The sequence below is a fragment of the Meriones unguiculatus genome, chromosome 7 (genome assembly GCF_030254825.1).
Source record: "Meriones unguiculatus strain TT.TT164.6M chromosome 7, Bangor_MerUng_6.1, whole genome shotgun sequence".
NCBI classification, from domain to species: domain Eukaryota; kingdom Metazoa; phylum Chordata; class Mammalia; order Rodentia; family Muridae; genus Meriones; species Meriones unguiculatus.
The window spans coordinates 57256048-57544405 of record NC_083355.1 but is presented as its reverse complement, the minus strand read 5'-3'; the positions used below and the strand labels follow the sequence as shown (position 1 = coordinate 57544405).

The 288358-nt window shown below is 41.4% G+C and overlaps 1 protein-coding gene and 2 pseudogenes across 3 annotated transcripts; 1 reads left to right on the top strand and 2 right to left on the bottom strand.

Moving 5' to 3' along the window:
- Positions 1-65766: 65766 nt before the first annotated feature.
- Nubpl (NUBP iron-sulfur cluster assembly factor, mitochondrial) lies at positions 65767-274468 on the bottom strand. 3 transcript variants are annotated; one of them, XM_060387483.1, is made up of 11 exons: positions 274324-274468; positions 273732-273879; positions 271407-271441; positions 228173-228263; positions 192772-192811; positions 192596-192686; positions 114416-114509; positions 96922-97007; positions 80788-80908; positions 76368-76450; positions 65767-66016 (listed from the first exon to the last, which is right to left on the bottom strand). In XM_060387483.1, exons 1-11 carry the CDS (start codon positions 274429-274431, stop codon positions 65954-65956), a joined length of 960 nt encoding a protein of 319 aa, XP_060243466.1. In that variant the 5' UTR covers positions 274432-274468; the 3' UTR covers positions 65767-65953. The 3 variants fall into 3 exon arrangements, with proteins under 3 accessions (XP_060243466.1, XP_060243467.1, XP_060243468.1); XM_060387484.1 differs by lacking the exon at positions 80788-80908; XM_060387485.1 differs by lacking the exons at positions 96922-97007; positions 114416-114509.
- On the bottom strand, positions 98733-99455 carry LOC110561572 (tropomyosin alpha-3 chain-like; annotated as a pseudogene).
- LOC110562435 (large ribosomal subunit protein eL31-like) lies at positions 259586-259964 on the top strand (annotated as a pseudogene).
- Positions 274469-288358: the final 13890 nt, after the last annotated feature.

The following is a 288358-nucleotide window of genomic DNA, read 5'->3' as shown; positions in this document are numbered from 1 at the left end:
CTGCATCGCCAAAGCCCAGCACAAGTGAAAGCTCACAAAACCTGGGACTCTGGAGACACTGCACAGCATGCAGGCAGTGTAGAAGGTTGGAGGATATCCTTTCCTTGTGACTCAGTAGGTTTAAACTTCCAGGCAGCTTGGCTTTCAAGAGGTGTAGCTCATAGCCCAGGCTAGCCTTGAGCTGACTATGTAGCTGAGGAAGATCTTGAACTCTTGATTCTCCTACCTCCCAAGTGCTGGGGTTACACCCTGAAAAAACTTGGGAAGATATCCAAGACAAGTCTCAGCACAAAGAAGAGTTATTTGCTCCAGAGGGACAGAGGTCAGAGAACAAGAGACAAACACAGGAGATAGAAGATGAGGGAGAAATGGAAGGGAACAGGGAAAATGAGAAGTGGTATGTGTCCCAGAGGGACAAAGGACTGCCACTGTATAGAGAGGAGACAGACATGGCACATAGGAAACTTGCAACTTATGAAGGTGAAGGGAGAACCCTGTGTTAGGATGAGGTGTTTAGTTTTAACTGGGCGTGTTAACTAGGGAAAGTAAAGGGGGATTTTGATTGCTGGACTTCAATACTTTGATAGCTAGACCTTCGTAGTCAGCCTCAGGGGAAGGAAGTGGCCAATAAGAAAATAGACTTGGTGACCACCAGCTGTAAGAATGTAATATTAAAAGAAGAATCAGAAGAATAATAAGAATTAGAAGAAGAAGAATTAGGAGGAGGAGGAGATAATAAAGCAGTTTTCAGCAAGGCAGAGGGGGTGGGGGAATTTGCCATGCTAGAGCCCCTTCAAGTCCCACTTCCCAAGAACTTGAGTTACGTGTGTGTGTGTTGCCTTTCTCAACTCTGACACTATTTTTCTTGTGAGATCAGACAGAAGACATAATCTCTCTGACCTGCAGTTTTCTCAGACGTAAGTTGCTGTGGTGGGCTAGCACAGGACCTGCCACACAGTTGGTGTCAATACATGCATTTCTTTCACAGCTGTGATATTAATAAGCAGCTCTGTTCTCTGAACAGAAAATGGACCAATGTACTGTACCGTTAGAAAGCTTAGCTACTCAGACCAAGGTGAAAAAATGATGGCATTCTCTATCCGGCACCTCAGCCACAGAGGTGTTGGGGAATTGCTAGGAATTATAATCACTCAAACCCAGACCTAGAGTGGCAGAAGACAAAAAAAAAAAAAAAAAAAAAAATGCACTTCAAGGGAGAGACAAGTGTCTACATCCTATTTCTGCAACAGATAGTTCCTCTTCCCTGTCTCTGGCAAATCATGTAGAATTTAATTTTATCTCTAACTCCAAACCTGCAAATTAAGGGCTTTCACTGGACAGCATCCAAAAAGTCCTTACCCATGTTTCTATAGTTTGGATCACGTTACACCCTAAAATGTTTGACCATGCTCCACTTCCAAGCCACAGGGCTCCACTGCACATCTCCCACCTTGGCTCACAGAGTGATTTGTTTCTAGCGTTACCGGCTCCATCTAAACTGAGAGTGCGCACAGAATGCGAATGGCCAAGCTGCCAGGACTTCACCTTCTGCTCGCTCCAGGACCAGCTGAGGCCATGTGTCCTGGGAGCGATTGGATCTGCTGCAAAGATAAGTTCCTGCGGCGAAGATGAGATTCTGATGAGCTTAAGGAAGGGAACGTGCCCTCCGGTCTGGCTTCGGCCCAACTGATGACGCAGGAATCAAAAGCACTAATACAGCCTCCTACACCTCTGTAGGTTTCACTAGTTCCCTGTGGCTGATAAAAATGTCCTGTGATGCTCCAACTGAATCACTCAATCGCTAGAAATATTTTTGTTCAGAGCAGAAGATAAAATGGGGCACATGTCAATCATAGTCTCTACACTCAAGCCATTGGGGATGACGTCTCTGTCTGGCAGTTTAGAGTAAGACCTCACACGCTCTTCCTGTGACTCCCCAGTCTAGCTGCATGTTTTGCACCCGGGAGAGAAGGAGCTCTCCGAGGGCGGAGATGAAAGCGTGCTCATACCTGGGACCAGCATTGGTACACTGTAGGCACTGGATCTTTTGCTAGGACTACAATGGCAAAATGCCTCAGGCTGGGGAGCTTAATCCCTCTATTTTCTCACAGGAAAAAGAAAACACTTAAAGTCTGAGAGCAAGATGTCTCAGACCGATGTCTCCTGTGACCTCTTTGTGTAGCTCATGCGGGGGGAGGGGGGAGTCTTCTCTCTTCTTCCCAAAGTCTCTTCTGTGAGCCTGTCTGTCTGAATTTCACCAATTTTATAAGGGCACACCAGCCAGAGAGGGTTAGGAACCAACTCTATTCATTTCACTAAGTATCTCATTAACACCCTGGCTCGACACAGCCATGTTCCAAGTCACTGAGGGATAGGAGGGTGGTGTGGGGTCGTGGTTCAGCTATACTGCTGCTCAAGACAGTAAGTTCTGTGTGAATGAAGGTAGAGGGTGGCATAAGAAAGAATGGGTAGAGAGAGAAACAAACAGCCAGGTGACCGATAATTAATTAATTGAGTGAATTTCTAGGCTAAATAATAATAATATATGGAACTACACCGGTGAAGATTTTGCATGTGTGTGGGTACACGTGAGTCCATGTGTATGTGCTTGCGTGTAAGAACATCTCAAGGGTTTTAAGTCACATGTCTTAATCCAGGCTTATATTTTAAAACATTGACAAATTCTATCAAGCTGACAAAAAAAGCAGCCACACTGGGGCCCACCAAGGGCAGTCCCCTGTCCTAGTCATTCCCATCTGCAATGACTTCTGGTAGCTCAAGTATCATCTACCTTCCACAAGCGCCTACATCCTCAGGACCCTCACATCACAGAAGGAGCATGGTGTCAGGTAGATCTGCTGCCTGGCACTTTATTGTTTACTTGCTTTTCACGGAGGCTTGTCAATATTTGGTTCCTAGGTTACCTCAGTACTTTGGCTCTGTTCTACAACCTTTGTCCTTATAGAGTGCTGGGGAGATGGCTCCACAGTTAAAGCTGCACAAGCAAGAGAACAGAAGTCAGATACCCAGATCTCATGGAGGAGATGGCTGGGCATGGCAGCTGGCCTGTAATCCTGGCCTCAGAGGGCAGGGACAGGGAATCCTTGGGGCAAGCTGGCTAGTGAGACTCAGCATACCTGTGAGTTCTGAACTGGACCAAAAGATCCTGCCTCAAAGAATGATGCGAAGAGCAACTGAGGCACATCCCAATACCAACCCTAAGCCTTCCCACACACACATACTGAATGTACATTCACGTATGTACACACAGGTGCAAGTGTACACATACACATATACATGTCACATACATACACACATATACATATCACATACACACACATGAAAAGAAAATGAAGAAAAACATCCCCATGGAGTTATAGGGAAGAAGGAAAATGCCATTTGGCATCTCAGTGGATCTCCTTCTGGTACATTTCTTGAAGCAGAAATTCAGCAGCCAGTTTCCCATCACTAAAAGTTCTTCCTTGTTTTCTCATGTAGCTGTAATATAGTCTTGGTCATATGTAAAACTATCAGGGTGGGTGTGGATCTGTGTCCCGCACACAGAACCCCTGTGCTCCTTCATCAGGCCCTGTGATGCCCTGTGTCATCTTGCTGGCTATGACTCTGACTCAGAGTTGCCTTAGTGCCAGGCTACATCACCACAGGAAGTGCTGCCTCAGATAAGGCCTGGATCTCTGAATTAACATGCTGGAGAACAACTGATATGAGGCTCATTCTTTCACTAGTATCATGAGTCATGTGGACACTAATTCATTCATTCCTTTACCTACGGGAAAAATCAGTCAATACACAAAGCAGGGAATGAGTGTCCCTTGAAGCAAGTGTGGTGATTTTTTTGAAGTTCTGTTATAACATATACCATTTCCGCACCTAAAAACAGAGAGATAAATGGATAGTGTGAGCTCTATCTGTATGAGAATTAGACATTAATATTTAAAGACAAATTTATTGTGGTCCTTTGTCAGTGACAGTGATGAATTGCTGTAACTTTGACCTCTGGGCAGATTGGCTGCCATAAACCTGGGGAATACCCTCTGCTGCCTCCCCCAGGGGCTTTCTGTGATGAGGTAGTGTATCTCCATGGATGCCATCAGGCAAGATGTCATTGATTTAGACACATGTGTGGAAGGGGCCTGCCGAAGAGTTCTAGGTTCTGCAGAGTGATTTTCTTTATCCCCACTCTCACCCACCTAGACATTTATACCAGAAACCGAACAAATACATTTGTGCTGTAAAACTTCCTGCCAGGAATTCAAACCAAGTGATTTCTGACCTTTCTCATTCTTTTAAAAAATTGTGTTTTAACTGTCCCGTTTCAGACGTGTTTTATTATGAACTATTTCACATTCTTTTTTAAAAAAAATCGCTATGTAAGTCACACTGGAAGAAAACTCCTCAAGCGGGGGCAGTTCTCACAGAGCACGGATGGAGCAGAGGGCTGGCTCCCTCAGGCACACCTGGCTGGGTACACCTGCCACTTCCCTGCTAGGCTCTGCGCCCTGTGGGCTGAGGGATACAGAAAGAACCATGCATAGGGCAAGGATCCCTGTCACGCCACTCAGGCGTGCTCTGCTGGCAGTCTCTTGTCACAGAGGGACAAAAACACAGTGGCAGGAGCTGCTGCATGACTATTTCTTGGCCATCCAGACTGGCTATCAGAATGGTGGAAAGAAACTCTATCGTCATATGACTTGCAAAGGTAAGGGGATATGAACAGATTGTGTTCTCGAGACCGTGAGAAAGCATAGCTCCACAAGTCCACAAAAATTAAAGTGATTGGAAGGCTAAATCCTGTGGAGGTTAAAGTTCACCACAGGGATCACGGAGAAACCAGAGTTGGATTCTGTTTAAGAACAATTATGCAAAGCTTACCTCCCACCTTGAATCATTCATGGTCAGACCAATCATATGACTGCTGGCAATGAGATGAAATGGGGCACAGAAAGCTCCCAATACAGCACTTGGGTTTCGGTTGATGCACGGCAAAGGTTAGCTGATAGTGCCAATATGTAAGTCATGAGGCCAGATGCTCTGTGAGACCTTGGTCATGGATTTTAATCTTACAGAACTTCATTTTAGAAGAACTGGAGGCTCCAACTAATCTATTTATTTGGCCTTCTATTCCCATGTAATTGTGGAGAAGAAGAGAGGAAGCCAGCCAAAGAACAAACAAAAAACATGTCCGCATGACTCCAAGACCAAAAGAAGGAATTTTCAGTTAAGAGCAGATACGAAGGAGAGAAACGAAGTCAGGGAACTGAAAGACTGGAGTGCGGGGCAGCACACACACAGACAACAGTAAGGGTCACTGGGTGTGGAGAGCTGCTTGATTGTCAGGCTGCTTTGTTATTGAGTTTTCAGTGAAAAACATGTTTTCATCCTGGCAACTTTGGGAGGAGATGGGGATATTTCTACTTACAACTAATTCTCAGTTTATGCTTGCTTACTGAGGGAAGTCAAGGCAGGCACTTGGAGGCAGGAACTAAATTAAAGCAGACAGACACCATGGAGGAATGCTGCTTAGCGGCTTGCTCCCCATGGCTTGCTCCCCATGGCTTGCTCCTCTGGCTTGCTCAGCCTGTTTTCTCATACTATCTAGGATCATGGTTGAGGGGTGATACCATCCACAGTGGGTCGGGTCTTCCCCACCAATCATTAATCAAGAAAATGCCCTATAGACTTGTTTACAGGCAATCTGATGAAGGCATTTTCTCAACTGAGAGTCCTCCTCCCAGGTAACTCTAACTCAAATTAAGAAAAAGAAAAACAAACAAACAAACAAACAAACACTAGCCAAGACACTGACATAATCTGGAAAAATGGCAAGATGGTAACATATGAAAACCAGGAAAGCATGGTGTAGTTCCAGAAACTTTCAGAGAGACAAATGCCTTGATTCTATTAAAAGAAACTTCTAGCCTGGCATGGTGGCATGCCTTTAATCTCAGCACCCAGGAAGTAGGTAGATCTGAGTTTGAAGCCAGCCTGGTCAACAGTGAGTTCTAGGCCAGCCAGGCCTATACAGTGAGACTCTAAATCAAAACAACCAAACAAAGCCTATGGTAAAATTCTAGCACAAAGAGACACAGTTTGGACCCAGGAAGACAAATGCTGTCTGCCTAAGCTCACGTTTTTCAGTCAGTTGTTCAGATGGTAACTGTGTTCCATGCCATTGTCTAGTCAGAAAATAGTATCAGACACGGCTGTGCAGTCTCCACGGAGCCAGCATGGACATGGAGACTCTGACAGCACCACTGAAGACCCCCCAGGGCAGCTGCAGCTACACTGCCCAGGGAGGAGAGGGATTTCAACAGCACACGGTGGCACACGGTGGGCTCAGTCATGGAAACCTGTCTTCCAGAGGGAAGGTGACTTGGAGGACAGAGGCAGTGTGCTGACATCTGCTGGGTAAAAACCAGGAAACAGCTGCTGAGATAGCGGGCTTGAGGCTGTGGAGGTGGAGAGCTTGTGTCTGAATTTCAGTCCCACCACTAACTTACACACATACCAGTGTATATGTGTACACATAGCTTAAATAAACTTCTACCGCTCAGAAGTGGCAATGTCCCCCCAAAAGCCACAGACTAGCTCACAAAACCTCAGTGCCAGGCATGGGGATCCTCTGTCTCAAGTTGTTCAGGAGAGTCCAAGGCACCCCCAAACAACATAGGCTATTACCGTTGCCCTTGGTTGCCTCCCAGAAATTGAAGGTATGCTCATGGAAAATACCATACACTTTGGACAGGGAACTTGGATTCGTGTTGGAACTGATGTGGAAGCCTCCTCCCCAAGGACTAGCTTCCTAGTACATGAAGGAGCTAGTTGAGCTGCCAAGAGAAGAAAGCAGTGAGTAGTCCTACCCAGCTGTGACGCCTTCAAACCACAACGATTAGAATGACAAGTTACCCCGGAAGGTGCAATAGTGGAACTTCTATCCTGGCAATAACTAACACCCATTTGATTGGCCCAATGGCTCACCAATTTGAGGGAACTCATGTCCGGTACTGTAGACCTAGTGCACTACCCATATGGCTTCCAGGTTAGGATCACAGTCACCACTGAAGGAAATCGGGGAAGAAACTCAACACAGGAGCCTGGAGGCAGGAACGGACCCAGGCACCATGAAGGATGCTGCTTCCTGACTTGCTTCTCACAAATCACTTGGCTTGCTTTCTTCTGTAACCCAGGACCACCTGCCAGGCTGGGCTCTCCTACATCAGTCTCATTAATCAAGAAAATGTCCCCACAGACTGTGATAATCTGACGGATGCAATTCCTCAAACTGAGATTCCCACCCCCCAGATATTGTCTAGGTTTGTGTCCGGTTGACAAAGTCTGACTGGCATGAGCGCGTGCTGCCAGGCTCCCTCACACAACATGGCAGAAGGAGAGAAGTGACTCTTGCAAGTTCTCTGACCTCCACAGAGGGCAACTAAATAACAAAATTTAAAGGAAGACATCAAAATGGCCAAGAAGTGTGGAAAAGATGCTCAACGTGATTAATCATCGGGTGATGCAAATCAAACACACAATTACAGAGTTCTTGAAGCTAAAAATAAAACCACCTCATGATTCATCAGTCTCTTTGATAGTTAGACCCTCCCCGAGGAAATCACTACTTCACAAAGACATCCACATTCTGTTCATGGGAGCATTTTTCACAACAGCCAAGATAGAGAAAGCACTGACATGTGCATCAACAGATGAGTGGAGAAAGAAGGGTGGGCTTCAGCGTGGTGGCAAACCCTCCAGCGCTGAGGAGGCTGAGGGGAGGACCTTAAGTCAAAGGCAAACTGGACTATTTGTTGAGAGCCCTCGACTCCAAATAAGGAAGCTGTGGTATGACTGTGTGTGTGATTTATCTCTGTTCACCTCAAATCTGCTGTCTTGTGAGCTGTATGCATCCAATAAGACTTCACTTAACTGAATTCGGAAGACATTCTAGAAACCAGAATGTTAACAATATTAACAACAATGGCAGCCAATTCTTATTCGGTGCCTACTATAGGCCAAACACTTTTCTGTGCCTTAGCTCACTAATCATAACAAAACCTTATGGCCATGGAAACAATCCAAGTGGCCAGAGGTGAATAAACGGGTCCACAAAATGTGGTGCACATATACCAAAGATACCATTCAACCTTTCAAAGGGAAGAGCTACAGGCGTCTGCTAAAAACATGGACGAACCTCCAAAGTACTCTCACAAAAGCTATGTGCTGCTGCTTCCACGGAGTACTCCTAGGAGACAAACCATACATGCAGAGGAACGCAGTGGCTGCCAGGGGCTGGAGGGCTGGAGGGATGAGGAACTGCTGTCCAATGACCACGCTCTCCGTTGTGCAAGACAAAAAGTTGTGATGATGGATGATGGCAATGGCTGTGCCACATACGAGTTACCACAGCTTCACAGACAGAGGTAAATGTGATTAACTGATTAATTTGTGTTTTTTAAACCACAATTTTAAAAATCAAGGGAAAGCTTTATAAACTAGAGACCATTTTTTACGTTTCTTTTTTACATTCTTTATTTATTTGAAATTTTAATGTAATCATCTGATTTTCCCTTCCTTTTCTTCCTTCCAACCCCTTGCTCTCAACTTCATGACCTCTTTTTTTTTCAATTGCTGTTCCTTACACTATGCATATTATAATAAATATTCCTAATACATAACTACAACCTCCTCAGTCCACACAAAGTCGTCTGGATGCACATGATCCAGGTAACATTTTATAGGTATATATATGGCCTGTCCACTTGGTATTGATGAGATGGCCGTTTTGGGGGACTCTCCCCTGAAGAAGACTATTTCTCCCGCCAGCGCTCGCCAGTTTTCCATGGTTCTGTGTTTTGGGGTGAAAACCGGCAGACTTCCCACCTTGCGCGTTAGCACGTCCATCGCTCAGGTCTTGCTTAGGAGCCGTGTTGATGAGCCTCCGTAGCCTCTCTGACCTCTCTAGAGACATCATCTCACAGCAAACTTCTTGGATTCTTATCTTTCTGCCTCCTTTTACACATCGACCCCTGAGCCTTCGGTGTAGGAATGTGTTTGTAGACGTGCCATTTGGGGCTGGGCACCATGTGATCTCGTTGTCGGCACTCTGATCGGCTGTGGTTTTCTGCAATGGACCCCAACCCCAGGCATGAGCAACTTCTTTTGAGTTGCTGGGCAGGTTATCTAAGAGCCTTCCAAACACTCTTGGCTGTTGCTGTTGGCCCAGATGTGGAAGGTAAATCCCTGTTGCTGAAGACACCATCACTTCACGCAAGACCCACAGGACCTGAACCGCATCCGACCTGAAAGCCCCCTGAGGACTAGCTTTCCCAGGCCCGGACGGCACGGAGCAAGCTCGCAAAGGAGGGAGGCAACCGGCAGTCCTACCTAGCCAGGATGTCTATGAACCACAGGATGACCAGGGTGGCACAGTGATCCTAAAGGTACAGTAGAGGCACACACACACGTTCGAAGCTAAGAGCTTTCTAATGGGACTTCAAGATCTGCTCAAAAAGAGGGAACCGTGCCTGGGACCGGAAACCTAGCCACTCCCCAGGGCTAGGGAAACCACATTCGGGGACACCTTCCTAAACCAGCCACTTTCCTAAACCAGCCTAATTCCTGACCACATTGTAAACGTAGTGTCTCCTCACGCCCATAGATACCTGTAGGTTTGCCCCCTGTTGCATCAAAGAAACTCCTCTTTACTTTTATTTCATAGAAAAGGTAACTGAGATTGAGGGCTAAAGCGCTGGCGGGCCCTGCGGAAGCAGAACTCACCGGAAACCCATCTATCAGCTGACCTTGTGCCTTCAAGCTCCGCGCATGCCTAGTTCTCCTCAGAGGCCTGATGCAGCCCTGCCACACGGGGATGGGGGCTCAGCGAGGGCTGGCACCCCTGTTCAGCCTTCTTCTGTGCTATAACCTCAGGGATTGGTGTGTTTCGTCTAGCCGAACAGAGTAGCTATCAGAATGGACTGTTTGTCGGGGGAGAAAAAAAAGCCTAGGAGCCTCCACCAAGAAAATAAACAGGAAGGGCATACCGAGAAAATTCTTGTCCACAGGTTAAGCCTCGAAACAACCTTTAAAGAACCAGTGTTTGTTCACTTGACAAATATTTGTTAGATGCCCTCTCCGTGCATTTATTGGTCTAGGTCTCAGTGTGCAGCAGTGGATTACATGGGCAAAGATCCCTGCTTTTCGTCCGGTGAGGGCGAGGAAAAGCAGCCAGGAAACGTAATAACCACGCAAGTGATGTGTAGCGTACTAGGAGGCAGGGTAGGCCTTGACCGCGGCAGCTCTAAATCGGGTCAGCAGGAGAGACCTCATGGAAGGCGACATCTAAACAAAGACTTGGGAAAGGAGGCAGCCATGCCTGGAGGAAGAGCCTGTCAGGCCCATGAGCCATCCAACGCAGACCCCGGCCGGAAGCCTGCTGGAAGGACACGCGAGGAGGAGGAAGGAAGGTGCGCCAGGGGCCCGGAGGGGCTGCCTGCCTTTCAACCCACTCCTGAGACTGGGGCTTCTCACTGAGCAAAATCGTAAACTACAGCAGGATTTCAGGCAGAGAAGCAGTGTGAACTGATTTGCACTGAGTGTGTTTAAAGTCGCTGTTTTCGATATTGTTTTGACATGAAAACGTGCTTTATCACCGAGACAGCTGTCCACAAGGACATGAAGCTTACGTCCAGGCCAGCGTCCGTACCACGGGCAGAGAACCCACCAAGCCTGCAGCAGAAGTGGGGGAGGAGGGCATTTGCGGGGGCTGGGGAGTCGCTGAGTGAAAATAGCTGTGTCCTTTAGTTCAAAGAGCTTGTGGGAGGAATAGCTAATACAATAGCCGTAAAGGTCAGTGCAAGTATGAAGCGCCATGAAATCCCAACTACTACTTAAAAACAAAAAGCCTGTCATCATTCGCTGGCCCGGGAGCCGGGACCTCTGGCAGCCTGCGCTAACCTGTCAGGGCCTTGGTGACCTTAAACAGTTGCAAGCCCTGTCGGAAGGGACTGTTTCTCACGCGTCCTCTGCGGCAACACACATCCTGAGGGCAGGGTCGATGAGAACTCGTTTTCTGTTTTGTTTGGTTAAAAACCATCCGTTCTTAGAAGGTGCCGGCAACACTCCCTCCTAAACACACATTTGCACAGGCAGCAAGAGCAGGCGGCAGCAAGCACTTGCTACAAGCTCTTCCCAGCAAGCCACGCGGTCACGGGAATCCTGCGGAGGTTGGGGGGGGGGGGAGAGGGGACTACGATGGACGCAGCGAATAGTCATCGTTCTCCCGGAGGGTCAGCCTCTGCCGCCCGCATACACTGGACAGCCTCCCTCTTCAGAAACAACGTCCAGCCGTGTTAGGTTGACACTTAAACGTTGGTGGTGGTGGTGTGCCCAAAGTTCTAGACGCCTGGCGAGAAGGGAACTAAATAAAGACGTTCCAGTGCTCCTCCAAAAGGGACCAAGTGCCCCTACACTGGAAAGCTGGTCCTGAATGCGAGACGTCCAGTGAGGAAAGCTGACCTACTGAACACTGAGCGAGCACAGTCTGTATTTGTATCAGTCCCCTCATCGCACAGTGGGGACACAAAGTAGACATTATTTTGCAAACGAGGAGGCGAGGTCCAGAGAGCAGGTCACTTGCGGGAGTTATTTAATTGGTATCAGAGCTGGGGTTTGAACCTCGTTCTCCTGACTGGACTCACTCTGCCGCCAGGCAGAGCTCGGCTGAGAAGACTGCCCTCTAGTGGTGGGGTAGGACTTGCACCGGTGACGCTGCTCCTCCAGAGACGCTCCTGGACACAGGGGCATCTTTCCCTGGAGTCCTGTAATCTGCAGGACAGGGGACTGGGGCAGGAGAAGTCGAAGGACTGATTAAGAAGTCCTAAGAATGGCAGGCTCGGGGACTCATGCCTACAACTCGGCAGGCTGAGCCAAGGGGGCTGCTGTGTATCTCAAGCCACCTGGGCCTCACGGTGTCACTGCCTCAAAATAAAGCCAATGAATTCATCAAAAAAGGTTTCCCAAGACACTGAAGAAAAAGGACATTCTGAGGCCACAACTGTAGCTCCCAAGCTGAGAATGAAAAGTCCAAAACGTGATTTATGAGCCGTTGATGTTGTAGGAGACTCAGTTTCTGGGACGCCCCGACCATTTCCTCTCAGCCCCACACCCTGGGACCAGGCATTTGCTGGACGCTTAGCTGTAATCTCTCAGCTCGAAACTTCTCATTCCGCTTTGTGGTTCCGTGCTGGGAGTCTGGCCTGCCAACTCCCTAGCAGGCTTTCTGCCAGGAGGGAGCGCTGAACAGAGAAGGGAGGGCCGGAGAGGGGAGAAAGGCCGCATTTTCTTCCTGTTTGCTGCCTGCCCGTGTTCCACTTGCCTGGGTCTCCTTAGGTCCACTTTCCCACCGTGGCCACGATGGTTGTACTTGAAGAGCTACAATTTATTCTAAACTAGGAGAGTGGCCACCGTGAGAGAATGCAGGTATTAATAATTCTGACCTCTTCCCATGTCTCTCCCACCTCAGGGCTGCTGGTATTTCCTCTGGTAACCTAGAACCATGGAATTGACTACACAGCCCATTAGTTCTTCAGTATTTTCTTAACAATGTTAAAGTCTTTACATTAAAATAGCCAGTGTGGTTTCTGTCTCCCAACTGGATTTAAATTAAGGCAAATTAGAAAGCGTTTTTGTATAAGCTAAGGTCCGATGCCATGTTCAGATCAGGGATATTTAGCTTGCTCCCGATACACACAGGAGGCTGATAGCTTTGAGACTGTGAAGCTGGCTTCGCCTCCACCTGGTTAATGCTGTACCATGGCCGGTTCTCCACTGAGTGATAAAGGCCAAGCTCCCAGCACAGGGTCCTCCCTTCTGGTCTGCTCACCTTCTGGTCTGTCCTCCCTCCCAGCCATGCCTTCTCTGGACCCACCACTCAGTTTTCCATGCCCTATGCTTTTGCTCAGCTTTCTGCTTAATGTTTATCCTACAGTGTCCATCTCAGATGTCACCTCTGCTAAGAAACCTTTTCCGCTTCCCCTCTCCCTCTAACAGCTAAACATTCCCTGCTCTGTACCCCTGTGCCCCCACGTGTAACTACTGTCTCAGCAGACTCTGAGCTTCCTGGGGCCAAGCTGGCCATCACAGTTCATCACTGCTTCAGCACTCTAGTAGGTCCTTCACAATCGATGGCTTAGAATTACTTGTCATTTTTCCACTGTCCGTTTTCTGGTTATACAATCGAGACAAAGAGCCGAGGGGGGAGAAACTCATTGTTTAGGAAACTTTGAAACTCACTTTCTTTCCCCCTCTGTTTGGATGGAACACTTCTCCAAACACAGAGCTGTTTGTGTGACTTTGCATTAGATTACATCCCTAGGAAGTGAGGACACTCTAATTGCCTGAGTGCAGTGCCAAGGCAGGCTGACATCACTGGGAACACAAAGCTGCAGATAAGGAAGAAGTAAACATGGCCTCTGAGGACCTTGGAAAAGGAAAGGTGGTCTCTCCAGCCAGGGCAGACTCTAGAGAACTGGATCATCCCCTCTTTAAAGATAATTACTTTAATTTTTAAGAGATGGGGTCTCGCCATGTTACCCAGGCTGGCTTCAAACTTTTGGATTTAGGGCTCAGCTTGCCACAGTTCTCCAGCACTTAGGCCTTCAAGTGCTATGCCCACCTGTGTGCGCCAGTGTCAAATAAGAGCCCTGATTTTGCAAGAGGGATATGATGTGTCAATCACTATCCAGAGCTCAACTGTTTTGTTTTGTTTTGTCACCAGCTGTAGGGATGGAATCTTAACGTTCCCAATTGAGTTAAACCTAGTTGAAGGGTTATTGGAAGGTTTTTCTGTCTCCTATCTCTAAAGCCATGTTCCCCCACCCACCCACACATACATCCCATGCCCTGCTGGCTAGCCACACTGGTGTCTTGATGTCTCTTCACGGACCAATGCTGCCCAAGGAACTCATGGTCACAGCAACTTGTGGGAAACTGGAGGCAAATAGCAGGCAGTGTAATCCACCACTGCTCAAGGCCCCTGTGAGGTCAGCACTGTGGAAGGGTGGCTAGAAAAGAACAAAGACAGCAAGAAGAAAAGGGAGTAGGGAAAGAGAGAAGAGAAAGAGCAATAAAAGGAGGAGAATAAGAGGAGGATGGAAAAAGGGCAAAGGAGAGAGAGAGGAGGAGTGGAGGAGGAGTGGAGAAGGGGAGGATGAGAAAGAAGAGGAGGGAAGGAGAAGGAGGGGAGGAGGAGAAGAAAGAGGAGAGAAAGAAGAGGGAAGAAAATGAGGAGTAGGAGAGGAGAATGGAAAAAGAAAGAGGGAAGGGGGAGGGGAGGAGGAGGGGAGAAAGAAGAAAGAGGAGGAGGAGGGAAGGAAAGGAGGAGAAAGAGGGAAGGAGAAGAGAAGGAGGTGGATGGGAGAAAGAGAGGAGGAGAGAAGGAGGCAGCAGCAAGGAAGGATTCTACCTGCAATCCATCTCTTGTTCTTCTAAATAGGCAGACTGTCTGGTCTTGCATGGAAAAAGAAAATGAGTCAGTTTGGTCAGAAGTAACTGTGACCTCTGGAAAATAGTGTGTTTTGCACAGAGATGTAGCTTGACACTGAAGATGTCACACGGACTCTCCTGAATCTTACTGAGAATAAATGATCACCTGACTCCGTCTCAGGAGAGTTGACATCTATTGGTTTCTGGGACTTTGTTTTCAAGACTCTCTGTCAAACAGCTGCACACTTTCTTTTTGTTGTTGTTGTTGTTAGTTAGCATCCTAACACTTCGATGTTGTATAAACCTGGTCAATTATAAAGAGCCAACTTGACAGATCCGTCTTTGGTTTGGCATTAAGCGTATAGCATGAAGAATGAAGTGAGTTAATAAAACAAATATACTTTTCTTAATCTAAATTGATAGGAACAAGTAAAATCTTTCTCATTTCCTCCTTATGAGGTATAGAACACTTCATGTGGGATAGGGATATGAACTATTTTGAAAAATTTCACAGGACAATTGGATGATGGCTGGTGTCTTCCCTTGGCTCTCTGAGAGTCATTCTCTACCGTCTTCACTCAGCACCACCCCTGGAGGTAAAACATACAGATGGTCAGTGGGCACTGGGGGTCCCAGCTACCCACCAGGTTTCACTAATGTGGATATGATGGAGAAAGCTCTCTGTAACTGTGCGTAGCTTCTGCATGGCCATGTACAAAGCCATGGACATACTTCACCAGAATCCTAACCTTCTAAGTTGTTTCATGTTTTAAGGAAGCCATGTTTCCTGGGCTTAAGTTCACTTCTCTCTATTGAAAGGGCTCAGGGGAGGAGAGTTTTGCTGTCCCTAGCAACAGGTTACTGCATGGTACATCCATGGGATTTTTCTACACCTGCCCTGCATATCTCTGTAGATACTCCCCCATAAATAAACACCTACTAAATTATCTTATTTTCAGTAATGCCCCCCCTTTCCAGTTAGGACCATAACTTGGTGATGCTATATTGCTCCAAGTTGAGGGCTAGAAATGGTCTACTGTTTTTGGAAGTCTACTTTCTAGGAAGTTTGGGAATTACTATTAATGCTCCAGCAGCATAGTGGAGCCTCTCATGTATCAGATGACATTCCTTCAGCTGCTGTGTCACAGAGGGTCTAGAGAGTCTAACCTCAGGGGTAGGACAGTAGCATTGGAAGGTGGGCGTTAGGATTATAACCATTTTCATATCATGAGGAAGGGTTTTGCGTTCCACAGTTGGTGCATCACACCTGATGTTAGTCTGGACGATGTGTCTGTCTACCAATTTACACCTTCAGGTTACCAGAACACTCATGTCTATAACCATAACAACCTAATGTGCGCAGAGAGAGAAATGCAAAACATCAGCAGGGACAGATGTTGTCTTGTACACGCGATGAAGGAGCAACAGTTTTTGCATTCCTTCACCCATCCCAAATGAAACAAAAAGAACCAATTTTAAGCCTCTGGCAGAATGGGTAGGGTACTGACAAGCCCCACATATGAACCAAATTTCAAAGGTCGCCCAGAGCTACCAGGCAATTTTTGGAACTGTGACATTTACATCAAAGATTGTGTCTATGCTAAATATTTCTGCATCCCTTGGGACAGTCCTTTTAATCCTGGACTTTGCATTTGGAATGTATTTGTTTGAGCATACAAAGTAAAGCACTGTTTTATCCTTAGCCACACACAAGAAGTTTCTTGATTCTTTCTGGGCTGATCTTGGATAACATAATTGGCTATTTCTTTTCCGAAACATAATTATATCACATATTTTTATATTTCTTTCTGCTGCTTCTATGGTGACGCCATTTACATATCTTGAGTGATGAGTCATAAAAAGGGGCCATATGCTTATCACATATACTATCTGGGTTTCTAATCCTATTAACTTAAGGCACAGGCAATTAAATAAATTCTTATTCACTAAGTTGGGAACGCTAAATAACTGTCTTGTTAATGAATCATCAAATTTAAGCCAGGAATACCAAATGATTTTACCAGACTTTGAAAAAGTATCTTTAGGTATAAGACAGTGATTAAGTTAAAAAAAAAAAAAAAGTCCATCCCACAGCTGCCAGTTCAAAGGCAGCAGGGTGACAACCAGGAGTAGGAAGCGAAAACAGAATGGTGCATATGTACAAAGCCAGTTAAGGGACAGCAGACAAAATAAGCTACAGAAAAACTGTTCTGGTGACCACAGATCTACAATGTACATGCGAGCCATGTATTTAACATGAATATTAGGGTCAGCTGATATCTACTTTAGCTCAATCAAACGGCTACCTGATTAAGAAGAATATTCTCCAAAGTTGATTTGTTGAGTATGTTTTCTTAATCTAATATACAAAAGTAGTGAAATAAAGTACTTCTCCCTATTAACAAAAATATGGTGCCATTAGCTTTTAATTAAACCACCATCTCTAGAAATAGAAACATGAAAAAAATTCTATGAATTAAATTGGGCCAAGTATTCTTCCCTGAAGATATTATCTAAGTATTTAATAATTACTTGAAATAATATTAATAATATTAATAAACTAAATTATCAAGGTACATCAAATACTTATTTATCTTATAAACTATTTCCAGAAATGATAGATATTTGTTCTAGTTAAGTGAGCAAACAAACTGTTTCTAAATTTACTGTGTCAAAATTCTTTTAGAACTGTGTCGATTAATTTCCCCTGCTCATATTGAAGGTCCCAAGACAAGGGGAAAAAAAAACACAATCTTGGTTTCTTGTTGAAAGCTAGTTGTTCTGGGAATGAAATGTATGTTTACTCAACTTCCAAGTGCCTAGAAAACTCAATCTACCGTCAAAGTAGATGTGAAATGGGCGAGCAAACAAACAGAGCCCCTGTCCTTTTTCAGAGACAGCTAAAGGGACCCACAATGTATCACTGCCTGTCAGTGAGCTCCCATCTACAACTAAGGAGCAAAAGCTGTACATTTTCCCCTAAATGTGCTGCCCCAGCAAATCTTTGCCCAGAAGATGCCAACCTGGCTTCAGGAACTGCATTGGCTCAGGGACCAAACACAGCAGGCTAGGGCTGCCTTTGTAAAACTGCCTCAGGGGACCGTTAGTCAGAGGCAGACAAGCAATCCAGTATGAAGGCATCAGACCAATTTGTTTTCCAAGTTTAAAAAAAAAATACTGCTGATAGTACAGTCTCAAAAATTCCTGAGACTGGGCCATCTGGAATCTCAGTGTGGCCCACTTCTAATTACAGCGGAGGATCAGGGGACACTGAGGTCAAAGGGGACCTGCAGGGTTCTGTATTGATGTGAGATCAGTGCCCTTCCTGGTGATGACCCTTCGTGCTCGGTGGTGGCAATGGAAGGCAGTCTCTCACGGCTTGGTTTAAATTTGTTGGGCTGTATTAGGACTTACAGTCTTGTAACAGCCTCTGGGAGTCACTTCAGCTGTCATGGGGAAATAAATAAATAAGCAAACAAACAAACAAATAAATAACCCTTTGAATGGAATTGATGTCCACTGTCTTCCTGAAGCTTTTCTCTTCAATCCAAATGGACACATGTGTATTGGCTGCCTCTATCTGATTAAACACAGGTGATACAAGCAAGACAAAGTCATAGACACACACACACACAATTCAGCTTCATGCACAAGAATGAGTGCTATGCCTACGGACTCCTGGAACTCACTTTAGAGTGGGCAATGAAGCTTAGCAGGTGAGTGACTATCACATATCAGGCCAGGGGTTCAAGTCCCAGTACCATGAGCAAAAGATACCCGGGTCTGGGGAGATGGCTCAGCATCAGGACGTAAGTGTGCATCCCTTTCAGGCATGTAAAGCCTGAGCTTGGGGATGGGACACCTGCAGTCCCAGGACTGTGGGAGGGACTTGTTGACCAGCCAGTCAAGCTCAAACAGCAGACTCCAGGTTTAGCAAGAGACCCAGCATCAAAAAATAAAGTAGAAGAAGACATCAGACATAACTTTTCTTCACAAGGGCGTGCACAGATGTGCACATCTACACAAGGGCGAGCATGCACACACACGCAAACACCCCTCACTCAAACTTCCTTTTAAAAGTGTTTTTCTCTTTTCCATGTAAATATAAACTTTGTGAGAACAAATGTTGAAGGAAGCCTCCTAGGTGAGGCCTGCTGAGCAGAGCTGTCCTGGCTGAAGTGCGATGGGGTGATCAGACATCACTTGCAGATCTTCCCTTGATCCCTTATTCCCTTTAGGAGTCCTAGAAACCTTCCCAAGGAGCCGCATGGCCCTGAACACCAGGGCTGCGGAACTTCTCCCCAAGGTGAGCCAGGTTAGGGAACTGCACGAGCTGCCAGGCAGCTCTGTCAGCACAGGCAGGGTGCGGACTGAAGCCGCGCAGTACAGAAAGAACAACGGGAATGTCAGGCCAAGGACTTTGCACTTTTCCTGAAAGAAGCGTTAGCTACTGGAAGCTCTGAGAGTGATAAGATTTGTGATTTAGAAAGGTGCATAAAGCAGAGCTACTGAGTTCGTGCTACAGAATGGAGCAAATTCATAGAACTCAGTGTGAGGTTATCACAATAGAGAGATGATGAGAGTTTTCTGGGAAGTTTGGTGGGGGAAGAAATTTACGACTATTTCCCTGGCGAAGGGGAGAATTCTAAAGATAATGCTAATATTTCTTGTTCATTTATTCATTCAATGAATACTTGCTGAGAATCTAGCATGTGCCAGGCATGATTCACAGATAAACACGAATAATTTTTGCCTGTAAGAAGGTTACAGTCCGATCAATGAGGCCAGCAGGTGGTTAGGTAATTAAGGAGACACTGAGGCAACACCACCAAGCCAGTTCACGATGGCAGATCAGAGCGTTCAAGGAGGCTGCTTCCATGGGCTTGCTCTCCTTTATTCCAACCCCGTCTAGCATTCCGATCCCTGGGTAGGGACCAGGAAAGACATGACAGCTTTCCTAGGTCCCTTGCACTATCATGGATGGACCTTGCCTTTGCCAAACGGCAGCAAAGACAGAAAGATGGGGATGTGGCTATGAAGCTGTGTGAGACTAAGCCCGTTGTCCTTTTGGCTTTTGGCTGTGTAGCGGCTGCAGTGCCAGTGTCTATGCCCCAGCCTCTGTGGGCCGTGAACCTCTACCTTCCGTACCTTCCACGTTTTCTAGAGCTCCAGTTGTGGCAGAGGTATATGCCTTGGATGGGCAAGTTCTGCAGTGTGAACTTGGAAATTGCCCACAGCCTTGCAGCCCCTTTGCCCTTCCAATAATTTTGTGGGGCACCTAATCCTCTCCACTGGCCGGCTCTCATTAAAGCGAGCTAAGCAGCTGCAGCCGACTGCCGTTAGCCACATCTAAGCCCCAAGTGATCAAAGGGACAGTTAGTGCTTGCTGGGGGTGCTCGGGAAAGGCTCCGAGGAAGAGGTAACACGTGGATGGCTCTTGCAGGATGCGTAAAATCCAGACAAGTGGAGAAGCAGAGAAACATAGTCCAGTCGAAGCCAGGAAGGTAAAGAAGACAGCGGGTGTTCAGAAAAGGGTCTGGGGCTTACAAAGAAAAAAAAAAAAAAAAAAACAGAAGGGCAGGCAGGTGTGCGTTCTTGGGAGCCTGTGCTAGCCAAGCATGCTGAGTTTTATGTATGGAACTTCCTGGATCTTGTAAGCCAAGAAGTAACATAAGCATATTTGCACGCTTAGAAGACAAGTTTGCAGAGCTGTGAAGTTGAAGCTAGCGTAACTGGAGCTAGAGCACATCTAAAGAAGATCCAGGCCAGAAAAAAAAAAAAAAAAAAGCTGAATAAGGGGACTGGAATGATGGCTGCTCCTGTGGAGGGCCTGGGCTTGGTTCCCAGCACAGAGAACCTGGCTTCAAGGCCCAGCACCCGACTGGTGGACTACAGCCACTCCCCAGATCCAGAGGACCCAACGGGTACACATGTAGTACTCACACACAGGCAACATATTCACACACAAACAGTACAACAGGTGAGTCTTCAACAACTTTATAAAATGAAATGCCGAGTAAAGCGAGCCTAGCTAAGAGGCATAGGCGTGGGGTTGTGGGGTAGGCTTTGAGGTAATAAGGAAGCTGGTGCAGCGCCTCTGGGTCCCTTCCTGTGGGGCCTGGCTCCGCAGTTACGCTGTCCGTGCACACAGAACTGACCGCCCGCACAGCCCGGTATCACTCACATTGCAAAGATTTGTAGAACATTTCCTTCTTTCCTTCTGGGGCCACAACCAGACTCTTTGTAATTTCCCTCACAGGTAGAGGTGACAGCGCTTCCCGGGCTGAGCCGCAAATGCCACCCTGGCCTCCGCTGTCTCCGTTATCCCGACCGTGGCCTGGTAGGCCTATCTAGAGCAGCACTGGAGAACAGCAGAAGCGCCATCAGTGCAGAGTGGAAACTAAGCTCGCCCTTGGTCTCGATGTTGCTGAGATGGGACTTAACACGATTTTAAAAATCAGGGTTTGCCACAACGTTGGCTTTATCTCACCGAGGGCACTTAACTCTCTAAACTCCAGCTGCCTTTCCAGACAATTCTAGCACCTATCTTCTTGGTGCTGTTAGAAAAGAATTAAAAGAGAACCCATGAGTGAGTCAGTGTGATAGAGTGAGTCCAAGGTGAGCCAGTGTATATTACATATAAGTGCAAGTGTGCAATAAAGGTTCATTATTTATTATCCCGTGAAGCCTGCTGTTATACTGTTATCTCTTATGTGAAGCATAAGGCACATTAAAATACCCATTCCTTCTAGCCTAAAATGCCACAAGCAATGCCATCTCCTTTCAGGAGTTACTTCTTACATTTAATTATTAAGCTGACACATTCGTATGCTTACTGGGAAAAATACATAAATTATAAAATAGTCCAGTGATGTGGCTCAGAGAGAAAAGCCACCAGCCACCAAACCCCATTCCTGGAATTTGATCCCCAGGACCCACATGGAAGAAGGGAGAGCTGATGCCTACAAGCTAATCTCTGACCTCCGTATGTGTACCATGACAAATGCACACATATACCCTAAGTAAATAAAATAAAATTTTAATTAAGGAAATTAAAATGTAAATCTACAAAGAACCAGATGGCATCCTCATCCCAAGGTGTACTGGCTAGTTTTATGTCAACTTGACACAGACATAGTCACTTGAGAAGAAGAAAATTCAGCTGAGAAATGTCCCCCTGAGTGTCGGTGGGCAAGCCTGTAGGGCATCTTCTTAGTTGATGATGGATGTGAGAGGCCCCAGCCCTTTGTGAGTGGTTGTACCCCTGGGCTGGTGGTTCTGGGAGGTACAAGAAAGGAGGCTGAGCAAGCCATATGGAGCAAACCAACATTTCTTTGTGGCCTCTGCTTCAGTTCCTGCCTCCAGGTGCCTGCCGAGTTCCTGCTCTGACTTTAATGTTGATGGACTGTTACATGGAAGTGTAAGTGAAATAATGCCTTTTTGTTTTGCTTTTTGTTATGATGTTTTATCTCAGGACTGGAAAGCTAATTAATACAAGAGATAAGCATTGCTAACATTTTGAGACCTGTGTATCCAGTTTCTTACTACAATATAGGAGTACAGATATATAATCAAACAGTTGTTTTTTTCTAACATTTTACCTTAACAGATTTTATTAATTGAAATAGTTATTCAAATTGAGAAAAATAATGTCTGATGTGTGCTTGTGTATGTAAAACTTATTTAGCTATTATAGATATATCAGTTTATCTAAGTATTCCTCTGTTACAGGATATTTTTGTTGCTTCTAATAGAAAGCATAGTTCTAGAACAAATCTCCAAGGATGTAAATCTTTAACTTTAATGATATGCTCTTTCTGCTTTCATTCTCTTTATCTAAGCTTCTTCAAAACAGAATTTAAAAAAATAATTTTGACCTTCCCAGATGATACAATAACTAATATTTATCTTCTCTTGACTGATGTTTTATAGGATTCTCTATATTGTTTTTTTGTCTACAGATTTTTATCTCTCAAACTTTTACATTAATTCAGTCTTCAAGCTATTTTCTTTGCAGAATGAAGAAAAGTGGTCACATCAGTCCTACAAGCTGCAGGTAAAGTGGCTCCGAGGCAAGGAGGAGGCAGTGGAAATGGATGTGGACTTAGAGATAAAACCTCTATCTACTTCAAACCTTCCTATCAGGGAAGTCTCCGCCGAATGTCCCAAACACCCCAGGAGAGGGACCCTCATGTCTCACGCTTTTAGAGGCAGAACAGTGAGAAGAAGGAGCTTCAAGAGGAGATCCAGGACGGCAGCAGCAACCCCATGCTGCACAGTAGAGACTGCACAGTGACCAACAGACTGAACTGTGGGCTCCAAAACACCTGCTACTGTATTCTCTAGGTGAGAGGAACCCCACAGTGAGGAAAACAATTGGGTTTGACCTCAGGTCACCCAGCTAATTCCCGGAAAAGTTCCAGGGTTCCAGCTTGCACGAGGTCTCCAGCTCCCAGTCACCAGCCTGTATGCTGTGCTCACCACCCCCCACTGAACTGTGGACCCCAAAACACCAGAGACTGGGTTGCCCAGTTGAGAGGAAACCCCACAGTGAAGGAAACAATTGGGCTAGACCTCAGGCCACCCAGCTAATCCCTGGAAAAGTTCCAGGGTTCCTGCAGGTTCTAGTTCTCCAACATCTAGCCACACACCTGGGTGCTGTGCTCACCAGGAAGTAAATACCTTCTGGTTGCTGGGGCAAGGAGTTCCAACCACAGACCTTCAGATACCTGGGAGCCCCGAGAGAACAGCCCTGGATGCTGCTTCACAAGCCACCTCCCGAGAAAGACCGACCAAACCTCTAGGCTCACTGGTTCTTCAACATGCCTGAGCCCAGAAAACACGGTGTGTGGCCACCTGCAACTCATTACTTCAGAGCAAGAAAGCTAGTGGCAGAGCAGCTGTCTCTGGGCTATCTGGTGAGAGAATAGCCCCTGGGCTCCTGAGGAGTCCAGTTAGCCCACTGGATCATACACCTGAGGTGAGCTGCAGCAACTGCTGAGAACCACCCACCACTCTGAATCTGAGGAGGGCTCCAGTTTCCTGCACAGGATATTTCCCACGGCACCCTGCCCTCCAGAACTCCAGCAGGCACCAGAAACTAACACCCAATGCCTGAGACAACCAGACAGGTAAAGGACAGCTTAAAAACACAACCAACAAAAGCCAAAGCAATAAAACACCATCATCCAACAGCAAGCAGCTCTGAATACCTAAAAACAATAAAAAAGACTTTAAATCTATGCTTATGAAGATGACAACCAAGGAAATGAATAAAATCCATAAAGAAATACAGGAAGACACAGTCAAACAGATTATTAGGAAATAATTAACTTAAATCCAATAATTATATCACTGAAAGAAATAGAGGAAAGTTCAAACAAACAGGTGAAGGAATTGGATGAAAGGCAGAAAAATACAAACAAATATCTGAGGGAAATCAACAAAATGAAAATGGAAATGGAAACATTAAAGAAACACAAACTGAAGAAATCCTGGAGAGGAAGTGTTATGCCAGGTTCATGGGACAAAACTGAAATCATAGAAATGAAAACAGCTGCAGTTTTAAACAAAAGTAAAATTAAGCACTCTCAAGTAGATGCAAAACCACAAACAATTAATCACAAAAATTAAACAGTAACTCCAGGCAAAACACCAAGAAAACAAAAAACAATTAGTCACACTCAGAAACCAAGTAACACTGAAAACCTGGACTTCTCTACCACAGAAGTTCCAGAAAACCGATCCTCACTCTGGTTTCCCTATCCCAGGAGTTCCAAGGAGGTAAAACAAGATCCTCACTCCAGTCCCCCTATTCCAGGGGTTCTGAGGAGGCAGAAACAGACAAAACCTGGACTTCTCTGCCACAGAAGTTCCAGGAAACCAATCCTCACTCCGGAGGCAGAAACAGATCCTCACTCCAGTCCCCCTATCCCAGGGGTACCGAGGAGGCAGAAACTCCAGGGCAACAAAACTTCTTCTGAAGCCCCCACAGCCTAGGCCCCGACATGTCTGTCATACCTAATCTAGCTGCTCCCGTAAGCACCTCGAGGCTTTTCAGGATAAGAAACAAAGAATAAAGGCAAACAAACATTTAAAGAAGATGGACAACATAGAACACATTTACCCGCGGGATTAAGCTCTCCGGGCCACGAGTCCTAGAGGTCTTGAGGCATCCCAAACGAGCCCCCAAATGTTATGCCAGGTTCACAGGACCCTCAGAGACCACCAGGAGATGACTCGATGCAATTGCAAGAGAGCTTTATTGTGAGAGTGATCGAACTCGGGACCCAAGTCTCACTGGCGCAGCAGTAGAGAAGTGGGACCCCGAGCTCTGAGTGAACAGGATTTTTAAAGGGAAAGTCTGTGAGCAGGGGGTTTCTATGGCAGCAAGCAGGGGGGCACAAGCCTTGGCGTTTACAGAATTGGGTGAAGTTTAGCAGGGCGGGGTGACCTTTTCTGAGGCACACAATCACAATGGCTAAGGCATAAAATCACAATGGCTATTTTTCTAAACCATATCTGAAATATTGGGGAGAATTTTCCCACCTGATTCTCAACCGATTCCCATTGATTATTGCCAGGGAGTTTGTCTCTATTTTCTATGAAGCATTTATTCTGTTATATTTCCTGGAGGCTGTTGCTAGGAGAGTTAACTTTGTTTTCTGCCAGGTATACATTCTGTGATGTTTCCTGGTTCCTGAATTGAGTTCCCAGTCCAGATCTTTATTTCAAAATGGAGTTATATTCAGGCTATCTTAAGCTCTTCAGAAGAACTTAGGGAAGAAAACAGGAATTACACAGGTAAGCATCTTCAACAGAATACAGAGATAGAAGATGGAAGAAATTGATGCATCCATCAAGAAAATGTTAAATCTAAAAAATTCCTGACATAAAACATTCAAGAAATCAATGACATCATGAAAAGAGATTTTGAAAAAAGAAAAAAAAAGAAAAGAAAAGAAAAAAAAAAAACTAAGAATAGTAGGAAAAAATAGATGAAAAAGAAGATTTCTCTCTTCAAGGCCCAGAAAATATTTTTAACAAAGTCATAGGAGAAAATTTCCCCAATTTAAAGAAAGATGTCTATAAGCATACTAGAGACCTACAGAATACCTAATAGATGAGACCAGAAAAGAAAATCTTCCAGCCACATAATAATCAAAACACTAAAGGTACCAAACAGAGAAAAAATACTAAAAGCTACAAGGAAAAAAGGCCAAGTAACATATAATGGCGACGCCATCAGAATCACACCTGACTGCTCAACAGAGACTATGAAAGCCAGAAAAGCCTGGACAGATATCACACAGAACCTAAGAGAACACAGATGCCAGCCCAAACTATCATACCCAGCAAAACTCTCAATCATTGCAGATGGAGAAAACAAGATATTCCTGGAAAAAAAAAATTTAAATGGCACCTAGCCACAAAACCAGCCCTACAGAAGATACTAGGAGAAAAAGTGCAACCCAAGAAGGCTAACTACCACCCAGGAAAACACAGGAAATAAATAACTTTACTACAGCAAAACTAAAAGTAGACAAGCACATAAACACACTACCACAACCAACATCAAAATAAAAGGAACAGTAACTGGTCATTAATCTCTCTCAACATCAATGGACTCAACCCTCCAGTAAAAAGACACAGACTAAAAGAATAGATGCATAATTGGGACCCAACATTCTGCTCCATACAAGGAACATACCTCAGCCAATGTCCAAAGATGAACATTACCTGGGAGTAAAAGGCTAAGAAAATACTTTTTAAAGCAAACTGACCTAATTAGCAAGCAGGAGTAGCCATTCTAATATCTAATAAAATAGACTTTCAACCAAAATTAATCAAAAGAGATGAGGAAGGACACTTCATACTCATCAAAGGAAAATTCCACCAAGAAGACATCTCAATTCTGAACATCTATGCACCAAATACAAGGGCACCCACATTTGTAAAAGAAATATTAATAAGGCTTAAACTACACACAGATCCCCACACATTAATAGTGTGAGACTTCAATACCCCACTCTCACCAAAGGACAGGTCAACAAACAGAAACTAAACAGAGAAACAATTCATGACACTAACAGATGTTATGAATCAAATGGACCTAACAGAAATCTACAGAACTTTTCACCCAAACACTAAAAAATATACCTTCTTCTCAGTACCTCACAGAACCTTCACCAAAATAGACCATATAGTTGGTCACAAAGCAACAGATTCAAGAAGATTGAAATAATCCCTTGTATCCTATCAACCACCATGGACTAATGCTGGACCATCACAACAACAGAAATAGCAAAAAGCCTACATGGAAACTGAACAACTCTCTACTCAATGACAGCTGGATCAGAGAAGAAATACAGAAAAAAATTGAAGACTTCCTAGAATGCAATGAAAATGAAGGCACAACATACCCAACCTTGTAGGACACAATGAAAGCAGTGCTAAAAGGAAAAGTTTATAGTATTGAGACAGGTCACACAAGCAACTTAACTGCACTGAAAGCCCTGCGGGGGCGGGCGGGGAGGGAGTAGACACACCCAAGAGGAGTAGATGGTGGAAAGTAATCAAACTCAGGGCTGAAATAAAAAAAAAAAAAAAAAAGAAACAAAGAAAACAATTCAAAGAATCAAGAAAACCAAGAGCTGGTTCTTTAAGAAAATCAACAAGATAGACAAGCCCTTAGCCAAAGTAACCAAAAGGAAGAGACACCATCCAATCAACAAAACCAGAAATGAAAAGGGGGACATAACTACAGACACCGAGGAAATCTAAAGACTAGTTAGGTCTTACTTCAAAAGTCTCTACTCCACAAAACTTGAAAATCTAAATGAAATGGGCAACTTTCTTGATAGATTCCACTTACCAAAGTTGGATCAAGATCAGGTAAACAAATTAATTAGTCTTATATCCCCTAAGGAAATAGAAGCAGTCACCAAAAGTCTCCCATTCGAAAGTCTCCCAGGGCCAGATGGTCTCAGCATAGAATTCTACCAGACCTTCAAAGAAGAGCTAATACAAATACTCCCCCACAAAATAGAAACAGAAGGAACACTACCAAACTCATTTTATGAGGCCACAGTCACCTTGATACCTAAGGCATAAAAAGACCCAACAAAGAAAGAGAATTTCAGACCAATTTTCTTTATGAACATCAACACAAACATACTCAATAAAATACTCACAAACTGGATCCAAGAACACAACAAAGATATCCACTATGACCAAGTAGGCTTCATCCCAGGCATGCAGGGATGGTTCTATATACAGAAATCCATCAATGAAATCCACCATAAAAACAAACTGCAAGAAAAAAAAAAAACAACACATGATCATCTCCTTAGATGCTGCAAAAGCATTTGACAAAATCCAGCACCTGGTCATGTTTAAAGTCTTGAAGAGATCAGTGATATAAGGCAAGTACCTAAACATAGTAAAGGCAATATACAGCAAGCCTATAGCCAACATCAAATTAAACAGAGAGAAACTTAGATCAATCTCACTGAAATCAGGGACAAGGCAAGGCTGTCTACTCTTTCCTTATCTCTTCAACATAGTTCTTGAAGTCCTAGCTAGAGCAATAAGAAACTAAAGGAGATCAAGGGAATACAATTTGGAAAGGAAGAAGTCAAAGTATCACTATTGGCAGATAATATGAAAATATGCATGAGTGATCCTAAAAATTCTACCAGGGAACTCCTAAAACTGATAAACACCTTCAGCAAAGTGGCTGGATAAAAATTTAGCTTAGAAAAATCAGTAGCCCTCCTGTATATAAAAGATAAATGGGCTGAGAAAGAAATTATGGAAACAACACCCTTCACAGTAGCCACACAAAACATGAAGTATCTTGGTGTGACTAACCAAGCAAGTGAAGGACTCATATGAAAAAAATTTCAAGTCTCTGAAGAAAGAAATTGAAGAAGATATTAGAAAATGGAAAGATCTCCCATGCTCATGGCTAGAAAAGGATTAACATAATAAAAATGGTCATCCTACCAAAAGCAATCTACAGATTTAATGCAATTCCCATCAAAATACCAATACAATTCTTCACAGACCTTGAAAGAACAATTATCAACTTTATACGGAAAAAGAAAAAACCCAGAATAGATAAAACAATCCTCTGCAATAACAGATCTTCTGGAGGTATCTCCATCCCTTATCTCAAGCTGTATTACAGAGCAACAGTAATAAAAACTGCATGGTACTGGCATAGAAACTGGCTGGTGGATCAATGGAATCAAATAGAAGACCCAGAAATAAACCCACACAGGTATGGACACCTGAATTTTGACAAAGAAAACAAAAACCATACAATGGGAAAAAAAAAGATAGCATTTTCAACAAATGGTGCTGGCCTAACCTAATGTAGAAATATGTAAATAGTATATAACTATCACCCTGCACAAAATTTAAGTCCTAGTGGATCAAAGACCTCAACATAAAACCAGACACACTAAATATGTTAGAAGAAAAACTGGAAAAGAGCCTTGAACTCATTGGCACAGGAGACAACTTTCTAAGCAGAACACCTACAGCTCACGCTCTAAAATCAGCAATTAATAAATGGGATCTCGTGAAACTGAAAAGCTTCTATAAAGCAAAGGACACTGTCAACAGAACAAAATGACAGCCTACAGACTGGGAAAAGATCTTCACCAACCCTACATCTGACAGAGGACTAATGTCCAGAATATATTTTTAAAAAGTCAAGAAAGTAAATACCAACAAACTAAATAATCCAGTTAAGAAGTGTGGTACAGAGCTAAGCAGAGAATTCTCAACAGAGGAATATTGAATGGCAGAGAAACACTTAAAGAAATGCTCACTGTCCTTATCATCAGGGAAATGTTAAGACTTCTCATAATATTTCCTATAAGCCCACACCTGTTTGTTTATACCCCCCATTTTTATTCATTATTAGCCAGATAGAGCCAAGTAATTGTGGTAATGATACTTGCTTTTTTTGCCCAATGCTGGAATGCTAGTAAATTTACTAGCTGGTTACTCACATGCCTCGCTGGGTGCCTGTACCCGTTGATGCCCCTCACGCTATGACTCTCTTCAGACAGAAAAGGGATCTTGGAATTACAGCCACCATTGTTACTGCCATCTCATTGGTGGCTGTTGGAGCTACCACCGTGGCATTAGCCATGAGTCATACTGGGCAGACTGTTCAGACCCTGAATAACCTTTTAGCCAATGTAGCTCATGCCTTAGATGTACAAAAAGGAATTAATGCTCAACTAAAAGGAGGCTTGATGGTGTTCAATCAGAGGATTGACCTCTTGCAGGAGCAAATTGATACCCTATGGCAAATTGCTCAACTTGGCTGTCAATGAAAGTATGCTGGACTTTGTGTCACTAGCATACAACATGAGAATTTTCCTGTGCTGCAAATCTGTCTAAACAATTGTCTAGCTATATTTTAGGTAATTGGACTGGAGAATTCGATACTGCGATGGAGCAGCTGAGAGTGGCCATTGTCACGGCAAATTCTACCAGAGTGGACGCAGGACTAGCCACAGGATTATCATCATGGATTGCTGCAGCCATGAATCATCTGAAGGAATGGGCGGGCATGGGAGCGTTAGCAGGCCTTCTGGTGTTGGTCTCCTTGGTTTGCCTGTGGTGTATATGCAAGATTAGAGTCTCACAACAGTGTAATGCAGCCATGACCATTCAGACCTTTACAGCCATTGAAGCAGGACAGTCTCCCCAAGCATGGTTGGCTACCATAAAAAGCTAAAATGTTACGCTCAGGATGCGAGGCTAAGCACTGCACTCAGGGTCAGCCGCTTTGGACCCAGAGAAGAGCATGTCTGATTGCATGCGGGTTGATGCCCCAGGTCCCGCCTCTGAGAAAAAGGTATCGGACGGGTCTGATGCTCTTTGGGTGGATGACACCTAAATGAACATCAGTACAAAGTCCAAATTTATTTCTAATATCAGAGATCAGACCTCTACTCTTGCCTGATGCGTCTAAAACAAAAAGGGGGAACTGTAGAGAACTGCGTAATGCCGCGCCTTAAAGATGGAGCTGGTTTCTGCCTTCCACCTTCCCGATGGTGAGTGCTCTCTGTCACGAACAACTCCACATTTGGCTAAGGCCGAGGATCTGGCTTGCCTCCATGTATGTGGACCTATCTGCATTGCCCACGTGGCATGCTGGGGTTGGCTACCCAGAGGCTATTTAAGCTGTGGGCTGGCTTTCCCCAGGGTTAGATGATTGTTCAAGGTTCCTGAATAAACTGCATTGAAAAAAAAAATGACTCTGAGATTACATCTTACATTCATCAGAATGGCTAAGATCAAAAACTCAAGTGACACCACATGCTGGAGAGGATGTGGAGCAAAGGGAACCCTCCTCCATTCTTGGTGGGAGTGTAAACTTGTATGACCACTTTGGAAATCAATTTGGTGCTTTCTCAGAAAATTAGGAATAGTGCTACCTCAAGGTACCCCTTGGGCATATATCTGAAAGATGCTCCACCATACAACAAGGACATTTGCTCAAGTATGTTCATAGCAGCTTTATTCATAATAGCCAGGATCTGGAAACAACCTAAATGTACCTCAACCAAAGAATGGATACAGAAATTGTGGTACATTTACACAATGGATTACTATTCAGCAATTAAAAACAAGGACATCATGAAATTTGCAGCAAATGGATGGAACTAGAAAAGATCATCCTGAGTGAGGTAACCCAGAACCAGAAAGACACACATGGTATGTACTCACTTACAAGTGGATATTAGTCATATATTATACGATAACCATACTAGAATGTACAGACCTAAAGAAGCTAAACAGGACCCTGAGGAGGATGCTTAATTCTCATTCAGAAGGGCAAAGAAGATAGATACCAGACACAGTGGAGCCTACCACAGATGCCCTCTGAAAAACTCCACCCAGCAGGAGATCGAAGCAGATGCCGAGATTCACAGCCAAACTTTGGGCAGAGTGCAGGGAATTCTATGGAAGAAGGGGGAGACAGAAAAACCTGGAGGGGACAGATGCTCCACAAGGAGACCAATGGAGCCAAATAATCTGGGCCCAGGAGGTCCTGCAGAGACTGCGGCATGGAAAAGACCTACAACCCCTGCTCAGATGTAGCTCATGGGCAGCTCAGCCTCCATGTGGATTCCCTAGTATGGGGAGCAGAGGCTGCCTCTGACATAGACTTTGTTGTCCGCTCTTTGATCACTTCCTGCCGGTGGTGCAGCCTTGCCAAACTACAGAGGAAGAGGATCCAGGCAATTCTGACAAGACTTGATAAGCTAGGGTCAGATGGCAAGGGATGAGGACTCTTTCTATCAGTGGACTAGGGGAGCAGGTTAGGAGGGGAAGAAGGAGAGAAAGTGGGACTGGGAGGAGATAAAGGAGGGGCTACAATTGGGATAGAAAGTTAATAAATCATTAAAAAATAATAATAAATTTTAAATATGTTTGTTTTTATTTTTTTAAAAAGAAAACACTTCAAAGAGTGGAGGTCTTGCCTCAGTCTTTCCTGTGTCCATAAAGAGCATCATCAAGTAAACAATGGTCTCAATTGTTGCTCATGGAGTGAGTGGCCTGGGTAAGTCAGTGCAGAGAAGTTAATAATCTACTCTTGTGCAGCTAACCAATGCCCATAATTCAAATTTTGGAGACCTGAAGGCCCCTACCACAGTATCATGGTAAAACATGGCAGGAAAGGCATAGGAATGTAGGTCCCAGACTTTGACTGTGTGTGTTTTTTTTTAATTTAATTTTTTTATTATTAGTTACATTTTATTAACTCTGTATCCCAGGTGTATCCCACTCCCTTATTCCCTCCCAATCCCACCCTCCCTCCCTCAGCTTCTCCCTGCCCCTTTCCAAGTCCACTGATTGGGGAGGACCTCCTCCCCTTTCAACTGACCCTGTTTTATCAGGTATCTCCAGAGTCCTCTTCTGTGGCCTGGCAGGACTGCTCCTCCCTTGGAGGATGGGGAAGTCAAAGAGTCTGCCATTGAGTTCCTGTCAGAAATAGTCCCTGTTCCCCTTACTATGGGAAACCAATTGGTTACTGAGCTACCATAGGCTTCATCCGAGCAAAGGTTCTAGGTTATATCCGTACATGGTCCTTGGTGGAGTGTCAGTCTCAGAAAAGACCCCTGTGCCCAGATATATATCTAGAAAAGATCATTCTGAGTGAAGTATCCCAAAAGGAGAAAGACAAACATGGTATATACTTGCTTATATAGACCTACAAGATATGATAAACATAATGAAATCTATACACCTAAAGGAGATAAACAAGAAAGCAGACACAAGGTAAGATGATCAATCCTCACTTAGAAAGACAAATGGGATGTGCATTGGACATATGACAGGAGTCTACAGCAGAAGGCATCTGAAAGACTCTACCTAGCTGCATTTCAAAACAGATACTAAGACTCATAACCAAACCTTCAGCAGAAGGGGCATTAGTATGACATGGAAAGGACAGGAGCTCCACAAGGACCAAATATATCTTGACTGTGTTTTTAATTGCAGCTCAGCATTCACCCGAAGCTTGGACCTCCTGGCTGGGCTGCATGCAGACTGGTGCTGTAGAATCTGTCTGAGGCCTGCTCTCACAGCTCATGCACTGACCTCTGGGTTCTCACTTGTGCTGGGAAAATGTCTCATCACAGCTCTTTCTTGGGATGAGCATGTAGCTCTACCCTCCTCAGGCTTCCAGTAAAAGGAAGGGATGGGCATGTGTACCTAACTGTCCTTACATGGCTGACAGCCACTCTTGGCACCCCTATTTCAGATAGAAAGGGTGACTATGTGGGGTACAGCCAAGGCCCACCAGGCAACTGACAATACTCAAATCAAGATGACTTATAGAGGCTGTTTACAGGGGCTATTTACACAGGTGTGGGCTGGGTTCTCTTCACCTGCAGCTCCTAGGACTTGGCGTGGCCTCTTCATCTGCAAACAAGACAGCTTGACGCATGAATCACTGTGAAAGCAAGCCACAATGCCCCCCAAAGCAGCAACAGTGGGGTTGTGACCCACCCAAGGCTTGAAGAAGACTTAGGAAATCCAGGCAGGAGAGAACCCTGTGGCTGTGGCTGTGGCTGTGGCTGTGGCTGTGGCTGTGGCTGTGGCTGTGGCTGTGGCTGTGGCTGTGGCTGTGGCTGTGGCTGTGGCTGTGGCTGTGGCTGTGGCTGTGGTTGTGGCTGAGGCTGTGGCTGAGGCTGTGGCTGTGGCTGTGGTGAACTGCCTCTGAGAGACAGACACACCCAGCCCTTGACCACCCTGAAGAATGAGCTTCCGACCCTCTCCCCCCTCTCCCCGGTCTGCTGGGATCTGCATTTGTTAAGGCAGTGGAAGAGTGAATACCATCCACTCTCCCCGGCAGAGAAGGGAAGGAGAGAATCGAGAGTGGCAATGGAGAAACACACCGGAGCCACCAGAGGGAGAGGCAGAGATCTCAGTGTGGCTGTGCCAGATCAAGGTTTATGAGACATAAGAAAGAGTGTCGTGCCAGCAGCTCGATCAACAGCGTCGGCTGGAGAAATGAGCTAGGCCTCAGCAAGCTCAGCAAAGCCACACATCTGTAGACCATCGCAATGCAAGAAGGGAGAGATGGAGGCCATGGACAGACTGTGCCTTACTAAGCGAAGGGGCCAGAGAGAAGGGGCAGCAAAGAATCTGACAGAATGTGGGAAATGCCAAATCACAGCGGGCATACGGACAGCTCCCAGGTTGCTTTGCGGGAGGGAGGAGTCTGTTGGCCAAAGCCGGAGGCAGAGCGTGTTAGCAATAGTGGAAGCTTAGCGCCTGTGAACATTTCTTTTGATCTGTTTCTGCAAAGAGAAGAAAGGAAGTGAGAATGGACAGGGGATGTGCAGTATGAAGAGTCTGATGATTTTTTTAAAGGGAGAAATACCGATATGCTTACACGCTAGTCATAGGAACAATCTAGGGAAAAGAGAACATAGGACCGTGACAGCAGGAAGTACCTGATTCCTTAAGTGAGGGGTGGAGTGGCTTCAGAAACTGACCTTTTTCTTTATATAAAAATACGAAGTCTCCTGATATTTAAATGTTGGCAGTTAACTAAATATCTTTAACTCTACGAAGGCCAAGCAAAACTCACCTGTAGGCTGCTGGTTGGCAACTGGCAAAGCTTGACCCTTCCCTGAATTTTCAGGTGTGGCCCCTGTTCTGGGACTTCTTATAGACACTGGTTGTTTAATCTCTACAGTCCTTGAACCATCAGTGCCCAGTGGTGGTGGCTGGCCAGCGTAGCTAATGACACAGTCTTTGTCCCTTTCACAAAAAGCAGCGGAACTGAGGCTGCCAGAGCCTGCTGTACATCCTATACTTAAGTCCTCACAGTTAATACTTAGGCATCGCATGTACCTCCTACCTCCTCCCGCCTCCCCCTCACTAAGGAAACTGACTATTATCTGCAGGCCAATGCAAATAAAGGTCACCAAGAGACACTTGCAGGCCAAACACCAAATGCTGGCATGCAGTAGAAGGGCCTATTGTTTCAATGTTCCCAGCTAATAAAGGAAATGCCAATCAAAGGAGGCCTCTGGCCTGGTCCATACTCAAAACAAACCCTAACTGTCAGCAACAGCTCCAAGCAGGACAGCACCGGGCTCTCCAGAGCTGACCAGCACCTGCTCAGAAAACTGCAGATGCTGTGACTTCGCAGCCCTTTACTCACCAAGGGAGGACACAGGGCCTGCCAGGCTGGGAGGAGAGATAGACTTCAGTTTCAGGGCTGCCTTCCTTCAGAGGCAAGAGTGAGGAGAGGAAGCCTTCTTGGAGCAAGTCTACGTTTTTAGCCTCATGAGAGGTCATTTCATTTATGAAAGAGGAAGTCCTAGCTCTCCCATTTCTCCCACTGAATACATGTGTGAGGAACCCCCTGGAGAGGACCCACACCAGGTGGATCTGATGCCAGGTGGATCCGCCTCGGGGGTCTGACGCTTCCCGGTCTCTGTGTACTGCGCTGGTGTGCAGAGGCTCCCACAGACACAGTGTGCATAAACAAACACACCTTAAAGGAAAGCTGCTCCTTGGCTACAGCACTGGCTTCACCAAGTGTCAGGCTCCTCTGATGAAAGTGGTTGTGTGTTAAAATGATTCCCTCAAAGAAGGACAATGGAAGGCGGGTGTGGCAGAGGCAGCGTTCATATCCAGAGCGTGTTGTCACCACTCATTTTCTTGGTTCAGTTCTTTGGAGAACAAGATGTTCCACTATCTTCTTACACCCCAGGCTCTAAAACAGCGGAACTCAAATTTAGCAACCCTAAAACCCTGGGTTTACTCCCTAGCACAAAATCAAGCAAATGAACCAAAAACCACGAGCAAAGCTTGGAATGGTGGTACATGCCTGTACTCCTAGGCCTTGAAAGGTAGAGGCAGGAGAATTAAAAATGTTTCTGCCATATAGGTTAAAACATTCTTATTCTTTGTGTGTGTGTGTGTGTGTGTTCATTGCAATTTTTTTATTTTTTTAAATTTTCTTTATTTTTTTATTTAATACAATTTGTTCACTTTGTATCCCAGCTGTAGCTCCCTCCTTCATCCCTTCCCAATCCTGCCCTCCCTCTCTCACCCCTCCCCCAGTCCACTGATAGGGGAGGTCCTTCTCCCCTACCATCTGACCCTAGCCTGTCAGGTCTCTGACATGAACTCAGCAGCTTGCTCTTTGATAACATTCTTATTCTTAAAGAGAGAAAGAAATTGGGGTCTACAGGGACATTTCTCAAGAACCCCCCACTGGACTTCTTCAGAAGCAGGACAACAGTGATAGCAAGCATAGCTTTTCATTGTAACATTTTAACAAAACTAGAAGAATACCAAAACATAAGTGGTTGGAATCAAGCTACCAATATTCTAAGACCTGTGTGGAGGCCTCATCAGTGTATGAGGAGGAAGAGGAGGAGAAAGCAGCTGGGCCTTTGGCAAGCTGAATAACAGGTCCACAGCTGCTCACCAGGAAGGGAAGCTTGGTGGGCCAGTCTGAGAACATCTGAAACCAGGAAGCACTGGCCTTCATTGCTTTCTCGAGAGCACAAGGTACCTGCTGTAACGAGGGTGAACAGTTTCCTGTAGGCTCCCTATAGCCAAGTCACCAGCACTCCCCTTTAGTACAAGACCCACATGGTAAAAAGCTGCTGAGAGCATACTCCATAGGTCAGAACCAGAACAGAGACCAAGGCAACACAGTCAAGGAGAAACCGGGGCAGAGAACCAGGACCAAACCAGGCAGAAGCGCAGCTGCGGGTATGCCTGACTATTACTCAGTGTACTGGAGGGCCTCGGGGAAGCAGGAAGGCTTTCCTGAGCTGTGCAGAGCTCCTGCACAGGAGCAGTTAAAACACGATGTCTGACAAAGAGCCACCTTGGTAAAGAAACAGAGGATTCCAAGTAGAGGGCAGCAAGGTGAACCAGAGGCCTAGAACGCATCATCAAACCAAAATGGGGAAGCTTCATTAATCACTTAGATCCTGTTGGAGGTCTTCGGAGCACTGTGAAGACACTTCTGAGGGTCACAGATGTTATAGCTTTAGGCTTCAAAGTGATACTAAATAAAGAATATTGAAATTTGTTAAATAAGTTTACATCCGTGAATATTTTTTAAGATAAGATTTATTTTTATTTTATGTGTACAAGTTTTGGTGCCTGAAGAAGCCAGGAGCAAATGTTGGATCCCATGGAGCTGAAGGTACAGGTGTTCGCAAGCCTCAGTGTGGTCGCTGAGAACTCAACCGCATCCTCTATGGGAGCAATGAGTGCTCTTAACTCCAAACTCATTTCTCCAGCCTCCGCCCGTGAGTTTGTAAGCGACCTTCCTAAAATTAGTAAACTTTGAAACATGATAAAGAACTAATTAATTACCTTGAGGATTAGTAAATAAAGAGAAACATGAGCACTTTCCCCTTCCCTACATGAGCTATGCCAAATTAGTCAATGCAAATGAACTACCTTGTGTGGTGTGTGTGTAGGTCACAGAACAACCTCACATGTTGGTCCTTACCCGAACCTTGAGATAGGAGTCTCTCTTGTCCATTGCTGTATACAGCAGACTAGTGGGTTTGTGAGCCTCTGGGGATCCTCTGTCTTTGCTGCTCTCTTATCTTTACAGAACAACACCATGAAAACACAACAATGATTGTGACAAAGCCGGGGTACTGTAACTCTTATTAGAACGGAAGGACCAATGAAGGAATGGGGCATATGGAAAGGGCTAAGGGACAATGTTCTGTTCTTTGATTGGACCACATTTTCATGAACATCAAATTTAGAATAACTCAGTCATACAACCATTCTGAGGCTTTTTTCTGTACCTGAGCCTTACTTTTAATCATCATCATCCTCATAATCTCCCTGAAACTTAACAGCTGGACTGGACAGGCTATGAATTAGTCTCTTGGATAACAGTTGATTTCCAAAGCATGGAATCTGGCAATAAAGAGGGTTGCCTCTATAAAGACAACACAGGCATATACTCATCTCTGAAAAGACAAGACTCACAGAATGCTCCCCTGGCCCACCCACCCCTGGATATGGGAAATAGTGCTTCCTTATGGAGTGATGAGATTTAGTGACCTTCTATGGAAAAGATAAAAGGATAGAAATATGAAGGGGAAAAAGGAAGTGGCGGGATCAAGTCACAGGTCAGCTGTGTCTCTGGCACCAACTGAAAGGGCTCCCCTGCTTTGTGGGTGGGAGTGACTCTGGTGAGGCCATTCTGCAGAGAAAGCCGCAATGTCTAGCCAGGAAACAAGACCCTGTCCCAGGATGCTGATGGACACACCAGCACATTCCTTGACTTTCCTCACCCTGGGGGAAGGAGAGGCACTGAGCCCTCCTGAGAGAACAATTAATTAATATGGCAAATACCTGCTATTTTTACATCAAGAGATGAACAGAAACACACTTTAATAGGGACAGCTCAGAAAAATGAATCCTCATTCTACAGATGCCTTCTCTATAGACCATTTGTGGACAAGGATTGGAAGGGAATTCTGACCTTCCAGACAAGGCAGGCGATCTTGGTCCAGTCTTTCTATCACTTTGCTTTGCTTTGTTATTTGTTTTAACCATTTAGCCTTTAAAAATCTGTAAAAGGGTGGAGCTCTTCCACAAGAGCCTGCAAAGCTGTGCAGTGAGTGCAGACAGGTGGGGACAGCCACTGCTCACCACATCACACATGGGCATCAAGAAAGGCAGGCGAGCCTGATAGTTGGAGCATAGGAAGGACCTGACGTTCAAGTCCCCGCCTCTTCCACTCATAAACTCTGAACCTTTTGCAAATTAATTGCTAGTTCCACACACTCATCTTCTCACTGTAGAAAGCAGTGACCCCTGCTTCACTGCGCAGCTGTGAGAGCTGAGTAGAAGGGTGAATCAAAGGGCAAGATATTTGACACTTCACAAAAGCTCACTAAATAGACCTCCTCATCAGTATTACCAACATCACTGTTGTCACTAAGAATGGACCATCAAGCAGCAAGCTAATTTAGAACGGGGGTGTCAAAGTGTGCTTCCTACAGCACATTGCTTCTCGTGGACTTGTTAGAAGCCCCAATTTCACCCCACTCCAACCTCAGACTGACTGAATAAGAAGTCTTGGGCAGGGTATGGGAAACTGTTTGAACAAGCCCATAGCTCTTCTAGGCCCATTGGGAGTGTGAGAACTATTGATTTACAATAAGCAAATGAAAGCCCCCCGGAAATTTTAGCAGCCACAGGCGAGCTTGTTTTTTCCAGGAGGGCTCCTAAATTTTGTTTTAACTGACAGAGAAGAACAAATTTGAAAGCTAGCCTTGATTCTGTCGGTAAATCCCCACACCGCATTGCTGGCCTTCTGAGCACAACTCAGGGCAGAGATGGTGGCTTGTCATCGACATGTTCCCAGCACCTCATGCTGTGTGACAGGTTGCAGACACTTGATGAATATTCATTGCCTCAACAACAGACGATCATGTAGGAGAAAGGCTGCAGACGATTGTAGCAGCTCGCATCTAAGGAAATCTCATTTAAGATTTAGTTTTTTAAAAATCTTGCTAGAATTTAGAGAACACTCATTTCTTTGGCTTAGTCAACAACTTAAACATATTTATTAAAGTGCCTGACTTCCAACTGAAATGGGAAATAATATTAAGAGTGATCGGAAAACCTCAACTAACTAAATCCCCAGTGAAAATGAATTTGAGACAGTACTCAGCGAGCCCTGAGGTTAAAGAGGCAAGCAAAGGAAAACAAATGGAAATGAAGCATGTCAGTATTGTTTTGGTTCCAATTCTGAGGCTCTATTTTGGAAATAAAGAGAATGGAATTACTTTCTCAGTATATGCACATATGGGTATATATGTTAATTACAGTTGAAAAATAAATTATTGCTTATATCCCAAAGCATGACAAAATGCAAATTAATCAAAGGGCCGTACATAGACTAGACTGAAAATGATTTATGGCAGCGATAAATAAAAATTTTGTCTGGAATAGTTCCAATAATTCAACATTTCAATTAATCCCCATATCTCATTAAACATGCATTTTTGTTAATTAAACTTAACATATTTAGAAAGTAGAGGTCATATTATTGAGTTGAAATACTACATCTTCACAGAGAAAACACATTATCCTTTGAGAAGTAACACATAAAACCAACCCTTGAAATTCCAGGGAGTACAGGGAAAGTCAACGTAGTTTGTCACACATCCACACCTATAGACATAGAAAAATACTAAAGGAGTAAAAGCTGTCAAAGGCCGTGAGGCCAGGATCATCCATATTTATTTTATGTCTTATATCAGACTGTGTGGACAGCCCTCTGTGGAAGAGGACAGCTTCATCAATATTCTCAACAGAACATATTTGGTTTCATCAATGCAAAATCTATTGTCACCAGCTTCAGAAGTTTGGCCTCCTGGCCCAGGGACAGTACCTCTTGGAATATTGACACACTGAAAGAGTGACAAGCATATATTAAGTGGAGTGACTCTATATATTAGAGAACAAGAGAAAAACTAGATGAGTGACAATGATTCCTTGGTGGCAGAATTAGCTAATGAATTAATGAGGATGTTGGCACCATTATTTTTCACTTCCATCTTAGGAATAACAAGAAGCCCCGAGGCTCTGGAGCACATGGCAGTAATTTATAAGTGGGCTGGGAAGATAAGGGACATCCCACAGAGCCCAACTTGCTCTCAGGTGATCTCACTGACTCATTCACGCATTCACCACCTAGTTCTCTGTCATTTTGGACCTTTACATATACTTCAGTAATGGAAAGGAGGCCAGCTGACTTCTCCATTTTTCTTCACATTCTACTGACTCTGTTGGGCGTGAGCATAAATGCTTCAAGGATCAGGCTTGTAAGACAACCAGAGGACCTCTCCAGCTTCCAGTTGCCTCTCCAGTCTTCCTGAAATTAAGAGTAGTTTAAAAATGTTCCTCATTTAAATCTTTATGATGCTCAACTAAAAAGGTTATTGACCCCTGCGGCAGTGTGTTCACAACACTGAGATAATGGGAAAAAACGGCCACATCCCTTATTTTTACAGTCATACTGTCTGCTGGAGCTTTGACATGAGGGATCTGGGTACAGAAGAATATGAAAAGTCCACCCCAGGCCAGCACACCATGGCCTGTGAGCGCCTGTTCAGACTGCGTGTGTCCCTGCTGTCTTTGTGATGGGTCAGAGAAGACAAAGCCTGCTTCAAATGCCCAGCCATCAAGTCATACGTGCCTGGCACATGTGCTCATACACACAACCTAGTGTCTGCTCTCACTGACTTAGGAAATAGCTTGAAGGGTGTGGCCCTACACAGATTCAGATGCGTGAGCACGTATTTCCTCATGTGCCTGTCTCTAACGCAAAAGCAGTGTTGTAGGTGGCTGTCGATGGAGCCCTCCAGATGCCTGTGTGTCCCTGTCACTCTTCCTGTTGGTCAACAGTTTTGGAAAAGCAATGGCATCATGTGTCCAGAAAAACTGACAGATGGAAGAGGCATTTTAAAGGAACCTTACTGGCTAGTTCCACAGAAACTACTCTCGGCCAAATAACAGAACTGGCTAGCACAGCTATTAGAGAAAGGTATTTTCCCTGTGCCCATAGCTCAACAGCCTCAGACTCCACTCTCTTGCTTCAGAGCACCAGCAGTTAGGCAAAGATAGTGTAGAGGAGAGACGGTTTTACCTGTGGAGTGTGTGGATAGGATCTCTGCTGTGAGAGAGACTTCTCACACAGAACAAATCCCTTCTTGTGACTGAGAGGAGAAACTATCACAATTCCTTTCATTTACACAACCTTTCAGATGACAGATGAACTCCCGCGGACTTTCAGGTAGGAATTTGACTTAGGCACAATAAAAGTCCATAACAGTTACACATGCTCCCCAAACGCCCAAGAATTAACAAGGCCAAGTCTGTCTCTCAGGTTCCTTTCAACACACCAGCTCCTCTTCCTTCTGCCATCACTCTGTGGCTGGTAGCATCTCTCTAACCAGATCTACACACACATCCCTGTGCCCTACCACTCCAAACATTGTGGGTGTCCCTTACAGATGGAGGAGTGAAAGGCGGGTATCTGGCAGGTGAGCCCCGTTGAAAGATGGTACACATTACCCTGGAATGAGCAAGCAGAGCCAGGAATCAGGTGGTAATAGCTTCTGGCTCCAAAAAGACCTCGGGAGTAAGCGTAAGAACAATAATTCTCAACCTGTGGGTCTCAACTCTTTTGGGGGTCGGACAACCCTTTCACGGGGGTCACATATCAGATGTTCACATTATGATAACAACAGTAGCAAAATTACAGTTACGAAGCAGGAACAAAAGTAATTTTATGGTTAGAAGTTACCACATCACATGGAACTTTGTTAGAGTCGAGCTCCTAGTTAGGAAGATGGAGAGCCGCTGCGTTAGGAGACAGGTGAAGTCCCCGGATGTGTGCAATCGCTGCAGACTTTGGTCCCAGGTTACAGGCAGGGCTCCTCCAGTCCTCCAGAACTCTGATCAGCTGTGCTCTCTGGTGTGAAATCGGAGCGTTGAAGCCAGGATAGCTCAGATATTGTCATTCTCTGGATTTCAGAATAAAGCAGCCACCAACTATGCCACCTGAGCGGTGCAAGAGCCAAAAGTCAGGGAGAGAGAGGCGCAGGGAGAGAGGGCTGAGTCGCTGGTGCGAACCTACTGTGGGAAACCGGCAGGCAGGACATGAGTCACCAGGAAAGGTAAATGGAGAATAACGGAGCTGCTCTAGGAGAGCGCTGAAGACAGGGGTGTGTGCGGCTCTCGGCTCTTCTCGGCTCCCGCGATGAACCAGGACAGTTTACGGGGTCGGGCAGTGCGCAAGAGCAGTGAACTGGGGTCGCCCGGATCTTCACTGTTGCAGAACTCTCCAGTCCCAGCAACCCCGGAGCGGGGGCGCGGAGACCACACCCCGTCACCGTCACACGTGGGCTTTCCTTTTCCTGTGGGAAGCAGTTGCAGCGGGCAGGCACAGTGAGAGGGAAGGAAGCAAGGAAGCCACGCCCTGCGTGGATCGCAGAGAGAAAGGACACGATGGTGGTCTGTGGGCCAGTGAAGGGCCGCCCGCAGTCACAGCCTGGGGCATATCTGTGAGTGGTGGCAGATGGCTGGAGACTGTGGCCCCCGAGTCGTCTGTCGCCCATGATGTGGGCCCCACCCCGCATTAGGAAACCTAACGAGAGAAGACGGGCTGTGGGCTGCTTTCCCTCAAGCCAGCTCTGCCCACAGGCAGCCAGCTGGACGCTCGACCTGTACCGTGGAGTCCTTCTGGGGTCTCCGGCCTGCCAGCCACCCGCAGGGCCTGGATTTCTGCCTATCTCCACACACCCTGTTAGCTCTGCTTCTCCGAGGAACCCTGGCTAACACGAAGTCAGGAGAGAGCAGACACAGTGAAGGAACAGCTCAGAACCAGAGGCCCTGCAGGAAGCGGCTGTTGCGAGCAGGAAGCCCGGAGCTTCAGGCTCAGGTGTGGGAAGCCGAGCACACAGAAATTGAGCAGTGGAGGGAACAGAGGGCCTGGGCGCTGCTGCTAGGCGCATTCTCCGCGCATCTGGACCAGCCCCGCAAGCTCGGAAAAGCTTGTGAAAGGACAGAACCGCAAGCCGCGTCTCAGGCAGGGACGGTGCCTGTTAAAATTCTTCCCTATCACCCGTGGCTGGGGTCTAATGTCTTCACACTGGATGAGGTCCTTCGTCCCTGACTCGGTCCTTTGCGCCCTCCCAGGTCCGCTCGGCCCAGCTCCCGCTCGGCCCAGCTCCCGCTCAGCCCGGCTTCAGCTGCACCCAAAGGAAGCTGACTACGCTCTTGGCTGTCAAGACTTTCCACTCTTGCCTGGCGTCCTCTCCTGCCCCTCCCCTGCTTTCCACATGGAGGCTTCGAATGAAGCCCAGGAGGATTCCTGAATTACAAGCACCCCAGTATTCCAAAGGCTATCTAGGCAACAATCAAAAACCAGTGTTTCTTGTACTTGCTGACTAAGTGAGCTCTGAAGGAAGTCAGGACATCTTCTGCGCAGCTGCAGGGCTACAGATCTACTACGTTGTGGGTAGCTCCGTCCCAGGCACATCCCAGGCTGTGAGTGCCCTGGGGTTGTGTTAGGTGGCACAAGGGAAACCCACAGGGGACTTGCCAAGACCATGATGTGAAACAGCAGGTGGCAGATGGCTTCATTTCCAAGCTTTTTCCTTCTTCATAACCTTGTCTACCACCATCTCTACCAGACTTCCAGCTTCAGTGTCCTGTGCAGGTATGTGCTTCCTGAACTGATTTTCTAAGCCTCTCCTGAAGTTGGTGTTTTATTGGAGAGAAGTAAATAAAACATAAGTCTGATTTGGATGTTGAAGCATGAGGTAGTACAATAGATAGACTAGTGGACCTATTATCAAGCGCACCTGATTCATCGTTTTCCATCCGACACAAGGAACCACGTGGTCTGACCTTCTTTGTGGTACGAGAACATTTCACTCCTGTGCTTCATTCTTTCCTTCCACAAAATTGTTGGGGGTGAAAAAGGTGCATTAGAAACCATCCCTTTGCAAGTGGCCACCCCCCCCATGTTTGTTCATCTTCCCGAACCATGGCCTCTGCTTCCCAGAGCGCAGACAACACTGCTGTGCAGTGCCACCTCCGGGCAGCCTTCCCTAGCTAGCCCTCTCTTCACAACTAAGCAAGCTGAAGCATTTAGTGGTAGAAATAAAGCATTTTTTTTCTTCCTTAAACTAAATACCCTCCTTCTTTAATAAATTTCTTATTCACTGTGAAATCGAAAACACAGCCTTTTCCTGATGACCAGATGGCCCTGAAAATGTAATCACTTCAGGCATTCCACACTTCCTCTCCGTGAGCGTCTAAGACAGCAGAACCAAGAGACAAACTCCTCATTTCTCCCAGATGCCAATCTCTATTGAGAACTTTCACAACACGATTATAAAAACCAGACACACACAAGAAATAGAGCTGGAAAAAGAAAATGTTACTGCAAGCTACACAATAACTTTCAGAGAAGGGCTAGTAAATGAGTAAGAGCGATAAGTAAATGTTATATTCTTGATTAGTATTTAATTCAAAAGAATGGCACAAAGCTTTTACAGTTTATTTAGTAAGTTTGTCTGAGTTAAAATTTGTCTTTAAGTTAGTATTTAGTACTCCAGAAAGTAAAACAAGGGGTTGTTGATGAGGCGCAGGGTGGTGTAGACGGTATCTGAGCCACACAAGGATGAAGACATAGCTCCGTGGTACAGAGCTTGCTTAGCAGGGACAAGACTTCTGAATCTAGACAGTAAAGACTGTAACCCCACCAACTGGTACAAAACTACAACCCCACCAACTGGTACAAAACTACAACCCCACCAACTGGTACAAAACTACAACCCCACCAACTGGTACAAAACTACAACCCCATCAACTGGTACAAAACGGTAACCCCATCAATTGGCACCCATTTTTACCATTAACTATTCCAAAAAATATAGGTTGGCATAATTCCTGAGTATAGTTTTGATAGTTGAACCAAGGTAAATTGATGGACCTTTCTAAGTTTTTTCTTCCATCTGAAAATAATAAGTATCTTACACTTAACAGTAAGTGAAGAAAATACATGGAAAAAACCTTCACGTTGGGAATTAACTCCTTATGACTTACTGGGAGGCCCCAAAGCAATGCAAGCAGAACAACTTATTCGCATTGCTCTTGGTTGCCCACCATAACTAGATGACAAAACCTCATTGCTGGGAAACACCACAGTTTGGTTGCAGGACATAAAAAAGAAAAAAAAAATCAGTCTTGACTTGAGTAGAAAACTCTCTCTGCTGGCTATCTTTAACAATCCTGAAAAGAGCTATGCAGGCTACTGGAAGGGAAAATGTCACTGGCATTACCTAACACTGGACCTGTCTGCTGCAATACTCACCTTTCAGGCACGATGTGCTCAGTGCTACAAAAGTGGCAAGACAGAGTATGGAGTAGCCAGCCACTCATGCTTGGATTTGAGTCCTGTTCTGCAGGAGGGGGGTTCATGTCTGCTACTGTAAACATGGTCCATGGCTAGGGAAGTCATAGCCCCAAGGTGAGAATGTCCTGATGTTGTTTTGCTAAGTGGTCATGCTTTCAAACTTCCTTCTAAATACTTATGTTTTTGTACTGCCCCAGACCTTGGTCAAAGAAGCTTTTTAGCATGGACAGTGGTTAATACAGAGATGCATTACTGTTGGAAGTGCTGGAAACAAGCAATCGTGATTACGTAGCCATAACTGGAAAACCCTCTTGCACAAATGCACAGGGAACATCACAGAAGAGAGGACAGGAATACTGAAAGAGATGGAGGATGAGGGAAAGGGTGCTGGGAAAAAACTGACCTCTGGAAATGACATGGCCACAGCGCACAAACTCCAGCAGCTGTGGTTCTCTGCACAAGGCCTGTCCGATAGGAAATCAGGTAAAAGTTCCAACATTAAGTAGGGAGGGGCTCCCAAGCCCCCCCTTCCCCCAGCTGAGGAGCTACTGGGAGAAGGAGACTCACCTTTCTTTGGGGATAGCTACTGGTAGGCTGACCCTACCCCGGCGGAGGAACCCACACCAGTATGCATATGGGTGACACTTACTGAACTCAGGGGGTTTCAAGATTAAAACAAAAAACAAACAAACAAAAAAAAAAAAACAAAAAACAGAACATGAAGAGGAAGGGAGATGTGTTAGGGAGAAAGTCCTGGGCTACTGAAGAAGGGCTGATAGGAGCAAGATACATTATACATATGTATAAATTTTTCAAAGAATAAAATTTTAAAAATCCATGTTGTTAAGCATGGTCAAACACAGAAAACCTAGCCACACAAAAAGGAAGTTACACTCATAATTTGGTCTATTACCAAGAGATCAATGCCTCCTTTTTCTTTAGCCGATTTTAATGCTCGTAGAACCAATAACTCTATTATTACGTCAAATAATAGCCTGTTCACGCTGGTTAAGGAAAATTAATTTGAAACAAGGATTTTTATTAATAGAGCTGTGAAGTGAAACCAAAACCAAAGGGGTAGCACCAATTCCATGTTTGAAAAATATGCTCTTAGAAATATGTAAATGAGCCATAGCTACACTTGTTTCTAGAAGCCTGGGATGCAAAAACACTCCCAAAAGGCCAGCAATAAAGCTCTCATTCTGAAATAAGATGATGCAGGTCCTGGCCTCAGTGCTGAGGTGGCATACCTTCCCTCCCTAGCATTCCTCCTGTGCTTTTCCATACCCCTGAGGAGGGCTCATCGTGATTCTTCATTTGTGATCATATAATGAAAACTAACTATTCAGAAGCCTGAGATGGATAAAAAAGGGCTGTTTATATGAAAATTTCCCAAGAAAGAACAGAAGCCTTCCTGGGTCAGTAATTCAAGACAGAGAAATGTCCTTCTTCACAAACACAGACAAAACAATGATGGGTTTGGATGGTTTTGTTTAACGGTGACATCATGGGTAATGTTTATAAAACAGCACAGGGGAGACTGAAGGATGCTACTAGCCAAGTACTTCTGGAGGCCGAGGATGCCAGTGAAGAGACACAAAGAATGCTTCATCCTCCTCCAGTATCACCAAGACAGGAATTTACAGCACAAGCTCATGGCACGTTTCACGTTAGTACGAGAAACACTGGTGGTCGAAGAGGAGTGTGCACGCCCCAAGGTCCTACAGGTTCTTCTGCAGTGAGTAAACGGGGGAGGAGGGAAGACCTGGGGTTTTAGCTCCCAAAATAAACTTTATGCAATCACAGGAAGTGTTCAGATCCCTTTCCCACTCCTTCTGCTGGAAATCGAGACAAGCTGAGCCACAGGAAACAGCACGAATTCAAGAAAACCTCAGTGGAATGAGCAAGAACCCTTCCAGCGGATTTCAGCGTCCCATAAATGAGGTAATGGAGAGCAGATGTGCAGACTCAGGTGCTCCATCAAGTACCTGACTTCTCCTCGGTGACAACTCGAACTGAGCATCCTGGGAAGAGGACAGGGGTCACACGCGAAGCATCACACCCAGTACAGCTGGCTCCAGGCTTTGTTTTGGTAAAAACAAGGAACTGCAAGGTCAGCAATGGTGGCAGAAGTGTAGAAGAAATGAGGTGTGAGGATGCTAGCTGTTTGGTTTTTTTTTTTTTTTTTTAATAAAAATTAGTAGAAAGGCATGTTTGTGATCATTGAGGGACAAATTAGAAAAAATTAATAATCCTTTATTGTGTGAAAATCCATATCATAACAAATAGTGACTGAAAAGAGGCAACATTTATACAGTTGTGTGGCTGGAATGTGTCCCTAGGGTGCAGCTTAACCCAAAGGTGGAGTTTTAATCAGATGGAGAACAACAGACCTCTCTCATCAAGAGTTGAATTAGTGTCATTATCAACCTGGCCTGGGGGTGGAGAACTCTCTTCCAGAGGACCTGAACGCTGTCCCCAGCACAAACACCTGGCAACACACAATGGCCAGTGTTTTCATTCCAGGGGATCCGATGTCCTCTGGCCTCCTCAGGCAACTGCATGCAGATGGTGCACATAAACTCATGCAGACACACACACACACACACACACACACACACACACACACACACACAGTGTGCCAGACAGACAGAAATCTCTGAATAGAAGCCTGGCATGATAGCCAAGATATGGAATGAATCTATGTACCCATCAACAGATGAATGGCTAGAGTGTGGTATAAATCATAACTGAGCATTAATTAGCCATAAAGAGAAAATCATGTCACTTGCAGGAAACTGGAACCAGAAATCATCATGTTAAAAAAAGAGCCAGACTGAGAAAAACAAACATGTTTTCTTTTCTATCCAGGCTCTATATTTTAAAAGAACAAAACAAAGAAACAAAGAAAACAAGGAGGCGCTGAGGATGCACCTCCGTGGTAGATGCTTGCGGACATGCATGAAGCCCTGGGAAATTCCTCCAACCACACAAAAACAAGGGCCAGTGATGCAAGCCCATAATCCCAGAATGTGGAAGTTGAGGACAGGAGATTCAGGTCAAGGTCATTCTCAGCTACACAGTAAGTTTGAGGAGAGATGGGGCCATATGAGACCCTGTCTTTAAAAATTCAATTGAAATATTTTTGGTCCCCACTAAGTCCAATTAGCACTGTCCATATGTAAAAGACTGTGTGGCCATCCACCGGAACATGGGAACCTACCACACCCTCAAAGAAGAACGGTTGCCTGTTTCCAACAGATAAAATTGCCAACAGCCTCTCAGTCAGTGTCAGAGCTGGAGAGTGCCCTCCCATTTTGTCATTTTATTGTTTGGTCTGCTCTTGTGCAAGCAGCAGCCACAACTCCTCAGAGTTAATGACAAGGACAGCCATCTGACGTCCAGAGGTGGGAGGCCTTAGGAGGGGAGGTGTTAGGGAGGAAGTGGAAGAGAGTGACTGGAGGGAGAGTTTTTAAAAAATATTTAATTGCAAATACGTATGAAAAAGAATTTACACACACTTTTTAAAAGACATGGAACAGAAAGGGAACATTTAAGAAGAGGAAAGGAAATAAGAGGGGAAGAGAGTGGAATGGAAAGGCAACTGGAAATCAGATCTGCTGGGGACTTGATCTTAGACTTCTGTGCTCCCGCCGTGGGAGAAATCAACTGCCATCACTTACAAATTACTCAAGCTGGTATACATTGCTATATCAGCACAAATGGACTAAAATAGAGGCTTCATTAAATTTAATTATAGGTGTCAAGAGAATAAGCCCATCACCCCCTTTTTGCTTAAAACTACTTTTACTTAAAGTAAATGCCCAACCAGATGAGGGGCTCTGACATGGCTCCTTAGCACACATGAAGAAGCAAACGTTTTTTAAAGCTCTCCAAAAAAATGCACTAATTAGATCCTCATTAGGGTAAAAGGATGAAGAGTAAATAAAAAAGGACCCCTCCCCTGTGACATTAACATAAAAGAAGATTCCGAAAGATCTGATGACCATTTATGATGTAAGAAGTCATAATCACACCTTGAATCTAACAAACAGGTCAATAATAATAAAATAAATTGTGTTAATGGGCTTGTTTGAAATTTATTTATTGTTTTATTAATTACAGTTTATTTACTTTGTATCCCAGCTGTAGCCCCCTCCCTAGTCTCCTCCTGATCCTACCCTTTCTCCCTCTTCTCCATCCATGCCCCTCCCTAAGTCCACTGAGAGGGGAAGTCCTCCTCCCCTTCCATCTGACCCTAGCCTATCAGGTCACATCAGGACTGGCTGCATTGTCTTCTTCTGTGGCCTGGTAAGGCTGCTCCCTCTCAGGAGGAGGTGATCAAAGAGCCAGCCACTGAGTTCATGTCAGAGATTGTCCTTGTTCCCCATACTAGGGAGCCCACTTGGACAATAAGCTGCCTTGTCTGAGCAGGGGTTCTAGGTTATCTCCATGAATGGTCCTTGGTTGGAGTAACAGTTTCAGAAAAGACCCCTGTGCCCAAATGTATTTTTATACACCCCATTAGACTGTTGGCCTTTGAGAGCAGTGATCAGGCAGGGTTTGTGTATGTGTGAGCACTCGCTGTAGAGGTCATGCATCCACTTTTCCCCAAGCTACCTTTGGTTCTACTGATCCCTGTTTGGGTCCCGGTTGTGTTGTTTGACATTTCTTGGGGAGAACACTATCTGCACATTTTAGATAGGGAACAAATGGTCCCTTAGGGGTTGTTGGGCAGGGTGGATCCCAAGGCCCTACAAACCATACCGTTTGTATTGTTACTGCTATTGCTTACATGCAAGAACAAGATGGAAAGTTCCTGTTACTGATGACATCTGTCTTAGTCAGTGTCCTATGGGTGTGAAGAGGCACCATGACACAGCAACTCTTAAAAAGAAAAGCATTTGCTTGGGGCTGGCTTACAGTTTCAGAGGTCCAGTCCATTATTATCATGGCAGGAAGCACGGTGATAAGACATGCCCATATGCAAGCTCTGGATGGGTAGCTAAGAGTTCTGTGTCTGGACCAGCAGGCAGCAGCAAGAGAGACACTGGGCCTGGCTTAGCATGTGGGTAGCCCAGCCCGCCCTCAGTGACACCCTTCCTCCAACAAGGCCACGCCTCCTAATCCCTGTCATATAGCACTACTCCCTCATGACCAAGCATTCAAATGTATGAGCCTATGGAGGCCATTTTTATTCACACCATCACAACACCTTATGTTTTGGCTATAGGACATGGAGAAGCCAAGACAGGACTGAATGAGAAGCTCCTTCCTGGTAGCTGGCTTTCACAGTACCAGAAGGTGCCATAAAGGCTACTGGGGAAGCATTTCCATCAATCTTCCTACTTAATCGTAGATGCTGTGTGCAATACCAACACATCAGCGAGATGCGCCCACAGGGGCAGTAGTGGCGAGGCTGTTATGGGTACAAGCGACTGTTTCACAGTTGCATTTAAAGCTGCTATTCAGGAGGGAACGTACATCTGATATTTTTAGCCACAGGAAGAGCTCATGACTAGGGAGGTCGGAGGACCAACAGGGAAAGCAACTGGTATGACTTACTTGAATTGCTGTTATGACTAGCAATCTGTCTTAACACTTGTGTTTACAGATCATCGTTGCTGTCAGTATCAATCAGGCATGGAAGGAATCATCTTTTTTCTTTTTCTTTTCTTTTTTTTTTTTTTTGCAATGGGAAGTGTACTACACATCACTGGTCAGTCTCCAGAGATGGAGTGTTAGTCAGATACTCAGAAGTCAGATACTCAGCCGAAGACTGAGGAAAATAACTGACATCTATATCATACTCTTCATGGCTCAGGGAATACTGTAGAAGACAGGAAAGAGAGAATGTAAGAATTTGAGGAAAAGGTGGAACAATGGCCTCCAAATTGAAATATTCCATCCTGGGGAGAGGACCATGAAGGTTCCAAGACTCAGGAAGTAAACAAAACTCAGCATGTCTTTAAAGGCTCCTGAGACTGAAAAGATTCATAAAAACCCCTCCCCAAAGCTATGCAAACATCAGACATCTGTCATGGAGGAGACCTCAGCTGCCTGCAGTTGCGAATGGGGTTTCAGACATGAGCTTTCACGGAAGTGGTTCTCAACCTTCTTACCCTTTAACGCAGTTCCTCTTGTTGTGGGGACCCTCAACATAAAATTATTTTCATTGCTTTTTCATAGCTGCGGTTTCGCTACTGTTATGAATTGTAATGCAAATATCTGTGTTTTCTGATAGTCTTAGGCAGCCCCTGTGGAAGGGTCATTCTACCCTCCGGAGAGATCACAATCCACAGGTTGAGAACCACTATTTCACAGAACGTCACCATGTTTGGGGGCCTTTCAGTGATGTATCTGCTTTTGATTCATTTAGTCCTGTAACTAACCCCTCACCAAAAGTCTGTAAGTGACCCTAATAGATGCAATGATACAGAAGACTTCAGTGGGACGACCGTTCTGGCCTGTCACTGGTTCCCAGCTGGCAGGAGTAGACATTTGCGCATGCCTCCCTGGAGTAGCTGCACCACCTCCACGGAGTAACTATACCACACTGTGCAGTCCCACAGCCACAACCTCTTCCAGGTCCTTGCTCGCGCTCAGCTGCATCCTGGGGATGGATTTCACTGGTCCTGTTATTGATTGCCACTCTCTTGTGCCATCACTAGCATCTCATTTCCTACATATAGTTTTCTTTTGAAAAATAGTTTTCTTTCTAATCCTTCTTTAAAATATAGCTTCTATGAGTCATGCCAGAATCAAGATGCCAATTTCTTGGTAATCTTACAAGATAAATAATAGTGTCCATGTTTTAGTGCAAATTTCGGCATTTCTCATTTTCTTCTTTACTATTCCAGTCCAGACAATTGTGTTGCCTCATTTTCTAGTGAGTGTATGTGTGTGTGTATGTGTGTGTACACAGGTTGTGTATGCTCATGTGTACATGTGAGTTTGGAGGCCAGGTGATTCTAACGCTCTGTTTCCTACCCCAAAAATAATGTGGACCCGATTTCATGGGTCCACCATGCTCTGCTGCACTCTTACATGATTTTATTGCTTATCATTCTTTTAGGTTTAAATGGTTTTTTTCTAGGGCTTTCAGGTGTGCGGTTAAGTTGCTGTGTGAGATGTCTCAAGTTTCTTTATGAAGGCACTTAGTGCTATGAACTCTCCTTTTAGCACTGCTTTCATTGTGTCCCATAAGTTTGAGTATGTTGGTGCCTTCATTTTCATTGCATTCTAGAAAATCTTTAATTTCTTTATTTCTTCCCTGCCCCAGCTGTCGTTGAGTAGAGAGTTGTTCAGTTTCCATGTGTGTGTAGTCCTTTTGCTATGTCTGTTGTTGTTTACGTTCAGCTTTAGTCCATGGTGGTCTGATAGGACACAAGGGATTATTTCAATCTTCTTGAATCTGTTGAGTCTTGCTTTGTGACCAACTATATGGTCTATTTTGGAGAAGGTTCTGTGAGGTACTGAAAAGAAGTATATTCTTTTGTGTTTGGGTGAAAAGTTCTGTAGATTTGATTCATGACATCTGTTAGTGTCATTGTTTGGTCAGTCTCCCTAGGGAGATTTGCTGGGCTTTGGAGCAGCCTCTGGGGCTGTTCCTGTGGTGTCAGGAGGCCTGAGGTTGGAGCTCTGTGCCTTAGTACCCAGAAGGTATTCACTTGCTGGTGAGCATAGCACACAGGCTATAATGCCAGGATCACACAGGACCCTCAGAGACCACCAGGAGACGACTCGATGCAAGAGGGCTTTATTACGAGAGTGATCGAACTCGGGACCCAAATCTCACTGACACAGTAGTAGAGAAGCAGGACCTCCAGCCTTGAGTGAGTGGCGTTTTTAAAGGGAAAGACTGTGAGCAGGGGGTTTCCATGACAGCAAGTGGGTTGGGGGGAGGGGCACATGCCTTGGCATTACAGGATTGGGTAAAAGTTAGAGGGGTGAGGTGACCTTCTCTGAGGCTCATAATCACAATTGCCTAAGGCATATGATCACAATTGCTATTCTTCTAAACTGTATCTGAAACACTGGGGATTCCTAACCCATTCTCATTGATTGCTGTCAGGGAAAATTATCTCTATTTCTTACTAAGTATTTATTCTGTAATATTTCCTGGTACCTGAGTTCAGCTCCCAGTCAAGATGGCTCCTCATTTCAAGATGGAGTCACCCAGGCTAACTTAAACTCTTCAAGGCCTGTGGCTAGATGCTGGAGATCCCGGGCCTGTAGGAATGGAGGAACTTTTCCAGGGATTAGCTGAGTGTCTTGAGGTCAGACCAGTTGTTTTCCTCACTGTGGGGTTTCCTCTCACTAGGAGACCCAGTCTCTGGTGTTTGGGGGCCCACAGTTCAGCCTGGGATGATGAGCACAGCCCACAGACTTGTGGCAGGTGCTGAAGACCTAGTGCCTGCAGGAACCCAGGAAATTTTCTTGGGGTTGGCTGGGTGATGTGAGGTTGAATCCAATTGCTCCCCTCACTGTGGGGTCTCCTCTCAGCTGGGTAACACAGCAGCTGGTGTTTGGGGCCCACAGTTCAGTCTGTTAATCACTCTGCACCCACTGCTGCCCTGCTGTTCAGACACGTTGTGCGATCAGTGCAGCCATCTTGGGTCTTCCTACCAACTGAGTTTTTCTTATGTTTACTAGCTGTCCAAATAGTTTCCTCAATGAAATACTGTTCACTGTTATTGATTAGTTTTCAGTTGAAATACATTTTTCCTCTATTGCTTTGCAAGAGTTCTTGAATTATTCCAAATAACCAGTTCCACACTGCCTGTGTCCAGTCTCCCATTTTATGTGTTTCTTTTACTGAAGAGGCATCTCCACCGTGATGTAATCCCTTCTTTCACGATCAGTGTCTTTTGTAACCTATTTAAGGAATGCCTCTTTCCCTTGGTCACATATTTCTATTTTTTTTCTGGATTTTAAGTCTTTGCCATAAAAATTGATTTTACATAGCATGAAACAGGCCTCATTTTCTTTCTACATGACTCAGCAATACCACTCTGTCATAGCTCAAGTGTTCAAAAATCCATTGAGTATTCTTATGTTTTCTATTTTTTTTCACTCTTCTAACCCTACATCAACCTGAAATGTTTAATTACAACAAATTTCCGGTAAGGCTGGATTTCTGGATTCTTAGACCTTTGTCCTTCACATAAAAAGAAAAATAAAATAAAAGCAATATATTAGGCACTAATAAGTGGGAGAATTATGTTTCATGGAAAGCCTTTCATATCTTTTAAATTTTATCTCAAAGGCTTTATAAATATAAAACATTTTGAGGACCTAGGGAGATGGCTCGTAAGTTAAGAGTATTTGCTGTGTGGTCATGGAAACCAAAGCTCTGATCCTGCATCCATCTACTAAGCTGGGTACCACACACATACATGCTTGCAACTGAATTTCCATGGGGAGGAGTCAGAGAGAGAACTTATGGGTATAAACATGGTTTTGTTTTAATCCCAGGTGTGGGATGTGAGACTGATTCAGCTGGCCCACAGCAGCAGACTATTTGCCTCGTGTGGGCTCTGAGAAGAGCTCTTTGCCAGCTGCAGATCTTTTAAATCTGAGGACTCTGGAGAGAATACATGCCAGAGCCTAGAGAGTGTTGGGAAGCTCCGAGAAAAAAACAAGGCTGCTGGTTTTGGTTGCTGTTGATGCACAGAGACAAGAAGTTGGAGATCTTCTGATAGAGGACTGGACTGGCTCCAAGTAACCGATGACCCTAATCAGCAGGAAGCAGCTAATAGAACTGTGTCCCCTCTCCCACTAACCCTTTCTCTCTCCTACCTGATGTTGGGGTGTTGGAAGGGATTGGGATTGAGAAAGAGATATAACAACTGTAAATAAAAGAAAGTGCACTAACAAACTTAGCCCAAAGAGACTAGGTGGCAAGTTAGAGGTAGACACAGGCATGTGCATCCTTATACACAAATGAATGGATGAATAAATAAATCTGTTTTAAAATATGGTCTCCAGACTGGCCTTGAATTTCTGATCCTTGTCTCAGTCTCAAAAGCACTAAGGTCACAGGCATGCACAACCATGCACAACTTATATATACATACACACACACACACACACACACATTTATTTATTTAAAATCAATCTTAGAACTGTTTTTGCGTCAAGGCCAAGCTTACACACTTCACCTGATGTCCTATATACTCTAGCTGGTCCTGCCCCACCATGTGACTTGACATTAGCTGTAGGTAGGAAACTGCATCTCGCAGTAGGCTGATTTCTCTAAAGCTCTCCTATACCTGTGATTTCTAGCATATTCCAACAGCTTGCATTTCTTTGCTCTTATCATTTCCTCATACTTTAAGCTTAATTCTAGGTCTTCTTTCTTCAATCTACTTCCTTTAAACAATGAAGACACATTAAAAGTCAAACTCTGACTAATTACTTTTAAATTTCACTTATCTTTGATAGCTTGGTATGATCATTTAAAGGATATGTTCCTGGGATGAAGGACAGACTGAAAAAGAGTTGGAGAAATATTTCTGGTTTCTTTTCAAAATTAAATGCATTTTAGACAAGTCACTATTGGCACTCTCTGGCTGCAGTAACAAAATCTTCAGCTTGGGTATGCGAACTCTCTCTTGTACTTAATCTAGATGGGCAGCTATGATTAAGATGCTACAAGAGAAAGCCAATGTTTAATGGGATTTGTTTGCAAGTGAGGTTTACAGCATAAGAACACCTTCATCACAGAGACAGCCTAATAATATGTTCCCGTAGAGATTTACAATACATCTGTGGAGTTCTCCCTCTGAAGAGAAGATAAAGAAACAACTGTGTGAACCATAATTAAACCCATTAGGCACAGTGTGGGAGATAATGTTTAAGCAACAGTTCGGCAGCCGCAACACCCATACTCTCCAAAGAGGGCTTCATGCTTGAAACAGATAGAGTTGAAGGTAATTCATTATTTTCCTCTTACTCAATTAAAGTGAAACAAAAATCATTTTTGGCTGTGTATATTTAACTGATAAAAGACAACTGATCTGCAAGATGCAATTTACCAAGGGCAAAGGTGTTAGTAAGATGAAACAAAGCAGAACTGCTGAACGTTCAACTACTTTTGAATGGTTAAAACCATAAACACCAGTGAACACTCCATATGCAGACTCCTTTTCGTCTTTCAATTAAAGATTATTTTGACCACAGGGGGCCTCTGAAAGACTCTGATGATGGAGATATTGAAGCAGAGGCTGAGACTCACAGCCAAACTTTGGGCAGAGTGCAGGGGCTTTTATGAAAGAAGGAGAGAGAAAGACCTGGAGGGGACAGGATTTCTAACAGGAGATCAACAGAACCCAAAAACTGGGCCCTGGAACCCAGCAGAGACTGACACCCCAACCAAGGACCATGCATGGAGATGACCTCAAACACCGGCTCAGATGCAGCCCATGGACTCAGTCTCCAAGTGGTTCCCTGGTAAGGGGAACAGGGACTGTCTCTCAGATGAACTCAGTGGCTGGCTCTTTGATCACCTCCTTCTGGGGCATGCAGCCTTGCCAGGCCACAGAGGAAGACAAGGCAGCCAGTCCTGATGAGATCTGATAGGCTAGGGTCAGATGGAAGGGGAGGAGGACCTCCCCTATCAGTGGACTGGGGGATCGACATGGGAGGAGAAGAGGGAGGGAGGGAGGGAGGGTGGAATTGGGAGGAGGTGAAGGAGGGGGTCACAGCCAGGATACAAAGTGAATAGGTTGTAATAAATAATAAATATAAAAATTTAAAAAGAATATTATTTTGTATCAAAAAAATTTTTTTTCCCAACTGGGTGTGGTGGCCTGTGGCTATAATCCTAGTACTTGATAAGCTGACTGACACAAGCTAATCAAAAGTTTGAGGCCAATGCGGGCGACATAGCTAAGACCTCATCGTAGCAACAAACATGCCAAATAAAACAAAATCCATTTTTTGTTAACCAACTTATCTGCTGTTACCAGCTTGATCTTCAGGGAGGAAATGATACTTTTCAATGAATGAGTTTATATTAGTAATTTTTCTTGTTGCTGAGACAAAAATACTTGGCAAAAGCAACATAAAGAAGGATTTATTTTCATGCACAGTTCAAGGGTACATTTCATCGTGGCGAGGAGGTAATGGCTGCAAGTGCATGGGGCAGCTTATTGACTCTGTACTCGCGAAGCAGAGATGGATGACTGCGGTGCTCAGCTCACGCTCTCCTTTAGACATCCGGGGACTCCCGCCCATGCAGTGGTACCATCCATGTTCTGGGCGGGTGTGTCCCCACCTCATATAGCCTAATCTAGATCACCCCAATAGGCATGTTCAGAGATTTGTGTCTGTGGTGATTCTAAATGCTATCAAGTTATAATCAGGACTAACACAGAGCTGGAAATGAGCTACATCGTGAACCAGACTGCCTCGCTACTTCCATTTCCAACCCAATCAATTTTTATGTGATTCTGGGTATACAGATTAAAAACAAAACAAAAGGAATACAAATTAGACATTTGCTGATCACACATAATCAACAATTTTACTTTAAATAGGTTTTTTAAAACCTATAATTTTACCATTTAACAAAGCTCTTGAAAGCAAATTTAAATGTGACTGAGGTGTGCCTGTCTATTTTTATAAGAATTATTGGCTGAATTTCTGATACTTCAGGACATGGAGCCGTTTTCACTCCTCTACTGGTGTGAAGAGACATCATGACCAAAGCAACTTAAGAAAGAGAGCATTTCCCTGAGGGCTGGCTTGCAGTTGTGGAGAGTTAGTTCACGATCACCCTGGCTGGGAGCACTAGAGCAGGCAGGCAGGTGTGGAGCAACAGCTGGCTCACAGGCCGAGGCAACAACCAAGAAGCAAAGAGACAGAAGTAACCGGAAGTGACATGGGCTTTTGCTCCCTCCAGCGCCCCCTAAGCGACACGCCTCCAACAAGGCCACCTCTAATCCTTCCCAAAGAGTTCCAGCAACTGAGAAACAAGCATTCAAATGGATGGGTGCGAGGGGCTCTCGGTCAAACACGAGCATCGCCAGCATTTTCCAGAGCTGATCACTATCTGATTTGTGATTGCCGGTGCTGAGAATAACACTGAACACAAACATGTAGCACAGCACAGCACGCGTGTGCTTAGATCTGTGCTAGAAACCACCAAAAACTGTCTTAACGACAAAATTCATTCAGCTTTTAAAAGATGAAACTTGTCAGCAACTCAAATAGAATTAAAAAAAAAAAAATCAAACATTCTAACACAATGTAATCCAAATAAATACGAATTTAATACATGTTAAGGAATGATAGAAAAATATCCAATCTTCGTTTTCTGTAGTTACTAATGTTTATGTGTGCAGTAAAACCCCTGTGCTTATAGCAGCTAGCAGTCCCGCATGGGGGGGGCAGGGTCCGGTGCAGCACGCTTTGGCTCTGTGTGGGTGATGCACATACAATGCAAAGGGCACATGCTGTTCAGAACCACGACTGCAGCAGAGTGCAGCGCAGACGCCATTTCTCATGTGCTTGATTTTGCGTTAGTTTCTGGTTGTTGTACATCCGATTCTTTCATAACACTTACATTTAGTTATGCGGCTCCATGTGGGGTCATGACCCACAGTTTAAGCAGCTGGGCATTTGAGTTCAACAAAGCTTTCCAGCTCCTCCAGGAAATTGAAACTGATGATTGGGCTTAAATGATGTTTAAATATGAGGTGTGTGTGCATGTGTGTGTGTGTGTGTGTGTGTGTGTGTGTGTGTTTTAATTAGGAAAATATTTGAAGTTCTTTGGTCATTATACTCCAAGAAAAAAAATTCTGAGGCAGGTTCTCACTCTGAAGCTTGAAATGCACCATGTAGCCCAAGCTAGACTTGAACCTGTGGCAATCTCCTACCTCACCTCCCAAATACTGAGACTACAGACACAAGCCATAAAGTGTTGGTACTGTTTCGAAGCTTTTATCCTAATCACTTAAAAAGTAATAAACGTAAAAATAAGTTGTTGCTCCCTGTCACACACACTCAAAATAAAATCGAGAGTTTTCTATTTCTACATTGTTGAGCATGTTTTCATATCATAAATGAGGAATTTGTATCACATTTTTGTTGGTATGTATTGTGATAAAGTTGGTATTTCTTTCATAGACCATTCTATTTTATTCTATTTACTTAATCTGCTGTTTACATGGACTGACTTTCAAATATTTGTCAACCTTCTACTCCCATAAAAAAAGAAGAAGAAGAAAAGAAACAAACACACATCTGGCTGTTGTCTTGGTTTCTTTTCACGTTGCTGTGAAATATCCTGACTAAAGCAATGTAGGGAGGAAGGTTTATGTGGCTCACAGTTCAGCAGCGCAGTCCACCACCATCAAAGAGTCGAGGTGTGGGAGCCTGAGGCAGTGTTCACACTGCACCAGTCAGGAAGCAGAGAGCAATGAACGCGTGCCGCTACCCGGACAGCGCCGTTCACAGCGCCGTCCTCCTCCCGTACAGTCCAGGGTCCCAGCGAGAGAATGGTGCCCACAGTGGCAAGATTTTCCCAGTTCCTCCACAGGCGCGCCTCAAGCCTGTCTCCCAGGTGACTGCTCTAGCTAGTTGAAAAGTACCCTAACCATTACAGTCATGCTCCTCTCTTTTTAAGTGATCTGGTCAACTACATAAGGTTTTTGCTAAGGACTATTAGTTGTTGCTGTTATTATGTTGTATGATGTGCGTATTGGGAGCGGGATGCAGAGGCCACAGGTAGAGGTGAGAGGACAACTGTGGAGTCCTTCCTTTCCACCCACCTTTATTTGGGTGCCAGGACTGACCTCTGGGTGTCAGGCTGGCAAGGCAAGGACCCTTACCAGCTGAGCCCTGTCCTGTCTATGGAATTTTGTGTTTGTATTTACGACAAGTGTTTGGCTGAACTCTTGTACTGTCTGTGGCAGGCTTGATATCAGGTCAATGACAGTTTCGTAAGTGAGCTGGGAACTGCTCCCTTGTCTGCTTTCTGAAGCCCTTTGTCTAGAACTAGCTGTTTCTTCCTTTACTATTGGGTAGATTTGCCAGTGAAGGCATCTCGGTCCGAAGTGTGAATTTTTACTTCTGTGACTTAATTAACACTGTTCTGGTTATTTGTTTTTGGAAGGAGCTTTGATAACTTCTTTCACAGTATTTGTCTATTTCACCAAGTTGCTAGTTTCATGGGCATAAAGTTGGTAACGGTTCCTACTGGTTTTTTAATTAACTAGAGGAGCTTGGTGCCACCTCATTCATTCTGATTGGGTGATTTATGTCTTCATCCTTTCTCTCTTCTTAATGAATCTGACTACAGCTTATTGATTTTGTTCATCTTTTCCAAATGCCAACAGTTGGTTTCAGTATTTTCCTTATAGCTTTTTCCCCCCAATTTCATTCTCTGTCCCTTTCCTCCACTGCTTTGGATTCAATTTGCACTCATCTCTGGGTCACTAAGATGACAGTTACTTCACTGATATATCTGTCTTCCTTTTGAATATAAACAATAAGCTTCTCTCTGCATCACAAATGTGGCTCGTGTCTAGTCAGTTAACCACATTTTATGGCGTTAGTTCTTTCTTCCTTTTGGCTCACGGACAGTTCAGAATTGAGAAAAGAATTGTGTTTAGGAGGTTATTCTAAACATGCTATGCAGTCTGCCATGGGAAGTATCCTGCTTGAATGAGAGGACTACATATTGGTGCTTGGGACTAGAGTGACCTGTAACTGTTGCTGGCTAGGCCCTTCAGTGCTCACTGATTATTTGTTCTGCTCCACTGCTTACTGAAAGAGGAACATTGAAATTCCCAACTACACGATTGTGAATCCATTACTAGTTATCAAATCATGTTTTCTGTATGGGAGACAGTTTTGTTTGTGGGCACAGATTTCGAATTGTCTCATCTTCTTGGCTACAGCACCTTTATCATTACATGGTGCCTTTCTTCATCCCTAGGAACACTCCTTGCTCTGAAATCTATGCTACCTAATTAGACTATAGTCACTTCACTTGTCCTTTGATAAATGTCTTCATCTTTTCCTTTTAGTCTATTTGTATTTTTATACTTAGCGCAAGCCAGTTACCATTCTAGTATGGAGAAGGAAGAGTTCATGAGCCTCTGTCTCCAACTGAGGGGCTATGCACCACTGCTGGCTTCTAGGGAAGGAAGAGGCAATCATCTCTACGGGTTTGGCTGTTTGTAGGTCAAGCCCACTCCAGTGGGTGGTCCACACTCAGAGATAGCACAGATTGGAATCAATGGGTTACAGGGGAAAAAAGAAGGGACTGGAACAAGGGAGAGCAAAATACATGGTATAAAATTATCAAAGAATTTAGTAAAAATATTAATAAAAAAATACTGACATGGCATTGTGTGCTTGTAGCCTTGGCTGCTAATGAGGCTGAGGCAGGATGGCTTGATCTCAGGAGTTAGAGACCAGTCCAGGCAACAAAGTTAGACAGTGTTGTTTGATGGTGGAGACAAATGGCTTTCTTTTAGACAGTGTAGAGTTGGGCGTTTCTCTTTATTCAGTCTGACAGTTTCTTTTCATTAGTATGCTTGGACATTTTTGGTCACTGAAGTTATGCACATATTTGAGTTAAAACATACCAGCTGCCACTGATTTTCTATTTTCTCTCTTATATTTTTATTTCTGTTTGGAGGAGGCTTGTGTGTTTGTGTGTTTTAAATAATTCCATTTTATCTCTATTACTGGCTTATCTTATTTTTAAAAAGTTAGTAGTTGCTCTAAACTTTATACTGTTTGGCTTTAATTATTCATGACCTAGCTTCAAGCAAAATTTCTCCTGTAAGTTTCTTAAAGTAGCACTCCCTCAGTCCTAACCATTTGTACCACATGCATGACTACCATATATTTGGTTTTCACTTGTTATAAAACCACAAATACTGCCGTCATTTTTAATTTACACAACTCATTTTTAGAGTGGTTTAAAATAAGGCACGAGATAATGATGATCCCTCCTGTATGTATCCTAGCACTCAGAATACAGAGGCAGGAGGATTTCCAGTTCAAGGCCAGCCTTATCTACATAGTAAATTCAGTTTCCAAAACAAAAGTCTGTAAAGACGACAGATCATAGGCAAAAGTCAGCTGTCTGAGGGGAACGCCGTGTGCTCTATCGGAAAGCTGGCGGAGAAAGGCTTGTGGGGAGCTGGCAGTGGTGCAGCAGACCTTTAGCACAGGAAGTAGCAGGACAAGCCACAGCCTGAAGGTCAGCCTGAGTTGCTACAGAGCTTCAGTTATTGAGCAGTTTTGAGAAAATTAAAACTCTGTAGTTCACACACTTTTCCCTCCAAGCCTCAAGTGTGGGTGTGACATTGCTCCCACCCCCCCACCCCACCCCCCCCGCATCCCCAGCCAAACTGAAGTTCTCTCCCTTGGATTTCAGAACTGTTTACCATGGGAGACAAAGAATCATGGATGGCTAATGTATTCTCCTAGAACATGGCAGTGATGAACAAGTCAGTGAGTTAGTGGCACAAAGACAAACAAAACAGTGGACTCTAATAGAGGCGGGACAAGCAGCCACTGGCTTCATACAGAAGGTGGTAGCAAAGGAGAACAGACATTGCCACTGGTCCTGGAAAATCAGGTATCCACAGAGAAAACAACAACAACAAACCTCATCCATCCAAAGTAGTGCTCTCATGGCCTTAAGATATGTCACAAAAGTCATATGAAGGAAAAAGTATGGCAAATTTGAAACAGGTTAAGATCTTTTGTTCAACAAAAACTGTCAACAGTTTCACTCAATTCAACAGTTTCACTAATTCAACAGAAACCCACCAACACCAAAACACTGTCTAGGAAAGTTCAAGGTGGCAGGATTTAGAGGAAATGCTGTAACAACTCAAATGTCCACCTTCAGTTATGTGTGTATTAATTTCATAACTGCCCTCTCCAACCCCTTTAAAAAGCTTTTGAGACCATGAGAGGGCTCAGTGGGTAGAGGCGTTTTCTGCCAACCCTGAAAACCTAAGTCCCACAAGTTTTTCCTCAGGAGTTGGTATGGATAACTTGGACCCCACATTTCATCTTATATACAGATTTTACTTTTAATTAAATTTTTTACTTTGTCTTGAGATAATTATATATTTGCATGCCACTTTAAGAAGCAAAGCAGAGATTCCATGTTCCTGTAACTCAAGTCCCTTCAGTGAGTAGTAACATGTAAAACTATAGTAAAATCTCAAAATCACAAAGAGGCACTAAAAAAAAAAAAAAAAAAAAAACCATAATAGAGAAGACTTCAACCAGCCAGCCTAGTGGTGCAGGCCTGTAATCCCAGCTATGACATAGGCTGAGTGAGATACAAGAATTCACAGCTATCCTGGCTTACTCAGCATGTTCAAGCAGCCTGGAGAACTTAGTGAGATCTGTCTCAAAAAGAAAAAGAGAAAAGAGGGATAGCATTGTAGTTCCATGGTAGAGCCCTGGCCTAGAACGCATGAAGTCCTAAATTCAGTCTCTAGCACTGCAGTGAGAAATACCGCCATCCTTACTGGGATCCCGCACAATGTTCTTTCATGGTCACATTCAATGTCTGTCTCCACCCTTTCTTTACATGCCTGCAAGCTAATCTACCAACCTTTTCATTTCAAAGCCATCTATCTACAAGCGGATCACATGGTTCAGTTTTTTGGGATGGTCTTCTGAAATCCTCAGTTTTCTTATTTTCATCTGTGGAGCAGCATTTCATGGTAGAGAAGATTATAACCATCTAACCACCCACTCACTGCAGGAAACCTGACTTTTTGGCTCTCCCATATAAGGTGCTAGATATGTCTATGTCATTGTTTGTTTGAAGGTATATTTGCCCTTTGATTAACTTTCTAGCTACCAATTAAAAAGCAGCATCATAGGACACTACAGGTTTTGCCAAAGGTCACAGACCACTTCCGTACAACTGACCATAAACCACGGTGCACTCCGCACTCTCATCAAGCCTCACAGCTGTACAGCTCTGACCGTGGAATGCCCTTGACCTGTGCTTCAATCAGACAAGACACAAGGTTTTCAAAGTCTACTCTTGGAAACATGAGCACCACGAGCTACTCCTGAGGAGGGGTTGGGATGTCATGAGCATAGTGAATTATAACCCCCTCTTTTGCAATCAAAAATGCTTAATGTATAAGAAAGGACTCTAGCAGCAAACTATCAAAGTGGCTGAATCCAGCTTGGTCATCTGCTAGAAACAGGCCGGATGTAGAAATCTCAGCTCCTTCTCCAGCACCAAGTCTGCCTATGTGTGCCCATCCTTCCGGCCATGCTGACAATGCACTAAACTTCTGAGACGTTAGCCAGCCCCAATTAAACGTTTTCCTTTATAAGAGCTACCGTGGTCACAGCGTCTCTTCACAGCGATAGAACACTGACTAAGACACTGTCATAATCAAAATCATTATCAATGTCCCAGCCCCATCCTGGAGACTCAGATCCATCAAGTCTGGGCAAGTCTGGGCCATGTGCAGTAGTTCTTTTTTCAAGAACGTGATTAAGACAGGGCTACAGGCAAGATCCAAACTGCCTGGTGGCAGGTGTTGCCTTTACCCCCACAGACATTTAGTAAGCCCTCTGAGTGACTAGCTGTGATGCAGCAGTTCTCTCCAGCCCTGGGACTGCAGCATCACGAGGCCACAGTCTCTCAGAGGCGGCTCAATGGACGGAGCGCAGTGCAGCGGACACAGCAGCCGTCAGCCCCACACAAAGAACCAGCACTGCGGCTGACACACCGGCCTTCAAAACCCCTAAACAGAGCAGGCAGCACAGACACAGAAATATTTTATTTGTGAGTCACAGGTTGTCAAGTCAAATCTGAAAATGAGACATTATTTCTTCAGAAATGAAAAGAAAAATCACAATCATCATTATTTTAGTGGGCACCACACTACAGCAATGCTCATTTTTCACAGTTCATGGTTATCAAATACCAGGGCAGTTCCAGGGCCTCGGGGCTCATGCTGGAGGTGGCTGCAGTCTTCTTACCACTTCGGAAGCAATGTGCAGGTAAGCTTTGGCCTGGAAAAGAAGAAACGCATTGTTCTCTGTTTCCCAGCAATGACTCCTGAACTGCTTGCCACAGATGGCCACAGACAATAAGGCAGCAGGCTGCGGTGTAGACTAACGGCTGTGTACACTGCAGGTGGCCGGGGAAGAGTTTCTCACTATGTGAGGCTATTTACGTGATGGCTGTCTGGAAAAAAATTCAATTCCAGCAACTGCTCTATTGCAAATTCTAATTCCAATGTCAGCAAATTAACAAAATCAAGTTGCAGAAAAATTAGACCTTCCTCCTCTGAGAAATTCTGAGTTAGACACTGTCAACTCTTGTTTGGCATAAAAGGAATTAGCCGACAGAAAGAGAGCTATTTCTTACTACCCGTGTTTTCTCGTGAGGAAGCATTTTCCTCATTCTCCCTGAGACAGCCACAACACCAGCACTGAGCACAAGACAGCTCTTCTCGGCTCAATTTGGGCAAAACTTTGTGGGTCAAGTGTCACATACTTCTTCTGTGGAATTCTCAGCACCACAAGGCATTGTTAAGAATGGATCCAAAGACACAGGCTAGCCCAGTCCCCTTTGTTCTGGTTACAATGACCATGAGACCTGAATGTAAAGAATTCTCTTATACAAGCGCAATAGTAACGGCTGATCTTACCAATACACAGTAAGCATGGAGCAGTGTGACTTTAGTTTTTTGAGGCAGGGTTTCACCATCAGTCTATGCTAGCCTTGAATTTAGAATCCTCCTGCCTCAGTCTCCCCAGTGCTACCATACCCGTATTAAGATTTTGCAAAAGCAGAATTTCTACTCCAGTATAGTTATAAGCAAATTACCACTACCCAGTTTCCTGGTGACCTCATAGTTACCAGGGATAAATTCTATACTCACCTTCACTATAGATGAGGAAACCATCTAGAGAAGTGAAGACTGTCTAAAACATCATGACTCCTTGGTGATAAGTTGGACTTTGGGCCACAGTGACCAGCCTCTTGGTCCCTCCAGGGCTACATACTACGGAGAGTTCCTGGCACCTGTTTGCTCTATGTCACACATCATTTATGCCTGAGCCCCAATAGCTGGATCAAGGACATCATTCCATAATCCTTTAGCACTTGCCTATATTAAATTAGAGACATAAGCCTACCACAATACAAAAACTTGTAGGTGATTCTAGAATAATTCAATTTCTCACACTCAGTTTTTGCTCTTTAATGGAGCTTAGACTCCCAGTGTATCACACGCAAGATCGTGGTTAGACTGGCATTTGCTGTGGTGATCCTGAAAGTGCTGATTTTAACAGTTTTGATCTGGACAAAATTGTTGAGACTGGATATTTTCAGGCAATGCTGCATCATTTCAACAAATCCTTACTGCATTTGAAGCACTGTGCTAGGAAATTTGTGAGATGTTCTGATTTAGAAGGAGGCACGACAACTCAGGGGAGAGGAGCTGGTACCTAGAGCCTCACAGGTTGGGTTTGGAGTCTTGGTTTCATTCTTGATTAGCTGAGGGGCCTTGGGCTGGTTACATACCCTTCCTGGGCTGTTTCTACAGCTGTAAAATGGCTTTGGGAGCAGCACACACTTCCAAGCGTTTTGAGGAGGCATGTAAAGTGCTGGCACAGGGCATGCACTCCTAAGTGGTCACTGCTTTACTTTTATGCCCCAGGAAATGAACAGACTGGTCAGGAATGGTGTCACACACCTATAACCCCAGCAGCTCGGAGGTAGAAGCAGGAGAGGAAGGTCCTCCTTGGCTATAGTGAGTTCAAAGGCAGACTAGGCTACATGAGACTATCAAAACTCCAAAAACAGAAGGGGTGGGAAAGAGCAGGAGTTTGAACAGTTACATGAAAGCTTTTGGAGGACATTTCCTCTTGAAGAATAATGAAATTCCCGTATTTCCTTTATCTAGCATAAAAGCCACAAATACATCCATGTAAAATATACAACTGAGATTTCTCAAACTGTTAACTCTTTCGTTCATTAACTCAACTGCCCTGCTATTATTACAGATCTGTCTAATAGGCCAGTTGAAGACACTGTCTGCTCTGTCATTTACCAGGCAATATGAAACAAATGGGACCAGAGTGAATAATGTATAGAAGTTAGTTTCATTTTTGTTTTGAAATATTTGTAGTTGGTCTATCATATTTAGTTCATATTAAGGCAGTGGGGTGATAATCTAGGAATTAAAAGATAATAAAGCTTCCACTTATATTTGAAAATTTTCACCAAGAATAACTTCTAAGAAGACATCATTCTCTATGCTAATTTTTATCTGATACAAACTATAAAGCCATAAAATCATCTGTCATTGGTCCATTCCATGTGAACTAGTCTCAGTCAAAGGTCAACAATTGCAATGCCACCGGCATGAGGTGAGGTGATGCTATGACATTTAGAGTTCTGAATTCAAAGCACCTACCATCTGTCCTGCTACTGCATTCTCTGGTTGTTACAACATTCATTCTGTGTTTCATTTCGTCTTCTTTCCTAACTGAGGCACATGGCAGAAGTTTGGGCCATTCACATGGTAGGTAGCAACCATTAGCTCTTCTTTTTATAAAATTAAATTTTTATCTTTTATATGTTAATTATACTTTATTCACTTTGTATGGCAACTATAGCCCTCTCCTTTATAACCTCCCCATCTCACCCTCCCTCCCTCATTTCCTCTCATGCCCTTCTCCAAGTCCACTGATAGAAAGGTCCTCCTCCCCTTCCCTCTGACCCTAGTCTATCAGGTCTCATCAGGACTGGTTGCATTGTCCTCCTCTGTGGCCTGATAAGGCTGCTCCCCTTTCAGGGGGAGGTGATCAAAGAGCCAGCCACTGAGTTCACGTCAGAGACAGTCCCTGTTCCCCTTACTAGGGAACCCACTTGGAGATTGAGCTCCCATGGGCTACATCTGAGCAGGAGTTCTAGGTTATCTCCATTCATGGTCCTTGGTTGGAATATCAGTCTCAGAGAAGACCCGTGTCCAGATTTTTTGGTTCTGTTGCTCTCCCTATAAAGCTCCTGTCCCCTCCAGGTCTTTCTATCTCCCCCTTCTTTCCTAAGATTCCCTACACTCTGCCCAAAGTTTGGCTATGAGTCTCAGCATCTGCTTTTATACCCTGCTAGGTAGAGTCTTTCAGAGGCCCTCTTCCTGCTTCCTGTTCTCTCCTTCCTCCAATGTCCATGTTTGTCTTTCTGAGTGAGGATTGATCCTCCTACCCAGGGTCCTTCTTCTTGTTCAGCTTCTTCAGGTGTACAGATTTTAGTATGTTTATCCTATATTATATATCTAATATCCACTTTTAAGTGAGTCTATACCATATGTGTCTTTCTGCTTCTGGAATACCTCACTCAGGATGATCTTTTCTGGACCCCACCATTTGCTGGCAAATTTCATGATTTCCTTGTGTTTTATTGCTAACTAATATTCCATTGTGTAGATATACCACAATTTCTGTATCCATTCCTCAGCTGAGGGGCATCTGGGTTGTTTCCAGCTTCTGGCTATTATGAATAAAGCTGTTATGAACATGGTTGAGCAAATGTCCTTGTTGTGTACTTGAGTATATTTTAGATACATGCCTAGGAGTGGTATAGCTGGATCTTGAGGAAGCGCTATTCCTAATTGTCTGAGAATGCACCAGACTGATTTCCAGAGTGGTTATACAAGTTTACATTCCCACCAGCAATGGAGGAGGGTTCCCCTTTCTCCACATCCTCTCCAGCATGTGTTGTCACTTGAGTTTTTAATCTTAGCCATTCTGATGGGTGTAAGGTGAAATCTCAGTGTTGTTTTGATTTGCATTTCCCTAATAACTAAGGACATTGAGCATTTCTTTAAGTGTTTCTCTGCCATTCTATATTCTTCTACAGAGAATTCTCTGTTTAGCTCTCTACTCCATTTTTTTTATTGGATTACTTGATTTGTTGCTTTTTAAGTTCTTTAGTTCTTTATATATTCTGGATATTAGACCTCTGTCAGACATAGGGTTGGTGAATATCCTTTCCCAGTTTGTAGGCTGTTGTTTTGTTCTGACAACAGTGTCCTTTGCTTTACAGAAGCTTTTCAGTTTCATGAGGTCCCATTTATTGGTTGTTGATCTTAGAGCCTGTGCCAACGAATTCAAGGCTCTTCCCCACTTTTTCTTCTAACTGATTTAGTGTTTCTGGTTTTATGTTGAGGTCTTTGATCCACTTGGACTTTAGTTTTGTGCAGGGTGAGAAATATGGATCTGTTTGCATTTTCCTGCATGTAGGCATCCAGTTAGCCTGGCACCATTTGTTGAAGATGCTGTCTTTTTTCCATTGTATGGTTTTGGCTTCTTTGTAAAAAATCAAGTATCTGTAGGTGTGTGGGTTTATTTCTGAGTCTTCTCTTCAATTTCAATGATCCACCATTCTGTTTCTATGCCAATACCATGCAGTTTTTATTGCTCTGTAGTACAGCTTGAGATCAGGGATGGAGATACCTCCAGATGATCTGTTGTTGTAGAGGATTTGGCAATTCTGCATTTTTTGTTTTCCCGTATGAAGTTGAGAATTTTTCTTTCAAGGTCTGTAAAGCATTGTGTTGGTTTTTTGATAGGAATTGCATTGAATCTGTAGATTACTTTTGGCAGGATGGCCATTTTCACTATGTTAAACCTACCAATCCATAAGCACGGGAGATCTTTCCATCTTCTGATATCTTCTTCAATTTCTTCAGAGACTTGAAGTTTTTTTCAAACAGGTTTTTCACTTGCTTGGTTAGAGTCACCCCAAGGTACTTTATGTTATTAGTGGGTATTGTGAAGGGTGTTGTTTCCCAAATTTCATTCTCCACCCTTCTGTCTTTGGTATACAGGAGGGCTTCTGTTTTTTTGGTTTTTTTTTTTTTTTTTTTTTTTTTTTTTGAGTTAATTTTGTATCCAGCCACTTTGCTGAAAGTGTTTATCAGCTGAAGGAGTTCTCTGGTTGAATTTTTGGGGTCTTTCATGTATACTATCATATCATCTGCAAATAGAGATACTTTGCTTGCTTTTTTGCCCAATGCTGGAATGCTAGTAAATTTAGGTATGCCCTGGTTACTCGCATGCCTGACTGGGTGCCTGTGCCCATTGATGCCCCTCACACTATGACTCTCTTCAGACAGAAAAGGGATCTTGGAACTACAGCCACCATTGTTACTACCATCTCATTGGCGGCTGTTGGAGCTACCACCAGGGCATTAGCCATGAGTCATACTGGGCAGACTGCTCAGACCCTGAATAATCATTTAGCCAATGTAGCTCATGCCTTAGTTGTACATAAAGGAATTAATGCTCAACTAAAAGGAAGCTTGATGGTGTTCAATCAGAGGATTGACCTCTTGCAGGAGCAAATTGATACCCTATGGCAAATCGCTCAACCTGGCTGTCAATGAAAGTATGCTGGACTTTGTGTCACTAGCATACAACATGAGAATTTTTCCTGCGCTGCAAATCTGTCTAAACAATTGTCTAGCTATATTTTAGGTAATTGGACTGGAGAATTCGATACTACGATGGAGCAGCTAAGAGTGGCCATTGTCACAGTAAATTCTACCAGAGTGGACACAGGACTAGCCACAGGATTATCAACATGGATTGCTGCAGCCATGAATCATCTGAAGGAATGGGCGGGCATGGGAGCGTTAGCAGGCCTTCTGGTGTTGGTCTCCTTGGTTTGCCTGTGGTATATATGCAAGATTAGAGTCTCACAACAGTGTGATGCAGCCATGATCATTCAGGCCTTTACAGCCATTGAAGCAGGACATTCTCCCCAAGCATGGTTGGATACCATAAAAAGCTAAAATGATACGCTCAGGATGCGAGGCTAAGCACTGCACTCAGGGTCAGCCGCTTTGGACCCAGAGAAGAGCATGTCTGATTGCATGCGGGTTGATGCCCCAGGTCCCGCCTCTGAGAAAAAGGTATCGGTCGGGTCTGATGCTCTTTGGGTGGATGACACCTAAATGAACATCAGTACAAAGTCCCAATTTATTTCTAATATCAGAGATCAGACCTCTACTCTTGCCTGATGCGTCTAAAACAAAAAGGGAGAACTATAGAGAGCTGCGGAATGCTATGCCTTAAAGATGGAGCTGGTTTCTGCCTTCCACCTTCCCGATGGTGAGTGCTCTCTGTCACGAACAATTCCACATTTGGCTAAGGCTGAGGATCTGGCTTGCTTCCATGTATGTGGACCTATCTGCATTGCCCACGTGGCACGCCTGGGTTGGCTACCCAGAGGCTATTTAAGCTGTGGGCTGGCTTTCCCCAGGGTTAGATGATTGTTCAAGGTTCCTGAATAAACTGCATTGAAAAAAAAATAGTGATACTTTGACTTCTTCCTTTCTAATTTGTATCTCCTTGATCTCCTTTAGTTGTCTTATTGTTCTAGCTAGGACTTCAAGTACTATGTTGAAGAGATATGGGGACAATGGACAGCCTTGTCTTGTCCCTGATTTCAGTGGGATTGATTTAAGTTTCTCTCCGTTTAGTTTGATGTTGGCTATAGGCTTGCTGTATATTGTCTTCACTATGTTTAGGTATGTTCCTTGTATCCCTGATCTCTCCAAGACTTTAAACATGAATGGGTGTTGAATTTTGTCAAATGCTTTTTCAGTATCTAAAGAGATGATTATGTGGTTTTTCTCTTTCAGTTTGTTTATATGGTAGATTACATGATGCATTTCTGTATATAGAACCATCCCTGCATGCCTGGGATGAAGCCTCCTTGGTCATGGTGGATGATATATTTGATGTGTTCTTGGATTCGGTTTGCAAGTATGTTATTGAATACTTTTGCATCAATGTTCATAAGACAGATAGGTCTGAAGTTCTCTTTTTTTGTTGGGTCTTTGTGTGGTTTAGGTATCAAGGTGACCGTGGCTTCATAGAAAGAGTTTGGTAATGTTCCTTCTGTTTCTGTTTTGTGGAAATTTTTGAAGACAATTGGGGTTAGTTCTTCTTTAAAGGTCTGGTAGTTATGCGCTGAAACCAACTGGCCCTGTGCTTTTTTTGGAAGGGAGACTTTTGATGACTGTTTCTATTTCCTTGGGGGATGTAGGACTATTCAATCTATTTACCCGATCTTGATTTAATTTTGATAAATGGAATCTGTCAAGAAAACTGTCCATTTCATTTAGATTTTCAAATTTTGTGGCGTTTATGCTTTTGTAGTAAGACCTAATGATTGTTTGGATTTCCTCAGTGTCTGTTGTTATGTCCCCCTTTTCGTCCATTAGCTCTTCTTAACTGGTGTCACAAGCCCTTCTAACTTTTTAAATGATGCCTTACATTCAGCAGAGCCCACACCTTTTACTAAATCTCCACCACTGTAGTGTTCATCTCTCCTGAAAGTTAAACATTACTGGAGAGTTCAACTTTCAGAAGCAAAATTTAATTTAATTGGGGGGCGGGGAGGATGTTATCAGCAGGCCAGATTCATCATAGCTACAGGCAGGTTTCACTATAGCTCTGTAATATCCAGAAATATTATCATTAATGCTGAAGCTGGGAACCTGACTTTACAACTCACATCCCGCAACCCTGAACTGTAGGTGCCAGGAGAGTAACATTTATTTAATGCCATGTAAGGGCATAAATGGACCCAGAGCTTTATTGAGTAGAAAGGAAAGGCATTTCGTGGCTAGAACACTTTTAGAAAGCAGGTTTTAAAGGCAAGAAGGGCAGCTCTGGTCTAGTTGGCATCTTCCAGTGCAGTTCCATGGATCACATTTAACCCTCTCACCATGAAGTCAACATTCAGATGGAGAGAAAGATTCAAGAGCTTGGGGAAATCATTTTTGGGTTCCTCTTCGCGGCAGGTTGGCAATGGCTCTGATTCTGGGCTTTTCCATCCCTTCAGAGGTTTTTTTTTTTTTTTTTTTTTTTTTTTTTTTTTGTGACTGTTAGCACAGATCTTGGGAAATTTCCCAGAAAAATATATCCTGCCATATTCTGGACACAATTTCCAGGGATAGTTTGAGCAGATCAAGATCTGTGACCTGTTGCATGGCTGTCTTTGCTACAGAAACCGAGGGACAGATTTTCCTCAGCCTCTCCTCCAGGGCTCTGTGCTGCTCAAAGAAGAGGTGACCTGGAGGCCAGCTCACATGCACTCTAGACACATCCAGCTGGCCTGCAATGAAAGTCAAGCGAAAACTGAACTGGGAAGAGAGAGCATGGGTTGTGAATGTTGAGTGTGCCAGTGCCTTCTAAAAAAAAGAATAACCTGCTTCAGAAGGATGCCATGGGAATCAGGTAGGAAATGGTGCTAATGTACCTAAGTGTTGTGCCAGGCTTTTAGAAGTTGGAGCTATTAATATGGGAGCCAGCTGACACAATGTAAAGGGATCAGTATCTGTGAAGAACAGACTAGACTTTTACTATTTCACAGTTTACTGGCTCTGTCACAGCCCTGGGAAAATCACTCAGCTTCCTCAAGTTTCAGTTTCCTCAACTGCAATATGGGGATTCTCTACGTAACACATTGAGTTGATATGAGGACAGAACTCATATAAATAAAGGCCTGACTGGTGTATGGTCCTGTGACTACTATTATTAAAAAATGACCAGTAATAACGTCTGCAGTCTCAGAATAGCAAGTAATGGCTCCAATGGCTGGAGAACAAGGACCTAGGTATTACATGCTTTCTTATTTGTGACAATGACCATGTAAAGCTGATCAGAAGACTTCACATTTAACATTGATGAACATGTGACTTTTTTCATTATTTTTTGAAGAAACTTCACTAAAACTAGCCTAGCTAAAATGACTGAGGCTGTTTTAGGACCCTCAGTACTGTCATGTAGAAACAATGAGAACCAGTACTCACACATATAGATCAGGACACAGAAACACAAACTCCAAAAATCCCACAAACTCTACTTTTAAAATGAATATTGTCTTTGGGTAATTTGTTACATGCTCTCTGTTAAATGACATGCCTCTAGTTTAATATGCTTCTTATTTTTGGAGTATTTTAAAGGAAAAAAGCAATAATGAACAGATAGAAATACCTTAAAATCTCAAATCATAATTAAATTCATAGAAAATACTATTATCTGTAAGGAATCACCATAGAATACCTTTAAATATTCTGCCCTTGGAATTCATTTAAATGTGCATATTTTTTTAAAAAAAAATCTCATTTTGAACTTTTCATATACTGTATGTTGAAAAAATATTTTTGATAGTTGAGGTTACCATACTTTAATATGAAAGCAATAAAGAGTTGTGGCTTTGCTTATCTGAAAGTTCTTTAAAGAAAAAGTGGAAAGGAAATTTAATCCTGGAAAGCAGAGAGGACGAAAACAAGGATAAGCACTATATTGATTCATTCAAAGGTCACACTCCAGCAGCTGCACGCCATTGCTGACACCGAGACAGTTAGAGGCGCTGTGCGCCACCACAGGCATCTCTCAAAGAGGTGCTGACTGTCCAGCAGACTAGTCAAAGCAGCGCTCACTTTATTCATGGCATTAACCAGACGTGGTTCTTTTACTTTCTTGTTCACACAGATCAGAGGCATGAACAAAAGTGAGCAGGGCAGCTGTCACAAGTGGACAGTCCAGTCTGCTGAGGCAGGGCTAGAGCAAGAACAGAAGCTCCTAGGGAACAGGGATACATGTCCTAGGAGAAGGGGGCATGAAACTACGTCCAAGATGACACACTGCGTTTCCAAGGTAAATGGCAAAGACTAACAGGAAACAGATACATGTGACTGATTTCGTGTCTGTTTTCAGAAGACATTGTAATAACACATTTTATCCTTAAAAATGTCATTTATTGGTGACTGATAATACCCATCAGTTTTATCCCTTATGATGCTGGCTAATAAAACCCTACCAGTTTCCTGACCTACTCCCCAGTCATATTCATCAAGTAAACACTAGGAACATCTCATCCCTTCTGACTGGGGACTCCATGTGCACAGCTTCGCACACCAGCTTCTCTTCTTTCAAACACCAGCTCAAGGTGTAATACTGAGCAGGCAGGAGTTGCTGGCCAGCAAGATGAGAATGTTGTAAGTTCTCACGATGGGAAGAAAACTGCTGGGAAGTCAAGTGTCCCTTCTTTGAACTGTGAGTTTGGGAATCCACTCTTACAGCCTAGTGCAGGACATGCCGCATGACTTAAATCAAGCCTTTGTGTTTGTGTGTGTGTGTCTCTCTCTCTCTCCATATATATATATGTGTATATATATATGTATATATATATACATATATGTATACAGATAGACAGACATATATATAGACATATACGTATATGTATGTCCTGTGCACAAGCAAGGTTGACTTGATCTCCCCAACACAACTACATCCCATGAAAAGACAGACAGACACACAGAATGTAACGTACCTCTTCACTTTCAGGGTGAGAAAACACAACCGGCTGACCTGCATCCGAAGTCTCCCGTATCCTGAGGTGTAAGGGAACATCCCCTGCAAAGCCCACAAGAGCGTCAGAATCAGGGACGCTTACACAGGCATTCACAATGGCACTACTCCAACTCCCGAAAGAAAGATGCTGAGTAAAATCTCTCAAAGTAAGTTGGATTATGCCTGCCCTCAATTTGCTTTGAGGAATCTTAAGTGCAAACTTAGGGTGAAAAATCCCATTTAAGGCAATTGAGCAACTAGGTATGCGTAGGTACAAGCTCTGGGGCAACAAAGAAGAAATGAGGAGTCTGACTTGTTCTTTGCTGAAGAGCTCCAGTCAAAGAATGGCTTAGAGGACATTGTAAGTGTTTTTCTCCTGTAATAGCTGATAGAGATATTTGGATGAGGAAAGGATGTAGAGGCACCAAAGAATCTTCCTGATGCTGCCACATGAGTGAGTGCAGACAAGTGTCATACAGGGCTGGCAAGATGGCTCAGCAGGTAAAGGGGCTTGCTCCTAAAGCCCCAGGACCTGCATGGTGAAAGGAGAGAACCAAGTTGTGCTCTGACCTCCACCTATGTCCCATGGTACCTGCACCAATACACACATACACAAACCAAAAAAGTGTAACAAAAACATTTTTAAAGGAAGTCAATCCCAATATCAACCCATTTTTGATACATTGTTCTTTTTCACTACCTACCAACCCATGTAGCATGGCACAGAACTTGTGAACTTGGTGTGTTCTTGAGAAACATGGTCAGCACACAGACTGACGAGGGCACAGCCATGTGCATCATCATGTTTATAGCAGAGTGCTTTGACCCACAATCCTGAAGGCTGAGAACAGTAGTCAGAAGCAGAACTGCCTGCCACTCCTCTCAGCATTCTTACAAGTGCCCCAGATACCCATAAAGACCAAAATGTGTGTGTAAATGTGTATTTTATGTCAATACCTCATACCACACCTGCCAAGCAATATACACAATGAAGAAGCCTATGTCACAAAATATTGTAATTTATTACACATGGCTGGTGGAGGGACAGATGTTTCAGGCTGCTATTATCAGCCAGCTTTGCAATTGCATTTCTTTTAACCAGTTATTTTTACATTTTTTTAGTTCATGTGTGAAATGGGTTTTATGAAAACATTTTTGTATGTGAATACTGCTATACTCTGCTCACAGAATCTTCACTTTTTCATAAATATTCATGATGCTAATCTAGGTTATCAACCGGACTATATCTGTAACCAACTAAAACCCAAGAATCTGGCCACACCTGCCAAAGATTTGCTTGGCTGGATCGCTGAGGTGGGGAAGACCCACCCTAACTCCTTTTATGTGGGTGTTAACCCACATAAAAGGATATGCAAGGAAGCTTTTGCTTTTCACCTACTTCGCTTCACTCTTTGCTGGCGAGTTCATCTATATTCTGCTGCTGAAGAATTACTGTGCTGGTATTCAAACCTGACTGCAACATAGACTGAAGACCAACTGAGAGATCCAGCTTTTTGAATTGAAAAACTACTGGATTAGCCTTTTGGTACAGGTTGAGAGAGAGCCATTATTGGATCAGCCAGACCACACACTGTAAACCACTCTAACAAAGTTCTCTCTCTCTCTCTCTCTCTCTCTCTCTCTCTCTCTCTCCTATTCCTTTAAAATCCTGATAAAATATCCAACATCTAAATGACAAAAATAAGATTATTTCAGTAGCCATTTAAGGATCAGCTTTGGCCCCTTCTACAGATCAATATAAGACTGTAGGGGATTCTCACAGGAACAGACAGGGTAAATGTTACATCAAGTGCTTAGAAACCCAGGACGTTTTTATCTTGATTTATGAATAGCAAGGAAACTTGAATGACTTCTTTTTTGCTGCAGAAACACAGTAAAATAGGCCAACCCTGTATTTTATACAATCACCTTCTGACATAGTCATAACACTACATGCAGATACAGAAAACCATGGGAGGCCCCAGTGGGAATGGGAATGAAGCCCAAGGAGCAGCCTGGGAAGGAAGAGCGTCTTAGAAAAGAGTCAGGACACATTTTAGATGCTGGGAGTCCTTGTCTGTGATGGTCTGAGACTTAACTACTTCACATCAACTCGGCTCATAAGGATAAGGGTCTGAAGAGCCACTTCAGGCCAGAGGGATGGCTCGGTCAGTAAAGACACTTGCCTGAGTTCCACTTCAGGGACTCACATCAAGGAATCAGAGAACCGACTCCTGAAAGTTGTTCTCTGAATTCCATGTGAACACAACGGCACATGTCCTGCCACTCCTTCACAGTAACACAGGACGTAAATACATTCTAAAACAGAAGTTGAAAAAGTCAAAGATCTGTTTTAGGAACAATCAACCCAACAGGTCATAAAAGAATGGGGTGAGGTGAAGATGTTAAACAGGAAACCTTAGCTGAGCGAGTTCTCCTGCTTTCAGTTCCTCACCCCAGTCTCTAGTAACATTTTTGAGAATTCTGGAACTTTGGTTTCTTTAAAAAACACATAAATATTATAAGAATGTGCTTTCACTTCAGTGTAGGTATGTGGGGCTTCTTGGACTGTCCATGCAGCTGACTATGATTTGCCTCATGCTCTAGCAGAAAGGTGTTTTTTTGCCAGCTGCAGATAGTTGCTACTACTTTGTGATGTTTGGAATTCTGGGAACTTTTTAGAGGGTACATAAATGTTTGGTGCCCAAGAGATGTGGGTGGTTGTTGGTCATTTAGTGGGGTTGGTTGTGGTTTATTAGTAGCCATGGTCAAAGAAGAAATAAAAGGAAAGAAATTAGATTCAGGCCTTCTTTCCCCTCTATCCCTTTTCTCTCCTATCTCCCTCCCTCATCCTCATTTCTCTCTTATATAGTATATAGGGGATGAAACCAGGAGGATAAAGAAAAAAACACAAAGTAGCCCAATCCCAACTCATTTATAAGCAGAGTTCCTGCTGCAGTCCATAGAAGACCTCTCTGGAGTCCCTCGACTACATTAAGTACATGAGTAGGAACTTGGAACAATCTTCTCTGTAACAGTATTGAGATCTCACCTATAGCAGGATTCAGCAGTCAATACTTCTGACATGCTTTAGGTCATCATAACATTTGTGAGCTGCTGTGTAAGAGAACTTCTAGTCTATAAGAGGCTTCAGCATCAAATAAATGACTTACAAAGCAGTCCCCTTGTTCTAAGTTAGGGAATTACACTGTTAGCATAATTCATAATGTCATTGTAATTACACATTTACTTTATTATATAAGAAAAAGTCAGTCTGTTACATTATTATGCAGATTTGGATTGTTGAACTTTCTAGGTTAGTTAAATGAAAAACAGTTTCAGAATATAATTAGTGGCTATATTTACAGTAATGTATCAAAATATATCATTAGCATTTATCTGGTATTATAGTTGCTGCTACAGAGCAATGCATAATAACAATAATACGTTTAGCATTAACTTTCAAAACTGTGTTATAATAGAGAATGTTTTGAAATTCTTTCATCTCTAAAGAATCTTAACTTTCAACTATCTGAAATAGTAACACCTGCCTTTGCCCAGAACAGAAGCTCATTCATGATTACAAAAAAAAGTTACCTTTTTGAAAAATCATGTTTTATCCAAAATCTGTTTTTGTTTAATTTTTTCACTTATAACATGATTTTGTTTTCCTCCTATGCTAATTAATTCTTTGATTCAGTGCTATGACTAGTACATGCAATAAAAATTCAGGTGCCATATTTTATAGAAATGGTAATTGCATATGATAGTAAACAGGAGGAGACACTGTCCTTCTGCAGTTGAGAGACTGACAAGCAAAGAACTTCTCATGAAGGCATTTGTACACAATCATCCTGTAACACACTGAGTGAGCGTGTCCACAGACACCTACTTACATAGTAATGTCTCTGTTCAATGTTGCAACCAAGGTACCTATCGTCCTTTAAAATATGACTTCAAGCTGGGCGTGGTGACACAAGCCTGTAATCCCAGCCTTCAGGGAGACAGAGGCAGGTGGATCTCTGTGAGTCTGAGGCCAGCTTAGTCTACAAAGTGAGTCTTGGACAGTCAAGGCGACACAGAGAAACCCTGTCTTGAAAAAACAAACAAACAAAATAAAACAACAACAACAACAACAAAAAATGACTTCAATTCGTAGTACTCAGACCACACCTCTCTCCTCAAACTGAATATATAGGGAGTTTTTAATCTAGCATAGATTTTATCATGGCCTATAGAACAAGCCTGTTCGCTTAACATACAGTGGCACTACACAAACACATTAAAAACACAAAGCCCCGAACAACTCCTTACTGTTACACTCCATCAACAGAGTTCATTGCCATTTCCCACCCCCTGCAACCAGTCTTCCCCTGAGAAAGAGCGTTCTAAGGTCTTACCTAGAACATCAAGATCAAGGGTCTGTGCTAGTTTTCTTGCACCATCAGCACCAAAAATATGAGTTTTGTGTTGACAGTTTGGACACTGGAAGACACTCATATTTTGGACAAGGCCAAGAACCTAGAATAATACAAACACACTGAAATTAAAATAAAAGCACAGCACATCATATCCTATGATTTACCTGCTAGTTACTGAATACCTACTAGTTAGTGATACATTGGTGAGTATCAGCATGTCTGCCCTTATGGAACTCGGAAGCTAGTGAGAGATGAGGACGGCAATATAGTGATAAACTAAAAGGAGACACGTGGGACTAGAGCTGTGCGGAAACAACTGCTCCTTCAGATCATGAGTCGGCAACATGAAGAGCTGATGTCTGCAGCAAAAACTGCCAGAGCGGGAGCACAGCCAAGGCAGCAGCATCTGGACCTGGCTTGCACCCTGGGCCAGAAGGGTATGGTTAGGAAGGTCAGGGCCAGGCGGTGTGAGGTGTGAATGGGCATTCTCCCAGGGGCTCTTGTACTGAAAACTTGCTCCCCAGCTGCTGCTATGGGGGGGGGGAACTCTTGGAAGTGGGGCCCAGCTAGAAAAATTAGATTACTGGGTGTGCTCTTGGAAGGACAACCTGCTCTCCTGTTCTAGCCTCCTCAGGCTGTCTCTTTCTGCCTCTCCTGTATCCCTTTCTCTGTCCTGCCTAACAAAGTGAACAGTGTTCTCTCCCACATGCTTCTTCTCCTCCACACGCTCAGCAACCACATGGAGCCAAGCAACTGGAGCCTGAACTTTCTGAAACTGCACCAAATAAATCTCTCCTGTTCATTCTTCTTTCAGGGACTTTGCTCACGACCATGGGAACAGTGACAAATCAGAAGACATTAATGCTCACCAGACACAAGAAACAACACAGATTTCTGAGGCTGAAAAGCTACAAAAGGTGGTGGTAGGCCAAAGCGAGCTTTGAAAATGTAGCTCTGATGAGAATATGTTGACTAACAGGAGGGGAGAAGGAAAAACGGGGGCTGAAAGACAGAGTCTTACAGTGTGTGGCAGCTGACACGCTCCCAACCTTCCAGGTCATGGGCTAGAACAAGGGCTTAGACGGTGTCATCTTCCCCACGGGAGAATACTGTTAAGTGGTGTTTTTATCATCCCTGTTGTTCTATGGAGAACACTGAAGCTTGCCGGAGATTCGCGTCAGCTCTTACTGCTGCTATTTGAATAAAATTTTAACATTTCACCTAATGTTCCCATCCCTTTCTGAGTTTCACTGGCTTTAGGCACAAAATTGATCTTTAAAAAACATTATTATTCAATAGTACCATTGAGTAAGCACACAGCTCTGCATATATCATCTGCATCCATGAGCCTTTTAATCTCACATTCACTGGGATTTAACCAGCAGCTCTCTTCTGGAATAAGAATGCAGAGCACCACTGTGTGAGCACAGAGATAACTGTGTGTGCCACCCATCTGCTCCAACATAAGATCGTCACTGTAGGAGATTATTAGATCATTTGCATCTTAAATGAGGAATAGTATTGACAGCCCACAATGACACTGATTGGCAGAAAGGTGATAAAATTTATTATTGTTTCTGAAAGGAGGAGCAGGGAAGATGAAGGCTGTCTACACACATGGAAATGACGCACAGTGAAGGAGGCATGTGCAGCACAGCTTTGAAAGCAACTCGTGCATACCCTTTTGCTGAATTTTGGTAATTTAGTACCACCTCCAGAAAGCTAAGAGAAAACATAGCTTAGTACCACAGGATTTATTTCTTTATTGACTGTGATATATTATGTCCTCATTGCTTGGGCAGTTTAACTGCCATTTATGTTAAATGTTATATATACCCTGACTGTAGGGCTTTCAACTTAAACATAAAAAACATTAGTCAATAAAGGAGAACACGAAAAACACTTAAATAAAAGGGAAATCTGGTGTGCTGTGTTTTAAGTTAGAGAGAACAAAAAAGCATTCTTAAACCGGAAGCTCTTAGCCCCATGGCACACAGGTGCAGCATGAATGAATGTACCTGCAGCTTATGGTTCACTTCTCACGAGCAAACCATTCTCTGTGGGCCACAGAAACACCCCAGACACACTCTCTGCAGACCGCATAAATGTCACAGACATAAAAACACAGATATAACCAAACAGCATTTAATGTGCACTTACACGCCAGTAGCTGGGCTGGACCCAAGGGAGAGCATGCAGTGTGGTGAGCAGAGCATTAAAGCTTACGCTGTAATTGAAGAAATGGATTGAGCAAAAAGATTTGTCCTAGAAGTACAGAGCCTTATAAGAGAACAGAGTAGAGAAGGTTACATCTACTCCACTGTCAGAGAGGAAATCTGACCTAAGTGACAGAAAAGCCGGGCAAAAACAAGGAAAGAAAGAAATGTTTAATTGAGAGAGGGAAGTACAGGGCTCCCTTTAGAAAGACAAGGCCCCGTGAGTGGTGAGTGCTTGGTGGGCTAGGGTATGAGGCAGCTGGAAAGGGGAACTTGCAGTGGGCATCCAAGTGTCTGGGTTCTACACGTGTAAAGAGAAGCCATGGAAAGGTTTTGACAGGAACAGCCTCTAGGCCTGTGCTCATACTAACTTTATTCCGAGGTTTGCAAACAACATGCTATAATGGGAAAAGAAGAGGAGTTTGTCTTGTGTGTTTATCTTTCTTAGACAAACACAAATCCAGGGCCATGTGCCCCAAGACCAGTCATGTGAGAGGTGATCACTATTCTAAAATATATCCAGTTCTCCGCTGGGCACAAAGTAGGGATTTTTCTCCTTTCCAATGAGGTGAGGGAATGCAGTCTGTCTGGGCCAATGAAATGTCCTGGTGTCTAGACTGGCTGCTCTGTCAGTATCGAGGCCATAGTTAAGTGTAAAGAAGGGAAAATGGACGTGCCACACAAGAGAAGTCACTGCTGCTGACTGAAACCACCAAAATAATTAGTGCATGTAACCCACCCACCTTAGCTGACACAGAAAATAACTTTCTTTCTAGGATTTCTATTTTAGGAGTTCTGTGGAATAAGGTGAGAAATTTTTTTTAACTCAGTTATGCTATGTGAATATGTTTTGGTTTTAATCCCAGGTGTGGGACATGGGACTCCTTCAGATTGTTCACAGCAGCAGGCTATGTGTCTCATGCTCTGGCAGGGGCATGATTTTGCCAGCAGAGGACAGTTTACATTTTGAATTCTGGGACTCTTATAAATGCCAGAGCCCCGAGAGGGACTGGAGGTGCTTCAAAGAGGTGGCTGCTGCTGGTTCCTACTGCTGCTTTTGCTATTGCTGCATTGCTGGATTGCTGGATTGCTAGACTGCTGGATTGCTGGATTGCTGGACTGTTGCATTGCTGGACTACTGCATTGCTAGATAGCTACTTATTGGTTGGAAATATTCTGACAATGAAGACTGGACTTGCCCCAAGGAACTCGATGTCCCTAATCAGCAGGAAGTAGTCTAAAAAGGTCTATTCCTCCTTTCCCTCTCACCTTCTTTCTTACCTACCTAGTGTTGGGGATTGGAAAGGTTTGTAGTAGAGAAGGGTAGTAGATATAAGAACCCAATAAAGTAGCCAAAAAGCCCGGTTACAGTGTAATGTCAATTTTATAATGAAACTAACATAAGAATACTTTAATACACATGTGCTATAAAACGTGAACACACATATATAAAGCATAAATATGCATTGGTATACATGAAGCACCATTTATTGGTAAAGATGTGAATCACAGAAGTGAAATTAAAAAAATCAAGTGAGGGTTGACGACACTTAGCGCTTATCCTAATAAGATGTGATTTCTTTCAGCCTAAGTGCTTCCTCATTCACCCGAGTAAACTAATGACACTCGACTCAAGAATCACTGTCTCAAGAACCTCACCCACATACTACTTCGCTCCAACATTAGCAACAACAACAGCGCTGGCTGTCAGGAACAGCACAGAGCCCGGCATAGACCTATGCATGAATGCTTTATAACGGGAACAACACAGCACTTGCATGTTAACTGGGTGGCCACACGGAAACTAGGGCGTCTTAGCCCACCATCCACACCACACAAATACTAACTTCATACAGACAAGAAGCTTAATGTAAAAGGCAAAACAACACTTTGAGAAGAAAACAAGTGAGAACACTTGCTACTTTGGAGGTGAACACAGAGAAACACTAGAGACAAGCTTAAGCATGATTATTAAATAGAACTTTAATGATATTAAGGAAGAAGCAGATGTCATTTAAAGAAAAGAGAGACTATAGAGCAGGACATGACTTCTACAACGCAAGCTTTGCAATAGACTGATTGAAATACTAAAGAACAAATCAATAAAGTCAGACGACATGATGAAAAACAGTTAAGAGCTTTGCTAGTACTTGATCAAAGGAGACACCCAAAGCACATCTGAATAGAGAAAAATGAGCATCACAATGACCAGACAAAAGCAAAGAGGAAGCACCCAAGGCCGTGATGGTGTGCTGGGCTTTGGCCACTCTGGAAAGCTATTGGGCCATCTCCACCTACTGAGTTAGACTATGGCACATCGAGGTAATGCACCAACACAGATGTGACCACAATCACAGCAGAACAGCTGGAAAACTGCAGAGTAACACAGACATATTCTTGTATGTCCCCATGGTACAGTGAGTTGGGGAACTGCAGCCATAGTCAATCATCCACGTGAATTTTGGGATCATGACCCAGGCACACTGTAAAGATAAGCACTCTGTCACCCCAGTCTCAGAAAGCTCATGGACGGGCCGGTGTCCAGCTTGGTGAGTTGGGTTTCACATGGGAGTTAGTGAAAGGCAGGATGCTCTGGATTACTAGTAAAGTTCTATTTACTTTGAAGTAACATCCTGTTGCTTTGGGCAACATCCTTTGGGAAACATCTTTCCTGCCCTACTCCCAGCTCTGATAACCACCATTTTATTCTCTCTCCCTCTGTGCTCAGAACTTTTAGATTTTACACATAACTGATATCAAGAAACATTTGTATTTCTGTGCCTGGCTTATTTCACTTCAAATAGTGTCCTCTAGATTTATCTATATTGTTGAAACAACAGGATTTTTAAAGGCTGAACAGTTTTCTACCATGCATATAAATAATGATCTTTCTTTGCTCATCTGTTGATGGTTACCTACACTGATCCCATCTATTGGTCTCTGTGAATAATACTGCAAAGATCTTGAGAGTGCAGGCATGTCTCTGACATGCTGACTTAGCTCCAGAGGATGTGCACATAGTGGTAAGGTTTCTGGGTCATATGCCTTTACTCTTAATTGAAAAATCATTTTAAAGTGTGGAGAGATGGCTCAGCAGTTAAGATCAAGTTCTGCTCCTGCAGAGGACTGGAGTGTGGTTCCCAACACCCTTGACAACTGCCTGTAACTCCAGCTCATGTATCCCCTTCTGGCCTCCATGGGCATCTGTACCTGTAAGTGTACACACCCCCAACACATATACACACAATTAAGACAGCACTACACAACCCCAGGATGCTGCAGTAATTTACACTTCCACAAGCCGCATGCGGGAGGACCCCTTCTACTTCTTCTCTCAGGTTGTCCTTTATCTGCTGAGGATGACGTAAGCATCCTCCAACGGGGGACTCCAGTGGTTTTCCTTTGCATTTCTGACAATTGGTGATGTTGAGCATTCGTATACCTGATGGTCAATTGTATGTTTTTTTGCACTTTTTTCCTTGCAGTTGGGTTTTGAGTTCTTTGCATATTTTGGATAGTAACCCCTTACGCTGGATGGTTTTTGTTAGATGACACAGAGAACCTGGGAAGAGGAAATCTTAACGGAGAAAAATGCCACTGTAAGACTGGCCTGCAGGAAGTCTGTGGGGGCCTTTTCGAGATTCAGGAATGAAATGGGAGAACCCAGGTCCCTGGGGGTGGGGCTAACCCTGTGCCGGTGGTCCTGGGATGTATAAACAGGCAGACTGATTAACACAGGAAACAGCCTTCCTCCATGGTTTCTGCTTCTGTCACTACCTCTAGGTTCTTGCCCTGACTTCTTTCAATGATGGACGGTGATGAGGAAATGTAATTTGAAATAAAACCATTTCTCCCCAAGTTGCTCTGGTCATGTTTACCACAGTGTGAGAACCCTAAGATGCCCATTATCGCATACACAGTTTGACAATACCCTTCCCCATTTCATAGATGTTCCTGTCTGTCAATTGCGCTCTTACTTGTGTTGATGCCATTTGTCCATTTCTGCATCTGCTACCTCTAGAGAGCCCCTGCCCTGAGCAAGGTCACAGGAGGGCATTTTCCAGGTTTTCTTCTAATAGGTTTATAGAAGAAGTGCTCTATCTTTATAACTTTAGATGTTTGAAGTTGGCTTCTGTACACAGTGTGAGATGGGACTTAATTTAACTCTTCTCATGTGGGTCCCCACCTGTCCCCACACCAACTACTGATGAGAGTGCCCTTTCCCCAACATTGTGGTTTAATATTAGTGACCAAATGTGCATATTTACTTCAGGGCATTTAGTTGTTCTGGTTCTTGCATATAAAGAGCAAGTGTGTTCATCTTATAAAATTACTTTGGCTATCCACTTATAATTCGCCTTTTATGTAGACATGTTGCAACTCAATCGAGACATGTTGCAACTCAATCGAAAGTTGTTTGTAAAAAGGAGGTGATCATGGGATCAAAGAGATGGCTCAGGGTTAAGAATGGGTGTTGTTCTTGCAGAGAACCTGAGTTTGGTTCCCAGAACCCACATCAGTGGGCTCTCAAGCACCTAGAATTCCCACTCCTGGGGACCAGGTGCCTCGGCGTGTAACCTCCATTCCTCCATGACATGCGCATAGTTAGGGGCTCTTTTTTTCAAAGGAGGTGTTCACGAAAAGAATGGCAATAAAGCATTAAGGACAAATTAAAAAGATACATATTAAGAATTGTGGACTAGTGCAAACAACCATCTACTTCAAATGGAAATTTTCCATAAAAACAAAGACGGTACAGGAAAATGATAATGAGCTCCGGGAGACAGGCTCCTGCTCTTACCTAGCAGCACAGTGCGGACCTGAGACATCTAACGCTAGAGAAGCTCCGAGGTGGCAGAGTTACCCAGGAATAGTAGCCAGTAGTCAACTAGGGACTAAACTAAGGTCCAGACCACCAGTGACTTCGTCAGAGGAGTAAGCTATTTCTGTAGCTTATGCTCACGAGTTATCTATTTTTGAGGTTTGTAATCGCGGTACACATGTGCGCGTGTACACACACAGTGAACACATGGTCAGAGGTGGCCAGCTGTATAGACGTGCACACTCACGCTGCCTGTTCTGTTAGGAGGCAAACACTGGCAGGGCTCTCTGTTGCCTGTACTCCCTTGAAAATACTTCTCAAAGAAATATACAAATTAATTAATTTAATACAATAAATTAATTTTATCTGATCTTGGACTTGACAGGAATGCAATTATGCAACGGAACTACTTTCATTCCATGTAATTCACCCAGTTAGGTCATGTATTTGTAATCCATTTGCATGGAGCCCCAACACTCTATGACCCACTCTTCTGTTGCTACGCACATGCGCTTTCTCTAAGCTTTGGGTATCATAAATGAGATGCTATGGATGCTTTTATACTTCCTTTTAAAATCTGAGTATTAGATTATACCCAGATAGCATTCCTAACATGATCTGAATTTGCACTGCCATAATTCTGAATGAAGCCGAGCATATTTTGAATGTTTTTTGGTCATTTGTATGTCAGCTTCTACAATGTACCTACTTAGGCATTTTACCTATTTTTGCAAACTATTTTTTTTTCTTACTGAATAGTACGAATTCCTGGGGAAGGGTGGTGGGGTGGCTCAGTGGGTAAACGCAAGCCTGACAACCAGAGTTCACAACACACTTAAAGATGATAAGAAAGGACCAGCTCCACAGTGGTTCTCTGATGTTCACAGAGGCATCACGGATTGTGAATTCCTCAACCACATTAGGTACACGTGTGTGCACATAGGAAATTTAAAAAGAAAATCCTTTGGATGACTTTTTATAATTTTTAAATTAATTTTATATTAAAATGATATTTTAATGTATGGTTAAATTAACTTTACCGGGTTTTGTTGGTTTTTTTGTTTGTTTTTTTGTTTTTTTTTTTACATTAAAAATATAGCTACCCTTGTGGGGCTCCAGACCCTTCCAGGTCTTCCTATGTCCCCCTTCTTTCATAAGATTCCCTGCACTCTGCCCAAAGTTTGGCTATGAGTCACAGCATCCGCTTTAATATCCTGCTGGGTAGAGTCTTTCAGAGGCCCTCTGTGGTAGGCTCCTGTCTTGTTCCTTGTTTTCACCTTCTTCCGATGTCTATCTTGTTTGTCTTTTTGAATGAAGATTGAGCATCTTACCCAGGGTTCTCTTTCTTGCTTAACTTCTTTAGGTGTACAGATTTTAGTATGTTTATCCTATATTATATGTCTAATATCCACTTATAAGTGAATATATATCATGTGTGTCTTTCTGCTTCTGGGATACCTCACTCAGGATGATCTTTTCTAGTTCCCATCATTTGCCTGCAAATTTCATGATTTCCTTGTTTTTAATTGCTGAGTAGTATTCCATTTGTGTAAATGTACCACAATTTCCATATCCATTTCTCATCTGAGGGACATCTGGGTTGTTTCCAGCTTCTAGCTATTACAAATAAAGCTGTTATGAACATGGTTGAGCAAATGTTCTTGTTGTATACATGAGCATATTTTGGATATATGCCTAGCAGTGGTTTAGCTGGATCTTAAGGTAGCACTATTCCTAATTGTCTGAGGAAGCTCCAGATTGATTTCCAAAGTGGTTGTACAAATTTACATTCCCATCAGCAGTGAAGGAGGGTTTCCCTTTCTCCACAACCTCTCCAGCATGTGTTGTCACTTGAGTTTTTGATCTTAGCCATTCTGATGGGTGTAAGGTGAAATCTCAGGGTCGTTTTGATTCGCATTTCCCAGATGAGTAAGGATGTCGAGCATTTCTTTAACTGTTTCTCTGCCATTTGGTAGCCATCTATTGAGAATTTTGTGGTTAGCTCTGTATTCCATTTTTTAATTGGAGTACTTGATTTGTTGCTATTTAACTTCTTGAGGAGAAAAACAGAACCAAAAAAATCTGGGCTAGGGGTCTTTTCTGAGACTGATACTCCAACCAAGGACCATTCATGGAGATAACCAAGAACCCCTGCACGGAGGTAGCCCTCAGCAGCTCAGTTTCCAAATGGGCACCCTAGTAAGGGGAACAGGGGCTGTCTCTGACATGAACTCAGTGGCTAGCTCTTTGATCACATCCCCCTGAGCGGGGAGCAGCCTTACCAGGCCACAGAGTAAGACTATGAAAGACAGTCCTGATGAGACCTGATAGGCCAGGGTCAGATGGAAGGGGAGGAGGTCCTCCACTATTAGTGGACTTGGGGAGGGGGGGCATGGGAAGAGATGAGGGAGGAAGGGAGGGCAGGATTGGGAGGGGATGAGGGTGGGACTACAGCTGGGATACAAAGTGAATAAATTGTAATAATAAAAAATTATATTAAAAAAGTAACATTTTCCTTTAAAAAAATATAGCTACCCAAATTTTAAATTTACATTTGTGGTTTAGTTTGTATTTCCATTGGACAGTGCTGCCCTAGACAACGTCTGACCACAAATGTAGTTTGGAAGTCATCCTATGTAATATCAAAATGTACAAAGATGTACAAAAATATTTCATCAGGTTCTGGGATGTGTTATAAGTATTTTAATTAATTGATTAGATTTATAATTAATGTTGTTGTCATTGTATGCATGCATGTATACTATGGTCCGACAAGGAGGTTTGAAGACAACTTTGTGGAGTCAATTCTCTAGTCATTTAGGTGCATATATGTGCATACATGTTATTTATGTATTATGAATACTATATATATATATAGTTTGTCATATATATGCCATATATTTTCTCTTTAAATAATTAAAAAGGAGAAACCCATTATTAAGAAATGCAGACTGCATGATAAATGACTCCTTTAAGAAACAGTAAGTATGTGAAGGCCTGAAGGGAAACTGTATATCCAGGAGCTTAGAAGACACTGTACTTCTAGTCATCAAGGCCTGCAATAGGGCAGCCAAGGGTAACTAGGAAGAATCTAGAATATCCATATTCCAATTCTAGTCACAGAAATTCTTCTCCTAAACAGAAAATAACCGATGCCTACACGACCCAAAGTAAAACAAAACAGCCTCACACCTTGTGAAAGCTTTATACATTGCTAAGCTGTTTGTGTTTATTGCAGGGTGATTGTGTGTGTCCTTTGATAGCAGACACATTAAAAACAGCAACTTTGCTCTGGCTTAATTTACATAATGGCGTGGAGCTGCAGCTGTAACACTCTCAATCACGTTTAATGCTTCATCAAAGTATAAGCTCCCTTTTTCATTCTTACCTCAGCTAGTTGTTCTGGAAGAAAGCAAATACTACATGCCTAGCTAACGGCAGCTAACACCCCATTTCACATGGTATTCCTAGCCATCACTAGCTCAGAAGGGTGCTTCTTTTATTAACATCTTAAAAATTGACTCTTGAAATATCAACATTGCCCTGAATATTGGATTTTTGTGTCTAAATGTACTGAATTAAGCAGGCTCAAAATTTTAATTTCCTCTTCTTATTTGAAGCCCTGATTTAGGTAAGCAACAAGAAAGACTGTCGGGCTACTGTATAATCCAGTTTCTTAAGTTAGAAACAGGTTAAATGCTGGCTGGGGCCTGTCACAAGCATTAAAAGCTGTGTTTCAAGAAAACTGCATGGTGGGGTGGGGGTGCTCTGCTAAGCAGAGAAATGAAGAGTAGTAACGAAAGTAGATTAGATTTGTAAGTGCTTGTCTATTCCCCTCTGGCCTGCACCTATTTTTGAAGCATCCATACAGATACTATAATTTTAAAAATGGAATGGGTGCTCGTTTTCCCCTTTCCAAGAAGTCTGATATGGAAAGGGTGAGTGCAGAGGTCTGTGTCTATTCACCTTTCAAGGGCCAAGAAGTGCCGTGGGCCATGCGGCTCAACTTTTCTACACCTAGCATTCTCCATCTCTAAAAGGAGGAATTATACCGGTTTCTCAAGTCTGCAACTGAAACAGGAACATTCAGAGCTACTATTCAGAGTACTACATGCTAAGTTATGCCAAGTACTAAATATGTAATCTAATTCAACCGTACGACCACTGGGAGAGTATCACTGTCCCCGATGCTGAATTACTTCCTCTAGGTCACATCATAAATTACAAAGCTCAAATTCAGTTGAGGTCACTGAATTGTAGGTGGAAGCAGGATGACAAGTAAATGGACTGGGGAACTTTACTCAGGGAAGCAAGTGGCTTGGATAACGACAAGTCAATACAGTTTAGCAGAGCAATTTCACACAATAATTAAGGCATAGTTACAGACAGGCCTGGTTTGCATTCTCCTTTGCACTCAGGAATGCAGTCAAGCTGAAGCCTTCTTCAAGATCATGGTCACCTGCCTTTCTCTGAGGCTCAGTCTGTCTCTTGACTGTCATTTGAATCTATGGATCCATAGCTATAGCCCACTTTTCAGCGTTCTCATGTCCTCCAGCTTCACACCCTTACGCGAACAAGTAAATTCAATGATAAGCAAACACTAGACTCCTTGAATGTGTCTGTGATTTCCTGAGATGCACACAGTGCCAACCTCAGAAATCTCAGGTGAGGGTGAGCTCTCCTAGAAAACAGCACTAGGCCAAGTTCCAAAGAGAAGTCTGTTTGTTTAGTCTGGGTGTGTAAGGATAAAAAGAGATTACTTAAGTAAAAAGAGAGCGTCAAATGTGCTTGGGTGGGAAAGTGGCTTGCTGAAGATTCTGAAGGCACATGGGATGCAGGATGCACAGAAGTGGAGGCAGACCAAGGTGGCTGTGACAGGAAGAGCAGAGCAGCCTATGCACTGGGGAGGATGGACAGTGGGCTGGAGATGGCGACCGTCCTGGGTCACGGTGATAGCGTGCCTTTGGGCCAGTTGGCTAACCGTGGCACATGTTTCAGGCAGGTTCCCTTGACAACAGGGATCCAGTCTCTTCTGTGGAGACTAACAGATAAACCTGTAGTGGGCTGAGAGGCCAGCTGGACATCTGTACAGGATTTCACACATAAAGGTTCCCTGGGCTGGAAATGACACATCATATCCAAAATTACAGAATGCTGAAAAGATGCAAATAAGATAAAGGCTTTGCCAGAATACCAGCCTCACTGGCTCGAAGAAAGTTTTCTTATTCTCAGAACTTAGCACCCCTTCAACATCACAGAGTTAATTAACAGATCAAAAAGGATTCAGAGGAAGCAGGTCTGCTTTTCCTTCTGGGGTCATCACGGAAGCTTAGAGTCCATGCTGGGGAGCTTTTGCCAACTTGACATAGGCTAGATTCACCTGGGAAGAGGAGACCTCAGCTAAGTAATTACTAACTGATACAGGAACATCAAGCCCACGGTGGCCATGCCATCCTGGGGCAGCTGGTATATAAGAAAGGTAGCTGAGCAAGCCCAGGGAAGCAAGCCAGTGAGCAGCATTCCTCCATGGTTTCTGCCCCGAATTCCTGCCTTAGCTTCCCCAGTGATGGACTGTGACCCATAAGATGACACAAACCATTTCCTTCCAGGCTGGTCTTAGTCATGGTGCTCACCGCGGCGATAGAAAGTAAACCGAAACACAATACTTCATTATAGAGGACACTATCAGCAAGTGCATAATCACGGGATAGCTCAGTTAGCAAATGCTTGTTGAATTAACGTTAAGTGAGCCTGTGTGTAACTAAGAAATAAGAGGGTAAACAGACATTCAGGCACTCTTGAGGAGCGGGGTTAGTTCCCAAAGAAAGGCCTGAGTAAGAATGTCGCTGTGAGGCCAAACATTCAGGTGGTGAAACAGCAGTGAGGTATGAGAGGCACTCTTGGAAAGGAGGTATCAAAAGTGGGTCAGAATATCATACATAAATTACTCATTATTAAAAATGGATAAGGATGAACATTCTTTTTTGTTTTTGCAAAAAACAATCTACCTACAAATCCTGCTCTAATCAGGGATTCGTCATAGGTTTTTATCATTTCAGGCAGAATTTAATCCCTCACCTCTTTCCTGCTTTCCAAAGTTATGCATTGAGTTAAGAAATCATTTAAATTAACTTCAAAACGTTCTTGCAGACATCACTAAACTCTGTCCATACCAATGAATTCCAATGACATCACTGTTTCCATGGTAACTAATGCACTTCAAAAAGGGGAAAAACAGAACAAGATGAAAACCAGGGGAAAGGGAATAAAGTAGAATAAACAGCGCAGCATCGTCTTTGCATTATGGAACACTTTTTAATTCCAAACACTTTGCCATTTCTTAGACTCGGGGGATCTTAAAAGCCAGAAGGCTCTCTGTAGCCATCATACTCAGTTCTCACTGATAACCGAGACTCACTTTTCTTGGCAGCAGCATCATGGTTGTCAGGCTGCACAAGAGGCCCAGCGCTGGAAAGTTCTCATTCACCTGGAGCCTCACTACACATGCACGCTCTTCTTCAGGTTTAAGAGATGACTAAGGCATCTACCCGTTTTTACGCTGTTTCTGCAGCATCAGGACAAATGATTGAAATCAGGGCATAAAAAGAGGGGCTAGCACAGAGATACAGTAGGCAGATGTCCAAAATGCCAGAGGGAGGACTGACTAATTCCATCTTAGAAACAGCCGCAGAATACACAGCTCCGGTGATTTTCACTTCTATGCCATTCAATCCCAACATGCCCATCCCATGACCACATCCTGGCCCTGGCAGAACCCAGGATGACCCTAACTCTACAAACTTAAAATTACTCGTGTGATCCCAAACGCTGTTTCCTCTTTTCTCCAATCCTGGGTGCAGCCAGGGAGCCGGCATTCCATTGGAGGAATTATATGGCCCAGTCTGTCTTGGATACCAGAAAACAAACAAACAAACAAACAAAAAAAACAAAACACAGAAACATAACAGTATGAGACTGTTTTCTTCATTATTTATAGGTTAAGAAGTGTCAAGGGTGTCAGAGGAAAGTACCACCCGAGCTGAAAATATGCATGCTGAATGTGGCAACTATGGTCCCTAGACTCTGAATAGACAGAGTCTGTGACGGGCCTGATCCACAGTCACTGTTACCTCAAATGACAGCATTAGCTAAATGATCTACTCGTATAAACTGAACATTTCTGAGGGGAATGAGAGAGATAATCTGAATACTGCTCTTTGCAAACCAATTTCTTTTGAGGCTGTGCCAGGGTTGAGTGCAGTAGACTTATGTGTCTCCAGCCAAGGTCAGCATTCACGCCATGCAGGATGAGGGCTAGTGTCTGAACCTTGCAGTGGCATTAACAGACCAATGGTCCCGTTATGTACTTTTTGCCAGGAAGAAGTACAGATCACTTGTTAAACTTGGCGCCATCAATTCTGGCAGAAGGCTGCCTCTCTCTCTGCCACTTTATATTTTAACCTCACATAAGGGGCTGCTCTACTCAGTGATCTGCACAGCCGTTTCTGTGTCTAGTTTATCCTGGAGGACATAATACAAAGCCACATTGCTCAAAAGACATGCCAGTGTCTGCAGTGGCATGTGATTATCACTGCTGTAAGTTTCTTCCAAGCTAAATGCTGGAGTATAGAACGCCAGCTCTGAACCGACCAAGCACACATGTAGGTCCACCAGTGAAGAGAGCCCCAGCCACCTGGAGAAAGCAGACAGGCGTGCTCCTCGTGAGGCTCCTTCGCACTCACCGGTGCCTGCCGCTTGCCAGCGTACACAGTCCTCTCCAGACGGCAAGTCAGGAGAAGCACTCCTGGGTGGGTCCCCTGGACTCTGCTCTATATACTGTTTCACATCTTTTGAGGCTCCTCTCAGAGACAACGCTTAAGAAAACATCCCTGACCATTATCCTGTGTCATGGTCTCATTGAAGAATATGAGGAAAGTTACGAATTCTTGCCATACCCAGACACACAAAATTATCAGAGTTTTTGGTGGAATGAAGGTGGGCTAGAGAATTATGAGGGCCCTGAGGCTAATCCATGCGTCTAAGTTTGAAAACATGTGTGTGAATATATGTGAGGACAGGCATGCATTGCATGACACACGTGTGGAGATTAGAGTACAGCCCTGTGGAGTCAGGTTCCTCCTTCCACCTTTCCATGGATTCTGAGGACTGAACCCAGGTAATCAGGCTCGCACAGGGAGCACTTTACCACTGAGCCGTCGTTCGGGCTCGATAGAGCCCAGATTCTATTGGATTTAAAGACCTGTGTGGAGAGCCACGTGGATGGAAGCATCACAGTGGTCTCATTCCAACTGACCTCTGCGAGTATTTCAAGGCTTTCGTGGAGGCCACTAGAAGGAAGATCTTTCTTTTCCCTAGGTTAAAGAAGAGGGGAGTGTGTTTAATATAGTTTCTTCCTCTCCAGAATCTGGTGAGAGCATGCGTCTGGTCTCAGCAGGGCATCTCTTGAGCAAGCAGCTTGTTCTGACCATGTACAAATGGACAGTGTCCTAACTGGTCACATGCTTCTTTCCTTTGGCTGCTAGAAAAGTCAAAGCATATTTAAGTTCCTTAATGGCATGCAGTTTGTTTGCTGACTTTACTTTGGGTTCCATCTGATCTTAATTACTCTTTGTCTATTTTTATTACATTCTTACATTATTTTGTCATGTACAGAATATCCTGAAATACTCCCTAGAACAACATGGGCTGTCAAGAGTTAAAATGTAGGCAGCCAGAAGGAAGAGGAGCTACCTTTTCACCTTCTTTCCCACAGGTGGTCTTTCTAGTCTATGAAAACCTTTCCTGGGAAGCTCATGTGACTCTGTCAGCATTTGGAGAGCACAGTTCTTCAGAAAACTTGAAATTCCTGATCCCTGCTTCAGAATTTCTCTTGTTTAGCATGACTTGGACATATTTGTAACCTTAAGTATGTTTTTCAGTAACTGGAAAGATCAGCTAGGAGTTTCATAAAGTGTTCTATAAAAGGCTAAACTAAAACTCAAATGATGTTTTGTTAACGGCTTGGTTCTTAGGCTAGACAGGTGTCATACTTTACCAGTGAGGTTAAATGCTTACAGGCACATGGACCTTTCGAAACATCTCCGCTCCCTTGTGTGCATCCATGAGTGCAATGTCCTGAGGCGTAGAGACGATCACAGCACCTGACCAACAGGGAAACAAAGCAAGGCTGTCTGTTAACGCTTCAGGGAAAGCTTGCTTGTACCCTCATTTTATTCACTGCTCACAGAGTCTGCTCCATTACCTAGCAACTTCACACAAGTTTGACACAAGCAAATAAAAGGTATCTACTTTTTGCTTCCCTGGCTTTGAGCCCTGGCTTCTGACATCACAGCCAAGTGAGCAACACAGCCAGGGCACTGCAACCCTTCCCATTTAGGCGTGTGTTAGTGAGACAAGTACCAGGCCAGCCTTACTGTCCAGAAGTCAGGTCGCCGCACAGATACTAAGCATTGTAACAAGGATGTGCATGAGGTCATGATGTTCTAACAGAGGGACAGGAAGAGCAGTAACAGGGAAAGGGGTTGGTGAGTTGATGTGTAGGGTGGAGAAATGGAACACAAGGAGAACAATCAGGAAGGTAGCCAGAAAGGTAATTACTAAGCTAAGTTTTAAAAGTTGTAATCTGAAAAATTCCCACTGCGGTGAATGATTTGGTAAAGCCAAGGGCTGTGGTAGAAATTCAGGCGCAGACTGGCCAGGCTTGAATGGAGCCAGCATGGAGTGATGGTGACGGAGGTGCTTGGGTTCGCACTATCACCCCGCACACGCAGACGGCACTGGGAGAGCGCTCAGGGGTAAATGTAGGACTGCTTTTCATTGAGTAAACAATGAAGGCCTGGTTTGACCAGCAGACTCTGTGACCTCCTTCAGTTCTGTGGTTTCTTACAGAGACTCCAAAAATGAATATGTTATAGATCAAATGCAAGCATTGGCTTACAACTAAATACACAGAAACAGGCCATTTCAGAGCCTAGAGGGAAGCATGAAAACAGAGGAGGAGTTATCAATAAATATCTGATTGGGTGAAGTGACGGTCAAATGGTACCACTGAGTACTAACTGAAGGTGTATTGGGAGATGCTAGGTAAGGGGAAAGAGGCAGGAGGACCCAGTGACAGCACACACTCATAGGAAGACAGGCAGAGCAAGCTAGAGCAAGCATCGTCTCATGGCGCTTCCCTAACTGGAAGCCACAGACTCTGCTTGCACCAAAATCCTTATCTTTCATGTTAATATCAAGAACTTGAATTTCATTGATTTGATTTTTAAAGTTTTCGTTGTATTTTTTTTTTTGAGGGAATTGTTCTTTATTCTACAATGCCACTATTGTAGATATTCAGTATCAAAACAGCTGCACTATGGGGTTCTCTTTCACCTGAACACGGCAATTGGTGGGGACAAACAAGATCAGCACACCACCGGCCTGCAAAGAATCCTCACAGCCAACGGATTGGCCAAGGTAACCCAACCCCCACCCCGGGCAAAATTTCAAAATGATATAAAATATAAAAAGTTTCTTTTTTACAAAAGCTAGTCAAGATTTCTCCAGCACTGACTGACACGAAGAGCTGGCCCTTTAGAGACAGCAGCTTCAGGAAAGGGCGGTGGGGTGACTTCTCGTGTGGCTAGTGGCACGAACATAATCATCCTTCCCTTTCTCCCTCAGGGTCACCTCAACTCTAAGGGCAACACGATCCATTTTGTGAGCAGCTGGGAAAGGGGCTGAGATGAGACGGTCCGGGCTCAGGCACCGGGCTCAAGCATGCTTGTCTAACAGGCCCTGGGAGCTGGGAGTGTCTCAGACTGCTGGGCTTATCTGGTCACACCTGCTGGAAAAGGTAGACATAAAAACAAGCGCCCAGGTGTTCACAGAGAGCAAAGCTGAAAACCTTCTCGGCCCGGAACAAGTTTTTGTTTGGTGCACTTCAGCTTATCTTCAAGTTATCAACGGTCTTTTCCAGTTTGGCCACCGATCTTTCAGCAAACTCAGCAGGGGTCTCTGCTTCCTTGAGTTTATCAGTAAGAATCTTTATTTCTTCTTCATACTTGTCTTCTCTTTGAGAGTGCCTTTCTTTGGTAGCACCCAGACACTTCAGGTTCTGGTCCATGTGTCTGAACTGCTCGTCCACCTCTCGGCAACGGGACTCTGCCGGCTCGGCTTGTTCGTCTGTGCATTCCAAGTCTCCCTCAGTAACCAGCGCTTACGAGCCACCGCTTCATACTTCCTATCTGCCTCTTCTGCAATGTGCTTTGCTTCCTTTAGCTGCATCTCTTGGAGCTCCATCTTTTCTTCATCTTATAGAGCCTGGATTTTCAATCACCTTCATACTTTTCTCACTCTCCTCAGCAGCCTTTTCCTCTAGCTTCTGCAGAGCAGTGGCAAGGCGCTCCTGAGCACGGTGCAGCTCCTCTTCAACCAGCTGGATCCTGCCTGCGGGTCAAGGAGGCCACCTCAGCTTCAGCCTGCTCCCGGGCTGCCCTTCTCCCTCCACTTGCCGCTGGAGGCGCTCGGCCCTCAGCATCATCCGCCTGCCGCTGCAGACCCTGGATCTTGTGCTTCACCGCCTCGACGGTGGTAATCCCAGCCATGACGCCCACCCAGCCGGTTCTGGAAATCAGGTCGCAATCTCCTCCCCTCAGCCATGTAGCCACTTCTCCTTGGTTGTACTTTTTTATTAAACTTTTTTTAAACCTAGAAGTAACTTTAGGAAGGGAGGTCTTACCCATTCTCAAGTTTGAGATTCAAATACGTAAGGATTTAAAATCTGGTTCTACAGTTGATGGACTGTGTGCACGTGTCATCATTCGCCCTACGGGGGTTTCAGTTCCTTCACCCGCAATGCCCCACTGTGCGGGAGCACCCAGAGCGGCAGCATGCAGCAGCACTAGACACTGCGGCTGACATGAGGCCCTGCATCCAGTGAGGGACCCTTGCTGCTAGCAACATCCCCACTCCTGCTTACTATTAGCAAGACGCCTCGGAAGTTGCCAGGAAGGTCGTTTCTGGCCATGTGCCAGATCATCCTACTCTTAAATAGTTTCATGGATTGTTCCAGCTTTCTTTTCTTAATGTCTCTGCTTAACAAACCAAAAGCTAGTCCATAGTTCTCATCTATATAAAAATTATTCTCTACACATACAAAGTATTTCCACAATCTGCCACCTTCTTGATTCTGTTATTAATATATTTTCATATCCAGTCATGTGGAAGGAATTAATTCTAGCTCTGGCCCCATCTAGCTGTGACTAATCTCGGGCAAGAAACTCAGGAACACCCTGGGTTTCAGTTTCCCTGCCTGTAAAACTGGAATCTGGGTTGACCGTTTCCAACGCCTCCTACGATCCCGTGACTGCATGATCTCCCGTGGCTGCACCGGCTCCTGACTATTTCTAAGCCATGCCACTTTGCAGCCTCACTGCCCCAGCTACCTTATTAAGTGGAAGTAAGCACCGCCTCCCCAAACCAGACTGCTCTCGATGTACAGGAACAAAGAACTTTGTTGACTATTTCCTCCCAAGCATCTCCCTCATCATAACCCACTATGCAGGGGGGTGGGGGGAGAGGTTCCTCTATTGCATTAGCTCTAAAAAGTGCTCTGAACTCTACATACAGGACATAAATGCATTCTTGTTTAACTATCCTTGTCTCCTGTTTATATCTCACTGCACAATTCAGGTTTGTCTGTTTTATCATCGGCATGTTTGTCCTTCAAAGGATAGACTTGTTCCTAGTTCTCCGTGCGGTGATAGGACCTTGAAAGGTCCTACTAGCCTGCTTTCTGGGATTACTCCAGGTCACATGCTCATATCTAAAGACTTGAAGGGGGAACTGGGAAAATGGAAGGGAGACTTGATCTGGAGGATGTGAAGAGAGGGAAATGCTAAGCAAGAGAAAGAGAAATAAAAGAATACCAAGGATGGCTGAAAAAACCATAGGGAAACATGATTTTTTAATTTTAATGTTAATTTAAAAATACATTTAAGCACATGTGCATTTTTGGAGATGTCAGTAGCATAGGATGACCAGCAAGAACAAGCCATTAAGCAGCAGCCCCTTCCCATGGCCTCTGCACCAGCTCCTGCCCCCAGAACCTGCCCTATTTGAGTTCCTGTCCTGACTTCCTGCAGTGATGAGTAGTGATGTGGAAGTCTAAGCCAAAGAAACCCTTTCCTCCCTGATTTGTTTTTCGTCCTGATGTCTCATCAGTAACCCTAACTAGGACAATGTATATACATGTAGAAGTAATTTAAATGAAGTTATGCTATAAGGGGTGACAATGTTTTTCCCAAGAGCCAAAGACCATCTGACAAAAACCCTGGTGCCAAGCATGGAACTTCTCTCTTTTTTGATCAGGGGACTTCACGAGACATCCTAAACAATATAGGATACTGGTGTTCCCCTTGGTTGCCTCCCAGAACTTGAAGTACTGCTGAAGAATCCATCTTTCATAAACAGAACTTGGAGGAATTAAACTGGAATTGACCTGGAAGCCTCCGCCGTGAGAGCTAGCTATCATAATATTCAGGGGTACTATAAAAATTGACAGGGCAGAAAAGCAGTCAATAGTCCTAGGTCTGTGACACCTATGAAGCACAACAACGACTGCATTGGGAAGATCAATAGTGCAATAGCAGCTCCTGTATCTGAGGGGGAACCAACAACTGTCTAACTGCATTTAAAGGCCACTGACTAGGAAGGAAATCATACCTAGCACTGAAAACCCAGTCAACTCGTGGCTAGAGAGGTCATAGACCCAAGAAAAGAATCCACTACTGCTTTTTTCTTTCTAAAATAATATAATTACAGCTGTAATCTAAATACTTATCCTTATAGCCACAAGCAATAAATTGAGACTATTACAGATACCCACAACTGTTCAATATACAGAGAATAAGTGACTGTGGGGTGCCCAACCTCAACAGACACATCTACAAGACAACCCCTTCCACCTAAGGCTCAAGGAAAAATCACAAAGAGGAGAGAAAGAGCCTAAAAGCCAGAACGGTCTGCTGTGAAAAAATTTAAAGGACGTATGCCAATCATTTCTGGTGAAGTATCTCAACAGCTTAAAATATGATCTCATCAAATTGCCAACACAATTCTTTACAGACCTTGAAATAACAAGTCTCAATTTCATATGGAAAAACAAACAAAAAAACAGAATTGCTGAAAAGATCCTGTATAACAACAGATCGTCTGGAGATATCTCCATCCCTGATCTCAAGCTTACTACAGAGCAACAGTAATAAAAAATGCATGGTACTGGCATAGAGACAGAATGGTGGATCAATGGAATTGAATAGAAGACCCAGAAATAAACTCACACATTTATGGACACCTCATTTTTTACAAAGAAGACAAAACCATACAATAGAAAAAAGATAGCATCTTCAGCAAATGGTGCTGGTCTAACTGGAAGTCTACATGCAGAAAAATGCAAATAGATCCATAATTATCACCCTGTACAAAATTAAAGTCCAAGTGGATCAAAGACCTCAACATAAAACCAGACACACTAAACCGCTTAGAAGAAAAAGTGGGGAAGAGCCTTGAACTCATTGGCACAAGAGACAACTTCCTGAACAGAACACCAACAGCACAGGCTCTAAGAGCAACAATCAATAAATGGGACCTCATGAAACTGAAAAGCTTCTGTAAAGCAAAGGACACTGTTGTCAGAACAAAACGACAGCCTAAAGCCTGGGAAAAGATCTTCACCAACCCTATATCTGACAGAGGGCTGATATCTAGAATATATGAAGAACTAAAGAAGTTAAAAAACAACAAATCAAGTACTCCAATTAAAAAATAGGATACAGAGCTAAACAGAGAATTCTCTATAGAGGAAAATCGAATGGCAGAGAAACACTTAAAGAAATGCTCAACATCCTTAGTCATCTGGGAAATGCAAATCAAAATAACCCTAAGACTTCACCTTACACCCATCAGGATGGCTAAGATCAAACACTCAAGTGACAATATATGCTGTGGAGAAAGAGGAGCCCTCCTCCATTGTTGGTGGGAATGTAAGCTTGTACAACCACTTTGGAAATCAATCTGGCGCTTTCTCAGACAACTAGGAATAGTGTTACCTCAAGATCCAGCGATACTACTCCTAGGCATATATCCAAAAGTTGCTCAAGTACACAACAAGGACATTTGCTCAACCATGTTTGTAGCAGCTTTATTTGTAATAGCCAGAACCTGGAAACAACCCAGATGTCCCTCAGTTCTGGATACAGAAATTGTGCTACTTTTACACAAATGGAATACTACTCAGCAATTAAAAACAAGGAAATCATGAAATTTGCAGGCAAATGGTGGGAACTAGAAAAGATCATCCTGAGTGCGGTATCCCAGAAGCAGAAAGACACACATGATATATACTCACTTATAAGTGGATATTAGACATATAATATAGGATAAACATACTAAAATCTGTACACCTGAAGAAGTTAAGCAAGGAGGAGAACCCTGGGTAAGATGCTCAATCTTCATTCAAAAAGGCAAACAGGATAGACATTGGAAGAGGGTGAAAACAGGGACAGGACAGGAGCCTACCACAGAGAGCCTCTGAAAGACTCTACCTAGCAGGGTATCAAAGCAGATGCTGAGACTCACAGCCAAACTTTGAGCAGAGTGCAGGAAATCTTAGGAAAGAAGGAGAAGATAGAAAGATCTGGAGGGAACTGGAGCTCCATAAGGAGAGCAACAGATCCAAAAAAATCTGGGCCCAGCGGTCTTTTCTGAGACTGATACTTCAACCAAGGACCATGAATGGAGATAACCTAGAAGCCCTGCTCAGATATGGTTGGTCAGTCTCCAAGTGGATTCCCTAGTAATGGGTACAGAGGCTGTCTCTGATAAGAACTCACTGGCCTACTCTTTGATCACCATCCTCTGATGGGGGAGCAGCCTTACCAGGCCACAGAGGAAGACAATGCAGCCAGTCCTGATGAGACCTGATAGGCTAGGGTCAGATGGAAGGAGAGGAGGGCCTCTCCTATCAGTAGACTTGGGGAGGGGTTTGGGAGGAGAAGAGAGAGGGAGGGTAGGAGTGGAAGGGCACAAGGGAGAGGAGCTATAGCTGGGATACAAAGTGAATAAACTGTAATTAATTAAAATTGTTTTTAAAAAATAAAATAAAATATGATTCTTAAGCTTGATGATACATACTATCTTTAAAGTTCTAGACTTTCTACTTGGCAATATTTATTTATTTTTTTTATAGCTCATAACACATGAAGCAATAAGAACTAGCCTAGAAAGGACTCCTGTACACCATTAGGAGTGATGTCACTTCAGTTCTCTGATAAGAGGACCCCATAGAAAACTTGTGCTCCCTCTGCTGACCACAGGAAATGTCAGCAGTAGTAAAACGAGTGTTTAATTTGCAACGGTGTGATTATTTGGGGGTGTTAAAAGATTCTCTCAAGGATCTCATCAAGAATTTTGTATTTACTTCCTAGGGTAAAATGTTTAAACCCAAACAGTTATATAATGTTCTTTAAATATACTTTGCAACTTGAGCCTTTTATAACTTTTAGATCTGCTGAGATTTACTACAAGAAGTTAAGTGTCTGGTAGATTCTGACAAATATGTGAATAGCTCACAAAATATTTTACTTAGTTTACTGTCTTAATTGTTAGTGACTATTTAGAGGAGAGCCCATAACTGAACATCTGACTTTAGGACAGAGTTCAGAGCAGTCAAGCATTTCAAACTAATTACTCCAGGTTGGCTGATCATAGTTACAGTTGGGTGGACCTACTCGCCTATACAGCACAGCCTGTGGGGCACAGATCATATCTAACGCCCTGTGTGGCTGAGAGCCTCAGCACGGGAGCAGAATAAACAGGTACAAAGCCTTCTGGGAAGCACGTCTGCAGGACAGCGTTTTACCTTACAACTTCTGAGCACCCTAACATAAAGCCAAGGGAGGCTCAGAAGGACGTGAGCACATGCTCACAGCAGTCGTGCTTACTGCAGCTGACCCCACCTGACCTCCCTAGACACGTGCTCACAGTGCCAGAGCCAGCATTCACAGGGATGCAGCTTGTGCTTGGCACCCACGAGGGCCTCAGTCTGAGCTCCAGCACCACACCTGAAAGGAAGACAGACCATGAAGCCAAGTATGTAACTGTTATTAACAGTGGACTGGGGTGAGTGCTGTCAGCACCTTCCATCACGCCTCAGCTTCCAGAATTAAAAACGGCATTTACTGTAATATCAGAGAACACTCACGAACATTAGCTATCAGGTTAAGGAAAATGTGATCTACACCCAAATCCACCTCAATTGTGTTCACAGACTGCTTCAAAACATAGCTACTTCTTGGATGAGTCACTGTTGGTGTTTTGATGCTTTCTTCAATCAGTTAATAATTGACTAGAGTCACAAAGCACAGATGTTTTATTGCCATATTTTCCTAGCCTTGGTGGCACATGCCCATAATCCCTGTAGAGGGGCAGAGACAGGAAACCCCCCACAGGTCTACCTGAGCCTGTTCTACCCAGTGAGTGCTAGGTCAGCCAGAGATGCTTAGTGAGGCTCAAAAAGCAAATAAGGAAGAAGGGGAGGGAGGGAGGGAGGGAGGGAGGGAGGGAGGGAGGGAGGGAGGGAGGGAGGGAGGGAGGGAGGGAGGGAGGGAGGGAGGGAGGGAAAGAATCTTGTTAACTGTTATGAAAAAGAACTGTCAAGGCACTAATGGAGGAAAACCCTGCTGTTTCAAAGTAACCAGCAGAAAAGGACAGTCACTTCCTTTTCCACCAGTGGAATCTGGATACAAATTTAATGCACTTGAGATACAGTGGGGCTACTGACATCACCTAGGCTGCACTCCTAAGGAACTGTGGGAACAGAGGAAGGAAGCTTCACAGATTCTAGGGTATAGGATGGAAACAGGTCACTCAGCTGTGGGCACTTGATCTTTGTCTGTTTCTTTCAAACTCCTTCTCTTCCTTCTTCTTCCCCCTCCCTTCTTCTAGTGGAGTTAAGATAAAATCCTTCCTTCTTGTTCATGCTGATTGCTCAACACCTTGGGAAGCCTAACTGTTGAACACTTATCTCTACCACACAGAAAGTTCTCACTTGGCTGTGACCATCTGTCTACACTGAAGGCTAAGATTTAATATTTTGAATCTCAAATTCTGTTACAGGCACTTGTGGCCCAACCTGCCCATGCTCTTCCTGAAACTACCAAAGTTTGTTTCAGAACAGAACAGATTCCCTTATCCACGTCCTTTCTTTTTAAAGGTGTCTTTGAAAAAGTGGCCTTGAACTCGTGATCCCCTTGCCTCGGCCTCCTGACAAATGGATCACACCATGTGCCAACATTCTTGGCTCATAGTTTTGTGTTTGCTCATTTCCTAGCTGTGACTTGGAAGTCAGGGCCTTGTATGTGCTAAGCAAGCTCTCTGCACTGAGCCATTTCCCAGCTGTCACATCAATTCTTATTCTTTCTTAAAAAAGAAACTCCAGATAAGAGAAGTACTGCTCTCGATTGCACTAACTTTTACTAACCAAGCATGCTTCAAGAAGCAGAGGAATGAGGCCAGGGACTTTTCAGAGAAAGCTTTGCTTCCTAACAACATAATGCTCAAGACGTCCGGAACACCTTCCAGATGCTCAGCAAGCCTGCACCGTCTACAATCAGACGCAAAGCTATTCAGGTTGTGGAGCTTATGTTCTGTCAACATTTTATAGGCTTACATGTGGATTTTAATGTGGGCCTGACCATACACTACTAACCACTAAGCCATCAAGTAAGCCATGAAGGAAAGTCTCAAGAATTCATAAACAGTATAACAGAGCAGCCTGTTGTAAAGGTGTCTGAAACAAGCCCAGCTGAGATGAGCAACTGGAAGGAACTTGAGGAATTTAAACACCTGACGTTTGGTTCACACAAGTGATTCTGAAAGCTGACTACGTTAGCACCATCTACACATGCTTCAAAATATGGGCTCCTTTGTGGAACTCTACAGAAATGTACATTCATTCTTGGGCTGTTTCATCCAATTGGTTCCTGATGCACTCCAACGTCTACTTGCCATGTATGCTCAACGATAAATAAAATGGCGCTAAGTGACGTGATTTCTTCTTACGTTTACATAGAAAACACAGCAGCTAGTTAGCATTGGTGACACATTTAATTTTAGAAACTTGAGTCTAAACTAAACTAGGACTGAAATTCTGACTAGGGATAAAGCTTGATGCTAGAATGTGACCTTGTATGCAAAGCCTGGGCTCAACGACCAGCAATAAATAAACAATGAAACATCAGAAATGTCCTAAAAGATAAAATCTTGAAATAGTTTCTAGCCTTCAACAGTTGCTTACAGTTTTGTCCAACTACAAAAGAAATTTATTCTGAAAATAATTTTCATGATTCAGTGACTAAAACAATAACTGTTTATACCACACAGTTCTTGCTAAGTATCTGTGAGAGCCAGTCTTTACTGTTAGGCTGACTAGATTTGGAATCAACTGGAGACATGTTTCTGGATGGATCTTTTTATTTTGCTTTGTTGTTTTGTGCTTGCTTGTTTGTTTTTCGAGACAGGGTTTCTCTGTGCAGCTTTAGCTGTCTTGGAACTAGATCTGTAGTGGGAATCCAAGACTGAATAAAAAAGAGAAAAAGGCAAAATTGAACTGAGGGGCAGCACTCATTTCTCGCTGTGGCTGATGTGCTAGAAGCAGCTCCCACTGCCATCAGAATGCCTTCCTTGACTGCGAGCCCAAATACACCCCTTCCTTCTCCCCTTAAGTTGTATCTGTCACAGCAACAAGAAAACTCACAAACATGACAACCCCTGATGAAATGCCAACCAAAGGTTGTATGGAAGATCAGCATACCCAAAGGAAGTCTAAAACTACAACATAAGTCATGATTTAGGGCTGGAGGAATGGCTCAGCAGTTATCAGCACATGCTGTTCCTCCATGCCAGGCAGCTCAGAGCTACTGGCTACTCCAGCTCAGGGTATCCAACATCTTCTCCTGGCCCTTGTGGATACCCGTGATTACACACACACACACGAATAAAAATATAAATCAATCTTTAAAATGAAGATTTAATGCCTCTGACAACTAAAAATCTATGACTTAAGTCTTCTACATATTGCTGGCTTTACAGTTATATGTCAGTACAAATTATATAATTATAGAGAAAGCAAAGCACTAAAATAAAAAAGAACATTTCTCTCACCTAACGGTAATTTTCCAAGATCAGTATTAGATTATATTTAAAGGCTTACTCGTGCCAATTTAAAACTATTTTAAAAGAACTGTGTTTTTTAACAAAAAGATTTCATGTGATTTATATTAGTGAAATCACTGTTATTTTTGCTTTAAAGAGTAAATACTACAAAAATCAAGGAACTATTTCAAATAATGGTCATTCACTTACTTAACACAGCAGCAATAATTTCCAGATCTTCCAATCCCAGATTTTCATTTTATAAATGACTGTTCAAATCAGCAACGTGTTACCATAGCAGAGAAAACTGATCAAACCAAAACTGCTGACAGAGGAGAGAAGAGGGTGAGCATGCCTCGCTTGCCTCAGGAATATTTATGAGTTGGTAGTTCAGTCATCCCAGCTCAGGATACACCCGTACAAGCAGCACCTGCCTTTCACTCTAACCAGTGACTGAAATATTAAAGTGGCTTAATTTACATTTCCTACCCCAGCTCATTTCAATGAATGAAACACAAAAAGGCTACTGGTGGCTTCTTTTATCTACAGGGCCCAGACATAGAGGGTCCTAGACGGGAAAAGGATGTCAGCCATTATCCTAACGCAGCCACAGAGCTGCGCAGCTTCTTGGGAGCCCGAAGGCCCAGTCCTAAGCAGCTGACCACCCACCACACAGCCTCTCCTTCTGGCCCAGCGGATAACAGAAACAGGGCTCACAGCAGGGCTGCTGGGCCTCCTCTGTGACGAAGAATGCCAGTGGCTCTCTCTCGGCCTTTTAGCCTTTGTCCCTTCTAGCATGTGAATAACTTCCCAGCATTTTATTTCTCTATCAATCTTTACTTAATAAGGCGAAGATTAATTTCAACTGACTATACCTTCACCACCACACTAAGTGGTTTCCCCTAGCTCTACCCCATCAAAATCAACATTTATGTCTGTTATTTTGCATCAGACAAAATAAGCTTGATTCAGTATTGACCTACAATATAAACATTCTGCTCATGAGGTTGACGGCAATCACAATTTTGCCTCTGAGCATGGGCTTTTCACAAACTTGCCTGCACTTACTCTTGGTGCCCCTCCCAGCTGTTGAAGACCATCAGTTCCCTGGGTTGCTTAGCATTTCATTTGTCTCTGCCACTAATACGCAATGAGATGATGGCCACGAAAAACAAAAGCTGTCCACTTGCCCTGCCAACTCCTCCTCCCATCAGTGTCTGCCCGAGCCCCTCTCCACCCATCACTGTCATGGCCAGTGCCCTGAGGAACTGACCTTTGTGGGCTGTCTCCCTGAGCTTCCCTGCTCTCTGGTCCCAGCAGGAGAGGAGACTGTGGGAAGAGACTCCGTGGTATGACCTCACAGCTTCTCTCTTGCCTTGCAGTGGATCTGGGAGTGGCTACAGCCCCCACCAAGCACCTCCTTCACAGGTTCCAAGACTCTACAGAATACTAACACCATTCTCTCCACTTCTCAGGTGGAGGAGCAGGAAGAACTCCTGCCATTAGTCCCTGGGCGCTTCATCATCTTTTAGTGTCACTAATGCTGCTGCCCACATCCCTGGACCGAGATTCTTCATTACATTAAGCTGTGTCATCTGCTAATACAGCACCGTAAGTCACTAAGACTCTCTAGTCCTTAGAAAGAGAAAACACGTTTCACATACTTGAGGCAAAGCATACACTATTTAGTTAGTTCTAAGGGTTAAAATAAAGCCTCAGGCAATCACTCAAAGACCTCAGTTGATGCCAAGAGTGAAAGAAAAATCTATTTGAAAACTAGAACAGTGTCCATGTTTTCAAAATCTTTTTAAGAAAATTACAATGCCTCTCAAAAATACTAGTTCTCTTCTATTATGGAAAATAATTACGTAATCAATAACTCCTAGGAGAGCCTCCATGCACATCTGGAGAACAAAGCAGAATTCAGCTCTGGAACCTACCCAATCCAAGACATAGCAACAAATAATTTACAAAATAAAGCACTAGACAAAACCTAGTAAGATGCATCATCAATAACAAGGTAAGAAATACAATGAAGCCAACATTAATGCCACCTGTTGGCATTTTCAGTAAGACAAGAGCGACTCTACAGTCATGATCTCATCCCCTAACCATTATCTTTCCTGCAATTTACATGTAGGAGTTTCTGGTCTGCACTCACAGAATGTAACAATTTAGTGGTCCATGTAAGCTCAGATTAACATGATTCTTCCCTGATATGCTGTCAACACATTCCTCACTGTTAATGTACAACAGTTTAACACAAATAAGAGAATAATTATTTTCTTTGAAATTTCTTATACTGAGCCAGTCATCTACCCACAGAACAAAATGCTGCATACAAAGAGTTGCTAATTAGCAGTTAGAAAGAAGATCTTTTTGCCTGAACAGGTCTGCTAAGAATTTCTAAAATAATGCCTCTTTCCAAATGCAAAACATTTATTTTGTCCCCAACATGGCTTGGAGCAGACGTGACCCTGATATAGACTTTAGCTCACAATAGTTCGTCACTGTGACAGAACTGTGGAGAAAAACAACTTAAAGGACTTATTTCAGTTCATTATCAAAGGCTTCTGTCCACGGTCACTCGGCCTGGATAGTTCTGCCCCACTGGGGCACAGAGAGAAGAAAACTGATGGAAGCAGAAAAGAGGATGAGGGCGGGGTGGGTTGTGTAAGCCACTGAGGAAACTAGCCCCCTATGTTCCAGCCATCTCTCACCAAAGCCACTGGCTGGAACCACACCTGTAGCCTGAGTCTCTGTGGGAAACAGTTCATCAAACCACATCCCCTCAGCAAATAGCTCTTGTAAAGCATTTACACACCTTCTAAAAAGGTACTGCTGGATACTTAGATATTTACAATGGAACAGTGCTAGTGATTCTTACAGCCAGATTCTCATTAACACAGAGCCTGCATGTAACCAAAGGACAAGCTGCTCCCCATCCCAGCACAACCAGAAAGGGGATATTAAACAGTATCAACTGTCCACAAGGATGTCATCCACATCAAAATAAATACCTAAAATTAAATTATTTTTCTCTTTGGCTTTAAATGCTTTGTTTGACTTATACATAGAAAAAGCACTGTGTGAAAGCAGCAGGAGAGATACAAGAATGAGTGGTGAAGTGTTCAGAGGACCATCGTCTTTTCACTCAGACAGTGATGCCTGGTCAGCCTAGCATTGTCAATATTAACTGCATATGCTACTGCCCAAGCATTCGCAGAGACATTTGAATGAACAGGAAAACATTCTGGCATTGAAGCAGCTTATAGCCTAACTGGAAAGATAAGACATACAGTGAGGAAACTGCCATTCATGGGTGCTTGGCCCCGAGTCCCTGCAGGAAGGCAGTGCGCTTGGTTGTGCTGGAAATGCACACGTGGGTGAGCAGAGGCTGGGGAGACCGAAGTGGAGAGGGCAGCGCTTCAAATGGTGCACGCCACAAGTGAAGGGAGTCTGAATGCTGAGGAGTGCTCCAAATAAAATAATGTGTGAATTTCAAAGAGGAATAAATGAGTCCAGTGGGGGGGGGGGGGGTAAGGCAGGATGTGGGCATTAGAAGGGAGGGCGTTTTCTAAAGGTCATGCAGGCCTTGGCATACAACTGGCTACAATGGAAATACATTTTGAATGAGAACCAAATATGTGTACACCCAGACTCAGCAAAGGGAAGAAAGTGAGGGGCTATAAGGGTGTGAGCAGAGGGTACACAGCGTTTTGGAGTAGGGATCTCACTTTATGTGAAGAAATTTAACAGGAAGTCTAGTCAGAGACACGGGTCTAAAAGGGCGTTTGTGACCTAGAGGAATACAGCACATAAGAAAAGTAGAACAGACTATGGCAAAAGAGCGCTAATGTCAGTCACACGAAGGGAAAGGAAACTAGTTTTATAATTAGAGAACAGATACTTCTGAAGGGCAAACAGGACTCTGGCTGCTCCAGTATACAAACTGATGACAGTCCTGATACGCCATGCCTGAGACCACCCCAGGAGCCTTGGAACCAGCCCACTTCCGGTGTCTTCTTAGATACACTTGCAAAGAAAGGGCATTGGCCTAAATAAGAGTAAGCTTCAAGAATGAAGCCTTGAGCAAACATTTTAACAAACACAAAGAGAAATAGTCACACATACCCCAAACTCTCCTGGACATCATTTTTTTTGGCAGGGCATTTTTGTTGTTTGATACCACTAGTCCCTGCTTTTGAGGACTGAACCCAAAATCTTGCACATGCAGAGAGCCAGTTATACCTGCTCCTCCACTGTTTTGAATTATAAAATCAGGGCATGATCACTAGAGAAAAAGAGGTCTTTTCACCAGCACTGTCAATACTGCCATGCCATGGCACATAAACACTAACTGTTGTGACTCCACAGAGGGCTGGGGTCACAGTGATCAAGACTGGGTCTACAGGCCAGCACAAAGACAGAGGGGTCTTTCAGTGAGGCTCCTGGAATCCTGCTGAAAATTAAGGAGCTGCTTCTCAATGGCCTTCAGACTTTTCTTGGGATGGGTGAGTCAAGGTGCAGAGTAGTCTCCTGGGATTCAAAACATTACTCCTCAGAGTAAGCCCCCGGCTAGAGAGTCACGTCATAGGGGCACAGGTCTGACACAGTCACTGGCAAATGTAATTTAACTTAACATTAACTTCAGCTTAAAGTGGGTTGGATGCGCTAAGGCTGAACTCAGCAAAGCATGGCTCAGATGTTACAAGGAACCCCTGACCCAGAGGTTCCAACCAAAAGCTTTAAACTCAATCAAAGCTGATGTGAACCTCAGGTATGATGCATTGTAAATGTGGGGCCTTGAGGAACTCAGTTAACTCTTGTACTTTAAAAAGAAAAAGGCACACTAAATAGTAGAGCAATCGTCTAAATGATAAATTATTTTTATTTGTCATTTTATGCCAGTTTCATCCTTTACAGCCCATCTTGCCAGAACACTTCATTAAGGTAACAGACACATTAAACAGTTAATACCCGTATTAATGAGTCTCTCCCGCTAGTAACAACGAACACCTATAGCTTGCCAGAAAAACGTTAGATTTAAGCCTTTTAATAATTAAATGTCAATGGCAAAGCTGAAATAACCAGTAAAAAATTACTTGCAAAGATATTCTAAGTTTCCATTATTTTCCTAGAAGCCCAATGTGTGTGTGCATAGGCACACATTTCCAACTCTTTCAGAGAATTAAAATGAATTAATTAAAATAATTAATGAATTTAAAATGAATTAAGAGTAACTACCAATTTTTAAATTCCATATCAAAGAAAGATAAGCTACTGATATATTAGAATCGTGTACACTTTACAAATAAGCCATTACATTTATTCTCTTGACTTTAAAACTAAGGAAACAGCAGACTATAAACACTTCCTCCTGCCCTTAGAGGCACTGAAGGTGTAGCCGTGTGTCACGCGTGCGGCGGGGGGCGGCGGAGAGGAGAGAGCTGGGTCGATGTTCCGTGTAGACACAGATGCGCACAGTATGGCAGAGGCGTTGCCTAGGTTAGCCTGCCCAGGGCGGGAGAGCGGGCCCTGGTGAGAGTTGACAGGCTCAGACACCTCTCAGGCCCACACTCAGGGCTTTGAGTTGGCCCACCCCAAATCTAACCAGTCGATGAACTGCTGGAGTGTGTGAAGGGGCCGATCCTAAGATCCAAAGCCACGGGCTCTCCATGACGCGGGGCAACAACAGGAAATCCAGGAGGAGTCGCGGTGAGGACCCAGTGTTGACAGTGTAGCAGAAACCAGCGGCCTCTGCCAGACCCAGGATTCACCACAATGCACATTTGCAAGCCCGGAAGTCCGAACAGAAGGGTGTACCGTGGGGTACGCTGCAGCTTCCACAGCGAGACGTTTTGCCGTGTGCTGCCGGAGAGGTTGCCAGGGTGGAGGGCAGGTGCCAGGGGAAAGGGAGATACGTGGGACTGAAGTGCATTGTGTTAAATTCACAAAGAACCAATAAGAAGTTTTTTTTTTAATCCGTAACTATATTTGCCAAAATGCCAATTTTCCTACCATTTACTCCTCCTCAGTTTCACTAACTAATATTTTCTGTTTGTTAGCACTTTGCTGCTAAGAGTTGAATAGCCAGCATAGCCAAATAGCCATGATCTACCTACATATACTTAAACGTGATAATAGTCCAGAATACAGATTTATATGCCTTTAAAAGTACCTTGTTTTTATAAATATACACATTTATCATCAAAAGTGCAATACATAATTCTGATCTCTAATAGTCAATTTGTAAATTTAAGACAGAAAGTTTGTCTACAATATAGTTTACTTTATGTATAGTAACAGCAATACAGCAAAGAGAAAAGCAAATCAAACTTTTAGGACTTACCTGAGATGGGAATATTCTGTGAGACCGATAACTGCACGTCTCCTGTTCCTGGCGGCATGTCAACAACCAAATAGTCCAGCTGACCCCAATCCACCTAAAACCAAGACCGACAGAAGTAGCACCCGGCACAGCAGCCTCAGGAACCGTGGATGTAAACAAACCCAATATGTAAATTACATGTGGAAAACAACAGCTATCCCTTGAATCCCCTCTAGGTATGTGCGCTGTGCCGTGGGTTAGGGACATTCAGACGAGGACATGGCAGACCCTGCCCATTGGACCTGCTGTGCATGATAAGCTTAAATTTCCAGGTGACAGGGCCCGACACATGCTCATGAGTGAGCTCTTCTACCATGGTCTTCTAGTCAAGATAAATCATTTATTTATCCTGGATATAGTTTACCTTTTATCTAAGAAGGTTTTTAGCGTTTTGTCCCCTAGCTTGTTTTAGTATAGCATTTCCTATGCAATAATCTTTGTTACTTTTCTTTCATAAAAATAAGCATACTAATAATGAAAACAAAAAGTACAAACAGGAAAACTTATTTAATTTTAATCTGACTAATCTCCCAATACCATTAACAGTTGATCCTTTCTTTGTAGACATTTTTAAAGAATTCGTCATGTAGCCAAGTCTGTCATTCTCAGCTTCAATTTAGATGGAGAAATGTCCTGTGCTCTGTTCTCCTGGGCTGGCTCTTTCCTTGGCTTCTCTAGTCTCTGTGAAAGGCCCTAGGATCCTCTTAGTTGCCTACACTAGAAAGCTGACCTCATAATTAATGTTTCTCTTTCCTCATTTCTCCCAGCTAGTTACTCACTCTGTCTGGAAAAACAAACAAACAAACAAAAACAAAAACAAAAACTCTCAAACACATCTTCCTTATACTGTCAAGAAATCAGGCCACAACCAAGTGTTCTCGTTAAAGCCTCCGGGCCATTTCATCAGTGCCGATCCAGTTCATCCCTAGCAACACACACACACACACACACTGCAGCTGAGCTAGTGCTTGCTTCTACCACTCCCCAAAGCTGCCTGGTCTCCTTCACTGATTGCTCCTTGGGTTAAAATTAACTTCCTAGGGTAAGCCTACCCAAGACCACTAGATTAGACAGTGTGCCCACCACGCATGTCACCAAATCACTTTTGTCCTTATCCAGTGAATATTTAAGTGCTGTTATATATTGGCACTGAGTTAATAACTGATAATTAAATGCTTTTAGAACATATAGGTATTAGCAGGTAATGAAATAGCTATATTATTTCCAGTTCTAAATGAAGAAGGTGGTAAACTGTGAAAAGGGAGGAGCCTACTGACTTTCAGAAACTGAAGTGAGCGGAGACAGTCATCCTACTGCTGTCTTTTTATTTAAAGATTCCTTTCTTTATTACGGATAGTGTTCTGCCTGCACATATGCCTGCAGGCCAGAAGAGGGCACCAGATTTCGTTAATAGATGGTTGTGAGCCACCATGCTGGGAACTCAGGCCCTCTGGAAGAGCACCCAATGCTCTTAACCTCTGAGCCATCTCTCCAGCCCCCTACTGCGGTCTTAAGACGCAACTTTTGTGAGGCTGTAAACTGACTTAAACACCTTAGCAAGAAATGATGGCACAGGAGCTGCTTGCTGTTCTTCAAAGAATGAATGCAGAGCTTTGAGATTGTTTAAGCCATAAGGAACTGTGTAAATAATTCTATATTCTGTCTCATAGAAAGCATAGTATGACTGTAGCATTTTACATGTTTATTCATACAACACACAGTATAGAATCTATTAGATAGTCAGCATTTTTCCCTGTGATTGGAGTAAAGCAAGGACTAGAACAAAGTCTCAGTTATCATGGAACTAACATTTTAGTGAGAGAAACAGAGATAAGCAAGTCAGGAAGCAGTATTTTTAAAATTAATTATTTTTATTATTTATTTATTTTATTCGCTTTACATCCTGGTTGTAGCTTCATACCTCCCCCTCCCCTATCAGTTGCACCTTCCCTCCCTCCCTCCCACATCACCTATTCCTCAGAAAAGGGGAGCTCCCTTCCTCATCCAGCCCAGCTCATCAAGTTGCATCATGTCCTCTTCCCCAGTGGCCTGACAAGACAGTCCCACCAGGGAGAAGTGATCAAAAAACTGGCTAGTGAATCCTTGTTCCATGCAATCCCCACTTCCCTTACTAGAGGACCCACATGAAGCCTAAATTGCCCATCTGCTACATCTTTGTAGGGGGCCTAGGTCCAGTTCCTGCATGGTCCTTGGTTGATGCTTCAGTCTCAGCAAGCCCCTCTGGGTCCTGGTTTGTTGGCTCTGATGCTCTTCTTGTGGAGTTCCTGTCACCTCCAGGTCCTTTTCTCTTTCCTCCCACTTTCCCACAAGACTCCCTACATACTGCCCAATGTTCAGCTGTGAGTCTGAGTTTTGAGGCGCTGCTGGGTAGAGCCTCTCGGAGGACCACTCTTGTCTTCAAGTTTAGCAGAGTATCCTTCACGGTGTCAGGGGCTGGCGGTCTCCCATAGGTGTTTGGTTGATCCAGGCACTGGCTGGGTAGTCCCTCAGCCTCTGCTCTACTTCAAGTTTGTGTATATGGGCTGGTGTTCCCCTCCCTCTACTATCTGATAGGAAAAAATTAGAAGCATCCCTCATTGTACAAAACTATTTGCTCCCTATTTTGAAAACTTGGGTCAGATAGGAAGACGTGCCTTAAAAACCTCTCCAGTCTCTGAATTACAGATGGCAAGTGTTACAAGTTAGATAGCAAAACATTTGTCAATGAATTTCACTGACTCTTTCATCCCCAGTCATGTGGTAAAGAATAGTCAAAGAGGAGGGAGCAGGGGGCTGGAGGAAGGCCATCCTCAAGAAGTGGTCAGGACCTTGAGTGGGAGGAGAAACCTGCTGACACAGACTTCTGAAGGCGAGCCTCCAGCTGGAAGTCTTAGGGGAAAAAAAAAAAAGAGTTCCTAGCTCCAAAGTTTCTAGCGACTGAAGGGCGTCTGGAAAGCAGTATAGCCGTCCATATAGAACCCACCCGCATAGCCTTCCATCTCTGGCCTTCCCTGACACCAGTTTTCTTCAAAACATGCATCAGTAGCTGACACTATATAGTGATTTGCCTTTTATGGTCCCTTGTGACTTCATATGTATTTGATAGTGGTATAATGACATATTTTAAGAAAGTGATGACTATAGATAGATTTTCAAAGGTTTAGAAAGCAGTTACCGTAAGGCTACACTTAGCTGCCATCTATGAAACGCTCCCCAGGAAGAGAAAGGACACTTTCTTTTTCTATCCTCATCTGAGACTGCCAGCACTGGCAGACAGGCAAGTCTCTTCATTTCAGAGAATTCCAGATGCCCAGTGCCAACAACTGATCATTGCTGTTCCCTGCCATTTAAGCATATTGATCATGTTACTTCCAATTTCTTAGTTCAGAGAGCTAAGATCCCAAGGAACTAAAAATATGTCACTGTTATGACAGTTCCTTTTAAATGACTCTCAAATTGAATTCCAACTATCTGGAAAAAGAGTTGGCTCGGGACCTACGTGACGCATACTGACTTTCTATGTAAGGGCTGGCTGACTGGAACTGGACTGGACTGGACTATAGGCAGACTCTAATAACCACAGCCTTTGATTAGCAGCTTGCATGTGCTGGCATCATGGCCTTTATCGATGGCCTGTTGAGTTCTTGTGACAGAGAGTGCTCTGCTGGAGGCTGATAGCGGCAAACTTCTTGAACCAGCTAAGAAGTCAAAGCAGAACTGTATGCATGTTTACGTTCCCAGCATCTTGTGGAGTGATGTCTAAGTGGCTGCTATTCTCATCAGACTTTATTGTTGTTGTTCATTTTAACAATATAACAAACTGATCCTTATAGCCTTTTATTACATGCACACAATTGTAAGAATGCATTGCTCTTATCAGGTCTCATCAGGACTGGATGCAATGTCTTCCTCTGTGGCCTAGCAGGACTGCTCCTCCCTGGGGATAAGGGGGAGAACAAAGAGCAAGCCACTAAGTTCATGTCATATTTCTTTTTGAAATAAATATATGACGAGTTCTATGGGTAATAGTTTACCAATATCTGTATATAAAAAAAGAATGCATTGTTCAAGTTATTACAGAATGTTTTCTTCACAGATGTTATTTTCCCCAATAATTAAATTCTCTGACGCATTTCGACCATCTTCCCTTTATAGGAAATGGGGAGGGGTTACTTGGGTCAGTCTCTCCAAAGTTACTACAAACCAACAGAGCAGGAGCAGATAACACCCTAAGAAGGGGAGAAAGCTTTATTCTTGTCACCTCCCATCTTATCAGTAGCTCTGTAGCAGAGTTCTAGAGCAAGTTGGCTCTGACAACCTGGAGACAGCATCAATTCTCAGGGAACTTGTTATCTAAAACCTGATTCACTGGTCCTTTCTGCTCATGCTGAGCCCACTTACTGAAAGAATATTTAAAGCAGCACATCCCACAGAAACTCATGTAAGCCCATAGTATGAATAAAACAAGAAAATCTCAAATATAAAAATAATAGCATCCCCATAAAAGCAATGGTTCTCAGGGATATATGGGAATATCTAAGTTCTCTGAAGGCACAATTTAAGTCAACTGCTTATATGAACAGATATTCAGAACCAAAAAAGACCATCTTAATGAAGTGTGGGACCAGAAGCATTACAAAACTACTTTAAAAATCAAGATACTTTCATCTTTAAGCAATTACATTTAGTGTTAGTAAGCCCTTCCTATATTTGCTCCTGTACCTGCCATCCCATTCCCATCCTGATTTAATCTTCCTGTTTAGTTTCCTCTTTATCCCTATATAACTCTAAATTCTAGTCCTCCTTCTTTGGAACTTCTCTGGGCAGATATTCTAAATGAAATGCAAATATCCACAGCTTAAAAACTAACGCCTGCATGTGAGAGAAAATATATAATGTTTATCTTTCTGGGTCTGAGCTACCTTCTCTCGGGATAATTGTTGCTACTTCCATCCATTTTCCTGCAAAACTTATGCTTTCGGTTTTCTTTCAGGGAGTGACACAGTCACACTCCAGACTGGCTTTATTTCAGGAGTAGCTGACCAGCACAAAATAGACTCTAGATTTTCTGTTTTGGGTTTTTTGTTTGTGTGTGTGCTTTTTTGTGTTGTTATTTATTGTTTTGTGTTTAAGAGAGATAATTAATAGAAGCTAGGCGAGTAGGGAGGGGGAGGATCTTGGAGGAGTTGGGGGAGGAATATGATCAAAATATATAGCATGAAAAGTTATAAAAGTAAAATTCTAAATTATCAAAATAAATTTTAATCCTTTGTAGACATTTGAAAACCTAAGGTTTGAGGATGTTTTCTCAGTAGGAGTTGCAATTCATTTTACCAATCTAATATGAAGCAGTTTGTAAGAGATATTTAGATATAAACACTGAAAATTACAAAACTATTATATACCTTACAGAAAATCTTTTGGAATATTTTTGAAGGTTAGTTAGGACAAAGCACAAAATTATCGCTGCCATTAAGAGCTGTTTTCCAGATCCCATTAAGATCTACAGCCACTGTTCACATGCAGGTTCTCAGAGGCATCAGGGAGCCTGAAGCTCACTGTCCCCAAAGACCCACTATACTACAAGAAGAGCAACCCAAAGAGATGCCCAGCCAAGACGGCTCGTGGTCCTAGCTCCTGCCAACTGCTTACATCTTACTTTGGGAATCAGGACTCCTCAAGCGGAACCAGGCTGGTGAAGAGAAGAAAGCAGAAAGTGGATCAGCAGGTGACAGGGGTGGGGTGGGGTGGGGGCGAAGCGGGTTGAAATGGGCAGCTACGGGGAGCCTATATGTGGTCAGTACTGGATGCGGTGAACACGCGATAAAAAATGGGCACTACGACCTGTTTTATATAAGAATGCTTAAGGGTTGAGAGTTAGTAACATTTGTCAAGGTCATGCTGTTGCTCAGTGAGCGACCTGGGATTTGTGACATATAGGAATATAAGACAGAGCACGCTTACATCCACAGCAAGTCAATTATTCATATAAAACAGGTAAGAATTATATCCACATTTTCCTTTCAGGTTCATTATAATGATATTCATTCTCTCTCTCCCTCCATTCTTCCCTCCCTTCCTCCCGTCTTCCTGTCTCTTTTCATTCAGACAGTATGCATTCCTCACATGATCCTTGAGAATCTTTTATATTAGAAAGTAAAGGTCCTAGTAACCATGGAAATCTTAGGTACAAATTTCCAAGCTTTGTGCTAATAAAGAACAATTCGGCTTCCGATAATCTGCCATCAAACAGGTCCTGTTTGAAATCAGTGTCATTCTACCAAATACTGAGAAAGGAAGATTATGTGGGGAACCACTTAACTCACCACAAACAATCTACAGGAACAGAGGAAAGTGCTTGAATGGTTTTCTCAAATGATTCTGTAGCTTTTGAACATATTTTTGAAACTAGGTCAGTAGATTTCGTGTTTAAATGCAAAGATTACAATCATCAAATAAAAAGCCAATTGCAAGGATTCTAGTTGCATATGAAGTTATATTTTAAGTACAATCTATTATATTGAGGTCTGTGGATTTTAAATTCTGATTCATTAATTTAATTTAAAAAAAAAACAAACAGCACACTGAAAACAAGTCTAGATAAAAACTAAGCATATGAAACTAGCACGTAAGAACTGAATCCAGGCAGCTATTTACCAGAAAGAGCTTTAGTTTGGGCAAACAGCATGTCTACATTGTAACAGTTTTGTGATAAATTAGCTGTGTAACCAGAGGGCAGACAATTGATATCTCTAGACTTTAGTTCTTACATCTGTGAAAGATAGTAATACAGATCCAGGGATCATTAAGATATTTTCAATTATTTCAAAAAGAAAAAGATGGTGACGATGACCTACTATGTAAAGTAAAGAAATACTTGTGGAGAACTGCATTCAGAAAACGTGAACAAAATATATTTTTCTCTCAAAACAGTAAAGTAATAAAAGGAACACTGTACAAAATAAAAAAGCAGGTACATTACATATGACAAAAATTGGTCCATCTACTTAGCACACTTAAGAAATTTACTTACGCAATGATCACATTCTATTGGATAAGTTGGCTGAACTTACAGAATAAGATTTAAATTCACACTGAACCGCAAGCTAGTTTGGAGGCCCTCCTAAAATGCCTTACTGTATCGCACCCAGGGACTGATGAATTATTTCAAGATAACGTAACTGGCTCCACAGATGCAGTCTTGAGTTGCTGAGAAAACTGCCCACACACAGCTCCCCAGGAGCAGAACAGGGAGAGGTCTCAACACCAACCCTGACAGACGCAGCTCTAACCTAGCTATCCAATACAAATAGACCTTCTTTGTATCCACATACGACAGGCACACGCTTAGCCAAAAGAGCAAGCTGTTATTCTTGTTCTGTGACTAACACATCGAACACCAATGTTGAAGCAAAGAGAAGAATGGAAGAGAATGTCACACCAGAACTTGGTCCTAGTTTGTTCTTTTGGTATATAAGGAATTTGTTTACTTTGTAAAAATATTTTTAATTAAATTTATCTATTTATTCACTTTACATCCCAATTGAAGGCCCCTCTTTCCTCTCCTCCTGGTCCCACCCTTTTTCCCCTTTCTCTCCTCCCCTTCTCCTCAGAGGGGAGTGCCCCCACCCCCAACAACTCACTCCAGTACATCAAGTCCTATCAGGACTAAGTGCATCCCTTCAGCTGAAGCCAGACAAGGCAGCGCAGGTTAGGGGAAAATGATGCAAAAGCAGCCAATAGAGTCCATGTCAGAGCATGTCCTCACCCTCCTTGCTAGGGGAACCCACACAAAGACCACGCTGCCCATCAGTTACATGTGTTGGGGCTGTGGTCCAGTCCACACATGCTCTTTGGTTGGTGCTTGGGTCTCTGTAAGCCCCCGTGGGCCTAGGCTAGTTGACTCTGTTGGTCTTCTCTACATTTGGGTCAAAAGTCTTGTGGGTGGGCTGGTGTGCCCCTTCCTCCACTGCGTCCTGCCTGGCTAGGAGGCAGTCACTTTAGTCTCCATGTCCCTTGCTATGAGGAGTCTCAGCGAGAGTCAGCCCCATATCCTCCCAGGAGCCTCCCTGTCACAGGTCTCCTGTTTGTTCCAGAGATGCCTTCCCTCCTCTGTTTCCCTTCTCTCTCCCACTTCGCTCTCACTTCCCACCCCAACCTCTCCACATAGGATCACCACCCTTGTTCCCCTCCCCACACCCTGTCCCACCCAGTTCCCTCACTTCATCCATTTCCAATGTCTACTCATTTCCCCCTTTGAGTGGTGTTCAATCACCTTCCCTTCTTATTTATCTTCTTTCGGTCTGTGCATTGTAGTATGTCTATCCTGTACTATATGGCTAACATCCACTTATAAGTGAGTAGACAATGTGTGTGTCTTTCTGGGTCTGAGTTACATCACTCAAAATGATATTTTCTAGTTCCATTCATTTGCCTGCAAATTTCATGATTTCCTTGTTTTTAGTAGCTGAGTAGTATTTCATTGTGTAATTATACCACATTTTCTTTATCCATTCATTGATTAAGGGACATCTGGGTTGTCTCCAGTTTCTGGCTATTATGAGTAAAGCTGCTATGAACATAGTTGAGCAAGTGTCCTCGTTGTATAGTGGAGAATTTTTTGTATATATGCCCAGGAATGGTATAGCTGGGTGTCGAAATGGAACTATTCCCAATTTTCTTGAGAAGTGCCAGATTGACTTCCAAAGTGGTTGTACAAGTTACATTCCCACCAGCAGTGGAGGAGGGTTCCCCTTTCTCCACACCCTCTCCAGCATGTGTTGACACTTGAGTTTTTGATCTTAGCCATTCTGATGGGTGTAAGATGGAGTATCAGAGTCGTTTTGATTTGCATTTCCCTAATGACTAGGGTGTTGAGCATTTCTTTAAGTGCTTCTCGGCCATTAGAGATTCCTCTGTTGTGAATTCTCTGTTTAGCTCTCTTCCCCTCTTCCCTTTCTTCCCTCTCATCTGCCCTTCCTCAACCGGCTCCTGTGCTGTCTAGTGTTAAGTCAACTTCACACAAAAACTAGAAGGGAACCTTAACTGAGAAAAATTCCTCCATAAGATCCAGCTGTAGGAACTGGGCATGGTGATATACACAACTTTAATCTCAGCATCAGGGAAGCAGAGGGAGGCAGATCTCGGTGAGTTCAATGCCAGCCTCATCTACAAAGTGAGTCCCAGGACAGCCAAAGCTAGAGAAACCCTGTCTCTAAAACAAAAGAAAACAAAACAGATCCAGCTGAAGGGCATTTTCTTAATTAGTGGTTGATGCGAGAGGGCCCAGCTGAGGTTATGAGAAATCAGGCTGAGCAAGCCATAAGGAGCAAATCAGGAAGCAGCACCTCTCCATGGCCTTTGCATCAGTTCCTGCCTCCAGGTTCCTGCCCTGTTTGAGGTCCTGTCCTTTGATGATGAACAGGGATGTGGAAGGGTAAGCCAAATAAATCCTTTCCTCTCTAACTTGCTTTCAGACAGGGTGTTTCACTGCAGCAATAGAAACCCTATGCAAGACACCTTCAATGGGCCCCTCCAGCCTTAAGCTGGTAGCTTCTTTTTCTTTGATTATTAATGTTATATGCACATCTACGCGTGTGTTGAGTGCAAATACATGTATAAATACAAGCTGCTGAGTGCATTTCTCTCATGTGTGTGTGTACAGGCACATGGGAGCTACTCTAAAGCATACCACAGGCTGGAACACAAAGCAAACCTTCGCAAAAACAAAAAAATTTAAAAATATACCATGTATTCTATTTAACCATTATGCAACTTAAGATCAACAGCCAATAAATCTCTAGTAAGTATATAAACTCATGGAGATTAAACAAGTCATTCCTGAATGGATGCGTTAAAGAAGATGATGAATGGGTTAAAGAAGAAATCAAAATATTCACAGTGCTAAATAATAACACAATAAAACCTCTGGGACACATTAAAACACAGCTCTGAAAAGGAAATTACAGCTCTAAGTCCCCACGTTAAAAAAAAAAAAATCAGTGAGTATATCCCATGTTTGTCTTTCTCCTTCTGGGATATTTCACTCAGAATGATCTTTTCTAGATCCCACCATTTGCCTGCAAATTTCATGATTTCCTCCTTTTTGATTGCTGAGTAGTATTCCATTGTGTAAAAATACCACAATTTCTGTACCCATTCCTCCATTGATGGACATCTGGGTTGTTTCCAGGTTCTGGCTATTACAAATAAAGCTGCTATAAACATGGTTGAGCAAGTATCCCTTTTGTGTACTTGAACGAACTTTGGGTATATACCTAGCAGTGGTATAGCTGGGTCTTGAGGAAGCACTATTCCTAATTGTCTTAGAAAGTGCCAGATAGCTTTCTACATGAAATATACTCACTTATATAGACCTATAAGATATGATAAACATAATGAAATCTATACACCTACAAAAGATAATCAATTGAGCAGACATGGGGTAAGATGGTCAATCCTCGTTTAGAAAGACAAAAGGGATGTGCATTGAACGTATGACAGGAGTCTACTGAGTGCATCTGAAAGACTCTAACTAGCAGTGTTTTCAAAGCAAAGACTCATGACCAAACCTTTGGCAGAGTACAGGGAATCATAAGAAAGAAGGGGAGTTAGTCTGATGGGGAAAGGATAGGAGCTCCACAAGGACCAAATATATCTGGGCACAGGGTCTTTTCTGAGACTGACATTCAACCAAACAAGGACCATGTATGGATATAACCTAGAACCTCCGCTCAGATGTAGCCTGTGGTAGCTCAGTAACCAATTGGTTTCCCAAAGTGAGGGGAACAAGGACTATTTCTAACAGGAACTCAATGACTGGCTCTTTAGTCTCCCCACCCCCGAAGAGAGGAGCAGTCCTGTTAGGCCACAGAGGAGGGCTTTGCAGCCAGTCCTGAAGATACCTGATAAAACAGGATCAGATGAATGGGGAGGAGGTCCCCCCTATCAGTGGACTTGGAAAGGGGCAGGGTGGAGATGAGGGAGGGAGGGAGGGACTGGGAGGGAATGAGGGATCAGGACACGGCTGGGATACAGGGTTAATAAAATGTAACATATAAAAAAAAATAATAATAATAAAATAAAAAATAGAAAAAAAATCAGAAAGAACACAAATAAGTGACTTAATGATGCAACTCAAAAATTTGGAAAAACAAGAACAAACCAAATTGAAACCTATTTGACAACAAGAAATGACAAAAATCAAAGCAGACATTAATGAAATATATAATACAAAGTATCAGTGAATCTAGGAACTGGTGCTTTCAGAAGATAAACAAGATTGATAGACCCTTGATCCAACTAGTCAAGAGAAAGAAAGGACCCAGATTAACAGAAACATAAGTGAGCAGAAAACATGACAAGGGCTATGAAAGAAATACATAATACTATATGGGAATACGTTAAATGCCTTTACCTCATTACGCTGGGAAATCAAAAGAAATTGATAAATTTTTTTGATTCATCTAAACTACCAAGTTAAACCAAGAGGAGATTAACAATGTAAACAGACCCATAACAAAGAAGATTGAAACAAGAAAAAAAGAAATAGCCTTTCAACAAAGAAGCCCATGCTCTGATGGATTCATAGTAGAAATCTACCAGACTTTCAGAGAAGATCTATAACTGATCCTTCTTAAACTATTAAAAAACAGAAACAAAAACAAAAAAAAAAGAGGGGAGGAAGGGTGGGACTGGGAGGGGAGGAGGGAGGGGCTTATGGGGGGATACAAAATGAATAAAGTGTAATTAATAATAATAAAAAAAGGGAAAAAAAGTGGAAACAGAATGAACACTCTCACACTGCCACACAAAGTCAGGATCACTCTACTACCCAAACCAGGTACAGGCAAGACAAAAATAAAAATAAAAACTATACATGGATAGCCCTGATGAACATAGATGCAAACATCCTCAATAAAATATTAGCAACCCAAATATAAGCACATATCAAGATCAGCCATAATGATAAAGTTGTGTTTTTTCAGAAGTGCAGGGAAGGTTCAATATACATAGGGCAATAAACACAATAAATAACATAAGTGAGCTTAAAAATAAAAATCAGATGATCACCTCACTAGATATAGAAAAGGCTTTGACAAAATCCAATATGCCTTTAATGAGAAAAGTCCTAGAGAGAGTAGGACCAAAGGAAACACAGATCAACATAATAAAGGCTATATAGAACAAACCCACAGCCAATACTATCATAAGTGGAGAAAAACTTGGGGCAATTCCATTAAGATCAGGAACAAGATAGGCCTGCCCACTATCCCTGCCCCTTTTCAGTACAGTCTCAGTAACCTCACTACCTAAAGCAATCAGGCAAATTAAAGGAATGCAAATAGGAAAAGAAGAAATTAAAAACCCTATTTTCAGAATATACTCTATAATGAGATCCAAAATGTTCTACCAGAAAACTTCTGGAAACAATCAACAATTTCAGCAAAGTGGCAGGGTTTAAAATCAATGTGCAAAAATCATAACTTCTATATACAGCAACAACAAACACACTGGAGATATCATGGGCACATTACATTTAAAAAGCATTAAAGACAATAAAATATCATGGAAAAACATACATAACCAAGGAGATGAAAGACTTCAAGTCCCTGAAGAGATGAAGACACTAGAAAATGGAAAGACATCCCATGTTAATGAATTGGTAAAATTAATAATGTGAAAATGACCATCCAATCATAATCAATTTACTGATTTAACACAAAACCCAATCAAAATGCCCACAGAGTTCTTAAGAGAAACAGGAAAACTCATTCTGAATTTCACATGGAACCAGAAAACAACTCCAATAGCCAAAGCAATCCTGAGGGGGTAAAATTAATACTGGGGAGATTGATATTCTAGACTTCAAGATATATTATAGAGCTATAGTAATACAAATAGTATGGTACTGGCACAAAAATAAAGATGTAAACCAATGGACTAAAATAGAAGAGACAAACATAAGTATATGTGACATAAGAAAAAAAAATACACTGGAAAAAAACAACAGTATCTTCAACAAAGGGTGCTAGAAAAACTGAATGACCAACTGCAAAAGAATGAAATTAGACCCGTCTCTATCTCCTTGCACAAAAATAAGACCCAAGTTGTTGTAACCTACTTACACTCTATAGCCCCTCTGTTGAGACCTACTTTATTTCTTAGCATAACTGTGGCTCCTCTATTAACACCTGCTGTGGGCTTTAGCATAGCAGAAGCCATTTTGCCTCCAACTCTCCATTTTGATTATGTCTCTATGGTCTCATTTCTCAAACTTTGTATACTTTGTTACCTGGATACTCTATGAAGTCCCCCAACTGCAGAAATAATCAAGTTAAAGGTCAGTTAGAAATGCTTTGTCTAGCTAGTCAAAATGATGTAATAGTGCTTCCTACACCTGGATAATTCTTTACTTTTTTTTTTTTTTTTTTATGTAGTTGTTACCTAGTTGCTATTTATTTTACAAACCTGATTACAGCTTTGTTACCTGGTCACTACCATTATACTGGTTTTTGTGTAAAACAAACCTGCCTTAGGAGCTGACTGACCTCACAGTCTGCCTTCCAAATCCAGATTACAGCCCTGACCAGTTAGTTTCTATTTAGCATTCAATGAATCTCTGTTGAGTTGAGTCTGATGTCTGAGTGGTCAGTAAGTGGCTATTCATGAAACCGTTACAAAGTACATCAAAGACTCAACTTGAAACACAAAAATTACTGGATGAAAACAGGCTGTACCCTCCAAGATATTAGTATAGAAAAGGACTTTCTGAACAAGACCCCACTTCCCAAGGATTAAGGCCAATGGTTGATAAGTGGGGCCTTAAAAATAAAAAGGCTTCTGTACAGCTAGAGAAACAACTGAGTAAGGAAAGCCATAGAATGAAGATATTTTTGCCAGCTATACACTTGACAAAGGAGTAACATCTAAAATACAGTAAGAACTCAAAACAGAATCAAAGAAACACAATCTAATTAAAACATGGGCTAGGGGTCTAAACAAAGTTCTCAAAAGGTGAAATAAAAATGGCTAAGTGTTCATCATCCTTAGCAATTAGTAAAATGCAAATTACGACAACTGATATTTATCGAATCTCCATCAGAATGGCCAAGATCAGAACAACTGACAACAAATGCTATGGAGGTTAGGAAGCCAGAGTAGGTCATCCACTGTTGGTGAGAACGGAAACTGGTGCAGCCGCTCCAGAAATCAGTGTGGAGAGCCTTCCCCCGTTGCTTAAAGTAAACCTCCCATGATCCAGCTGTACCACGTGTCAGCACAGGCCCAAACAACCTGACATCTTACTCCACAGACACCACTCAACCATGTTCATTGCCACCCTGTTCACAATAGCTAGGAAATGAAGGCAACTTCCATGCCCTTCAGAAGATGATGGATAATGAAGATGCAGTACACACACACTGTGGAGTACTATCTAGCTGGAAGAAAACTAAAATTAGATTGCTTTGATTTACAAAACTTTTTCATCTACAAAATCCTTTTCAAAAAGGTGGCTCTAGGGCTCAAACTCAGGTCTTGCTGGTCTGCAGAACAGGCAGGCACCTTACTGAGTGAGCAATTTCCCCTGCCTCAGATACATGTTCATCTTCTGATCTGATCTGTCTGTACTTTGGGGGGAACTGCTGCTTATGCAACATCCCTTCCTTTAATAAAGTGTAAGAATCTACTGAAATACAGTAAAAATTCTTTGGTGTACAGAAATATACTTAATTTTAAAGTTACTTATAGCTGTAGCATAATTTTTAAAAATGGTTATATTTCAACAAGGAAAGAACTCAGCAAAGGTTCAAGACAGGCAAGAGAGTTGTGTGTAGATAACTACCACCATGCTAACTGGAAATTCAGACAGTAGAGTTTTATTAGTAACTCACCGTTCCAATCTGAACAGCTTCTTTCTGCTTTTTCATTTTACAGTGGTGCTAACAGAGAATGTTAGGGCAGGAACAAACCCTAGAGATGAGCATTCCAGCACTTTGCTCTTTACAGATAAAGAAGATGAAACTCAGAAGTCAAATATTTGTGCAAGAGTTACCCTGCAAAGCAAGACACTAAAAACATTCTGTCTACCTTTTTGTGATTTTGTTTTGTTTTTCAAGATAGGGTTTCTCTGTAGTCTTGGCTGTTCTGGATTCACTTTGTAGACCAGGCTGGCCTCAAACTCACAACGATCCGCCTGCCTCTGCCTCCCTTAATGTGGTTTTGGTTTTCAAGGGGAAATAAGATTATAAATTTGAAAACAAAAGACCCAACAAATTAGGCAGTACTATCACCAAAAAAAAAAAAAAAAAAAGCTGTTCTTAGTATTAGGCAAATAAAATAAAATTGTCTTGTAATGAACATATTAGTAATGTCTATTTCTACAAATAATACTATGAAAATATTCTTGCATTTTTGGTGTTGCTGTATTACCCAAACAAATAATCTCTAAAATCTCTTTCCTACATGCCTCAGTGATTAAGTAAATGCCTTTCTGAAAATCAAACGCAACATTCTCTAGACTAAAAGTCAACATTGAAATATGGGGTCAACTTTAACAAAAATATGCAAATAACAAAAAACAGGGGCTAACAAGTGAGCAGAAAAGAAGTCCTACATGTTTGAATAACAAATTCCTACACTCTGGTGACCTAAACGGATTTGCCACCTACAAAGCTGTACAGCAAACAATCCATCTACTTTCATAAGTACCATCAAATACAACTAACTTCTTTTAACCCAAAAGACACTCAGAAAGATTAAAGGTTACAGGCATTAGAATTAGGATTGAGATGCCAAAATCAAAGATAAAAACAAGCCTGAGGACTGGGGGAAATGATGAACACACAAAACAGCCTAATTCTGTCTCTGTCTCTCTCTCACACACATATACACACGCGCACACACCACAGAAGTGGCTAAAAGTCCAAGTGGCTCAAAAACCGCAACATAAAACCAGATACACTAAATCAGTTAGAAGAAAAAGTGGGGAAGAGCCTTGAATTCATTGGCACAGGAAACAACTTCCTGAACAGAACACCAACAGCACAGGCTTTAAGATCAACAAACAATAAATAGGACCTCATGAAATTGAAAAGCTTCTGTAAAGCAAAGGACATTGTCATCAGAACAAAATGACAGCCTACAGATTGGGAAAAGATCTTCACCAACCCTATATCTGACAGAGGGCTGATATCCAGAATATATAAAGAACTAAAGAAGTTAAAAAGCAACAAATCAAGCAATCCAATTTAAAACGGAGTACAGAGGTAAACAGAGAATTCTCTGTAGAGAAATATAGAATGGCAAGAAAAAAAAATAAAACACTTAAAGAAATGCTCAACATCCTTAGCCATCAGGGAGATGCAAATCAAACAACCCTGAGATTTCACCTTACACCTATTAGAATGGCTAAGATAAAAAACTCAAGTGATAACACATACTGGAGAGGATGTGGAGAAAAGGGAACCTTCCTCCATTCCTGGTGGGAATGTAAACCTGTACAACCACTTTGGAAATCAATGTGGCACTTTCTCAGATAATTAGGAATAGCGCTTCCTCAAGCCAGCTATACCACCCCTAGGCATATATCCAAACTATGCTCATGTATACAACAAGGACATTTGCTTAACCATGTTCGTAGCAGCTTTATTTGTAATAGCCAAAACCTGGAAATAACCCAGATGTCCCTGAACGGAGGAGCCACTTGGGAGGCAGAGGTAGGTGGATCTCTGTGAGTTCAAGACCAGCCTGGACTACACAGCAAAGTCAGCCAAGGCTACACAGAGAAACTCTATCTCAAAAACCCAAACCAAACAAAACAAAAGAGACATAACAATACTCAATCATCTGCTGCCTACATGAAATACACACAGCTAAGCAGCACATCCATATACTGAGAGGCAAAGGTTACAAAGTAATGTACTAAGTAATAGAAGCTGCTGTCAAACTGGCATAGCAGTTCTCCTACCTGACAAAGTAGATTTCAAAACAAAACTAATCAGAAATGACAAGAAGGCCTAAACTTTGATACGTGAATTATTCATTAAGAGGACATAACTATAGTGATTGATATACCAAATTTTGGGACTGCCAATTTTACTAAAAAGAAAACAAAAACAAAAAACCATGAGAAAGTGTAAAAGACTGCATAGGCTCAGAGCTCAGGGAATCCTACATAAAAGGAGGCAGAAATATGGTAGGAGTCAGAGAAGATGGAGGATACCAGGAAAACACAGCCCTCTAAATCAACTAAACAAGGTGCATTTGAGCCAAGACTGCAGCAGCAAGCACAGGACCCACACAGGTTTACAGCAGGTCCTCTGCATATTTATTATCTCTATTGGCTTAGTATTTTTAGGGACTTCTGACTGTGAGAACAAGTGGCTCTCTCACTCTTGTGCCTGCTCTTGGGACTCTTTTTCTTCTGTTAGGCTGCCATGTCCCACTTCAATACAAAGTTTTTGCTTTATATTATTACATTTTATTTTGTCATGTTTGATTGTTATCTTTTAGAAGCCTGTTCTTTTCTAATGAGAGCAGAAAGGGAGTTGATACAAAGGGGAAGGGAGGTGGGAGGGATTAGAAGAAATAGAGGAAGGAGAAACTATAATCAAGATATTTTGTATGAGAAGGCAATATATTTTCAATTTAAAAAACTGCATAGGTTCTGACAAAAATAATAATAGGAGACCTCAACATCTCACTCTCACATCTGGAAAGATCTTACAAATGAAAAGCCAAGAAAGAAACTTCAGAGCTAGATTATATCACAGATTTACAAGACTAAACAGAAAGGATATTCTACCCAGCACATAAGAAATACACATTCTTCTTAGCAGTTGGGAACTATCCTAACATTGACCATATTACAAATCATAAAGCAAGCCTTAATAAGTAAAAAATAAATAGGTAAAATAATTTCTGATATTCTATTAGAATACAGTGGACTAAAACTAGAAATCAATAACAAGATTGGTCTCAGGAAGTCCATAAATATATGAAGACTGAACAATAAACTTTTGAATGAATGGGTGATTGGAGAAATCAAGAAGATAAAATCTTAAATTTCTAGAGTCAAATGAAAGTGAGAGCACAACCCCCCAGCACGCATGTGACAGAATCAAGGCTGTTATTCAGGCAAAGTTTCTAGGTCCCACCATTTGCTTGCAAATTTCATGATTTCCTTGTTTTTAATTGCTGAGTAATATTCCATTGTGTAAATGTATCACAATTTCTGTATCCATTCCTCCATTGAGGGACATCTGGGTTGTTTCAACATTCTGGCTATTAAGAATAAAGCTGCTACAAACATGGTTGAGCAAATGTCCTTGTTGTGTACTTGAGCATCTTTTGGATATATGCCTAGGAGTGGTATAGCTGGATCTTGAGGAAGCGATATTTCTAGTTGTCTGAGAAAGTGCCAGATTGATAACCTCTGCTTGGATGTAGCCCATGGTAGCTCAGTATCCAAGTGGGTACCCTAGTAAGGGGAACAGGGACTATTTCTGACATGAACTCAATGGCAGGCTCTTTGACCTCCCCTTCCCCCCGAGGGAGGAGCAGCCCTGCTAGGCCACAGAGGAGGACTCTGCAGCCAGTCCTGAAGATACCTGATAAACCAGGGTTGGATGAAGAGGGAGGAGGTCCTCCCCTATCAGTGGACTTGGAAAGGGGCAGGGAGGAGATAAGGGAGGGAGGATGGGATTGGGAGAGAATAAGGGAGGGGGCTACAGCTGGGATACAAAGTTAATAAACTGTAACTAATATTAAAAAATTAAATAAATTAAAAATAGACTAATAAATTTAACACTTAAACACTGCAAAACTCCCAAACCTCCTATCAGGAAATAGGCCAATGATTTGAATAGACAGTTGTAGAAAAAAGAAAGAAAAGCAGCCAATCTACTTTTAAAAAAAATTATTTTTTACTTGATAAGCTAGGGTCAGATGGAAAGGGAGGAGGTCCTCCCCCATTAGTGGACTTGGAAAGGGGCAGCGAGAAGATGAGGGAGGCAGGGTGGAATTGGGAGGGAATGAGGGAGGGGGCTACAGCTGGGATACAAAGTAAATAACTTGTGATTAATATAAAAAATAAATTAATTAAAAAAATTATTTTTATTGACATTTTAAATAATTATATCATTTATTCCCTTTTCTCCCTCCAAACCATACTATACCATGTACCCCTCCTTTCTCCCAAACTTATGGCCTTTCTTCATTAATCATTGTTTCATGCATATATATTTATACACACACACATACATACATACATATATACATACATACACAGTCCTATATATATAACCTGCTCAGCCTGTGTAATTTTACTCATATGTATTTTTTCAGGGCATATGTATGTTATTTGATATTGGATAACCAACTGATGTGACTTGGGCATATGTATGTTATCTGATATTGGATAACCAATTGATGTGACCTGAGGAAAACTTTTCCCCTCTCTCACATTTCTTGTTGTCTGCAGTGCTTTGTGGGGGTCTGAGGCTTCATAGTCTTTCCTCCAGCTCCTTTGGCATCTCTATGGGCAGGGCTTGTGACATTACTAGGGAGATACAATCACACAGCAAACTCCCAATCCTCTGGCTCTTAAAATCCTTCCATTCCCTCTTCCCCAGTGATCTCTGAAGTCTTAACTTAGGAAGTTAGGGGGTTGTATTGAACTGTATCCAATAGGACTGAGTTCCAAAACTGCATTCTGATCAGCTGTGGTTTTCTGTAACTGTCTTCATGTTGCAAAGAGAAGCCTCCTTGGTGAGGGGTGAGAACTATACTCGTCTGTAGGTGTTAAGACAAACATTTAGATTGCAGCTGCTAGTTAGTAATGTGCTATCTGTAGGTTCCACTATCCATGACACCATTTGCCCTGGGTAATGGGGTAGGTCTCCAGCACCAGGCATGATTTTCCTCTCGCTGAGCAGATCTTAAGTCAATTAGAGACACTGGTCACCACCAAGGCATACGTGCCACTACTGCGCTCATAAGGATTCTAGTGCGGTGCAGGTCGCTGGTGTGGTTCATAGGCATCAGAGCTGGGCAGTGGTGCCGGTGGCTGGTGTGGGTCAGAGGCATCAGAGCTGGGCAGTGGTGCCGGTGGCTGGTGTGGGTCATAGGCATCAGAGCTGGGCAGTGGTGCTGGCTCACCCTCCTTTGAAAGCCTGAATGGCACCTTCTGGTACAATGAGAGCTGGTCATCAGGAAGGGGCATCAGGTCAGTTCTAGCTCAGCGATCTCTGGCCTGTTTCTGAAGTGCAGATGTCTTCAGCAACAAGGACTTGCCCTTCACCTCTGCGGGAAAACCAAGGGTAATAGTAATAGGCTGCATGTTTTGCAGGTCTTTGGAAAATCATGACCAACAACTCAAAAGGGGGCTTCTGCTGTTAGTTTTTGTTAGGTGGTCTTTGGCTCTTACAGCCCAGATGAGAAAATCCATTTCAACTATGTCTGTTTATACATAGAATCGCATGTATTACATTTTTTAGGTAGATAGTTAATAATATGACTCCTTATGACCTTTTTAGATATCCTCCAATGTACTTTTTAAAACATGTTCAACATTTCTACTCATCAGAGAAATGCGAATTAAAACTACGCTGAGATTCTCTATCACGTCAGTTAGAATGGCTGTCAAGAAAACAAACGACAATAAGTGTTGGTGAACATGTAGGGACAGAGAAACTCTTATTTATTGTTAGTGAGAGTGTAAACTAGCACAACTATTATGGAAATCATTATGAGGACTTCTCAAAAAATAGAATTAGTGTATGACCCACCTGGCTTGTACCCAAAAGATTTTATATTCTGCTAGAGAGATGCTTGCACATCCCTGTTTATTGCTGCTCTACACAGCAGCAAAGAAATAGAATCAGCCTAGAGGCTCAATAACAAATGAATGATTAATGAAAATGTGGCACATATACATATATGCATTACATATACAATGAACTTTATTCACCGATAAAGAAAAGTGAAACTACGAAACCTGCAGGAAAATGGATGGAATTGGAAAACATTATTTTGAGTATGGAAACTTGGGCTCTGAAGAACACAAGCTATATATTTATTTTATCTCGTATGTAGATCCTAGCTTTAATTGTTAAATGTATGTATCCATGTGGGAGTAAATATGGAGGTTGATTAGGAAATAGATACCCATGTAAACTGTGAAGTATGCTTTAGAGGAGGGGTATAGAGAAGATGAGAGAACAAAGTGAAAAGAAAAATACTAGGGGTACAGGGGAGTGCAGTGTGGGTGGGGTGGCTGAGAGAGGGGACAGGGAGATGAGAGGGATGCATCAGGGGACAGAATCAAGCAAAACAAAATGTGTCTACAAAACTGTAAATTTAAAGATTAGTTTTAGTTTTCTAAAGTATTAAAAAATGACATTCTAGGAAAAGGGAATCCTAAACCAAGCAGGATCAAACATGCTCATATCTGATAAATGAATATTTAGCTGAGTGGTTGTAACATTCATCAAAAAGATATCATGACTATAAATATATATGTTCTGAAAGAAAACCCAGTTTCATAAAGCAAACTCTCCTGCACATAAAAGGAGACACAGGCTCCTATACAACTGATTTCTGCTAATCTCTAACACAAATAGATCAACTTCTCCATCTCTTACCAAATCAACAACAAAAAAATTAAAAGTTAAACTAGATTCGACTAGGCTAGGAATTAAAAGCTCCATACATAACATTCCACCCAACAGGGGCAGAAGGTGTGTTCTTTTCATTGACAAAGCTTTTATACAAGTAGATCATTTTACACCACAAAACATTACTAAACAAACATAAAATATCAAGATAATTTCTTGTATCTTATCATACCACAATGGAATTGAAATAGAAATCAACAAACCTATGAACTATACAAATAAAAATTAATAATGCATTTCTAAATAAGCCGTAAAATCAGGAGATGAATTTGGAAACACCTACAATCACATCCATACCTGTGGGCTACAACTAAAGTATTCATATAATGATATTTTATAGCTGTGAGTGCCTATGTTATAAAAGGAAGGATCTGAAATAAATAACCTAATGATAGATCTTGAGATATAACAAAAACAACAAACTAAATTTAAAAAATCAGTGAACATCAATAAATAATGAAGAACATAACAGAAATAAGTGAATTAAGGACCAATGAAACGACAAAGAATTGGTCCTTTGAAATGAATGGCAGGTATGATGACAAGCCTTTGGGCAAACCAAGAAAAAGGAAAAAACTTTTTTTACTATAATAATAATAATAATACCATAATAAAAGCTGTAATCAAAAAGTCTATAGCCAGGGTCCTACTGGATGGGTAAAAACAGAAGGCACCTCCTCTAACGTCAGCCACAGGAGAGACCACTGTGCCCCTCTTATCACCCACGCAGTGATTAGCCAGAGCAATAAGACGAGAGAAAGAAACACAAATAAAACACCAACCTTCTACCGCCAACTCTTCAAGGGTCTGAGCACGAAGTGACACTGATTTATCACGGCTCTGCCCCTCATCTGTTGGTACGGACACGTGATTTTACACTCAATCCTGCTCACATGCTAGATGACAGTGATTGATTTGCACATTAGGCCGCCTTTGTACCCTTGAATGAAAATCAACTCGACTGTGGTGAAGAATTCCTTTAATGTGCGTTAAACTCCTTTTCTAGGTATCTTATAAGAATCAGGACAGTGGTCTGTGGCTTTCTTCTTTAAATTTTGGTATTGGGGTATTACTCCTATATACAATGAGTTCAAAAGTTTCCAGATGATATGGTTTTCTATGTACAATATTCTAAAAGTCCAGTAGGAGATTCCTGAAACTTGTGCTTTGCTGCCTTAGAACTTATATTCTACAGTTACTCAAGGGCCTTGTACAAACAGTGAGTGAATAAAAATGCTGCATGTAGAACCTAAACGGCCACGTTGAGGGAAACCTGAAAGGAAAGAACACTGAGAAAACATAACAGTAGAATTTTGTCTCCTGAGATTTCAGACAGGAAGAGTTTCTCTCTGAAACTGGTTAGGGGACATGTGGTACTGTGACAAAACAAAACAACAAACAAATGGCTGCATTTTGCTATGTCCTGTGAAGCTGACTGAGGTTGAATACAGGAGTAGGGGACTAATTTGTTTGTCAGAGGGTATTTGAGGGTAGCACAGCACTTAGGCTGTGATGTACTTGCCCCTCTCTCTTACCCAGCTCTACAGTGGGGAGGAGGAAAAGGTGGAACAAAAAGATATATTTAAAACATGCAGCAGGTGAGGAGAAGAGCACAAGAAAGTTTAAGGTTACAAACAAGAAGGATTCAGGAAAAGACGCTACAATTCTTACAGAGACTGGCCCCATTAAAGAGAAGCCTCCTGCTCTGTCTTGAGGGCAGGCAAGCTCCCCCCACCCAAGGCTCTTACTCATGAAATCCAAATGTATTTGAATGGAGAAACCCTGATCTAAGTTCAAGGAGTTCCAGCTGAAAAACAACTGCCTAAGAAAGTGAACTTGCAAATTCAGTCTGACATGGAATGGCAGGATTTGGTGTTTATCCTGCTCTAGTCAAATAAAGTGAGTGTTCTCAACCTGTTTGGGGACAAACAAGCCTTTCGACAGGGGTCACCTCAGACAATTGAAAACAACAACTTACGACAGTGGCAAAATTACAGTCATAAAGTAGCAACAAAAATAAATTTATGGCTGGGATCACCACAACAGGAGCTGCATTGAGCCCCTGCTCTGCTGATTCTTCACCAAGCCTTATCCCTTCCTTTTGGAATGGGAATGTTTATTCCGTGCCACACTATAGCAGAACTAGGTAACTTTTTTTTTAATTGTTCAGGGGCTCACAGTTAAAGACACTGCCTGAGCCTTAGAAGAAACTCTGCATTTTTAAAGGTATATTTTACTTTTTAGGTGTGTGTGTGATCTGTTTGCATCAGCGCAATACCTGCAGAGGTCAGAATAAAACAATCAATTCCCTTGAGTTGGAGTCACAAGAAGATGTAATCCATCTGATGTGGGTGCAGGAAACCAACTGAGATCTACTGTAAGAGCAATATGTGGTCTTAATTCTTAAGTCAGCTCTCTATCCCCTGTCCTTATGCTTTTAAATAATGGTGGACCTGCTAAGACTGCTGGGAGCCTGAGGGGAGCCTGAATGCATTTGCATTACGAAGTGGCTGTGAGTCTACGGGGACAAATGGTATACTATGGCTTAAAAGTGATATTAGGGGTCAGGCTGACAAAAGGGAGATTTGTGGTGGTAGATGCTGAGTGTGGATTTGACAGGGTCTAGATCATCCGTGACAGAAGCCTCTCTGCTAAGTGTAGATTATTTAGATTAGATCAGCTTTGAGCTGGGGAAGCAACACTAGCTGCTATGCTGAGAGGTAAAAAGGAGAGGAGCACTAGCATTCACACTCCCCACCCCGACTAGATTCAGTATGACTACACACCCCAGCTTCTGCTACCATGACTCCCCCTCCATGGGGACCCGCACACTTGATTTGTGACCCAAAACAAATACACGATCTTTTAGGTTGCTTTTATCAGGGTATTCTATCACAGCAGCAAGAAAGGCAACTAATTTCAAATGAACAAGCAAGCAAAGCTACCTACAATTAACTTGTCTTGGCAAAAAGCCAAATCTGAATTCGTTTCCAGATGTACGGCCTTAGGTGGCAGTGGAGAAGAGGAGACTGTCCACCTTCCCAGTGGAAAATCCATGATCTAAGAAGCTTCTCTGACAGGTTGGCGGATGGTAAGAGGAACCACCTCAGCCATGGCCAAATGAGCCCAACTCTGCACTATCCTCAGTACCGTGGAGGAGACATGGGGCGGGATGCACCAGCCACCAAATCACATACATATATGATGAAACTGAACTGCCCCACCTACCTAGTGGCGCCTCAGCTGTCAGAGCGCGCCAGCTGAGCACGCTACTTGCACGCTGTGAGCACGCTGCCTTGCCCCCCTCACATCTAGCACAGCGCAGCTCTGTGCTGTGCATAACTGACAACAATACAATTGACTTTGCATCGTTTCTAGAGCAGATTCTGGGCACAGGCAACAGAATGTGGTTTTCTCGAGCCCCACACCTCATATTCTCATATCTTTCACTGAACGAAGGGGCTACACCATGGATAGGCCTGTACCATCTGGCTGTGTATATGGACAGACTGATGTTCACACAAGGAGACAATGACTAACCAAGAAACACAGCGCCATGGCTGACAGATGCACAACTGGGCAACACTTCCTGGTGCTTTCTTTTAATAAGAGGGCTCATAATTTTACACTCTTACCTCTTCCATGCATTTATTTATAAAGTATTAATTTCCTCTTGATAGAAGGTATAATTATATGTATTTCACTGACATTCACATGAGCCAAGAACTGTTTGCCAAATTTTCATAGCACACATAAACATACCTCAAAAATGTTAACCTCTACGTATCCTGATATAAAAAACAGCTTAGACAAGATATGACATTAATTATCCAAACTACAAATATTTTTATATAAATGCTATGAGAGAATTTGACATTTTCTAAATTTTTCTGAAGCTTTGCTAACAGAGCTAATTTTCTCATACATGGGCCTTTGAAACACATTAATAATGAGAATGCTAACTGAATTTTAAACACCTCTGCTAGGCAACGGTGGCATATATTATTGATTCTATATATGAATAATGCTCTTAAAATTCATCAGCTTTTCAAGCTCTGGTTCGCTCGATCCCTGGGCATCGGCCCTATCTGCCAACCATGACAGGTCCCAGAAACTAACAGAGGAAAAGACAAGTCAGCACCACCTCACAGAGCTGATGTGGGCGGAAACAGCAAATGACCAACAACATGGAAGATGGAATCCTCGTAACGGTTCTGATGAAGACGGAACACTGACCCTGACTGCCAAGGCCACAACTTCTGAGGTGTCAACTAAACTTGAATGTCAAAAGGAGACAGACACTAAAGATCTGGGAAAGAAGTTTCCAGACAGAAGAGCATACACTCAGGAACTACGCTGAAGCAAACCTGGGGTGTCAGAACAGCGTAAGCAAGCTTGGTAAACCTGAGCAAAGTGGAAGTCACACTATGTCGAACCTGAGGCTCTAAGGTATGGCCTAAGTATAATGGCATGTTTTGTTTTGTTTGTTTATTTGTTGATATTTAATGACAGATTTAAACATATATGAAGGAAAGGGGGAAATGAATGCATATAATTCACCACTGAGTTTCCATAATTACTCAGCCACTCCTGCTTAACCCTTCAAACTGCATTTCAATACACATATTTTACTACATATCTACTGTAAATATGAACACACTCCTTATGACCTATGGCTAATCCTGTTTAGCTTCGCCTTTTCCTCTTACTATGGGGGGTGGCTTGTTCTACAGTGTTTTATGTACATAAAGCATTCTCCATGTCAGCTGTTTTTGTGTTTACCTGTTATTCCACAGATTCCCTATAAAGCCACAGCTAAGTCTAGATGCATAATCATCTAGACTTAGATGACTACAATTTCTGAAAGACTACTCCCCAGTTTGTCATAAGCTTCAACCAGGAAGCAGATAAATTACAGTCTCTCCCTGATATTACAACTGATATTTAGTGCCTAATTAAAATATAATGTTTCCTTAAAGGTTATAAAATGCTGATATTAAAATTATATTATTTCTTCTTTACTTAGCTGAAATACTTCTACAAAGAAAAACTTTCCTTTAACCATGCATTTTGTTATGAATTACAAGTATTTAGTTACAGGAAAGAAAACCAGAATATTTGATTCTATGTATTTCAAATTTTCTAATGAATGAGTCTCGTACCTAACACAATGAGGTGTGTAGCCAGGAAGTGTTTAATGACTATTTTAGTTTTTGAAGAGGGTAATGGGGGTGGGGGGGAAGGATGAAACAAGACTGACCATTAGAGAAGCACTACCATTGTGTGCTCCTTAAGAAATTAAGATAGTAGGAAACACCAAGGACACAGACTTCAGACATTTGGAAAGTAAACCCTAGCAGGCTCACCAAAAGAGTCCACAATACTTGCAGGGAAAGAGAGAAACTATGAATGAGCCTTAGGGCTGAGAATGTACTCCAGGGGAGGGTGTCTTCTTAGATACCTGGGGTCTTGGGTTGGGTATCCCCAGCCCTGAAAAGAGAGAAGGAAGAAAGAGGGAGGGGGAGACTTAGGGATCTTACTTAAGCAGACCAGACTTAGGAAACAAAATCACCTTGTTTTGACCTGGATGAAATTAAGTAGATGTGTATCAAGTCATCATTACTGTTATGTGTGAACTGGACACAAGCTACAGTCATCTGAGAGGAGGGAGCCTCAAGGAGACAATGCCTCCTAAGATCAGGCTGTACGCAAGCCTGGAGCGCATTTTCTTAATTAGTGACTACTTTAGGACAGCTCAGCTCATGGGTGGGGCCACCCCTGGGCTGGTGGTCCTGGGTTCTTAAGGAAGCAGGCTGAGCAAGCCATGAGGAGAAAGGCAGTGAGCAGCATCCTCCATGGCCTCTGCATCCGCCCCTGCCTCCAGGTTCCTGCCATGCTTGAGTTCCTGCCCTGACTTCCTCACGTGATGAACAGTGATTGTGAAGCAAAAGCTCAATAAACCCTTTTTTCCCCAACTTGCTTTTGGTCATGGTGTTTCATTACAGTAACAGAAACCCTAAGACAGTATCTTCCTCCCTTCTCCTGCAAAACAAAAACAAAAACAAAAAACAAAACAAAAAACAGTGTTTAGAAAGTAAAAAATAAAACATTATTTTATGGTTTAACAATCTATACTTTTTATTAGCTGGGTGTGGTGCTGTATGCCTTTAATGTATATATGTGAATATATATGCTTTTTACACAAAAAAATATAAAACAGGATCAATGTCTGTTTTATTTGACATAATTTCTCATTTTTCCTCCTATTGTAGTATATAAACAAAAGATATACCGGGTAAAAACATTTAAAAGTAGAAAAAAATAAATATTTTGACCTTGGTAATGCCTCACATTACACCTAAGGTCACTACAGACAGGCTATGCAAGCAGACATAAACCAGAGCAAATGAAGAGTGGAACTCAAAAACAATAAATACTAACATATTAGTCTTAGAAAAGATGGAAACACCAGTTCATTTTTAGATGCTAATTTTCCATTTCTAATGAAAAACTAATAAAATCCAAAATCTCTGTCAATAGCCTGGTTTCTCTACAAAAGAGAAGAATATGGGATGTTTGGGGGAGAAGGCAAAAAAAGCCAAACCTGCATAAGAAAAAAGGTGATTGACAATACTCTCAAAATGGCCATAGTTCTAAATCCTAAATTCTAAGTTCTAAATTCTAAATGAGTTTAAATTATTATTATATACATATTTTGAAAAGGAATGTGAGACGGCAGCATGGCAGCGTAATTGCCTCTGCAAGATGAACACAAGATGAAGCCAGCCAACATCCCAGCATGGATGGAGGACCCTCTGCTAAGGAGCTTAGGCAGCTGGCTGATGCTAGGGAAGGGAGAGCCAGCTGTCTCCAGGGCTGTGGCCCCAGCTCATTTTCCAGAGCATGTCTCCACACCTTCCTGCATGCGAATGAAGACAGGAGAGGAACATCTGCAGGGCCTTAGAGAGGTAGGGAGCACTGGGGAGTAGATAAGGTACAGTGTACACACGTGAAAATCTCAGAGAATGAATAATATGTACATATATATATATGTTTAAAAAGAATAATGCAACAAATTATTCCTATAAATAAAAATCTTACAATATTACCATATTTTGACAATACACATTTATAGAGTATTTGAATAACTGTTAAATATTAAATGATAAATAGAATTACTATGTCATCATTTATGTAAGTTTTATGTATAATAGTTAAATACATCCTATTGATTTCCATTAGGCCTTTAATTATGTTTATGTGTAAATATAGCTTATTGAATAGTAAGCAGGTGAAAGGACAGATTTTTTTTTTCCATGAAAATGATAGACTAAACTTCTCAGCATCAGCGCTGCCCTGCTATCCGGGCTCTGGTGACTCGCTCAGGGAGTAGAAGAAACAGCCACAGCACTTGCAAACAAGAGACAGTAAGGAAACAAGAAGCACAAGGATGCCACTAAGCTTGCGGGCAAATACAAATCATTACACAGACAGGTGTGGGAGAGAGAGGAGAGACTGGGTCACTTACACAGAGGGAAACTATAGATACATTCAATACAACCCATGCATTAATGTACACAAAGTAATTCTATTATCCTTTTTGAAGTACAAAATGTTCTGTGCTCTGTGTGGTTTTTATTTTTAAATGCTTTTCTTGGCATTTATTTTTAAAGAAACCTAATGAAGTGCTTTATGTGTCTGTGTGTTTCTCTTGCTCAGAACCATCATGAATGTTTAAATGCAAATTGGTTCCATCAAACATCTTCACAGATGACAAATTGTATTGTGAATATCAATTATTCAAAAATGCATAGTCAGAAGATTCCAAACTGCTTGTTTAAACTCTGAATGTACAAACACAGAAGACATATCTATTCATGCTCTTTGTAATACAAAACAGGTTCTTAATATTTATATATGTGACATATGCCTGAATGAAGCCGCTGAGCCTCAAACTTCATGCTAATCTTTCTTTTCCCTGGTAAAAATCAGTTTCAATCTCTTTCTGTCTCCTTTCATCCCACCTTCCCCTTTCTGCTCCCAATCCCTCCCTCTCTGCCCCACCCCCTCAACACATTACTTTCCTCATTATCTCTCCAGTTAATGGCTGACTCTACCACCAGAATAAACACACAACAAACTCTTCACTGTCCATCTCATCTTCACTGCCTTAATCCGGTAAGAGACAAAGTTATGACGTAGACACATAACTTCTTCATCTTTTAATCTTTCCAATCACAATTTCTTTTACCTCCTCTTAAAAATGTTCCACTAAAGCTTTCTCTGTGTTATAAGAATCAGAACAACGTAGTTTCTAGGAATGTGGATGGCCTAACCCCAGTCTATGGTGGTTTGAATGAAAATGGCCCCCACAGGGCTGGAGAGATGGCTCAGAGGATAAGAGTACTGTCTGCTCTTCCTAGAGGTCCTGAGTTCAATTCCCAGCAACCACATGGTGGCCCACAACCACCTATACTGGGATCTGATGCCCTCTTCTGGCATCAGGTGTACATGCAAATAGAAAACTCAATCTCATAATAAATAAATAAATCTTAAAAAAAGAAAAAATGAAAAAGAAAATGGCCCCCACAGGCCCATGGGCAGTGGTATCATTAGGAGGTTTGGCCTTGTTGGAGAAGGTGTTGCCTTCTTGGAGAAAGTGTGTCACTGGGGAAGGGCTTTGAGGTTCCAGATGCTCAAGCCAGGCCAGTATCTCACACTTTCTTCCTGCTGTTTGCCAATCCAGATGTAGAACTCTCAGCAACCTCTCCAGCACCAGTCTGCCTGCATGCCACTATGCTTCCCACCATGATGATAGCAGACTAAACCTCTGAACCTGTAAGCCAGCCCTAATTCAGTGTTTTCTTTTATATTACGTTGCTGTAGTCATGGTGTCTCTTCATGGCAATACAGACTTTAAGTCACACTCTGACTGAGTTGAACTATGCAGTACCTGAATTTTGGAGAGTATGGACCCTGGGAAAACTCCTGTCACATTTTAAGGTATTTACTGTCCAATCATATCACAAGTTCCATACACAGTGAGTGAGGATATTCGCTCATCGGAAGTATTTATGATTCAGAAACTGGAAGCTGAAGAGGTGGCTCAGCAGTTAAGAGCATGCCGCTCTTCCAGAAGATACAAATTTCTGTTCCTAGCACCCAGGCTGGGGAGCTCACAACCTATTTATGGGGGATAACTCTATTTATGGGGGATCTGATGGTGTCCAAGGGCACTTGCATTCATAAATGTGCACACCAAAACACAGATATATACAGCACAAATATAAAAAGAGGAGCCTTAAGTTAAACAGTTAGTTCAAAGCTGGTGGGAGATATCCCTACAACTCAGGCAGAACAGTCAGCCCTCACCCATTTAAAGGGTTACGTAAACACAAACTGCATAAGCCACAGGCCACCTCTAAAGAATCACTGAAAAATCGCACTTCACTAAGGCATTAATTCTGTATTTCTACTTAGTTCAACATTCCTTCACAATAGCTAATAGTTCTCAAATAGACACATCCAGTTATTTCACTTCTCTCTTAAGGCAGCACTTTCTTGACAGCATGCATGAAGATAGCATGGACGTTGGTAAAAACATGCAAGTGATGAAGATAGCGTGGACATTGGTAAAAACATGCAAGTGAAACCTGAGCATATGCTCTCCTCTGCTCTCACTACAGGACGCAGCCAATAAACTAGAGACTCTAACTCGTCTTACTTTTGTGTCTCCCACCATTTCCCTTTTCTAACATCAAAGCAACCAAAGGAAGACAACAACCTCCAAGAGGTTGGAGAAGTCATGAAGAAACAGAATCATGAAAGCAAAATACCTCTGAACAGGAGAAAGAGCAAGACCTGAACAGTTGGCAAGTGCTGAGGCAGAGGTGGGGCCACGAGCTGGGCCAGGCTGACACAGGTGCTGAGCAGTGAAGGAGAGGCACCACATCAGGTTCTCCCATCTGTGACAAACTAGGGTACAATGTATTTTCAGGAACGCTGCATCTTTGTTTTCAGATGGCTATGGAAATGGAGATACTAACACCAAGTCTGATCCAGGGATGAGAAGCTAGAAACTGGAGCCAATGGTGAGAACATCATCAGACAAACAAACAAACAAACAAACAAAAAAACAATCTAAGGAGGGTCTCAGGCTCAGTGAAAGTCAAATGTCAGATTCTCAAGTTTCACTGAGATCACCAGAGAGACAGCTATATGTGCTTGGGAGCTTCCTGTTTGGTGCTGAGGTGCAGATTTGATACCCCACATCAGGTTGGGGTTTAGTGTCTATGTGTTTTCCAGGAGTCAATGTAGATGCTTTTATCTGCTGAGCCTTCTCACTGTCTATTCTCTCTCTCTCTCTCTCTCTCTCTCTCTCTCTCTCTCTCTCTCTCTCTCTCTTGCAGTGCTTTGTTGGCTAGCATCTCTATTTTGTTCTTTCTTAGAATTTCCACCTCTCAGTTTTAATAGCCATTTGTTCCACATGCCGCCATCGTAGCCCAGAGGACGTTAGTCAGAGCTCTTTCAAATTCCTGATCTCGTCACTACAGCACCCTAACCATGTCTAAATCTGTTTCTGATTCCTGCTGTCCATTTTCAGGCTCTTTTGCTTCAGTGGGGACTATACTTATTTCTTGATAGCTTGACATATGCCATATGAAGAGAATAGGTGGGAGATAAGCCTCTGATGTATTGGTGAACTGTGGGTGAGCATTCTATAGTCCTGTGAGAAGGTCTCTGTCAAGTAATGTACTGATGGAATATGACCTTACAAGCCTTTCTCAGACCACAGCCACCCACCCCACCCTGAGGGCCCAGGGGTGCCTATGGTTATATTTCTCTTCTCTGAGGTCTGTTAGGCTCTGATATAAGCCCAGCAGGTAAGGCCCTAGTGGGATGGTTGCTATGGTAGACCCTCTTTGAAAAAACAGAGTGCTCTGTTGTATTTCAAAATGGCTTCCCCCACCTGCCATCAGGTCAGGGGCCTCTTTACTCCTTTTCTTAGTCAGATATTTATTCTAAGAATCTGTTTGAGCTCCTGGAGATAAAAACTCAAAAACTCACAAACTAGCTGCAGACTTTAGCACAAAACACAGTGCCCCATAAATGAGAGGTAACTACAAAGGCAAAAACCACAAGAAACAGGTGTGTCAGAAATAAAAAGGGGGAAAAAAAAAGAGAGAAAATCTTACCAAAATAATATCTGACAGTAAAGAAAATAAAAACTCAGTGGCTGTGGACAGGATAAAAGAAAACAGTACAAAAACCAACAAGCAGCCATTTCAGACCCAGGTTCGCATAAAAGAAAAACATGCAGAGAGAAACAGCAGCTTCAGAGCAACCAAGCATGCAACCCCACCTTATCCAGACAGAATTAAAGAAAACGGACGCAGTGGGGGCAAACCTGCCAAGCAGAAATCCCTGGTTTGATGCTAACCATGGAGAAGGGGTGAAGTCATCAAAAGCAAATGTGCAGAAAGTGAGTAAGTAAAATACTTAAATCACCAACCAAGAATTCTGTACAAAAATCATTAATATTGACAAACCTTTATTTAGCCAGATTAACTAGAAGATGGGGAAAGAGCAATACAATTAGAGATGGAAGGGGAACAGTACAACATACAACAGACACCAAGGAAATCAAGAGGATCTTAAGGACATGCTTAAAAATCTATTTGTCAAACTAAAAACCTAAAAAGAAAGGAGTGATTTACATATATATATATATATATATATATATATATATATATATATAACTTACCAAAGCTAAATCAAAATGGAAATAAACAATTTAAACAGACTCAGAATCTCCAGAGAAATAGAAAAAGCCCTCCACAAAAGCCCAAAATGGATTTGGGGCAGAATTCTACCAGACATCCAAACAAGAATTAACACCAACACTCCTCACATGGTTCCACGAAATAAAAACTGAAGCAACATTTCCTAATTCTTTTTATAAAGCTACTACTATGCCAATACCAAAACACACAAACAACAAAAATGCAATATAGATCAATGTCCCTAATGAACATAAGTACAATACTTCTCAATAAAATATTTGCAAGCTGAATTAAAAAGAACACATCAAAAAGATCATTCACCATGATCAAAATGCAGGGATGATTCAACATATGTAAATCAATAAATGTAATCTACCATATCTACAGACTAAAAGATAAAAGCCACATGATCAGTCTCATTAGATGCAGAAAAGGCCTTTGACAAAATCCAGCACCCCTTCATGATAACAGTCCTGAAGAGAATATAAACAAATATATTACATATTACAACCCAAGAAAGATAAATTTACAGCAAGTCCACAGCCAACATCATCCTAAATGAAGAAAAATTCAAAACATTTCTACTAAACTAGGAACAAGACAAGAGTGTATCAACTCTCAATACCTATTAAATATAGTATTTGAAGTGTTAGCTAGAGCAATAAGACAACTGAAAGAAATCAAAGAGATGCAAATGAAAGGAAAAAGTTCAAGTATCTCCATTTGCAGATGATATGATAGTATACATAAATGACCCTAAAAACTTCAACAGCTGAGAAACACTTTCAGCAAAGGATACAAAATGAACATTCAAAAATCAGTTGCCTTCCTATACACAAATGACAAAAGGACTGAGGAGGAAATCAGGGGAAAATACCTTTCACAATAGTCTCAAAAGTATATTTGAATAACTGTAACCAAACAAATGAAAGACTTTCTATAATAAAAACTTTAAGACACTTAAGAAAGAAATTGAAGAAGACACCAGAAGATGGAAGAGAATTTCTGTAAAACCCATTAACTGCAGCTTCTTCTCTGCTCCTCCCAAACCCCTGATTTCCCATTACTTTCTTTTCTTAGTAATTGCTAGAGTGCCTGCTGTGTCTGTGACATGGTTTAAAGGTAAAATCAGTCCAAATAGTTTAGTGACAGTAAATATATTCAATACTGTTTTCAGAATATGTGTGAGTTATAAGCAGCAACAATAGTTATTTTAAGGATTGGTTAGCAAAAAAAAATTAAAGCTACCAAATTTCCATATTTATATATGAAAAGAAAGGCAATCATGCAGAATTTATACCAATTCATCAATGAGCCATTTCTTAAGCAAGACATATGGCTAAAAATGAATATGAAAAAACTGTTCCCAACTGTTGCACATCAGGATGTCAGAGGCCAAAGAGAGATAGACTCCAGCTACTTAGACTCTTCTCAAAAGAGAGAAATGCAGCGAGGATGAACCTCACTAGAGAGGCTGCAGAGAGTGTAAACACACATGAGTAAAACACAAGGGTGGCCATCACATGCATGATCACTTGATTTACATCCATCACTGTAAGTAAGTGTTGGGAAAACCTGACATCCATATGGAATACATGATTAACCTTGACCTTTGTTTCACCTTCATTAAAAAATTAATTTGAGTGACCATAGATCGAAATGTAGAGGTTTAAATAATTAACTTTCTAGAAAGAAGCACAATAATGAGTTAAAGGAAAGATTTCTAAAATAACAAACATAAATATTTCAAACTTCAATAAGCTCAAGTTAATTATTTTTTCATTAGAAGAGTAAAACACAATTCAGAGATTGAGAAGGTATCTACAATACATGTAAAAAGTATACACTGAATTTATAAAATCAGGAAGAAAAAAATGCCAGCGGCTAACAATGAACCAAGCCAAACCAAACAGATACTTTACAGAAAAGGATATCCAAGAGCCAAGAAGCATTGTTGGCATAATGTTCTTTTGGAATGTATACAGTTTACCCTTGTTCCTTCAAATGCTGATTTCTCTCCCCCCCCCCCCCCCCCCGCTATCTGGTTTCAATCCGGACACTGCATTGTTATGCTTTTTCTAAGCATCACCTGTCTCAAGTCTGTGTAAACATGCCACCATTTGTTCTCTATATTGTCAATTAAACAACCAGCCCCAAAGCTGAGCAAGAGAGAGAATAGAGTGGGACATCCAGGTCCAGAGGGAAGGAGAGAGAAGCCAGGGGGAGGAGTAGGAGGGCAGAGATTGGCAGGAAAGGATTTGAAACACAAGGAGAGATAAAATATGGACCTAAGATATGACTAGAAGCAGTTATAATGGGTGAAATCTGAATGGAAGGAAACTATGCGGGCTTGGAGGTATAGGATGGAGTAACTATTGCCCAGCATTATGCTCTAGGTTAATTAAAGAAATCCTAGTCTCTGTGCGGTGATTTGGGTGTACAGCTGGTTTAGGAATAACTGCTGCTTAACTAAAAGATAAATCAATAATGATATTAATAATTCACAACAAAGCATTATTCAACAGAAAAAAATCTATTTTAAAACACAAAGTAGGCCAGAGAGATGGCTCAGTGGTTACTCTTGCAGAGGACTTGGCTTGATTCTCAGCACCCAGATGGAACTTCAGGACTGTGTGTAACTGGGGATCTGGTACCCTTTTCTGATCTACATACACACATACACACATATGCAGAGACACACACTGCAGGTAAAATACTCATATACATAAAATAATAAAATTTTACAAAATTACAAGAACACAGTGAGATACCAATGCATACTCAGCAGAACTGCAGAGGGTCAGACATGCAAAGTGCTAGGACCCAGACTCTTACTAAGAGTCAGATTACATGATGTGTCCACTTTGCAAAGTGGCTTAGAAACGTGTGGCACAAACTCAAGTCCAGTGACCATCCTAGCCCCTGAAGGGCTGAGTGTGTCTAATTGCTGGAAACACACACAGGAATGCTTAGAGCAGCTTTGTTCATTAGAGCCTCAAAGTGAAAGACTCTGCTACTGGTTGCATTGGAGAGTAGTAAGGCTGAACACACAGGGTCCATTACACACATGCTAGGGCTGGAGAGGTAAAGTGCTTGCCTTGTAAGGTAGGGCCTGAGCGCCATCCTCAGAACACACGGGCAGGGGACTGAACCAACAGCTGGATGAAGATACAGGCACAGCACTGGGGTGGAGGAGAGATAATGGATCCTAGGACTCGCTGGCTAGCCAGCCTAGTCTAATCTGTTTGCTCAGGGCAAGTGAGGAACTCAGGCTCAAAAAAAGTGGGTATCGCCAAAGGAATGACACTCAGGCGTACCTCCAGCACCCACATCCTCACACAGACACATGCACACAGGTACTCCAGGTATTGGTCAGAGCACACGGCTACATACAACACAGGATCAAGGCACCTTGTATTATTATATTATGTGTCATTACATAGCTTTTAACATTTGGGGTTTTTTGTTCTCTTACAAAGTTAGGGTAGCGGGGTGAACAGTCAAAGGTGTGTGCAGAAAGCCAGGAGAGGAAAACAACATCGCAGGCTGGGCTACAGATAAAGCTTGGTCCTTAGTCTGCATGAGGTTTAGGTTCAATACTCAGCACTGGAAAGAAATGATAATATATTCTTCAAAACTACATGCATAAAATAACCTTCAGACAAATATTGTTTATAATAGAAAAAAAAACAAAAGTGCCCAAGAAATCCCATTATATTTCTAAGAACTAAGTAAAGTTAGTAAGACTGAGAAACACACTCACTCTAAAATACACAGCAACTGCAAGCTGCTTATTGAGAACAGTTTATTTTCACAAGGATAGTTGGTAAAGCATGAGCCAGACACTTATCACACAAGCAATCAACGTGCAATGTGCCTGCCTGCCTAGCCAAGATTATAAATGTTAATTCATCCAGATCTTCAAAAACTAGAGAAGCACTTCTCAGGAAAGAGAAGTCCTGGGAAACACCTAAGCAACAGACTCAGAGTAGAGACATGCTAGCCCCCTGAAGTCTTTGGGCTTAATTTCTGGGAGGGTTTCTTTTTTCTTTTTGTTTTTGTTTTTTGTTGTTGCTTTTGGGACTAGGTCTCCTAATGTAGCCCAGGCTAGACTCAAAATCCTGGTCCCCTGGCCTCAGACCCTGAGTGTGGAAAGTATAAGTTTGTGTCACAATACTCAGCTTCTTCAGTTATTTTAATTCCACAGTTCAAATATACTTGTCACACCCAAATAAGCCAGGAGTGATATGTTCATTCCTAAAGCCCTGTTATTTTGGAGCAGCAAACAGCTGACTCTTTCTGTCTTCCTGGTTTTCTATTTGAAAACATTACAGGGGCTGGAGAGATAGACACTGTGATAAAATATTCTGACCAAAAGCAACTCAGGCAAGGAAAGGGTTTATTTCAGCTTACAGATACTATAGTCCATAGTTAAGGGAAGGCAGGGCAGGAACTCACAGGACCTTGAAAAAGAAACCACGGAGAATAATGCTCATGTTTGGCTAGCTTTCCATTACAGCCCAGGCCTATCTGCCTAGGAAATGATGGTGTCTACCACTGGGCCTACCTACATAAATTAGCAATCAAGACAATCCTACCTGGACATGCTAACTGACCAACCTAACTTGGGCAATCCTTCAAGTGATACCTCCTTTAGTTGAGTCTAGGCTGTGTCAGGTTGACAGTTCAAGCTAGGACAGATCCCCAGCACACACAAACAGGTCGGGACATGGTAGCCCGACCTGTAACCCCAATACTGAAGAGCAAGAAAGAGGCAGATCTCAAGTTTGTTGGCTAGCCGATCCATCAAAACTGAAAGCTCCAGGTTCAGGAAAACACTATATATAAAAAATATATGTGGTGGGAAAGCAATGAGAAACACATAGGGATAGCAACTTTTGGCCTCCATATGTGCCCCTATGGGAAATCACACCCCCCCATATATATATATATATATATATATATATATATATATATATATATATATATCACACAAAATTACAAAGAAATAAAACGTTACTACCTACTAACACAAATAACAGAAAGAAAGTTAGTCAGAAGAAGGCTATCTAATAGGTACATTTTTACCTTATTTTTACTCCAGAACATATGACTTTTGTCCACAGACATTCTTAATTGAACCATGAACATGTAGTGAATCAAAACCAGAGAGGCTGCTAAACACTGAATATGTAAGACAGACTTCTTTTCTTCCAAAATGTCAATAGGAAACAAAGAACAAAAAGAGGAAAAAGAAGGAAGGAAAGAAAGACAAACAGAAGGAAAGAAAGAAGGAAGGAAGGAAGGAAAAAGAGAGAGAGAAAGAAAGAAAGAAAAGCAACTTGAGCCTCGAGTTGGTATGGTAGGGACTATAAAATTTTTCTGTCACCTGATGATGTCTTGTTTTCCCTAGCTATTACTTAGAGGTCAGAGACCAAATCTACAAAAAGTAATCAAAATCCATGGAAAGAAGACAGCCGGAAGAGGCCCTGACTCTAATAACCACCAGTGGAGCCCCACCTGAGACCCAACGTCGGAGGGTTTACTGCTGTGACCAAAAGTAACTTGTCACTCTACTTACACTTCCACATCGCTCTTCACGGAATCAGGACAGGAACCCAAAACAAAGCAAAACAGCCAAAAACCAGGAACCTGGAGGCAGGAAGTGATGTAGAGACTGTGAAGGAGTGCTCCCTGCTGGCTTGCTTCCCTGGCTGAGCAGCCTGCTTTCTTAGAGCCCCAGGATGCCAGCCGGAGTCTGGCACCACCGCACTGGGCTGGGCCCTGCCACACCAACCACTAAATAAGGAAGCTCTACAGGCTTGCCAACAGCCCGATCTTACGGATACAATTTCTCCAATAAGGTTCCTCCTCCCAGATGACTCTAGCTGTGTCAACTGACGTAAAAGCTAGCTAGGACACCAAGGTATACAGCATTTCTGCCATAACGTTTGTCTTTGACTATAAACAACGCCTACACCCATGCAAAGCACCAAAAGCTCCACAAAACTGCACTGGAGATGAAAGCTGTGACCTCTAGACACTGGCCTTCTGAAGGCTGCAGTTGGTAATGTCATGCTGGTGCAAGCATCATGCCCCGTGGAAATGCAGAAGTGTGTGCAATTGCTTACAGGACATGATGCTGGAGAGTAAGTGGCCATTCTGACATATGTATTTACTGAGGTGTGTGTTTTACCACTATTTTAGAGTATACTCTTCCTCTAAAAAAAAAAAAAAAAGCTTAATGTGAAACAGTATGCCATGTGATGGGAGCAGCAAGCTCAGACATTGTGTGTGTACCTCCTAATTGCATTATTTTTTTCTCATAAAGTTTAATTTCATTTATTCTTGAGCTGCATTATTCAGAATGGCTCTAAGAGCAACAGGAAATTCCATACATATACATCGTAACTCAGGTGTGCAATACGCCACACCATTTAGCTTAGTATCAACATCCTGGAAAGTCAGACGAGATATGGAACTGATACTGCATTCGGCAGGCCTGCTTGGTGATGCACAGCTATGTTTAAAATGAGCCAACAAAAATAATATTCAAACAGGCACTTCCAGATTAAACTTACAAAAGATTCTGCTAGAAAAATTAGCAAATCAAAATAATATTGGGAAAGCAGAAAAATTAATGTAAAGAAATTTATTAAATACAAAGTGAAAGCGATGGAATTTCAAATTTGAAAATTAACTACTTCAAATATATTATAAAAGATTATAATTAAAGACTAATATCCCTTGTGAACATAGACAGAACTCTTAAAATACTAAAAAATAACTTAGGTAAGTCAGAGATAGAAATATCTCAGAATCTTTCCTTTCTCCTTCTTTCACCTTTCTCTTCTCCATCCTTCCACTTTCTTTTCTAGGACATAAACGGGAAAAGACTGACATACAAAATATAAAAGAACCTCTGCAATTTTGCAGGTTTTCAAAATGAGTAAAAGGCTCATTACAGAAGCAGCCATTCAAACAGTGTATAATCGCATAAAAAGATGTTCACTTCCATTGATCATCTCAGAAATGTCGACATATAAACAATTAAGCTACCATTGCCACTGCTAGACATTAAGGAAAAAGAGAGAGAGAATGAAAGAAAAGCATACACCCACAAAAAGGTTTGCACACATGGGTAGTAGCAGCTACGCTCAGAATAGCCCTTAAAAGGTGTAAACAGCATAGCTGCCCATCAACTGAAGAGCAATTAACAAATTACTGTGTATTCTTAAGATGAAACACTATCCAGAATTTTTTTTAAATTACTAATACAAAGAACAGATGTGAATGTCAAAAATATTATGCTGGCCAAAGACAAACCTATTCTATGACAAAAAATATTCCGAAAATGGTTGCCTCTGGGAATGGGGGACGGAACTTATGTGAAAGGTTCTTTCTGTGACTGGAGAAGCTCCTCATCTTGTTTTAGATATTGACTACGTGACTGCACAAAACATATAAAATCCACAAAAAAAAAAATCTTCATCTCCCATTCTCACATCTTCCTGCTATATTTCAGTAAAACAAACAAAATACATATAAATTTAATCAATAAAACCACAAGATCTTTTTTTGTAAAAACAGGCAATGAAATGATATCTTGGTGAATCTCACTAAGGAAAAGAAAGAGGAGTAAGACAAAGGGGGCTTCGGCCACCTCCTAGCTGGCTCCACGGGAAAAGCGTGTGCTGCCCAAGCTTGAAGATCTGAGTGTGATAAAGCACCCACATAAAACGTCAGGAGTGGTGCGCACCCCAGCACGGAGGAACAAACAGAAGGCCCGCAGGAGCTTGCTAGCCAAAACAGGAGATGAGGTTGAGGAAGAGAGACCACCCTCAAATAAACCGACAGGCAGGCAGGCAGGCAGGCGTGCATAAAGAAGTAGAGAAGAAGTGAGGACCACATCCCAAATGTCAACTTGCAGCCTCCGCATGCACCCAGGAATTCTGCCATCCCCATACACACACAAGAAAGCAAGCATGGAGGGAAGGAGGAAGAAACAAGGAAGGGGCAGCAGAGCGCGTCCGGTCTATTGAAGTGTGCACGTGTGCGCTGCGGGGGTGGACCAACGTATGCACATGGTGAAGTATGTGGTGGCAAGAGGCTGACTCCACGGCCTTGTTCTATCGCCTCCACGTTTTCTCTAAAAGCACTTCTGTCGTTGAAGGTGGAGCCTAAAGAGCGGCACCCTGCTTTCTCAGAACTGTGACGGCAAGGGGCGCCGCTGGACCTGGGTTTAGATGGGTGCTGAGGATCCAAACTTCGGACTCCAGACTCGAGCAGCAGGCGCTAGAGCCACTCTTCTATGTCTTTAGCCTAAGTTGTTGTTTTGTTTTGTTTTTATTTATTCATTTATAACCCAGTCGCAGCCCCCTCCCTCTTCTCTTCCCGGTCCTACCCTCCCTCCCTGTTTTCCCCATTTCCTTCTTTCCTTACTCCTCAGAGAAGGGGAGGCCCCGTACCAACCCACACCAGCAAATCAAGTCGCATTAGAACTGAGTGCATCCTCTTCCCCTGTGGCCTGGCAAGGCAGCCCCACCAGAGGAAAGCGATCAAAAAGCAGGCAGCAGAGTCCCAATTCCCCTTACTAGGGAACCCACGTGGAGACTGAGCTGCCCATTGGCTACATCTGTGTAGGGGGTCTAGGTCCTCTCCAGGCACGGTCATTAGCTGATACTTCAGTCTAAACAGGGGCCTCCTGGCCCTGGCTAGTTGACTCTATTGGCCTTCTGATGGACCTACTGCCCCTCTGGGGCCTTCTGCCCTTCTGCCCACCCTTCCCCAAGCCTCCCTGTGCTCACTCGGTGTTTGACTGAGTCTCTGCAGCTGTTTCCATCAGCTGCTGGGTGGAGCCCTCAGGAACAGCTATCCTATAGCCCAAATTTTTTACATTATAAGAAAATTAAAAAAATGTAATGTAATGCCAGGGTAGATTTAAAACTAGAATAAAATGGATCACTTAATTTAAAAAAAAAATGTTCAAAACTGACAGAGGAAGAGAACGAAACCTGTGAAACACAAGCAACTGAAAAGTGACGAGCCGACACTCTACACCAAAAGCCATGGTCCTGGTAACTTGAAGGAAGAATTCTTCCTATTTGGGGAATGTAAATGCACAAAATAGTAAGCAAGCATGATCCTAAATTTAAAATATGATGCACTGAATCAATAGTGACAAGAATACATCCTGGAAATGTAAAATTAATAAAGCACCCTACTAATGAAGTCCATTGAGTTCAGCAGTTTTACATGTTTTCAAATCATTGCCATGAATCTCAAAAGAACAAATTAGTAAAACTCAGATCTCCTGATTTTTTGAGACTCTAGAACATATTTTATTTCACAGTTTTAAATGCAGTAAGAGCTTTGAGATTATATACAGATTTTGCTGTCTTTTTTTTTTCAAAATAAAATTCTGTAATATGGCCTACTTAAGTGACTTGCCTAGAGTCTAATTTAACTCCAGTGAAAATTGCCAGTTAAAAGAGTGAGAAAGCACAGTGAGTTCAGTATAAGCAATAGCAAGCTAGATCTTTGATTTCAGCTGCCTTTGCAAAGGAAAGAACTCACAACCTGAGGAGCAAACATAATTCTAAATTCCATTCTTGGTTTATGTATTTGACCATGCTGAGTATAACAGTCAGAATACCATCTAGTGATAATCTATTCTGATGAAAGCTAGAAAAGAAGTCAGTATTATTCCTGATACAATTCACAAATGTGGACAGTTCTCTGATGTGAGTTCAGGGCTCTGGGATTCCCAGGAATTCAGCCTTAGTGGTTTTACTACAAACTGATCCTTCACAGGAGTCCTTGAGTATTCCATGAGCAAACTGTTTTCTATATCTATTTCTAGCACGTATAATACCACCTAGCAAATACTTTATCTTTGCAATGAATGGCTGAATGTAAAAGTGAGAGGATACAGCAGCAAACTTCAGCAACTTTTGGATGAAGGTAAGTGAGTCAAAACACCAATAATGCATCAATACGCATCTTAGAAATGATGCTGAGCACCTGGAGACACAAAAAGTAAGGCATTTCAGTGTAGTTTATTCTACGGGCTGTGGACGGACTTTGGCATTCTATGTGGCTCTGTGGCTCTCTGCACTGTCTTTGACCCTCCTCCTGGATTCCCTGCTTCTTACTGTTCTGTAATAGTACTGCAGAATGTTTATCCTGGCCTAACTTCAAGTTCACTAGTTCTCTAATCTATGTCTGATCTGACATAAAATCTAATGACCAAAGTTTAAATGACATATTTTTCAGGTTTTGGATTATGTGGCTCTTTTACAAATCTTCAGGGTAAATTTTTTTCCTGGTTTCCAATTCCTTACTGAATTTTCAATCTTGGATTCAATTCTCTGAACACAGTTATAGGTAGTTGTTTTGAAGTCTGTGTCTAGTAATTCCACCTGCACTCTACTGAAGCACATCCCACTGTCTGTTGTATCCCTGGCTACTCAAGGTCTCTTTTGTCCTTCTATCCCTATCTTTGTCTATGTTGATGGCATGGTATTTTAAAAAATTATTTGAAAAGAAGAAGCTGTTGCATTGGATGAAGACACCCTCTTCCACAGAGAGTTCCCGTTTTCTTCTGCTAGACTTTGGAAGTGCTGCCATCTCTATTCTCTTTGTTTTCTAATATGGTACTGATGGTCAAGCCGAGGGCCTTGAACATGCCAAACAAGCACTCTGCCACTGAGCTGCTTTCACTACAGCCCAGGAAGGTCAGTGTCTGCATCTAAGTTCTAAACATAAGATTCCCCAACCAACAGATCATAAAAGTCTTACTGCAAGTTTTAGAAAACCCAAGAGCTGCTTTGTTCCTATTCTCAGGGAGCCCGTTATAGCTCTAGCTCAGAGTAAGAGTCAGGGTTCCTATGCATAGCAGAAACCAAATGTTGACCTAGGAGGCATATTCAGAGCCAAGCCAATCCATGATCAGCAGCCATCCTTAAAATATAACGTGTAATTCTTTATCCCACAGATGCTTAGAAAATACTTTTCATATTTTATCCAAGGCTTTTACATGCTCTTATCACCCACATGACCACTGTACACACAGACGCTTGCCTCTGCTAAATAACGAAATCTCTAGAAACTGGCAACAAGAGATATAACTACGCATCATTGATGGTGAAAGAAGCAATCGGTAACATGAAGCCAACAAGGCTGCGCAGGGCTACTGCTTCCATGAAAATTCAGCTGCTGGTCCTGGATGATGCAGTAAGAGAAGTAAAATGAAGAGAAAATCACTATTAAAAAAAAAAAAAAAAAAAAAAGCAGAAGAGCCTACCGGGATGTCTGCTGAGACACTGTTAGAACAACTCTATGGGCAAATATGGAAAAAAAAAAAACTGCACAAAATCAGGTTCCTAGAGAATACCGATTACTGATGAAAACAATATGAGACACATACAAATCAGAGTTTAGGTTCAAGAGAAGTCACACTTTTTAATATGCATTCCCAACTTTAAAGTACTTGTAAACTTGAGTGTAGGTTTCTGCCTGTGTCATAGCTCCCCTGTAGAGGAGTAAGCCCCTGAAATGTTACTGTACTTGCTAAAAAGTAAACGGATACTCTTTCTTTAGTGACAGATTACATATCACCCAACTCCCTTACTAGATCACAGAAAATAAAGATTTTGACTCTGTTTTAGTTACTTAAACATTCTGCATATAGAAGGCAAGATATTTAATAATTATAAGTGAATAGATCATTCACCTTATGACAAGCTTCACAATACTTTCAATTTCATATGAAATTCTACAGTTACAAAGTTTACTTTCTTCAGAAGTTCACTTTACTAAAATGATCTCCAAATCCCAAATTCAAAACAAATGATGACTTCGGTTTTCAAGCAACTGAAAGGCAATGAAATCACTATTACAGTAGCATCCATTAACAGCACCATCTCAGAAAAGCGAGGAGCAAAGCGAGGAGCAAAGAACAACTAGGGGCCACATAGACCATTTAAGAAGGGGAAAAGGAATACAAAACATCAGCAGTTCCCGTCACAAGCATCCACCAGATACTTGTTCAAGTTTCCATGCTCAGGCTGGATCTCATTATCTAAGACTTTGTATAGTCCCATGCTCTACAGCAGTTGTAACAAAATATCTACTGCATCTACTTGACAAATATGTTTCATGTAAGCCTATCAAAAAGTTTATAGCACAGAGCAGAAAGGAAACAATGCTATCTAAGCAGCTGTCAGTTTCCATTTCCTCACTTGGGCTTATGGAAAATAAATAAAGATCAAATTTAAAGCACCTGAATCCACTAAAAACATGAGTGGTTAAATACTGTGACAAAAAGGAGTTGAAAACATGAGCTTCAATTTTTCTTTGTATAATATAACAAAACTTGGATTTCAGCTGACAATTTCTATACATGGGTTAAGCCCAAAGCAATTTAGAAATAGACAAGTCAAAAACTCCTTAAAAATAAATTAGGGTTTATAATAGAAATGCTGACAGATGCTCCTTTATAATAATGTCTGGTAAAACCACTATATTTTAAAAACAACTTCATCACAAGTATGTATGCAAGTGTTGTATATTAAAATGTAAGAATGCCTGGACTATAATTAAATCAGAAGCATAAGTGGTTCAGTATAATATGTTATAAAGAAAGTGTGATGTGACAAGAAAATGCACCAAGTTAAAATATACTGCAAGAAGAAATTAGATTTAAACAAAAGGAAATATCAACATAAATTCCAGGGAAAGTAGTCAATAAGTACAAATGCAGTATGGTCTGAAAGTGAGCAACTTCCAATATGGCTGATGCATCCCACAGTTACTCATAAAATCACATCCATCATGTGATGCCTAGACTAAGACAAAAACAGAAATTTAATAAATATATTTACAAAGTTTTAATTGCCTCTAGAATTTCTGGTCAGCTTATCATGACTTCCAATCTTCCAATCCTGCTACCATGTCTCATGTGTCTGTGTCACCAAGAGTTAAGAGCTGCTTTTTCCACCTGCCCATTTTCAACTCTTCACATGTGTATTCAAACACAAAAATGATTTTTAAAGCATTTGAGAATGAAAACCTAGTATAAGGAATTCTACCAGTATACAAAGAAAACCTTCATTTACAAAGACACTAAAACCAAAGAATCTACCTGAATTTATATTTCAAAGCAAACTAGAAATGCATAATAAATATACAGATAATATTTTCACTCTGAAAGTCATATACCTGTCTCAGCACGCAAGTCAACCAGTGTGGGATTCATCTTCAATGACTTAAGATGGGCTTTTATAACATTATAACTTTATCTAATAACCATATTGTCTATTGGCATGGGTTCGCTCCAGCGAGTTATGATTTCAAAAAGGGGCAATCAACCCTCAAAGAGCATCTGACAATGTCTAGGACATCTTCTGTTGCCAAAATGATGTATTTCCTATCCTACTGGTAACATTATTTATCAGCCAGATATGCAATTAAAAGCATAATATGTAGAGTGGAAACCCTACAAAGGCATCATTAGCCCAAAAATATCAACATTACCACTAATGAGAAAGCTTACACTGCCGTTTCCTTACCAAGCGGGGACTGGCCAGAGTTTCTATCCAAAGGACCACTGAGAAAATAATCGCTCAGTGATGGCTCCACGGTGTTCAGGGCACAGTGCTGCCCACTGAGGGCACTGTGGTTCCCAGCCTGACAAGAGCTAGAGTGCAGCTTAGGTTTGGTGAATCCGAGGCTATCAAGACTTTCCGTATAATCAAATCCCAATGCCTGACATTTTGAAAAACTGATATAACTATAGTTATATAGTCTTACTGACTCTATATAGTCTTACTGACTCTAAATAGTCTTACTAAATAGTCTAAATAGTCTCTAAATAGTCTTACTGACACCATTCTTTTTTATTTCTGGAAAACTGCTAATTTTAATGAGCTTTCACCCTTGAATCATAGTTCCACTCATTTGAGTCAGAGAGATCAATCCCTGTTGTCTACAGCAGGCCTTCCCACCTTTAAAGACGGATATCTTACCACTCAGCATTCTGTCTCCTAAATCTAGTGCAATTCTACAGGACTTCAGACAGCTCTTTTAAGAACTGATCCTTAAGATTGCAAAAAAAAGAAAAAAAGTAATATCTAAGGTTCCATAAAAATGTATTGGTTAATTACTAATTGATAAATACATTTTGAATGACTGCTCTCAAACCTATAATATTTATTTTCGTGGGGAAAATAATATTTACCAATTTCTATTATATTACACAGTATGTTGGCATCTGAGATACACTGCCATATTTAATAACAATTCTCTGAAATACATGTTCAGATATCAAAATGTCATTCAGAAAATTACTACAATTTCCTCAAGATCATACTCTTACTTAAGTTCATGCTCTTTTCATAGAATTGTGCTGCTTAAAGATAGGGATAACTTTCACTTTTTAAACCAATCAATAAGTTCTCATCACTGGAAACTAATTTTACAATAAAGCTAAATGTGATGATAATTTATGCTTACCTATATTAGAATTTTGTTTAGCTAGCTACTAAAATAGCATTGCAATCAGCTTAAGAAAAGTCCCTCTGATCCCCTTATCTGAGTTCTTCTTTTCCTTACTTCTCTGTCCTTGTAGCCTTGCTTTGCCCTGGAAGACACTCCTTTTAGACCTTATCTTCATGCCTGCAATTTTTCTGCCATCATGTGGCTATGCCTAGGTCAGGGTATGTGTCTGAGAAAGGAACTGTGGGCCATCTAGACCACAATAGAGTAGAATCCAAGTAGGCATGCCAAAAAACATCTCACTGCAGAGGAGTATAGTCAAACTCTGAAAATTACAGTACAGAGAAATGTAAGAAAAGAGTAGCACATCATGTATGCAATAGCACTCTTAGTGATCTGACAGCATATTTTGATAGAAGAGAAAACAATGACATATTTAAAGTTCTGAAAGAAAAAAAAAAAAAACCTTCCAAACAAGAATACACTTCCCACCAAAGCTGTTTTTCAAGAAAGAAGAAAAAATAGTTAAGATACCACACAAAACCAGAAAATTCTTTATCACATAAATAGCTTTGCAAAAGATGCCTAATATAGGTTATACATATAAAAGCAGAAGAAAAATAATTAGTAATAAAAATACATAAAACTATGAAGTACAGCAGCAAAGCATTTTTACATATGAGAAATGGAAACCTCGCCAATATAGTAAACTACCAAATCACAAAAAGAACAAAGAGTATCTGAAGTAAACAGATAAAAACAATAAGAGAAGCAAAACTTTACTCAAAAGTAATAACACTAAACATAAATGAACTAGATTTTCCAATTAAAATATACACAATACCTAAATAGACAAAATAATAGTAAAACTCAACAAGATGCTGACTACAAGAAATTCACTTTACCAGTAAAGACACACACAGACTAAAAATCAAAGATGAAAAGTATACCATACAAACAGAAACCAAACCAAACAGGAATAGCGATATTATTATTATTAGAAAAACTAGACTTCATGACAAAAAATGCATAAATGAAAACTCAATAATCAGTAGGATGCTATTTTGCTGAATGTATTCATCAACTATATCAACTATAAGAGATTTCTGGTGTATCATTTATGGACTTCATATCTGCAAGTCCTTTGTATCTCTCACTTGTCTTATTGCTCTACTAAGACTTCAGGCACCTATGTTGAACAGAAAGAGGAAGAATAGACATCCTTATCTTGTTCTGGACTTTAATGGGAATGCTTTAGTTTTTTTATCATTTAGCACAATGTGGATTCTTGTCTGTTGTCTTTATTAGATTGAGTATATCCCTAGACTGTATCCCTAGACTCTCCAAGATTTTTCTCATGAAAGGATGTTGGATTTTTTTTCAAAGACGTTTTCTGCATCTAATAAAATAATCATGTGGTTTCTGTACTTTATTTATATGATGAGTTAGATTGATTTGTGGATGTACGTTCAACTATTCCTATGTCTCTGGAATGAAGCTGACTTGATCATGAAAGATTAGCTTTTTGATATATTCTTGAATTTGGTTTGCAAGCTTTTATCAAGAATTTCTATGGTCACCAAAGATACTGCCCTGTAATTTGTTGTTGTGGGGGCTTCTTCTGATTTTCGTACCAGGTTAATACTGACTTTATAGAAGTGATTTTAAATTGTTCCTTCCTTCTCCATTTTGCAAAATAGATTAAGGAATATTGGGCTTAGGGTTTTGTTTGTTTCTTTTGTTTTTTGTTTTGTTTTGTTTTGTCTTCTAAGGTCAATTAGATTCTTCCCTGAATCCATCTGCCCTGGGCTTTTTTTTTTTTCCAGTTGGAAGATTTCTAATTAATGCTTCTATCTCATTAGATGTTATCTGTCTATGTAACTTACGTGCTTCAACTTGATTTAACTTTAGTAGGATATATATATATATATATATATATATATATATATCCATCAATTTCATTTAGATTTTCCTTTGGTTAATTTTTGGTTAAAAATCTTTGGTTAACTAAAGATTTTTAAAGTATGTCTGAAGAATCACTACTTTTCTTCAATATGTGTTATAATATCTCCTTTTTCATACCTTTTATTATTCTGGATCCCCTCTCTCTTTCTTATGGTTAATTGGACTAGAGATTTGTCAGTTTTATTGATCTTTCCAAAGAACCAAGTTTCCATTGTACTGGTTCTTTGTGTGTTTTTGTTTGTTTGTTTGTTTGTTTCCATTTCATTAACTTCATCCCTGGTGAAGTTTGTTACTTTATTTCTGGAGGAGTATCATCTGTTCTTGTTTGTACAAGGCCTTCAGATGTATCATCGAGTTATTGAGATCTCTCAATTTGATTTTTTTTAAATATAAGCACATAATGCTATAAACTATTTTCTTGAGATAGCCTTTATTCTGTCTCTTTCATTTTCACTCATTTCTAGAAATTTTTACATTTCTTTCTTTGTCCCATTTGTTATATAATAGTATGTTGTTTAGTTTCCATGTGTTTATCTATTCTTGTGGCTTCTATTGCTATTAATATCAAGTTTTATGCCATTGTGGTCCAGGAGTATTTTTTTTTTTTTGATTGGGCATTTTCTTTGACTGAGTGATCCAATTCCTCTACCTTGCCTTTCATAATTTATATTCTCTCTTCTTGATCTAATCTGGTAAAGTTTTCCTTTGAGTTTTCTGTTAGAATTTGAATACTTCATTTTGCATTATATTTAATTTTGGGTTTTTTCACTTCTTCATTAAATTTATTTTTAAAATGAATAAAAAAGAAAAAAGGCACAAGAAACAAACATACAGAAACACCGATAGACATACAAAAACAAAACCCATAAAAACACAAAATCAAAAACCATAAAATACAAGCAAAAGACCGGTAAGTTTTAAAAGTAAAAAAGAATGAAACAAAGAAAGAACCCAAACAAAACAATAAGCGACAAAAAAAACCCTACAGAAATACCATTGAGTTCATTTTCTGTTGACCATCTACTGGGCACAGAGCTTACCCTTTACTGTAGTTTATATACCCACTGAGACTCCATTGGAGAAAACTAGTTTTTTCTTTGCAAGAGGTTATCAGTTCAGTTGGAGATAGCTTCTTGGTTGGGGACGGGAGAGTGTTCCTACTTCCCCCTCTCAGTACTGGGAACCCATCTGACTTGGAGCTTTGTAGGTCCTGGGCACAATGTGAGTCTCTGTGGGTTCATATGTGTGTCAGTCTTGTTGTGTCTGGTAGATGCTGTCTCCTTGGTGTCATCCATCTCCTCTGGCTCTTCCAGTCCTTCTACCTCCTTCTCTCTGCACATTGTGCAGATGGGGTCTCTGAATTTGTTCCCATCTACTACAAAAGGAGGCTTCCCTGATGACTGCTGAGTGAGACACTAATCTATGGGTACAGCAGAATGTTTTTAGGAGTCATCTTGGTGCTGTGTTTCTTTAGAAAAACAATATTTGGTTTTCCCCTAGGCCTAGGCTCATGGCCTATCTAGTTTCTAGTTGTTGGCAATCTGAGCAGTGTCAGGCATGGAAAAAGCCTGGGCCTTAAATCTGCTCAGATAGTGGCTGGTTACTCCAACAACGTTTGTGCCACTGTTGGACCAGCATATCATGCAGGTAGATCACACTGTGGATCACAGGGTTTATACCTGAGTTGGTGTTGACCTTTCTCCGTTGGTGACGGGCAGAGTACTTTCCAATACCATGAACACTAGTCAGCAAAGGGAAAGCTTCTCGATAGTTAGACCACAGCTTAATTCTACAGTACAGTGAACTATGTAACTGCTGTCTTCAGTTTGTGGAGAGCAACCAATAATCTTGGAAATAGTATGAATTGTTTGGGGTTTCCGTGGGACCTCCTAGAGGTTCCACATAGTGGTGAAAGATGTCTAATTGAGGCATTTTCTCCCCCATTATCTGGTGACTCCTTTTAGATTTCCTTCATATATGTTGACCTTTAGAGAAGCTTCTACAGCAGTAGGTTCTGCATGATCCGTCAAATGGCCCTTAGTGTTAGTTTTCCCTCCCCCTCCCTGTCTAACCCTCCCACTTCAGTCTCCTCTCTACTATATACCCTATTTCCCCTTCCTTGGGAGATCCTCCCTTCCCATTAGTCCTTTACTCTATAGCTAACCTCTGTGGTCATGTGGATTGGAACCTGCTTATCAAAGGTTCAACAACTAACATCCATTTATAAGAGAATATATATCATATTTGTCTTTTGAGGTCTGGCTTATATCACTCAGAATGATTTCTTTTTCTGTCTCTATCCATTTACCTGCAATTTTCCTGATTTTTTTTAAACAAATAAATAATATTCTATTGTGCCAATATCAAATTTTCTTATCTACCACCTGTTAATAGATATCTAGGCTATTCCTGATTTCTGGCTATTATAATAGAGCAGCAATGAACATGGTCAAGAAGTGTCTCTGAGTAGTATGTAGAGGCCTTTGGATATACACCCAAGAGTGTATAGCTGGATCTTGAGGTAGATCTATTTCCAGCTTCCTGAGGAGCTGCCACACTGACTTCCATAGTGACTGTACAAGCTTGCACTCCCACCAGCAATAGATGAGTGTTTCCTTTAATCCACATCCTCGCCAACATGAGCTATCATTTGTTTTATTGATCTTGGCCGTTCCTGACTAGTGTAAGATAAAATATCAACTTGTTTTGATTTGCATTTGAAGGTTTCTTTAACTGTTTTCAGCCACTTGAGATTCTTCTACTGAGAATTATCTGTTTAGTTGTGTACTCCACTTCTAAATTGGGTTGGTTTTTTGATCTCCCAGATTTTTAGTTCGTTACATATTTTAGATATAGAACAAGTAAAATTTTTCCCCATTCTACAGCCTGCTGATGGTGTCCTTTGCCATGCAGAAGCTTTTCAGTTTTATGCGGTCCCATTATTAATTGTTGGTGTCAGTGTTCTGTTCAGAAAGTCTTTTCCTGTGCCAGTGAGCTCAAGCCTAACCCTTACTTCATCTTCTATCAGATTCAGGGATTTTTGACCTACTACTGCTTAATACATTTGGAGTTGTTTTGTGTAAAGTGATAAATATTGGTCTATGTTAATTTTCCTACATGAAGCCATCCAGTTTGACCAGCACCATTTGTTGAAGATATTGTCATTCTTCCAGTGTGTATTTTCATATCCTGAAGTTTTATTTCATTCCATTTTCTATGTTTTCATAGTCTTCACTGTCGTTTATTCATATTCTTTTTGTTCCTTGATAATACTTATTACTATTTAAAAATCACTACCTTCTAAGATTAAAAAAAAAAACTCAAGTGACAACACATGCTGGAGAGGATGTTGAGAAAAGGGAACCCTCCTTCATTGTTGGGAGGAATGTAAACTCATTGGTGGGACTGTAAACTCATACAACCTCTTTGAAAATCAATCTGGTGCTTTCTCAGACAATCAGGAATAGTGCTACCTCAGGATCCAGCTAAACCACTCCTAAGCATATATCCAAAATATGCTCAAGTACAAACAAGGACATTTGTTCAACCATGTTCAGAGCAGCTTTATTCATAATAACCAGAACCTGGAAACAACCCAGATGTCCCTCAATGGAGTAATGGATACAGAAATTGTGGTACATTTACACAATGGAATATTACTCAGCTATTAAAAACAAGGAAATCATGAAATTTGCAGGCAAATGGTGGGAACTAGAAAAGATCATCTTGAGTGAGATAACCCAGAAACAGAAAGACAGACATGGTATATACTCATTCATAAGTGGTTATTAGACATATAATACAGGATAAAAAGACTAAAATCTATACGTCTAAAGAAGCTAAACAACAAGGAAGACCCTAGGGAAGATGATCAATCCTTATTCAGAAGAACAAACGTGATAGACATTGAAAGCAGGAGAAGACAGGGAACAGGACAGGAACCTACCACAAATGGCTTCTGAAAGACTCTACTGATTGAGGTATTGAAGCAGAGGCCAAGACTCATAGTCAAACTTTGGGCACAGTGCATGGAATTTTATGAAAGAAGGAGGAGATAGAAAGACCTGAAGGGGACAGGAGCTCCAAAAGGAGACCAATAGAGCCCAAAAAACCTGAGTCCTGAGGCCCCTGCAGAGAATGATACCTCAATCAAGGACAAGGCATGGAGAGGACCTAAAACCCCAGCTCTGATGTAGCCCATAGACTCAGTCTCCAAGTAGGGTCCCTAGTTAGGAGAAAAAGGTCTTTCTCTGGCATGAACTCAGTGGCAGGCTCTCTGATCACCACCCTTGGGGGATGCAGCCTTGCCAGGCCACAGAGGAAGACAATGTAACCACTCCTGATGAGACCTGATAGGCTAGGGTCAAATACAAGGGGAGGAGGACCTCCTCTATCAGTAGACTAGGGGAGGGGCATAGTGGAAGAAGAGAGGGAGGGTGGGATTAGGAGGAGATGAGAAGGGGGCCATAGCTGGGATAGAAATTGAATAAATTGTAATAAATGATAAAAAAATTCAAAAAGGAAAAATATCACTGCCTTCAACATCAATTAAGTTTGTTTTCTCAGGGAACATAACTGTAGGAGCACTAATTAGAAAATTAGTGACATATTGTCTTGGTTATTCATATTGCTTGTGGGTTTTTTGTTTGTTTGTTTGTTTGTTTTTTATGAGACTTAGAAGTTAAGTCATTGGTAGCATCTCTTAATAAAGAAATCTTATCTCTCCTTTGGTGAATGTGGTTTGGATCTCTGTTTTCTGTTACCCCAGCTTATCAGATCATAGACAGGTAAATGGGGCTTAGGATTCAGCCTTGGAGCAATTCAATATTGTTGCTCCAATGAGTATCAGAAGTACCCCTAGCTCATCTCAGGCTAGGTGTCTCTCCATGTCCACGACAGACTTCTTTATACAGTTAGAAGATTCTTACAGCTAATCTTCCAGCATCTGGGAGAGATTCTTTGTACTTCTCAGTCAGCAGGAAACAGAACTGTTGGTGCAAGTCTAATTTGGAAACAGGGATGGGGGAGCTGAGAGCAGACTGTGAGGATGGGCAGAGCTGGCAGGGTGAGTCTGCAGAACCTAGCTGGAGAGGGGCAGCTGGAAGATGGCCATAAGGATGGGCAGAGTTGGCAGGTGATTCCAGTTCTCCCTACCTTAAGACAGGGGCTGGAAAGTGGATCTATTCATGGGGGGTTTAATTGACAAATGTGTATCAAAAAGTCAAATGTGGCTTACTTTCACAGTGGGAACATGAGTTACTATACAATGTTTTTATTCTTGGACCATTTTCTGATTAATACTATAAATATGATTTTTTTTATTTACACAGTAAAATAAACATTTGTTTCTTGGCTGTGAATCTAAAAACAGTCCCTAAAGTAGACTTTCCTAAGTCTATAGCTACTCCACAAAACTGATAGACCTAAATTCCAAGTCTATTACAGGCTCTAAAAGGGAGACTCACAGCAAACAAATGTCAAGGAGTTTTCTGTGGGGTTTCTTTGTTTCTCTTTAGAAAAAGCTACTCAATGTAAATGTATAAGGTAGATAATTTACCATTTATTAATGTCTTAGCATTTTTCAGTAGTTACTACCCAGTAATAGTTGCTGCCTAGGTATGAGAAGTAGCCACATTTCTCAAATGGCTTAAGTCAACAGTCAGAGAGAAGAACTGTGAGGCCTCTTTCCTCCTCTTCCTCCACCTTCTTTTTCCTCCTTCCTTTCCCTCTCCATCTCTCTCTGACTCAGTGCAAAGGACTGCCTCCATGGCTAAGGCTCCCTATACCCATGATCTCTAAGTAAGGACTCTTTTAACCTGGAATTCTGGGGAGAACACAAGGTCACGCCCCCAGTGCAGCAGTGATTCATGGTCAGGCAGCATACACTGAAAAGACGCCAAATAAATGTCACAAGAGTACACACCGGATAAACATACTTCCTGCCATGTTAGACACCCCTGATCACCGGCTTAACAACTAGATGTTGGGCTGTCAGTCAGGAAAAGGTAGAATCCTGTGAACAACACATGGTAAACCCCCAGGATTAGGTTTCCTTCCTTTTCCAGGAGGTAGGGCCGATAGCAACCCTGGTACTGGCACGCTAATTTAAAGGGGAGCTCTCCAATCCTAAGTACGCCTATGTCCATATACCTGCAACTGTAAAGGGAATGCAGCATGAGCCTATTGTCTTACTCTGTATAGTCATGGGGAAAAGATTTATTCTGTCCATATTCAATTTCAATTACTCAAGTTCATTTGATATACAGCAGACACTATATGCTGAAGATGCAACTCAGCAAAAATTAATCTTTTTGTATGTACATGCCAGTCTCCTTGCACTTAAAAAAAGCCTAGACTTCCAAGTTCTAAATTTAGAGTTACAAAAAAATCTTGACCTAGAAGAGATAAGCCTATCACAGAGATAAATGGCCTTGACATCCTCATGTCTGACTGCAAAAAAAAGTCAAATTGGGCAAGCAACACGATAACTCCGTTCATTAAACAGAAAATGCAAAAGCATTTTAACTATAATTTTAGTCCCAGTATTTTGCTATAAGATCAGGGTAATACTTATTTGAGTAGCAAGGGAACAGCAAAAAGATGCTGTCAGAATAATTCTTAGCCACTCATTAAAAATTTTAAAAAAGGAACACTGTCCAGAAAGAAAAGAAAAAGTCTGCAATTAAAAGTGGGTATCCATTTTAGAAGACTAGAAACAGGGTGATTTACTTGACGCAAATGAGTTATCACCTTATGTGTATGTTTTCCGTTAACACACACTGGGAGAGAACAGTTTTCCTTTAGGTCTCTTGCAAATAAGCCTGGCAATAAACAGCAGCAACTGGCTCATTAAATAAGTATCAAAACTGACCAAGGTCGGGAGGATGGCCAGATCTCCTTGCATGAAGTCTGAAATGATGCAAGGAATACAGGTCAGCATGCCAGCTAGCGACCCGTGGCACACACAATACAGCTTTCAAGCCTGCAAACTGCCTCGGTTGTGTGGCTGCTATCACACAGGCTGGAGCAGGCAAAGTCACTGAAATAATCACACCACAGACAAACGGAAATCAAAAATCTGCAATAGCAATTAGCCACCAGAATCTCACTATGTTTCTGTGGTCTGATGTCCATTTCCATGGAAACAGGAAAAGGAGTGAGAGGCAGCCAAGAGAAGAGATGTCAGAACTTGTCAGGTTCAGTAGCTGGGGCTGAGAGCCGAAAATACCTTTTTTTTTTTTTTTTTTTTTTTTTTAACAAACAGATTCAGCTGACTTTTGGCACTAAATCAATTCTCAAGTCGGGCAATGTCAGTCTGCTTAGAGAAACATAAAGCTGGAAAAGGAGTCTAGGTTTTATTTTTAAACGCTTAAATTAAGGGAGAAGACAAATGAAAAGATAACTGTTGGAAATTCTGAATTTCTAAAACATAAGACTACCATGCTGTTTCTGTTGGCAATCAGACCCTCTGGCCATGATGAAGGAAGACCATGACGGGGCTGGGCTGAAACGACCAGCAAGGGGGAGGCAGCGCTGGGGAGGCAGCAGAGCGCGCCCTCCGCAGGCACTGCAAGCAGTCAAGAGCACGTGTGTGGGTGAGTCTCACAGAAGGTTCTCCCAAAGGAGGTGCCGCCTAGGCTAAGACATCAGCGTGAGGTGAAGCTACAGCAGAGACCACTTCAGAAAGCGCAAAGACGCGAGGCAAGCAGAAGCAGAGAGGATTAAGAAGTAGTGGCTGCTTCGAAGCAGGAACAGAGCGGCAGCAGGGAACTACACCATGGCCAGATCAATCAGGGCTGAATTTCCAGGGGTAGAGTTGAAGTTTCGTCCAGAAAACAAGGTGCCACGGAAGCATCTGAATGAGGCATGCAGCCTGACAGGATCTGCACCAGGGAAGGTCAGGGAGGCTAGCTCAGCTTACATGAGACAGGCACAGAGAAGGGTGTAAACGAAGACTACCTGATGGCGGAGGAATGGGCGGAGCAGTAGGCAAGGGTAAGCAGGAGACAGTGAAGGCTAGTCACAGAGGATGAAAGAAGAGCCAAGGGTTTGGACCTGAATATCCAGGTGAAGAGCAGTTCTGTCACAGTGTCTGTCACTGACAAAAAGAATTTCAGGTGTGTGAGATAACGATGAGTTTTTATCTGAACTTCGTGATTTTTAGGCATCCCTGGGACGGCCAAGGAGAGCGATTTGATGATAGGCATTTGCGATGAGTGGATGGATCTATGACTCAGGACACTGGACCTCAACATATGTACCTGGACTTCAGAACTGGATAAATGATGGGGGTTAGGGGAGTGGAAAGAGGAACAAAAATCACAAGATGTTCTGTGCAGGCTGTGGTGTGTGTGTGTGTGTGTGTGTGTGTGTGTGTGTGTGTGTAGAGGAAGGGCACATGCATGCCAGGTGTGCGTGTGGAAGCTGGAGGACAAGCTGGGGTGTCAGTCCTCACCTCCACCTTGCTTGAAACAGGGCCTCTTGTTGTCTGCCCTGTGTACAGGAGGCTGGTTGGCCTGAGTGAGTCTCCTGCCTCTGCCTCCCATGCCATTGTGGGGGTTACAGATGTGTGCCACAACACCTACCTTTACACAACTTCTGGGGTTCAGACTCAGGTCCAAACCTAAGTCCTCATGCTTGTGCAGAGAGGGCTTTAGTGACCGAGTCACCTCCTCAACCAAGCATTCAATTTAAGTTTAAATGCTGACTGGGCCATTTGCTACATTAATGACCTGGAGTGAGGAAATTTCTAAACCTGTAAAATCTGAATAAGTATTGCTATGCTGAGGAATGGTGTCTAAGAACTACGCAGAGAAAGAGGAAGTCTAAAGTAGAAGGAGAAGAATGAGAGCAGACAGGACGGGAGTCGGATTGCCACACGCTGCAGGAGGGAACCAACTCCTCAAGTTGTTCTTTGGCCCCCGGACATTGTGGTACAAGCACAACCACGTGCACAAGAGCAACCATAACATTTTCAGATTATTAAACAAAAACTTCAACCAGATTACAAAACACTTCAATCATTCTGGCATCAATTTGTCTTTCAGAGATTATACAAATGTACTTTTAAGAGAAAATTTAGAGCTTTTAAAACTTCAGTTGCGCATTTGAGATAAATGCCCAGAGAACTGGTGAGCTATCCTATGACACTCTGCCACATTTATTTACTGTACCTTCTTCTGCCTCAGTTTCCTCATTGTAAAAACCAGAACGGTACTATTAGAATTCTGTGGGTTAAAAGAACACTATACACAAGCAAAATAAGATTTGGCACATAATTTGGTGCAGGGGCATACACATGTGATCCCAGCTCAGGGAGTTCCAGGCCAGCCTGGTCTACAAAGCAGCCCACTACACAGAAACCCTGTCTAGAAAATTAAAAAAAAAAAAAAAGAGCCTCACAGAATCATCTCATTAGACATAGAAAAAAACTACGACAAAATCCAATTCTTCTTCATGATAAAAACCTGGAGAGATTAGGGATACAAGGGACACACCTAAACATAAAAAAGGAAAATTACAGCACATCTATAACAAACATCAACCTAAATGGAGAAACACCTCAAAGCAATTCCACTTAAATCAAGAAAAGACAAGGCTGTCCATTCTCATATCTACTCAACCTAGAACTTGAAGTTCTAGCTAGAGCAACAAGAAGGTAAAAGACACAAACTGGAAAGAAAGAAGTCAAAGTAAGTTGGACAAGTCGAGGGGAACAAACCAGTTAGCAGCCTTTCTCCATGGTCACTACTTCAATTCCTGCCTCCTGGTTCCTCACTTGACCTCTACCCTGGATTCCCTTGACAATGGACTGTGGTGTGAAAGTCGAAGACAAATAAGTCATTTCTTTCCTAAGCTCTCCAAGCAACAGAAACCAAACCACAAGTGATAGAACCATAGTAATGTCTATCAGCGTTCAATTAATCATGAGAAAAAGATATTGTGTCTCATCACTGCTAAAGTCCATAGCCGTAAGATTTATCACTATTTTATGTAGTGTCTAGAAAGAAAAAGCTAAAACTAAAAGAAAATGTTAAGTGACACTGAGACAGTTTCATAATGTTTATTATGAAATTCACTTTAATTTCAGAAATATTTCAAGCAGAAATCAATGTATCTTACGAAGAACAATTATAGTATCGTCCTAAAAAGAAAAAAGCAGTCTCAATCCCCAACACACCCCTGTGGTTTGAGGAACTCCAGCAGGCTTCAGACATCCGACTCTGATCTCTGATCCCTCAGCTGTACCTAGAGACAAGGTAAGCCCTTTCCTGCTCACCAGAGACCACAGCTCTGAGAAGCTTTCCTGAAGGATCAGCAAGCAATCTTCCATGACCTTCATGAAGGCTTCCTCATTATCACTGCAGTAGACAAGACATAATCACTCCTGTCACACAGACTCAGTGCAAACCATTCCAAGTTAGTCTTCAACATCTGCACAAAAGAAAGAAAGAAAGAAAGAAAGAAAGAAAGAAAGAAAGAAAGAAAGAAAGAAAGAAAGAAAGAAGAAAGAAGCCTATTGACTGGAAAAGAGAGGAATTCTTCTGGATGTATCCAAGGGAGAATGGACTATTATAAAGGTTTGGCAATTAGCCTCTGTTTTAAATTGATTCATTTCAAAGGGAAATTATTTTAGCCTCAGTGGTTTCTGCTACTAATGAATTATGTCTACTCCTTTCACCCTCCTTTGATCGTTATAGCCCACTGGTGTGGCACAGTTTCTAACAACTCTTCGTTTTGTACTAATTTTGACTGTTCGTCTTCATTAAATGAGAAACTGCTATTTTACCATTTCTCAGAAAGAAGACACACACTGACTGACAGTGGAGCTACAGTTATAACCTACCATTAGCATAGAATGGCTGTCCATGACCTCTATATCATTACTTTCCCCTGATACACAGACAGAAGAAAACGGAAAAGGGTTTCAGTGAAACCACAATGGTAACACCAATTTCCTGGTATTTTGTTGTTGTTTTCTACATTCAGGGCTGGTATTAGACCACATTCTCTGTGTTGCTCTAATTTCCCTTAAGTATGTGGTTATATATCAGAAACATCAACAGCTGAAATATGTTGTTAAAGTCTATGTCTTCAGTCTAAGACAGACGGAGGGCAATGGCCCACTGTGAAATTAAAGAATGACTCTCATACTCAGAATGGAAGCTGATATGCTGGAATAAAGCCTGGGCCAAATCCTTCTCTCTTTAAGGAGCACTTGTGTCAGCACTGGGTAGGCAAACCCATACCCTGAGCTCACAAGGCCTACCAACGGCTCAGAGTGTATTTGCCCCTGCAAGTTACACCCAAGACAAGCAAACGCTTTGGGTTGGAAAGTATGGGAAAGGCCCAGGTAAGAAACACAATATGGGTGTAAGGTGAAATCTTAGGGTCGTTTTGATTTGCATTTCCCTGATGGCTAATGAGGTTGAGCATTTCTTTAAGTTTTTCTCTGCCATTCGATATTCCTCTGCAGAGAATTCTGTTTAGCTCTGTACCCCATTTTTTAATTGGATTACTTGATTTTTTGCTACTTAACTTCTTTAGTTCTTTATATATATTGGATATTAGCCCTCTGTCAGGTAAAGGGTTGGTAAAGATCCTTTCCCAATCTGTAGGCTGTCATTTTGTTCTGAGGACCTTTGCTTTACAGAAGCTTTTCAGTTTCATGAGGTGCCATTTATTGATTGTTGCTCTTTACTTCCCCCTGAGGGGGAAGCAGCATTACCAGGCCACAGAAGAAGACAATGCAGCCACTCCTGATGAGACCTAACTGACTAGGATCAGAAGGAAAGAAAAGAAGTCCTCCCCTATCAGTGGACTTGGGCAGGGGCATGCATGCAGAAGGTGGAGGAAGGAGGGATTGGGACGGGAGGAGGGAGAGATACAAAGGGATACAAAGTGAATAAAGTGTAATTAATAAAGAAAAAAAGAAAGAAAATCAGTAGCCTTTATGTAAAAAAAAAAAAAAACCACAATATGGTGATGAAAGTTCTGTAGCAGAAGACTACAAAACAAGGTAAGAAGGCTGGCCGTGCCACTTCAGTTAACCGCTTCTGCCACAGCAAGTAGAATGGAAGAGGACAAGCCGGTTCCAGTGTGCAGGACAGCACATGACGTGCCCCACAAGAGACCAACCCTCCCCCCGCCCAAAAAATCACGGCCAATTGGAGCCTGAGGTGGGATGATGTGAGGCCAACTGGTGACAGCAGCAGAGCCTAGCTCAGGACAACTTGATCAGAATGACAGCACATGGCCTTCCCTGAGCTCCCCAAGCCAAGTGTTCCGGGTCCCACAAACTGCTTGAATATAATACTACACAGAATGAGAAGTGGCGGGCACCGTAAGGCAGTAATGCTCCCTTCTTCACACCTGATTGCTGTGCTTTGTTTCTATTGCTTTCTTGATAAAAATCACCCATCTAGCGACACCTCAGATCACTAAGCAGTTTAAACACTAGGTAAAAAAGCGTCTCCACCCCTGCCTTCACGGGGGCCAGCAGACAGATGTAGACTGGTAGAAGAATGGCAGATCTACTCTAACGCTTGAGCAGTTTGGCATAAGTGACATGGAAACAGTTGGTGCCAGCCTTTAAAAGCTACAGTAGCTTGTGGTCTTAGAATCTATTCCAGCAACATGCAGAAACAACTGTGCAGTACAGTATTCAAAACTACATAGATAAGCATTGTTGTCACTGTGATCTGAAGGCTCTCATCTAAGTCATCTCTGATAAGTACCATGGAAAAGGGCATGTTAGTAGTTAGAAATAATAGCAATGAATATTGATAGGCTGCTTCTAGCTCCTTTCACAGTTTGTCCTTTGGAAGCTGACCACAGGTTTCTTCTCTAACATGAAACCTAAAGAAGACTGCGACATTTGCTGCTCTACAGCAATCCCACCAGCCAGGGTGGTCAACACTACACAACAGCTTCTGCCTTAAGTTCCAACATTCATGCACTCAAATAAAACCCTGCTAAAACAGTCTGTGTCATCAAACTCCCAGTCTACATAAATGTCACACTTAAAAGTCAAAAGTAGGTTTGTAACTAAATGTTTCACTTTACATCTGTGATGTCTATAACTATGTCCTGTGCATCCTTCCATCTTCCACATCTAACCAACACCCCAAACAGCAAATGTTGACTTCAGATAATGACAAAAAGTCTTAGCACATATGAAAAACACAGCAGAATTATCTGTACCAGTAAAATAAATAATTGGCTAAAGAATGAACGCATGATTTCTAAAAGATTAATCAAACCAGGCTTCTTCCTGGTGATACTACCTTTTAAAAAATATCTCAAAGAAGCTGGGCATGGTTGCACACCCTTTAATCCTAGCACTCAGGAGGCAGAGGCAGGTGGATCACTGTGAGTTCAAGGCCAGCCTGGTCTACAAAGTGAGTTCCATGACAGCCAAAGCTACATAGTGAGAACCTGTCTCAAAAACAAACAAACAAACAAACAAACAAAATAGCTTTAGTCATAATATATTCCTATAGTCTTATTCTAATCTATACTTTTTTTAATTTTTTAACATTTTTATTTATTATGTATATATACACTGTTCTACCTGCACGTAAGAAGAGGGTACCAGATCTCATTATAGATGGTTGTGAGCCGCCATATGATTGCCGGGAATTGAACTCAATCTATACTTTTAAAATAGAAAGGGAAACTCAAAACTGGATTCAGCATAATTGTCTCTTCAGCCTTAGATTATGTTTTCAAAGAGATCTAATAGGAGTAACTAAGCTAGCCTATCCAGAAACCATGCTTGCTCCTCTTTTGGTTGGATAGTTTTGCTTTTCAAGACAGGGTCTCCCTGGCTGTCCTGCCTCTGCCTCCCGAGTGCTGGAATTAAAGGTGTATACCACCATACCTGGCCCGTGTTTTACCTTTCTTAGGATCTAATTCTTTAAAGTGTAAGAGTTTTAGGTACCTAAAAGACTGCTCTCTACCCAACTGACTTAGGATTCTTAATTCTCTTTTTGTGTTTGCGTTTTTATATTATTTTTAAAACCATCATATCCGTGTTAAAAGACATGTGACATATGTGAGAACATGTTTTTGCAGTCCTTCCACATCCTCGCCCACACCCGTTAACCCAGGTTGACCCTTGCAGCCTGTGTCCTGTCTCTTTTCCTTCCTTCTTTCTTCCTTCCTTCCTTCCCTCCTTCCTTCCCTCCTTCCCTCCTTCCCTCCTTCCTTCTAGGAATTTAAGGTTCTGCCATGTGACAAGCAGTGTTACCCAGTTAACTGCGACACTAGCACTTTAACAAGCTCTACCAAGTGTTGCTGAGGCCATCTGTGAGACTACTGGGCACACTCTGGGGGTTTCTGGGTGCTACACCATGACCGCTACTTCCATAGCTCCACTGAAGAGCAGAGGACGGTTGTATTTACTCCTAATTCCAAATGTTGCAGAGAGACCCCCCAACTTGCTTTTAAATATGAAGAGTGCCTGGTGACGTAAGAAGGCCAAGGTGGGATGAATACGCGTGAGGACACCAGTGGCGTTACCCCCAAGGTGCCCACAGAGAGCCTGTCCCCACAAAGACAACACATTTTCCTGACACACTTAGACAGCTAGCTTGTCTTTAAACTCTCAGTTAATACTGCATCTCTTTGTCTAACTCTCTACAAACATTTGAAAACTTACTGCATAACAAAGTATTTTATATTATTTACACATCCAAAAGAGAAAAAAGAATAAACTCCTTAGAAACTAGCTGACTGTGCATGACAACAAAGAAAGTATGTGCTGCACTGTTTTCTCGCCTCCATATACAGAGGTCACAGGCATCCACCCCAGTCACTACTGCCTGATAGGGAACCTCAAACACTACCACAATCACTACTGCCCAACAGGAAGAACCTCAAACACAAATGCTCACAACTGCTAAGCTGAACTCTAAAGGATTCCTACATGTTAGCTGTGGGTATAATAACAGATCTGGTAGAGAAAACAGTTTGCATCAACTGGATAATACATGTGTTTCTGTATAGACTTTATGCTGGCATAATACTGGTAATAAAATTATATTTTTTTTCAGAACACATTAGTCATTACCTAATAAACTCTACTGTTGCAAACATTAAATAAAGAAAAGGACTTGGTTGTTAATTAAACAAAAGGAAAAACGCTCCTACTATAGCTTCCTGTACAATCACTTGCTATTTGAAAAACTATGTATCGAATTCCTTTGGCTCTTCCCTTGAAAGGTACTTAGGGGAGTTCAAACATTTTCTTTTTTCATTTAATACAGGATTAAGCAGAGTTTAGCCCAACTCAAAGGCAAAATTCTTTAGAAAACCAAGGAGTGAGAACATTCCTTATTCAAAAGTTGAAATTCCGCTGTCAGGGAAATCACTAATAACAACTATCAAGGGGAAATGTGTCATTCCCATTGCAGGATCAGCTAAAGTGAAAAGCTTCTTTAGTTGCTAGGAAACATCACTCATTATATACCATTATCCGAACCCTAGACAAGAAACTGGCATCTGCTCCACATTTGGGATACTAGAGATGGAACCAAAACCAGTGAAAATGCTGCCGAAACCCCTGAGCTCTGAGTTTATGCTGTGCCACAGCGGCGTCCCATCCGCCAGCCATGGATGGTTCCTTTCCCTGCTTCTTTCTCTAATGACTAAAACTACCTTCCAATATCCTACACTTCCAAAATAAGATTCTGAAAACAGGAAAAAGGAAAACAAAAACTTCCTCAGGAATCTTTAATAGAGAAATTGAAAACCAGTAAGTTATTCATAGAGTGAAAGACACTTAATGTTTCTACCTTTAATGATTAAGATCAAAACAGAAAATAAAAACATAATTTCAGATATGAGGAGAATAAAAAGAAACACACAGCAATAAATTCAGCACTGAAATGACATTCCAGCATTTGTCTGTCTGGTTTTCTGTTTTATACTGACATGCTTTTCTGCAATGCATCAGAGAACACAATCTCAAACATACACCAGATGCAGTCAACAATCTCCCCCCTTCCTTTTCACTGCTGAGGTCCCGAGAATATTGGGCACTGTACAGATTCTATACTAGAAACCAGCAAGTTGAAACCAAGAGACTTCCAATCCAAGCACTCTATACTCTGAGAATTAAGACGTCTTTCAGAAGGTAATCAAAGCTGGCTAAGGGATCTCGCAAACCACCCTTCATTAAGGTAGGATGATGCTGGCAGTGTTCCTTCCCGCTGTAAATCCTCACCACCCATTCATGCGCAGGGCATTGCAGTGACTCCTGGCTCCATTCTGAACTCAACACCCAGTCCTTGGTGTAATTTGTTCTCAAGGGATTCTGCCTTACTGAAATAGCATGCCCAGCGTCTGCCAATCTCTCTCTTCATTCCCATATTAACAGGATCACTTCCCACTAAGGCTGCCAGGTACAGAAGAAAAATTATAGGAGACTCACTTATATATCAGATTTTTGTTAAAGTACAGACATGTCCTAAATTGTCCCTTGGATCACTAGCGCTCAAAATAGCTGGATATCCCAGTTTATCTGGCAACCTGGCTCCTACTCTACTCTGTGATGCCCTGATCCTTGACTTTTCTCGGTGTATTAGACCTGACTTTCCTCATATAACCCCATTTCCAGCTCCTATTTAATTCTACATATTTTTTAAATAGCCTCAGTTTTCTGATGCTCTTACTTCTCTGAACATAACTAATTTACCTGCCATTTCCCATGCCAGGAGATTCCACATCACAGGAGATTCTAAATTATTTAATACCATCAGTTTTATCCTGGCTCTGGATTCCTTCTGACTGTGTATCTTTATTATTATTATTATTATTATTATTATTATTATTATTATTATTATTTACATTTTATTAACTCTGTATTCCAGCTGTATCCCACTCCCTCATTCCCTCCCAATCCCTCCCTTCCTTATCTCCTCCCTTCCCCTTTCCAAGTCCACTGATTGGGGAGGACCTCCTCCTCTTTCATCTGACCCTGTTTTATCAGATATCTTCGAGACTGGCTGCAAAGTCCTCCTCTGTGGCCTAGCAGGACTGCTCCTCCCTTAGGGGGTGGGAAGGTCAAAGAGCCTGCCATTGAGTGCCTGTCAGAAATAGTCCCTGTTCCCCTGACTAGGGAAAACCAATTGGTTACTGAGCTACCATGGGCTACATCCGAGCAGAGGTTCTAGTTTATATCCATACATGGTCCTTGGTTGAGTGTCAGTCTCAGAAAAGACCCCTGTGCCCAGATATATTTAGTCCTTGTGGAGCTCCTATCTTTTCCACGTCATACTAACTCCCCTTCTTTCATATGATTCCCTGCACTCTGCCAAAGGTTTGGTTATGAGTTTGTATCTGCTTTGATACACTACTAGGTAGAGTCTTCCAGAGGCCCTCTGTGGTAGGGTCCTGTCCTGTTAATTGGTTTCTCCTATGTCCAATGCACATCCCATTTGTCTTTCTAAGTGAGGATTGACCGACTGTGTGTCTTACACCACACAGAAGTTAACTTCCTTGACTCTCTCATTAACTGACTGGATATTTTCCCACTTTGGATTCCCTGTGCTGCTGCTTCTAACTCTAGATCCAGAAACACGTGTGTCCATGTAAGGTGTCCAGCTTCACAGAGTTACTACAAATGAAGACAAATGGTTGGAAGTTTAGCATCCAGTGGGCCAGATGCTATTGTTCATCTCTTTATCATCATGTGTTCCTCGGGAGAAAGTTAAAAGCACTACTGACTAATTGCAGAACTCTGGAATATAATTAGAAATGCTAATTCTAATTTTTTGAGTTAATTTTTTATCCAACCACTTTGCTGAAGGTGTCTATCAGCTGAAGGAGTTCTCTGGTTGAAATTTTGGGGTCACTCATGTACACCATCATATCACCTGCGAATAGTGATACTCTGACTTCTTCCTTTCCAATTTGTATTCCCTTGATCTCCTTTTGTTGTCTTATTGTTCTAGCTATGACTTCAAGAACTATGTTGAAGAGATAAGGAGAGAGTGGACAGCCTTGCCTTGTCCCTGATTTCAGTGAGATTGATCTAAGTTTCTCTCTGTTTAGTTTGATGTTGGCTATGGCTTGCTGTATATTGTCTTTACTATGTTTAGGTAAGTGCCTTGTATCCCATCAAAATACCAACACAATTCTTTACAGACCTTGAAATAACAAGTCTCAACTTCATATGGAAAAACAAAAAACCCAGAATTGCCAAAACGATCCTATACAACAACAGATCATCTGGAGATATCTCCATCCCTGATCTCAAGCTGTACTACAGAGCAACAGTAATAAAAACTGCATGGCACTGTCATAGAAACAGAATGGTGGATCAATGGAATAGAATAGAAGACCCAGAAATAAATCCACACACCTACGGATACTTGATTTTTAAAAAGAAGCCAAAACCATACAATGGAAAAAAGACAGCATCTTCAACTAATGGTACTGGTCTGACTGGAAGTCTACATGTAGAAAAATGCAAATAGATCCATATTAATCATCCTGCACAAAACTAAAGTGAAAGTGAATCAAAGACCTCAACATAAAACCAGATACACTAAATCGGTTAGAAGAAAAAGTGGGGAAAAGCCTTGAACTCATTGGCACAAAAGACAACTTCCTGAACAGAACACCAACAGCACAGGCTCTAAGAGCAACAATCAGTAAATGGGACCTCAAGAAACTGAAAAGTTTCTGTAAAGCAAAGGACATTGTCGTCAAAACAAAACAAAAGCCTACAGACTGGGAAAGGATCTTCACCAACCCTATATCTGACAGAGGGCTAATATCCACAATATATAAAGAATTAAGAAGTTAAACAGCAACAAATCAAGTAATCCAATTAAAAAATAGGGTACAGAGCTAAACAGAGAATTCTCGACAGAGGAATATCAAAAGACAGAGAAACACTTAAAGAAATGCTCAACATCCTTAGTCATCACGGAGATGCAAACCAAAATGACTCTGAGATTTCACCCATCAGAATGTCCAAGATCAAAAACTCAAGTGACTACACATGCTGGAGAGGTTGTGGAGAAAGGGGAACCCTCCTCCATTACTGGTGCAAATGTAAACTTGTACAACCACTTTGGAAATCAATCTGGCACTTTCTCAGACAATTAGGAATAGTGCTTCCTCAAGATCCAGCTATACCACTCCTAGGCATATATCCAAAATATGAAGAGGAAGCTAGTAAGACCTAGAGAGGGCAGAAGCTCCACAAGGAGAGCAACAGAACCAAAATATCTGAGCACAGGTGTCTTTTCTGAGACTGATACTCTAACCAAGGACCATTCACAGATATAACCTAGAACCCCTGCTCAGATGTAGCCCATGACAGCTCAGTATCCAAGTAGGTTCCCTAGTAATGGGAACAGAGACTGTCTCTGACATGAACTCAGTGGCAGGCTCTTTGACCACACCCCCCTGGGTGGGGAGCAGCCTTGCCAAATCACAGAGGAAGACAATGCAGCCAGTCTTGATGAGACCTGATAAGCTAGGGTCAGACGGAAGTGGAATAGGATGTCCTCTATCAGTGGACTTGGAGAGAGGCATGGGAGGAGATGAGGAAGGGATGGGAGGGTAGGGTTGAGGGAATGAAGAAGGGGGCTACAGCTGGAATACAAACTGAATAAATTTTAATTAATATTAAAAAAATTAAAATTTAATTAAAAGAAAGAAAGAAAAAAGAAGAAATGCTAATTCCATGGCCCTACCTGCAAACCAACAAATGAAAATGTTCAAGTGGAGAAAATGAGTGGGAGACAGCTCTCCTTGCACTTTTCAAAACACTGGAACATGTGAATCAATTCCATTAAGTAAACTCAATATCCTTTTCCTTCTACTGGGAAGATCAGGGAAAGAGCAATTTGTTTAATGTTATATTTTTACCTCATTTCCACTTTTACTATTTTAGGTTTGAACTAGGAATTACGGATTTCTTTCACAAAGATATTTCATTTGTCTGATGTAAAAAAGAACTTTTATTCGCCTGTTTCAATTTCAAGAGAGATCTCCTGAATACTGAGAGGTGATCATTAATAAGACACCATGGTCATTTAGTTCAAAGTAACGTATAAAGACTAAATTTTTTCTTCTTAAATAAAAAATGTTTCCTTGTTTGGTATTAAAATCAAAGTAAAGAGATTTAAAATGTTTTAAGTAAATTCAAAGTATTACTACAGTTCCAACTTGTTCTCTAACTCTCCAGGAGCTGTAGTAGTAATAGAACACTTGTCAGGGTGGTGGCAGTCCAGCCTTTAGCCCCAGCAGAGAGAGGCCATCACTATAAACTCGCTGTTTTCTAAAGGCTAGAGTGACAATGACCAGTGTGGTGATGTTTCACACCTTTAATCCAAGCACTTGGGAGGCAGAAGCAGACACATAGGAATTAGTGGTTTAAATGTAAAAGCTGCTTGCAAAAGGCAGGCTGAAATTCAAAGTGGATGTCCTTTGTGACCTAAAAACAAATACACCTAAAATTATATTTAGTTTCACAATCTCAAAAGAAGATTTCTAAATTTTCATTTGAAAGGTAATACTTTTTCTGTCGCCAAAAACATTTTGCCCTAGGAAAGATATAACCCACCAAAAAAGGAAACCTCCAGATTTAGGATTGGGGCAGAGTTTTGCTTTTATCTTCCCAAGAGAATAAAAGCATCTAAGTAAAGAATCCGAGACCCTGGACAAATGAAACATCTCAAGAAAAGGGATGGACTATTAAGAGAAATTGTCACAAGGAAAACAAGGACATTGGCCAAGTGGTATTGCCCACCGCCATGTTGTCTCTTCTGCCCTCTGCAGACATCAGTGGCAAATGGTCTTTTTGTGGTCCCAATTTAGTTAAAAATTAAAGCTGGCTTTGGGGTTAGAGCGTGGCTCCTTTCTTCTTCCCATGCATGCTTGCTAAATGGAAATTCAAAACCTCTATCTTGTGTCAGAAGAACCACTTGGTATGGGGTAGAGGAAAACAAAAAATAAGGGACTATTCTGTTGCTATTGATCTCATAATCTTTTGGTTTTTAGTTGACTCTTTTTTAAGGTACAAATATTATCTCAAAATCTGTAAAAATTATTATGTCTATATAAACTTTCTGTTGTGATACTAGTAGTTATACAGAGTACTAACTAATTCTAGAAATAAGCTTCATCTAGCTTTCTGTATGTGTTACCAGATTTGAATCTGAAGCAAGAAACTAGAAACAAAGTTTGTATACCTCCTATGTACTCAGTGGATTACAGTCCTCAAACCTTTCTGAGATCTGCTGAACATGGCATTTTAAAGTTTGGGCTTTCTACCACTCCTAACACCAACCTTTTAGGTTTTCAAGAAGATGCTGGGGACCCCGAGTGACAAATCCACCTGGATTGTGTAACACCAACCACTGAGAAAAACTGCTCCATGCTTCTCCTGCCGCCTGGTTCTGCACCAACGGGGCACACCTTTGTGTTAACTGTCATGTTCTGCCTACTCAGGGTTGCCACTAAGCGGACAATCACCACCCAAAGATCGGCTTCGGACCAGACTGCTCAGGACCTTCCAACTGCTGAGTTCATATGGGAATAACACGAACATTTTCCAGAACCCTGAACTCAAAAATACTTAATCCTAAAACTGCCAAATACAACCAAGCTGAACACAGTGGAAAGCTTAGCAAAAATTGCTTAATTTTTGTAAATAGTTTTACTGTATGTTTTTTTTATTTAGACAAAAAAGGAAGTATAGAATAATATAGGAACAATTGGAAAAAGGGTAGATTACTGAATGTACTCTTATAGACCTTTGTATATTGATACAAAATAAAGGTTATAATTGGTATAGATCCTTTGTATATTGATACAAAATTAAGGTTATATTTTTGTTACAGCATACTATGAATTAACTCTTTTTAAGGTTCTGTACCTATGCAATTCTTAAAAATGCAATGTGAAGTTCTAGTCCTTTTGAAAGCTACTATCACAAACTGTTTAGAAAAATGAAGAAATGCAAATTAATAGTCAATCAAACTTGTGGTTTTGTTAGGTACTTGTTTATTTAATCATACGTGTTTTCTAAGTTAACTGTCAGTACATAGCTAGAAACAAGCAATTCACATATACCAAAAATAGATTGATGGTCTTCAGAAACTTGGCATTATTAATTTGAGAATTTTTTAACAATGAGACATGTCAGCTCCTGGCAGCAGCCCCATTCAACTTCAAAGATAATGATGAGCATCAAAAAATTCTCCTTTTGGAAATGGTTTCATATGTGGCAAGATAACTACTGGGCAAGGAATGCTCCTGCTTGTACTACAGACAGAATGCTGGACAACTGGATACAGGAAAGTTGACTGGTGAGCTTTGCAAGGACAAGGTAGGTAAGTCCTTCATAATATCTGCTTCACAGACAAGTCTGTCAGATCTTCTGAGACAGAAGACTGAATATTATGCTCCAACTATAAGGTATTGAGAAATCTTGGGTGACTGTCCAGGCAGCCAGAAGTCTCTGTCATTTCTATAGTTTTGGAAGTTGCAAGCGCTACACTTCCTGTTTATTCCGATAATATTTATCATTCTCAGGTCTCTGATGGGCTTGAAGACTAAATCGTTATGGTCTTACAATGAAGCTTAAGTTCTTCAGGATTTAAGAAGATGTTTTATGTCTAAAATGATGGTTTTTGATTGGTAATGCAACTTCTGATACAAAGTGATTTAGGTACAGATCTTTAGACTCACCAAGATAGGATAGACAGTAGAACACCTTCTCCAAGGCTGCTAATTACATATGGATTAGACACTGTGAATGTACTTTTTACCTGATAGGATATAGTTTGTTGATGTTAGAGAAAAAGTCTTTTATATGGACAAAAAGGGGGAAAGGTTGCAGGATATTTGATCCATTGTGAACCCCACAATTGTGAACTGAAAAACCCTGTTTTTGGAAAAGTGTGACCGTTACCTAGGGAGGAGGAGTCAAACTTTCATTTGACACCATTCCTATTTAAATTACCCGTCTATTTCCCAACTTTTCCTTTCTGCAGTCTATCTGACTTAATAGCAGAATGTATCCCTGTCTTGACTGTCTTGCTTTAAATTTATTCTCCAAACCCTATAATCTGACTTTTTCTGCCAAAGGTTCAAATGGCCACATTGTATGCTAGCTACCTCCTTTCCTATCACAATCCTCATTCTCACTAAATTTTGCCATTTTTAAAACTCTGCAAACCACAGATTTCCAGAATCAAGTAGAGAGCTTGACAAGTGGCCATGGCTGGATCAGACACCCAGTGTGTGATCTGAATGTCACAGAGCTTAACCTGAAATCCAAGTTTTTGTTTTTTTGTTTTTCTTTTTTGGTTTGTTTGTTTTGTTTTGTTTTTTTGAAATCCAAGTTTTTAAAAGATCACCCAATGATTCTTTCATGTAAACATGCTGGAGAACCACTGATCTTAACAATCCAATAATCCACTGATAGTAAAATGCATTATTTATGTTAAGTATTACAATAAAAAATAAACAATAAAAACAAACTGCCTAAAAGGAACTGGAGTCTAATAAAAGAGCCCAAAATAATGCTGAGACATCAAGGAACCAAGTTCTCTTTAACTTATTGTAACTGGACAATTCATGATATAGAAAGAAGCATGCATCTATCAACTTCTGCCTTGTCAAAAGAAAATAAAATTAGAGCACCTTCTTATTAGCATGAACCACAAATAGTCACTCTTGCAGTTTTTTACTCTGAATTCATGTAACCAGAGTAGTGCCAAGAACTTGAAAGACAATTTAGTTGAAAGTTAGCTCTTGTTTAAAAATGTCCCCAAAGTGCCAGGGAAACAACAAATAACCTCTCAGAGAGAACCTAACTTCACTCCAGCGATGAAGCAATCTTAAAAGGCCAACAACATGAGAAATCCAAACATTTATGCGATACTGTTTCATGGATATATTACATATTAATACTCATACTCTCATAGCGGAGGAACTAACACCAACCCCATGCTGCACATGAAGAAAACAAAGCTCAGGAGTGTGGCTGATTACATAACTATAAAATGTGAGAAGAGAGTAAAACTGGGCAGGTGAGGCCAGAGCCATGTCCGTAGCTTCCCCACTATGGACATAAACCTATGATGTCAACATTAATGGGGTAGCCAAGTATAAAGAGTTAAAGATAAATTTAAAAGATTACAAAAAATTACCAAAGCTGCCTAAGCTGACATGACATCACTAGAGGAAATATAGTTGTTGTTTTTTTTTTTTTTTTTTTTTTTTCACAAATAACTAGGGACAGAAAACAACAAAACATCATTTAGAAGCTTGAGAAACCAGTATCACATCAGAATTCAACAATGAAAATGCAGAGAAAAAAATACATTTCCAATAAGTGAGATACGTGAAAAGATATCACCAGTAGATAAACAGCAAAGCAAAATATAGAAGTAAATCTCTGGTCTTAAAAAAGACACTAAATAAAACTCAGATCTAAACAAGTAAAAACTACTGAAGTAATGACATAAACCATAAACATAAAAGATTGTTTTCCTAATTTAAACACAGCAAGTATATTGTATAGCACTGCTGGATGTATTATTCCTGTCTGCATGTGTAACACACGTCACAATGTAACAAGTACAGTAGGAGGCAAACGAAGCTGCAAAGATCTTAGCCTTCTATTACACAGTAGAGTATCAGTGTTGTTTGTGTGCTCATTTCAGAGACCCCTGGGTCAGAAGCTGTCCTCAGACATGTTACATAGCAGAGATGACTGTGAACAACCCGTCCCAACGTTGTTTGTGTGCTCATTTCAGAGACCCCTGGGTCAGAAGCTGGCCTCAGACATGTTACATAGCAGAGACGACTGTGAACAACCCGTCCCAACGTTGAGAATCAGGTGTGCAGCTCTACACTCAGGTAGACTGACCGACATTATTTGAAGAAAATTGTGACAACTTAAGAAAACATATTATAATCCCTAAGGCAGCTAGAGAAGAATGCCGGCCACTAAAACTGAAAATAAGTTAAATGAAATCTAAAAAATACTAATTTTCAAACTAAGAAAACATATTATAAACCTATGGCAGTGACATAATAAAACCAGGATAAAACTAAAGAAAATATAAATGAATAGAGAAAATTATTTCATTTATCTAAAAGAATACGATAAAATAAAATTACTTTGAAAAAAATATATGTGACAAATGGAAAAAGTCAAAATAGAAGACTTAAACTCAATCATAGCAGCAATTAGACCACATATAAATTCAGTAGCCAATTAAAAGACAAAAATTATTAAACTAGATAAAACAACACAACTAAATGTTTGTTGGCCTACTTTAAACATAATGAAATTGGAACAAGCTAATATGAGAGGCCTGTGCTGTCACATGACGCCATGGTGCTATGTGCCGGTGCTGCTGCCAAAGGCCATGTCTGGGTCTCTGGCCCTCCGGCAGCAGGGGTCTCTGTTGATGTTTATAGCTCACATCACTACCAACGGCCTGGCGGACGACCACGGTCTGAAGGCCGTGCGGAGCTGGCCTCTCCCCAGCCACTGCACAGCTGCACCAGTGGTGACATGGGTGCAGGAGCTGGCCCCAACCCTTGCCTGGGAAGCCCGGTGGCATGGATGCACCAGGGGAGCTGGCCCAGGAGTTGGCCCACCCTAACATCCACCCTGTCTACGAGCTGCTGGAGCACGTGAAAGGGCCAGTCCTGGAGATCTAAAGCTGCAGGGTCTCCACGACTCAGGGAAACATAGGATATCCTACAAGAGTCTTGACGAGGGTCAGTACATAGAGCGTGGCAGAAGCCAGAGGCCTGGAACTAGACTAATGGCTCATTGCAATAAACACTGAAAGTAAAGCTATTTGGGAAAAAGAGTATACTGTGTGATATACCATGACATCCTGAAGCTTCGCTGGAGAGAAAGTTTTTTTGTTTTTTAATTTTAATTTTTTATTTCCTTTTGGGAGGGAGTTACAAGGGTGGAGGGCAGATAAAGAAGAACTGAGAAATGAGTGGGAGTGAGATACATAATATGAAATTCACAAAGAATCAATAAAAATATGATATAGATATATATGTAAGGAAACTAATGTTTAATGGTGTGAGGGTGTGGCTTAATGAGCTTGCTTAACATGTACAAGGCCCTGGGTTTGGTCCAAGACCGAAAGGTGAAGTTAAAAGAAAGGATTTTTAACTTTCAGTTACATGAGAACCAAGTATTAGTTGGAAGAATGGAACACCTGACAAAAGCAGCTTAATAGAAGATGCTTTACTCTGGAGGACATTCCTAAGGTACAGTCCACTATAATGGGAAGTCATGGCTGCAGGAGCTAGAAGCAGCTAGCAGCATAGAAACCACAGTGAGAAAGCAGAAAAAAATGAATGTCTGTGTTAAGTTCACCTTCCCCTGCTCTTTCAATCTGGGGCCCCAGCACATGCTGTGATACTGCCCACATTTAGTGTGGGTCTCCCCACCTCCATTAGCCTAATCTACAGAAACCTGGCTCTTCTGGGAGGCTAGATTCTGCCTGGGCAGTCACTATTAACCAGCACAGCACAGACACAAGAGTCTCAGGTGGCTATGTCAGGATCAGGCTGACCTCACAACGACAAGCTTGTCAGAGACATGGAGGAACAATCCATAGCAGTAAATGAGTGAATTCACAAGGAAGATGTCCAACTCTAAACACGTTCATCTGACAAGAGAGCTTTCAACTATGTGAAGCAAAATCTAAACCTCCTTTTAGTTTCAAAATTGTAGAATGATGAGACAATAGACAATAAGTGATTTGAACAGCACTGTCAATAAACCTAATCTAAATAAAAAAGACAGAGCATTAGCCTGTATTTTTAGTACAATTACTGAAGTACACTCAAACTATCCAAAACACACAGAATACTGATGAAAATGGAACATGCACTGACCCACAAACGTCTCCAACCATTAAATATACAATAAAGCACACTCTCTAACCAACACATTTCAATAGAAACAAAAATGATTAAGTTCCTAGGAAAATCAACAATGTTTAGATATCGATCATACTATATATATCCATAAATAATAGGAGGAAAAGAAATTATAAATTAACTTAAACTTAATAACAATGAAAACCTAAAGAAAATCATAATTTATGGGATTCTAAGCAAATCCTACTGATAAAAGTACATCCTTATTTACTCATATTTTTAAAAGAAGAAAAATTGCAGGGAGCTGGAGAGGCGGCTCCATGACTAAGCTTACGGCTCCTGCAGAGGACCTAGGTTTGATTTCTTGGACTCACATGGTGGCTCAGAATCAGCTGTAACTCAGTTAGGGGGATCTGATACCCTCCTCTGGCTTCTGTGGACTCCTGTACATACATACTGCATATAAATTCATACAGGGTCACATCCATACACAAAAAACTAATAAATAAACAAATACCAACCTTAAAAAATAAATTATTAAAACTCAGTAATCTAAGTGTTTACTAAAGATGTTAAAAAAAGAACAGCAAATGAAGCCACAATATTCAAAAGCAGAAAAATGATAAAAACCCAGAAAGCAATAAAATAGTAAACAGATGATGAATACAGATATTTTAAAAGCCAAAAGTTGGTTCTTTGAAGCACAGAATCTAAACAATAGAAATAAAAGAGAAAAATCAACAAAACTAATATTAGGAATAAAGAAGACATTGTCACATGCTGTAGCCTACTTTAAAATGCAATAAAGGAATACAATGACTAAATTTCACATATTGTACAATGTGTTTCTTTTCTCTAAGTTCTTTAAAGATTTCTAAACTCGGCTTTTGCCAAATGTTGAGAATGAATAAGATCTGCTGACTGGAGTGTTCTGATGGTGACTAACTTTGGAGATCCCATTTGTACAATGTTGGCAATTAACGCAGTTATTCTATATTTTCTGACAGTGTTCAGCAACAGAGAAAAGAAAGGCTGGGATCAGACAAACAGAGGTCACAGGCACAGAGGAGTGTGTGCGGAGGGGCAATGGGTCACATAACTGTAACAACCAACAGGACCTGGTGGAAAGAGGAGGAAATGTAGTCAGAGGCTTAGCAGCTGGAATAGTAGGAGGACTCAGGACAGTATCAGTCATTACACCTCCTACCGATCAAGTACATTCCTTTGTCAGATATGCTGGGTGCAAACTGCAACAATTCTTACATCATCAAACACACTAAACACAACCCTGCCGGAATAAATAATATTTAATGCAACTTTCATACCTGTCTCAGTAGTTTCTCAATGGCTGACATTACCATAAGGCCTCTCCAAACAACTGGCGCAGTCTCTTCAACCAAAAAGCCCATAGACATGCTGCAACAGAAATCCAAAAATATAATTCATCAGTGCAGGTTGACAATATTTTTCTGAAAATACAAAATTTTAAAAATACACTCACCAAGCAATACCATAATTCAAAAGAGGCCTCATTAGGTTGTCTGAAATAAGAGGGAAAACAATCTCTTTTAGAAGAGTACAGCACTGCATAAAAGCACACTTTCCTCACTTTACACACACATGGTTTGCAGAATGGTTAAACCGGGCTAATGAACATATTCATTACCTCTTACGTTTATCATCTCTTTGTGGTACAAACACTTAAACCCACTTTTGACAGCTTTGAAGTACAAAATAACGGTGTACAACAGATCACAGAAACTATCCCCTTGCCTAAATGGTACCCTGCATCCACTGATGAAGAAACCATGTACCGTCGGGTTAAAATCCTCCCTTTCCGTATTCTGCTCGGGGATGATTCGCTCCACTGGCACCTGGCTGGTTCGGATCGCCTAGGCGACACTCCTCGGCTGTGTCTAGGAGGGGGTTTCCGTGGGAGCTGAGGCACGATGGAAGACCCACCCTGCATGTGGGCGGTGCGAACCCGGTACAAAGCTCCCAGATTGATACAAAGGAGAGAGAACTGCCCTCTGACATCACCTGCTGCTCCCTGGGGAAGCACTGGCCTCAGCTACGCCACCCTCAGGTTGCCACCCTTTCCTCCCCTCAGTGAACTAGACCTCCTACACTGTAGGCCAAAGAAACCTTTCCTCCTGTAAATTGTTGTTTGTCAGACATTCTATCACAGGAATAAGAAAATAAGTAATACAATCCTCAGCCTCTCGTTAAACAGCATTAGGAGGTGTCTCTCCCACACCAAACCTCTTTGACAGGTCTGGTCGTACCACACACATTGCGCCAGGGCGAGTCCATCTGATCCTACCGCTCCCACACCCTCCCCAGGGCCTGGTTCTAACCCAGGCCCAGCAGCCTTGTGCCTCAGCCTAGTTTACCCTTGACTGTATACCCTTAAAAGTATACCCCTGACCATATACCCTTAACCGTATACCCTTGACCCATCCTCCACTATTCAGAAAAGGTCACCCTCTTTGACTAGCGTGCAGCTTCAGGACAGACAAGACATGACAGAGACTGATTTAGGTACAAACCTTTAGACTCATTTAGACAGACTAGACAGTATTTTCTTCAAGGCTGCCAAATACAAATGAGCTAATATTTTACTTTTATATGTGGCCTTCCTGGTTGTTTCACAACTGTTCTTATTCTATGTAGTTTATTATAAATAAATAAAGCCCATGTGCAAAAAAAAAAAAAAAAAAAAAAAAAAAAAAAATCCCAGATCAGAGATATAGACCAGATGTTCAATGAGAACATAGAAGAAAACTACACCAAACTAAGAAAAGACATACCCACACAAATACAAAAAGAACACAGAACACCAGATAGATGGGACAAGGAAAGAAATTCCCCACGGCATAACATAATTAAAACACTAAGTATAGATGACAACAAAAGAGTGCTGAATGCTGCAAGAGAAAAAATATAAGCTGCATAAAATGAAAACCCACCAGAATAAGATTTCTCAATGGAAACATTGAAAGACCACAAATGCCAACCTAGACTTCTGTACAAGCAAAAGTATCTCCAACAGTTAAAGGGAAAAGAAAAACATTCCAGTTACAAAACAGCATAAAAAATTATATCCACCAAACTATGCTCTCAACACCCAACACCCCACTTTCTCCAGTTTATAGGAAAACTGACAGAAGAACAAAGAGAACATCTTTTATTATTTAGCATTATTTTAGCTGTCCTGGTGTGGTTTTGTTTGTTTGTTTGTTTTTCAATATGAAGTTAAGAAGTAACCTTTTAAGGTCTGTAAAGAACTGCATTGGAATTTTGCTGAAAAAATTACTGGAGGTATCACCATCTTAATTTTAAGCTGTACTACAGAGCTATAGTAATAAAAACTGCATGGTACTAGAATAAAAAAAAATACCTGTTGATCAATGGAACTGAACTGAAGACACAGACATAAATTCACAAACTTATATACACATCTGATTTTTTTATAAAGAAGCCAGAAATACACACTGGAAAAAAAAATAATCAACAAACAACACTATTCAAAATGGATGTCTGCATGTAGAAGAATACAAATAGATCTATTTTCATCACCCTACCCAAAACTCATGTCCAAGTGGATCAAAGACCTCAACATAAAATCAGATACACTAAATCTAAGAGAAGAGAAAATAGGGAACAGCCATAAATTCATTGGCACAGACAGATTTTTCTGAGCAGATCGCTTGTACAGCCACTATGGAAATCAATATGGTGGTTCTTCAAGACACTGGGAGTCAACCTATCTCAAGACCCAGGTATACCACTCCTGGACATAAACCAGCTATATCACTCCTGGACATAAACCCAAAAGATATTCCGCCATACCACAAAGACACTTGCTCAACTATACTCACAGTGGCTTTATTTTAATAGCTAGAAACTGGAAACAACTTAGATATCCCTCAACTGAAATATGGATTTTAAAAATGTGGTACTTTTACACAATGGAGTATTACTCAGTAGGGGGAAAAAAGACATAATGAATTTTGCAGGTAAATAGATATAACTAGAATGAAGTAACACAAACAGAAAGACAAATATCATAAGTATTTTCTTACAAGTAGATATTAGCTATTAAGCAAATGATAATTAAACTACAATCCACAGACCCTGAGTTAGGTAAAGATGAGTATCTCTCATGGGAGAAACAATAAATTTTGCTGGTGGACTGAGACAGGTGGGAATGGGAGTGGATGGATCAGGTGGGTGAGGAAGATGAGATGAAAGGATAAGAGTTCAAAAAGAGACTGTTAATGTGAAGAGGGACTGCCTCTGACATAATCTGATTGGCCTGCTCTTTGATCACCTCCCCCTGGGGGGGAGCAGCCTTACCAGGCCATAGTGGAGGACAATGCAGCCACTTTTGATGTGAACTGATAGACTAAGATCAGAAAGGAGAGGAGAACCTCCCCTATCAGTGGACTTGGGGAGTGGCATGCATGCAGAGGGAGGAGGGAGGGTGGGATTGGGAGGGGAGGAGGGAGAGGCTTATGGGGGGATGCAGAATGAATAAAGTGTAATTGATGAAAAATTTAAAAAAAAAAGAGACTGTATGTGGAATGTATACAATTTACCCTTGTTCATTCAAATGCCGATTTCTCTACCCCACTATCCCCACTATCCGGTTTCAATCCAGACATTGCATTGTGATATTTATTCTAAGCATTACTAGTCTCAAGTCTGTGTAAACATGCCACCATTTGTTCTCTGTATTGTCAATAAAACAACCAGCCAATGCTGAGCAACAGAAAGAACAGGGTGGGGCACCCTGGTCGGGAGGGGAGGAGAAGGAAGTGAATAGGAGGAGTTGGAGAAATTGGCAGGACAGGACTTAGAACCACAAGGAGATATGAACCACACCTAAGATATGACTAAAAGCAAGTATAATGTGGAAAATCTGAATGGGAGGAAACTATGCAGGCTTGGAGGTTTAGCATGGAGTAACTATTGCCCAGCATTGTGCTCTAGGTTAATTAAATAAATCCTAGTCTGTGTGTGGTAATTTGGGTATACAGCTGGTTTAGGAATAACCACTGTTTAACTAAAAGATAAATAATAAATATCAATAATCAATAACAAGAGACAGATGGCATTGGGGAGTGGAAACCTAGTGCAATGGAAACGTCCTGGAATCTGTAAGAATGACCCTAGAGAGGACTCCTAGCAACAGAAGATACAGTCTGAACTGGACGTCATTTGTAGCCAGGCAAGGCTTCCAGTGATGGGGATGGGTTTCATTACACTGACTTGTAGGCCAATGGAGATCCCTGAACAACCCAGGTTGATGCAAGAAAAGGTCACTCTCTGAAAACTGACACTGGGGTCCTAATGCCACACAGCTCATTGAACATAGAAAGGTCAAGCAGGTACGGGCTCGGAGCCTTCACCCCTATGCTCTATTCTCTTTAGTGCAGGAAGGTACTCTGTAGGCTACAGGAAAAGAAACCTGGACACCAACCCAACCACAACACCCTCCACCAACAACCTGTCCTGCATGCAATATGTGCTCAGGCAATGGTGGTACAGAACCTGTGGGAGTGGCCAACCAACATGTGGTTTAACTGGAGTCCCATGCCATGCCCATGCCTGACACTGCCTGGATGGACAGGAACTGGAGACTGAATATCCCAGGGACCTAGGGTAATCCAAATACAACTGACAAAAAAAAAAGAAAGAAAAAAATCAGTGAAATGATCCTAATGATGTCCTGCTGTATTCACAGATCAGTACCTTGTCCAGTCATCATCACAGAGGCTTCCTCTGGCAGCATATGGGAGCAAGTACAGAGACCCACAGCCACACACAATCTAGAGAGAGCCTAAAGGGAGGACTTCATCAGGTCCCTCCCATAGGTGATGGGGGAATCACCACGGAAGAGTGCAAAGAAAGACTGTAGTAGTCAAAGGAGATGGAGGACACCAGAAGAACATGGCCCCTCAACGAAGCAGGACTCACATAGGCTCACAGAAACTGACACAGCAAACATGAGGCCAGCACGGGTGTGTGCCGGGTCCTCTGTGTATGCTATGGCTGTGAGCTTGGTGTCTTGTGGGACCCCTAACAGTGGTAGCAGGTGTATCTCACTCTTTTGCTCTTAAAGCGCTTTTCCTCCCGGTAGGTTGCCTTGTCCAGTTTCGTATGAGAGCTTTTGCCCTGTTCTACTGTAGCTTGTTTTGTCCTGTTTGGCTGTTGTCTTTTGGAGGCCTGTTCTTTTCTGAAGAGGAAACAGGGAGTAGATCTAGAGGAGAGGGAGGTGTGAGGAGAGCTAAGAGGAGGGAGTAGAAACTGTGGTTGGGGTGTATGACAAAAGAATGTATTTTTAATTTTAAAAAGTAACAAATAGACATCATAACAAATAGACAGATGATAGATAGATAGAGAGATAGATAGATGATAGACAGATAGATGACATCTTACTTCAAATGGACAAACCACTATCCATAGACTATTTCCACCCAAATACCAAAGAATGTACATTCCTCTCAGTATACAACTGAAGCTTTTTTTTTTTTTTAAATAGGCCACATTCTGGGACACAAAACAAGCTTAACAAATTCAGGAAAAGTAAAATTATCCCATCTATCCTAGCTGGCCATTATGTTATAAAATTTAAAATTGAAGGCAAACAAATCTCCATGAAGTTCAAAACCTCACAGAGATAAAACAACACGTTACTAAATACTGAGTGAATGGGTCGGGGGGGAAAAACCTTCCTGAAAGTAAATGAAAACGCAGAGCGCATGTAAGTGCATGTGCACACACACACACATACACATACATGATCATCTTAGCTACTTTTCTATTTCGTGAACAGACATAATGATCACGGCGACTTATAGGAGAAAAAGGCTTATTAGGCTTATGTTTCAAAGAGTGAGTCCACGAGCACCACGGCAGGAAGAGGGGCAGCAGGCAGCCAGGCATCACAGTGCGAGCAGCTGCCTTCTCACATGCTTATCAGCAGTAGGAGACAGAAGGAACTAACTGGGAATGACATGGGCTTTAGAGGCCTCAAAGCCTGCTCCAATGATACACTTCCTCCAACAAGGCCACACTGCCTAATCCTTTCTAAACAGTTCCAGCAACTGCGGTCAACTATTCAGGTATGTGAGCCAGAGAGGACCATTTTCACTTAGACCACCATGATGATGGAACTCAAGAATTTGAAAAATCAAAAATAACTGAAACCCAAATGCAGTAATAGTAAGTAGTGCTAAAAAAACTGAGTAGAAATTAATGAAAAGAAAAAGAAAATTATACAAATATTCAATGAATCTAAGAGCTGGTTCTTTAAGAAGATAAACAAGACTGACAAGCCCTTGGTTCAATTAACCAAGAGAAAGAGATAATCCAAATTGACAAAATAAGAAATGAACAGAGAAACATTATAATAAATACCTAAGAAATTCAGACTATTATAGAGAACTAATTTTTAAAACAATACCCTATTAATTTAGGAAATTTACAAAAAAAAAAGGATGAATCTAATTCACCAAAACTTCCAAATTTAAAACAAGACATCAACAACCTAAATTTATCCATAAAAAATAAGGAGATTTAAACACTAATAAAAAACCTTGTAGCTAAAACAAATTGCCAAGGCCCAAATGAATTTACATCAAAATTCTACCAGACTCTCAAAGAACATCTACAACTAATAATTCTTTTTTTTTAATTATTTGGAAAAACAGAAACAGAAGGAGCTCTTCCAAATTCCTTCTACAAAGCAAGTATTATTTTAATGCTAAAACCACATAAAGATACAATAAAAAAATTACAGAATATCCTTGATAACTATATATACAAAAATTCCCAATAAAATACAAACTGAATAAATGTATGCATATGTTTCAGAGATGTAATAATAGTACATATTAATAAATATGTATAAACTACATAAGTGGACTTAAAGATATTTTTTTAAAATCACTTAAATCACAAGATCATTTCGATAGATGCAGAAATATCCTTTAACAAAATCCAACATGTCTTCATGATAAAAGTCCTAGAGTCGGTAGGGCTGGAGGGAACATACACCAACACAATAAAGGTTATATATGACAAAACAGCAGCCAACATCACCCTAAGTGGAGAAAAAGTTGGAGCAATTCCTTAAGTCAGGAATGATACAGGGGCTGTCCACTATCCTTATGCCTTTTCAACATCGTGCTGGAAGCACTAGCTAGAGCAATACAGCAACAGAAGGAAATAAAAGAGAACAAATTAGGAAAAAAAAAAAAAAAGCCAAACTAGTCCTATTTGCAGATATGATATACATAGAAGATCCAAGAAATTCTACTAGAAAACTTACAGAAATGACCAACAATTTCAGCAACAGGGCAGAATACAGAATCAACTTAGAAAAGTCAATAGCTTTTCTATATACCAGCAAAAGCACACTGAGAAAGAGTTCATTGATACACTCTCAATCACAAAGAGACAATAATCTCTTAGAAAAAAAAATACATAGGAAGAAAACTAAGAAAGGAGGTAAAAGACCTACACAATGAAAACTTTAAATCTCTGAAGAAAGGGGTTGAGAAAGACATTAGAAAATAGATAGACTTCCCATGCTTTATTGGTTGGTGTAATTAATACTGTGAAAATGTCCATTCTACCAAAAGATGTTTACAGATTGAATATAATCTCAATCAAACTTCCCATCTCATTCATCACAGAAATAGGGAAAACCATCCTTAAATTCATTTGGAACCACAAAAGACCCTAGAGAGCCAAAGCTATCCTGAACAAAAAGAACAATGCAGGAGGAATTACCACTCCATATTTCAAGATGTATCACAGTGCCATAGTAGGAACAAAAACTATGGTACTGGCACAAAAATAGCCATGTAGATAAATGGAACAAAATCAAAGACCCAGCATTAGTACACATAACTATAGGCAACTAATATTTGGCCAAGACACTGAAGAGATACACTGAGAAAGCATAACACCTTTAACAAGCAATACTGGGGGAAACTGGATATCCACATACAGAAGACTAAAATTTCTACCACCTTGCACAAAAACAATGGACCAAAGACCTAAACCTGAAACCTGAAACACTGTAACTGCTAAAAAGGACAGTACCCTATATGATATAGGTACAGGAAGGACTTCCTGAAGAGGACTCCATTTGCTTTGAAATTGCAGCCAGCAAATGAAGAGTGAGAACCACTAAAATTAAAAGGCTGTACATAGCTAAGGAAATAATCAAGTGAAGAAGCCACAGACAGGGAAAGAACCATTGCCAGCTAAACATCTGACAAAGGAGTAATATCTAGAATATATAGAGAACCCAAAAATCAGAGAGTTGTAAAAGCAAATGGCACATTTAAAAAAAATTGCAATGGGTCTAAATAGAGTCCTCAAAAGAAATTAAAAACAGCTAATAAATATCTTTTTTAAAAAGGTTTACCATTCTTAGTAATCAAAGAAATAGAAATCAAGACAATTTTGAAGTTTCATCTTACCCCAGTCAGAATGGCTCAGATCGACAAAACTGACAACAAATACTGAGAAGGATGTTGGGAAAGGGGACCCTCATTCACTGCTGGAGGATTTTCAAACTGCAGCCACGCTGGAAATCAGTACAGAGAATTCTCAAAAGGCTAAAACTATATCTACCATTAGACCCAGCTGTACCGCTCTTCAGCATAGGCCCAAAGAAATCAACATGCTGGGGACTAAGACACAGCCAAGTGCCCCAAGCTAGTGAGTGATGGATCTTAAAGAGAACCTACTATCACCTCATTGAACGAGCACAGTTTCCATCTGCATTCAAACTGTGTACTTTATACACAGGTAAGTGTAGCTCTCCTCTCTTTTCCCTTTGTACCACCTTCCTACCCTCACCTGAAAGCCAGCCAACCTTTCCCAATAAAAACATTCACCTTCTATTTCAACTGTTACAAAACCAAAACTCATATTCTCAAGTGGAGAGCTTCTATTAGGAAACCAACACTTTGAAGCTTGCAGGTTCTGGGAAAACTAGCTCCATCGCTCCTACCCTAACCCCACCTCACCTTAAAGTAATCCACCCACGAGCTGTTCAAAGATGGATCAATGACCTCAAGGTAACTGCTGAAACTCTGAACTGCTAAAAGAAAAAAAATACAGGAAACATTTCAAAATAGAAGCATAGGCAAACATTTTTTTGCCAATAGCTCAGGAAATAATCCCAAGAACTGACAGATGGGATTGTATGAAATTAAAAAGCTTCTGCATAGCCAAGGAAACAATCACCACAGTGAAGACGCAGTCTACATGATTAAAAAAAAAAAATCTTTGCTAACTACGTAGCAGACAGGGGGTTAACATCAAGAATATATAAAGAATGCAAAGCTTAAATCCCTTAAACTACATTACCTGCTCAATAAGTGAGCTAATGAACTAAACAGTTCTCAAAAGAAGAGGGCAGGCAGAAGTGCGTTAGGAAAAAAAAAAAAGAAAGAAAGAAAAGCCCATAGTACAATGACCAATATGTATCAAGATGCTTTAATCAAAACCATCACTTTGCATGCTGACCTAAAGAGTTTAAGATAGTAATGTTTTGAAACAAAAACCTTAACTTTGATTAGGCAGAAACTGCTGGCTCTTTAGAGTATAAATGGCAGAGCATACAAACCATGTTGGTATCTCACATTCTTGTCTGTGAACTTAGTGAATGAAAAAGTCCTTTCTAGAGTTACTAGTGGCAATAACTGTAGTTGACATTTTTGCTTATTGAACAAATTTTAACTGAGTTTCTCTTATCCCTAATCTTTCTGCTCATAAGATAACATTTCTGACCTTCTTAACAAATTTATATGACATAGAAAACTAGGGCTTAATGGCCTATACTAGTAGGCGAAAGAAAGACAGTGGTGCTGAGGGTGATTGGAACTATATTGGCCTGGCTCAAGAGGTTTCAGAGGAACAAGATTTTAGCATGTGGCCTAGAGACTGTTCTTGTGGTATTTTAGCTAAGAATGCGGCTGCTTCTTGCCCTTATCTGAAAAGTCTGCCTGAGGCTAAATTGAAGAGTTTGGGATTAATGACATTAGCCAAGGAAATTTAAAAGCAGCCTAGTATTAACTCTGTTGTGTGGTTATTAGTGTTGTCTCTTATGCACATCTATAATAAAAAGGAGCGAGCTAAGCAAGGAAAAATACAAAATGGACAGTTCAAGAAGAAAAGAGGCACCAGGAAGCAAAATGGAGCTAAATTCTATGTTCAAGAAGATAAACATAATTAAAGAAAATCTTGATATTAAATGAAACACAGGGAGCAGTGATCTCAAAGCGAGACCCCACCCAGATGAGCTTCCATTTGTGAAAAGGAATTAAAGAAAATGTTAAGTCCAGGTATAGTGGTGCCTTCCTTTAATCCCAGCACTCTGGAGGCAGAGACAAGCAGATCTCTAAGTTCTAGGCCAACCAGATCTACATAATGAGCTTCAGAATGGCCGCGCTTAGGCAGCGAAGGAAACCGTGAGGAACAGAAGCTGGCAGAGATGTGGCTGGATGAGTAGACTATGTTCCAGCCCTAGCAAAAAGATGAACTTGGCAGCTTCAGGGACACGGTTCTGCCTTTACGGCTGAAGGCAGAAAAAGAAGGGTTATGGAGTCTCCCTCTGTAACTAAAAAAGCCACTGAACTAAAAGCGTGTATTAGGGTGACCCTGCATGGAAACCTACAGAGGTCATAGTGAGAAGCTGTGAAGGTGAAATCTGGACTGCCTTGGAGACCATAAAATGTTGGAGCTGCCAGAGCTATGGGATACCTGCCAAGGAAAGCTGCTAACAGGGAGTAAAACCAGCCCAAGAGAAAGAATCCTGTTGCAGTCAATGAGCTGAAAAAATCGGAGATCTAAAAAGCATTTTGACATCAGACATGGAGATGGAGAGTCTGGAGTTTGCCCGGCTGGTTTTCAGTCTTGCTTTGGTCCAGTGTTTCCTCACTATGCTCCCTTTCCTCCCTTTTGGAATGGTAATGTATATCCTATGCCATTATATGTTTGGAAGTTATCTGCTTTTCATTTTGGTTTCACAGAGGTTACACTTAAGAGATTACCATGAGTCTCAGAAGAGTCTTTGGATTTTTAAATAAGTTTGAGACTGTGACAGACTGTGGGTACTTTTAAAGTTGGACTAAATGCACTTTGCATTATATTATGGCAATAAGCCTATGGGGGCCAGGAAGTGGAATGTGGTGCTTTGAATAAAAATGACCCCTACAGACTCATGTGTTTGAATGCTTGGCACAGAGTGGCACTATTAGGTGTGGCCTTGTTGGAGTAGGTCTGCCCTTGTTGGGGGTGAAAGGGCTTTGAGGTGTCAGATGCTCAAGCCATGCCCAATGTGAAATTTACTTCCTTCTGCCTGCTAATACAGATATAGAATTTTAGCTCCTCTAGCACCATGTCTGCCCGCATGTTGCCATGCTTCCTGGCATGAAGATAATGGAATAAACCTCTGAAACTGTAAGCAAGCCCAATTCAATGTTTTCCTTTATGAAAGTTGTTATGGTGGTGATGTCTCTTCACAGCAACAGACACCACAAACTAAGACAACGTTCTTAATCTTAGCACTTGGAGGCACATGCAGGCAGGTCTCTGAGAGACTGAGGCCAGACTGTTTTATAGACTGAGTTCCAAGTTAGCCAGGACTATAGAGAGAGACCCTATTTCCAAACTCACCCCCAAAAATTATTAGGTGAGCAAGCTTGTGCCAAAGTTCAGATACAGATATTAGGGAACAATTTGTGGAGTTCATTCTCTCCTTCCACCTTCATGTGGGTCTTAGAAAGCAAATTCAGCTTACCAAGCTTGAACAGAAGGCACCTGTGCCATCTTGAGGACCCTAAACTGTTCTTCTAAAATTCCTGTCTTAGTCAGTGTTCTATTGCTGTGACAAGACACCATGACCATGACAACTCAATATATATATATATATATATATATATATATATATATATATATATTAACTAGGGCTTCCTTATAGTTTCGGAGGATTAGTCTATTGTCATCATGATGGGTAGAATGGCGGCACGCAGGCAGACATGATGCTGGAGAAGGAGCTGAGAGTTCTACATCCAGATCCACAGGCAGCAGGAACAGAAAGGCCCTTGGGCTTCTGAAACCCCAAGCCCACCCCTAGTGATCCACATTCCCCAACAAGGCCACACCTCCTACCTTCTCAAGAAGTACCACTCCCTGATGACTACACATTCAAATAGATGAATCTATGGAGGCCGTTCTTATTCAAACCACCACAATTCCTTTTCAGGAGAAACAGGGAGTCATGGACTTGAGGGACCCCTGAGCTGGAATTTGAAAGTCTCTAGGGCACAGTCACCAGCAGAGATGACAGAGTGGTGCAGAACACAGGCTGGGAAAGATAGTCCAAACCAAGACTGCACTCTTCTGCTGACTGAAATACTGACATATGAAATACTGACCCTGGCAACATGATTCTGACAACATTATGACGCCAGCACAAAGAGAAAATGGAGGACTTAAATAAAACATAACAGATAGAGAACCAACTACATGGCATTAGCCTTAGTGTGGCCTCTAAACATATGACTACAACAAAGATATAAATACAGCTGATTCTGAAAGAAAAGGAACAGACACGAAGCATAAAAATGAAAAATTATTTTAAAACTGCTGGGAATTATGATATGATGTTATTATGTAATAAAAGTGACATACAGAGGATAGCTGCAGAATGCAAATAAACATGTTATAATAAGAACTATAAAAGGGAACACGTTACTAATAAATACTAAGAGGCAATCCTAGGCACAATGTTTAGTACAGACGCTATAAGCCTTACTACCACCTGGCTATAATGAAGGCTTGGGAGTTTGTGTGGCCCATATGGCAGCACGTGCAATAAAAAGTCAAAGTACACGAGAAGCACAGGGTCACCAGCATCACTGACTCACAACAGAGAACTCTGCCAAGAGGAATGATACAAGGAAGGCTGGAGGACTGTGACTTCAGGGCACAGCTGGTACCAGCTTGACAGAATCTCCTCTGTGGCAGACAACAGGAAATATCCAAAATATGCAAACAATAGCTATCTCCCTACAGAAAGGACATGTCAATTGTTTTATTCTAAAGTGGTACTTTAGCGGCTCAATGAATACTCACCATATAAGAGAATGGTTTCCCTTTACTCACCGGCCTATATAGTAAATGCCTACCTAAGCAGAAAGAACAGAGCGGAGACAGAGGGGAAAAAACAGACACAGGATCTCCCCATGAAACACACAGTCTATGTGGAGATAAATATTAACAAATCAGCCAACAAAGAATAGCACAGACCTTTTCTAGTCCCAGACACCTTTGAAATAAAAGAAAACATAATTTTTCAAAGTACCCTAAAAGCTTGATAACTTTATAAACTTTATAATAATTTTGGAAATATGATTGCTAAAAAAGAAAACCCACCTTTGATCTAAACTAGCATCATTTGTCTAAAGAAAAAGTAACTTTATTTTCATATTTTATTTCTCAAAAAAGGCACAAGAATATCTGTTTGGGTATCCAAAGTGATATATTGATATATATGTATTCTGTGAGATTACTTCATCAACCTAACATATCTACTGCCTTACATGCTTATTTTTTGTGATACAAACATAAAATCTACACAGTACTTGCAATCAATAACTCATTACTAACTGCAGTCACTACACTGCAGAAAAGATCTCTTGAACTTATTATCTATCCCTATGTTATTAAAACTCTGCACTTCTGAACACATGGCATCTCCCTACGCTGTGGCCCATTCCCAAAGCCCTATAACAACCACTGTGCTTTCCAACTATGAGTTTCATTCTTGGTGATTTCATATGAGTGAGATAATACAATGATTCAGTATTTATCTTTCTGTGCCTGGCTTATTTCACTTAGCATAATATTTTCTACGTTCACTCAGGTGGCTGAAAATGGAAGGCTATCCTACTGTGGCTGAGTAATAAACCATTGTGAACATAAAATACATTTTCTGTATCAATTCATCTGCTAACTGACATTTTTCCTATGTCTTAATTTTCTTGAAAATGCTATAACCAACATAGAAAGGCAGAACTCATCAATATATGAATGTAATTTCCTTTGTATATATACCCAAACATGTTTCTAGAATATATGATAACTCTATTTATTTTTTAGAAACCTTCATACTGTTTTCCATTATCTCTATACAATTTACATTTCTATAAGCAGTATAACATAGGTTCCCTTTCTCCACATCCACACTATGACTCATCTTTTTTGTTTGTGTGTTTGTTTGTTTGTTTGTTTGTTTGTTTCAGGCAGAATCTCATGTAGCCTAGGCTAGCCTAGAACTTTGGCTCATCCGCCTCATCAGCTTTAGTATTTGCTGATCAGAGTGCACTACTACCTATCATTGTAGAAAATCACCATTCTACTAAGTCTGAAGTGATACTACATTGTAACTTTAATTTGCATTTCTCCCAGTTCATTAGTGTTGTTGTGTTTTTAATACAAATAATATTAAATTTATTAATATTAATATAAATTTATTTTATAATATTAATAATAAATTAGTATTATAAAATAATATTAATATAAATTTATTTTTATATCTTGTTTGAGAAATGTATATTCAAATCTTTTGCCCACTTTCCAGCCAAATTACTTGTTTCCTTGCTATTGAATTCCTCACATGATTTCAGTGTTAACCCTTCGTCATATACATGGTTTGCAAACACATTCTCCCATCCATCAGTTAAGAGGAGAAAAGTCTAAGATAGTATCTTCTTCAAAAGTATTAGTCATGCTTTAACAACCTAAGTTAAGGTGTAAGAGATAGTTTGACTTTTAAACAAGCATTCAAATATCTGGAACAATGTCACTATTTCAAAGGTTTTAAAACTCAAGTGTTTAATAATACTCGGGTCTCTACGATGTAGCCAGCCAATGCACATTAAATTTCAAAGTATTTTTCAACAAAACAATTCCCAAAGGATGCTGTTACTTTGCATCTTTACATATAAACCCAGTCACCAGAGCTTAAGAAGACGCTGACTCACTCATGTCTCATCACTCCCTCTGCATGTGGCTGGCAGTGCTGACCGCACATAAAGTCATTCATAAGTTTTTCATTTCAGTCTCCTAAAAGCAAACACCTATCTTATCAGAGCATAACAATAACTATGATCCAAACTAAAAAATATTATCTGCTCCTCCATACAGAAATATATGTGTGTGTGCATGTGTGTGTGTGTGTAATTATATATATATATTCCAGAAGCTCGAACTGCATTTGTTCACATTTCTCCTTAGGCTTACTTCTTTAATGTTAACCTAGTGAACCTTCTTATGCAAAACTGTTACCTATACATCCCAGTTCCACACCTGCTGCTGTGACAAAGTACCCCGACAAGAAGGAGTTTAAGAGGAAAGTGTTTATTTTAGCCCACAAACCCAGGTCACAGCTCATCAGAGCAGGGAGGTCGAGGCAGGAACGTGAGACAGCCAGTCCCATCACAGCCAGCATCAGGAGCAGAGAGTAACAAGCCTGTGTGCTCTCTGTGCTGACCCCCTCTCCCCGTCCACAGTCCAGGATCCAAACAAAGGCACGGCACTGCCCTCGGGGAGGTGTTCCTCCTCAATTAAAGCCATCAAGACCATCTCCCACAGACATGCCCACAGTGCCAAATTGACCCAGACAAACTCTCACTGAGACTCTCTTCCTGGGCGATTCCGGATTGTGTCAATTTGACAATTAAAACTAACCATTATACTATAGATCCTTATATTTAATATCTAAAGTTGCATATATTTATGCTGTTTTATAAGCCTTTAGTCTGCCATGTGAATCTTTTTGTTGGTATAGTTAATAAGTAAGTATTGAAAAAATTACTTGTATATTTTTTATTCATATTCAATGAATTTATTACAAATTAAATTCCCTTAAATAATTATCTTCAATTATAAAACTAGTTAAGTTGCTTAAAACTACATTTACAAACCAAGTAAACTAATTCTCTAAAGCTCCTTAACTATGTCACATGGTTGCTTTGTAAATCTTAGCAACCAAAGTTTATCTAAATACATAAACAACTCATGTAAATGTAATAAAGCTAATAATGGACTAAATCCAGTTATCTAATGTCCACTTATCGTAACTGTTCTAGCACAGCTGAAAAGCTTGGCCAAATTATTTTATATTTTTCATATTAAAACCCTCTTAAGAAGAATAAAATGGTAACGTAGAAGAGATTTAGGCTCCTGGAGACTTTGTGGACTAGAAATGTTGCATCAATACTGGTGGCCACCAACCTCTCATGAGGAACACAAATTAGTTTCTTTTTACTACTATGGTATTGGATTTTCTTTCATTTGCAACTAAATGTCATCTCAGTTAATATAGAATCAATTTTAATTTAATTAAACATTTGAAATTAAAATTACTAAGGTAGGGCTGAGGAATATAGCTCAGTGGTAAAGGGCTTGTCCGCCACACAAGAAGCCCCAAGCTCAATGCACAGCACTGTACAGAACGTGGTGGCACTGCTTGTGACCCTGTCAGGGTCAGCCATCTCACTTACAGAGCTAGCTTGAGGCCGGCCGGGAATGAGATCCTGTCCGAAAACAAAAGCTTACCTTTTCACATTCTCCAGTTCAGTTCTTTCAGAGGCTTCAAGCATCTTTAGTAAGAGACATGTGTAGCCTCACGATGGTTCTTAATGGACAAAATCTAAAAGTAATATATGTATTGACTTTATCTCTAAAGGGAGGATCAGGATATGCATTAGAGGTCTGGATTATTAGTCAGATAATCAAGGCAGAGCTGCAGGACTCAGCTGTTTATTGCAAGATCATCCAGCCTGGAAGGTCCCGCTAATGGTGTTAGGAATTTTCAGATCCATGTTTTTTCTTTCAACTCAACAGAACATACATCACTTCAATTTTTAAACACCCTGTCAACACAGCTTTCAATTGCCTGCTGTCCACTGATGACATTCTCTAAAGACCTGAAATGCTCAGTGGAGAAAAAACTTAAAGCCAAGATCACAGTGTGCAAATATCTCAAAGGTTATCAAAGAAAACAGAATTAGAATAGAAAATTCTCATGGGGAAAGAACCAGAAACGCATGTGAGAGTTATATGGTAGGCCTGTACTTTGGTAAGAGCTTTCTAGATAGTGAGGTGTGAGATCTTCTCCGCAACACTCACACTCACCTTCTCCACAGGCTTTTCTCTTTCTTTTCTTGTATTTCTCATTGGGATCAACAACATCACATTTATTTTGCTGACAGTGAAGATGCAACAGAAAAATCAGGTTCTAGTTTATTGCTATAACTTTTGGAAAGTGATAATCAGCAATTAGATGCTATAAATCATGGTTCCAATAGCTGACCTGGCAGGTCTACATATTGATTATCTGACTTCCAAGGATGATTCCTGACTAACCATAAAAGATAGAAGGTAATCTCTTTCTAAGGAAAATTAGATATCTAAGTAATGCTGAGAAATGTCTCCACATTTTTTAGTGTGGGTAAAACCAGCTAAATAGCAAAAGAGGAAGATAAGTATAATAATCAGACTTGCAGGACTACAAGGTTGCTCTTGATAAATATGCATAAGTGAAACTGCAATGTAGACTTTTAAGTATCCATGGGGGATAACTGTTGGACAACTCCTTGCGAATAAGGAGCTTGGATTTTTTTGGAAGGGTAGGGGAGTCATGAGGGGGTATAGAACAGAAATAACCAAGGATGAAAGGAATGTGATCAACACAGTTTGCATTTTCTTCCTTCTGTATTTATAGGACTTAGAGAAGCTTAAGCATAAAGGAATAGAGTGGCCAGGTATTACTGCCAATCCTATAACAGTTCGGACTGTGGAAAGATGAGACAGGATGGTTGCAATGAGCTTGAGGCGAGTATCAGCTACACAGCAAGACCCTGTTTCAAAAACAAAAATCAAAACAAAAACCATGAGAAGGAGTAAAGTAGCAAGGGATGAGCTGAGGGTTTTCTGATTTCACTGTGGTGCTCATTACTTAGTGCTGGGTGATTAAAATCACATTGACTATGCTCCTTCCACACATGTTGGAGACTGAGGCTCAGAGCTGGGCAATTTCATTTAAGTACGATACTGTTAAAAGTGGGGGGATACAAAGTGAATAAACTATATTTAATAAAAAATAAATGAATTTAAAAAAAGAGAGAGACTATATGAATCTAGAAGCAAAGTATAAATGGTTATATACAAGACAAGACAGACATCAGTTTCTTCAAAACACCTTAACATAAAAACTTGCTTTGAACATATAATATACATTTGAAATAAAAAGATAGAACTTCTGCTTTGAACTCATAAGAGCTTTAAGCTTATGATAAACAAAGTATCTAGTTAGATATTAGGATCAATAGTCCTACTGTAACTCCCCTTTTATGTAATGATTGTATGTATTTTTGAATGATGAAACTTTTCCATACATAGAGAAACTTTGTATTAGATAGTATAAAAGCCCAAGACAGAATTAAACATTTGTTGAGGCCACATGCTTCATCAAAAAAAAAAAGTGATACAGTATGCAGATAACCAATATGCATTGAGAAATATATCATATAAAAAATGCTAAAGACCTGAAATTGCTCAGCTGAGAAAAACTTAAAAGCCATGTCACAGTATACAAATATCACAAAGATTATCAAAGAAAACAGAATTAAAACAGTTCTCATGGGTACCAAACCAGAAAATAAGGAAAGGTTACACAGAAGCCAGACACTGTCCCTCGAAAAGCTAGCTCTCCCAAGGCTACGCAACCTATACTGCAAATGTGCTATTCGCACAGCCACCCTCATCCACCAGCCCAGCCCCGCTTCTGGATAACTTCCGTAACGTCCTCGGTGTCTGCTGCTCCCCCTGGCACTCTCGGCCCAGGAAGAGTTTCTTTCCTCAAGCCTCAGGAGCTCCCACCTCTTCACTGCGCACCTCTGCCTTCCTAGAACAGAAGACAAGTGAGAACTTGTCTGAACAGGCTGAGGCTTAAGCAGGTGCTGTAGCTGTTCCTCTTCTGTCTTGCCCACTGAACTCGATCCACCAGTGATAAGGCTACTGGATCTTCCTGCTTCACCGGCTCACTGTAGGCACCTCCGTTTCCACCTCAACCTTCCCCTTACCTTCAGAACTTGTCAGTTGAGTGTGCAGACACCCTCTTCCTGACCCTTTATCCTGTGAAACACTCCTCACTAAGCTGAATCACTTCTAGCTTTGGATGTGAAGTGAGAAAGCTGGGACTCTTCCTTTCACTTCAACAACTAGAGGCCACCAGGGTCAAATTGTGTATGTCATGTCTCACAACATACAGTTCATAGCACACTAAAATAATAACAGTAACAACAAAGATCATTTGCCACACTCCACAAAATAAATATAATGAGGAAGTTTGCAATATGACTAAAACTACCAAAACAGAACACAGAGATGGGTGCTCACGTGCTGCTGGAAAACACTGAGACTGTCACTTAAGGAAGAAACTGAGAGTTTCACAAACCTTCAAAAAAAAAAAACCACGCACTAAATGTGAAGCACAATAAAATGAGAGGTGTGTGTATGTGTGTGTGTGTGTGTCCACCGTAAGGCTGATGGAATCAGCAGAAGTAGTAGGTAGATCACACCTATATTCCCTGCACTTAGGAGGCTGAGGCATGAACCTCAAGGTTCAAAAGGGTTTGGAACCAGTCTGGAGTATGATTCATAAGACAGACAGACAGAGAGACAGACAAAGAGAGGAAAGAAGGAAGAACAAAAAGAAGGAAGAAAAGGAAGGAAGGAAGGAAGAAAGGAAGGAAGGAAGGAAGGAAGGAAGGAAGGAAGGAAGGAAGGAAGGAAGGAAGGAAGGAAAACAAGAAAAGAGAAAGGAAGGGAAATGGGAAAGAGAAATAGACTATTCTAATTTTTAACTTTCTTTATGCTACAGAAAGAATTTACATAAAAAATATGTAGCAGTCAAAACTATGAACAGAACTTCACTTTTGACCATGAAAAAGTTAACAGGGGCCAGTGAGGTGGCTCAGTGACTAAAAGGACTTGGGGATGTCTTGTGACCTAAGTTTGATTCCCAGACCCCACAGAGTGCAAGCAAAGAACCAACTTGTATTAAGTTGTCCTCTATCTCCAGAATGCTGTAGCACATGAACACAAATAGATAGACAGACAGACAGATAGTGGATGGGTGGATGGACAGACAGACAAACAGATAAAGTAGAAAAACATTAAAAATAGTTAACAGAATGGTATCTACTCCTGAAACCTTGTCCATATATACATGTACAACATAAAGGTACTTTATGCACTAGAAAACCAGATAAAAGTACCCTGAACGCCGCGGTCAATAAGCAAGAAGACTACAAGCCCTGAAAAGAGCAACAGGACATACAACATCCCAAGTTCTCTGCCCTGGGCATTCCAGGCCAAAGCAGAAGGCAATAAATCCTCAACACACTGAGAAAAAGAGTTCTTAACAAATAAGGTGTGGAAAAGAGCACTAGAGAAAGAAAGCTGTGTAGTTCCCAGACAGCGCACACCTGTGGAATGGCTTATTTCGCATCAGCCAGAGAAAAGTTCTCACAATTCCCCGACAGAAGCAACTGGCCCTCAACTCAGAGATGCTCAGGAAATGCTTCATCGTAACTGGGGACTGGGTCAGTCTGCGTCTGAAGCCCAGCGTCTTCCTGTCACAGGACCTTGTCAGAGCAGTAAAAATCACAGGCCTATTTCCTCACTCCTCTTAAAGTCTGATTTGAGCATCTTTTGGATATATGCCCAGGAATGGTATAGCTGGATCTTGAGGAAGTACTATTCCCAATTTTCTGAGAAAGCACCAGATTGATTTCCAAAGTGGTTGTACAAGTTTACATTCCCACCAGCAATGGAGAAGGGTTCCCCTTTCTCCACAACCTCTCCAGAAATGTACTGTCACTGGAGTTTTTGATCTTAGCCATTCTGACTGGTGTGAGAAGGAATCACGGAGTCGTTTTGATTTGCATTTCTATGATGACTAAGGATGTTGAGCATTTCCACCATTCAATATTCCTCTGTTGAGAATTCTCTGTTTAGCTCTGTAACCCATTTTTAAAATTGGATTATTTGTTTTGTTGTTGTTTAATTTCTTAATATTTTGGATATTAGCCCTCTGTCAGAGGTAGGGTTGGTAAACATCTTTTCCTAGTTTGGAGGCTGTTCTGTTGACACTGCTCAGATGTAGCCCATAGGCAGCTCAGACTCCATGTGGGTCTCCTAGTAAAGGAAGCAGGGACAGTCTCTGACATGAACTCAATTGCCTACTCTTTGACCACTTGCCCCTGGTGAAATAACCTAGGTAGCCCACAGAGGAAGAGGATCTGCGTAGTCCTAATGATACTTGATAGGCTAGGGTCAGATAACAGAGGAAGAGGACCTCCCCTATCAGTGGACTAGAAAAGAGGGATGGTGGGTAAGAGAGACAGAGAGAGTGGGACATGGAGGGAATGAGAGAGGGGGCTACAACCACAATACAAAGTGAATAAATTATAATAAATAAATAAATAACAATAAGAAGAGGAAGAGGAGGGGGAGGAAGAAGTCTGGTTTGAGGCTACCATCTCCATAGAATCATTCTTTCCCTCTCCAGTCCTCAATCCTGCCCTCCCTGACTTCTTACATATTAGTTAGAGCACATATGTGCTGGCATACAACTCATTGCACTGTCGCATCTATGTGTATTAACCAACAGGAAGCAAGCAGCTTGGGGACAATTCTCATCTTTACTCCAACATGGCCTAAGAACTTTATTACCATCGTAATCAACTATAATAGTTTTTAAAATGTATTTAGAGGTTTTTCAACTGTTGAACTCTCCACACTAGTAAGTAAAAAGGAGAAAGGACCCAGTGGGGTGAATACAGGACCCCACAGCACATCTCAATGCTTCCAGAGCCAAGATACAACTGCTCTGCTTATAAAGCACTCACCTCCACAGGATTCAAAAACTTCTTCCAGAGCAACCCAAATACATAACAACCATTACTAAACCAGAGACCTCTGACTCTTGGTTGAACCATTGGTTATCCAAAAATGGTTGCTGATTCTCTAGAGATTGCCAAGAACCTTTCAACATGAAATGAACAGGCACAACTGCTTTCATAGGAATGCTAAGCATCATATGGAGAATAGCCACAGTATTCTGGGCTTGCTTGGTTTTCTCTTTCACTGATGATAAAAAACATGATGGTGGCCATCTTTCGGTCACCACAGAAGCAGCAATGCCTATAGTCGCTGTGTTCTTCACTGCCAGGAACTCACAGAGAGAAATAGACCCACTGAAAAGGTGCTTAATTATGTAGTACAAACTAATTTGATTTATTCAACCCTAGAGAACAGGTCTTGTGATTTTGTGTGACATGAGGAAGTATAATAGGGTACCTTTGAATTACAATGGTTGTCCCATAGAAAACCCTGGCAGAGTGAATGGAGCTGCATGTTGAACTAGGGCCATTTTTCATGGGACATGGTCTTTCCCTAAAAGGTAGACTGAAAATAAAAGCTACTGAAAATTGGGTATTAATGAAATGAATGAAATAATTATTAACTAACTAAATGAAATAATTATTTCAAAAGTACAACTGGTCTACAATGTGAGTCCAGGACAGCCAACACTATACAGAGAAACCCTGTCTCAAAAAAAAAAAAAAAAAAAAAAAAAAAAACCTGACATTATTTGTTGCTTATAAAAACAAAAAGCTTTTGAGCAAATAAAATTTTTAGAAAACTTGTATCTGACCATGAATTTGACAAATTCCTAACACTGAAAAAAAAAAAATACTTGATGAGATAATACTGTTAATCAACAAATGTGATTTTTAAAATCATATGATGAAATACACAAAACTTTAGAAATACACAAACTTTTATATAAGTCAATAAACTAATCTTCTGCAAATGATGAATGTGTGACACAGCAAAATCATGTATAATACACAACTTGCTAGCAAGATGTCTGCTGCCTGACAAGCTGAGTCTGATCCCCAGGACTCACATGGTAGAAGGACAGAACTCACTCCTGCACGTCGTTCTCTAACCTCGCACATGGCCCCACACATAAACACTCAAATAAAGAAATGTAATTTAAGATCCAACTCAAAGTAAAAGTCTAAATGTGTTTTTCTTTAAGTCAAGGCCCACACACATTTGCTAAAGAAATTGGGCAAGATACTAGAAGATGCTCCATACTGACTTAGAGTCACTGTACTTGGGTCTCCAAATACCATGCTGATGCTTCTAACACACACACCTCAAATGAATTAACTACTTTTCATGCCTAGTAACTACTCAGAAGACAATAAATGCTAATAAAAATAATACCTCTTTCAATAGTTAGATTGCAAGTGACAAGATTTTTTAAAACATGCAATGTTTTAAATATGTGTATCTGTGCTCTGTTTCATCACAGAATCTGTGATGATCATTTATATGAAAATGATTTCTATAAAAGCCTAATTGTTCTTCCAATGCCAATGGACCCTACTGAAACATCCAAATCTGGACACAGATCTTCCTTATTAGTAAAACTACAATAGCATTTAACTTTGAGTTAAGAGCCAAAATCTGACAAGAGATCCAGGCTTATGGGTTAAATGTACATCTTCTATCATACTATGCAATTATTTGCTTGAAATAAGAAGCCAAGCTGGGTGGTGGTGGCACATGCCTTTAATCCCAGCACTTGGAATACAGAGGAAGGCAAAGCTCTGAGTTTGATGCCAGCCTGGTCTACAAAGCAAGTCCAGGATAGTCAAGGCTACAGAAAAACCCTGTCTCAAAAAACAAACAAACAAACAAAAAAGGCAACTTATGAAAGGATCAAATGGCCAACATTTAAAACCTATCCCTGAGGATGGAAAGGTAGCTCAGTCAGTAAGAACAGTTGTTGTAAAAACTTGAGGACCTTGGTTTGAATTCAGATAAAAACTAGTTTCCAAATTCCTATATGCCATCCCTAGATAAATTAGAAGAAAACTACATCTAATACAAAATTACTATCTCACAACATAGAGGGAAGACAAGTGTGTATCCTCTTATTTAGTCATTAAAAAGTACAGCCTTAATAAAATCATCTGACATTTTCATCTTAGTAACCTCTTTCTGCAGCTCTTAAAATTTTCTTACTTCATTAGCTCAGTACATTAAAAGATAGCCCTCAATAAAAACTAAACCCAATAAATCCACAGTTATTCTGGTAATGAATTAATATCACAAAATATGAAAGACAGCAGACATTTCTAGCAACAATGACATTTTAGAAAGCTTAAGGAAAACCTCAACCTTATCACAAAAGCAATGTATACAAGAGGCTGGGTGGTAGCCAATGGGTAGAGGGTTTCCTGTGTAAGGACCTAAGTACAGATGCCTGACGTCCAGACAAAAGCTTGCTGTGATGGACACATTATCTATAACACAGTGTTAGAGAGGCAGGAGCCTGGTGGCTTGCCTGGCCACTGAGGATGAAATGGTGAGACCCGGATTCAGTGAGAAATCCTGCCTCAAAAATTAAGCTGGAAAGTGATAAAGGAAGATGAAGTTTGTCATCCACACATGCAAACACAAACACACAAATTAACGAATGTGTCAACATAGCCTTGACTGCGTTTAATATTCACGACTTCTCTGAAAACTTTCTACTCAATTATGGTTAAGATTATACTTTGGTTAGACTACAATATAAAATTTGAGTACTATGTTACTTTAAAAATTGAAATGAAAAAATAATTGGCATTTGCTCTTTTTAAAAGCAAGGTTATATTCAAGCATAAATACAAGGCTCAGCAACTACCCACTGGCCATCAAAACAATATCAACCTGTTGGTGCTCTTGTACAGTATGCTTTCTACAAACTGAATAGACATCACACTGCTAACTTCACATAACATAAAAATCACCAGTCATGTTAAGCTAACAGACATTCTCCATTAAGAAAGCAAAAATTGGCCAGAAGACCAGGTAGGCTGCCCACAGGCCTTCTCCACACCCTCTGTGTCCCCATACCACATTCTCAGGGTGTGTGGCAACAGGCCACCTCCCCCGATCTTCCCTTCCTTGGCCTTTGATACCAGAAGGCATTCCCTGTGAACACAACAACTGACCAGGCCAGTAAAACACGCAACACACAGCCACCACATTCTCTCAAAATCCACAGAGAAAACAGAAACCAGGAAACAAAATTTCTAGCCAACAAGGACAAACCCAGAAATCAGCACCTAGATCTATAACACCCCAACCCCAGATGCCTAGATACCTGCCTAAGAACACAACCAATAACAGCCAGGACAGTATGTCTCCACCTCCACCAGAACCCAACTATCCTTCCACAGCAGGTTCTGAATATTCCAACACTAATGAACCATGAGAAAAATATGGTAAAACCAACTATATGGAGATGACAGAGGTCCTCGGAGAGGAAATGAATGAAGCCCATAAAGAAATCCAGGAAAACACGAACAAACAATTGGAGGAAATGAATGAAATGAATAACCCCCTTAAAGAGAGTTGGGAAAACAAAAACAATCAATTGGAGGAAATAAATATGTCCATTAAAGAAAGCCACAAAAAACAAATAAAACTTTTCAAACAAGACCTGAAAATGAAAATAGAAGCAATAAAGGAAATACAAACTGAGGGAATTCTGGAAAGAAAAAAGTTAGAAATTTGAAAAGGAACTACAGAGGAAAACTTCAACAGAATACAAGAGATGGAAGAGAGACTCTGAGGCCTTGAAGATACACTAGAAGAAATAGATACATCAGTCACAGAAAATGTTAAGTCCAAAAAATTCCTGACACAAAGCATCCAGAAAATCTGAAAGACTGTGAAAAGGCCAAACCTATAAATAAAAGGGAAAAAAAAAAAAAAGAAAAGAAAGAAAGAAAGGAAAAGAATACCAGCTCAAACGACAAGAAAATATTTTTGGCAAAATCGTAAAAACAAAACAAAATCCTAACCTAAATAAGGATCTGCCTAAATCATAACCTAAATAAGGTATAAGAAGCATACAGAAAATAAAGTCCTCTTATCATAAAATAATCAAAACACTAACTATATAGAACAAGGAAAGAATATTAAAAGCTGCAAAGAAAAAGGTCAAGTAATAGGCAGACCTATTAGAATTATGTCTGATTTCTCAATGGAGGCTCTAAAAGCCAGAAGGGCTTGGACATGTGCTGCAAGCTCTGAGACCACAGGTGCCAGCCTAGACACTATGCCCAGCAAAACCTTCAATCACCACAGACAGAGAAAATACAACATTCCATGAAAAAGTCAAACTTAAACAATATCTATCTACAAATCTGGCCCTACAGAAGATGCTAAAGAAAAAATCCACAGCAAGGAGGTTAGCTACACACAGCAAACACAAGACTTACTTGTTTCACATACTCTCACACCAGCAAAACCAGAAAGACTAAAACACACACACATACACATACACACAAACACACATACACACAAACATACCACCATCACCACCAACATAAAAGGAATTAAGAATCATTAATGGAGGAGGGAGGCAAGATAGTGGCACCAAGAGGACACTGTGCCAGACAAGCAGGACAGCAGTGACTGCACAGTGACCAACAGACCCAACTCTGGGCCCTAAAATACCAAGGATTGTGTTTCCCAGGTGAGAGGAACCCCACCATGTGGGAAGCAGTCAGGTTCAGGCCACCCAGCTAAACCCTGGGGGAGTTCCTGGGTCCTGGCAGGCGGTTGGTTGCCAGCCAAGAGCTGCACACCTGTGTGCTCTGATCACCATCCCAGACTGAACTGTGGGCACCACAACACCAGAGACTGCGATTTTCAATAGACAGAAAACCCCACGGTGAAGGAAGCAATCAGGACCGACCGCAGGTCACACAGACAATCCCTGGAAAAGGTCCCAGGGTCCAGCAGGCACTCAGCCGCCAGCCCAGAGACCTGTCTGCATGCCCGACTCACCTTCCCAAAAAGAACTGTGGGCCCCAGGGCACTAGAGACTAGGTTTCTCTGACAGGAGGAAATCCCATGGTGAAGGAAACATCAGGTCCGACCTCAGGACACCCAGTTATTCCCCAGAAAAGTCCCTGGGTTCCCGCAGGCTCCAGGCTCTAGCCTCCTGCTGCACGCCTGAATGCTGTGCTCACCTGCCACTGGTTACCGCTTGGGTACTGGGGCACAGAACTCCAAACTCAGACATACAGAAGCCTGAGATCCATGGGATCAGCCCCCAGACACTGCTCCAAGGCGCAACCTGTCTCCCTAGATAAACTGACCAAACTGCAGGGCTCCCTGGTTCTTTAAGAGGGCTGCGCCCAGCAAACACAGGGTAAGAGCAGCAGCAACAGCTCACTAAATTCAGAGCAGGAAACCCAGTGTCGGGGCAGCTATATCCAGGACTTCTCCTAGTAAGAGGAGAGTTGCCCTGACTACCAACAATCACAATTACCACACTGGTCCACACACCTGTGTGAGGTAAGCTGTGGCAATTCCTGAGACGCATTGGCCATTGGGTGACCATATTAAAAAAGCCAAGGAGGCCTCCTTCAGGAACAACCATCTTCCTGCCAAGAGGATTCTCCCCACCCCAGGATTCCAGCAGGCATCAGAAATTAACAGCGAACACCTGAGACAGCCAGATGGGTAGAGACCAGTGTAAAAACACAACCAACAAAAGCCAAAGCAAAATGGCATCTCCAAAACCCAGTTATCCAGGGGCAAGTAGCCCTGGACACCATATCATAAGTGAAATTCAGGAAGATGACCTTACATCTATACATATGAAGAGGATAATAGAGGAAATAAATAAAATGCGAAAAGAAATAGAGGAAGATAAAGTCAAACAGATTGTGGCCATCCGTAAAGAAATACAGGAAGATGCAGCCAGTTTGTGGCCTTCAGAGAGGAAATAAATCACTGAAAGAAATAAAAGAGGGGAATGTTTAAACCAACAGGTGAAGGAATTAAAGGAAAATACAGTCAGACAGGTTAAGGAGATTTAAAAAATGGCTCAAGATCTGAAGATAGAATAGGAAAAAAATTAAAGAAAACACAAACAGAGGAAATCACGGAGAAGAAGAACTTAAGGAAGAAAACAGGAATTACAGAGGTAAGCATAACCAACAGAATACTAGAGATGGGAGGAAGAATCTCAGGTGTGGAAGATACAATGGAAAAAAATCGATGTATCTGTCAAAGACAATGTTAAATCTAAAAAATTACTGACATGAACCATCCAAGAAATCCAAGACAATATGGAAAGACAAAACCAGAAAATAATGGGAATAGAGGAAAAAAAAGATTCCCATCTCCACGGCCCAAAAATTATTTTCAACAAAATCATAGAAGAAAATTTCCCCAAGGAGAGGCCTATAAGCATACAAGAAGCCTACAGAACATCTAATAAATTAGAACAGAAAAGAAAATCCTCCCGCCACATAATAACCAAAACAGTAAGTATACAGAACAAAGAAAAAAATACTAAAACTTGCAAGGGAAATGGCAAATCAGAATCACACCTAACTTATCAACAGAGACTATGAGAGCCAGAAGGGCCAGGATAGATATTGTGCAAACCCTAAGAGAACACAGATGTCAGCCCAGGCTACTATACCCAGCAAAACTTTCAGTCATCAAAGATGGGGAAAACAAGATATTCAACGACAAAAACTAATTCCAACAATACCTACACACAAATCCAGCATTATAGAAGATACTAGAAGGAAAAATACAACCAAAGAAAGCTAAGTACATTCAGGAAAACACAGGAAATAAATAACCTCACTACAGGAAAACTAAAAGTAGCCAGGCACACAAACACTACCACAACTAACATCAAAATAAAAGGATCTAACAACCACTGGTCATTAATCTCCCTTAATATCAATAGACGCAAGTCTCCAATAAAAAGACACAGACTAACAGAATGGATGCATAAACAAGACCCAACACTCGGTTGCATACAAGAAACACACCTAAGTCACAAAGATAGATGTTACCTGAAAGTAAAGGGCAGGAAGATGGTTTTCCAAGCAAATGGATCCAAGAAACTAGAAGGAGTAGCCATTCTAATATCTAATAAAATAGACTTTCAACCAAAATTAAAAGAGATGGAAAAGGTCACTTCCTATTCATCAAAGGAAAATTCCACCAGGAAGACATCACAATCCTGAACATCTATGCCCCAAATACAAGGGCACCCACATCTGTAAAAGAAACATTAATAAAACATAAACCACACATAGATCCCCACATATTAATAGTGAGAAACTTCAACACCCCACTCTCAACAAAGGACCGCTCAACAAAACAGAAATTAAACAAATAAACAATGACTCTAACAGATGTCATGAATCAACTGGACCTAACAGACATCTAGAGAACATTCCACCAAAACACAAACGAATTTACCTTCTTCTCAGCACCACATTCTCTAAAATAGACCATATGGTTGGTCACAAAGCAAGCCTCAACATATACAAGAAGATTGAAATAATCCCTTGTATCCTATCAGCCACCATGAATGAAAGCTGGACCTCAACAACAACAGAAAAAGCAAAAAGCCTACACACACATGGAAACTGAACAACTTGCTACTTGATGAAAGCTGGGTCAGGGAAGAAATAAAGAAAGAAATTAAAGTCATCCTAGAACTCAATGAAAATGAAGGCACAATATACCCAAACTTATGGGAGACAATGAAAGCAGTGCTAAGAGCAAAGTTCATAGCGCGGAGTGCCCTCAAAAAGAAACTCCAAACATCTCATACAAGCAGCTTAATGGCTCACCTGAAAGCCCTGTTGGGGTGCGGGGGAGAGATACACCCAAGAGAAGTAGATGCCTGGAAATAATCAAACTCAGGGCTGAAATCAATAAACTAGAAACAAAGAGAACAATTAAAAGAATCAACAAAGCCAAGAGCAGGTTCTTTCAGAAAATCAACAAGATAAACAAACCCTTAGCCAAACTAACTAAAAGACAGAGAGACACTATCCAAATCAACAAAATCAGAAATGAAAAGGGAGACATAACAACAGACTCTGAGGAAATCCAAACAATCATTAGGACTTACTTCAAAAGTCTATACACCTCAAAATTTGAAAATCTAAATGAAATGGACAATTTTCTTGATCAATTCCACTTACCAAAGCTGAATCAAGACCAGGTAAATAAATTAAATAGTCCTATATCCCCTAAGGAAATAGAAGCGGTCATCACCAGTCTTCCATCCAAAAAAAAGCCCAGTGCCAGATGGTTTCAGCGCAGAATTCTACCAGACCTTCAAAGAAGACCTAACTCCAATTCTCTTCAAAATATTCCACAAAATAGAAACAAACTCATCCTATGAAGACACAGTCACCTTGATACCTAAACCTCACAAAGACCCAACAAAGAAAAAGAATTTCAGGCCAATCTGCCTTATGAACATTGATGTAAAAATACTCAAGAAAATACTGGCAAACCAAATACAAGAACATATCAAAGATATCATCCACTATGACCAAGTAGGCATCATCCCAGGCATATAGGGATGGTTCAATATATGGAAATCCATCAATGTAATCCACCATATAAACAAGCTGAAAAGAAAAAACCACATTATCATCTCTTTAGATCCCGAAAAAGCATTTGACAAAAGCCAACACCCATCCATGTTAAAGTCTTGGAGAGATCAGGGATACAAGGCACCTACCTAAACATAGTAAAGGCAATACACAGCAAGCCTATAGACAACATCAAACTAAATGGAGAGAAATTTAAATCAATCCCACTGAAATCAGGGACAAGGCTGCCCACTCTCTCCCTCTCTCTTCAACATAGTTCTTTATGAATTCCTTGCTAGAGCAATAAGATAATTAAAGGAGAACAAGGGGATTCAAATCGGAAAGGAAGAAGTCAAAGTATCACTATTTGCAGAGGATGTAATAGTATACATAAGTGACCCCAAAAATTCTACCAAGGAACTCCTACAGCTGATAAACACCTTCAGCAAAGTGGCTGGATACAAATTAACTCAAAAAAAAAAAAAAAAAAAAAAAAAAACATCAGTAGCCCTCCAGTATACAAAAGACAAAAGGGCTGAGAAAGAAATTAGGGAAAAAAGCACCCTTTACAATAGCCACAAAGGACATAAAGTATCTTGGCATAACTCTAACCAAGCAACTGAAAGACTTGTAAGAAAAAACTTGAAGTCTCTGAAGAAAGAAATAGAAAAAGATATCAGAAGATGGAAAGACCTCCCATGCTCATGGCTTGGCAGGATTAACAGAGTAAAAATGGCCATCTGACCAAAAGCAAACTACAGATTCAGGGCAATTCCAAACAAATTACCAACACAATTCTTTACAGACCTTGAAAGAAAACTTCTCAACTTCATATGGAATAACAAGAAACCTAGAATAGCTAAAACAATCTTCTACAATAAAAGATTTTCTGGAGGTACCTCCATCCCTGATCTCAAAGTGTACTACAGAGCAACAGTAATAAAAACTGCAAGGACTGGCATAGAAATAGACCTTGTGGAGCAACGGAACTGAGTAGAAGACCCAGAAATAAACCCACACACTTATGGACTCCTGATTTTTGACAAAGAGGCCAAAACCATACAATGGAAAAAACATAGCATCTTCAACAAATGGTGCTGGTCTAACTAGATCAAAGACCTCAATATAAAACCAGACACACTAAACCGGTTAGAAGAAAAAGTGAGGAAGATCCTTGAACTCATTGGCCCAGGAGACAACTTCCTGAACAGAACAACAACAGCACAGGCTCTAAGAGCAACAATCAATAAATGGGACCTCATGAAACTGAAAAGCTTCTATAAAGCAAAAGACACTGTCATCAGAACAAACTGACAGCCTACAGACTGGGAAAGGATCTTCACCAAACCACTATTTGAAAGAGGGCTAGTATCTAGAATATATAAAGAACTCAAGAAGGTAACAGCAACAAATCAAGTAATCCAATTAAAAAATGGGGAACAGAGCTAAACAGAGAATTCTCAATAGAGGAATACTGAATGGCTGGTAGAGAAACAAAGAAATGTTCATTGTCCTCAGTCATCAGGGAAATACAAATCAAAATGACCCTGAGATTTCACCTTACACCAATCAGAATGCCTAAGATCAAAAACTCAAGTGACAACACATGCTGGAGAGGATGTGGAGAAAGGGGAACCCTCCTCCATTGCTGGTGGGAATGTAAACTTGTACAACCACTCTGGAAATCAATCTGGCTCTTTCTCAGATAGCTAGGAATAGCCCTTTCTCAAGATCCAGCTGTACCACTCCTAGGCATACATCCAAAATATGCTCAAGTATTCAACAAGGACATTTGCTCAACCATGTTTGTAGCAGCTTTATTTGTATCAGCCAGAATCTAGAAACAACCCAGATGTCCATCAACAGAGGAATGGATACAGAAATTGTGGTACATTTACAAAATGGAATACTAATCAGCAATTAAAAACAAGGAAATCATGAAATTTGCAGGCAAATGGTGGGAACTAGAAAAGATTATCCTGAGTGAGGTATCCCAGAAGCAGAAAGACATGCATGATATATACACACTTATAAGTGGATATTAGACATATAATATAGGATAAACATACTAAAATCTGTACAGTTAAAGAAGCTAAGCAAGTAGAAGGACCCAGGGTAAGATGATCAATCCTCCCTCAGAAAGGCAAATGAGATAGACTTTGGAAGAGGGAAAAAACAGGAAACAGGACAGGAGCCTACCACAGAGGGCCTCTGAAAAACTCTACCCAGCAGTGTATTAGAGCAGATGCTGAGAATCATAGCCAAACTTTGGACAGAGTGCAGGGAATCTTATGAAAGAAGGGGGAGATAGAAAGACCTGGAGGGGACAGGAGCTCCACAAGGAAAGCAACAGAACCAAAAAATCTGGGCATAGGGTCTTCTCTGAGACTGCTACTCCAACCAAGAACCATTCATGGACATAACCTAGAACTCCTGCACAGATGTAGGCAATGACAGCACAGTCTCCAAATGGGCTCCCTAATAAGGGGAACAGGAGCTGTCTCTGACATGAACTTAGTGGCTACCTCTTCGATCATCTCCCCCTGAAGGGCAGGAAGCCTTACCAGGCCACAGAGGAAGATAATTCAGCCAGTCCTAATGAGACCTGATAGGCTAGGATCAGATGGAAGGGAAGGAGGCCCTCCTCTATCATTGGACTGGGGAAGGGGCATGGGAGAAGAAGAGGGAGAGAGGGTGGGATTGGGGGGCTGAGGGAGGAGGCTACAGCTGGGATACAAAGTGAATAAACCGTAATAAATTAAAAATAGAATAAAAATTAAAAAGTGAATCTCAACAGATTATACAAAAATGAAATAACCTCTGCATCCTGTCAGACCATCTTGGAGTAAGGCTGGATGTCAACAACTTGTGGAAGTGGCCAACCAACATGTAGTTTAAGTTGAGCCCCATGCCATGACAGGGAATCCATACCTAACACTGCCTGAGTGGCCAGAAGCCAGATTCTGAATATCCCAGTCTCGTTAGCAAATAGGAGTGGGTACAGAGCATTATGAGGGAGAATGTTTAAATCTCCTCCCTTTGGAGATCAGAGTACCCCTCAGAAGTAGGGGAAAAAAACTGTAGCAATCAGAGATGGAAGACATCAAGAGAACATAGACCACCAGGTCAACTAAGCAGTGTTCATATGGGCACATGGAGACTGAAGTGGCAATCACAAGGCCTGCAAAGATCTGCACCAGGTCCTGAGTACATTTTATGGTTGTTAACTTGTTTTGTTGTTTTTATGGGACCCCTCACAGTGGAAGCAGGTGTAACTCTGACTCTTTTGCCTGCTCTTGGGACTCTTTTCCTCCTATTGAGTTGCCTTGTCTAACCTCAATATAAGGGCTTTTGCCTTGTCCTCCTGTATCTTGTTTGGTCCTGTTTTGCTGTTGTCTCTTGGAGGCCTGTTCTTTTCTGCAGAGGAAACAGGGAGGTAGTGGATATAGGGTAGAGGAGAGGGAGGAAAAAAGTAGAAGTAGGGGAAACTGTAGTTAGTATGCATTGTATAAGAGAAGAATCTATTTTCAATTATAATAAAAAATAAAAAAAACTATTATAAACATGGGTTTTTCCATCAATTCCTGATTCACTTTTCTAGATCAAATACAAAATGTCTCTTGGTAGTCAAGTCTATAATGTCATAATTCCACAAGTTGTGGAATTCTCTCTACAAGAAAAAAAACATATGAAGAGGATAGGAATAATGTATAATCTATGCACTTTACCACTGGGTTTCTTAATGAGAAAATCGATGAAAACCACATTATCGCATTATTCATTTAAATAATGAAGAAAAGAGGCAATGCTAAAGCTGTCTGGCCCCCAGGGTTCCCAGCTGAGTCCCAGAAGAGGAAGGCCAGTTCACCAGAATCTCTCTGAAGCCAGAACTGCTGAAACACGTGTCTCATAGTTTATCTGTATGGTTACCTAATAATTTTATATGTACTGTATTCCTTGTAAGCATGTAACAGGGAAAGTTAACATGACAAAGTAAAGAAATGTCAAAACGAGGCCTATAAAGACAACAGAAGCAAGTTTTTCTAAGACTCAAAAGACAACTTAGTACTTAGGGTTAAGAATTCCCACTTGTGAATGAAGGCCTAAGTCATCTGTTTCCCGGGTTTCCAGCACACTGAAGGCCACCTCAGACATTCACACTGAGCAGACTGTGCTCTGCATCACAGCTGTGTCATGTGGGTCAGCTTTCACACTCATCCTTAAAGGCACGGACACTCAGAATGCCGGAAGTCACTGGCACTCTTCCCTGGTTGACACTAACATCGTTATTCATGTCGCATGTTTGCAAACTGCTGCACCAGAAGCAAAAGCCTTTTCCCTGACCTTTCAGGAGAAGAGGAAACAACCACATGAGGGGCTGCTGGCCTTCTAAGACCCCTGGAGTCAACTGTTCAGAAAGAATAACCCAGACGTCAGCACAATTGATGCCCGAACATAAATCACATACATACCCACCTTAACGAGCAAACAAAGTTTAAATAATTCTTAATTACAATAAAAATAATACTATAACCTAAATAATCTAATAACTATAATACTATAATCTAAATAATCTAATAAATAGATCAGTACATATATTTTGTTCTACACAGATAAAAAATGCACCTATAAAAAACAAAATTATTCAATTTTGTTATTATTATTCAATTATTCATCACAGCTAGAAATTAATTTTATTTAGAATATTTTAACATAAATCCATTTTTAATAACCAGTTTTTACCATTTTTATGACTACATAAAACTATACTGAAGACTTTATATTTGGTAGTGTATCAAATACACAGTAACAAGAACAGTGAAAATACTAAAGATTTATTCAAAAACCTTCCTCTTCCTGTAAGGATGGCAATAAAACTATGGAGCAGCAAACCATTGGTTTTGGGTGTTTACAAATGCTCTAAGAAAAATCTGACAAAAATCTGTTTGTAAAATAGAAATTTCATTTACTACAAATATATTTCTATTCAAATATTCTTATATAAGTAATATTTAACATAAACAATGGATACTTAATTTAATCATGTACTGGTGCCATGAATTGTGCTAAATTCTGCTGCATTTATATTACTGCTCACAGCAGCTGTGACCTTTTTGCATGAATAGGGGCCAAGGCACTGTAAGGTGCAAAGGAACTACACCGTTGGTCAGATCTACGCAGAACTGAGATTGAACATGATGCCACATGACCTCTGAATGCTCCTCTACATGACATGCGGAGCACACACAGTCCCGGCAAGTGAAGAGTGGGTACCATGCATCCCTCCGTACTCACCTGGTGATAATTCTGGATTTCCTTTCAGGTTCATCATCTTTGGAATGGAAGGACCATACACATCCACATCTAACAGGCCAACCGCTTTAGACTGCAAGAGAACCAAATTCACCATAAGGTTATTCATGTGTGCACTCAACAAAAAGAAAACATCAAGTATTCAAAAATCATAACCTAAGCAACAGGAAGTATTGATATCCCAGAAGTGCTATATTTAGATAATTGATTTGTTCAGGTCTCCTGTACAGTCTCAAAAAAACTAAGACTTTTTTGATACAAGCATGATCTCTAAGAACTAACAAGTAAAATGCACACAAAATTGGAATGATTAATAAATGCCTAACAAACCCCCAAGATGATGGAACACTGACTTCTGAAAGGCCCTAAATTACAAAATGAAAAAAAAAAAAATCATAGAAACAAGATTCTATTTCAGGAAGTAAGAATTCTGTTGGTATCTGGCAAGAGCCAGAGGTGGCACCAAGGTTACTGGCAGAGATAGTCCAGGCCACCCCTTCCGTTCAAACCACAGCTGAATACAGAAGGCCTTCTGGAGAGTCAGTCAGGAAGAGCTAACTACTGTTTACTTTGATGGCTGGTTCAACTGAGAAGGGCCGAAAAGCCTTTTGGGTCTCTGCCAGGTGCAAGCTAATCAGCAACTTAGTCAAGGAATGAAAACCAAATTTGTTGCTTGTAAATATGTCCCCTCTACCTCTAAATCTATCTTTGTTGCATTTTCCCATCCCTGAGTAATGCTAGCTGTACCTCACAAGGTCTTACACCTCTCCTCCCACTATCCCCAAGTCCTAGTAAGAAAACACTCAGAATCTCTCAATAACAAGAAATTGAAGCAAGTGAAACAACCCTACATCTTCCATGATACCTGTTTCCAGACGTTAATCACTCTCCAACCCTTATCATCTGGTTCTATAAATATACAAAACAAGGTAAATTCAGCATTTAGGTTCCTAATCTCACATGGACTCAATGTGCAGTCGTAAGCAAGCTACTTCGTGTCCCTATGTGACTTGGTCTCCTGGGTGTGAAGAGAGGAGACTGATGTCTGTCTGTACTGAAATCCCAGACTAATTAAAAATAAATAAGAAAGCAAAAAAGTATATTCTGCTTTTGATAGAACAAACTACATATAAAACTTAGTTAATGCCTTGAAGTAGCAGCTATAAAAAGGGGAACATTCCTGAGAAAATCTGCTATATTTAACAAACAGGAGAACTTAGTGAGACTACAAGAGAATTAACTTTACTGTGAATAAAATTATTTCAAGTGGGGCTGTTCACATAAAGAGCTAAGCCTTTTCTAGTATTATCTCACTGTAGAACTGTTTCTGTAACAACTTCAGGGGCTGAAAAGCGTAGTACAAAGTAACCAATCTCAATTTTAAAAATGTTATTTTCCTTCTCTTCTCTAGCTTTACAGTTAGTTTAACAGTTACTTGAAGGAATAAGATGCTAAGTTTAAAAATGTAAGGTTATTTTCCTTCTCTTCTCTAGCTTTACAGTCAGTTTAACAGTAACTTGAAGGGATAAGATGCTAAGTTTCAAAGTGATCTAAATCCTGTCGAGTAAAATAACTCAGCCTTTGAAATTCGTGTTCTGGTAAAACAAAACTTTAAAAACAAAATAAAACACAAACTATATAGGACATGGACACTCCAAGGTATGGAAAGCAGGAAATTTTATTGGAGAGAAGCACCCAGGCTTCTGGGACAGCCCAGAGCAGACAGAAAAAGGAGAGATTGAACAAGGCTAGCAGATTGGACTTAGCCATGAAAGGAAAGGAGAGACGGGTGGGGAACAGAGAGGATAGAAAGAGATAGCAGGGATATAAGGAGAGTGAGAAGGGAGGGGGAGAAGCCCATAAGCAGATCAAGTTTAAGGTAAGGCACTATATGACAAGAACCAGGATGCCAGCAGGGACTCTGACATGTGGAACAGGTGCTTGTGATACTGAGGGAGACTGGAGGCCAGCACGTGCTTCACAGAGAGCTGTTTGTCCCGTTTGCCAGTGAGAGCTAGCTCCTTCCGTGGAGGGGAACAGGCTTCACAAATTCTTGAGGAATGAGGAATAATCAACCAAGCACCAAATAACCCTTAGTGGAGTCAAGAGTAAGCAGCTCTTTTTTTCTTTTTTTTTTTCCTAAGATTGTAATATAACTACATAAGTGTCATCTCTTATGACGGTGCACCAATCTCATCATCTCTAGATTTTCAAGTTTCCTTCAAAATGTGGGGATCCACATTTCTTCTAAAAGTAAAAAATAAAAAAAATAAAAAACAGGCCTCCTCATGAACCCTTAGTACTAGAGTCCAAGAAACAAATCGAGACTTGCCTTCACATCTGTTGCGGTTTGTATAGACTACTTTACCTTTCTTACTCCTGCTATGGTTAGTATAGACTTTACATACATGACTATGATGGTGAATGCCACACAAAACAAGAGGAGACAACATGATTACAAAAGCTAGAACTTACACTTCTTGGTCCTTGCAGCAAAGCCATGCTCTTATTGTCTTATGGTAAGAAGGAAGGGAGACTAAACTTGCAATACCCATGTTTTGTCCTTAGTTGTTTTATGGTTTCTTTCTTATGACAAAGCAAAATTAACACAGCCAAGCCTTATTAGTCTCCACAGACTCTTAACACAATCTAATTACAAAAACTTAAACAGTGAACGCATCTTTTCAGCAAGTTGTGGCTATGCATATTTGTGCATAGATATACATATATACAGATATGTATCAATAATAATCACAGATTAAGACTATCAACGTGGAAAAGAGGACATGGGAAGGATCTGTGGGAGGGAAGCTGAGAGGGGCTAGAGGGAGAGAGGATGGAAAGTAATGTAATTCTATTTCAATTCAAAACACATTTTTTAAAATTTTTAAAGGATGATATTGACTAATACTTATTTCCCTTATTTCTTGAAATTATCTTTCCTCAAAGATTCACCTCATAAATATTTTAATCCTCATAGATCACATGATCTCTACAGCAGCTACACAGTATTACTGCTGGAACATCAATGGCTGCTGCAATAACACGTAAGTGAGTTAGCATAGCTGAGCTCCAATAAAACCTGACCAGCACACACACACAAACCAAAGATTTGACTCACAGGTTGTAGATTTCCAACATCTAATCTAGAGAATAAACTTTTTATGACCAAGTTAATCAACCAAGCACCAAATAACCCTTAGTGGAGTCAAGAGTAAGCAGCTCTTTTTTTCTTTTTTTGTTTCTAAGATTGTAATATAACTGCATAATTTCTCCCTTCCCTTTCCTCCCTACAAATGCTCCCATCAACCTCTCCTTTCAAATCCATGGCCTTTTTTCTCACTAACTGCTATTGCATTAATACATGTATTTGCATATTTAACCTGTTGAGTCTGTATAATGTATGTTGCTTACATGTATGTTTTCAGGTCTGACTATATGGCCCTGGACAACCAATTGGTATTCAGAGCACTCTCTCCCAGCTTTCCTCAGTTGCCTAGAGTTCTCTACCCATGACTTTTCTTTTTGGGCTTTTCCCTGTCCAGTTTGGCAAGTTCATCAGTGTCTCCCTTATTCAGATCACATCTGGACAGTCATGTTGATAGTATATCTTCTGGTGTTACTAGGAGGCACAGTCTCACATCACACTCCCTACTCCAACAGCTCTTACAACCTTTCTGCCCCCTCTTCCGCAATGTTCCCTAAGCCTCAGCTGTGGGACTTCCTGTGGAAGTAGCCATTGAGACTATGATCCACAACTCTGTATTTTGATTGATTGTGGTTTTCTGTGGGTTTTTGCCTTGATCTTTTGAAAAGAAAAGTTTTCTTGATGAAGGTAAAGACCACAGTTCATCATTAAGTAATGGCAGGAACAGAATCAAGAACCAGAAACAGAAAGAGACTAAAAATGCACACTGCTTTCTAGCTTCCTTCCACTGGCTTGCTCAGCTACCTCTCTTTCACAGCCCAGGCCCAGCTAGAGTAGCATGACCACAGATTAAGCAGCTGAGGCAATTCCCCAACTGAAGGTCCCTGCTTCTCAGGTGTGTCAAGTTGACAACTGACGCTAACTATGACAACTGTCAGATAGGCTCCTATTCTAAATATTTTAATAGTCTTTAAATTCTAATTTTAAATTCAAGACAATTCTGTACTATAGGAAAATGGATAAACAAGGTAGGTCACAAACAAATGTATGCAGCAGTGTTTGGTTAAGTCTCAAAATATTTTCCACCTCCTTCTTCCCAGAATAATTATACTTAGTCAAGAAAGCTTCCATTAGGATTTGCTTTATCTTTAATCTTAGCCAGACCCAAAAGAAAAAAATCACCACAAACACCTTATAAATACACAGCAAATAAAATCACTATTAGCAAAAGCAATTGCAAGCTTGCTGTTGTAAAATATACTTGTCATCTTTATCATCATGAACTTAGCTAAATACACTGCTATCTAACACTATATTCTTTTTCTGACTCTCCTGCAGGTCTCAATATCTAGCAGATAACATAAGATAGACCAAACCTCAAGATACCATTTAGATTTTTGGATTGTTCCTTTATAATATATACCAACCTGTGAAAGCTGTAAGAGGTGGCAGAATTACTCAGTGATTATACTGTTTCATTACTACTGCATGAAAGCTGCAATTTGAGAGCCTGCACATCCTATTTTTGTGTTGAATTTCAAAGGCAGCAACAGTCCTGATACTGCTTTGTTCTTCCAACAGAATTTATCCTGACGAGTGCAAAGCTTCTGACACGTTCCTTTTATCCCTCTTGTCTACTAATATAGCTCATCAAAACAACATCTGAGAGCACTCCCACCCAATTATTCCTACGTAAATATTCCTTTCAGACTTCCCTTAAGCTTGTCCTTTCCACAGACGGACTCAGCTAGAGTCTCATGATTTCCTGAATATTATATTCAATGTAATCTTAGACTGGTAATTGGTATTATTCAATTTGGAGTTGATCCAAGCCTCTTCTTTCTTGTCTTTCTGCCTATCTTTGAGTCAAGCTGTCATTCAAAAGAACTTCAATCTCTTACTAGAGAAAAGCATGTTTCCTGAATCTGTTAGCTAGGATTAAACAAGAATCTGTCAGAAGAACTAATGGTTGTACAAAGTACAGAGAACAATTTTCTATTGCATATCAAAGGGATAACAAAATCTCCAAATTCAGTCAAGAAAGACAAAGGAACAAGGGCACCATGAAGGAAAAGGTTCACCCGACAGGTTGACACAACTAGAGATGTCTCGAGGAGAGTACAAGCGTCTTAAACAACAAAGTCATTGCTTGTAGAGCAGGAAACGCAAAAGTGACAAAAGAATTCTTTCTAACTTGCAACTTGATTTTGAGACCACAAACAAACCTAGGAGGTTACCTTTGTCTTCTAAAGAAATTGACAGGCTGGCAAGATTGCTGAGTGGATGAAGGCACTGAATCCAAACTTGGTCACCAGAGTTCTGTCCACGGGAGCCACTGAAGGAGAAAATCAACTCCCACAGTTGTCCTCGTGCCACCATACACGCACCATGGCGTGTGCATGCCCACCCCTACCACACACACATCACTGGGATTGCGTTTCCAAATTTATAAGGGGGGACACTGGGGAAATAGCTACATTCTTGCCCTTAACGTGGCTATCAAATAGAGCTGTGTGGCAAGAGGAGTGGCCCATAACAAAAGAAAAGCTGCAGGCACTTGAACCACTGGTTCAAGAGCAGCTTGAGGCTCAACATATAGAAGAGTCTACCAGCCTGTGGAATTCCCCTGTGTTTGTTATAAAAAAGAAATCAGGAAAGTGGAGGATGATATCAGATATAAGAGCAGTGAATAGAGTCATTGAACCAATGGGTCCTTTACAACCTGGAATTCCTTTACCTTCTTTATTAGCTAGATCTTGGCCTATAATAATAATTGATTTAAAGGATTGCTTTTCCTCAATACCTTTGCTTGAGCAAGATAGGGAAAGGTTTGCTTCTCAGTACCTACTCATAACAAAAGTCGTTCAATAAAGAGACAGCACTGGAGGGTGTTGCCACAGGGAATGTTATATAGTCCAACTTTACGTCAATATTTTGTGTAACAATCATTAGAAATAATTCATAAGCAATTCCCTCAATCTATCATTTATCATTACATGGATGCTATTTGGTTGGCTGATTCTAATGCAGATACTTTAGGAAAAAAATTTTAAGGAAACACAACTCTGCCATGCTGGGGTTACAGATTGAACCAGAAAAAAAAAAATACAAAAAGGAGATTCACTTACGTATTTGGGTTATAAAATAAGTCAACAAAAAGTATGGCCATAAAAATGTACAGATCCATAGAGACCAACTGCAAACTCTTAACAATTTTCAAAAATTAATGGGAGATATTAACTGGCTGAAGCCGACAATTGGATTAAATACTTATGAGTTGAATAATTTGTTTCAAGCATTACAAGGAGATTCAGCTTTAAACAGTCAAAGATGTCTAACAGCTGAAGCAATAAAAGAGTTAATTCTGGTAGAACACAGACTGCAAGATGCATGTGTAGATCGAATTGGTTTTTTTTGTTTTGGTCATTTTACCTACAATTCATTCTCCAACTGAGCTCATTATGCAAAGGAAAATTTGTGTTATAGAATGGATTTTCTTAGCACAGAAACAAAGTAAAAAAAATAAAGAAGACGTAACACAGAAAAGATTTCTGAATTAATTATAAAAGGTAGAATAAGACTATGTCAATCGTCAGGAACAGATCCAGCTGAAGTGCTTCCTACCAACGCTGGGATTATATCACTGTGGGTGATCAGTGAAGACTGGCAAAGAGCTTGCAGTAACTACTTGGGAGAAATTAATAACAAATATCCTAAAAGCAAATGTATACAGTTTATAAAAAGAACTAACTGGATTCTTCCACGTATTGTAAAGGAACACCAATTCCTGAGGCACCAACATTCCATACCGATGCAAACAAGATGGGAATGGCAGGTTATAAATCAGACAAAATAGCAAGTGATCAAAAGCCCACCTTCTTCAGTTCAAAAATCAGAATTATATGCAATCCTTATGGTATTATAAGATTTTCCTGAATCTCTTAATTACTGACTCTCAATATGCAGAAAGAGTTGTTTTTCATATTGAAGCTGCTGAAATTATTCCTGATAACTCGGAATTGACTTTATTTACGCAATTGCAACAGGCCATCAGAAGTAGAAACTATCCATTATATACTACTCATATTTGGTCTCATGCAGGTTTGCCAGGTCCAACAGCATGATGAAATGAGGAAATTGATCAATTACTAATAGGAAATATGTTAGAAGCCTCAAAATTTCATGAAAAACACCATGTGGACAGTAAAGAAAAAAAAATCTTCTATCACTTGGCAACAAGCCAAAGAAATAAAAAATGTGTCCTACATGGTCTCTGTATAGCCAACCCCATTGCCAGCTGGGAGTAACCCTCAAACCTTGTTTCAGTTTGCAGAATTTGGAAAACGGTAGGCACACCATTCGATAGGTACATATTCAGGGTTCCAATGGGTGACTGCTTTAAGTTCTGAAAAGGCTGATTGTGTAATCACACGTGTTGAGAATAATGGCAATTATGGGGATTAAGACAAATTAAGGCTGATAATGCTCCTGCATACGTGAACAGTAAGATGAAGCGATTCTTCGCAAATTTAATATTAAATTGTCATAGCCTTTTCATGAGAGATTGACTATTCTTCATGAATAGCAACCCAGAAGCACATTTGTTTCCCATAAACTGGAATAAATCGCTAGAAAAGAAGAAGAAGAAGAAGAAGAAGAAGAAGAAGAAGAAGAAGAAGAAGAAGAAGAAGAAGAAGAAGAGGAAGAAGGCAGGTTTGTTAAAAATCAGGGACAACAGCGGGGTTTCCAGGCCTACAGAAGTCTGTCTTGCTGTTTATCCTTTACACTGCCTTCAGTCCCACCTTTGTCCAGAGAGTGGCCAAGTGCCCTGTGGTATGTGACTCCGATTTCTTGGCAGGATCTGCCATCGGCACTGCAGTAGGTGAGGGCCTCTTAAGGACTCATACTGCTTTTTGAAAATTATTTATTATGTATGCAATGTACTGTCTGTATGTACACCTCCATGCCAGAAGAGGACGCCAGGTCTCATTATAGATGGTTGTGAGCCACCGTCTGGTTGCTGGGAATTGAACTCAGGACCTTTGGAAGAGCAGCCAGTGCTCTTAACCTCTGAGCTAGCTCTCCAGCCCCTCATACTGCTTTTAAGATGTAATATTAAGATTAAGAAAGACGTTGGATCTTTGGCCTGCTTTTTTAAAGTATTAATGTGCTTAGTCAGAAAACTTTTAATATGCAGAAAAAATATTAGAGAGCTTTTTCTCTCCACGGTAATGCTTATAAAAATGCAGGGAAACAGGCCTGTGGACAGTATGCCCTAAAAATAACAGTCAGATCACGACTGACTTGATCAGCTAGTCTTTTTGTTGGAGTCTCAGCCTGGGAACCTAGAAACTAAACAACAGAACCTTTCCCAAACAGGGCCCCAGGTCACTGCAGTGCCGAGGGCAGCCCTGGCAGAGCTGAGAGCAGATCCTGCAGAGAACGGAAGGCCACGTCACCCGGACACAGGCCGCTCTAGGCAGATCCGCAGCCAGCAGGGATGCGCCAGCTCTGCCCCGCCTCTGCCTCCTCCAGCAGAGTCTGCTCAGGCCTGGGAAGCCTTCACGCGCCTCAAGCAGGAGAGGGAGGAACACAACTTACTGAGGAAAGTAATTGTTTCCGAGAAAAATGAATTCGTGAGAACCACATACGAAGTAAAAAGAATTAAAAGGAGAAACTGTGTCTTGAAAACATCCAGAGAAGGCTTGTATCAAGGGAAACCAATAAAAACCCAAAGGCCAGCTCACGGCGTTGCCCCTACGGGTGGCGAAGAAAACAAAGCCTCATTAACCGTAAATTTCAGCTAATTTCTCTAACTCAAAAGCCAATTCAGCAACTTCCTAGAGGAAAGCAAGCTGCGCTTTAGGAAAATAAACGTAAAGGTAGGCCCAACGAGGCGGGAAACACCATCCCTGGGCGTCTACGGCCGGCAACCCCACGCCCCGCTGCTGTGCTGTGCACCGGGCAGAAGGCTCTGGGACCCCCTGGGCCAGAGAACCTGGGGAAGCCGGCTGCCCAAAGGCAGCCTTCCTCTTCCTGCATGGGAGAATGCGGTGTGCCGTCCAGGTCCTCGTGGACAAGGCGGAGCAAGGGAGGAAAATGTCCTCGCAAGACTGAATGTAAGGTGGTGCTTGCTTAATACTACTTTGTCTCTTTATTTCGTATTTTTAAAATCTTTCGTTTCAATAGTTGATGTTAAATTCCTTATTCGATACACTGAATTATTCTTGCAAAAGACACCACAAAGATAGACACACAACTCAAGACAATACTATTAGCATGTTGGAGGCTTTCAATCAGCAAATATGATTTTTATTTTTATAAATGTATGAACCTTGAAGATTTTGATGAACAACTTAATCACAAATAGCATCTAAATCATGAGAGGAACAAGCATTTATACTATATGCAAATATAAACACAATGATAAAGGTCTTTCAAATTAAAAATAAGCTCCAAAAACTACCAAAATTCCCAAAGCATCATTATAATCAATATTTATAAAACAAGGTTATAAAAATATCACTACGTAGGCCCAGGTAAGTTATAATTATGTAATTAATTTCAATTAACATTCTATGGCAATATACAGTGTATGTTTTATGTTTAAATAGTATAGCAATATTTTAAATTAAGGAAAACATCAGCGCTTGGACTGGTGAGATGGCTCAACTGTTAAGCCATCTTGTTGCTCTTGTGGAGTTTGATTCCCAGCACCCACACGATGGTTTACAACTATCCATAACCCCAGGTCCAAAGACTTCACTGCGCTCTCCTGAGCTCAACGGGCACCAAGTACATACTTGATACACACACACACACACACACAAATAACTTTTTTTTTAAAGGCAAAGACAAAAGCCGAGTGTAGTAGCACACACCTTTAATTTTAGCACTCGGGAGGCAGAGGCAAGGCCAGCCTGGTCTACAAAGCCAGTCCAGGGCAGCCAGAGCTATTACACAGAAAAACATGCCTCCAAAAGAGGAGGGGAGCAAAGGAAAGGAAGCATCACCTGGAAAGAACATATTCTTATTTAAACAAAAAGGGCATTTTCACATGCATACAAGGAGCACTGTGCTTGCCTTTAATCCTACCACTTGGAAGTCAGAGACAGAAGGACTGCTGGTTTGAGGCCAGCATGGTCTATATAGTAAGCTCCTAGTCAGCCACAACTATAAAGTGAGACCATCTCAAAAAAAGATAACAACTCTATCATTGTATCACACTGTGTTCCACATACTTCATAAATACTTATATATGTTCATTTGTTTTTTATTAAATTTTTATTTTTTATATTAATTACAGTTTATTCACTTTGTATCCCAGCTGTAGCTCCCTCCCTCATTCCTTCCCAACCCACCCTCCCTCTCTTATCTCCTCCCATGCCCTTCTCCAAGTCCACTGATAGGGGAGGACCTCCTCCCCTTCCTTCTGACCCTAGCTTATCAGGTCTCATCAGGACTGGCTGCAATGCCCTCCTCTGTGGCCTGGTAAGGCTGCTCTTCCCTCAGGAGGAGGTGATCAAAGAGCCAGCCTCTGGGTTCATGTCAGAGACAATCCTTGTTCCCCTTACTAGGATACCCACTTGGATACTAAGCTGCCATGGAAAAAAAGACAGCATCTTCAACAAATGGTGCTGGTCTAACTGGATGTCTACATGTAGGAAAATGCAAATAGAACCATATTTATCATCCTGCACAAAACTAAAGTCCAAGTGAATCAAAGACCTCAACATAAAAACAGACACACTAAATCGGTTAGAAGAAAAAGTGGGGAAGGGCCTAGAACTCATTGGCACAGAAGACAACTTCTTGAACAGAACACCAACAGCACAGGCTCTAAGAGCAACAATCAATAAATGGGACCTCATGAAACTGAAAAGCTTCTGTAAAGAAAAGGACATTGTCATCAGACCAAAACGACAGCCTTCAGACTGGGAAAAGATCTTCACCAACCCTATATCTGACAGAGGGCTAATATCCACAATATATAACGAACTAACGAAGTTAAAGAGCAACAAATCAAGTAATCCAATTAAAAAATAGGGTACAGAGCTAAACAGAGATTTCTATGTAGAGGAATATTTATTTTAATATAATATTTTTATTAATTATTTGGGACTTTCAAACTATATTATGATCATATTTAACCTGTTGATTGATTTTAATATTTAATATTGACTTATCTTTTAGTTAATCAGCAGTTATTCCTAAACAGCTCTATACCCAAATCACCACAGAGAGACTAGGATTTATTTAATTAACCTAGAGCACAATGATAGGTAATAATTACTCCATCCTAAGCCTATAAGCCCGCATAGCTTCCTCCCAAGCAGATTTCCCACATTATACTTGCTTTTTAGTCATATATTAGGTCTGATTCATTCCTTCTGATGTTTCCTGGTCTTCTCTCAATCTCTCCTCCCTCTTGCTTCTTTCTCCTCCCCTCTGGACTAGGATGTTCCACCCCATTCTCTCCATTGCTTAGCATAGGCTGGTTGTTTTTATTGGCAATACAGAGGACAATGGTGGTGTATTAGAATAAACATCACAATGCAATGTCCCTGATTGAAACTAGATAGCAGGGTAGAGAAATCAGCACTTGAATGAACAAGGGTAAATTGTATACATTCCACAAGAACATTATACCAACATTTGCCCCTAACTCTTCCCAGATCCACCTCCCCACCTTTCAGTCCCATTTTGTTTTGTTTTTTAAATAGTACCCCCACAAGGAGGACCTCCCCTATCAGTGGACTGGGGGAGGGGCAGGGGAGAAGAGGGAAGGAAGGCAGGATTGGGAGAGGATGAAAAAGGGGGCTACAGCTGGGATACAAAGTGAATAAATTGTGACAGATAGATAGATAGATAGATAGATAGATAGATAGATAGATAGATAGATAGATAGATATGCTAGGGGGAAAATAAATAAATAATACCCCCCCACACACACCAATTTAATTGGCACTATCCATACACATTCATGGATCTGGGGCCATTTACTTTTTTAAAACTAACTCTTCCTCCCAGAGAAGCCGTTAACTGTCGATAGCGCCTTGGTTAGGGCTGTAGGAGCTTGAAAGCCACGCTACCTCGATGCTATACTGTTTGCTGGCTTGGCCCTGTACAGGTTTTGTGCAAGCAGCTACAGCTGCTATGAGCTCCTAAGTGCAGTCAGTGCTCCTGTCTTGTCTAAAAGACAATTTCTAGTTCTTAAAATCTCCCACAATTTCTAGTTCTTAAAATCTTTCCACACACCCTCTTCCATGACGGTTCCTGAACCTTGGGTTGCGGGAAGATAAAGAAGTCCCATTTGTGGCTAAGCATTCCACAGACACCACTTCGATTGTTAATCCCTTAACTACCCTCATTGCAAAACAAAAACAAACAAACCTATGCGATCTGAGGGCTGCACTACCTCATGGGTGCAGAGATATGAGAAGGCAGCTTGATACAATGTCCACTTATCAGAGTAAGAGTCCTATGTTCAACCCTAGGGCCTATGAGATTCCCAACCATGGGTTCTTGGCCAGAATTGGAGGACGAGATGTGTTTCTTCCTGTGAACTGGGCCTTAAATCACTCAGAAAGTGGTTGGCTACTCCCAGAACATCCATGCACAATTGCACCTGTGGTCATTACTGTAGTTCACAGCTGGGTGAGACCGTTAATAACTTTTTTTTCCTCCAGCTCCATCAAATACTACAAAGCCACAAAAGGAAAAAAAGAGTTGTGGTCAGTACCAGGTTGATATGTCCATGTACTATGACCAAAGTGCATGGTGTTTTAAACAGCAGGGTTTTACCGCCAAGTTCTGGTGAGCAACCAAAAGCAGCGGCAATAGCTTGCATGTAAATTTATTTAATTCTAATAATTCTAAGAAGTATGTGTCCAGTAAGTCTGAAGAAATCGCGGGACATACCAGTTAGTAATTTCCAAGGGTCGGCAGCTGTCAGAAAGAAACAGTAAGAACCCAAGCAGCAAACTTTCAGAGTCTTCAGATAACCACGACAACATGCTGCTTCTCTCCAGAGAAACAGTAGGTCAAAGTCCTCACAAAAAGCACAGACTTGGCGTTACTGTAGCCTCCCTTCAACCAAGACTTCTTTATGCACTGGAGGGAAATAAGCATTCGCTGTCAGTAAGGGGTTATTTACCACACAAAGCTGCCATCCAAAATAACATCCCAATTACTAACTCGGAAGATACACAACACAGACTTTGAAAACAGCAAAATGATCCCTAAAGTGCACATACTACTTTTATCTGAATTGATATTGTCCATTTTAAGAGCAAAAACCATGCCTACTGATGTGGAAAAGAGTCTCTATTAAATAATAAGTAACATTTTACAAAAACTTGGTTTAGAGAGTTTTACTATATCAGTCAATGTTAAGGTACATACTTATATAGATTACATGGAACAGATACAGTAAAATTATATAGTGGATGAATTTTTTTAAAGCCATAATCTGAAGCCAGAGGATATTTGACCAAACCTACAGGAATCAGCTTTGATTAGAACACATACTAAGCCACGAGAGAAGCATTTACAATATGCCACTACTTATTCTCTTGTGTTTTGTACTAATCAAATGCAAACCATTTTAAAGGGAATACACAGAAACAACCGCTTGCTGAACCGCAGTACTGGATCTGGACACTACAGCAGTAGTGTCAAACACAGTACCTCTGCATGTCACACAACTCAGTCGAGGAGCTGTCATTCTGTTGGTGTCGTTGCTATTTCTGCTCATTTAGAAGATGAGGAACCTAGGTTCCTCAAGGTTCAGAGAAGTCAAGTTCATGCAGCTTATAAGAGAAAAGCTGGCATATAGAATTTGAGTTTATCAGATCCAAAGGCCATCACTTTCCTACCAATAGTACCCAAAAGACGCTAACTGTAGCAGAATCACCTGGGAGCTTGTTAACAAAATTGATGCCAAGTCCTAGACCTAAAAATACCAATTCCCAGAGACTCTGACTTATTTAACAAGCTCCCAGGTGATGCTTACACAGCAAGCAAGCCCTGGTCATAGAAGTAGTTTTAAAATCCACAGAATCAACTTCACCAGCTCCTCCATTTTTCAAACCACTGGTGGTTTGAAAGTGAGATCATAAGGTCCTAGGCATCAAGATTTAGGCTCAAGTGGGTAAGCAGTCCAAGTAAGGGAGGAAGAATCCAATTCAACCTCATAATTGAAATTCATTTTGGTGACATTATGATCTTTTCATTCATCTCTAAAACCTGAAATCATCTTCAATACCTTTTTCCTTTCTTCTCTGTCTTAAACAGATCTTTCTTGGCATTCTGCTTCTAACAAGATATGACCATCTGTGGTTACCTATAGATCCAAAATCCCTGTCTAGTTACTTTTCTATTGCCTTGATAAAATACCATGACCAAGGTAGCTTATAAGAAAGCATTTAATTTGGAAGTCATGATTTCAGAGGGTCACAGTCCATGACAATCATGGTGGGAAGCATGGCAACAGACAGGCAGGCAAGATGCTGGAGCAGGAGCTGAAGGTTTCCATACTGGTTCACAAACATGAGATGAGGGTGGGGTGACAGAGCAGGAGCAAGCTAACTACGAACGGCATGGGCTTTTAAAACCTCAAAGCCCAGCCCAATAACACCTCTTCCAACATTTTAGTCCTTCCCAGAGAGTTCCACCAACTAGTAGCCAAGCATGCGAATATATGAGCCTCTGCAGGCCATCCTCCTTCAAACCACCACAGCCCCTACCACCACCCCCCTTACTTTTTAAAAAGCATTGGATTCTCTACTTACCTGGCCTCTCTTAACAGCAACAATATGGTAATAGAACCATCCTGGTCAGTGAAGCTAGAAAGGACCAATGAAAATTTTCCTGCATAACAATAAAACCAACCATGGGGAACACACCCTTTCTCTTCTTCTTTGCAAATGACTGCAACAACCACCTTACAAAAAATGTAGGAAGCTGCCCCAGAACCCTGATATACTTGGGCTGCTGTTGTTATTGTTGTTGTTGTTATTGTGATTGAAAAAGCTAGCTAAGAACCCTGATATACTTGAGTTGTTGTTGTTGTGATTGAAAAAGCTAGCTAAGAACCCTGATATACTTGAGCTGTTTTGTTTTGATTTGGTTTGGTTTTTTTATTGAAAATAGACTTGTTTTTCATACAATGTATTCTGATTATAGTTCCCCTCCCCCATACCCCCCCAGATCCTCCCTACTTCCCTACCCATGCAAAAACCACACCCTTTCTTTCTCTCTCTCTCTGTTTAGAATATAAAGAGATGCCTAAAACATAATAAGATAAAATAGCAATGCTGTGAATTCCAGACTTCTGGTGTAAACTAATATGCCCTCCTTTTAAAAACATTTTAATTCAATTCTTGCCCTGCCTACTCAGCAATCCCAGAGCCTGTGTCTCATGTTTTTCAGTATCACTATAAATCTTTAATTTGAAAAGCACATGTTTACAGCACGAGCTATGCCACAATGGAAAACTTCCTAAGGTACCCCACCGTCACAGTTCAACCCAACATCCTATAGAAGTACTGGCACCAAGCTATGTTCAGATGGATTCTGCACCAGCCCTCTGCTCCTGGTACTCCCGTTCACCAAACACCTCCTGAGTTCCTACTATCACTTTGCTCAGATAGTTCTGCAACCTATTTTTCTACCAGCAAAGCTGCGTAGCCTTCAAAAAACTAGAATCAATTTCACCTTGTTCTGTTATTTAGCATAATCTGTATTCATCAACTACTACAGTTTCCACATTCCTTCTTATACAGAAATAAATATCTGCTTTCCCACATAGCTAAAAGTATTATGAAAGCCATATTCAGGCTGACAAGATAGTTCAGTGTGTAAAGGCATTTGTCACCAAGACTAATGACCTAAGTTCAATCCCTGGAATCCACATAGAAGGAGAGAAGTGACTCCTACAGCTGTCTTCTGAACCACACACACACCATAGTGTACACACACACACACACACCAAAAAAAAAAGAAAACAAACAGAAAGTCAACTCCATGGTTAAACAGTCTCTAACACAAGATGACCCATTGATTGTTCAACTGAATTTGTCCACAACCATTCAGACATTCTCCATGTTGTTTAAGGACCAGCAGTAACCACTGTATTTAAAGAGAAAGACAGGAGCTGGGAAATGGCTCAGCAGATAGAGCACTTGCCAAACAAGCATTAGAGCAGAGTTGAGGTTCCCAGGACCCCGTAAAAGCCTGCAGACATTGCGATGTCTGTATTCCGCACCTGGAGGCAGAGACAATCCTGGGTAAGTCGCCTAGCTAGACAGGCAGGAATTATTGAGCTCTGGGTTAACCAAGAGACCCTAACTACACAAAGTTGACAACTATTAAAGAAGACACCTAATGTCAACTTCAGGCCTATGCACACACACACAAACATAGGCCCACATGCATTCACACACATACACATATATGCAAATAAACAAATGATTAAATAGAAAGACAAACCATAACAAAAAATTTAAGACTTGGAGAGGGAGGGTGGGATTGGGAGGAGAGGAGGGAGGGGCTTATGGGGGGATGCAGAATGAATAAAGTGTAATTGATGAAAAATTAAGAAAAAAGGGAAAAAAATAATTTAAGAACCTTAAATGACTTTCAAAATTGGAGGAAAACATGGAGTTAGTCAATTGGCATGGAGCACGTCTCGCCCCTGGGGGCAATGGTCTCCTGAACCTACTCAGACCTCGGACACCACCACTGCTAGTTCTAGAACTGACGCAGGATGTTCCAACGAGGGGTTAAGGCTTCTCATAATATTTCCTATAAGCCCACACCTGTTTGTCTATATCCCCCATTTTTATTCATTATTAGCCAGATAGAACCAAGTAATTGTGGTAATGATACTTGCTTTTTTGCCCAATGCTGGAATGCTAGTAAATTTAGGTATGCCCTGGTTACTCGCATGCCTCACTGGGTGCCTGTGCCCATTGATGCCCCTCATGCTATGACTCTCTTCAGACAGAAAAGGGATCTTGGAACTACAGCCACCATTGTTACTACCATCTCATTGACGGCTGTTGGAGCTACCACCAGGGCATTAGCCATGAGTCATACTGGGCAGACTGCTCAGACCCTGAATAATCATTTAGCCAATGTAGCTCATGCTTTAGTTGTACATAAAGGAATTAATGCTCAACTAAAAGGAACCTTGATGGTGTTCAATCAGAGGATTGACCTCTTGCAGGAGCAAATTGATACCCTATGGCAAATCGCTCAACCTGGCTGTCAATGAAAGTATGCTGGACTTTGTGTCACTAGCATACAACATGAGAATTTTTCCTGTGCTGCAAATCTGTCTAAACAATTGTCGAGCTATATTTTAGGTAATTGGACTGGAGAATTCGATACTACGATGGAGCAGCTGAGAGTGGCCATTGTCACAGTAAATTCTACCAGAGTGGACGCAGGACTAGCCACAGGATTATCAACATGGATTGCTGCAGCCATGAATCATCTGAAGGAATGGGTGGGCATGGGAGTGTTAGCAGGCCTTCTGGTGTTGGTCTCCTTGGTTTGCCTGTGATATATATGCAAGATTAGAGTCTCACAACAGTGTGATGCAGCCATGATCATTCAGGCCTTTACAGCCATTGAAGCAGGACATTCTCCCCAAGCATGGTTGGATACCATAAAAAGCTTAAATGATACGCTCAGGATGCGAGGCTAAGCACTGCACTCAGGGTCAGCCGCTTTGGACCCAGAGAAGAGCATGTCTGATTGCATGCGGGTTGATGCCCCAGGTCCCGCCTCTGAGAAAAAGGTATCGGACGGGTCTGATGCTCTTTGGGTGGATGACACCTAAATGAACATCAGTACAAAGTCCAAATTTATTTCTAATATCAGAGATCAGACCTCTACTCTTGCCTGATGCGTCTAAAACAAAAAGGGGGAACTGTAGAGAGCTGCGGAATGCTATGCCTTAAAGATGGAGCTGGTTTCTGCCTTCCACCTTCCCGATGGTGAGTGCTCTCTGTCACGAACAACTCCACATTTGGCTAAGGCCGAGGATCTGGCTTGCTTCCATGTATGTGGACCTATCTGCATTGCCCCCGTGGCACGCCTGAGTTGGCTACCCAGAGGCTATTTAAGCTGTGGGCTGGCTTTCCCCAGGGTCCGAGGATTGTTCAATGTTCCTGAATAAACTGCATTGAAAAAAAAAAAAAAAAAGACTTGGAGAAATTATTTTGGATGTACGTTAAGCTCACTGAACATAAGGCAGGAAATAAGCTCTGACCATAAAGACATAAAGACTGACATTCACAAAGACAATGTAAAACCTTACAGAATTCTGGAAAAGTACTTATGTGCCAAGTAATCTTTACTCTCATGACTTCTTGCTGTGCCAAACAATAAGCTTCCCTGCCTCAATCCCATCTCTGTGTAGCACATTAAGAATCCTGCTGGGGACTACAAATCAAAATGCTGAACTATCACTTCATACCCACAAAAATAGCTATAAAGAGAAAGAGGAGCAAGGCACGGTGACACACACCTATAGCCCCAGATACTCAGCAGGCTGAGGCTAGAGGATTGCTTGAGTCCAGGAGTTCTGGGCTGTAGTGCACAAGTGTCCCCACTAAATTCAACACCAATATGGTGAACTGCCGAGAGTGGGGCACCATCAGGTTCCCTAAGGTTGGAAATGGAGCAGGTCAAGGAAAAAAGTGGGGAGGTGGGGGGTTCTGAAAGATTGCTCAGCAGTTAAGTGCAGTTGCTGCCATGCAGAGGATTCAGGCCCCAGCACCTACGTAGCAGCTCACAACCTTCTGTAATTCTATTTATACAAAATCTAATACCTTCTTTTGGCTTCCTCGGGCTTTCTGCACACACATAGTGCACATATATACACTCAGGCACATGTGCGCGCACACACACACACACACACATACATGTGTATATGTATGTATGTACATATGTGCATATATATGTATACATGTGTATACACATGTGTATATATATGTATACATGTATATATATGTACACATGTATACATATATATACATATGTATTTACATATACATATACATACACACATAAAATAGAACACATAAATAAGTATTTTTTTTTTCAGTTTAAGTACTGGTAATGCTATGGAGAAACTGTGATTCCCCATACACTTCTAGTGGGAATAAAAAAATGACACAACCATAGTTAGGGGCTTAGCTCAGCAGCAGAACACTTGCCTAACAAGTAAAGAGTTGAGTCTAATATCCAAGAATGCCATAAAAACAAAACAAATTAACTCTCAAGAAGCTACGCCTGGGGTACACACCTGTAATCCTGGCACTTGGGATGGAGAGACAGGAAGATCAGGAGTTCCTGACCAGTCTGAACTACGTAAGACACTGTCTCAAAAGCAAAACAAAAGCAGTCAGAAAGCCACTTGAGGAAACAGTGAGGTGGTTCCTCACATAAACCTACCTTTTTCAGTGGACACAGCAATTCTATTGGGAGTTATATATTCAAAAGAACTAACACATATACCCACACAGAAACTTATACACGATGTCCACAGTAACACAATTCGTAATAGCCAAAAGGTGGAAGCAGTCCCGCCGTATGTGGAGAGCCGTAAGAGGGAACATTATTCACAATAAAAAGAAATGAGGTACTGAAATCCATAGTAATTCCCCTTTATCCCTGGTTTCACTTTCCATCTTTTCAATTACTCATGGTCAAATACACATAGAAAATAGTAAAAAGAAAATTCTATAAACAAATAGTTGGTAAGTTTTAAACTGCACACTCTCTGAATACCATGGTAAGATCACATACCACCCGGCTCATCCCACCTGGACCCACCTGGACGAGAACCATTCCTCTGCCCTCTGTGACTATGCCACGCATCCATCAGTCACTGCACAGCAGTGCTGGCTGCAGGGCAGCTGTGGCAGTGTCACCGGGCTTGTGGTCCCCAAGCACAGAACAGCAGAGCCGCCTGTGCTTCCTTCAGGTGTAAATGTGAAAGGGAGAAACGGCCACCGACTTCTAACCTTGAAGTTGTAAGGACAGGGAGAACTCAAGCTAGCTTTGTTGCAGTCACTCAAACTACAAAGGTTATGTCCAGTGTATAAAAAGTCATTAGGTTATGCAAACATGCTAATTGAAAACAGCAATTCTTAAGTTAGACTGGCTGGATGCCTGCTCCCCTCTCCCCAGCTTCCTATGTTGAAATCCTAAGCCCCAATGTGAAGACCGTTAAAAAAAAAAAAATGGGGCTTTTGAAAAACATGCAGGCCATGAGAGCAGAGGCCTCATGGGTTGGATTAGGCCCCCTAGACAAGGAGCCCAGAACTCTGCTCTCTCACTCTCTCTCTCTATCTCTCTACCTGTCTCCCTCCCTCCCTCTCTTCTTCCCTCTCTCTCACTTTCCTCCCTCCCTTGCTCCCCCCCCACACCCCCAACCTGCTACAAGGAGAAAACAATATGCAGAGCAGGAAATAAGCCCTTAAGCAAACTATGAAATCCGTTGGCATCTTGGTCTTCAACCTTCCAAGCTCCCAAATGGTAATAAATAAATGTGTGCTGTCTAAGTCACTCAGACTATGATACCCTACAACAGCCCAAGCTAAAACAATTCCATTTTATACGACATCTAAAATAGGCAAATGTAAGGGGCTGGAGAGGTGGCTTCGGTGTTACAAGCACTTGCAGAGAACCTGCATTTAATTCCCATCACCCCTTTGGTGACTCACAGTCATCTTTAATCTAGAAGCAGGGGGTCCAGTGCATCCTTCTGGCCTCCACAGGTACTGCATGCACGTGGTAAAGAGACAAATGCAAGCAAAACACCCATATATGTAGAATAAAAATTAAAATAGATATATGTAGACGTTTACAATCAAAGCATAAAGGAGGCTAAAGTTTTTAAGAGAATTAGAAGTTCAAAACCCTCTGAGGCTACCTAACAAGTTCAAAGCCAACCTGAGCTTCTTAGTAAGATCTTGTCTAAAAGCAAAACAAACAAAAACCTACTCCCCATCCCTGAAAAAAAGGTAAAATCTTTGATAACAGAAATTCTGAATTCTAATTCCAAAATTCTAGCCCCCAATATTTTCATTCAGACTGGGGAGAGACATGGAAGGAGATGGTAGCAGGTAACTAAATAAGAAGTGACGGGAACAGTAATTCTCCCTTGGAAAAGTCAAGGGAATTACATGAGAGAAAGTAATGGTGGCTGTGGAAGGCAGGTGTACTGACATTACTCCCCAGGGCAACACCTCTCCGAACCCTCAGGTTAGGACCCGGGTCTCTTGTATGTTTCTCTAACATCAGAACTCCTCTTCTGTAACACCACGACCTCAGTAACCAGCTTGGAGGACCTTTTCACTACACCACCCATAATTCCCAGCACAGGGTCTAACATCTATGAGCTAGCCACTAACACAATGAAAGGGATGCTCTGTTAGCTCATTTCCCACCGTGAGTCACAGACCCACAGGCCATGTGATGGCTAACTCCCCAGGTCTGCCAGAGCCAAAAGCAACAGTAACCAGGAGAAAGAAGGAGTCCTCTGGCCCTCCATGCTCTGCTGCCTTTGATTACTACAGCTTCTGTGTTTCCTGCAGTGCCTCACGAGACACACTCTTCACAGCTGGCTCCATGGTCCCTGTCTAATTAGTATAAAAATAAAGCACCATCTATATTATCAGATGTTTTCATCGTGGGTGAGAGAATGTCAGAGCCCTAACTCAGGGACAAGCAGCAGCCTTGTCGGAGGCAGATGTTGGCTCCTCTCGATCCATTTATAGGACTGCTTCCAAAGAGGCTATTCTTTCCTGACTTCATTTCCTCCCTGAAAAAAACGGCATTTAGTAGACTAAGATTTTCAAATTTTCCTTTCTTTGATCATGATATCCTCTTAGTAACATGAAACCATATTCCTTTTGTGTTTGTTTTAGAATAGAACAATTTCTCCAACAAGACTACTTTTATAATGATTTGATGCTCAAAACATGTAAAAGTAGAGCAAATTTTTAAAGCACTGAATTCACGAGCCCTGTGGGATGAAGACTGTAGAGATAAGATTGGAGCTGATCAAGCCAATCGTCCTACAAAGACAAAAGCAAGCAATACTAAGTCCTTGCTCACACGCCCAAGAACCAGTGTCTCTGGGGTCCTTCAGCATTGCACACAACCTCCACCATGCCCCACCCCAGGGTGGGGTGGTCTTCTGAAACTTAATCTCTGGAAAAGCAAAGAGACAAGCATTCTAACTGAAAAGCCTCTGCTGGTAAAGAAAAAGAGCAAGCACACAACTTCTCCCGCTGCCCCTGGATAGAAGCCACCGTTAGCTATGAGCAGCTGGTTTGCAATGGGGATATTCTGTGCGTGAACAAGGCCCTTCTATCCTGTTAGCACTGGCATCTATTAATGTTCATATTGTCTTTGCAGTATAGTATTTCTAGTCTGTTTACCATGGGGAAATAATCCTTCTAGTCAACACTCAATTCATCCTGAAACTAATTCCTCAAAGATCTAGAAGAACAAAGCTTGCCACTATTTTAAGCCAAAGAAAGTAAGGGAATTGAAAGAATAATAATAAGGAAAATAACTGCTTAAAAGCCATTAGAATATTTAAAACCAATGTCATTTTTAACTCATTATCAACTTGACTGAATCTTAGAATAGACATGTTCCTGCACCATATCCTCAAAATATACACACAGCTGGAAGACTGTTTTCTCAAATCTGTTCTTCCTTCTAAGTAGTCTTAAATGCTATCCATATTTTTATGATACTCAAATGTAAATCCACACCCCCAAACCCCACCCCTGAGCTCTGGATGTCCTCAATACACTCAGGTGTCTTTGGGGCACTTGAAACTTAATTCATGTAAAGAGAAGTGACTTCAATCCTCAATCTCTCCTTCATAAGCCATCTCTATCTCAGAGAGATCACTAGCAGTCATAGTTGCTAAAAGTAAAACAATCCAATCCTAGAAAGAAATTAAACCAGGCATGGTGGTGTACACCTTTAATCCCAGGACTTAAGGAAGCAGAGGCAGGCAGATTGCTGTGAGCTCAAGGACAGCCTGGTCTACAAAGTGAATCCAGGACAGCCAAGGCTACACAGAGAAACCCTGTCTCAAAAATAAATAAATAAAGTCAACATAGATGATCTTGAAACCATCCTGCTCAGTGAAATAAACCAGACACAAAGGCAAAATATTCTATGATCCCATTTGTAGGAGCTATACAGAGTGATCAAATTCACAGAGAAAAAAGTAGGTAGGCTGCTACCAGAAGCAGGGAGGGTTACTGTTAGTGAATACTGGGTTTCAGATTGGAAATATGGTAAAGGTTGGGGGGAAATCAGAGGTGAGAGTTACACAGCCATGTAAATGTAGCTGCTGTCAATTAACTGTACATTTAAAAGGTAAATCTGGGTCTGGAGAGATGGCCAGAGGTTAAGAGCACTGGCTGTTCTTCCAGTCCTGAGTTCAATTCCCAGTAACCACGTGATAGCTCATAACCTTCCATAATGAGATCTGGTGCCCTCTTCTGGCCTGCAGACATACATCCAGGCAGGATACTATATACATAATAAATAAAACTTTTTTTTTTAAGGTAAATCTGTGTTGTCTATATGTCACTTAACTAACGAAGAGCTATTATCAGATACCCACACTACCTCTCCTTTCACCATCCTTGCCCTAACAGCAGCAAGTCCCACTTCAGGGTATTTGTGGAACCTATCAGTTTACCATGACTTTACCAGCACATTGCAAACCAATACCTTCAGCCTGCATTCCTGCATTGGCCACTAGCTAGTCTTCCTGTTTTCCTTAAGTCTACTCTATACATCATGGTAAGATCCATTAAAGAAAGGCAATAATCATGTTAAGACCCTGATTAAAACACCACTATATCATACTCAGGGGAAAACAAAATTAAAATTTCCCCTTGGATTACAGTCCCTTGTAAGACATGCACCCATTGACCTTTCCTCCAGTTCATTCTATCACATGACATTCCTCCCTGTTCTCAAATATTCTAAGATGAAAGATGCTTGCTCTTCTTGTACCTCGGTATCAATTCATTCATTCTCTGCTTAAGTTCTAGGTCCTACCTCAGATAATCCACAGAAAAGAGTGATTTGCTGTTTCTCATAACTGCTAAAATGGTCGTTTATTATACTCCTCCCACTTGACTATAAGATCCTTAAAGACAGAAGACAACTATACACACAGACTCCAGGAGAGTGATTAGCACGAGGCTAAGTACCTAGCAATTTCTGGAATGAACAGATAAATGAGCACACCTTAGCTTCATCTGCAGATGGACTACATTTTATGCCTCCGTTTTTCATTTCCTAGCAAACCACTTACAAAGCAGTCGCTTTGGACTCACAAGATACCTCTGCTTTCATCACAAGGTCAACATCTAAAATCACCTAAGTGAAACACCTCTCCTGCCAGCACCAAGTACCTCCCAGATTCTTTCTGCTCAAATTTGTCCTCTCTCCACCAGTTCCTCACTTAGGAAAGGAGAAGGATGGTCAAAGTTCAGACTCCCAAAAATACCCCCATTTAGCCTTTCCCCCTTTAGCTACAGACAGGTCTTCTCAAAAGATACCTCACTAAATGTCTATTAAACCTGAATATTTAATTGATTTAATTGCTTAGATGCTTTCTACTTTAGTGTCTCTAATGGCATCATTTAAATCACCTTTTATCTGGCAGCCATATGACAAAATAACAGCCTTAATTTCTATGACAAGTCTTCTATCTTCTACAGATATAAGCACAGAGCTCAACAGATAAAAACCACAAATCAAAGAAATTATGCTCATATACAACAAAAACTTTCACTCCTCTTTCTTGACCCAGATACTCTTCAGCTGCATAGAATGTTTAAAATAGCCTTTTAGAAACATGATACAGTTATCTTATGCTGCCTTTTAATCATTTTTAAAGGAAATGCATATTTGAAGAACAGGATTAGACACAGTCTTTTTTTATTTAAATTTAAGCCACCCAAAGAACCCACAGGCCAAGACTAGCACCTCAATGAGTTTCCATGGTGACTAGCAAAGAGCCCTGTCACACTGCAGATAACATTCCAGTACAAATTTGAGGTCAAAGCTGTTTCAAGGCTTGGAGAAGTCTTAAGCTTTCTGCTTTGTTGACAGAGAGCAACCTATTCCCATGCAGGAAATAGAAGCAGCCTTCTGAGATTACCTGAAGACTTCCCTCCCTTAATTCAAGAATGTCCCATTGTTTAGGAGTCACAGGCAGTGATCCAGCTTGTCAATGGTTGCTCTTAGCAACACCTATCGTGTTATCTGTCCCCAGGTAATGGAATCTCCCTTTAGAGCAGCGGTGGAAGAGGTCTCCCAGCTAGACTGGGAAGGGGTTGTCTGGCTCACTGGCACAGACCATGGCCCCTGCTCTCTAACTGGCTCTACAGAAATAACAAAGGAAACTTACGAGAGACAAGAGAAGAGAGGGACTTTCTCAAGAAGCGTCTTAAGAATCTAAAAGAACTATTTAAAACAGCATTTTTATTTTTTTATTTAGTTATTTTTTTTGCAAAACTGCTTGATGTGGTTACTTTGGCAAAGCCTATGAGAGATGGAAGAGGAAGCAAGGCATGCTGAGAGGTTCAAGCTCGTAATTATTTTTGTCTGATTGTGCCAACAATAAATAATGGCTCTCTAAAACTGCTTCCCCTTCATCTAAGAGCTCTGACCCACTTCTGTATGGCAGTGCTGACCCCAGCCCTTTCACACAGTGCATCTGCCAAAAGTGAATGTCCCGACCAGAAAGAAACAGGCTGGAACAAAATCCATCATGAGAAACAGTCCATGGCCTAAACTAAAGCTTCAAAATGCCACAACCTAAAACAATACCATTCTGATTTCAGATGTATTTCCCTAGCCTTTAATCTTATCAGAGCTTGTTTGACATGTACTTAGCCAGGCCACTGTATCTTATAGCATTTATCATTTCATTTTGCTGTACATCTTTTAACTGAAAATTAAAGGTGCTGAAACACAAAAGCTTCTCTAAGCATAATTCTCCTAGGGCAAAAATGAGCACTGGTAATTTATGAGCATTTAAGAAAGACTTGGAACCCATTCAAACCTTCAGAAATTCCCACTAAATGTAATCTATTTTCAGTCAGCTGGCAATAGTTTACTGGGTATGTAGCAATGGTCCAGGCAGTAATAGCAATTCCTTAGGATGTAGCCCTGACTCCAGGGTCAGATGAACTGTTTTGATTTCCTTAAAAACTGTTATGGGGCTGGAGAGATGGCTCAGGGTTAAGAGCACCCGCTGCTCTTCCCCAGGTCCTGAGTTTAATTCCCAGTAACCACTTGGTGGCTCACAACCATCTATAATGAGATCTGGTGCCCTCTTCTGGCATGCAGGCATACATGCAGGCAGAACACTGTATACATAATAAATAAATATTTTTTTTAAACTCAGTTATGTTATATGTTTTTGTTTAAATCCCAAGTGTGGGATTTTAGTGGGCAATAGTTGGTCCACAACTGTTAATTGTCTTGTGCAGGGGTGGGGAGCATGGCTTTTGTTAGCTGGTAAAGGCCTGTCAAATGCAGCATGGAGAGGGGCATGGTCTAGGACTCTGAGGCTATGACTTGACAGCTGAGAAAGAGAAAATGTAGTGTGCTGGCTGCTTCTGTGCTTGACAGAGACTGGTATAGAGCCCTAAAAGAACCCCTTGACCCTAAAAAACCAGGAGAAGTAAAGGGGTTGGCCTTTTCTCCCCACTAACCTTCTCTTTCCCAAATACGGGTTGGAAGGTTGGAAAGGAGGTTGAGGCCTATACACCCCAAATAAAGAAGAGTTAAAAAAAAAAAAGAGGCTACAATGATGTATAAAGGGGCAAAGAGCAAGTGATGTGATCTGAAACCACTAAGAAGGCTTCACAGAGGAGTGACCGCTAACAAGGGAGTGAGAGATAACAGAGCTGACACAGGCAAGGAGGACATCCAGTTGGTGCAAGGAGAACAAGCCAAGTACAGAGTAGAAGACTGTACTTGGAACTGAGTACAGCCAACCCTAGGAACTGAGCTGCTCAACTGAGGCAGAGACCAGGATACAAGAACACCTCTACAGACAATGTGAGAAATCAGTATTCAATTCAAGGTGAGGGAGATCAAAGGGATCAAAGTAAAAGAAAGGGGCTCTTTTGTTTTGTTTTGCTTGAGACATGGCCTCATGTGACCCAGGATGGACTCAAACCTGATATGTAAATAAGGACGACCTTCAACTCCTGATCCCCCTGTCTCTACCTTCCAAAGGGTAGGAGTTGTAGGTGTGTGCCACTGCACCTGGAAAAATTTTAAAGTTTTACCTAGATTCATAACTGTACAGAAATGAGATACTTCTCCAATTACAACGGCCAACAGTTAGTGACTGGCAGGTGAGACTAGACTAGGGGAGATAAGATGAAGGATGAGGACATCGTGAAGGTTGCAAGGGTTCTGTTACTCCTTGTGTCAGACATGAGTTCGATGTTCCCTTCCCTTAAACCTGAGGAATCACATGTGAGAACAAACGTGGTGCCATTCCACAGGTTCATTCCCCCAGCCTTTGTTGAGGCTGGGTCTCTCACTGGCCTGGAACTTCGCGTAAGCTAGATTACCTGGCCAGCAAGTTCAAAGGGTCTGCCTGTCTCCAAATCCCATATTGAATCCCATCACGAGGAGCCCAGGCCCACCATGTGGTGCCTGTTTTTGTATGTGGGTTCTGAGTCTGAACTCGGGTCCACCACATACTTCCAAGACAAGCACTTGACCAACTGAGCTCTCTCCAGCCCCAATACATGTTATTTTTGTTTTTTTGGGGGGGAGGGTATTTTGGTTTTGATAACTCAATTTCAGTTCTTGAGCATGAATTTTGTAGATGACAATATCCTGTCAGCCACAGGGTTGAAAACACCTGGAACTGACATAGCCTGCATCAAGTATGGCCTATAGAAAACAATTAATAGCAAAGCCAGAAGCTGAGTGAAACTGAGGCTAATGAGGATTGGTACTCCATTCACGCACCCAACACAAACATTCTGTGTGTATAAGTACACCTAAGGGAAAAAGAATTAGTAAAGACAGACAGAAGATGACCAGCAGATACTCACAAGTCCAAAACCCTAAAAGAGGAATTAAATGATGCATCAAGAACAAAAGTAGAAAGATCAGGACCGACGTCTCTCTCTGAGGCCAGAAGGGGAGAATGTAATGAGATTTAATGGTGAGAAAGAATATAAAAGAGGTTATGATAAAAGGCCACTTTTCAGTGAAATAGCAAAGAAGAGCACGTGCTAGAAAAGAAGCACCTAGAATGTGGCAGAAGACCTGAGAGCAGCAAAGCTGGGAAGAGCATCAGTGGCCACCAAGAGAAGCAAAGTTCCAGGCAAGGCAGCATGGGCATGTGCCACATACAGTTCCAGTGCCTGGAGGCTAGGACAGGAGACCAGCCTGCGCTACAAAGTAAAAGCCTGTTTGAAGAAGGAAAGTGTTGAGGAGCTTGGTGGGGCAGGGTAGATTTGAGTCAAGGAGAAAGCCAATATCAACTGGAAACAAGGCTCTACTAAACAGTTGCTCCTGCTATGAACTGACTAGAGTGGAAAGGGTAAGATCTTTTGAACTGTGCAAGCACCATGCTGAGCATACAGCCTAGGAGACTACAGGCCTCAAGTCATGAACAAGCCTACATTTTAAAGAATGGAGAAAGTTACTCATCAGAAATGCACAGTGTATGAATGAATATGTAGCTATGACAAATATCAAATATTTGCAGGAAATAAAACTAAAATCATGATTAATATTTCTATTTTTATCCTAAAAGTATGTCAGTTTTTATAAAGACAGGAGACCGAGTTTATTTTCTGAATATCTCAGTTAATGTAAATAATTGTGAATTTCACTGCACTTGTAAGATTTTCTTTTTTTTTTTTTTTTTTTTTAGTTTTTCTGAGACAGGGTTTGTCTGTGTAGCCATGGAGGCTCTGGACTCACTTTGTAGACCAGGCTGGCCTCAAACTCACAGCAATCCTCCTGCCTCTGCTTCCCTGAGCACTGGGATTAAAGGCATGCACCACCACACCCAGCTTTACCTTTGAATTTTAGAACAGAAAGCAAAAAAAGTAAGAGGTTTGCAATTGCTCCTCCAGGACTGGGTTTCCTGACCCAGCTTCCCCTCTATCTTTTTTTTTAATTAAATTTTTATTTTTTATATTAATTACAGTTTATTCACTTTGTACCCCAGCTGTAGCTCCCTCCCTCATTCCCACCCAATCCCATCCTTCCTCCTTTATCTCCTCCCATGCCCCTCTCCAAGTCCACTAATAGGGGAGGCCCTCCTCCCCTTCCTTCTGCTCCTAGCTTATCAGGTCTCATCAGAACTGGCTGCAATGTCCTCCTCTGTATCCTGGCAAGGCTGCTCCCCACTCAGGAGGAGGTGGTCAGAGAGCCAGCCACTGAGTTCATGTCAGAGACAGTCCCTGTTCCCCTTACTAGGGAACCCACTTGGAGATTGAGTTCCCATGGGCAGAGGTTCTGAGCAGAGGTTATAGGTTATATCCATAAATGGTCCTTCGTTGGAGTATCAGTCTCAGAAAAAACCCCTGTGCCCAGATTTTTTGCTTCTGTTGCTCTCCTTGTGGAGCTCCTGTCCTCTCCAGATCTTACTATTTCCCCCTTCTTTCCTAAGATTCCGTGAACTCTGACCAAAGTTTGGTTATGAGTCTCAGTATCTGCTTTGATACGCTGCTAGGTAGAGTCTTTCAGAGGCCCTCTGTGGTAGGCTCCTATCCTGTTTTCTATTTTCTCCTTCTTCCAATGTCCATCCCATTTATCTTTCTGAGTGTCCCTCTATCTTTAAAATAATTATACATTAAACATAAAGTATTATCTTTCCTCTAAAATAGCTTATTGAATACATGATACTGAAACAAAATATTTTCATTCCGAAATACTTGCTTTAATGAAAACATTAAAAGCGGCTAACAATGATAGGGGAGGTCCTCCTTACAAAGTGAATAAATAATTTATTAATTAATTATTGTAAATGTTTAATTATGATAATTAATTGTTGTAATGATTGCAATAATTATTTGTGACTAATAAAAAAAATTTTAAAGGCTAACAAACCAGAATGTAGTTCTCTTACAATACTGCTGCTAAAGAAAAGATGAAACAAACTTCATGAACTTCAATTAAGTGGTCGCATCAGGATTTCCCACATGAATGTGAGAAGCATCCTTTTACTCTCAAGTCACACCATAACTACACTGCAAATGATGGTGTGTGCAGGCTAGACCTGCAGCTAGGACAGGGGCTCACTTAGCATTGTGGGCATGCGCTGTGTACCAGATACCGTGTGAGCATCCCACACGTGCCATCTTGTTACACAACTGTGAGGAAGGTTGAGGCGGAAGACATTCAGTATACAAGAGTCAGAGCAGAAACAAGCCCAGCTCTGCCTGGTAACGAAAAGCCAGAATTTAAGCTAGTTAGTGTAGAAAATACTGTTGTGAGTAGAACTACATAATGCTTTTCCAAGTACTGGATCAGCTTTTCCAATCCCCAAAACTGCATCATTTTGGGATTTGAGAGATTTGTTTGTTTGAAAAAGCGTCTCATGTGACCCTGGCAGGCCTTGAAGTGGAACCTGCCATGTAGTGAGGATGACCTCGAATTCCTGATTCTGCTGCCTCTACTTCCCAACATCCAGCTATAATCCTATAGGCATGTGCCACCACACCCAGCCAAAGCCTGACTCTTGAGCTAGAGTTTCCAAGTCCATTCTAACAGAATCACAGACCTTCAAAGGCTTTGGGTAATATTAGTCACATTGAAAGGACAATGTGAAGAAAGCAGTACATCTGGAGGGAATGTGTGCAAAGCATTATGTGATCACAGGAAAAGACAAATATTTTGAGATAAACATCAATGGAAAAAATAACCAAAAACACAAACTCTTTGAAGATAACACTGCTTCCTTTTCCATTTTTAAACCCAATTAAAAATGTACTTAATGAGTCAATCTAAAAATAGAATGAAAGAACTTAAAATTAAGTTTTGCTAAAATAATCAAGTAAAATAATACATTGACTTTTACTTCAAAATACTGTTTACAGAGAGTATTAATCAAACTGTTAATATTAAAAACTTGTTTGCAACTTACTATAGGATAGACACCATACTAAGTATTTTATATGGAGCTTGGCCCCGGCAAAATGGCTCCCACAAAGAATGGTGGCAAGAAGAAGGGCCGCTCTGCCATCAACGAGGTGGTGACCCGGGAGTACACCATCAACATCCACAAGTGCATCCACGGAGTGGGCTTCAAGAAGTGTGCTCCCTGGGCACTCAAAGAAATTCAGAAGTTTGCCATGAAAGAGATGGGGACTCCAGATGTGTGCATAGATACAAGGCTCAATAAGGCTGTCTGGGCCAAAGGAATAAGGAATGTTCCGTATCGCATCCGAGTACGTTTGTCCAGAAAATGTAATGAAGATGAGGATTCACCAAACAAGCTCTACACACTGGTAACTTATGTTGTTGGTGACCACATTCAAAAATCTACAGATGGTCAATGTGGATTAGAACTAAACTGAAAGTCAAATAAAGTTGCAGAACTGCCAAAAAAAAAAGTATTTTATATGTATTATCTCATTTTTATTTTGTTTGATTTGTTTGCAGTAAATAAAAGTGAACATGCTATAAGAAAACTTATTCAAAACTTGAATCTGTGCCTATTTTGTATTGGGAGAGGCACTCTCTTTACTTAACTCTTTCCATGGCCATTATTCACCAATCAAGAGCCGGCACCTGGGAAATAGATGCAGTGAAAACAGAAGTTCAAACCCACCCTGGGCTATATAGTGAGCTTGAATACACCCTGAGCTATGTCGTGAGCTCAAATCCAGCCTGGGCTATGAGACCTTGTCTCAAAAACCAGAGACCAACAAAAAGCTCACCATGTGCCATCACTACAGACACTAAGGATTAAAGAAAAGGGCGGGGGGGGGATAAAATCATCTGAATTGATTTCCAGAGTGGTTGTACAAGTTTGCATTTCCACCAGCAGTGGAGGAGGGTTCCCCTTTCTCCACATCCTCTCCAGCATATATTGTCACTTGAGTTTTTGATCTTAGCCATTCTGATGGTAAGGTTAAATCTCAGGGTCATTTTGATTTGCATTTCCCTGATGACTAAAGCTGTTGAACATTTCTTTAAGTGTTTCTTTGCCATTCGATATTCTTCTATCAAGAATTCTCTGTTTAGCTCTGTACCCCATTTTTTAATTGGATTACTTGATCTGTTGCTGTTTAGCTTCTTGAGTTCTTTATATATTCTGGATATTAGCCCTCTGTCAGATATAGGGTTGGTGAAGATCCTTTCCCAATATGTAGGTAGTCATTTTGTTCTGATGACAATGTCCTTTGCTTTACCGAAGCTTTTCAGTTTCATGAGGTCCCATTTATTGATTGTTGCTCTTAGAGCCTATGTTGTTGATGTTCTGTTCAGGAAGTTGTCTCCTCTAACAATGAGTTCAAGGCTCTTCCCCACTTTTTCTTCCAACAGGTTTAGTGTATCTGGTTTTATATTGAGGTCTTTGGTCCACTTGGACTTTAGTTTTGTGCATGGTGATAAGTATGGATCTATTTGCATTTTTCTACATGTAGATAATCAGTTAGACCATTTGTTGAAGATGCTGTCTTTTTTCCATGGCAGCTCAGTATCCAAGTGGGTTCCAAAGTAATGGGAACAGGGACTGTCTCTGACATGAACTAATTGGCCTGCTCTTTGATTACCTCCCCCTAAGGGGGAGCAGCCTTACAGGCCACAGAGGAAGACAATGAAGCCACTCCTGATGAGATCTAATAGACTAGGGTCAGAGGGAAGGGGAGTAGGACCTCCCCTATCAGTACACTTAGGGAGGGGCATGCATAAGAAAGGGGATGGAGGGAGGGATTGGGAGGGGAGGCACAAGGGAGCTACAGGGGGGATACAAAGTAAATAAAGTGTAATCAATAAAAATAATAATTTAAAAAGGAAAAAAAATCACTGTCTCCCAGATATTCGTAAACCAGCAGAGAAGATAAGTAAACCCTCGTGACAAAGGATGTTGGGGAGCTGTGCTATTCCCAGAGGATGAGGTCAGCTTTAGGGAAAGGAGCCTGTTCTACCCATACTGAACTGGAAATGCTTAGAAAGTGCTCATCTGCAGCAAATGGATAGATTGGCAGTTCTAGTGGCCAGGAGTGGTCTCTGGAGTAGCAACAATTAGCATCAAGGAACAGGAGTCATAACCATGGCTAAAATGACTGAGGAGCCAAGAAGAACCACAGAGTTGACAAAAACAACTCTGAGAGAAAGTATATTTTAGTCAGAAATTCAAGGGTACATGGTCACTGTGGCAGAGAAGCTCGAGGGCGAGAGCTTGCAGCAGCTGATCACACTGCACAACAGGAAGCAGTGAGCCATGAATGCTACTGTTCAGCTCTCTCCTTTTTATATAGGCCAGCTCCAAGCCCAGAGAAGGGAACCACCCCTCTCCCACCTCAACTAATCCAATCAACACAATCCTCAGCAGCATGTCAAAGGGCTAAATAACCCCTCACAATTGTGTCCAGAGTCTTGTCTGGTGATTCCAGCTTCTGCCAACTTGAAAATTGACACTAACACTAACCATCACAGCCACTAGTTATCACCAATGTTCACTTCTAGAAAAGGAAAAAGAAAATAAGCTGCATACTTACACACTGCAAAATGTAACTAGATCCTCAATTCAAGCACATAATGAAGTATTTTGTGTTACCCACGTCATGAGCACTGTACTAGCTGCTGCTGGAGGTGGCCATGACGAGAGACAACCAACTTGGAATGGGGGAGGAAGGCTGTTTGGTTGGTTGTTTCTTTGGTCATTTCTTTGTTTGGTTGTTTCTTTGTCTGTTTGGCTGACTGGTTGGTTGGTTGGTTGGTTGGTTGGTTGGTTGGTTGGTTGAAATAGCATCTCAGTATGTTGACCAGTCTGGCTTCAAATGCCTAGCTCCAATAAACATCCTGCCACAGCATAGAAATGGCTGAGACTACAGGTACATGCCCCACCACAGGCTTAACTGAAGAAGAGTTTCACTGTGTTACACAGGCTATAACCGTTTTTTTTTTTTTTTAAGTTTTATTTTTAAGGTTTAATTTTATGTATGTGTGTGTTGTAAGATATTATTCCCATTGTGAACACTGGGATTATGAACTGGGAAAAGCTGTTTCTTGTTTGGTGTGGCTCAGCCCTAGCACACACCTTTAATTTAAGAGCTTTCTGAAAACAGGATTAAATAAAGTTAACCCTAGGTTAAGAGGTGAAGCAAGCAACCAAATTGACAGGAAGTGAACATAGAAAAAAAGTCATAGTAAGAGGAAGTCCAGAGACACACAGATAAAGAGACACACAGGAAGCAGAAAGAAAGGACATTGAGTCGGAAGGTATTTAAGACAGCGTGGAGAAGAAGAAAGGGTTTTTTTCCTTCTAGGACATGAGTTAAAGAGGAAGAGCCTTTTCCTTCTGGGATGCCAGCTGAGTAGGAAGGTCAGCTGGGTGCTTTCTCTCCCTCTCTGAGCTCACAGGTTTTCACCCCATCATCTGGCTCCTGAGTCTTTACTGGTAAAAGAGAACAACTGGAATTTTCTTTCTTTAATAACATATGTGCATGTGGTTACAGGTGCCCTTAGAGGCCAGAAGCATCAGGGTCCTCTGGAGGTGGAGTTAGAAATGACTGTGGGTCGCAAAAATTCCAGTCCTCTACAAGAGCAGTACTCCCTTCTTTTTTTTTTTTTAAGATTTATTTATTTTATTATGTATATAGTATTCTGCCTGCAGGCCAGAGAGGGCACCAGATCTCATTATAGATGGTTGTGAGCCACCATATGGTTCTGGGAGCTGAACTCAGGACCTCTGATAGAGCAAGCAGTGCTATTAACCTCTGAGCCATCTCTCCAGCCCCCTTCCCTTCTTAATGGCTGGCCTATCTCACCACACCCTACAATACAGTACTCAATGCTAAGAATAAAAACATAACAGGTGCTCGATCTAGCTACATTCAACCTTAGTTCTATAATTTTCTTCCTTGGCGACTTTAAACAGGTCACTTAATCTCTAGGACCTTCTGCTTCCTGTCTACAGTGGAGATGGAGGCTGCAGTAATGGCTTCTAAATACTATAATACTAAAGAGAATAAGGCAGCAGTCAGTCCAAACAAGGAGCTGGCACAAAATTCACTTTAGAAAATGCAGTTTATTAGGAGACTTAGGGCCTAGAGACCATGACTGGACCCCAATGTGAGAAAGAGAGCATTAGACCAAAACTGGTGCCTTGTATGAGAGAACAAACATGCCGGGGCTTACACAGACAGAAAGACAGACACACTGTGAGAGGGAGGCCAGAGGAGCTCGACAGCAATCCCAGGTACAAAGGACAGATCTGATTTTTAAAGCTTTGGGAGAGGACACAGGGAGCTTTACAGCATGTGACAGAGAGCACAGAAGAGCAGGTGCGGGTAAAGCCATCAATTAGGGGCAGTTGTAAATGCTCTAAAGTTGACCTGCTGTCTTAAAAGGGGCAGGCTCATGTTCTAACAGAAGAGGAAATGAGCTAAGAAACGTGTCATGGGGATTATTCTATATGAAGTGCTAACTAACTGGGTTAATAAGTGTTAGTTATTATTTTAAAAACACTAGAATGACCACATGAATACAATTAAAAAAAAAAAAAACAGCGCCACTGAATTTCACAACCCAGGAAAAGACCCTTACTTGGAGGGAATTTAGAGAACATGTTACTGAGCTGAGCTGCCCTCAGAGAAAGACTAACTGATGAACTGTCTGTTAGTTCATAAGCAACCCACAGACGCACATTAAGAGAGTAGCTGGATTTTTGTAAGCACTCAATTCCTCCGCCCTCCCGCACCCTTGGACAGAATATGACCATGATAGGCACATAGGCAGCCTGGGAAAGAACACAGAAGGCCGAAGGAAACTACACAGAATATTCCTGCAGAAATGCAGAAGGTCAGAAAATGATCGAACGTTTTGCTTCAATAGCAGCAAAGGTTTTGGGGTATAAATCTGAGCATAACAGCTCTGCGTGATGTGCCAGGTACAGTGGGGGAGTTGGAACACAGGTAGGAAGTAGGCACACCACCGTGATGTGCTAGTCTGTGAGTCCCGAAGGCAAAGACTGCGTCTTGTCAGTTTCTGTAGCTTCCAAACACAGTATTTGAGACAGAGTAGACACTCAGTAATTGAGGTTTGAATGAAAAGGCCAAAAGCAGCAACATAAGCTGTCATTAAAACAGGAATAGTAGAAACAGATACATATTGGAAAAAATAGAGAGAGGCTATGAGCTGGCTGAGAAAATGCAGCCAGGACAAAGTGTAATCAATGAAGGCTGTGAAACGGATCAACACAGCATGGTCTGTAGTACCCCTTTCCCTGAGAATCAAACACAACTCCATTCATGCTGGGGAAACTGCTTTTGTCTGGAATAAAAGCCATTCATTGTAGGTAATTTACTCTTGTATTTGCCTTGGATCTATTTCATCATTTTAAGGCATTTGTCTTCCTTTTATCTTGCTGGGTTTTCATAAAACTTTAAGATTATGCAATGTTTAAGATTATGCAATTATACAAAACAAAATAGAATCTTTTTTATAAAATAAAATCTTATGAAAGATTTTGATTAAAACTTTCTCATTAGCAAAAGAAACAGTTACTAAAAACAATTTCAACTATATACCATCAAAAAAATATAGCTAGAGCTCACAACATAGCTCAGCAGTAGAGCGCTTGCGAGCACAATAGACACTGGTTCAGTTTCTACCACCTCAAACGAATAAAAAGATAGCTAAGAGAGATACAAGGACACAGATACACACAGATATAATGCATACATATATATGTGTACATGTGTGTACTGCGCACATATCTGTATTACAGTACACTTTTATAAACGCAGTCTTGTCAGGCTACAAGTCTCTCTACTGTGTTTATTTCGCTGTGTTTCCAGGAAGCCTGGCAGGGACTGTTACAGGCACTCCATACATTTGCTGAAGTAAAATGAATCATCTCAGGGAGCTTACAGAGCTCATCGACAGCTGCTGGTGGCCGTTAGTTCCCTTCTCTCAGCCCAGTGCTCTTTCCCACTGGGCACTGAAATTATGATGCAGAGGCTGGAAATATGAGAACATCTGGATGCTGTTCCAGGGGATCCAGGTTCAGTTCCCAGCATTCACAGGGCACCTCACAACTCTTTATCTCCAGTGCTGGGGGTTCTAACACCCTCTTATAGCACCCATAGGTTTTAACTATACCCACGTGGTACAAAGACATATAAATGTGGCCAAAACACCCATATACATAAAAATAACAAATAAATGTTTTTCAAAAGACTTTTAAAAAAATATATTGTAAAAGAATAAAGCCTATAATAAAAGTAATTTAGAACAACAGAAAAATAAAGAAATGAATGTCAATATTCACGGTCAGTAGTATATTAGGTAAATGTTAGAGAGGGAGGAATGGGACTTGATTTCCAGTGTTTGACATGTGAACACATGTGAACATGAACCACACACACACACACACACACACAAAAAGTTGTTTAAACATATCACTAGTGTAACTTGGTAGTACACACCTGTAATATCAGCACTTGGAAAGCTGAGACAGAGGAATTGAGAGGTCAAAGACCAGCCTGAGCTACCTGGATCCTCCCCCCTAGCAAAAGAGAGAGACAGAGACAGAGAAAGAAAGAACAAACAAGCCAGCAAGCTCACTGGCCCTTCCCTTAATACATCTACCTCAACACGCACGCTAACTTTCCTTTAATTCCAAACTCTTCTGCAATGACAAGAGGAAAAGCCATTTCCTCTTTATTTAAAACTATCCTTTATTTAAAACTAAAACAGAAAGAGGGCCATTGGCAGATTAGACCTTTTTAAGAAGACTTCAGACCTCTAGATCCATGCTCTCTGATGTCAGCACTGAACCATCCAGGGGGCTAACACAGACTGGGCAGCGCTCTTCCGCATCTAGGATTCCTGATTTATATAAGGTCTAAGGTAGGGCTGAACCTGTGTATATCCAAAACTCTCCTAGGTGTACTGATTCTGCTGGTCACAGGGCACTATGAAAGCAACTATCCTATGTCCTAAATAAACAGAGACCAAAAAGAGAACAGCAAAAAGAAAAAAGCCACACTTCTCTTAATTATCAGACTTAGAGTCAAGAAAATGCTACAAGCATCCCCTCCTTTTTTAAAGAAACATTAAAAGTCAGAAAGAGTCTAAAAAATCGGGGAACAAGATCTCCAAACTTCAAAACATTACTGTTAATAGAAAAAAATGAATTTCCTTTCAGATAGTATACTATTTTTGTATGCTGTGTGTAATGCAGTGCAACAAACCTATCTGTATATTAAATACCAACCTCACGTCACTTTAAAAAAATTTAGCAGGGCTAAATAACTATAATTGAACAGAGGGATGTGAAAGAGTCTAAAGACTCTTGGGAAACACAAAGGACAAACAGCCAGAGTATGAGAGAAAACAAACTGCCTAGAGGGTCAGTGCCCAGCTGCCAGGCTTCCACAACCAGAACAAACACATGAAGGAAGAGACGCTTCCTCTAAACTGAAAACACTCAAGGCCAATTTCCAAGCATGCAACAGCTTTTAAAGCCAACAACCTGACACATATTTGTAACAATTTTAAACTTTAAAAGCCATAAAGAAAACCTTAAAAGATTTGAGAGGAAAACATGCTATTACAGACTAATACGGATCAAAAAAGCATTGGGTATTTTCAATAGCATTTCAGGAGAAAATGGAATATTGTTTTCAAAGTTCAAACAGTGATTTTGAGCCTTGACTTCTACATCTTCATTTAAATAATCAAATACAAATACAGAACAAGGATTTCTTCAGAAATTAAAAACAAGGAGAACTGACTTCCTGAACCAACTGCTTCTCTCCTGAGAAGCTATCACAGAGGTCCAATAGGCGTCACTGAGTGACAGCTGTGGGGCGGGCAGAATGACACACGGCCTCTAGCTCCTTTCAGGGCCCCCTCATCTGGGGATCTGGCTCTTGTCCCTCTTTCTCTATGATTAAGCTGAACCTACCAGAAAATCTAAAGTTGTCCCTCCTTTCTCAGGATCTTTATGGAATTATGCCACAATTCTCTTTTGCCATTAAAGTCAAGCTACATGAAGTAAGATGAATCTGCCCACCAAACCGCAGGACTCAAGGATATATCCAGAAAAACAAAAAAGAAATTCAAGAAAAAGACAAGATAAGTGAGAATCAAGAAAGTATGTCCCTCACAAAGAAAGAGCTGTAAGGAAACGGGTTTTCTATTTTGGCTTGATGGAGGACTCCTTTGGTGTAGGAGCACAACTTTAAGAAAGCACAACTTTCCTCTACACATCCAATTCCCATTCTTGGTTCTACAGTGAATGAAGCCGACAAGCAAATATCTGAATGTGTCATATCCTCACATTTTCAGAAATGAAGGCCAAAACATGAGACATGAACATGCCTAGCTCTGCATTCTAGCGAATTCTGGATCCCTGTCTCAGCAGTACAGTTACATACATAGCAATGTCATTTTTCCATATGTGCTGTCCATAGAGAACTAAAACTGCATGACAGAAAATAAGTGAAAAATATAGCCACAACTAACACATTAATAATTCTTAACTGTATTTCATATATTACATATGTATATATATAAATTTATACTTTATATATTCACATATTTCTTTATATATGTATTTAATATATAAAATGAAATATGCTAGAACACTTTTAAAAACTAGTAAGTTGACAATAAGAAACCATACAAAACACACATTTCATATATATGAAAGAGAAATTAAATTGTGGAATACATGTGTGTTATTAACTAATTAGTTACAGGATTACATAATAGGTCCAGTGTTCATTTTCATTTTTTTACTATCTAAAAAAACAGATAATACCCATCATATGTCAGAACATATGTACGCTTACAAACTACAGCTAAAATAAAAGACAGAGCACATTTCCTAGAGAACGTATATATAACTTGCTTAGTAAGTACGTATACAATGTAAGACTGCCATTGGAGGGCCATCAAAGTGGTTCAGAGTAAGAGCACTTGCCACACTGGCCCCACAGCCTGAGGGTGACCCCAGGATGCACATAAGACACCCAGATGGTGGGATGTATCTGTAACCCCAGATACCCACTGCAAGATGGGAGGAAAGAACAAGAAAATCCCCCAGAGCTGCAAGCCAGCTAGCCTAAAGCATGTAGCAGCGTAACACGGGGGAAAAAAAAAAAAAGGAAGCCCTGCCTCAAAAACAAGGTGGAAGGAACCCAGTTCCCAAGCCTTTGACCTCCACACTGTATGCATGTATCTGCCCACACATTCCCAAACATACATGCACAGTAGTAGTAAATACAATTTTAAAAAATTATTTTAAAAAACCTGATGTCATTGTAGTGGGCTTGGGAGGTGGCTCAGTGGTAGAGCAGCAGAGGCAGGCCTAGAATGCATAATGTCCTACATTCAATCTCCCAGTCCCAGAATGAAATCCTACTGTACTTTGATTAGAATAAGTGAAAAAGGAGGAACCAACCTAAATATTTGAAAAATCATATGGAAACCTACTACTAGAGAAGCTTCCTAATATATATATTTATATAAATAGAATTTAAGTAATTTAAATAATAAATAATTTAAATATAATGTGAGAGGCAATATCCCAACTAAACATCTTATGCCACCTACAGTTCAGGAATGGGTAACATCTTGTTGAGTAGTTGGCCAAAGATGTCCCACAGACACACCTACAAACAACTCAGGCTATTGCCAAGGCTACTAGTTAGTCTCCACTCCCTGATGGTAAGGCCCTATTGCCAAGACAACAGTTACTATGTCATTGAACTTAGAGAAATAGAGTTGGTGCCAAACAGAAACTTCACAGCTCCTGACTAGAGTTCATGATGCTGGAAAATAATTTGCATGCTACCAGAGAAGAAAGTAATCACAAATTTCACACAGCTACAAATCCTGAGACCTGCTCCTGCCTGAAGATGTACTAATGCAATAGAGGCATAGATATTATGGCAGTTGCCAACCACTTTTTGATTGGATTTAAGGCCCACTCCATGAGAAGGATCTACACCTGACCCTGCTAAGGTGGCCAAGAACCTGAGACTATATGGGTCACAGACCTAAAGGGAAACCCAATACTATTATTCTGCTACAGAAACACAGCAATAAAATAACTCCTAAGGATGTATTGCTATACCCATAAATCAATGCATTGCTCAAGGACGTATTGCTATACCCATAAATCAATGCATCGCTCAACCCTCATCAGAGAAGCTTCTTCTTGCAATAGATGAGAAGTAGCACAGAGACCCACAATTGGATAAAGTGCAGAGTGAGAGAATTTGGAATATTCAGCCAAAACTGGGATGTCTTCATCAAACCCTTTCCCTTAAGATTCAGGGATCTATACAGTAGCAGGCAGAAAGATTCTAAGAACCAGAGCCATTCCTTTAATGACTCCAAGGAAATAGCATTCCCAATACAACAGGACTAATGCTCAAAAAAGATCCTGTACTAGTTGAAAACAGACAAAATACCGGTACTGAGAAGGGGAAGTGGACACAAAGGCCCACCCCTCACCAAGACACATTCTGCCACTCATGCCTGCTGCAAACAAAAAAATCAGCTTTCCTCAGCAGAGTGTCATGGCTTTGTTTTGTTTTTCCTGCTTTGTTTTTTTCAGAGAGAACATGAAGTTAAGTAGGTAGGGAGATGAGGAGAATCTGAGAGCAATTCAGGGAGGGGAAAGAATATAATAAAAACTGCTATTTACAATTTTTTAATAAAAAGTAAAAAAAAAAAAAAAACCATTGGAGTAGGCTAGGAAGATCCATGGTAGAGAACCAGCCTAGAATGTAAAAATCCTAGACTCAACCCCACAGGGAAAAATAAATTCTATTGTCTTTTAACTGGAGTAAGTGTGGAAAAGCAAGAAACAACCTAAAAACTCACTCAAAAGAAAAGTAATCAATCATGAAAGCAGCAGCCAAAAGGATGAGGTACATGGCTGAAGGAATAGCTCAGCAGTTAAGGGAGCTGCTGCTTTTGCAGAGGACAAAAGCTCTGTTCCCAGAGCCAACATGGCAGCTCACAGCTGTATGCAACTCCAATTCCGAGGATCTGGCCTCCTCAGGCTTCTGTACACATGAACTCATACAAATGCACAAAGAAATAAACTATAAATATTATAAAGAAAAAAAGGATGAGGACTGTCACAAAAGATGCATGACCATGTAGGTTTATATTTATATGAAGAGACGAAAAGCTGAACAAATGCTTACAAAACTATTCTACAGTTAATCATGTAGTACAAAAGAGAAAATGGACAATCCTTCAATCTTATATTATACACATATTTTATTCAAATTCTGTTCCAAAGGAATAACACTACTTTTGTATATTTTTAACTTTTCTTATCAAGTTAAATAAGTTGAAACTTGTTTCCACTGAAGCAGGCATAGGAGCACATGCCTGTAAACTTAGGATCTTGGAAGCTGAAGCAGACAGATTCTGAGCTAGCTTGGGCTACAAAGTTTTAAGATCTAGACATGCCTAGGATTCATACTATGGCACCAGCCTCAAAAAAAGAGATGGACGCAGAACATTACTAGCGCAGATATAGACTGTAACAATAGTTGTTATTTTAGAAAAATGGCATCTGTGCAAGAACTTGAAAGCCCATTACGGGCTTCATGGTCAACATTTAATTGCAGCACCGCTGTTACTAAATGGAGCAATACTAATGGCAGCATTGTTAGTCCCTTAAAAATGTGCAGCTGACTGAACTAGACAGTTCAGTCACCAAAAAGGAGCACAGCCTCAGGCAACATTTCATCACTGCCTTAAAAACATTGTAATGCATTAGTATTTCTATAGATGAATACCTACCGAATCATTCGCTGCCAGCGCAAGAGCAAGGTTCACTAAAAGAAACAGAAAGAAGTCAGTTTAGTAACTCTCCTTCTGTGAAAATTAACTTACCTTTCAACATTTCCCTCACTTGTGAGGCACAAGCATGAGGAGAGAATGCCAAAGGCGAAAAACAAAAAAGAAAGTAACTTTGCAACTACCAACAAATGCCTCCCCCATTCTGAACACTTTAAATAGCTTCTTATAGTCTGCTACAATTTTGTTCAAATGTTTCACTTAGTTTTTCTTAAAGTAATGTTAATGAATATATATAGTTTACTTTCAAGTTTTATTCTTAAAAATTAATTATTTGATAAGTAATAGATAGAGCCCATTTTTCTCCTTAAATTAAATGCTGTTACAGGTATTGGAGTACATAACCCACACATATACAAGCATACAAAAAGCTAGGACACTGTACAGAAGGGAGAAGATAGACGGTGGGGGGCAGAGTACGGTAGCCAAGCTGCCCATGCCAGTGATGCTAAACACAAGAGGAGGAGAGCACTATCCCCCAAAACACAGGCGGCCAGCTCTGCAGCCAGGCTAGAGTTGAGAACATAGAGCCTACAGTACTGTATTTGCAAGACTGACAAATAAATAAATAGGTTCTCATACTGCCCTTTTTCCACAGTCTGAGTCCCATTTCCTTGCAGAACAATGCTGTCAGTCCTATCAGGAAAGTGGCTGCAAGCATAAACTGCAAAGCAGACCTAGCAAACCCAGCGCTGCCCCCTTCCATCACTGCTTAACCCTGGCTACTATGTTATCTGTCTGCTTCCTCCTCTATAAAAGAAAGGTATCTCCTACTTTTATAACTGCTGTGAGGATTAAAAGAATATTGTATATAAAGTTTTAATCTAGGGCATGGTACTTATAAATCTACTCTTATATATGACAAGTTAATTTTTAATTCTCACATTATTATTCCTTGCCATCTCTTTAGAAATAAAGGATTTCTTTTGGAAATAACTATTAGTCTGGAGTGTTAATCCATTTTAGAACCTGTAATATTTGGTGCTAAAATGCCATCTTATTGACAAATTGCAATCACCAAAAAGGAGCACGAAAAAGATTCCCCATCAACTAATGTACTGACGTAGAGTATACGAAGACTAGATGACTTGGTGGGGAGATGCCGCCACATAGGTAATTACTTGTCAAGCAAGCATGAGGACCTGAGTGTGACTACAGCACAGGGAAGAACAGGAAGGGACAGGCAGGCCCTAAGAGCTCAATGGCTAGTTAGCCGTAGAAAAAAACATGGGGAGGGCTAGAGGAATGGCTCAGCGGTTAAGAGCACTGTCTGCTCTTCCAGAGGTCTTAGTTCAATTCCCAGAAACCACATCATGGCTTACAATCATCCATAATGTGATCTGATGCCCTCTTCTGACGTGCAGGTGTACATGCAGATAGAGCATTATTATATTATATACATAAAGTAAATAAATAAATCTTTGAAAACGAGAGCCTGTTTGGGCTGGAGAGACGGCTCGGTGGTTAAGGGCACTGGTTGCTCTTCCAAAGGTCCTGAGTTCCTAGCAACCACATGGTGGCTCACAACCATCTATAGTGAGATCTGGTGCCCTCAACTGACTAGCAGGTGTACATGCAGGCAGAATGGTGTATACATAATGAATCTTAAAAAAGAAAGAAAGAAAAAGTGAAGAAATAAGGACAATGTTACCCTCCACCTCCACACACATGTACCTGAACATAGGAACACACATACATATAAACACCTCACACACACACCAAAAACACTAGATATTAAAAAAAAAAAAAAAAACTAAAACAATGTTAAACTTAATCAAGTGTTTTCAAAGATTAGCTTTTGGTGACTTTATAAATGGTGCAAATAGTGTGATTAAGCAGAAAACAAACACAATAACAAGTATTTTCGTTGCAAGTATACAGCTGTATGTCCACTGACTGACTGGAAACAAACAGAAATAATTTAGTATACAATGCCTTGATTTTAAAAGTATCAGCAGCCAACTACTGAGCACTTCCGTGGAAGACACTGGGCTACGTGGTTAGTTCAATTTGCCTGTCATCCTCTGAAAGAGGCTGTCTCAGATTCCCAGCCAAGTGCACAAAATACCGGTAAGACAGGCTAACTTCTTGCTCTGTTGAGTAGACAATCTGGTATCGTGTTTGGTTCGGATCCCACTCGTTACCAAATCCTAATGCCAAGGAACTGCAAGTCAGAAACGTGACAAATTCTAAGTCTGGAACGTGATCCCTGATGGAGCATCTGACAGTTCGCACCACCCTCCGTCAGGAAAGAACACCTTCCAGTACCTGCGGTGGTGGACTTCCCAACGCCACCCTTTCCAGACGCCACAACAATAACTTCTCTAACCCCTGCTATGGGCTTCTGCTTCGGAAGTCCTCGGGACATGATTTGGGTTCTTCTTTGTTTCAAGGCCTCACTCTCAGCGCCTAATAACTTAAAAAAAAAAAAAAAAAAAGTGATTTCAATCAATCATCCTCGTTACTGGATTGCTATGCTGTAAAAGTGAAAACAATCCAGAGTTTGGGTTCTTTCCTAAATCTGTTCGTCGCCACCGATTTATCCTTTATGTGCTATTTATCGAGTGTTAATGTGAACTGTAAAGATAAATTGTTTAAACTGAAATTTGTCTGCCAGTATAGGTGAGGATGTTAAAAAATGTGAAGTGGCCTTTTTCCTGAGTTAAGCTCTCCACATATTTCCCTTCTCTTTCACCTATTCACTAATAACCTCCAGGCAAGAGAGAAGTGTGCACGCCACATCCACGCTCAGGAGAGTCTGGGGACCACAAGCCCCAGCCACCTCCTGGAGGACCCGCTGGCAGGATCGCGCAGGCGCCCGCGGTCCGGCCCGCACCACACCCGCCCGCTCGGCACGCACCTGGAGCCCACAACCCACAGTTCGGCAGCCCAGGGGCGGGACGAAGGCCCCGCCACCACCCCGGAGTGACGCCCCGCCACAGAGCAACAAACGCCGCCAAGTCCCCATGGCGCGCAGCTTTCCCCGGGCCCGGTGGAAGCGCTTCGCGCCGGGCGCGGAGTAATGACGTCACGTGGCAACCCATAGCGTCCCCTGCCTGGAGACGAGCCGGATTGGTGCTTCTTCAGCTCAGGAACCCTGTTTTAACTCTGATTGTCACCGACTACAAAACATTTTTGCAGCTTCTGACCAGATATTACCAAAGCCTTTTCAAGTATAACATTTCATTTTATCCTTCCATAGTGGACAAGAAGACTTACTGGATTTTTTTTTTTTTTTGGATGTTTGGAGGGTGGCTTTACGCTGAGAGGATGAATCCAGGGTCTCGGTCACACTAGGCAAGCACGCTACCAAATAGCTACATCGCCAATCCTCTTTTTATTGATTTAAAAGCTGAGATTTAGAAATTTTAATAAGATTTATCCCATCTTAACAGAAAAGAGAAATGCTGGAACTTGAAGATTTAAGTTTTCCTTATTGCATAGTACTGGATGTGTCATTTAAATGCCGCCACTGTTGAAGTTTCTGCATGCCTCGTACTATATATGGTCACTTCAACAATGCCACTGTTAAGATTTTTACACCACACACCCAGTGCGTGTGACCCACAGCACGACACCGCGCTAAGCTAGCCACCGCTTTGTGCTTGTCTTGCTGACGGTTCACAAAAGAGATGAGGATGCTTTACTAGATTCAAAAAAGTTTAGCTAAATCAGAAGATAGGATGAATAAAAGATGATGAGAAGGAACTTCAGGGCTGGGCTAGCGATATCGAGTTTGTGTAGCATATGACAGGCCCTGGGTTCAATCATCTGCGAGGGGAATGGGGTGAAAACGGAGCTTGAGGAAGGGAGGGGGTGGGATTTATCCTGGCGGAACTAAGACCGTGTCCATGTAGACTTAGAGACTCATCACTATGTCTAAGACAGATGAAAGAGAGAAAAATAACTTTAAGAAAAATAACTCACAAACTTATCCACACGGTAGACCCAGTCAAAGATGGCCGGAAAAATGGCTACAGTTTGCCTTCAATAATCTCCAGAAGACTTTCTAGGGAGGGTTTTCATTTATTTCATTCGCTTATTTGTATTTTGTCATATCAAAGATTAAAAATCAGTTTGTTTTTCTCTGATCTAATTCTTAATCTTAATATCTTTATTCTAGGCATAACAACATCAAAGAATTGCCCTAAGGATTAAATATTTCTAGTGAAGTGCATTCCATTTCTTAAGCTTTGAAAAAGCCTCCTGTTCTTACTTACTCCCCCTCACACTCCTGCCCTTTTTATTTGGTGCTCTGCCTTCTTCTTGTCATGACTCTTTCGGCTTGCCTTCTCTTACATGTTCTTTTGTGGCATGTTTTCTCAAATGATTTTAGATTTGTTCCCAGCTCAGTTTTCATAAATGATAAGCAAAAATCAGCTTAAAAATAAACTGTATACAAAATCAACTCAAAAAAATCAGAAGCCCTCCTGTATACCAAAGACAAAAAGGGCCGAGAAAGAAATTAGGGAAACAACACCCTTCACAATAGCCACTAATAACATAAAATACCTTGGAGTGACTCTAACCAGGCAAGTGAAAGGCCTCTTTGAGAAAAACTTAAAGTCTCTGAAAAAAGAAACTGAAGAAGATATCAGAAGATGGAAAGATCTCCCGTGTTCATGGATTGGTAGGTTTAACAGTGAAAATGGCCATTCTGCCAAAAGCAATCTACAGATTCAATGCAATTCCCATCAAAATACCAACACAATTCTTTACAGACCTTGAAAGAAAAATTCTCAAATTTATATGGAGAAACAAAAAACCCAGAATTTCCAAAACAATCCTGTACAACAATAGATCATCTGGAGGTATCTCCATCCCTGATCTCAAGCTGTACTACAGAGCAATAGTAATAAAAACTGCATGGTATTGGCATAGAAACAGAAAGGAGGATCAATGGAACCGAATAGAAGACCCAGAAAAAACCCGCATATCTATGAATACTTGATTTTTGACAAAGCAGCCAAATCCATTCAATGGAAAAAAGACAGCATCTTCAACAAATGGTGCTGGTCCAACTGGATGTCTATGTGCAGAAAAATGAAAATAGATCCATATTTATCACCCTGCACAAAACTAAAGTCTAAGAGGGTCAAAGACCTCAACATAAAACCAGACACATTAAATCGGTTAGAAGAAAAAGTAGGGAAGACCCTAGAACTCATCAGCACAGGAGACTACTTCCTGAACAGAACACCAACAGCACAGACTCTAAGAGCAACAATAAATAAATGGGACCTCATGAAACTGAAAAGCTCTGTAAAGCAAAAGACACTATCATCAAAACAAAACAACAGCCTACAGACTGGGAAAGGATCTTCACCAACCCTTTATCTGACAGAGGGCTAATATCCAGTATATATAAAGAACTCAAGAAGTTAAAAAAGCAACAAATCAAGTAATCCAGTTAAAAAATGGGGTTTGGAGTTAAACAATGAACTCTCTGTAGAGGATATAGAATGGCAGAGAAACACTTAAAGAAATGCTCAATGTCCTTAGCCATCAGGAAGATGCAAATCAAAGCAACCCTGAGACTTCACCTTACACCCATCAGAATGGCTAAGATCAAAAACTCAAGTAACAACACATGCTGGAGAGGATTCGGAGAGGGGGAAAACCCTCCTCCATTGCTGGTGGGAATGCAAACTTGTACAACCACTCTGGAAATCAATCTGGTGCTTTCTCAGACAAATAGGAATAGTGCTTCCTCAAGATCCAGCTATACCACTCCTAGGCATATATCCAAAAGAGGCTCAAGTACACAACAAGGAGATTTGCTCAACCATGTTTGTAACAGTTTTAGTTGTAATAGCCAGAACCTGGAAACAACCCAGATGTCCCTCAGCTGAGGAATGGATACAGAAATTGTGCTACTTTTACACAGTGGAATACTACTCAGCAATTAAAAACAAGGAAATCATGAAACTTGCAGGCAAATGGTGGGACTTAAAACGATCATCCTGAGTGAACTATCCCAGAAGCAGAAAAGACACACGTGGTATATAGTCACTTATATAGACCTATAAAATAGGACAAATATACTGAAATCTATACACCTAAAGAAGATAAACAAGAAAGAGGACTCGGGGTAAGATGACCAATCCTCACTTAGAAAGACAAATGGGATGGACATTGGATGTAGGAGAAAACAAGAAACAAGACAGGAGCCTACCACAGACCGCCTCTGAAAGACTCTACCTAGCAGTGTATCAAAGCAGATACTCATAACCAAACCATCAGCAGAGTGCAGGGAATCATATGAAAGAAGGGGGAGTTAGTATGAACTAGAGAGTACAGGAGCGCCACAAGGACAAATATACCCGGGCACAGGGGTCTTTCACAAGACTGTTTCTCCAACCAAGGACCCTGTATGGATATAACCTAGAACCCCTACTCGGATATAGCCCATGGTAGCTCAGTGTCCAAATGGATTCTCTAATAAGGGAAACAGGGACTATTTCTGACATGAACTCAATGGTGAGCTCTTCCACTCCCCTCCCATGAGGGAAGAGCAGCTGACATTGCAGCCAGTCCTGAGGAGACTTGATAAGCTAGGGTCAGATGAAGGGGGAGGAGATCCTCCACTGTTAGTGGACTAGGAAAGGGGCAGGGAGAAGACAAGGGAGGGAGTGGTGGGATTGGGAGGGAATGAGGGAGTGGGCTACGGCTGAGATACAAAGTAAATAACCTGTGATTAATATAAAAAATTAAAAATTAAAAAATAAAAAAAAATAAACTGTAAACTGTCACTATAATCTATTCACTATCAAATGCTTACTTATCATAAGCAACCACTGTGTGCCAAATACACTAGTCTTAGAGTGTCCTACATTGCACCAAATATAAGATCTCCCCTAAAAGATATAGTCCAGAGCAAACAAAGAGCAACGATTATGGTATGCTACGTATAAGAGAAAAGTGCTGAGCACTGCAAGAGGCCCCTCACCAGTTAAGGAGATGTCCTGGATAAGGACACAACTGCAGTGAATCCTGAGTGGCAGCGAGCTGGGAAAATGGCTTTAGGGTTGTTGTACAAAGACAGCAAACGGGCTGCTAAGAACTTCCAATGCACACCCACAAAAATTGATAGTTATTATGTCAGTTAAACATAAAAGACAGGGCTGGAGAGATGGCTCAGGGGTGGAGAGCACTGGCTGCTCTTCCAAAGGTCCTGAGTTCAATTCCCAGCAACCAAGGCCACCCTGGTCTATCTACAAAGTGAGTCCAGAACAGCCAAGGCTACACAGAGAAACCCTGTCTCAGAAAAAAATAATAGTAGTAGTAGTCTTCCTACTAAATAAATAAAATAAAAGTCATAAAACAAACCAAAAGCAAGAATTACAAATAATCTTAGCAATTTTTTGAGGATAGAGTGACTGAAGGGATATAAATGGACAGATAAACACAGTGGAATACTACTCAACAATTAAAATCAAGGAATCATGAAACTTGCAGACAAATGGTGGGACCTAAAAACGATCATCCTGAGTGAACTATCCCAGAAGCAGAAAAGACACACGTGGTATATAGTCACTTATATAGACCTATAAAATAGGACAAATATACTGAAATCTATACACCTAAAGAAGATAAACAAGAAAGAGGACTCGGGGTAAGATGACCAATCCCCACTTAGAAAGACAAATGGGATGGACATTGGTGGTGGTGGGTTTTGCGGGGGCACTTTTGGAGTTTGATTTCATTTGGTTTGGGTTTCAAGAAAGGGTTTGTCTGTGTAGCTCCGGATGTCTGGAATTCATTCTTTAGACTAGGCCGCCTCCAACTCAGAGATCTACCTGCCTCTCCCTCCTGAGTGCTGGAATGAAAGGCCTGCAACACGGGTTGAAATAAATAGGTGTTAAGTGGGACTGGAACATGAGATTCGTGTTTTAGAAATACCGTTATAAGGATGGAACCGTAATATTTTTTCTCATATAAGGAACCAAATATACACACGGCATGAACATAGAAGGAGAATGCTGAGGAAGACAATAGGAATAGCAGGAGAGGAAAGGGAAAACGTGAGAGGGTTCTGGGAAATGAATCAAAGTACATGATATACTTAAACAAAATGGCATTAACGTATTACTGTTCAGCTTAGTAAATCTCCAGAAGAGGAAAAGAGACATTTTTGCTTCTTCTACCACAGTCGCTGTTCTTTTCAGGCATACCCACACTCCCTTCTCAAAATATGGCCTAAGAAAGCCAAGTTGTTTGGACCAATTTCCATAATAATACCTTGTTGAAAGACTGATGGGGAAAAAAAAAAAAACTTGGACCAATCAAGAGTTTTCTCCCAGAGAACTTGAAAACTCAAAGAAATGTTTTTCAGTTTAAATCTGCCTGTGAGAGCTTAAATGACTTTTCTGCTGCATGCTCAAGCAGCAGTAAGAGCCACCGGCAATCATAGAAGGACACATCATCCGCGTTATAGGCAGAGGTCATGACAGACAGAGGGGGAGAGAAGCGCTGAAAAGGTTCTATGGGCCCTCCAGCTCTGGACTACAGGGAGGTGCAGCTTCACTCTCGGACCTCATATCCATGAGATATATTCTCATCCATCCTCCACCGAGTAAATTGTACCTGGGTCTCAGCCTTCTTTGGGTAGATCATTGTCTGCTTGAAACTATGGTGAGACACCTTTTTATATCAGAATTCTTCTCTGTGTAATTCTACTTCATACAGGCCTTCCTCAGTCTGGATAAAGTATATGACATCATTTTCTGACTCAGCAAAATGTAAGAGAAAATAAATAATTTCCTACCTTTGAATGGGAACAGCGCTAGCAAAAACAACAGATTTGAAAAACCTAAATGATCACAAAATCTGAGACTTCTTGCCTTTATTGGGTTACATTTGGTTGAAAGAGGCAGAAAACTCTACAGTAATATTAAGCAAATAGGAGCATACTTATTCTATCTGAAAAGTTCAGAGGAAATGGATCTACAGTGTCATCATATACTAAACTAATTCTTTTAGTGATGTCACTCTGCTGTCTTCACTTGCATCTCTAAAGGCTCAGAGCAGCTGCAGTGCCTGCAGGAATCAAAACTGTTTCATAAAGCATAAAGAGAAAGAAGAGCATGATAGAGGTGAAATTTCCTCAGTGAGACTCTCTACCTTTTACTTAGGAAAAGAAGTCATATGTGTGTGTGCATGTGTGTGTGTGTGTGTGTGTGTGTGTGTGTGTGTGTGTGTATGTGGCGTGCACACACACACACACACACACACAGGCACATTTGCACCCTAAACTGAATGGAACAAGATCACATGACCCCTCTTCAAATGCAAAAGTATCTGTAAAGTCACATATTTTGACATCTAATCTAGAGTAAAGCATTGGAGAAGGTGACCAGAGAAGAATAGTAAGTAAACTAAATCAGTTTCTGTTCTAGAAACATCCTCAGAATGTGGAGGGGGAAAAAAAGAGGTAGGAGAAAACGGGGTGTTTTCATAGTCTTGATTTTCCTATGGCTTTCAGGGGAGAAATAATCATCTATCCATTCACTGTGTATACAGAAGGCACCTGCAGACAAAGGGTTCCACCTACGTCCAGCTTGGTGAGCCAGAGTCTAGAGGACTCCCAGGCAGCCACACTGGGAAGCCTCCCAGGTAACTTGCTGACAGCTGTGCCACCCAGAAGCCTCACTCCACTCAGTTGTTTGCCTCTAGGTAGCAGAAATCCCAGGAAGGTGAAGGCAGAGGGATCCTGAGAAAGCAGACAGAGTGAGGGTCTTCTGCAGGTGACAGCTACTGCCCTCCTTCAAGCCAGTGATGCCATGCCCACACCACAGGAAATAGCTACCCATCCTTGCTACATTCAACTGTGCAGCTAGAAAGATGTTTGCTCACTGCCCAGTCTCCTGTGCAAATTTTAAACACAAATCTACCTGATGAGTCCAAGAACATTCTATGGAGGCTTCTGGGAAAGCATTTGCTTTTCTGGTAGAATGAACTATGGTTGTTCATGAATATTTTACCTGGTGAGGTGGCAATCATCTTGAACAGCAAGATGCAGACACAGTGGCAAAAGCCATTATCTTAGGATAATGAAATAGAGGTAGGGCAGGAACACAAATTCTTCTTTTGTGTTTTCATTAACACATATTAATTACATATAATGAGTTTCACTATGGGATTTGCATACAGATAAAACTTATTTTGATCATATTTACCCTCATCCCTTTATCCCTCTTGTCCCCATGCATTCCCACTGATCTCTTTGATTTTTGGAACTACTTCACCATCTACTTTCATGTCCTCTTTTTTTTTTTTTTTCTTTTTAATGAACCAATGACTTTCATTAGGAGTCTTTATAGAAGAATAGACACTTCACAAGTGGCTATATCACTGAAGAAACTATCCCTCCCTTCCCCTAAACTATGACTAACTGTATAATCCTCAGAACTGAGCTCTTTCCTTAGCTCGACAGAATGCTGAGGCAAGCAAACAAAGCTGTGTAGGCTTTGTGCTGGTGATTACAGCTGCCATGAGTTCAAAAGTGCAACCGCCCTGTCAGGCAAACAAACCCCGTGTCCTGCCATTGGGCTGCTCTGTCAGCCAGCTGAAGGCAAGCGGATCCTGAAGAGACCTCAAAGTGTGCTTGGCAGAGATAGGCATGATTAGGTAAGTGGATTTCCGTAGGATGAACAGAAGAGTTCACCACATCATGTTAACATCTGCAACTTACAGAGACGCCCTGAATTTAACTACTACTCACACAGAACCTATACAGCACAAGATTTAAGCTTCCACAGTTTTGACAGAAATTCATTAAATAAATAAATTCTGATCACAAGAGAGTAGTCTTCAGAATGACCTCTAGTAGTCTTCAGAATGGCAATATCTTACATTGTTTTTCAGGAAGGAAATAATTGAACCTTCTAGGCTGGTACTGTCCCCTACCCCTTTAAAGAAAGGAATTCTTTTTAAGAGACCAAAAACTCATGGAAAGTTCAGGCACTTACATAGAGGAGGAATTTGCCTCGTTCCTGTCTGCAAGCTTAGGTGTGCCTCAGTGAGAGCTGAGACCCTGCTCTTCACTCCCTTGATTAGCTCCCCAGGAAAGAATAACGCATCATAAAGCATCACACACTCAAGAGGAGCAATCAGGAGGATCAAGAGCTCAAAGTCACCCTTAGCTACAGAGAGAGTTGAAGGCTAGCCTGGGCTATCTGAGACTGCCTCAGACAACAACAAAAGAATAGAAAGTCAAAGACAGTTTACTGTCTCTATTAAGTATACTGACTAAAGCCCAGAAACTACTGCCAGTTCCATTGGTTCACATGCATATCTCTCATATGCATGTAATATGAGAGATTCTAATCCTACCCCATATGCTCACCAAAACCAAAGTGCCACATCCAGGGGATTTGCCTGCGCGGTGCCCTGTCCCGCGCGGTGCCCTGTCCCGCGCGGTGCCCTGTCCCGCGCGGTGCCCTGTCCCGCGCGGTGCCCCTGTCCCGCGCGGTGCCCCTGTCCCGCGCGGTGCCCCTGTCCCGCGCGGTGCCCCTGTCCCGCGCGGTGCCCTTGTCCCGCGCGGTGCCCTTGTTAACTGACTCCGCTTTGCCTACGTGTAATTTGTTTCCAAACATCTTTGTTGGTGACTCTGAGCATAAAACTGGTTAGCTACATCTAATTACAGATGTACACAATAAAATCTAGAAGAATTCTGTTTAAATAAGTGTCTTTTCAATGAGCCTGTTCCTCTGTGGAAAATATGGCCCAGGAAGTTTGTAGATTTTCCCATATCAACTTTGCTGGCCTTTCAACACCTCAGTTCACATGAGGTGTCCCTACCTTCCCAATTCTATTCATTAAAAAATTTAAAAATATGTAATTAGGCTAGCTTGATTTCCGAAAATATGCATTCAGATTACTAAATCTGCTTCAAAAAAATGTGACAAGATGTTTTTTTAATGCAAATATCTGAAGCTGGATAAATCATAGTTGATTTGGCATTTGAATTTGATTTCTGAGACTAAAGTAAATCCTTGGACAAAGGTCACAGCCTTGCTGTAGGGCTGAATATCATGCTATATGCTGTGTTTAAAGCTTCAAAGTTGAGCCTTTCTTAAAACAGAAACCATCCAATCAGAATCTGGAAGAATGGTCTGTCACTCAGCACAAATACTGCTATGCACAGGACCTCAGTATGGCCACGCTTTTCCTCTTCTGTTTCCTTTAGTACTGAACATGTCTTTTTTTATCCCAGCCCTTCCTATTCATTCTTTCTTAGAGATTAGAGCGTCTACAGATTTTGTCTAAAAGCCTTCTTCATTGTGTATTCAGAAGAGAATTCTGTCTCCTTCTAGAGGACATACCAAGGACAATGACAAAGCAGGGCTCATCAAGATGACAAATCTTCATGTCAGCGAATGTGGAGTTTACTTTCTGTAGTTTTGTCTGCTTCACACTGCTGACAGAAAGTGTGATGCCCTTTACAGTCGTGAGGCTGGGATGATATCTGTAGCTGTTTGGTGTTCTGGTACCCAATCTAGTTGTTGCATTTATTAACCCTGTCTTCTTGGGACTTATTTACCATTTGCAAAGATATTGTAACCTAGATCTATAAATGCAATATAGCCACACTTTATTTGATATATTTAAAAGGGTGAATAATCCTTACACATCACAATAATCTCTCAAAATACATTACATATTCTAATTTAGAGTAATAGAAAAGAAATACCAGTCTTCAGGATTACAGTATTCTTGGATAGACTGACAAGTACAACGTTTGGAGAGCTAGGAATGCAGCTTGGAGGTAATGACGGACCTGTCACTGGGACTCTAAGTTCAATCCCCCCAGCCACACTCACACACAGAGAAGTTTTTCTCTGTTGTCCACTTATCTCCACTGCTGCTCAAAATGCTTGCATTTACAGGCATAATGGGGGTGCATTTCCCACAGTAACTTCTACAACTTAATTAAATTACATTTTGAAAATAGGATTTCTTTTGTTTACCATGATACAAGTTTAATGAACTTACTCCCACTCCTATTATAGTATTAATGCACAAGTATAATATTAAAATCTATCCACTAACCATAACTCAACAGTCCAAACATTACTGAAGCCAGAACCAACCCCTCCCATGTACCACTTTTGCAGTTTTTGCTAATCTTCAAAACAGTTATTTACATAGAAAAAAAAATGTTAAGATGGGCCTTCATTGTTTTTTTCAGAAACAAGGTTTCTCTGTAGCCTTGGCTGTTCTAGACTCACTTTGTAGACCAGGCTGGCCTCAAACTCAGATCCACCTGCCTCTGCCTCCCACTGGGATTAACGATGTGCCCCACCACACCCAGTTTCTTTATGTATTTTGATAGCTGACATCTTGCCCTTGTTAAGGACACACACAGAAAAACAAAAAATAGCCTCAGATACTCTACAAAGATTTTGCCAATTAATGAAAGTCAAGACTTTATTATACAATTACATATTTAATCTTCTCTGCAAATGCCTAACCACATACAAAATTTGCTCTTTAACGGAGGCAATTTTTGCAGAGGAATGTGCTGGCAATGTGTTCACTGACATGCCATTTCTAGAAGATTTCAGTTACCAGTGTAACAAATGCAGCAACATTTGCTAATGAAACTCACACATGGTGTACTCTTTTAAAGCATTGTATTTTTCTTTAATGACTTTCTAAATGTGGCTCTGATGTTTTGCCAAGGTCTGGTGTAGTGCTTTCTCTTTTTGTAGTTGTTAGAATTGAAGGAAAAACACAACAGTACAGGGTCTGGCAGCTTGAGCTTGTTTATGATTTGCATGGGTAACTCAGAAAATGCAATAGATGAAGGGCATTTTTTTTTTTTTTTTGGAATGTTAGAGTTGCAAATCAGGCTCCAATTGTCTGAGTCATCGTTTCAGAGAAGGTAGAAGAAGTAGGAACTAATGTCAGCTACGAAAGGTTGAGAAGAATCAAGCTGAGGAGAAACAGGACCCATAGAACCAAGATCAGTGAGGGAAAGGGAAAGAATGAGTCAACAGGTTGGAAATGTCCACTTCCTCTTGACATGTTTCTTGAACCTTGAGGCATAGTTTAACTGTTCACTCACTCTAGTCTTCCAGACGTCACAACGACGCATGGGTCCTAGTCCTGATGGCCTTCATTGTGAAGTTCCCGTTCAATGTCGTTTTCTTCTTGATTGTCACAGTATTGATGCATTGCCATTAATTCCTGCTGATTATAGACTTCTCTGGATTTGACATGTTGCCAGGAAGCTAAATTTTAGACAAGTTAGCATACATATCAAGTCAATCAGAAGTTTTCCAGCAGACTCTAAAATGGCCTCAGTAATGCCTGCCTTTGTTATCCTTACCTCTGTGTAATTGCCTACAATAAGAGTGAGCAGGATTCAGGACTTGCCTCACAGCTGACAGCTGTCTCCTGCAGTTTTAATAGACAAGCCTACAATTTCTTTCTTGCTAGGAGATGGCCCACTAGCTTATATAAAGCAAGCTACACTGTGGAAAAACCCAGGTAGCAAGGAATAGCCGCCTGGGTGAAAACTTGAACAGTTACTTCAAAATTTATAAAAACAAAAGTTTTACAATTAACATATAAATAAAAATAATACAAGTAAAGATTTCCCAATGACATCTAAGTAACAGGATCACGCGTGTCTGTCAGTCTAGATAATGGAAGGTTGTTCTTATGATCCCATACATATAAAGCATTCACTCGACTGTGTTTTGCACATGTCATACAGTTATCTCCACCTGTGGAAGGACAGCGCGAGGCCTGCTAGGATTATTGAAGATAACACAATCCAATGCTGTGGCGGACTCGGCAGAAGCTATTCCTAATAATACCTGCTAAAAATTCCATTGGTCCATAATCTTCACAAATCGTTTTCTTTAAGTTGAAATGAAATATAATAACCAAATAAAATTACATATATTCAAGTTTATTCATGCTATAAGATCAGTAAGGCAGTGTGTGTGTGTAAGTGTGTATGCACAGGTACACGTGGAGACCAGAGGACATTTGTTCTCACTCTGTTTTAGTCCCTTGCAACACTGTTTCTCACTGAACCTGAAGAGCACCATTTTGGCTGGACTAGCTGGCCAGTCAGCCTCTGAGATAAGCCCAGCTCATGGGTAACAGCCATGCATAGCTGTGCCCAACTTCTATGTGAGTTCTGAGAAATCAAACTTGGGTTCTCATGTTAATGGGTTCCCTGGTTTGCTGAGCCATCACCCCAGTCCCTGGGGGCAATTCTTGAGAGTCTACTTTTAAGGATCAGAGTAGCTAGCTAACTTGTTTTTAGGACAACATACAGATGAATCCATGCTGCTGGGAAATGGTGGTCCATGCGGAGAGGCCACCACCAGAAAAGCACCGAGGAGAAAGAACTCTGTCTCCACAAAATGAAATCTGGATACCTGCTCCTCTGCTTAATGCAGTGCAAGTTTCCACCTCGAAGCACTGGCGTAAATTTGGGTTTTATTAGCTTTGGATAACAGCAATTTATTTCAGAGGCTCATAAGCATGTTTAACGGCCTTCCTTTGAACTGTGTTGGAATTGGGTTTTAATTTATAAGGTATTCAAATGTTCATTAAAATGTTGCTTATGTCCTGACTGTGGTAGTTTGTAATTTTTATGCCCTTTCTAACTTTAACATTTTTGGAAATTCTGTCTCCAGTGTTTCTATTCCCAAAAATACTTCTCTGGTTGTTTCATCAGTTACTGCTTTTCACCTTCTGTCATACCTTTAACATTTCCATAATTAAGCATAAACTTAAGCATCATCGGACTGCTTTAATTTGCACATTTAAGTTAATTTGTTAGTCCCTATCTTATACAGTGTATTTTCAGTCACAAGTCAATATTGTCATCATAAGGCCAAGCTTATTTGATTTGAAATGATGTACAATATTATTTCTGTAATATAATCATCCAAATAATTCACCCTTAGTTCTGTCTAACTTTGAACTTTGTTACATCCTACTCTTGCTGTTTTCTAATTGTGTTTCACAAAGGACTCTGTGGTCTTGGAGGCCAGAGAGGATTATAGTGATAATTTGTTCCATCTATTTATACCACAGTGCTTAACATACCGTAAGGGCTCAGGAGTTCCCGACAGGGAACGTCTCAGCCACTGGACCAGTATTACACTGTGACAGTATCAGTGACACAAAGAGGCTGGAAAGCCTGTTGGTATTGCTAAAACTCTACACAAGTCACTCTATACAGTTATCACTCCATACAAGAAAAAGGTATTCAGCTAAATATAGGTTTCTCTTCTTACATTCAATAAACATGAGAGGCGAGAGAGCAAGTTTGTGTGGCTGTAATTTGAGAAAGATCAGCATAAGTAGTTTAGAAAAGGTTTTGACTGGAAGGGAACAAAACGCCATGGTTAAATAGGCCACAAATCAAGTATTGTGTACAGCTTTTCCCATTTATTGTAATTAGTTTATCTCAGAAATGTTTTCTCTTCTGTCTTCTAGGACTGAGATTCTTTCTTTTCGTGATCCAAGTAGTCTGCACCATTGACCCCAGATTCGGCCAAAGATACTTATATCCAAATGATCCTTGACAAAGGCATTAAAAATGCTGGAGAATAGACAGCCTTTTCAATAAAGGAGCAGGGCAATTTGGTATCCACATGCAGTGGAAATATACTAAACCCTCTCTGTTATAAGCTACAGAACTCAAGTCTCAAACAAGGAGCGATGGCGCTTGCCTGTGACTGCAGCTCTTTGAAGGTGGGAGCAGAGGAAGTTCAAGGCCATCCTTGACTACACACAATGTTCAAAGCTGTCTTCAAATCAAGGGCAAGGTCAGCCTGGCCTACGTGAGATCGTAAACGTAGATGTCACTCTCAAAACATTCTGAAGGCTTAGATATAAGAGCTGAAACTTAAATTATTTTT

Coding starts and splice junctions, on each gene's coding strand:
- Nubpl (XM_060387483.1), bottom strand. CDS start 274,431: ATGGGGACTTGGCGGCGTTTGTTGCTCTGTGGCGGGGCGTCACTCCGG. Junction 273,880..274,323: donor CTGTGGGTTGTGGGCTCCAG/GTGCGTGCCGAG, acceptor TTTTTTTTTAAG/TTATTAGGCGCTGAGAGTGA. Junction 76,451..80,787: donor CCTTGATCTTGATGTTCTAG/GTAAGACCTTAG, acceptor TGGGCTTTGCAG/GGGATGTTCCCTTACACCTC.